General features: G+C 40.8%; 1 protein-coding gene and 2 pseudogenes across 2 annotated transcripts; 1 reads left to right on the forward strand and 2 right to left on the reverse strand.

Annotated features, from left to right (window-relative positions):
• Positions 1-6,066: 6,066 nt before the first annotated feature.
• Positions 6,067-167,766, forward strand: AUH (AU RNA binding methylglutaconyl-CoA hydratase). Of its 2 annotated transcripts, XM_068553314.1 has the most exons (10): positions 6,067-6,349; positions 25,324-25,391; positions 25,503-25,590; positions 62,183-62,269; positions 90,949-91,041; positions 92,718-92,774; positions 158,048-158,235; positions 161,585-161,635; positions 163,335-163,382; positions 167,159-167,766. In XM_068553314.1, the coding sequence occupies exons 1-10, from the start codon at positions 6,085-6,087 to the stop codon at positions 167,234-167,236; spliced, it is 1,023 nt and encodes a 340-aa protein (XP_068409415.1). In that variant the 5' UTR covers positions 6,067-6,084; the 3' UTR covers positions 167,237-167,766. The 2 variants fall into 2 exon arrangements, with proteins under 2 accessions (XP_068409415.1, XP_068409416.1); XM_068553315.1 differs by lacking the exons at positions 25,324-25,391; positions 25,503-25,590.
• LOC137771049 (small nucleolar RNA SNORA70) lies at positions 55,438-55,527 on the reverse strand (annotated as a pseudogene).
• LOC137771050 (small nucleolar RNA SNORA70) lies at positions 55,543-55,630 on the reverse strand (annotated as a pseudogene).
• Positions 167,767-288,358: the final 120,592 nt, after the last annotated feature.

Here is a 288,358-nt window from a genome sequence, read left to right on the forward strand (position 1 = left end):
TATTTATTTATTTATATCAGTGAGTATTCATGGATATTTATTTTATGCTTTGAGTTATAATCCTATACCCCTTTCTTCCTTCCTTCCTTCCTTCCTTCCTCTTCTTTCTTCCTCTTCCTCTCTCTCTCTTTCTTTCTTTCTATCCAGATTTGGCTATTGGCAACATCCTTCAGGCTTATCTTGTATATTTCCTATGCTATCCCAGTCCTAGAATCAGCCATTTCAACAGGGACCACTTTTGCTGAAGAATGGTATTAGAAACCAAGATCTGGGCACTAAGTGTGCTCATTGCTACTGGGATGTCATTGCTTCTAAGTCACTCAGCTGAGAGAGCAAGGAAATATATGTGTGTATACTAACCCATGTACATAAACTTTTCTAAATATTTCTATATGTAACCATCTGTATCTTTACTAAGCTAAATATGAGTTTATACTGATGTCTCCAACTCTATTCCCTTATCACATACATCTTTCTAGCACCTCCCCTGGCTTATCTGTATTCTCCCACTCCAAGAGTGAGAAACTGGCAGCCGCCATCTGCCATCCATTTACTTAGTTTTTCATTGGCTTAAAAAAAATTCGAAATGTAGTATCATTACTGGCATTATTCCTTTTGATGCTGCAGTTGTCCCAGATTTGGCTGGTGGGATTCCTTTCAAGCTGTGTCCTTTCACTGATGGAGATCCACCAATCTTTGAGCAACTCATCGTTTGCTGGCACAAGAAGATATTCTGGACTGTCCTTGTATTTTCTCTGTCTCAGATATAGAATCAGCCATGTCTTCAAGGAGTCCTAATCTACCCCGTCTTTTACTGAGATATAATTCACATACAATTCACCCATTCAAAATGTACAATTCAATGGTTTTTAGTATATTCTCAGAGTTGTGCTACCATCACCACTATTTTAGAACATATTCATCACCCCCAAAAGAAGCCACATATTCTTTAGTTATCACCCCCCCAATGTCCCCATCTCTCCCATCCCTAGACAATGATGGCATGTATCTTCAGAGTCTGGTGTGTATGTCTGTTTGTGTGTATGAGTGCATATGCCATTGACAATTATGGGGTTGGCAGGGGGAAGAGGCAATATCTGGGAAATCATGATCACACAGAATCTAATGCAGAGGGTGAAATTTCCAAATGAGAGGATAAGAAGGGATTGGCCAAATTCCCCACAGATGGGAATGCGGGTAGGGATGGGTAGGGTAAAGCCCTGGTGATTATTTGGGAAAAGTAGATAATACAAGGTAATAATTAAGAACTCAGTTTCTGGAGTCAAGTGTTTGAGTCTCAGCTGTGTAACATATAGCTATGTAACTCTCAGTAATTTAAACCCTCAGTTTCCATGTCTATGCAATACCTACTCTCTGCCTCATAGGTCTCAGGAACTCACAGGCACACATGGTTGTAGTTGGCACCTATAAATGTGACCTACATAATCTTGGTGGGGGATAGAGTGTGGTGTCTGGTCAAGGAGACCTCTTCAGGGCAGAATGAAAGAGGGTGTCCTCTGCCATACTTTTTCTCTGGGGACAATGTCCTTGGGAGAGTTTCACTAAAAACCTCCAAGAGTCTGGGGATTAAAAAGAGACCCAAAGAAATTCAGGGGGCTGTTGTTTTAATTTTTATTTTGGGACTAAGCATGAGTAAAACTTTGCATCCTTCTTGAAATGTACTCTGTCCATTCTTTGTACCGTAAATTAAAGTTACAAGTATTTAAAATGCCTATTTAATACTTAAAAAGCTTTATAGAAAATTACACAGACAACTATCTTACCATGAACACAATTATATGTATATATTTCTATCATTTTCTGATCATTGTCAATGTGCACAGTTTCTCATAGTTTTATATCATAGAACACGTGGATTACAATTGTTCCCATGTGTCACTGTATATGTAGATCCTCATAGATTTAACATGACTGTAATTGTATACACAATTTCATACACTTGTCTTTTATATTATCGTTCAATTCTGAACATATAATTAGCAATTGCTCCTAGATAGCTTATGTGGAAAGACAGTCTTCAGTTTGTAGTTCCAGCTCTTTCTTGTGAAACCTATCATACTTTAGGGCTGTGAATCTTTACCTTAGGATTCATGAAAGTTTTGGTTTAAAAGTGAAAAATGAAAAGACTCTGTAGCAGGGACTTCCCTGGTGGCGCAGGGTTTGATCCCCGCCTGCCAGGGTTCGATCCCTGGTGCTGGAAGATCCCACATGCCGCGGAGCAACTAAGCCTGTGTGCCACAACTATTGAGCCTGCGCTCTAGAGCCTGCAAGCCACAATTGCTGAGCCTATGCACCACAACTACTGAAGCCCGCATGCCTAGAGCCCGTGCTCCGCAACAAGAGAAGCCACCGCAATGAGAAGCCCGCGCACCACAACGAAGAGTAGCCCTCGCTTGCCACAACTAGAGAAAGTCCACACACAGCAATGATGACCCAATGTAGCCAAAAAAAAAGGAAAAGAAAAAAGACTCTGTAGCAGATTGTGCTCCTGAATATCTGTAATCCCCCTTTTATATAGTAATAGAATTGTAGTTGGGTCTATGGCTGCCTAGCACAAGGTTATGTTTTTGGGCCCCCTTTGCTGTGGAGACTGTGTGGTTGCAGGAGGTGAGTAGAAGGAACAGGTGCCTTGATAGAACTGGGTGCTCCCTTCATCTTTTCTGTCTTGCTGGTGGCAGGGAGCAGCCACTCTAGACCCAGAGCCAGAAGTGAAGCCCCATGTCGAAGATGGCAGAGCCATCTTACCATGTCTGGATGGTTAACATTCTCTCTTATTTAAGCCGTCATATTCACGGGTGGTCCAGCCTTTACTCTGATATACCACTTTCTCATTGATTGTTTCAGGTAAGACAGTTTAAAAATATACCCTCGTTTTGAAAAAGCCCAGAAGTTTTGCTTTGTTCCTCACCTAGTGTTTGCTAAGCTATTTTTGTCTCTCCACTTGTGGTTGGTCACATGTTGGTAAGTGTTTCATTTTACTGGTGACACCTATGCCCTCCTATGTGTTCTGTGCACAGAGCTGTGTTCTAGGAGGAATGGCTCCTGCCACTGGGGGTTGGCTGTATTCCAGGAGCTCAGTGTTGGTCATCCTGTATTGCACACGTTTAATATTACATAGAAGTAAGCATTAGAAAAATGTCAGGATGTGGTAGAATAAAAAGACTGTTAGCTGAGAGCTAGCTGGAGGAAAGATCCCAAATCCTGTAAACCAATGGTAATAATTGTAGTAGTAATAGAATTCCGCAAACACAAGCCCTACCTTCCTCTCCCAACTGATACTCATTGTTCCCAGATCACATCTTTTACTGAAAAGTAGAAGGAACCAAAGGAAATTAAATTTTATTGGACACCTTAAGATTTATTGAGAGGTTGTGCAAAACAGTGATTAAGAACATGGGGACTGAGGTCAGATATATCAGGGTTCAAATTCCAGCTTCATGACTTATTAGCTGTAGGGTTTGGTAAGTAACTTAATCTCAGTGTCCTCATCTGCAAAACTGAGATAATAATACCAACTTTGAAGTTTTCTGGACATTAAATAACATATCTAAAGCCTGGAATGGATTAAAAAGGAAGTTGATAAATGGTCATTAACATTATCTATTCTGTTCCCATTTCTTGATGTCAAGTGCTTTACATACTTATGCCATCAACCCTATAAAATGGGCATAACGTATTAAAAAACAAAATTTAACTGAGTAAATTTGAAGATCTAATTGGCTTTATGAAATCTAGCAAACCAAGAGCTACTTGGAGAGGTTACACAACAAAGAAGGCTTTTATAGTAAGGAGGGTGGGACAAGGAAAAGAAGTTATCAGCAAAGAAAAAATAAAATTTCATTGCAGTAAAGTAAAAGTTCAGGTGACACTGGCTCCTCATTGGCTGAACTATGGTGTTTTCTATTGGTTGGGCTTGTTGCTGGGCAAGAAGGAAGTTTTCCTTCCTCCCCTGTGGTAGTAAAGTAGTTGTACTTCCTGTTTGGGAGTGCAGGTTACTTCCTGGGGTAAGTAACTGACCAGCTTCCTGTTGGGGTAATTGTCCTCTTCCTGCTTGGGGTAATTGACAATGAATGGTAGGATGTGAGGGTTCCCTCCATAGGCCTTCCAGACTCCTATTTTACTTGTGGTTTCCTTTTATTAATTTTCACACATACTTATGTTGTCAACCCTATAAAATGGGCATAATCCTTCCCATTCTATAGATGAAGAAATTGAAGTTAAAGAACTTGTGAGGTGACATAGATATCATACTAGCTATTTTGCAGATGAAGAAATGGAAGCATGGAGTATTTAAATAACTCATGGATGTCTCAAAGCAAAGCAATTGTGGAGAGACGATCCAAAGCCATGTCCGACCTGATATTTGGCAATTCTGTATTAGTTGTCACCCCTGACAAGTTGTCACAGTTATGGTGATATTTGTTACTTGCACTAACTTTCAAGAATCAATTTTCTTCACAGATGGTCATATCCGCATGACTCCTTTCAATAAAGACCAGAGTCACAACTCTTAGGGAAGAAGCAAGTGTCCCTAAGTGGTGTTTTCTCAACTGGCTCTGGGCTCATCAAAACCATAGGCCATCCTTCTTACTCCGGTTTCTAATATAACATAAACAATCTATGATTAGCCTTCTGCAGTTGTCCTAATCAATCACAAGTATTTTCTGAGGTTATATTATTTCAAATAGTACTGTGTCAAGTGTTCCGTAACTCCTTTATTTGAATTTACAATCTATTGATGAGCCAACATAAAGATATCAAAACAATTAGCAACTAATACACGGGAACAGTAATTAAATAGATATTTAATTAAATAGCTATTGATTAAATAATAAAATATTAAATTAATATTTAATAATTAAATATTTAAACAGTAAATAAATATTGCAATTATTGCAGTAGTTGGACTGTAAATAGAATTCTGAGTTTCTTAGCAGAAAAAGTGAACATGATTATAAGAAAAGGGGAAAGAGACAAGAGGAAGCAAAGTTTTTCCTTGTCTTCAACTTCAAGAGATTTCACAAGTGGCACTTTACAGAAGATAGAATAAAAGATGCCCTCAACAACGTTCTCACAGGAGACACAGAAATGGAACCCAACTGGCTTTTTCTTTTCATTTTGGATAAAGCTGAGTGTCTAACATTGGAGGATGTTTTCCTTAATACTCAAAAATGTAATCAGGGCACAACAGCAGAAATTTGTGTGGCAGTGGGAATATTCTCATAGCAGCATGTTTTTCAAACAATATTCCCAAGCATGCCTTTTCTCCGTTGAGATTTGATAAAAGCTAGGTAGGAGAAAATTGTATACAGTGTGCTTTGATGGCCACCTACACTCTAAGTTGATATTCTGCGTTTCTGGTTGAGGGAAGGGCCTCTGTGCTCTAAATCCCACCTCGGCACAAGGTTTGGCTGAGCCTCTTTGTTAAAATGGTGGTTCCTGATTAGGACTAGACTCCAGCACGGGCCGTGCCACCTGCTTGAGTTGGTGGGCTGAGGACCCTTGTTTTTATTGGCTGTTCTCACTCCCTTCCTGAAGTCTGTATGGTAAGCCTCATGTATGTTTATAGGCATGTTTAACCGATAACCCTTGGCCCTTATATATATGAGTAGACCGGAGCCCCACGCAGAGCTGCTACCCTGTCAGCCAAACCTGAGACCAAACATTTTAGTTCACCTTTGCAGCTAACTCATGACCCCAGGGCATGGCCCAGGGAGTGTAGGGAGGCGACTCTCTCCGGGGAGTTCTTATAGAATATGTTCCCCCTACAATATTCCACAGCCTTGGAGAATTACTTTCTCCCTGCCTTTGCTGTACAAGCCATTACACCTCCTGTCAGGCAAGGGAGGCCTGAGAAAGTGGAACCTGGAACGCTCAGTCATCGGTGTTGGGCGGGGCGGGGATTCGGGGGCGGAGCCTGGCGCAAGAGGGAGGCTCTGGGGGCGTGGCCGTGTGGGGCGTGCTGGCGGCGGGGCCTGGGCATGCCCTGCGGCGTGCGGGGGGCTGGCCTGCGCGCGGCGGGGGCGGGGCAGCAGCCGCAGGCCCATGCCGTAAACAGTCAACATGGCGGCGGCGGCGGCGGCAGCGGCGCCCGGGGCCTTGGGCACCTTGCAGGCCGGCCGTGCTCGCTTGGTGGCCGCTTGCTGTGCGCGGCTCGGCCCTGGGTGGAGGCTGTCTGGCTCCTGGACGGTCCCGCGGGTCGACCCGGCGATCTGGGCTCGGGGCTGGACACACGCGCCCGGGGGGGCGGCCTGGCGGAGGGGCTACAGCTCTGAGGTGAAGACGGAGGACGAGCTGCGGGTGCGGTATCTGGAGGAGGAGAACCGAGGTGAGGGGCGCGACGCGGGCGGCCGCCGGTCCTAGGAAGGGGTTGCAAGGTCGAGTGTCCGGGCTGACGTCAGTGTCCGCCGAGAGGCTTGGGGGCCCTTCCCCTCCCCCACCCAAGCATTGCAGCTATATAGTGCTCTCCATGCCTAAAGGTGCCCTACGGAGCAGCTTACCTGTAAAAGTGGCCCTACTCGGCGCCGAAGACGGAAATGCCGCTTACGTCCTCATCTCTAGACGAGCCAAGGTCAATAAACCGGGTGTGTGATATTTGCTTCCAGATTTTGTTCTTGCTCTGTGATTGCTTTCTGTCAACTCAGCTATCAGGCGGAGAGTTTTGGAAGCTGCCTTGAGAATGCACCTTATTATTCTGAGTCTTCTTCAGTTTAAAGCGGTGCATCTGGAACAATTATTCCCCTTGCCCATTTTATCTTAGAAAGTTAGTTTTGTGGACTATTTCAGTTCAGCTAGACAATTTTGAGCATTTTTTTGGTCTTCCAATTCCCTTGCTAAGCCCTGGGGGACACAATTGTGGATGATGTTGATCTTGCCCTTGAGCTACCTCCTTGGGAGGAGATAGATGCATTAGCAGTACAATACAGTGGGAGGAAGGGTTGTGTTAGAGGATGTGTGCCAGTCGGTGGGATTGCTGTTAAAGCTCAATTCCTTTCACTTGCCTTGTTGGGAGAAGTTAAATGGATCATGAAAGGTGGAAATAGCAGTTTGCCAGAAGAATAGTCATTGAATTTTGACATGCAGTTATTGAGCACCTATAATCGGTTAAGCAGAAGTGCAAAACGAGTTAAGTCATGATTGCTATCTTTAAGCAGCACCCAGTATAGCGAGGAAGATAGTGGTGATTAAAAGGTTATGCTAACTTTAAAGGCTTGGTGAGAGCAAAGGGCTGTAATACCCCCAAGGGGCATATGATCAGCTATATCTGGGGAGATTGGAAGACTGCAGAAGGGGATTCTGAGGGTTAAGTTAGGGTTTTGCCAGATGAAAAGGGGTCCAAGGCATTCTTTGCAATGGAATGTGACATTAGTGAGGGTTCCTAGGCAAACTTCTCTGTGCTTCAATTTTCTTCTGTGTAAAAATAGGAAAAATAATACCAACTTTGTATGGCTACTGTGGAGATTAGACGAGAGTGTCATATAAATTGCCCACTGAGTATGGATCTAGCTCATAGGGGGTCTTCTGGAGTATGATGAGTTATTTCTTTTATTTGTTTATTATTTCAGACAGACAAGAGCATCGTGAAAGGCATGGCATGGGAACATGTGTGATGTTTTGGGGAAATGGCATAAAGCAAGTGTGGTTGTAGTATGGCATGACAGGCAGAATATTGAGAAATTCAGCTGGAAAGTAGATTGGCACTGGAGTGATTAGACCCATGAATGCTACCATCTTTTGGGTAAGCTTAGTCTTGCCAGGATCTCAATTACATTAGGTGAACCAGCAGTACATTAGATACAAATGCATTGCAGGTACAGCTAGTAATATGCACCATATTCTGTATTTTTTTGACCTAAATGAATGCACATTGAAAGTAAATTTTTACAAAATGTCTGGAAAGTCCTTCAGTTAGGTTTCAAATGGGTCAAGGAAAAGAAATCAGAATATAAGTCAATTTGATAAATTAAGAATGTTTTCAGTCACTTGAAATGTAAAAATCAGCTATTAGGGAATATGGGTTCTTAAGAAAATTGATCCACTCCCTTTCAGGATTGGCAAGGTGACAACTCAGTTTTGTCTAACATTATATGTGCTTTGCTTTGCTTTGCTTTACTGTCAAACCAGCAATAAGCAGTGCAAAGAAAAACATGAGTTCAAGGCTGGTGCAGGTGAAGGAATCTCCCTGGTGCCTTTGCTTATTAGAGGCGAGTCCAAAATTTGGTGCTCTTAGCAGCCTGCAGGGAATATGACAACTCCACTGGGTCAGAGGAGCCCCAGACTGCTCTCTGCCCTGTAGGCCTCTTTAGGCTGGTGGAGGTGGGTAAATGCAGAATACATCGGTACTCACTGGTTGCCTGGGTTCCATATTTGTAATTTGTTGTGGAAGCACAGTTAGACAACCAGCTTTCTTTAGTCGTTATTTCTTGCATTGTTGTCCAGCCTACTCAGGGTTTTAGAGCAGCAGTCCCGGTCATGGTTTACAGAGGTCTCTCCTGGTTTCCTGCAGTGGCTGCCTTTATAGGTCAACTGGTCTCCAGTCATTCTCCTTCCCAGTTTGTTCTTTGCACTGGTGCTGGGGTTATTTTTTCAAGGCCAAGCAAGAATCACATCTCTGCTCAGTTAAAAACCTCTAGTGGTCTCTAATGCCTACAAGCCCTCACAGCTGCAGGCCTTTACAGACCATCCGTTTCCCTTCTGCTGCGCCTAAGCTTTACCTCTTCTTGCTCTTATGTGTCTGTGCTTTTGCACACACCTTCTGGAATGACCTCTCCCTTCTCCCTACCAACCTTCTCCCAGTCTTGCAGGCTTCTACTCATAATTGTGACCCATTTTAAAGATCATTTTTGTGAACCTTATACCAACTTCTGGTAGAAGTAGAGCAAACAAGCAAATGCATAATTCAAGTTATTCTTAATGCCTGCTCCTACCTCATCATTCACATCTGGCTTATTATCAGGTCTTCCCAAGTGCCTTTGTAGTCTTTCCATTTTTATCCATGTTCTTCTTTACCAACACTGCTCTTGTCCAAGCCTGTATCATGTCTCAGGTGGCCTGTTGCAGAGGTCAGCTAGCTCATCTTCCTACTACATGCTTTTTTTTTTTTTTTTTTAAAACAGGTTGATTCCTTTCACACTTTTCCTCATGTTTTATAGAATACATTCTTTAATTCCATATATTTTATGGCATGTGAATTCTGTCTCAATAAAGCTATACATTTAGATAGATGTATATATTTTAAAATTTTATTAATTCACATATAAAATTAAAAATGTACAGTTGTTTTTAGCATATTTACAGAGTTGTGCAACCATCACCACAATCCAATTTTAGAACATTTTTATCAATCTAGAAAGAAACCCTGTTCTCTTTGGCAGTGTCTCCCCGTTCTCAATACTCCCTCTCCCCCCAGACTAAGACCCATTTATCATCTACTTTCTGTCTCAGTAGATTTTTCTACTTTGGACATTTCACATAAAGAAATCATATGTGGTTATTTATGGCTTCTTTCACTTAGCATTTGGCTTTCAAGATTCTATTATGTTGTGGCATGTATCAGTACTTCATTTGTTTTTATGACTGAGTAGTATTCCATTGTTTGGATTTTTTTGTCTGTTCATTATTGATGTACATTTGGATCATTTCCACTTTCTGGATCTTGTGAACAATGCTGCTGAGAACATTCATGTATAAATTTTTATGGACATCCTTCTTTATTTCCACTTAGGAGTGCAATTGCTGGATCATATGGTAGTTGTACTTTTATGATTAACATTTTGAGGAACTGCCAAAGTTTTCCAAAGTGGCTGCAGCATTTTACATTCCCACCAGCAAAGTATAAGGGCTCTAATTTCTTCACATCATGAACAGTACTTGTTTGGTTTTTGATTATACCCATCGGGTGTGTTGGGAAGTGATATCTCATTGTGGCTTTGATTTGGACTTCCCTAATAGTTAAAGATGTTGAGTATCTTTTCATGTGCTTATTGGCCATGTGTATTTCTTCTTTAGAGAAATGTCTTCTCAAATCCTTTTTAATTGGGTTGTTTGTCTTTTTGTTGTTGAATTGTAAGAGTTCTTTATATATTCTGGATGCAAGTCTCTAATCAGATACATGACTTGAATATATTTTCTCCTGTGGATTCTTTTTATTCTTGTTAATTTTGAAGACCCTAGGTTTTTAATTGTGATGTAGTACAATTTATTTGTTTCTTTTGTTGCTGAGCTTTTGGATCATATCTAAGAAAACTGTTGCCTAACCCAGGATCACAAAGATTTATAACTGTTTCCTTCCAACAGTTTTATGGTTTTAGCTCTTCACGTTTGTGTCTGTGATCGATTGTGAGTTAGTTTTTGTGTATGGTGTGAGGTAAGAGGTCACCTTCATTCTTTTGCTTTGGATATCCAGTGTACCAGTGCTATTGATGAGACTTATTGTTCACCACAGAATTGTGTTGGCACCCTTGTTGAAAATTAATTGACTGTAAACATAGAGTTTGTTTCTGTACTTTCAGTTCTATTCCATTTATCTACATGTCTATCTTTATGTCAGTACCATTTCTGAAGAATTTATACCAGAATTTCTAAAGAATTCTCAGTTTTTTCAAGGAAGTCAGGTCAACTGGTATTTTGATAGGAATTGCATTGAATAGGTAGATCAATTTGGGGAATATTGCCTTTTTAACAACATAAAATTTAACATTCCATGAACATGGAATATCTTTTCATTCAGCAGTATTTTGTAGTTTTCATTGTATAAGTCTTACAATATTTTTGTTAAATTTATTTCTAGCTCTTTCATTCTTTTTGGATACTATTGTAAATGGAATTGTTTTCTTAGTTTTGTTTTCAGATTGTTCATTGCTAGCGTACAGTAATACAGTTGTTTTTGTATGTTGATCTTGTATCATGCAACTTTCCTGAACTTGATGATTTTTTTTCATAGTTTTTTAGTGGGTTTCTTAATATTTTCTATATACAGGATCCATGTCATTTGCACACAGAAGAAATTTTACTTATTCTTTTCCAATCTGGATGCCTTTTATTTCTTTCTCTTCTGTAATCTCCCCCGTTGGACCCTCTGTACAGTGTAGAATAAAAGTATCAAGAACAGACATCCTAGTCTTTTTCCTGATCTGAGGGGAAGGCATTCAGTCTTTCACCATTAAGTATGTTGTTAGCTATGGGGTTTTTGGTAGGTGTCCTTTATCAGGTTGAAGAAGCCTCTGTTTATTCATAGTTTAAGTGTTTTTAATCTGGTTGAATTTTGTCAAATTCTTTTTCTGCATCTATTGAGATGATTGTATGACTTTTCGTGTTGAGCCTATTGATGTGATGTATTACGTTAATTGATTTTCAAATATTGAACCAGTCTTTCACACCTGGAATAAATCCCACTTGATTTTGGGATGTAATTATTTTTATACATTGCTGGATTTAATTTGCTAACATTTTGTTGAGGATTTTTGCATTTATGTTTATGAAAAATAGTGGTCTTTAGTTTTCCGTTCCTGTGATGTCTTTGTCTGGTTTTGGTATACAGGTAATGCTGACTTCATAAAATGAGCTAGGACGTGCCCCTTCTGCTTCTATTTTCTGGAAGAGATTGTAGAGAAATTGCATAATTTTTTTCTTTGAATGTTTTGGTAGAATTCACTGGTGAAACCATCTGCATCTGATGCTTTCTGATTTAGAAGCTTATTAATTACTAATTCAGTTTCTTTAATATCAATAGATTTAGCCTATTCAGCTTATCTATTTCTTGTCCTGGTAGCTTGTGCCTTTCAAGGAATTGGTTTATTTCATGTCAGCAAATTTGTTGGCATATAGTTGTTCATAATATTTCTTTATTATGCTTTTGGTATCAGTGTGATTCAGTAGTGATGAATTTCTGATATTAGTAATTGATATTCTCTTTCATTTCTGATATTAGTAATTTGTTTTCTCTCTTTTTTTTCATGGCTAGCCTGGCTAGAGGCTTATCAATTTACTGATCTCTTTAATAAAGAACTAACTTTTGATTTGATTGATTTTTCTCTACTGATTTTTCTACTTTCAATTTCATTGATTTCTGCTGATTTTTACTTTTCTTCCCACTTATTTTAATTTAATTTGTTGTTTGTTTTCTAGTTTCTTAAGGTGGAAGCTTAGATCACCAATTGTAGACGTTTCTTAATATGTGCATTCAATGCTGTAAGTTTTCCCCAAGCACTGCTTTTGCTGCGGCACATGTATTTTGATAAGTTGTATTTTCAATTTCATATAGTTACAAGTATTTTAAATTTCTCTTGAGATTTCTTCATTTACTTATATTTTACTTAAATACCTTATTTAATCTCTATTTTGAGGTTTTTCAGCTGTCTTTCTGTTATTGATTTCTAGGTTTATTTCCATTGTCATCTAGGAGCATACTTCAGTATGATTTCTTTTTTTTTTTTTTAATTATTTATTTTATTTATTTTTGGCTGCGTTGGGTCTTCCTTGCTGTGTGCATGCTTTCTCTAGTTGCGGAGAGCGGAGGCTACTTTTCGTTGTGGTGCGTGGGCTTCTCTTGTTTGGGAACACGGGCTCTAGGCACGCGGGCGTCCGTACTTGTGGCTCGCGGGCTCTAGAGCACAGGCTCAGTAGTTGTGGCGCACGGGCTTCGTTGCTCCTCGGCATGTGGGATCTTCCCGGACCAGGGCTCGAACCCATGTCCCCTGCATTGGCAGGCGGATTCTTAACCACTGCACCACCAGGGAAGCCCTGATTTCTATTTTAAATTTGTTGAGGTGTGTTTTTGGCCCAGAATGTGGTCTGTCATGGTGAATATCAGTATGACCTTGGGAAGAATGAGTAGTCTGCTGTTGTTGGATGCAGTATTCCATATTCAAGTAGATCTAGTATTCAGTTAGATTTAGTTGATTTTCTGTTGGTGTTCAGTTAAGCTATACTCTTAATTGATTTTCTGCCTACTGGATCTATAAGTGATAGAGGTGAGTTGAAATTTGCAACTATGCTAGTGGATTTGTTTATTTCTCCTTGTAATTCTATCAGTTTTTAAATCATGCAATTTGATGCTCTATTGTTAGGTGGATACGCATGGGTTATTTTGTTGGAGAAATGACCCCTCCAGCATTATGTAATGCCCCTTTTTCTCCCTGAGACTATTCCTTGTTCTGAGATCTGCTGTCTCTGAAATTAATGTAGCTACTCCAGGTTTTATTAGTGTTAGCATGGTTTATCTTTCTTCATCCGTTCATTTTTAATCGGTCTGTGTCTTTATATTTAAAGTGGATTTTTTATACACAACTTATAGTTGGGTTTTGTTTTTAATCCACCCTGACAGTATCTGTCTTTTAATTAGTGTACTTTAGACCATTCATACTTAAAGTGATTATTTAAATAGTTGGATTATTATGTATTTGTAACTGTTGTCGGTTACCCTGTTGTTTGCAATATATATTTACAACTAATCCACGCCCGCTTTTTAATAACACTATACTGCTTCATGGTGGTAATGGTATAAATGCATATTCCTATTTCTTTCCTCTCATTCCTTATAACATTGCTGTCATTTATTACCCTTTTCTGTAAGCTACAGTCACCCCATACATGGTTGGCATTATTGTTTTGAATAAGTTGTTATCATTTAGATCAATTAGTTATGAGTCTAAAAGAATCTTGAAATTTACTTAGTAGTCTGTTGTTAGCAGTAGTTGGGCTTAATAATTCTGAATATGTTTTCTTTTTATTGTAGGATAGAGTAAATGAAAAAAATGTTGTTCTTGGGAAACAGACTTTTCATTATGGTAGGAGAGAGAAAGTACAAATATGGGATGGGGGAAGGTGAGGAAGAAACCTGTTACCTTGGATTTGAATTAGAGTTATCAGGACAAACTTACAAAAACCATAAGTATATTGTATGTGTACGTGTTTATATTTATTTCCTATTCTGACCATTGAAACAGTCTAAAAGGAATGATACCACAGTAGCAGTGAACATATCTAATGTCCAGATTTTGGTTTCTAAACACTGTTCCCCCACTGAAAGAAGCCAGAGCTCTTTGGAGAAATGTCTGATTTTAGGTCTGGAGCAGGGAAAGTGAAAGGTGAGCCTGGAATATCTTTGTGAGTCAAAAAACAAGGAAGTGTTCAAATACTAAAAGGAACATGTCAGAAGGACATAGAAACATGTTAAATACTAAAAGGAATATGTCAGGATATAACCTTACAAGGACTTTGAACATTAAAAAGTGCAGTGATAATGGATTATAGCACCTTGAATAAAGAATCCATGAAGCCATGGTGATTACTCAAGATGGTGGGGTAGGGAAGAAGATGTCTTTATAGAAAAATAGTAGGAATGATAGAAAATCACCATTTTTGAAACCACCAATGTAAAAATAAAGGAATTATCATGGCCGTGTGAGATACAGGCCCTTTATCTTTTTCCAAATGGGTATCCAGTTGTCCCAACACCACTTATTCATCTTTACCCCACTGATTTGAAGGGCCATTTTTATCATGAGCTAAATTTCCATCTGGTCTTTCTGTTCTGTTTTATGGTCTCTGTAGATGTTACACTTCTACATTATTTTATGATTAAAGCTGTGTTGTGTTTTAGTGTGTGGTGGGGCTAGGTATTCCCTCCTTCACCTTTGCTCTTTCTTTTTTTTTTTTTTTTCCTTGGTTCTTCCTGCATGGTTATTTTTCCACATGAGTTTTGGAATCTCCATATATAGTTTAAGAAAAAGGCTTGTTGGTATTTTTATTGACATTGTGTTGGATTTAAAATTAGGGAAATATTTATGATACTGCTTTTTTCCACCTAAAAACACGGTATGTGTTTCCATTTTTGCAATTCTATTTTGTTTTTTTTTTAAGGGGAGTTTTAGAAGTGCCCACCAGTAGGGTTTGCACATTTATGTTAAGTGTACCCCAGGTCATCCTGTCTCCTGTCTGGTTGTTCATAAAAATGAGATGATTTCTTTCAATATATCTTCTGTGTGTTTGCCTTTCTTCCTCCCTCCCCCCCCCCCCTTTTCTTCCTTGTATATGAAGGCTATTGTATCTGGATATTTAATTTCATGTCTTTTAAATAATGCTCTTTTGTTGCAGTAGTTTTTTATTTGATTGTTTTGGGTTTTCTAGGTTTACAATCATCATCTGTTAATGATTTTCCAAGTTGTTTCTAAAATTTGGGTATTATAAAAATTGCATATCTCTTTTTGTTCATGTGAAGGATTTCTGGGTTAGTTCATTATGTTTTTATTGTAGGTTCTTACTACTTTTGTAGTATTTTAAGGAACCTGAATTATATATGGTTTATCAAAAGTATTCTGTCAGTGGTTTTCAGTTCTTTGTGTATTACAAGTGATTTGTTAGTAAAAATAGTTAAATTATTGAGGTCTACAGAATTCTAAAGTAACAATATATGCTCATGGTAAAATAAAAAAACAAACAAACAAAAAACACTGTGGAAGGGTGTCATCTCTTCACTTTCAAACCGTTTCATCAAAAGTAAAGACTTTAAACTTATATTTTGAGTCTTTGCTGTGAATGATAATTTTATTCACTTTCTGGTTTGTGTTACCTTTATAATTATTTTTATAGACAGTATCTGGACTTTTTTGGTGTAAGGTCAGAAAATGTTTGCTGTTCTATATCTTTCATCTTCTAACTATACAATTTCTGTCATGTGTAACTTTATATCATCAAAGTTTATGATAGTTACATTTTGTTCTCTTACAGTTGTCCACTGCTGTATCTATAGATTGAGTATAAACAGGGTTTATAATATTATTGATAATAGTTATGTTGGTACTGCTTTCAGTATATCTCTAGAAGCAGTCTGCTTTCCATCTCCACTCCACAGCATGAAGCCTGTGTGCTGTCATCTCTCATCTGGATCTCTGCAGTAGCCTCTTGTTTGGTATCCCCCACTATACTTTTTTTTTTTTCTTTTTTGTAACTGTAGGTGAAATTCACATAATACAAAGTTTACCGTTTTAATTTTTCAAAGTGTACATTCAGTAGTTTTTAGGTTATTCACCATGTTGTACAGCCATCATCAGTGTCTTAATTCCAGAACACTTTTATTACTTTCAGAACAAGCCCATACTCTTTAGTCAGTTCCTCCACATTCCCCCTCCCCCCAGTTTCCAGAAACTACTAATTTCCTTTCTGTCTTTACAGGTTTGCCTATACTAGGTATTTCACAGAAGTAGAAACATACAATATGTGGCTTTTTGTGTCTGGGTTCTTTCAGCCTAATGTTTTCAGAGTTCGTCTGTGTTATAGCATGCATCAGCACTTCATTCCTTTTTATGGCTGAATAATATTCCATTGACTGGATATAGCACATTTTGTATTTTTACTTTTTAGATATTATGAGTAATGCTGCTAAATACTTGTGTACGATTATTTGTTTGAGCATAGGTTTTCATTCTTTTGGATAGGTATCTAGGAGTAGAATCATTGGGTCATATGGTAATTTTATGTTTAGTGTTTGGAGGAACCACCAAACTGTATGAGAATATGAGAGTATGTATGAGAGCTCCTGTGTCTCCACACCTTGTCAATGCTTGTTTGTTTCCTTTTTTAAATTACAGCCATCTTATTGGGTATGAAGTGATACCTCATTGTGGTTTTGATTTTCATTCCTCTAATAACAAATTATGTTGAGCCTCATTTCATTTATATATCTTCTTTGGAGAAATATCTATTCAACTCCTTTGCCTGTTTTTCAGTTGGGTTGTCTTTTTGTTGTGAATAGTAAGAATTCTGTATATAATCTGAATATAAACCCCATATCAGATGTATGATTTGCAGATATTTTCTGTGGCTTGTTTTTTCACTTCCTTGGTAATTTTGAGGAAGTCTGGTTTATCTGTTTTTTCTTTTGTTGCTTGTCCTTTTGTTGTCGTATTTAGGACACTGTTGCCTAATCCAGGATCATGAAGATTTATACCTTTGCTTCCTTCTAAGAGTGTTATAGTTTTAGCTCTTAGATCCATTTTGAGATAATTTTTGTATGTGGTGCGAGGAAAGGGTCCAACTCCATTCCTTTGTGGCTGAGTGTCTAGTTGTCCCACCACTATTTGTTGAAAAGTCTTGCACCATTGAATGGTCTTGGTATCCTTGTCAAAAACCAATTGATCATAAATTTTTATTTACTTAGGTCTTCCTTAATTTCTTTCAGTGGTGTTTTATAGTTTTCAGTGTACAGTCTTGAACTTTCTTGATTAAGTTTATTCCTAAGTATTGTCTTTTTTTGGTGTTATTACAAATTGAATTGTTTTCCTAATCTCATTTTTGAAATGTTTATTGATAGTTATAGAAATATAACTGATTTTTATATATTGATATTGTATCATGCAACTTTATTGAGTTCATTTATTAGCTCTAATAATTTTTGGTGGATTCATTGGGATATTCTGTGTATAAGATCATGTTATTTGTGAATGGAAATTGTTTTACTTCTTTTTTTTTTCCTATCTGGATGCCTTTTATTTCTTTTTCTTGCCTAATTACCCTGGCTAGAACTTCCAGTACAACATTGAATAGAAGTGGTGAAAACAGACATCCTTATCTAGTTATTTATCCTAAGGAGAAGACTTTCAGTCTTTTAACATTAAGTATGATGTTAGTTGTGGGTTTTCTATAAATGCCCATTATTAGGTTGAAGAAGTTTCCTTCTGTTACTAGTTTGTTGAGGTTTTTAAATTATTATTTTTTAAAAAAATCATTTAAAGCATGTTGGATTTTGTCCAGTGTTTCTTCTGCATCAGTTGAGATGATCATGTAGCTTTCAAATGTTTTCTTTTATTCCGTTCGTTTGATGTATTACTTTGATTGATTTTTGTGCTGAACCAGCCTTGCATTCCTGGGATAAGTCCCTCTTGGTCATGGCTGCTAGATTTGGCTTGCTAGTATTTTGTTGAGGATTTTTACATCTGTATGCATAAGGGAAATTGGTCTAGTATATTCTAGTATATTCTTGCTTGTTTCTAATCTGTTTTCTGCACTGTGGCCTGAGTGATCTTTTTAAAATGCAAGTTTGAACGTAGAAGTACATTTCCCCAACTTGAAAAAAAGCTATTAGAAATGCATAGCAAACATTATGCTAAATTGTGAAATACTTAGAAACATTTTCATTAAAGGCATTGATAAAATAAGGGAACTTATTATTTTTGCTAATATTATGTTGGACTTGAAGTCCTAGCTAAAGTAAAACAGCAAGAGAAGGAAATGAGAAATTAATATTGGAGCAGAAACTGTAACTGCCAATATTTCTAGATAATGATTGTTGTCTTAGAAAATTGAAGAGAACCACTTGTTAAGTCTATTAATATTTCATAAATTTGCCAGAAAAAGTTCATATAAAATAGCACGAAACTTTCCACGTACTCTCAATTTCTGATTAGAAAATATAACTGATATAGAAATAAAAGCATTCACAAGGGGCAACAGATAGCCTTTGAAGATGTGCAAGTTGAAAAAGTCTCAAGTCTTTATTGAGGAAAAAACCAAGACCTGAAAAATTGGAGCATTGCACCATGTTATAAAGGGAAAGAGTTAATACTTTAAATATGTCAGTTTCCTAAATATTAAACAACAAATATCCTAACAGTGTATTTTAAATTTCATTGAAAAGAGTTGTGTTTAAGAATATTTAAGACATTTTGAAAAATAATAGCTGGTAGATGTGGTGCTTACTGTACATTAGATAACAAAACATACAATATTGTTAGAATAATTAAAGTAGCAGAACATTAGAATAAGAGTGGACCAAGAAATTGACAGTAAAACAGAGTAGAGAGTCCAGAGAGTGATTTTTATAGTTATTTAGTATACAGTTGTTTGATTTTTGAAATCAGAAAGAAAATAGGGTACCATTTTATGAATGGTGCTAGCCAAAAATGTTTATGCATTTTGGAGAAAATAAGACACCTGCAGAGTTGAGAACAGCAGAAATGAAAGTAATCAATGTTAGGAGAAAGTATTAGAGAATTGTTTCAAAACATTAGGGTAGAGAGATCCTTGATTTTGTTTTAATTGGTTTAGTTTTCCTTTTTCTTAAGTACCTATACAGTTAGTATTGTGACCAATATTTAACATGGTTTGTTTTGAGAACTAGCAGTGCCTTCCTCCACCCCATTTCCCATACTCCAGAAGCAGTTATTTAAAACCCTTTGGTTGATTCTTTGGGGTATATGTTATTTCATTTGAAATAACATACATGTATTTCTACTTATGTAATTTTCAAATTTAGGTATTACCTATCTATTGACTTTTTGCAATGGAGGGTAAGGGTTTGGCCCCCTTTCACACTCCACCACAAATGTGTACCTTCTCTTTTGCCCTCATCCTCACTCCATGGTTCTCTGGTAATTTGGCTCTATTTCTAGGTCTAAGTGAATGTTGCCATGTTTTTTTTTTAAATTTTTTTGAAAAAATAGCTTTATTGAGATATAATTCATATACCTTAAAATTCTCCTATTGAAATGTAAAGTTTAATGGCTTTTAGTATATTTACAGAGTTGTGCATCTATCACCACAATCAATTATTGAACATTTTCATTGCTCCGAAAAGAAACTTAACACTTTTTAGCTGTCGCTGCTCAATCCCTCCATCTCTACCAGTCCTAGACAACCACTAATCGACCTTTTTTGTCCTGTCTGATTTGTCTCCTCTCAACATTTCATGTAAATGGAATTATAAGGTATGTGCTCCCTTGTGACTGGCTTCTTTCACTCAGCATGTTTTCAGGGTTCATCCATGTTGTACGTGTATTGATACTTCGTTGTTTTTTTTAGGCGGAATATTACACTGCGTGGATATACTACATTTTGTTTATCTATTCATCAGCTGATGGATATTTGGGTTCTATCCACCTTTTGAGTATTTTGGATAATGCTGCTCTGATCATTTTGGTGTATTTGTGTGGACGTGTGTTTTCATTGTAAACCCTTTTTAAGGAAGATACTAAGCCCGAAAGTTGCAAAGGCAATAATATACTATATAAAAAGTATAATATACTATACTTAATAAAGGCAATAATACTTAAAAGGCAATACTTAAAAGGCAATAATACTTAAAAGGCAATACTTAAAAGGCAATAATATACTATATAAAAAGTTAAAACTATGGTGCAAAAAAATACCATAAACAAGTTGAATTTTAAAAGTGAATGATAGGGAAAAGATCTGTTTTATAAATAATGAATTAATGTCTGTAATCTAAAAATTTATTAATTGAAATGCAAAAGACAAGTTTGATAAGATAGGCAAACAATAAGAACAGTTAATTCAGAAAACAAATGACAAATGATTATTAAACTTAGTTAACTCAACTTTGGTTCGTAAGATTAGGTGAAACTTGATACATAATGATGTTATTTTCCCATATATTGTCAGAGATTTATAATATTCAGTGTTGAGTGGTAGACCAGTGATTCTCAATAACATGTTTAATGAGGTCCCCTTACTGACCTGAGATGAAATGTATAGATAATGTAAGCAGCTCACACACATAATTTAAAAAATCTTTAATAAAACAAAAGGAAGATAATTTATGGCAAAATAACTTATTTAAATATATAATTTTCCTGCTGTGATCATTAAAATATAAATAAGTTAGGATTTAAGAGAAGTAAGAAGACTAGAAGCCATTTCACAAAGTAAGTAGCGGAAAATAAAAAACAGGTGGTATAAGGGGATATTAGAATAAAACCTAGTATTGGGTTAGTAATAACAGACCAAACTTATTTGTATATGATAAGAGACTGAGACAATAGCCTGAACTGAAGAAAGGATAATATGCCAAGGTAAATTTTCAACTGAGTGGAAGTGGTATTCTCACAAATGAGCCGTGCCTTATTTGTTTATTTATTTTGAGTCAAAATAATTCTCTGCTGGGATGTGGGAGAGGGTGGTGACAGAGTAAATTGTAAGATTCAGTTCTCATTGACACCAAGTCAAACGGAAGTTCTCTCTTACCAGTAATATACTTGAAAATGCAGTGAATGTAATTAGACTTAACATAATTTTTTTTTCTTTGTTTGATGGGTACCATGTAAAACAGAATTTATTATAATTCCTCTAATTTTAGGGCAAAAACCTTGTACTTGAAAAGAGCATATGTATCTGTGTGTAAAGTTATGAGTTTTGTGTGTTCCAGTGTAATAGATACTATGCTAGTGTATCTCATACATCTTGTCTAACAAAGTCTGGTGGTTCCATACCAAGTGGTACACAGAATTGCCACAGAAAGTTCTAAATGGCCTGAAGGAGCTGAGCTCCAGTGTCCTAACTTCTGTATTTCTTTATAGATAAGTTAATGTGTATAATGTAAGACTAATTTGTTGGTACAGTTGTGTCTTAGTACAATGTAGAGGTAGTTTAAAAATATATTAGAAGTGATCTTAATTTCAGATCGATTTTGTATATTTTTTGAGAATTAGTGATAATATAAATATTAAAATATGTGGGCAAGGAAGTGTCGTTTTGCAGGTAATACATGTAATTGGAGCTCTATTAAGATGTGCTACTGTGAATAAATAGGTACTGGTGGATTTGGCTGGACAGTATCTGTATTTTTGAGAGTTATCTGTTAAAATTTAAGAATACACATTCTGTTGGACCTAGAAATTCCACTTCTTGATAGCTGTCAGAGAAATATTTATTGTACAGAAAAGAAATCTTCAAGAATGTTGATTGCAGCATTGCAGTATTTTAGGAAAATGCTCATGAAAAGGAAATGAAATAATGGAAATTCATTTCACAGAATATTAGGAATTAAAAGGAATGTCTTGATGTAGAAAGATCTTTAAGGCCAAATTAAGTAAATAAAGGAAATATGTATGAAACTATTTACGTAGAACAGCGTCAACAGAAAATACTCTGTGGTCCCATTTATGTAAAATAGCAACAATAAGCAAAACTATAGTCCCAACTCTATTTCTGTATGTAAATATATTTTGTGGAAGGTTGCATATCAGCAGATTACTATGGCTACCTCTGGGGAGGAGAATGGAATGGGTCCAGGGAAGGAGGACTTTCACTTGGGGTGTATCACTTCAATTTTGTATGAGCAAAGTGTATTCATATATATATATATTTTTAAGTCCCAGCTGAGTCTCTTTGTTCATCTTTTAGTTTTGTGGGCTCTGTAGAGCAGGGTTGATGCTGTAATATGAACTTGTTGAAGATTCACCGAGAATTTTATGATATTTTGTCAAAAGACAGGAAAAGTCTGAAATAGGAATTTAATAACCTTAATAACCTAGCAAACTTGTTTTGGCTAGGCTATGTGATGAGGATGCATGATAATTGAGTTATTGAGAAGCTGTTAATTGTGAAATAAAGTGGGGCAGTTACAAAATGAAAACAATAGGCCCTGCAGAATAAAGTAAGGTTTTATTCCATTTTGGGGTATCAGTAACTTACTGATACATTTGGTGGGACAGTTGTTAGGCACAGGATGATTCGTTTTAAATTACAGAGCTGATTTCCAACTGTTTGAGGTAGAAGTGCTCAAAACATCAGGCCTCAAACATGGGACCAAAACCACTGGAATTAACTATGGTAGAAGCATTTTGATGGCACTTTACAATTTAGTAATAATGTCAACAGTATCCTATCTAGCATCTATTCATTATGGTAACACTTTAATTATTGCATCAAAGTGTTTGCAGAAGGGACAATAATAATTAAATGCTTATGTTGAAAGCTTTACATATGTCTTACCATATGACCCTCACAACCATCCCACAGAGTTTGGAACTATTAGTATCTTCACTTAACAGGGTAAGAAACTGAGGGTCAGAGAGGTTAAGTGACTGTCCAGTGTCACATAGCTAGTGGCAGACTGGGATTTCAGTCCCAGCAGTCCGACCTCAGAGCCTGCATTCTTAGCCTGTACCCTTAGAGTTGATAACCAGCTTGGGTGTCTCAAAGGCACTTCAGATTCACTTTAATTCAAAACTGAACTCATGAACCTTATCCCCCGGCACCCTCACCTTGGTGTTTTTTATGGTTCTCTGTCTCATTGAATGTCATCTTCTTTTCATCCAATTGCTGAAGCCAAAACTTTATTAGACACTCCTAATACCTCCTTTCAATGCATTCAGTCCTCAATCCAGTCAATCATTAACTCATTTTACATTTACCTCTTGAATCGCTCTTGAGTCCTTTCACTTCCTTCTACTTCTAACTCAGCTAACCTCAGCCAAACCTATTATCTGTTGACTGGACTGCAGCTTGTGCCTGGAAGTGTCTAGCCCTGTACACTTTGGCATGGTCTCCAAATATAGAAACGAATCCTCCCCACTGGTTGTATATGTGTGTTTATACAATACTTAAAACTCTCTCAGTGGTTACTCCTTATTTTTTAACAGGGCCTGTAATGACAATATCTGGCTGGTGCTGACCTCTCCTGTCATTGGGTACTCTTCTCCTCCTTCTGGCATGACTATTTTATGATTTCTCCTATGTTGTTCCTGCCTGTAATCCAGCACCCCCGTCTCCCCCAATACTCATCTTCCCAATCTCAACTCAGATAGCACTGTCTTGGATAAGCTTTCCCTGACTATCCCTGTTTGCCCCCAGACCATATCAATTCTGGTTACAAATTACTGTAGCACCGTTCAGAGCATGTAAAGCATTTTGAATTGTATATTTCTATGATTTTTTTTATTGATGTTTGTCTTTCCTTTTTAGACTATAGTTCCTTGAGGGCTGAGCACCATAATGTGTACTCAGTACATTTGAATGAATTAATATCTAGTCTTAACCACTTGGTTTTCTTCTGAGGAAACTAAAGCATGAACAGTGTAGCACAGTCTCATTTTTCCTTCAAGTGTGGAGTTAGATTGCTATTTACTAGCTGAAGGTAGTTACTTAACCTCCTCAAGTCCCAATTATTTTATCTGTTCCACAAGGATAAAAACAGTACCTACCTCTTAGGTTGCTTTGGGGATTACGTAAGTCAATAAATGTAAAGCGCTGGGAACAGTGTTCAGCACATAATAAAGGACTCAATTAGTGGTAGCTGTTGTCATTAGTATTGGGACCTACCCAAGGTCATTCAGCTGTTTAATGCAGAGCCTGCCCTAGAAACCAGTTCTCCTTCATGATTTTCTCCTTACTGAGATCATTGGGAATTCTTGTAAATTTATTCTGCTGTGAGCCTAAGTTCGTTGAAAAATGGGTTTGTGCAGTTTCTTGCATAGAGAAGGCATGAGCACATTTTGTTGTCTTTGGTTTAACCCAATTACAAATAAGGATTACCCCTTTCCCTCTCCCCCTCAACCCCCTCTCCCTCCCCACCTCAATCCGCCCCCCACCCCCCACCCCGCACAACCTTGCCCTTGCCCCATCTGGTGGAAGGCATTTTTGTTATACAAGGAAAATTTGAGCTTCCTTGGGGGACAAGAAGGTCGGGTACAAGTTTTAGAGGACTTTGAATATCAAATTAAGGTCTTTGAACTCGGGTATTTTGGAAATAAGAAATAATTAAAGGATTTTAAACAGGGGGTGAATTCTATGCGTGGAATTGGTTTTAGAAAATTGATCCGACTACAGCAATTGGAATGGGAGGCTGGATTTAGATGATGCTCTCTGATAAGATTAGGGAAGTTAGGAGGGAGAGCTGGGCTTTGTAGGAGAAAGAATGAACTTCCTGTAGATTCAGGTTGAATTGCTTGTTGGAATTCTAAGTGGAGGTGACTTCAGGTTAAGTACATGGGACAGAGCCAGGAGAGAAACCTAGGATGAAAATACTGAAAGCTATGTAGTAGGACAAAAAGAGTATTAACAGCTGGTGTACTAGCAAAAAAGCTGATCCCACAATGCTTGCCTGTGAGAAGGAATTGTTAGCTATTGTGTACTTCTGTATATATTGAAGATGAAAAACTATATTTTAAATAGTATTCTGTAATTTAGAATTTTCACCAGTAAGCGTGGCCTTCAACTAGTTAGTCTGATTTAATGATGTAAAATTTAGTAAAATGTGGCAGATTACCTTGGTGGTGTTTAAGGAGAGAGGAGTTGAAGGGAACATGCTGTTATAAAGTTCTTCTCTAAAAGGCTGTAGAAAAGTGAATATTAGGCATCAGATTGATTTTATAAATATATATACCACTTCTTCAAAATTATGCTTGAAAAGGAAGGTAAACATGAAAATTAGGATAAAGCTCTTGAAGTGAACCTCAAGGTGGTGTTAGATTCCTAAGTCCCAAGTCAACTAGCTGTGTATACGGGAGTCTGTACCCTGAATACGTCACTAACTCAAATGACTTTTTTTTTTTTCCCCTTAACTAGGAATTGTGGTGCTTGGAATAAACAGAGCTTATGCCAAAAATTCATTGAGTACAAATCTTATAAAAATGGTGAGTGTAAAGATTAAACTATTTGCTTCTAATATTAAGATACAGTGTTGATATCAATCTGAAAATGATTTTTTCCCCCTTTTCCTTCTTACCCTCCCTGTTTCTGTTTAGCTTTCAAAAGCTGTGGATGCTTTAAAATCTGATAAGAAAGTACGGACCATAATAGTCAGAAGTGAAGTCCCAGGCATATTCTGTGCTGGTATGTAAATAGATTAAAATTTTAAAACGAGTCTAATTTTTCCTTAGTAGTACCCTATTTTCCATTATAAAGTGTTCTGTGGTTTGAATTCCATTAGCAACAATTCCTTTTTGTTTTTTTTACTGTTTTACAAGAAAAAAAAATGCTTTGTCAGTATTAGAAAGAAACCTTTGCAGCGTGTGGAAAAGTTGTTTTGGAAGTTGAACAGTAATTTGAGCCATTAAAATATATGTTTGTAGTACATGAATAATATTTATGAAAGATGAGCTGTGCAGGAAGAATCACGTCTCCTGCTCCCAAGTGTGCTTTGTATGAAAAAAATGCTTTAATTGACTAGCAGTAGCTACCCCAGTATGGAATGTTACATATAGACACATGCTTTCTTGTTTGTAGTAGTGCCCACTCAAGTATGTGTCCACAAATTGTACTTTTAAATTGGTATCTACAGCAGCGAAATGTTTTTTCTGCTTGTACTGTGTTACCAAAAGCCAAAGATTAAGTTGTCTTGCATTTTCCATATTTGCAAATATTTCTAAGTCATGAGATTGAATGAATCTGTTTCAGTTAGTCAAAAATGTAGATGGTTAAATGATAAAAGATAAAAAATACTGACAACATACAGGATCATTATAATTTACTAATAAGTAAATGAAGGCAGACATTGAGGTGTAAAAAAGTTTTTTTTTCAGTAAAAATATAAATGGGATAATCCATTTGAGATAATCAGACATTTGAGGGAACAACATACGGTATTTTATTCATTCAACAAGTATTTTTTGAGCATTTAGAGTATACCCAGAGCAATGCTGGGACTGGAGGAGTATTTCTAGACAGAATGTTTTTAGTGTCTTCGTTGAGGCTGATGTTCTTCAGTTTCATTGTTAAAGGTCCTCAGGTTTTCCAAGCTTCCAACTCCATAGCTTCCCCCTTAAAATATTGCAAAGTTTTATGGTATTTAGGAACATTCAGTGTAAATGAGTTATATTTTAGCTTTTGATATAGTGTACCATACGTAAAAGGATTAGTTTTAACTTGTTTGGCAGTCAAAGAGAGTAGGATTATTATGCTCAACTGCCTGGGTGATGACAATTTGCAGTACAATCTTCTGCTTTTACATCTGTCCAACTCGAGTAACACTATCCTCCTGGTAGGATTGTTGGAGGCTTGATGTGACAATGTACATAAACACAGTGCAGTAGTCAATAAATTATAGCTGTTAATAGTTTTTATAAGGGCTTTACATATATTTAAACATTTTTTCTTAAACAATATGAAAAACTTACACTGAATTAGAATTCTTGTATCTGTGACCTTAGGATCTGGTGACTGAGTGACTGAGTCTAACTTCGTGACCGATGGCTCTGAGGTCACTGCACTCAGGTCCTCTGAGGGCTGCTGAGGGGCTTATTGGGAAGACGTTGAGTAGTTTGGGAGCTTTTAAGGAAGGCCCAATTATGTGAATGTTTGAGGAGTGATAGTGATAGTGGCAGAATGACGCTTCAGAAAGAAGAGTTGATTATAACTAGCATTACTGTCTTTTTGTTGGTAATGGGTTTTGTAATTATAACACTATAATGACTGGTAGAATTCTTTTTGTTTTACCTATTGCTTTGCTGCCCATTGGTTTTGTGTCTCCACATTACCGATGTTCTTTGGAAAAGGCTTTAATGCTTTAGCACAGTTTACAACTATCTTTTATAGGTTGCCTTTTTGGGGACATACTAGGTAATATACCAAATGCTTTATCAGATTAACAAGTTAGCCTTGAATAGTTTTTTCCAAGGGCTTATCAAATCTATTTTCTTTGTTCTGTGTGCTTTTGCATGATCAGGATAATTTTTTCCTATGTTTTAACATAAGATTTTTTACCGTATTTTGTCCAAAAATAAAAGTTTGAATTATAGAAAAATTGGAGCAAATCATTTTAGTAACTTAGAGTATATAAATAAAACCATTCTTTCAAATTTCTCTGAAAGGTTTTCTTACGTACATTTGAAACAGGCAGTGTAGTATGTCTGTCTTTATTAATATGTACACGTTAAGTGTATTGTATGTTTAGATACACAGAATCTCTTTACATACTTAAAACGAATATTTAAACTTATTATAGCCTATAAAAATAGTAGTATAAAAATTCTAATTTTTTTTCTTTTGACATTTGTTTTCTTTTATCAACATAGATGTCAGTTTCTTTTTTTTTTTTTTTTATGCAGCAGGTTCTTATTAGTCATCAATTTTATACACATCAGTGTATACATGTCAATCCCAATCATCCAATTCATCACACCGCCCCCCTCCCCACCCCCCAACCCCTGCCACTTTCCCCCCTTGGTGTCCATACGTTTGTTCTCTACATCTGTGTCTCAATTTCTGCCCTGCAAACTGGTTCATCTGTACCATTTTTCTAGGTTCCACATATATGCATTAATATACGATATTTGTCTCTCTCTTTCTGACTTACTTCACTCTGTATGAGAGTCTCTAGATCCATCCATGTCTCTACAAATGACCCAATTTCATTCCTTTTTATGGCTGAGTAATATTCCATTGTACATATGTACCACATCTTCTTTATCCATTCATCTGTCAGTGGGCATTTAGGTTGCTTCCATGATCTGGCTATTGTAAATAATGCTGCAATGAACATTGGGGTGCATGTGTCTTTTTGAATTATGGTTTTCTCTGGGTATATGCCCAATAGTGGGATTGCTGGGTCATGAATACCAGTGATTTTTAATCTTTTGGGGTATGAGGTCTCCTTTTTAAGTTCTTAAAATTTCATGCGCTTACACATTGTAGTGGTCCTATGTTGATTGAGAAGATGTGTAATGTCAAAATGCCACTCTGGTTACAGTAATGTATTTAAATGAATTTTCTTTTACTAACCACAATGATAATCTAGATACAGAAAAATTTGTATCATAGTTATCATGGCTGTAGATGAAGTTTTCTATACATATATGCTTTCAGATACCATGCCATACCCTAGGCATGACTCCAGGTTGGGAATCGATGTTACGTTTTCTTTCTTGTGGGTTCGAACATTGCTTCTGGGTTTTTGGCTTACCTATACTTCTCTTAGAATGCTGAGAAATATCATTTTGATAGTCAAAGCTCATTGTGAAGCACTGGCTACATAGATTATATTAGAGATTGGCCTGAATGTGTGCTGTCTCCCCTGAATACTCTAGAAATTATTTTTTTATTCATTTAAAAATTTTATCTTGTTTTTTACATACACACAAACACACACACAAAGAAAAACTGAAATAATTTTGCTATTTCAAAATATTTTGGAGTCAAAATTTTAATATATTACCTACAATGAAATTATGAAAAAGACCTTTTGACTAGGCTACTGCATTGTATGTAAACGTTTAATCCTAATCATCTGTTTATTTTTGTTCTTTCAGTGTTCTAACACTAAGTAGCAAAGTAGATATGTATTGTTTTTATCATGAAAATTTTATGAGAAATTACTGAGACGGAGGATTTTTTCTTTTGAAATTCCTGAAATAGAGTATAAACAATTCTTGGTAATTGATTCCTGTGTGTAGAACTCTAAATTGAATGTTTCACTGAATTATACTAGTGTGGGTTTTTTAAAAAGTAAAGGTACTTTTGCTTCTGCTTTTGAGTTCTAGTAAATTATGTTCTGACTAAAAACTTCTCACTAAAATTGTCAATGTGCTTTATTGAATGTTGTGTTGTTCACATGGATGTAGATGTCATGACATGGTTAGATATATGGAGGCCTCTGACAAAGTTATCTAGTCAGTATTGTTTCAGAATCTTAGGTTAAGTTACATTTGTGTATTTGAATGTTAGTCCCTTAGAGAGTTTGATAAGTAAACTGAAAGGATAGATAATCCACAAATTTGTATTAGTTTAGCATAGGGTTCTTTTCTTGGAAAAAAAAAAAAATCTGTGTTATAGAGGTATGAATTACTTGCAGTAAAATGTACCAGTTTTAGTACATATGTAATTGATTAGTTTTGACATGTTTAAACCATGATGACAGTTGTGATAGAGAACATGTTTATCCCTTAAAAAGCTTTCTTTTTTTGTTTTTAATTGAAGTATAATTGACCTATAATACTATGTTAGGTCCAGGTGCACAACATAGTGATTCATTCTATCTATTTACAAAATGATCACCATGATAAGTCTAGTTACCAGTTATTAAATATTATTGACTATATTCCCCATGGTGTACATTTCATCCCTGTGACTCATTCATTTTGTAACTGGAAGTTTATACCTCTTAATCTCCCTCACCTATTTCATTCATCTCCCTACCCTCGTCCCCTTTGGCAACCACTTGTTTGTTTTCTATCTATGACTCTGTTTTTGTTTGGTTATGTTTGTTTATTTGTTTTATAGATTCTACATATAAGTGAAATCATGCAGTATTTGTCTTTCTTTATCTAACTTATTTCACTTAGCATAATGCCCTCTAGGTCTATCCATGTTCTTGCAAATGGCAAGATTTCATTCTTTTTCATGGCTGAGTAATACTCTGCTGAACATATAGGTATATGTATCACATTTTCTTTATCCATTCATTTATCAGTGGACAGTTAGGTTGCTTCCATATCTTGGCTGTTGTAAATAATACTGCAATGAACATATGGGTGCATATATCTTTTTGAATTAGTGTTTTTGTTTTCTTTGGAAGGATACCAAGGAGTGAAATTGCTGGATGGTATGATAGTTCTGTTTTTAGTTTTTTGAGGAACGTCCATACTGTTTTTCATAGTGGTTGCATGAATTTATATTCTCACCAACAGTGCACAAGGGTTCCCTTTTCTCCACATTCTCACCAACATTTGTTATATGTTTTTTTGTTTTTTTAAAAATAATAGCCATTCTGACAGGTGTGAGGTAATATCTCACTGTGGTTTTGATTTATGTTTCCTTAATCATTAATGATTTCATGGATCTGTTGGCCATCTGTATATCTTTTTGGAAAAATGTCTATTCAGGTTCTCTGCCCATTTTTTAGTCAGGGTGTTTGTGTTTTTGATGCTGAGTTGTATGAGTTCTTTGTATATTTTGGATATTATCCCATTATCAGATATATCCTTTGCAAATATATTTTCCCATTCAGTAGTTGGTCTTTTCGTTTTGTTGATAGTTTCCTTCACTGTGCAAAAGCTTTTTAGTTTGATGTAGTATCATTTGTTTATATTTGCTTTTGTTTCCTTTACCTGAGGAGACATATCCAAAAAAATATTGCTAAGACCAATGTCAAAGAGCATACCACCTATGTTTTCTTCTAGTTTTATGGTTTCAGGTCTTATATTTAAGTCTTTAATTCATTTTGTCTTTATTTTTATATGTGGTGTGAGAATGTAGTCCAGTTTGATTCTTTTGCATTAGCTGTCCAGTTTTCCTAACACCATTTATTCCTACATCTTGTATTCTTTCCTCCTTTGTTGTCGATTAATTGCTAATAAAAGTGTGGGTTCATTTCTGTGCTCTCTGTTTTGTTCCATTAACCTGTGTATGTGTTTTTGTGCAGGTACCATATTGTTTTGATTACTGTAGCTTTGTAATATAGTTTGAAATCAGAGCCTGTGATACCTCTAGCTCTGTTCTTCTTTCTGAAGGTTCTTTTGGCTGTTTGGGGTCTTTTATGTTTCCATACAAATTTTAGAATTATTTGTTCTAGTTCAAATGCCATGGGGATTTTGATAGGGATTGCCCTGTATCTGTAGATTGCCTTCAGTAGTATGGTCATTGTAACAATATTCTTCAAATCCATTAGCACAGTATATCTTTCCATTTGTTGGTGTTGTCTTCAATTTCTTACAGTTTTCCGGGTATAGGTCTTTTACCTCCTTGTTTAGATTTATTCCTAGATATTTTTGATGCAGTTGTACATGGGATTGTTTTCTTAACTTCTCTTTCTGATAGTTTGTTGTTAGTTTATAGAAAGGTAACAGATTTCAGTATATTCATTTTGTACCCTGAAACTTTATTGAATTCACTGATGAGTTCTAATAGTTTTTTGGTGGTGTCTTTAGGACTTTCTATATATAGTATCATGCCATCTGCAAACAGTGACAGTAAATTTCTTTACATCTATTCTCCTCAGTTCACTGAACAGCTTTCTGATCTATCTTGAACTCTTTATCAGATAGTTTGCTTATCTCCACTTTTCTTAATTCTTCTGGCATTTTAATTTGTTTCTTTGAAACATATTCCTTTGTTGCCTCATTTTTCTCAGTTCTCTATTTTTATTTCTGTGTATTAGGTGGGTTGGTTACATTTCCTGATCTTGGATAAGTAGCTTTATGTAGGCAATGTCCTATGGGGTCCAGCAGCACACTCCCCTCTGGTCACCAGAGCTGTATGTTCTAGGGATGCTCCCTATGTGGCAGGGCTAACTACTGTGCTGGTAGGTGGTGCGGGCCTCTGGCCTGGTTGGCTGCCAGGCTCTGCCTCATGGGTGGGGTTGGGTTCTGGGGCACCTGGTTTCAGGGCCAGGTTGTCCTAGGGCTTGTACCAGCCTGCTGGTAGGTGGTGCTGTAAAAAATCTTTCTTATGCCCATTTGTAGTCAGTCTTTTCCCCTATTCTGACCCCCTTAAAACACTGATCTCGTTGCTCTTACCATAGTTTTTCCTCTTCTAGAATGTCCCACATATGGAATCATTCTATAGGTGGCCTTTTGTATCTGGCTTCCTTAGCATAATGCTTTGAGATTCACCCATGATATATGTTTCAGTAGTTTCACTTTATTGCTGAGTATGATTTTCATTATATTGCTCAGTATTCATTTTATATACTCATTTTATATGCTGAGTATGATTTTCATTATATTGCTCAGTATTCATTTTACATGCTGAGGAGTCCATTGCATAGATATACCACAATTTGTTTATCTGTTTAGCTGTTAATGGTCATCTGGGTTTTTCCAGTATTTGGCTTTTATAAATATTGCTTCCATGAACAGTCACATATAAGTCATTTTGTGAACATATTTTCATTTCTCTTGGATAAATACTTAAGAGTGGAATTATTGGGTTTTATAATAACTGTACATTTTGTTTTGTAAGAAACTCCTACTGTTTTCTAGCCGTTTTGCATTCCTGCCAGCAATGTATGAGCCTTCCAGGTGTTCCACATCCTTGTCAACACTTGATATTGTCAGTTTTTAATCTTCAACAACCTAGTGGGTATGTAGTTATATTCAGTATATCATTGTGGTTTTAGACATCATTTCTCTAATGAGTAATGATTTTGAGCATCTTTTCTGGTGCTTTTTTGTCACCTGTTTATCTTTTTTGGAGAGTGTTTATTCAGATCTTTTGCCCATGTTTTAATAGAAGTAAAAGTTTTATTAGTTATAGAGTTTCTAATATATTCTTAATACAAGACCTTTTGCTGATACATGTTTTTTAAGTATTTTTTTCTACTCTTTGGCTTGTCTTTTTTGTAACAGTTTGTTTTGAAGAACAAAAGTTTTTCAGTTGAAGTCCAATTTACTCAATTTGTTTTCTTTTATGGTTTGTTTCTGTTTTGTGACCTAAGAAATCTTGTCCTACTCCCAAGTCACAAAGACTTTCTCACACTATGTTTTCTTTCAGAATGTTTTTAGTTTTTACGTTTTATATTTAAACCTATGGTGCATTCTTAGTTAATTTTTGTTGCAAGGTGTGGATTTAGGTAATGTGGTATAATAAAATATGTATTTGATTTTTGCCTTGGGTGTCTGGCACAGAGCTCCTAAAATCCTGGGAATTTCTCTGGCATAATAGGAGTATCTTTTGCAAGTGAATGAGATGGTTCAAAGCAGGAGCCTTAGATAACCTTAAGATGGGGCTGGTTGACAGAAAAATCAATCATGGGATTAGAGGGTTAGAACTTTCAGCCCCAGTCCTCCAACTCGAGAAAGTAGAGGGGCCAAAGATGAGTTCAATCACCACTGGCCAATGATTTAATCAATTGTGCCTATAGAGTGAAAACTCCATAGAAACCTACAAACAATGGGGTTTGGGGGAATTACCAAGTTGGTGAATGCATGGAAGTGTTGGGAGGGTGAAACCTTTGTGTCCCTCCTCCCCCATACCTTGTGCCATGTATCTCTTCCATTTGGCTGTTCCTGAGTTGTATTTTAATAATAAACTGGTAAATGTAAGTAAAGTGATTTCTTAAGTTTTGTGAGTTATTCTAATGAATTATTGAATCTGATGAGGGGTTTGTGGGGAACTCTTGAATTTATAGCTGGTTGGTCAGAAGTATGGGTGATCTCTGGGACTTATTAACTGGCATCTAAAGTGAAAGAAGTCTCATGGGACTGAGCCTTTAACCTGTAGGGTCTATGCTAATTTAGGGCGTTAGCATCGGAATTGAAGTGAATTGTTGGACATCCAGTTGTTGTCAGAGAATTGGTGAATTGGCGTAGGGGACTCCCCCCCGCCCCCCGCATTTAGTGTCAGGAATAGGATTTGCTAGACTGACTCATAGACCTCAGGGAAGTGCTTTATTTACTATTACTGGTTTATTATAAAGGCTACAACTCAGGAACATCCAAAATGGTAGAATGCATAGGGCAAGATTGGGCTGGAGGGGGTTAAGGAGCGTCCATGCCCTCTTGGACATGACACCCTCCCAAACATGTGTTCAACAGTCTGGAAGCTTCTTGAACCCAGTTGTTAATGGGTTTTTAATGTAGGTTTCATTACATAGCCACAGTTGATTAAATCATTGGCCATTAGTGATTGAACTCAATCTCTGGTTCCTCTGTCCTCCCCAGAGACTGAGGGGTAGGGATAAAAGTTCCAACCTCTAATCATGGCTTGGTCCTTTTCGTGACCAGCCTCCATCCTAAAACTATTAAGGGGCCCTCTAGCAGTTATCTCATTAACATAAGCTCAGGTATGTTTGAGAGGGGCTCAGTATGAATAAAAATAAAAAATACTTCTATCACTCAGGAAATTCCAAGCGTTTTAAGAGCTCTGTGCCAGGATCTCATGACAAAGACCAAATATATTTTTATTATATATTATAAAGTATATCCAATTCTTTCAGCACCATTTATTGAAGACTAACTTTTCATCCATTGAATTATCTTAGGACCTTTCTAAAAAAATCATTTGACCATATATGTTTGAGTTATACCCAGGCTCTCTGTGCTCTTCACTGTCTCAATTACTGTGTACAGTCTTGAACATGCTTGGCTAAATTTATTCCTAAATATTGCATATTTTTGATGATACTGTAAAGTGACTTTCTTAATTTAGACTCCTGATTTTTATTGCCAGGCTATGGAAATACAATTGATTTTTATATGTTGACTGTATCCTGCAACCATATTAAACTCACTTTTTAGTTCTAGGAATTTTTTTGTAGATTCCTTGGGGTTTTCTATGTAGATATTCAAGTCATATGCAAATTAAAAGACAGTTTTACTTTTTCCTTTCCATTATGTTGGCCTTTTGTTTTATTCTTATCTTATTACATCAGTTAGAACCTTTATTACAGTGTTGAATAAAAGTGGTGAGAATGTTAGGGGGAAGGCATTTAGTCTTTCACCACTAAGTATAATTTAGCTGTAGTTTTTTCCACTTATGTACTTTACTAGGGTGAAAAAGTTTCTATTCCCAATTTTGTGAGGGTTTTTTTTTTGTTTGTTTTTTAAATCATGAATTGGTGTTGAATTTTATCAAATCTTTTTTTGTTTTTGCTTTTATTAAGATGATCATATCGTTTTTCAGTCTTTTAATATGGTGAATTGATTGATCTTCAAATATGAAACAACCTTGTATTCCTGGAATGCACCCTTCTTGATCATGATGTATTATTGTTTTTATATATTGCCAGAGTTGGTTTGCCAAAATTTTGTTGAGGAATTTTGCAACTTTGCTCATAAGGGAAATTTGTTTGTAGCTTTCTTTTCTTGCAATGTTTGTGTCTGTTTTTGGTGTCAAGGTATTGCTGGTCTCATAAAATGAATTGGAAAATGTTGCAATTTTGTTTCTTCTATTTTGCTGGAAGAACTTGTGTAGAATTGGTATTATTTCTTTGTTTGGTAAAAAGCACCAACAAAACCATCTGGTCTAGGAGTTTTCTTTGTGGGAAGATTTTTAACTATGAATTTAATTTCTTTAGTAAATATAGGACTATTCAAGTGATCCATTTGTTTTTAAGTTTTGATAAATTATGTCTTTTAAGGAAATCATCTGTTTTATCCAAGTTTCCAAATTTATTGGCATGAAGTTGTTCATAATATTCACTTATTATCCTTTTAATGTCTGTTGAATCTAAATATAGTGATGGTTCCTTTTTCTTTTTTTTAAAAATTTATTTATTTATTTTTGGCTGTGTTGGGTCTTCGTTTCTGTGCGAGGGCTTTCTCTAGTTGCAGCGAGCGGGGGCCACTCTTCATCGCGGTGCGCGGGCCTCTCACTATCACGGCCTCTCTTGTTGCGGAGCACAGGCTCCAGACGCGCAGGCTCAGTAGTTGTGGCTCAGGGGCCCAGTTGCTCCGCGGCATGTGGGGTCTTCCCAGACCAGGGCTCGAACCCGTGTCCCCTGCATTGGCAGGCAGATTCTCAACCACTGTGCCACCAGGGAAGCCCCCTTTTTCATTTTTGATATTGATAACTTGTGTCTTTTTTCTTAAAAGTTCTGTCAAAACATTTATTGTTTTTCTTGATCCTTTCAAAGAACTGGCTTTGGTTTCATTGATTTTTTTTTTTTTTCTTTTCTGTTTTCTATTTCATTAATTTCTTTATTATTTTCTTTCCTCTATTTTCTTTGGGTTAAATTTACTTCTCATTTTATAGCTTTGTAAGGTGGAAGCTTAGATCATTGATTTTAGTTCTTCTTTCCTAATACAAACTTTTAGTATTATAATTTTAATTTCTTCATTTCATCATGCCAGAGATGCCATTAAAAATGACTCAGAGTACTCATGGCCTTTTTGTGGAACTAATAATTATTGGTTGTTGCTAATTCATTTCTGACCTTATTTCCATTTTAAAAAATACTACTGAAATAATATTTTATGTTCTGTAGATATTATTTTCTTTTTAAGAAACAGGAAGTATATGTTAGTAATAACCTGCTGACTCATCTCTCTGCTTCCCTTCTTGCCCCACTGTATATAGTACATTCCCCACAGTGCAGCCCAAGTAATCTAAAAAATAATCACTTCATTCCCCTACTTCAAATAATTCTCAGAAATAAAGTGTGATGGGCTGAATAGTGACTCCCAAAGATGTCCATGTCCTAATCCCTGAAACCTGTGTATATGTGATCTTACAATGCAAAAGGGACATCACAGGTATGAATAAATAAAAGATCTTGAAGAGGTTATCCTGGATTATCTAGTGGGGCCAATATAAAGACAGGTTCTGAATAAGGGAGAGGCAGGAGGATTAGAATTTGAGAAGAGAAATGAGAATGGGAAGAAGTTTGCAGGGAAGAGGGCCTGAGCCAAGGAATGTGGACAGCTTCTGGAAGCAGGGAAAGGCAAGGAAACTCATTTTCTAGAGCCTCAGGAATTGATAACAGCCCTGCCAACCCATTTTAGACTTCTGACCTAGAACTGTAGGATAATTCCACTAAGTTTGTAGTTATTTGTAGGGAAACTGATACCAAATGTATAAGGTCTTGCTGCTCTGGCTGCCTCACCTTCTCCTGCTTCATCTCTCACCTTTCTTGCCCTTGTCCATCCCACTTGGTCCTGCAGCCCTTGTTCTCTGTTAGACAACGCTCATTCTCCTCGCAGACTACTCAGTGTTCCCTTTGCTTGGTCTCTGCTCAAATGTCATCTCCATAGACAGTTGTTACTTTGTCATTTTAACCAAAACAGCCCTCCTTACTTCTCACTCTCTGTTACATTTTCCTATTTTAGCCTCATCTTTGTACTTCTTAGTTCCTGAATTTATTTTTTACTTGTTTGTTATCAATCTGCTTCTTCTGCAGATAAGCTCATTCCCTGGAATTGGGGCAGGTGCCCATTATCAGAAGAGTGCCTAGTCCATTGACAAATAGTTCATGGGATGAAGAATTGAAAAATTTTGGTTGTTGAGAAAGTAACATTGGCAAAGATTAAATAAAACAAGCTTATTTTTGGATTCAGTACATATACAGGAGGCTTATAGGATAAAGAGGCAGCTGGCCTTGGCTGTTCTCCCTTTGTCCCCTCTCCAGGCCTGCCCAGTTAGGTCATGCAGCCTTTGGTGGGGAGGGGGCATTGGAAGGCACTGAAGGCCACAAGAGGTCCTCAGTGTAGAAGGCCCCTCTTCTACAGGGGAGGGGCCAGGGGAGTATAAAATTAGCCCATGACCCTGGGTCAGGTTCGGTAGAGCATCAGCAGCTAGAAAGGCAGAGCTGGAAATATTAGAAAGAAAACTGAATTTTTATCAGTCTGCTTCTGGCAATTGATATTTAGCAGCACAGTTTGCTTTCTGAGAGGGTCCCTTGGGAGCCAGAGTTAGCCTAGACTAGGGTTAGGGAAACTTTTTCAGTAAAGGGCCAGATATTTTAGGCTTTGTGGACCTCTTACAGTCTTTGCCATACTTTATTTAAAAAGATTAAAAAAATTTTTTTACAGTGCTTTAGAAAAAAGTAGACTGTTTTTAGCTTGAGAGCCAAGTAACAACTGGGTGAAGAGTGGTCTGCAGGCTGTACTATTCTTACCCCTGGTCCAGACTCGATTCCTTTTTCTTCTCTGCTTGGCTGAGTCCATTTCCTGAGACCTGGCCCCTCACCTGTAGCTGGAGAAGCCAGGCTGAGTTCTGTTGAGCTCCACAGGAAGATGTTAAGATGCCTGACCTGTGGAAGCTGTGTTGTGTCTCTTAACATACTTTAAAAGTGCCTTTTTCTCTTGTGCGATCGATGAATGATCCTGCAGACAACTCTGCAACTCACAGTTGTACAAATATTTTTTTCACTGATATCATCATTTGGATGAATGCTAGATTTGAAGGTTACGACCAGTTAGGATTATTTTGAGGTTTAGGGTTCCTGGAAACCTCCTGATTAGAATTTCCATTTGAATAACTTGGGACTTTTGGGGGCAAAATAAGATTTGAGAGATGGAGGTAGTCAGTATTTTCACATTCTCTAAAATAAAAATAAAGCCAACATGATTAACACATTAAGTAACAATATAATTTATTCATTTAAAATATCTGTAATACTATTATAGACTTGTTATCTCTTCCTAACTGTAAACCTCTGGTCATTCTCTTCTCTTGAATTCTATGAAATACCTCTGTAAATTGGTTTTGTTTTTCTACAGATAGGACAGCCCTTACTGGGTGTCTTTCTTAAAGTGTTGTTTTGTTCTAGCAGGCAGTTATTCTCCTGGAGGATCTGCTTGACCCTTTTAAGGCTTGTTTTTAAAGTTTCTGATGTCTTTACTAAATGCCTGGGGTGTTCTGTACATTTTCTTGCTTCTTGCTGGTCATACGTGAACATCAGGAGTTGCTCAGACCACAGCTCCCTGTTGATGTTCTTTCTTTGATAATTACCTATGAAATGATAATTGCCTCAGCTTAAAGCTTAAGGGAACCCCATACAGATTATCAGAGCTCTCTCTGTGAGAGGCTCTCTCCTCTCTGGTTCCCTGTCCTGCAAATTCCAGCCACCCAGCCTCCCCTGCCCTCTCATGTCCGTGTATCAGCAAGACCAGTGTTGTTCTGTTTAGATCTCCCTGCCTTGCACCCCAGCCTGTAAAGTGCCTTCAGAAAGAAAGCTGGAACAGTCAGTGGGCTCCCAGATCAGTCTGTCACTACCTGTTGATCAACATCTGAAAGATATTTCATATATATTGAACGAAGAAGGGCTAGTAGTCCAGTACCACTCACTCCACCATAGTCAGAAATGGAAGTCTCCAGTTCCTCTAATGGGGAATGCTATTTAAGAACCAACATCTGGGGCTAAACATGCTCATTGTTCCTTGGGTGTCTGCTTCTTGGCCCTTTTACTGGGCAGAGCTAAGAAATATGTAGATAAATAAATTAGATTATATATATATATACACACATACTTATGTCAAGATCTGTATTTATATATTGAAAGCCATGAGTTCATACTGATAACTCCATTTCCAGTTCACCACAGGATTCATTCTCATTCTCTCCCATTCTGTATATGTATTATATGCAGTATATTTACTCATTTGCTCAGTCCTCTTGTAATGCAGAAAATAATTTCAAAATTGCTGATCCATACCACTGTGATAAACACACTTTCTAACTAGAGTTTGATAGAGTATTTATGTCTTTAGACTGAGGGTATAGAGTAAAAATACTGTGTTGAAAAGTTATTTACGTTATTTCCCCTTCAGTTAATTATGTTTGATTCATATGAAGTAAAATTAGATTTCCTCACTCTTGTTTGAGTATGTGAAGTATCAAAACAATTTCAAAAGTCAAAACTATTCATGGAAGTGTCACTACTCACTTCCTCCCTCTAATCCCTTCCGATTCCCACCCTTGAGGGTGTTAATGAATCTCATCAGTTTCTAGTTTATCCATCATATGTTTCTTGTTGCAAAATTAAGGATGTAGTTGTTTACCTGTTTCCATTCTTGTACAAGTAGGATTCTATACGTACTCTTTTGCACTTTACTTTTTTTCAGTTAACAATATATCCTAGAAATCATTACATATTAGTTCGTAGAAGTGTCATGATAGCTAGAAGTGGGTTAATGAGACTTTCTCAAGATGGAGATACTCTCCCAGTTTGCTTGCTGATGAAACTGATCCTGATCCTGTTGAGAGGGAGAAGTGACATGACTTTAGAAGAGAAGCCTTCAAGGACTTCCCTGGTGGTCCAGTGGTTAAGACGCCGTGCTTCCACTGTAGGGGGCGTGGGTTCCATCCCTGGTGGGGGAGCTAAGATCCCACATGCCATGCAGCGCAGCTTAGGAAAAAAAAAAAAAAGAAGTCTTCAAGCAAGCCAGGGGTCCTGGGATGCTGGGCAGAATGGAGGTTTTGGATTTTGGTTGGTGAAAGGACACTTCGCTGTGAGGAAGAATGAAGCCCTGTTTATTAGAGCCTTGAATTCTGATAAAATCCTTTTCTTTAAATGGGGAGTTGCTATAAATGACTTTGAGGAAAATTTGCTATATAGATTTTAAAAAACTAAATATTTTTTTAGAGCAGTTTTGGGTTCACAGCAAAATTGAGGGGAAAGTACAGAGATTTCCAATATACCCCCTGCCTCCACTTATGAATAGCCTCTCTCATTAGCAACATCCTCCACCTGAGTGGTACATTTGTTATAACTGATTAACCTACATGGTTACAAGTGAGTAACTTTACACAAGGGTTCACTCTTGGTGTTGTGCATTCTATGGGCTTAGACAGATGTAAAATGAAATGTATCCACCATTATAGTATCATACATAGTATTTTCACTGCCCTAAAAGTCCTCTGTGCTCTGCCTATTCATCCCCTTCACCCTCACAACTGCTGATCTTTCTACTGTCTGCATGCTTTTACCTTTCCCAGAGTGTCCTATAGCTGTTATCATACAGTATGCAGCTTTTTCAGATTGTCTTCTTTCACTTAGTACTATTCATTGACATTTTCTTCATGTCGTTTCATGCCTTGATAGCTCATTTCTTTTTATTGCTGAATAATATTCCACTGTATAGACGTATCACAATTTGTTTATCCATTTACCTACTGAAGGACACCTGGGTTGCTTCCAAGTATTGGTGATTGTGAATAAAGCTACTGTACACAACTGTGTGCAGATTTTTAAGTGGACATAGTTTTCAACTCCTTTGGGTAACTGCCAAGGAGCACAATTGCTGGACCGTATGATGAGAGTCTGTTTAGTTTTATAAGAATTTGCCAAACTGTCTTCCAAAGTGGCTGTACCATTTTGCCTTCCTACTGGCAATGAAAGAATTTCTGTTGCTCTACGTCCTCGCCAGCATTTGGTGTTGTCAGTGTTCCAGATTTTGGCTATTCTAATGAGTGTGTAGTGGTATCTCTGTTGTTTTAATTTGCATTTCTATGATGACATATATGTGGAGCATCTTGTCATAGGCTTATTTACCATGTACATATCTTCTTTGGTGAGGTGTCAAGGTTTTTGGCTCAGTTTTTAAATGAATTGTTTTTTCTTATTGTTGAGTTTTAAGAGTTCTTTGTATATTTTAGATAATATTCCTTTATCAGATGTGTCTTTTGCAAATAGTTTGTCGCAGTCTGTTGCTTGTCTTCTCATTCTCTTGACTTTGTTTTTTGCATAGCATAAATTTTTCGTTTTGATGAAGTCCAGCTTATCCATTATTTCTTTCAAGGATTGTGCCTTTGATGTCATATCTGTACATTGAATTTATAGATCAAATTGGGGAGAACTGACATCTTAACCATACTGAGTCGTCCTATCCATGAACGTGGACTATCTCTCCGCTTATTTAGTTCTTCTTTGATTTTTTTTCATAAGTTTTGTAGTTTTCCTTGTGTGGATCTTGTACATATTTTGTTAGGTTTATATCTAAGTGTTTCATTTTTTGAGATGCTGATGTAAGCATTTTTAATTTCAAATTTCACCTGTTTATTGTTGATTATAGAAAAGCAGTTGATTTTTATATATTAACCCTGAATTCTGCAACCTTGGTATAATTGCTTATTAGTTCCAGGAATTTTTTTGTTGATTATTTTGGATTTTCTACGTAGTAGACAATCGTATCATCTGAACAATGACAGTTTTATGTCTTCCTTCCCAGTCTGTATTACCTTTTATTTCCTTTTCCTGTCTTATTGCATTAATAAGGACTTCCAGTGTGACATTGAAAAGGAGTGCCTTTTACCTGATCGTAGTGCAGAAGCTTCTAGTGTCTCATCTTTAATTATGATGTTAGCTGTAGGTGTTTAATAAATATTCTTTATCAAGTTGAGGAAGTTCCCTTGTATTCCTAGTTTATTGAGATTGGCTATCATGAATGGGTATTAAATTTTGTCAAATGCTTTTCTTGCATTTATTAATATGATCATGTAATTTTTTTTTTTAAGCCTGCTGATGTAATGGATTCTTTTAATTGATTTTTGAGTGCTGAGCAGCCTAGTATACCTGGGATAAATCCCACTTAGTTGTGTTGTTTAATTCTTTTTATACACTGTTGGTTTCAATTTGCTAATACTTTGTTGAGGATGTTTGCATCTGTGTTCATGAGAGATACGGGTTTGTAGTTTTCTTGTAATGTCCTTCTGGTTTTGGTATTAAGGTGTTGCTGGTCTCATAGAATGAGTTAGGAAGTATTCCTTATGCTTCTGTACTGTGAAAGAGATTGTAGAAAATTGGAATACAGTTAACCCTTGAACAACACGGGTTTGAACTGTACAGATCCACTTATGCACAGATATTTTTCAGTAGTAAATAGTAAAGCCCTATGTGGTCCGTGGTTGGTTGAATCCATGGATGCATAGGAACTGTGGGTCCAGAGGGCTGACTATAAATTATACACAGATTAATCTCTGTGTTGTTCAAGGGTCAACTGTAATTTCTTCCTAAAATTTTTGGTAGAAATTTACCACTGAACCCTTCTGGACCTGGTGCTTTCTGTTTTGGAAGGTTATTTATTGATTCAATTTTTTAAATAGACATAGTCACATTCAGATTATCTGTTTCTTCTTGTGTGAGTTTGGGCAGTTTGCATCTTTAAAGGAATTGGTTCATTTCATATAGCTTATCAAATGTGTGGGCATAGAATTGTTCATAGTATTCTTTTTTGTTATTCTTTTAACGTCTGTGGGATCTGTAGCAGTGTCACCTCTTTCATTTCTGATACTAAAAATCATTTGTGTCCTCTTTCCTTTTTCCTTCATAAGTATGGCTAGAAGCTTATTTATTATATTGACCTTAAGGAACCAGCTTTTTTTGTTGTTGTTGATTTTCTCTGTTGTTTTTTGTTTTCAATTTCATAATTTCTGTTTTATTATTATTTCTTTCTTCTGCTTACTTTGGATTTGATTTGCTCTTTTTCTAGTGTATTGATTTTAGATATTCTTTCATAACATATGCATTCAGTGGTGTATAAATTTTCCTCTAAGCACTGCTTTTTCTGTATACCACAGATTTCGATAAATTGTGTTTTCATTTTCATTTACTTCAAAATATTTTAAAATTTCTCTTGAGATTTCTTTTATTTATTTATTCATTTATTTTTATTGAATGAAATATTTTTTAAAATTGTATAGTGCTTGAGATTTCTTCTTTGACTCGTATTATTTAGAAGTGTGTTGTTTAATCTCTGAGTGTTTTGGGATTTTCCGGTTATTTTTCTGTTCTTGATTTCTTGTTGAATTCTCTTGTGGACTGAGAGTAGACATTGTATGATTTCTTTTCTTTAAAATTTGTTAAGGTGTGCTTTATGGCCCCAAATGGGGCCTATCTTGGTGAATGTTCCATGTGAGCTTCAGAAGAATGTGTATCCTGCTGTTGTTGGATGAAGTAGGCTATAAATGTCAGTTATATCCAGTTGATTGATGGTGTTGTTGAGTTCAGTTACGTCTGTACTGGTTCTCTGCTTACTGGATCTGTCCATTTCTGATAGAGATATATTGAAATTTTAATTATGATAATGGATTCTTCTGTTTTTCCTTGCAGTTCTATCAGTTTTTGCCTCACGTAGTTTGATGCTTGGTTGTTATATGTGTTAAGGATTGGGATGTGTTCTTGGAGATATGACCCCTTTATCATTATGTAATGTCCTTCTTTATTGCTGATAGCTTTCTTGGCTTTGAAGTATGTGTGTCTGAAATTAATATAGCTATTCTTGCTTTCGATTAGTGTTAGCATGGTATGTTTTTCTCTATCAATTTATATGTGTGTTTATATTTAAAGTGGATTTCTTGTAGTCATATGTAGTTCAGTGTTTTTTTTTTTATCAGCTCTGACAGTCTCTGTCTTTTTATTGCTGCATTTAGACATTGATATTCAGAGTGATCATTGATATAGTTGAATTAATATCTACCATATTAGTTACTGTTTTCTATTTGTTGCCCTTGTTCTTTGTTCCTTTTTATTTCTTCTTCCCTTTTTTGCCTTTTGTGGTTTTCAAAAGGCATTGAGCATTTTATGTAATTCCATTTTCTCTCATTTCTTAGCATGTCAGTTATATTTCCTTTTTTTACTTTTTTTTATTGTTGCTCTAGAGTTTGCAATATACATTTATGGTTAATCCAGTCCACTTTCAAATAATACTGCTTTATGGGTAGTGTGATACATTATAATAACAAAATAATCCTAATTCTTCCCTTCCATCCTGTGTAGTAGCTATTAATTGTTTCTCTTATATATGTTTATACATATATAGGCACACATACACATATATATGTAAGATATATCCATAGGTAAACATAATCAAATACTATTATTATTTTGAACACATTGTTCCCTGTTAGGTCAATTAAGAATAAGAAAAGTAAAAGTTTTTATTTTACCTTCACTTATTCTTCTTTGATGCACTTTCTTTATGTAGATACAAGTTTCTGACTATAATTTTCCTTCCCTCTAAAGAACTTTTTTTTTTTTTTTAATATTTCTTGCAAGGCAGGTCTGTTGGCAACATATTTCCTCAGTTTTTGTTTATCTGATAAAGTTTTTTTTTTATAAATTTATTTATTTAATTTTATTTTTGGCTGCATTGGGTCTTCGTTGCTGCATGTGGGCTTTCTCTAGTTGCAGCAAGTGGGGGCTACTCTTCGTTGTGGTGCGTGGGCTTCTCATTGCAGTGACTTCTTTTGTTGCACTGGCTCTAGGCGCGTGGGCTCAGTAGTTGCGGCTCACGGGCTCTAGAGAGGCGCAGGCTTAGTAGTTGTGGCGCACGGGCTTAGTTGCTCCGTGGCATGTGGGATCTTCCTGGACCAGGGCTCGAACCTGTGTCCCCTGCATTGGCAGGCAGATTCTTAACCACTGTGCCACCAGGGAAGCCCCTCTGATAAAGTTTTTATTTCTCCTTCGCTTTTGAAGGATAATTTCACAGGTACAGAATTCTAGGTTTGGTATTCTTTTTCTCTCAACACTTCAAATATTTCACTCCACTCCTTGCTTGCATGGTTTCTGAGGAGATGTCAGATGTAATTCTTATCTTTGTTCTTTTATAGGTAAGATGTATTTTTCCTCTGGCTTCTTTCAGAATTTATGTTTGACTTTTTGGTAGTTTGAAAATATGCCTAGGTGTTTTTTTTTTTTTAATTTGTTGGTTGCTTGGTTTTTGCATTGGTGTTCTTGGTGTTCTCTGCCTGGTTTTTGCTGAGCTTTCTGGATCTGTGGTTTGGTGTCTGACATAAATCTGGGGAAATTCTCAGTCATAATTGTTCCAGATTATACCTTTTGTAGTCGTCCCTCAGTGCTTTGATGTTGGTGTTTTTGTTTTTGTTTTTTGTTTTTCAGTCTTTGTTCCCTTTTTCAGCTTTGGAATCTATTGTGACATCCTCAAGCTCAGAGATTGCTTCCTCAGCTCTGTCCTGTCTACTGAGAAGATCATCAAAGCCAGTGTTCATTTCTTTTACAAAGTTTTTGATCTCTAGCATCTCTTTTTTGTTTCTTTCTTAGGGTTTCCATCTCTGCTTGCATTGCCCATCTGTTCTTGCATGCTGTCTGCTTTATTCATTGGAGCCCTTGCATGCTGTCTGCTTTATTCATTATAACCCTTAACAATTTGTTTCAAATTCCTGGTTTATAATTCCAACATGTCTGCTACGTATGGTTCTGGTGCTTGGTCTGTCTCTTTAAATCGTGTTTTTGTGATTTGGTATGCCTTTTAATATTTTCTTGATAGCCTGACATGATGTACTGGGTAAAGGCTGTGAATAGGCCTTTAGTAATGTGGTAAGGTGCTGCGGGGAGGGGAAGTGTTCTATTGTGCTATGATTAGTTCTCAGGCTTTTAGTGAGCCTATGCCTCTGAACTGTGAACTTCACAAGTGTTTCTCAGGGTTTTTTTGCCCCCTTAGGTGGAACTGGATGACTAGAGTGGGCTAGAGTTTGATATTTCCCTTCCTCCAGGTCAGTTAGGCTTTGGTTTATCAGTTTTCCCTGAAGGCAGGCCTTGTTAAGAATAGAGTGCTCTGGTATTTCAAAATGGTTCCTTTGCCCCTTCCTCTGTCAGAAGGAGGAGGGGATTTTTCACCAGTATTTATTTTGAGAAGCTGGTTAGGCTCTTGGAGGTAAATCTCAGAAAACTGTGGGGTACCCCTAGAGTTTTTAACCCTCAGAGTTGTTCCTACTGAGCCTCCAGCAGTTCATCAATTACAGTTCAGGTTTTCTGACCCTGGCACTGGTTTCCACTGCTCCTGAGTCTCTGCTCTGGTATGTTGTGATTCTCTGTATCTGCCTGTTTGTTTCTTCAGTCTTGGGAGCAGTGGTTTGCCCTGTGTCCTCCTCACCTCTCTTTCAGATCCTAGAAGAGTTGTTGATTCAGTCTATTCAGCTTTTTACTTGTTGTTAGGACAGAGTGACAACTTCCAAGCTCCTTGTATGTGGAACCAGAAACTGTAAGTCCCTGTAACTTTTTATAGATTGAAATTTTATGTTTAATTGGATAAAAGGTGGTTTCAGATCCAGGATGAAGAAATCTAAGCTCAAAGTACTTGAGAATTTAGTGTTGCTATTAAAGTTTTAGAAGCTATGAAGGTAGTCATAACAAGAAGATTATGTTCCTGAACCTTATTTGGTTCTCTCCCATGCTAAACCTTGGCTAGAAATTCCCTGTAATAATTAGGGCTAACCAATACCCTCACCAATCAAGATCCCATTCCTTGAGAACAGATGTAGAGTGAATCTGACCCATTTGTTATCATTTGTAATATATCATCTAGTAGATAATAAGCATCAGATGGGAATCTCTCAGCTTCAGGTTACAGAAAAATTGATTCAAGTTGACTTAAACTACAAGGTAGTTAGGATTGCTCTAATTCAGTGATTCTGGGCTGTTATGAAATTCCTTTGGCATCACTGTCTTCTATATGCCACCTTCATCCAGTTTGGTAGCCTGAAGCTTCAGTAGTTCAGGGCCTCCTATCCATGTATGACCATGTTGAAATGAAGAGAAGAGAACACTTTTGCCCAAATCCAAGCTGGAACCCTCAGATTGATCTTGATTTGACTTCTCAGGGGAAGAAACTGTGCTGATTTGCTATGGGAATGGATTTAACTTCTTTCAAAGTACATGCAATGTTGGGGGGGGGGTGGTAGAGGCAGACAGCAGAACAAAAATAAGGCCACCTTTAGGAAGTAGGAGGAGGGCGGTAGATGCTAAGTAAACAGCCAATATTCATGAGTTTTAAAATTCCTACTATAAACTGTCTTCATTAGGGTCCAGCTATAAAGAAAACACATGGATTTCTTTCATTTATTCATTTATTTATCAGATTTCTTGGAGGAGAGCCTGTCACGGGCTAGGTACTATTCTAGGATCTGGGAATACAGCAGTAAGTAAGACAGAAATCACCTGCTCTTGTGGAGCCTCCATAGGCATGGGGGTAAGGGAGGCAGTGAAAAAAAAATTAACGTAAATGTATACTGTGTCAGATGAATGCTCTGAATCCAGATAAAACTGGACAAGAAAAATGAGTTCTTGTGGCTGGCATGGAGGATTGCTGTTCCATATATGGTGAAGAGGGAAGACCTCTCTGAGAAGGAGATAAATAAGTAGAGTCCTGGAAGAAGTGAACTAGTCATGAAGAAGTTCACTGGAAGAAGTGAACTTCCCTTGTGGATACCTGGGGAAGAGTGTTTTAGGCAGAGAGGTAAGCAAGAACGGAGCCTGGAGGCAACATCATACGTTGCAAGATAATGGGAGAGCAAGAAGGTTAGTGTCTCTGTAGCCGAGTGGACAAGATGAGTTCTAGGAGGTGATGTCACAGAAGTAGTAGGAGTCCAAGTGACATAGAATTTTCACTTATACTTCGAGTGAAAAGAGAATCTGGGGTGTTTTAAGCTAAGCAGTGACCTGAAAAGACGAAGTTTTAAAAGGCTTGCTCTGGCTGTGTGTTGAGAATAGACTGTTCCAGAACTTCTGTCTTTGATCCCCTGCAGTTATGATCATACTTGGACCAGTGTAGTAGTGGAGGTGGTGAAAAATTGTTGGATTCTACATGTATTTTGAAGGTGGAGACATGGATTTACTGATGAAAAGGAAGGGGTATGAGGGAGAAGAATCAAGGTTGACTCTATTTTGATTGGAACATTGGAAGGATGGGGTTACCATTAACTGAGGAGTGGAAGAATGCAAGAGGAGCATATTCTGGGGAGGAAATTTAATAGTTGGGGGAGGGGAGCATTTATTGTGTTTATAAGATGCATACTAGACATTCAACTGGATGTGTCTAATAGGCAGCTGAATTTAGGAGTCTGTAGTTAGTTCAGGGTAGAGGTCTGGGCTTGAGGTAAAATTTTTGACATCATTGGTATACAGGTGGTATTTAAACTTCTGAATAAATGAAATAAGAACAAGTAAAACAGTCAATCCAGAAGCTGGTTAAAAAATAGGGAGGTAGATGGAGGGCGAAAAAAAAGAACTAATGGGCTAAATATCCTAAAATGCAATTGTAGAAATAAATTCAAATTTATTACTTATCATAGTGAATGTAAGTGTACTAAATTCTTGAATTAGAAGACAAGCAATGGCTGGCTTAAGAAAAGTTATCACTAAGCTGCTTATAAGAAACACCTAAAGCATAAGGACATTGAAAGTTGAAGAGTAGAAAAAGATATACCAGTCTAATGCTGACTAAAAAAAAGCTGGTATAACTATATTGATATCAAATGAAATAGACTTTAAAACAAATTTTTATTAGAGATAGTAATTATTAGAGATAAAGAAGGTCACTACATAATCATAAAAGATTCAATTTCCCTTGTAGATATGATGATTCCCAGCTTTTTTGCTGTTAGAAACAGCCTCAAAATATATAGTGCAAAAATTGATATCACCCTGAGGAAAAATGGACAAATCCACCACCATAATGGGAATTTTTAGCACTTTTCTTAGTTGATGATAGATTAAACAAGGAAAAAGTAAGTCTATAGGAGATTTGAATACGTCAGTTAGTAAACTTAACCCTTATATCGTCAGAGTCCCCTGGACCCAGATTTGACTAGTTTCTTTTTTGAACAATTTTGCTTGTATGGATTGATGTTTTATGACTTTGATTCTTTCTTAGAGGTCTTCTGAAGAACAGAAAATTTACTTTAAAAAAGAAAATTAAAACTCCTTTTCTCTTGCAGTTTCTGTATGGGTTCATTGGAACTTTTTATGAATCTAAGATGCTGTGGGTTCTTATCTCATATCACTGTATCTTTATATTGGTAATTTCATCATCCTAGGAATGATTTTTATCATTACTCTTTAATTATTCCCAATTATGCTAAGAAAAACTAAAATAAGAAAATGGAAGAAAGACGGAATTGTCTAGAAAGATGTTGTAGAGGTCAAATCATTGCTATTGCATTATCTTTTTTTTTTATTGCATTGCCTCAAGAGTTGCACATATTTTAAGAAAATATAACTGAAGTCTGGAGGTACCATCTTTGTAGCCATTCTTTTAGTTATCACTGAACACAGTTGAGAATTTAGAAATTTTCATTTTCTACACATAATGGTACAAGAGTAGAAAAGTTGACAGAGGAAGACGTTTCACAGTTATTAGATGGGTAAAATAATGGTCAAAAGAGACAGCAGACTGTAGGCCCTAATCATGATGGTGAACTTGATCGTATGAGTGAAATCTTAGACTGTGAGTCATCAGATGACAATATCCTAGATGAATTTTCTTGAACTCAAGAACTGATGAGTGAGCAGTATATTTCTGTGGTTTCTATAAAGGAAGTATGGAATTTGCATCCAATTAGTCATTAGGTAGGAAGGACTTCACCACGCAGTATTTTGTGTATTTTGTGACAAGAAGTTGGGCTATTCAGTTTTTCCAAAAGGATATGTGACATATTCTTGCATTTCATATGATGATGTACATGAGCATTTACTTGATACAGCTTGTAATTGAAGAGTGTTGAAGGCAGGTGTGTATACAGAGGTGACAGGAAGGGACTGTATGGTATAGAAAAGAAAACAAACCATTGATCATTCTGATGGATGTTTATAAATCTAAAAATGAATATTTACAATCAGGGAACAATGAATATGGCTGTCCTCAACAAGTTTATGAGCCATCCAAATTTTCAAAAGCACAGCATTTCTACAATGCAAGTTCAAGAAGAAGCAGAAGTAATGATCATTTAGTAGAGCTATCTTTGAAATCTGGAATCAGATTTTATAAAACTATATGTCCCAGGTTCATGTGTGTCAGTTGATGACCAGTTTCATTCAAATGATATAACCCTTTTCATAATGTGTTCATGTGTGTATGTGTGTGTGATATATGTAAGTATGTGAGTGTATATATGCATACACTATGCATTTGTAGGTATGTATATGTATAATACACATATGTGCACATACCAGGAAAATATAAAAATATATAGATTTTATGTATTTAAGTTTTGACTGAAATTTCCAACTAACTTGATTTTTTATCGTCCTTTTATTTTTCTGTAAATTATTTATAAAATGACCTAAATATTAAATAAAATATTAATACAAAGAGTCTATCAGCCCAGCTGATAAAGGGTGTTGATTATTTTTCCTGGCCTGCTGAGGGTTAAGGTAATGTACCTGTGTGAATCATTGCCCTCAGCCGTTGATGACTGTGCATCTCTTTTAAGCACACATGGAATATTCATGAAAATTAACCATCTGCTTGGCTGTAAAACCTGCACAGATTTCAAAGGCTGAATTCTGTGACTACAGGCGGTTAAGATACAAGTCATTTACAAAAGGTAATTAGAAAAAGTCCCCTACAGTGGGGAACTTAAAATAACTTCTAAATAACTTACAGCTCAACAAAGGAATCTTAATGGAAATTAGAACACATTCAGAATTAAATTCTAACAAAGTACTTTAAAACTGGTGTAATATAGTTTAGATTGTACTTTAAGAAAGAATAAATGCTCAAGATGAATAAACTAAGAATCCAATTTTTTACAATGACAAAAGTGACTACAGAATAAACCCAGATAGGGTAGAAGGAAAGAACTGAAGATGAACATAAACTTATGACTTGGAAAAATAAACAGTAAGTAATAGGATAATAAAGTCCAAAGTTGGTTCTTCAAAAGTCAAATAGTCAAATTTCTGACGAGATTTATCAAGGGTGAGGGAATAACTAAACAATATTCAGATCGAAAAAGGATCTCATAGGTATAAACTTCACAGAGATTAATCTGGTAAGATAATATTAAGAATAACTGTGGGCTTCCCTGGTGGCGCAGTGGTTGAGAATCCGCCTGCCAATACAGGGGACACGGGTTCGAGCCCTGGTCTGGGAGGATCCCACATGCTGCGGAGCGACTGAGCCCGTGAGCCACAGCTGCTGAGCCTCAGCGCCTGGAGCCTGTGCTCCACAACAGGAGAGGCCGCGATAGTGAGAGGCCCGCGCACCGCGATGAGGAGTGGCCCCCACTTGCCACAGCTAGAGAGGGCCCTCGCACAGAAACGAAGACCCAACACAGCCAGAAATAAATAAATAAATAAATAAATTAAAAAAAAAAAAAAAAGAATAACTGATGTCAGTGAATTTGAAATTTTAAGTGGAATAGGTAAATTATTAGAAAATAAAACTTAACCAAAACTGACTTAAGAAATCGAAAACCTGACTAGTCCCGCAACAATGAAAACACGTGGTCTCCATGACTGCAGAGGAACATTCTATCCAGGCATTTCATGGAACAGATAATTCCAGTCTCACATATATTCTTTGATAAGTTAAAAAAAGAAAGACCCTTTCTCAGCTGCTTTTCTGAGGCTAGAGTAACCCTGATACAACCACCATACAAGAGCAGTACAGGAGAGGAGAACAGACACATCTTCTGGTTTTAGATAGACACCTCCCCAGGACACAGGGAGCATCTGTTCCGTCTGGTGCTTTTTGGAGGTTAAGATGCAGATTGAGCCACCTGGAAATCCTGGCTTATCTTGACCTGATGTTTTGGTTGGATGGAGGAGATGAAAGCCTATGTGGAGCGGGAGCAAAAAAGACCAGGGTGCTTTGGATTGATAGTACATGTACATAAACTGGAACAATTCTGAAATGATGACTTTGTTCACTGCACAGTAATGTTCTACAAAACTGAGACATTTCATCTTTTACTACTAAGAAAAATGCAGCTTAAAGCTACCATTTCTCACCCGTTAGATGAGCAGAACTTACTAAGTGTGGCAATACCAGGCACTGGTAATGATGTGGAGCAATGCACTGCTGGTGATAACGTATGGAGGTGGAATTACTTTGGCAGAACAATTTGGTATTAACTTTTAAAGATCATTTTCACTTCACATGACCCAGCACCTGCACTCCGAGGGAAAAGACTTAAAGCAGTTATCCCCCAGACTGAGGTTGGGTTCTCCTCTAGGCATTCAGGAGATACAGATTATTTAAAAGGGACCTAGCTGATAACTTGTATGTACTTTTTTGTAGAACTTTTCAGGCTGATCTGCAAGTTAAGTTACTCTTTACCATCTTCTCTTTCATAGTTGCTCTTCTTGCACTTTACAGTAGTCAATCCTGATTTTGCCTTTTTTTGCTTCCTTGACCCAGGGAGGAAGAAAGCTCTGAATTGCTATAAAAGGGGTATTTTAAAATACTAATGTTGAGAATTTCAACTAGGATCCTATTCTTACTCTGGCAGTTTCCAATTCATTGCTTTCAGCATAATTTAAGGACAGTAAAGTTTTTATGGAATTGTTAAATGCTTCTTGATTACTATGTGATTTTTCAAGAGCTGGGTCTAAAGGAGTTGAAAGAATTGGGTGACATTGCTGAAGTATTCTAGCAATAAATGATTTTCATGCATAGATATATGAGATAATAGAAGGAGGGAAGGTAGTCTTATCTATCTCATTGAGATACATTTCCCAGAAAAGTTTACTTTTAATATCTAGTTGTTATCAGATTTGTAATATATTTATGCTTCAATCAATTTTATGCTAATAATACTTGTAATGAAAAGTCAGTCCAGAGGAAAACTTCTAAACTTAGTGCTTCATGGTTACAGGGAATTTAATAAAAATTAATTCAGTTTAAACAATATATATGTTTTGTTGCAAAGAAATATGACAGTGGCCAAAAGAAAAACTTTAAGCATAAAAGCTGATTGCATCAGAAAAAAATCGCAGCAAAGTGTTGTAGAAATACAACACTTCATAAAGTTGTTCATAAAGAAAATAAATGACGTAGTATTTCTTATCGTTAAGCAAGGATTTGTTTCTTGTTTCAGACATGAATGATGTTGAGAGTCAAGTCACTGTGGTATGTAGATTGCACTGGATGCATTGACAGTGGTATATATCAGTTGTATTTTAAGCTGCCAGTGTTTATAGTGTACTGCAATCCTTGCAACTATTTAAATTATGAAAAATTTTAGATGTCAATATAAAACTGTTCAAGGGAGTGCATCGTTTTTCAAAATTCTTTTCAGCTGTAATGGGAACAAAAAATGTTGAAGACCACTGACTTGGAGCATTAGCTCTTGAGCATTAGCTCAAGGGGGATGGTAACACTCATTGGGGAAGATATTAGAATTTAGGGGGACATTTTTGCTTGTCACAATGACTGAGGGGCTTTACTCTCATTTGGTTATTGGGGGCCAAGGAAGCTAGGTATCCTGCAATGTACAACAAAGAATATTATCATTGTTTTCCATAACTTTTCTACTCACTGGACTAGTCCGCGACAAAGATAAATAGGTAGAAATTTACTACATAGTAATCCTAAAGCATATTCAAAAGAAGGAATTTATTAAAAAAAGTCCAAGTATTTTAGGAGAGGACCATTTTAGTGGGCAATATTTAAATGAACTATATTCTCTCAGAATTGTTAAATAATATATTAACTCCATGCATTGTCTACTTGGGGTATTACGTTTCTGATCACTACATATTTAGTTGAAAAGAGTTTGCGGTAGATACTGCAAAAGCAATACAAATAATTAAAAATATGTAACTTAGACCCAAATATTAAATTATCAGGAATATATGGACTACAGAGATCTTACTGAATTTTATTATACTTTCTCAGTAAGACCAGTGTGATCATACTATTTAATGTTGTAATGTGGTTCACAACTTTACTTCCCTCTGCACTCTAGATTCACACTTTCCTGTTATTTTTACTCCCAAACATTTATCACTTTTTATCTTGGTTATTTATTATATTTATTTTTTAGTATCTTTTTGTCCCCCTTGTTTAGAGACATAGTGTAAGAGGAGAGGGTGGGAGACAGAAAGAGCAGCCCTTTTGAGGAGTTTGGCTTTAAAAAAAAAAAGAGGAGAGAAATTGGCGATAGCTGGAGCAGGTAATGTGTATGGAGTCAGGATTTTTTTTTGTCATTTTTTTTCATTTGTGTTTTGGGCAGGAAAGTTGGATTTATTGGTGGGCGTGAGTAAGGAAGGGAAAGCACCACGGCTTTCATGAGTGCAGGGTCTGCCATTTGTCCAGGGGGCCCACGATTAGGGATGTATTTGACCCATAGTCATCCAGGATGATCCACTTTTCTGCCACCATGTCTTCAGATTCATCTACTTCTTGGAGATGTGGATCTTCTGGGGCCCAGAAACTTGAACTTGGCCCTGTGTGGGGCCTTAATCACTTGCTCCTTGTTCTGCAGTTTGGTGCAGATGGATGTGATGACTTGGCCAGTGTGGACCCTGGCCACTGCGTGCTGGGGCTTTCCAAAGGCACCCTGCAAACCTGTCTGGAGCCTAGATTGGGGACAGCATGATGCCAGACATGAATGTCCACTGGTAAGGGCTGTCTCGAAGGTCCTTAAGGGCAACCCATACAAGCAACAGGCTGCATGCACTACCAGGGAAGCTGCTTTTTTTTTTTTTTTTTTTAGTGCCTTAGTTATCTTTTTTTTTTACAGTGGTGTGTGAGAGGCTGCTTTTTGCAGCCATTGCACACCAGGCCTCCACAGAGAAAAGAGGCCTGATTGGCTGCAGAAGGAATTTTTTTTTTAACGTAAATTTTTAAATTGAATTATAATGTACATAGGGAAAATTGCACAAACTGTAAGTAATAAATTTCTGCAAAATGAACTCACCTGTGCAGTCACCACCCAAATTAAGAAATGAACACTGCCATTACCAGCACACCATAATTCATCCCTTATGCTTCTTCCTATCGTTAACCATCTCTCACCCAAAAGGTAGTGGAGGTTTTTCTGATTTTTATTACCAAATACTAATTTTGCCTGTTTTCAAACTTTATGTAACTGGAATTATCCAGCATGTATCTTTTAAGGTTGACTTCTTCTCAACACGTTTGTGGGATTCAGTATGTACTGTTCATCTAGGAATAGTATATTCATATTTGTGGGAATGTTTCACAGTTTATTCATTTTGCTGTTGATGAATGTTTGGGTTATTGCTGGTTTCAGCTATTCTGAATAATGCTTCTGTGAATATGCTTATACGTGTCCTTTAGTGTACATATCATGTGTTGGGTGTGTATACTTGGGGTGGAATTGCTTTCCAAAGTGATTTTTTTTTTTACCAATTTTACTCCCAGCAGCATTAAATCAGAGTTCTCATTGCTCCATACCTTCACCAACACTTTAGCACTGTACTGCTTATAAAACTATCTGTGTTTGTAATCGGTGTTTCCTTGATGATTAGTCATGTTGTATTCCTTTTCATCTCTTTTTAGCCAATGTTATATTCTCTTCTGTGAATTATCTGTATGAATCTTTTGCCTATATTTTATATTTGGGTTATTTATATTTTTCTTCCTGATTTATAGTTCTTTACATGCACAGAACAGATGTATTTAAGATACCATTTCCCACCCTTTTACTTGTATATTCACTCGCTTAGTGATGTCCTTTAATGAACAGAAGTTTTTAATTTTAAAGAACTCTAGTGTTTTCCTTTTAAAAGTGTTGGAAAAACCTTTTAAAAATCTTTGTCTATACCAAAATCTTGAAGATATCTGGATATTTTCATTTAGAAGTTATTTGTTTTACCTTTCAAATTTAGGCTGTAATGCACCATTAACTGATTTGTTTGTGTATATGATACGAAGGGTCAAGAATTGTTTTTCCCCATATGAACCTTCAGTGGTCCCAGCCCCATTTATTGGAATGTTCCAGCAGTGCCATCTTTGTCATAAATCAAGCAGGTCTTTTCTGGACTTGCTATTCTGTTCCATTGCTCTGTTTCTCTATCTTTGAGCCAGTGTCACGTTTTCTTAATTACTGTAGTTTTATAATACATCTTATTTTAATATAAATTCTCCAGCTTTTTCTTCTTCAAGATTATCTTGACTATTATTGGGCCTTTGCATATCCACTTTGTCAATTTCTAAAAAAGCATTGGGATTTTGATTGGAACCACATCGAATCTATTAATTTGGAGGGAATTTACATCTTTTAGTATGGAATCTTCTAACATGAAATGATATATTCCTCCATTTATTTAGGACTTCTTTAATTTAGATTTTGTAGGTTTTTGTGTCAAGATTTTATACAACTTTTATTAGATTTATTCCTTGGCTCTTTGATTTTTGAACGTTAATATAAATGGTATCTTTTTAAAACTTCACAAATTTCTTTTGCTAGTACATAGAAAGTTGATTTTTTTATATTGAACCTATATCCAGCAACCTTACTAAATTCACTTATTTTTATGATTTGTAAATTCTTTTGGATATTCTTCATGTATAATTAAGTCATCTGCTAATGATGGAAGTTTTATTTTTTTCTTTCTGTTCCTTGTAATTAAAAAATTTTTCTTATTACACAAACTAGTACATCTGTTCCCATCTGTAGAAGTGATAAAGAATACTTGTCTCATTCTTGATCTCTGAGAGGAAGTAATTGACCATTAAAGGTGGTGTTAGCTATAGGTATTTTGTAATTACTCTTTATAAAATCAAAAAGATTCTTTTCTTTGCTATGAATTTTTAATTAATAATGAGTGTTAATTAGAGAGGACACCAAAAGTACAAGTAATAAAAGAGAAAAATTGATAAATTGGACTTCATTAAAATTAAACTTCAAAAAACCATCAAGAATCATCAAAAGATCAGCCACAGATAGGGAGAAAATATTGTGAATCGTATTTCTGAAAAAGGACTTGTATCCAAGATATAACTCTTACAACCCAGTAAGAATAAAATAAATTATCCATCAAAAAAATGAGCAAAAGATTTGAATAGACATTTCACTCAAGAAACTGTATGAATGGCTAATAAGCACCTTGAAAAGATGCTAACCTCATTAGTCATTAGGGAAATGCAAATTTAAAACCATAATAAATACCACTTCATGTCCACTAAAATGGCTATGATAAAAGGGCAGACTAGTGTTGGTGACCTTGGAGGACAACAGAGACCCTTAGGCATTGCTGATAGGAATGTAAAGTGGTGCAGCCACTATGGAAAACAGTGGCAGGTTTTTTTTCTTCTTTCCTTTTTTAAGTTAAATAGAAATTTACAATATAGCCCAGCAATTCCACTCTATCCAAGACAAGTGAAAAAATTTCTTTACACAAAGACTTGTATGCAGACGTTCATGGTAGTATTTTTCATAATAGCCAAAAAAGTAGAAACAACCCAAATGTCCATCAGCCAATGAATGGATAAACAAAATGTCTGTCCCTACAATGAAATACTATTTGGTAATAAAAAGATAAAAAGTACTGATGCATCTTTATATCATGGATGAACCTGAAAAACACTATGCTATGTGAAAGAAAGAAACAGAAGACCATATATTATATGAGTTTATTTATATGAAATGTTCAGAAAAGGCAAAATTATAGGAAAATATCAGTAGATTAGTTTGGGGCTGGAGGTGAGAACAGGGAGTGACTGCATATGGGTGTTAGGGATCCTTTTTGTGATAATGGAAATGTTCTAAAACTGGGTTGTGGTGATGGTTGTACAACTCTGTAAATTTACTTAAAAAATATTGAATTGTGTATTTTAAATGACTGAATTTTATTTTATGTAAATTATACCTCAGTGAAGATGTTAAAGAATGAGTGTTGAATTTTATCAACTACTTTTCTGCAACCTACTGAAAATTTATATGATTTTCACCTTTCTCAATTACGTAAATTAAAAATTTCATAAATTAAAAAATTTAATGTTAAAAATTTAAGTCCAGTCGTAAATCTTGGACTGAGTATAAATTGGTCTTGATGTATTTTATTTATGGTACTACTAAGTATGATACACTGATACTTTGTTTAGGATTTTTTGAGACTTTATTTATGAGAAAAATTGGCCTGTCATGTTTTTTTCTTACAATGTTCTTTTCAAGTTTTTGTTTTGCTGTTCTCCATGTAAGCATTTTTAAGACTGATGGTAAATGTTTTTCATTATATGTTTGGAAGAATTTACTATTGGAGCCATATGGGCATGCAGTTTTCTTTGTAGGAAAGTTTTTAATTACATATTCAATTTCTTTAATATGTATTTGTGTTTTCAGATTTTCTATTTCTTTGTCAGTTTTAATAAGTTGTGTTTTCCTAGGAATTTGTTCATTTCCTGTCGTTTTTCAAATCCATTGGGCCAAAATTTTTAATAATATTGTTTTATTGTCTGTAAAATCCTTAGTATTACCCTCCTTTTCATTCTCGATTGGGACTTGTGCCTTCTCTGATTATCTATGATGAGTCTTGCTAAAAGGTCTATCATTTATTTTAGTTTTTTTTCAAAGAACCAACTATTTTGATTTTTCTCTCGCACATTTGTTTTCTATTTAAAAGTTTTTTTTTGCTCCAGTTTCTACTTTGGGATTAATTTTTTCCTATTTTTTACTTCTTGATAGGAATGTTTGAAAGGATATTTGAGTGCTTGCTTTACCAGTTACTGTGAAAGGTCTGCTAAAATCCACTATGGTTGTAGACCTGGCAGTTTTTCATTTTAGTTCTGTTAGTTTTTGCTTTATGTATTTTGGGGCTGTCTTTTTTATGTTTGCCAATTTAGAATTCTTATGGCTTTTTTAATAGATCATCATATTTATTATTATAAAATAACCCTCTAGCTTGAGTGATGTTTCTTGTCTTACTTCTCTTTTGTCAGAGATGAAGATAACTTTACAAGTTTTCTTTTGCTTAGTGTTCGCAAGTTTTTTACCCTTTTACTTTAACCAGTCTGTGCCCTTGTATTTTAAGACATATCACTTGTAAGGAGTATAAAATAAGATTTAAAACTCTACTCTCATAACCTGCTTGAAGAATTCCCTGTAGTGTTTCTTTTCGCGTGGGTCTGCCGGGGACAAATTGTTGTTTGTGGATGTGTGTGTCTGTGAGTGGGTGTGTAAAATGTCTTTATTTCACCATCATTTTGAAGGATAGGTTTGATTTGTTTGGAATGCTAGATTGGCAGTTATTTTCTTTCTTCACTTTAAAGATACTCATTTTCTGTCTCATACCATTGTGTGGATAAAGCTGCATTCCATAACGAGACACATCTTCTACACTTCTCTGCTGGGACTAGTGTGCAGTTAATGGGCCACACGTGTTAAGAGCAAACCTTGATGCCCTTTAGGTCCTGGCATGGCTTCCAGCAGCCTAGTCTCTTTAACCTGAGTGTGGTTTTCAAAGCCTGCTGTGTGGTCACAGGGGCAGAATGTTGGTAAAGACCCCCCATCGGAGCTCTAGTTAGTGTGTTAGAGGGTACCCTCATGGTGCCCTGAGGCCGGAGAATGTGATGGATCCCATGATGCAGTTACAGGGGCTCCTTCAGGACCACCTCATCCAGCGTCCCTATCTGTCCCATCAGCTTTCACTTCTTCATTGCTTTGGCTCCTCTTTCGTCTATTCCCTTCCCCCATACCACACTACATTTAGCTACTTTTATTAACCAATATGTATTAGCTAACATGCACTAGGCAACATTTTATGTTCTCAATTTAGAATTATATTCTTAATGTTAAATGACAGTGAGTTGAACCATTATTTCTTTAACAAATACATCCTACTAGTTTAGAATTCTTTTGACACTACTAACATTTTTCTTCCATGCTAAATTTTAATTCTTCATGGAAAAAATTAATTATGAAGACATATATCAGACATCCAAAAATCATGACTACCTACCATATTGAGTACCCACCACTTAAGCAACACAGTATTACAAATAAGATTGAAGTTCTTTGTGTCTATTGCCAATCACATCTCTCTTCCTCCCCCACAGAGGTCACCACCAATTGAATTTGGAATTTATCATGTCCATGTATGTTTTATATCCCTACATAGCATTCTTCTTTTAAAAACTTATTTAAATGGTTATTATCCTGTGTATCTTTCAGTAATTATATATAATGATAAATATATATTGTATTCATTTATATAATTATAAATCCTTCAACATCATTAGATTTATCCATATTTATACTCTAATTCCTTCATTTTCATGCTGCGCATGTAACATTTTGTTGTATAAATATGTCCCAGTTTTATTATTAATCCTTTTGGTGGATTTAGGTTTTTTCCATTTTTTTTTGCTATTTTTATACATGTTGCATTGAATGTTGTATGTATTTTCCTTGGGCATATATTTGAGAGATTTTCTAGGGTATATATACCTAAGAACTGATGGGTTGTAGGATATGTGTTTTGTCAACTGCAGTTCTCACTTCCACAGGAAGTATATGGGCTCAGCATCAGCTGCTACTTGATGTTACGTCTAGTCATGATCAATTTATAATGGGCTAATAAGAGAATAAGTAGCTGAGTATATACCATCTATGCTGTAATTTTACTTTGTTTTTTATTTGTTTGTTTATTTTAATGGGGACCTACCTTTTCTCAGTGAGTTTAATTTTATTAAAAAGAATGTCTTTGTTGAGCCACAGAGTAAACAATCCCTTAAGGAATTCCTTATGTTTATTTTTATCTGTTCCAAAGTTATGATTCTGTGATAAACTCGTAATTATGAAATTGTCAGTTTGCATATACTTTCAAGCCAGTGATTCTCAAAGGTGATCTGCAGTCACCAAGGTGGGCATCCATGAAGTCACAATGATTTTCATAGCAGGAAGGTGTGATTTGCCCTTTTCACTGGGTTGGCATTTGCACTGATGGGACAGAAGCAGTGGTGGATAGAACTGCCAGCATCTTTTCAAGAACCAAGAAAGTGGCATCAGTCTGTAATCATTTATGTTAACAGGAATGGGTTTATTTGTATTATTCAATGAATAAATAAATATTTTAAAAATTTTGTTGTTTCATTTTCTAATAGAATAACTATTGGTAGATATATATAATCTTAACAATGCCTCCTTCTCTAAGAGTATAAAGGGGTTCTGAGACCATGAAGTTTGAGAAGCATTACTTTAAGCACGTGGTAGATACATGAACAAACAAATATTTTATTCAATCTGGTGCTGGTCTTTGGGTAGGAAAACTTAGGTACTGTAATTCCTTTGATAGATAAATCTAGTCTGTCTTCAAGTTATGTATGAATCTTAAGTAAATGTTCAGTTTGTTGCCTTAAAATTTTGTTTATAACTAGTTTATATTTGTAAATAAAATACTTTGCAGGTGCTGACCTTAAGGAAAGAGTCAAAATGAATTCCAGTGAAGTTGGTCCTTTTGTCTCCAAAATAAGAGCAGTGATTAATGAAATCGGTAAGCACAATTAAATTCTCCTTTTAGCATGCTGAAGGTGACCTTAAATGTCATATTTTAAAAGTTGCACACTGTCTTTATGTATAAGCTTTGGCTAAAATATTTATATAGTTAGATAATCATGACCTATAGCTGGTTGTAAAACAGCATGTAATATATTTAATTTGAAAAGTTGTGAAAAATTTTTTTATAATTAAAGATGCCTCCTATTTATGATGACATGGCATATAGAGTTAATTATTAGAAAACAAAGAATAATTTGGCATAAGCCTTTGACATAAGTATTTATATTTCTTAAATAATTGCATACACAGACATATTTATAGATAGGGAATTTTTTTGTTTTTTACATAAATGGGATACTATCTCCTTAGAATTATAAATTTCTGTGTAATGTTTATATTTCAGTCCATATCAATTTATTATTAATACTTTTTAATACATTACTACATAGTAATCCATAGCATAGCCTTTTCCAAAATTTTAAATTATTTCTTCATTAATGAACGCTTAGGATGTTTTTGTTGTTTTGGATTTTTGTTTTTGTGGTTTTTTTTGCTATTTTTGTTATTTATAATAAAGCAGTGATTATCTTTGTACAAAGTCTTTTAGAACATTAGTATGTATATTTATAAGATAGATTCCTAAACATGGTATTGCAGTTCTAAGTATCATGTGTTCATTTTACATTTTAATAAATCCTACCAGATTATGTTGCAAAAAGATGGTAATAATTTATATTCCTGTCAATCACATGACAGTACCTGTTTCCTTATAGTTTTATAGCATTTAATGTTGCTATTTTTTAAGTTTGCCAAAGTTAAGGAAAAAAATAATCTTAGCATTTTAATTTTCACTTTCTCAAATGCTAGTATATCTTTTCAGATTAGACTTGCCTTTCCCCTCCTGTAAATTGCCTTTTCACATTCTTTATCCTCTTTTCTATAGCATTATTTAATAACTATTTACCTAAAGCCAATTTTGTATTAATCTTTTGTTGTTAAATGTATTACAGGTATTGCCTCTTAATGTTCCACCCTAATTCAATTCTAGGAGCTTTAATATCTAGAGGGTACTAAGTTCCTGTCATTGTTATTTTTCTTTTTTCCTTGAAGATTTTCTTTGCTAATTCTCACACATCAATTCTTCCAAATGAATTTAGAATTATTAATTTTGAAGTGAAGAAGAAAAATACTCTCTTGAGACTGTGATTGGAATTTCTATAAATCTTGTTTATAAAGAATTGACATTTTTATGATACTAAATCTTTCCATCCATGATATGCATGGCTCTCATTTTGGGGGGGTGGTCATTCATGTTTTAATGTTCATCAAGAAAGTTTTCTTCACATTGGCTTTGTCTTGTATCTTTTTTCCCCCTCCGATTTATCCCTAGCTATTTTATAGCATTTATTCCTTTGAATGGGATCTTTTCCCCGTATTTCTGTTGAAGTCTGGTTATTGTTGTAGGTCTGTAGGAAATGTGGTAAATTTTATGTGCTTGTACTTGTATAAGTGATTGTTTTCTCTCGATTAATTTTCTTGTGTTTTCCAGAAAGCAAAAAAAGTTCATTACACATAAAAAATGCAATTTTTATCTCTTCTTTTTCCAACATTTTAATCTTAACATATTTTTCATATATTCTCACATTGGCTAAGGTTCTTGGTACAATATTCAGTTGTTGAAGAGATCATGTTCATCCTTTATTTGAGTTTAATGAATGCTTTTAATATTTTGCCAGTAAATATCAAGTTCAGGGAGTTTTCTTCTATTTCAACTTGTTTAGGAGTTTGTTATTCTTTTCTAATCGAGAATAAGGGTTAAAGTTTGTCAACTGCCTTTTTGTTATGTGTCAGGATGGTGTATATTAAAATTTGTCTCAGATTTTATTATACTGAATTGTATTAATAGACTTACTGATGCTGCACTGGCCTTGTATTACTAGAATAAACACTACCTGGTCATTGTGGTTCGTGGTTATGGTAGTTTTTAATGTATACTGCTGGATTTAATTTTATATATTTTGATATAAACATAAATGAGATGGGAATCTTCTAATTTTGTTTTTTGTGTTACCCTTTCTGGTTTGGTATCATGTTTATACAACCTTCATAGAATGAAGTTTTTCATCTTTTTCTGTACTATACAGGGAAATCATCTGTTATATGAAAGATTAGAATTTGACCATGTGACATCTTTTGGGGTCTTGTGTGGTTTTGTTATTGTTGTTTCCTTTTTTTTTTTAGAGCTAAGTTTTTAAAAAATATATGTGTTTTGATTTCTAGAATGTTTCTTGTCACCTTCATAACTTTTGTTTATCCTCTGCCAATGTTATTGAAGGCTCTCCTCTGCTTCTCTCTCCAGCTTCAACCACATGGTAAGATAGATGTCTTCTGAGGCTGAGCGTGGATTTGGTTTCCATGTTGGTCAGAGAACTTGATCTTGGAAGTAAAAGTTGATGCTGTCTGTAACTCTCTATATATGCTGGGATGAATGGCTAAGACTGGTTCAGTTAAACATTACGTTGATGTTTGTTCCCAGCCTCTTTCTATTTTATTGAATCTGAAATTGGAATTTTTCTGATGCTTTTTAAATGAAGAACTACTTTTTTTGTAGTGGATTTTTCTTTTCAGTGGTTGAAGCTGTACTATTTCTGTTCTGGATCCTGATCCAGTACTCTTTTTCCTCTTCCATGAGTTCTCCAATATTAGGTAATGATACTTTTCACTACAGCATTACAATGGACATAACATTTTTAAGATGTCTTTGGTGGTGACTTAGTGAGATTTTGAAGGGCAGGTAAAAACTGTCTTGATCAAATCTGTTTGTTTAGTACATTAAACCAGGGGCTAGGAAACTTTTTCTTAAAGGGACAGATAGCAGTTATTTTAGGCTTTGCAGGGCTATTATGGTCTCTGTTGCAGTAACTCAACTTTTCTTTTTTTTAAAGACTTTATTTTTCAGGAGCAGTTTTAGGTTCACATCAAAATTGAGGGGTGGGTAAAGAGATTTCTCATATATCCCCTGCCACCACAATATGCATAGTCTCCCCCCCCCCCATTATTAATATCTCATACCAGAGTGGCACATTGGTTACAATTGATGAACGTATGTTGACACATTATAATTACCCAAGTCCATAGTTTATGTTAGGGTTCACTCTTGGTGTTTTACATTCCATGGGTTTGAACAAATGTAAAATGACATGTACCCATCATTATAGTGTTTTGCAGAGTGTTTTCACTGCCCTAAAAATCCTCTGTGCTTGGCCTATCCATCCCTTCTGCCCTCTCTGGCAACCATGTTTTACTGTCTCCATATTTTTCCATCATATAGCTGGAATCATGTAATATGTAGCTTTTTCAGGTTGGCTTCTTTCACTTAGTAAGCTGCATTAAAGTTTTCTCTATGTCGTTTTATGCCTTGATAGCTCATTTCTTTTTATTGCTGAAAAATATTCCACTGTATAGATGTATCACAGTTTCTCCATATACCTACTGAAGGACACCTTGGTTACTTCCAGGTGTTGGCGACTATGAATAAAGCTGCTGTATACATCTGTGTGCAGATTTTTGAGTGGACGTGTTTTCAACTCCTTTGGGTAACTACCAAGGAGCATGATTGCTGGATCATGTGGTAAGAGTCTGTTTAGTTTTATAGGAATTTGCCAAACTGTCTTCCTAAGTGGCTGTACCATTTTGCCTTCCTACTGGCAGTAAATGAGTTTCTGTTGTTCTACATCCTTGCCAGCATTTGGTGCTGTCAGTGTTCCAGATTTTGGTTATTCTAATAGGTGTGTAGTGGTAGATCTTAGTTGATTTAATTTGCATTTCTGTGATGACATATGATGTGGAGTGTCTTTTCATAGGCTTATTTACCATCTGTATATATTCTTTGGTGAGGTGTTTATTAAGGTCTTTGGCTCAGTTTTTAATTGGATTGTTTTCTTATTGTTGAGTTTTAAGAGTTCTTTGTATATTTTAGATAATATTCCTTTATCAGATGTGTCTTTTGCAAATACTTTGTCCTAATCTGTTGCTTGTCTTCTCATTCTCTTGACATTATCTTTCGTAGTGCAGAAGTTTTTTATTTTAATAGGGTCATACATCCATTATTTCTTTCATAGATTGTGCCTTTGGTGCTGTATTTAAAGAGTCATTGTCATACCCAAGGTTTCTAAGTTTTCTCCTACGTTATCTTTAGGGGTTTGATGGTTTTGTGCTTTACAGTTAGATCTGTGATCCATTTTAAGTTAATTATTGTGGGGTGTAGGTCTGTGGCTAGATTCATGTTTTTGCCTCTGGATGTCCAGTTGTTTCAGCACTGTTTGTTGAAAAGACTGTCAGTGTTCCATTATATTACCTTTATTCCTTTGTCAAAGATCAGTTGACTGTATTTATGGGATCTGTTTCTGGGCTCTGTGTTCTGTTCCTTTATTTATCTGTCTATTCTTTTGCCAGTAACCGCACTGTCTTCAATTACTGTAACTTTATAGTGACTCTTGACATTGGTTGCTGTCAGTCCTCCAATTTTGTTCTTTTTCAATATTGTGTTGGTTATTCTGGCTCTTTTGCCTCTCCATATAAATTTTAGAATCAGTTTGTGAATATCCACAAAATAACTTGCTGTGCTTTTGATTGAGAATTGCATTGCATAGATTAAATTGGGAAGCATCTACATCTTGACAATATCAAGTTTTCCTATCCATGAACACAGAATATCTTCTCTCTATTTAGTTCTTCCTTGATTTCAAGCATTAGTTTAATTTCCTCATGTAGATCTTGTACATATTTTGTTAGATTTATATCTTAAGTATTTCATTATTTGGGGTCTTAGTGTAAGTGATATTGTGTCTTTAATTTCAAATTCCACTTGTTTGTTGTTGGTATATAAAAGAATGATTGACTTTTGTATATTTACCCTGTGTCCTGCAACCTTGGTATAATTGCTTATTTGTTCCAGGAATGTTTTTGTTAATTCTTTCAGGTTTCTGCACATCATGCATGAAAATATCTTTTGCAAACAAAGCCAGTTTAATGTCTTCCTTCCCAGTCTGTATTACCTTTTATTTCCTTTTCTTGTCTAATTGCATTAGTAAGGACCTCTAGTATGATGTTGAAAAGGACTAGTGACAGGAGACATCCTTGTCTTGTACCAGCTACTCAACTTTGACATACAGTGCTCAAGCAGCCACAATGTGTAAACAAATGTGTGTTTTTCTGTTACAATAAAATTTCATGCACAGTGAAATTTGAATTCCATATAATTTTTATAGTTTATGAAATAGTATTTTAAATAGATTTTTTTTCTACCTGTTTAAAGATAGAAAAACCATATTAGCTCACAGGTTGTACTGAAGCAGACACACGGCCTGATTTCTTTCCTTTCTCCCTCTCACCTGCCCTCTCTCTCTCTCTTCCTCCCTCCCTCACTGCCATCCATCTATCCATCCATCTCAGATGTCTTCTATCTTTTTTATTTTTTCTATTTTTTAGAATTAATTCTAGTCTTCCACTTTTTTTATTTATATATTTAAAAAAATCTACTGACTTTCAGTTCTAATTTGGATACATTGCTTCACGCTTGGCTCAGGGCTTTTCATTGGTTTTTGCTTTTCAGAGATTAAAGGTTTTAAGGCCTATGTATCCTTTGATAGGGGTCCTAAGCTATTCTTCATGGAAACGGAGCATAAAGCTTACAGATGAGTTGGAGGGTGAAGGGAGTAGTAAGAACAACAAAACAAAACAAAAACCAAAAGAAAGTTCATCAGATCCATAAAAAATATAAAAAGAAGCATAACCTTAGGACAAATTAAATAGTAAGATGTTGAAATAAGTAATTACCATTAATGTCAGTTGATTAAACTTGCTGTTGAAAGACATAGATGTTTAGATCTGATTAAAAAACATAAATAGGCTGTGTATTGTTAATAATAGCCACATCTGGTATAGTTCTTTTTATACCAGGAGATGACTAACCAAAGGAAAGAGATATGTAGATACATACTTTGCGACAAAAAGGATTATTAGTAATATAGTCACTGCATATGATAAAAGTTTAAATTTTTTAGGAGATGTCATACTGAACTTGTATGCACCTGAAAAACAAAGATCTCAAAATGTACAAATAAAGCTATACTGGATGTATATAGGAGAAATTGTCAAATCCTCCATCATTGTGGATAATTTCAACCCATCTCTCCCAACTTATCAATGAGGTCAAAAGACAAAGCTTAAAAATAAAGATTTGAACAACCTGAGTATCAAGTTTGGTTTAATATACTCTTAACCCCAAATTAGAGCGTATGTATGCTTCTCATGAACATGTGAAACGTTTATAAAAAGGTATCACGTGCTGGACCCTAAAATCTTCATTAAATTTCATAATGCAGTCTACAGCAACATGGATGGACCTGGGTATTATCAAACTAAGTGAAGTAAGTCAGAAAGAGAAAGACAAATATCATATGATATCACTTATATGTGGAATCTAAAATATGATACAAATGAACTTACTTACAAAACAGACTCACAGACATGCAAGAGAAACTTACGGTTACCAAAGGGGAAGGGAGTGGGAGGTATAAATTAGGAGGTTGGGATTAGCAGATACAAACTGTTGTTTGTAAAATAGATAAACAACAAGGCCCTACTGTAGAGCACAGGGAGCTTTATTCAATACCCTGTAATAAACCATAATGGATAAGAATATGAAAAAGAATATATATATATATATATTTACAATGTTGTGTTAGTTTCTGGTGTACAGCCATCCTACACTGGGAAGACAAGTCCCCAGAATGTTTGGCTTTGAAGGCCAGCAGTGCTTACTTTTGGGAGAGCCAGAGGGCTGTGGGAAATAGACTCCACTCTTAAAGGATACACACACAATCTTGCATCCTCCAGGACCTAAGGCAGAAGCAGTAGTTTGAGAAGAGTGTGATTCAGACACAACTGCTGATCTTGGAGAGCCTCCTGGAGAGGCAGGAGGCAACTGCAGCTCACTCTGGGGACATAGACGCTGGTGGTAGAGATTTCTGGGAACTCATTCTACCATTAGGACACTGATGGTGGCAAGCACCATTTTGGAATTCTCCCTTTAGCTTATTAGCTCCAGGACCTGGCCCCACCCACCAGCCTTTCACAGCCAGTACTGGGATGCCTCAGGCAAAGCAACTAGCTGGGCTGGACACAGCCACACCCACCAGCATGCCAGCTGCCTTAAGACTCCCTGAGACCACAGCCATCCTGGGAGCCGGCCCTGTCCACCAGAGGGCCCAGGACCAAGCCCTGCACAGTAGTAAGCCGGCACTAGTCCCCCCACCTGAGGGCCCTGCAGCTAGAGACCCTAGGACTTGGCTGTACACACCAGTTGGCCAGCACTAACCCTAGACCAACATCACCAGCCAGTGGGCAGGCACCAGCCCCAGGTCACCTTGGGCCCCAGCCCTGCCCACCAGCAGGTTGATACACCAACTCCAGGACCTCCAGGACCCTGCAGCCAGAGACTCTGGGACCTGGCTTTGCCCACCAGTGGGCTGGCACTAGCCCCAGACTGACTTCACCAACTCATTTGCAGGACCTGCCCTGGTGCACCTCACACCCCATCCCGCCCTAGGCCCTGGTACTGGTCCTGCCTACCAGCAAGCCAACACCAGCTCCAAGACACCTTGGACCCCTCAGGAGGCCTCCCTAGGATCCAGCCCCACTCACGAACAGGATGACATCATCTTTGGGACACCCTGGGCCCTGTAGCCAGGTGTGTCAAGAACTGGCGCCACCCACCAGCAGATCAACATTAGATCCAGGGACCCAGGCCCTGTAACCGCCCACACCGAAACCTGGCTCTGCCCACCAGTGAGCCAACACTAGCCTCGGGACCCCTTGGGGATCCACAGCCAGCTGCCTTGTGACCCAGCCCTACCCAGCAGCAGCCGACAGCCTCTACATAAGGCAGGACCTGGCAACCAACAGAACTGGGGGTCAGCCACGCCTGCCAGACCATTCATAGTGGTCAGCTTGCTATAACAGAAGGGCCCATGCAGTCTCCACAAGGGGCACCCCTAGAGCATACAGCTCTGGTGACCAGATAGGAGTGTGCTGCTGGAACAGATAGGCCATTTCCTACTAAAGGGCAGTTCTCCAAGGTCAGGAAATGTAACCAAACTACCAAATATTGATACATAGCAAAGAAATCAGGAGAACATTGGATGAACAGAGTGAAAAGGTAGAAGTTTTTAACAAAGAGTTATAAAATATAAAATGACTAAACAGAGGTTAAGAATGCAATAACTGAAAGAAGAAATACACTAGAAGGAATCAGCAGTAGATTAGATGATACAGAGGAACAAATTAGCTAGAAGATGGAGTAGTGGAAATCAGTGAAGCTGAAGAAAAAGAAAAAAAGAATAAAAAGAAATGAGGACAGTTTAAGAGACTTGTAGGACAGCATCAAGCATACTAACATTTGCATTATAGGGGTCCCAGAAGGAGAAGAGAGAAAGGGGAAGAGAACGTATTTGAAGACATAATAGCTGAAAACCTCCCTAACCTGGGAAAGGAAACAGACATCCCCAGGCCCAGGAAGCACAGAGAGCCCCAAACAGCATCAACCCAAAAAAGGACCACACCAAGATACAATTCATTGTATAATTAAAATAGCAAAAACTAAAGCTAAAGAGAGAATAGAGACTATTAAAAGCAGCAAGGAAGAGTAACAAGTTACCTAAAAGGGAACTTCCATAAGATTATCAGCTGACTTCAGCAGAAACCCTGCAGAGCAGAAAGTAGTGGCATGATATACTTAAAGTGATGCAAGGGAAAAACCTACAACCTAAAATACGCTACCCACAAGGCTTTCATTCAGATTTGATGTAGAGGTCAAAACTTTTACAGACAAGAAAAGCTTTTAGCACTACCAAACCAACTTCACAAGAAACGTTAAAGCGACTTCTCTAAGCGAAAAAGAAAAGGCCATTTTTTTTTAACATCTTTATTGGAGTATAATTGCTTACAAGGGTGTGTTAGTTTCTGCTGTATAACAAAGTGAATCAGCTATACATATACATATATCCCCATATCTCCTCCCTCTTGCGTCTCCCTCCTACCCTCCCTATCCCACCCCTCTAGGTGGACACAAAGCACCGAGCTGATCTCCCTGTGCTATGTGGCTGCTTCCCACTAGCTATCTAGTTTTTAGCATGATGGATGATGGAATGAAAACAACCATCTAGAGAAATAACAGTATATTTGAGAAGGGGAAAAATTGTAACCTGGAGTGATTTTCACTGCAAGAATAAACATTTCAGGCATGATAAAATTTTAATATGATAATGTCAACAGATAAAAGAATGTTAGAGAATTCAAGATAATTAAGTTATAAGAATGTCATCTGATCTGTATTTCAGAATTCCAAGACCCTTTGCTCAGCTCTCTGCAGCCACCGTCCAAAGGGCAGTTGTTCAACTATCTGTCAGGGTTCATCCTGAAAAGACACTGGGAAAAATGAAAACATGAGGAGAGGGTTTGGGGCAGTACTTTTTTTTTGTTTTTAGATAGATTAGTAAGGGAAAGGGGTTGCTGATTTAGCATTGTCTGGGATTCTAATAATATCCTCTCGATCCTGGAGACCACATTAGCTGGTTTTGGAATTTACCTACAAGAAAACAAATTTACTTTTCTAAAATAGACCCGACCAGCAGGCCTGTATATTCATTGATCCATGAACATTGACACTCCAGGGAACCTCCTTAGATCCTTGTTAAATTTCCATATATGACTCACTGTCTTCCTCTAAAGCCAGCTCTGACCATCCCTCCTTGAATCTTGGTCAGTTGGACGTTCTGCTTGTCCAAAGGATAATAAACACACCTCAAAATAAATTAAAAAAAAAAAAAAAAAAGGTCACAACTAGAAATATGAAAATTATGAAAGAAAAAAATATCATTGGTAAAGGCAACTATATAGTAAAGGTAGTAAATCAACCAAATAAAAAACTAGTAGGAAAGTTAACAGATGAAAGTAGTAAAATTACCTACATCCACAATAAGTAGTAAAGGGATACATAAAACAAAAAGATGTAAAATATGATGTCAAAACAGTAAATATTGGGGTGGATGGAAATGCAGGGTTGTTAAAATGCATTTGAACTTAAGAGGTGAGCAGCTTAAAATAAATTACTTAATACATATATAATGGTATACATAAACCTCATGGTAACCACAAACCAAAAATTTATAATAGATACACACACACAAAACAAGAAAGGAATCCAAGTATAACACTAAAGATAATCATCAAATCACAAGGGAAGAGAGTAAAAAAAGAACAAAAAACAACTACAAAAACAACCCAAGCACAATTTAAAAAATGGCAGCAATTACTTACCCATCAATAATTACTTTACATGTAAGTCAAAAGATATAGATAAACAAAATTGATAAACCTTTAGCCAGACTCATCAAGAAAAAAAAAGAGGGGCCAAATCAATAAAGTCAGAAATGAAAAAGGTGAATTTATAACTGACACCACAGAGATACAAAGGATCATAAGAGATTACTATGAACAGTTTTTCACCAATAAAATGGACAACCTAGAAGAAATGGAAAAATTCCTATAAATGTACAATCTCCCAACATTGAACCAGGAAGAAATAGGAAATATCAACAGACTAGTTACCAGTAATGATATTGAATCCATAATAAAAAAAACTCCCAACAAACTATAGTCCAGGACTAGACAACTTCACAGGTGAATTCTACCAAACATTTAGAAAAGCACTAGCACCTACTCTTTGTGAACAATTCCAAATTATTTGCAAAGGAAGGAATGCTTCTGAACTCATTCTACGAAGCCAGCATCACCTTGATACCAAAACCAGACAAAGATACCACATTAAAGTCATATGTTTTTCTCAATAGATTGATAAAAAGAATGAGAGATGTCAAATCTATCATAGATAAAGCTAAAGGTAAACTAGGAATAGAAGGGAGCTTTCTTAGCCTGGTATTTCTTAGTAAAATGTAAAAGTGGTCTCCTAAAATCAGGAAAAAGGCAGGAGGCCTGCAATCACCACCTCTGTTCAACATTGTCCTGAAAATCCTGGCATGTGTGGAAAGGCAGGAAATAGAAATAAAATAATGACTGAAAAAGAAGAAATATAACACTGTCTTTCTCAAGTGATTGTCTCTATTGAAAATCTAAAAGGATCCACAAATTATTAGAAATAACGAGTGTCACAAGATGGCTGAATCTAAGATCCATTTTAAAAAATAATTTAAAAAAATATTTAAAAATTAAATTAAAATTTAATTTAAATTTAAATTAAATTAATTAAAAATTATTAAAAAATAATCAGTTTTTTCCAACAGCAACAGACAAAAGATATCAGTCAGAAAAAGATACTATTGACAGTAGGAACAAAAATGAATCTAGAAACATATGCAGGTTGTATGGAAAGATTATGAAACATTATTGTAAGACATTTAAAAAATTAAATAGAGACATTATCTTCTTGAATAGGAAGATTCAGTATCTAAAAGATGATTCTCACAAATGATTCAATGTACAGATTTAACTTAAAAGTACATTAATTTTGTGAGGAACTTGATGAGCATAAAGAGGCCCCAAAATAGCCGAACATTTCTAAAGAAGAAGAAAATGAGGGTCCTTGCCTTATTAGTACTCAAGACTTTTTTTAAAGATATGGAAATTAAGATGGTATATTACTAGCTTTGGGATAGACAAATTGACCAATGGAGCGGAATATAGAACCCAAAACAGACCCATAGAAGTAGGGGAACTGATAAGGAGAGAGAAGGCATTGAGATCACTGGGGGACGGCAAAGATTTGACTACATTTATGAGGTAAAACAAACTTATATGATCTTGATGGAGTGAAAAATTTCTTAAACACAAAATACAAAAGGAAAGGTTGATAAGTTCTACGAAATTAAGAACATCCGTTCATTAAAAGACACTGTGAAGAAAGGAGAAAGAAAAGCCACAAACTGGGAGGAAAGACTTGAAACACATAGCTGCCAAAGGATTCGTGTATATATACACGCAGACATGGATCAACACATGCATACATACATGCAGCTGGGAAATCAATAAGACAGAAAAATGTTTCACACAAGAGGAAAGGGAAATGGGAAGTAGACATATGGAAGGATGATCAACCTCATATGCAATCATAGAAATGCAAATTAATACCACAGTGGGATGCTATTTTGTGTTTACCAGATTAGCCAAAAATTCTTATGTCTGACATTACCAAAGTTAGCGGGGAAGTGGATCAACAGGAAGTTTTATACACTTTCATTGGGAGTATAAATTGGTGTAACTGTTTAGGCAAAATTTGGAGTTATCTTACAAAGTTGAGCATCCACATCCCAAAAGGCTCAATAGTTCACATTTTTATGGGGCATTTACCTAGAAGGGTGACTTTAAGACTGTTTTTACTAGGCAGATAATAACAAATATACTTACAGTTTGGTCCAGTAAACACATAGGGGTGGGTGGGTATCAAAGATTCATGAAATAATTACCTTTCTTTGTGCATTGCATTTTGATACTATCCTATTTTATTTTTAAAACTTCCTGATTTTGGTCTTCTGTTGAGTGGTTTGCTACTTAGAGTTTGAAATAGCACTATTCTATAGGCATTTTGCACATGTGTCCAGGGAAACTACTTATACCAGGATATAAGAAAAATACTGTTTATAGTAGCAATATTGTTCATAGTAAAAAGCTAAAAACAAACAAATTTCAATGACAGGAGAATGGATAGATGTTTTGGTATATTTGTACAATTGGACATGGACAGCCTTGCAAATAAATAACTTACACATATAACAGCAAAGATAAATCTTTGAAAAATATTGAATTAAAACAACGTAATTTTTTGTAAAACTAAAAGCAATGCAAAACAGTGTATAGTTTAGAGATGTAAATGCAATGAAATCACATACATATGCATGCACACACAGAGGAAAAATATGAGAATGATAAACACAGACTTCGGTGATTACCTTTGGGTTTGAGAAGGCAGGTGGAAGAATAGGTGAAGAACACCTGGGCAGATAGGGTATTAGTTCTGACCTGTTTCTTACTTCGGTGATTTTAAGGGAGTTTGTTATAATTATGCTTCATTATATATACATGCTACATATATTCTTTATATTTGTCAAATTAGATCAATGTTTTTAGTAGCTTCATATATCTTGAGTTCTGCAAACCTTTCTTACGTTATTTCTTGAATAATTTTCTGCATTTTTTCTTATATTCTTTTTTCTTGTTTATTTTCAAGAGAAGCCAGAATTCTAGATTTTTAGAAAATATCTCCTAGTTTTAAGGTTTTTCTTGAGAAGAAACCCTTTGAATGTCAAACAAAATTGGTTTATGGACCAGATTTGCACATAGGCCTCCAGCTTTCTTCTTGGTCCTTATGCTATAGTTCTCCTAGAGGAGGGCTTCCTGGGGCTATTTTTTCCATGGGAGGAAATGGTTTGTCTGGTGGATGTTAATGGATGCTGGTGGAGGAGGATCCTGCATTGTACTCTTGGGGCTGTTTTATATGTACATGTACTGGCACCTGTTCTTATGGACTCGAGGATTGTTAAATTTTCAGGAATTTTGTGAGCTGGTTTTCAACAACCATACGTATCTTGAAATTGGTCATTGTAGCAGTATCAGTAATAGTACAAATCAGAATATATCCTACCTGTTTGATACCACTTTCCCCTTTTGTTTCATTTTATTGTCCTTTTCCACATTTAGAGTATCTTTCTCTGTGGCCTGAAGGGTGAATGGAGTTTATTCTTGGCCATAGTGACTATTATGCTGTGCTTGTTTTTAATAAAAGAGAGTCTATAAGGAACTTAGAGGTACTAGACTCATTTGAAAGCTATTTTATTAAAATAGAGGTCAGAAAGAAGTTCTGTATTTTGAGTCACTGAATTCCTTACTTTACTTTTCCTAGCTTCTTAGAAAGCGTCTTCTTAAAAAGTAACTCAAAAATCCTAGAACAAAGTTTAGGTCTTTTGCTCTTTTCAAAGGAAAAAAAAAAAAAAAAAAAACTCTTATGGCTGTTTTTGAGATGTTTTATTCTAAAGAAATTCTCACTGTTAGAAGTCCTCACTGCCCCCCTTCAGGTATGGGATGTGTAGGTTGAAAGCAGTTAACTGACTATTTTGAAATGTTAGGCATCAGCAAGTCAGCATGGATGCACAAACATGAGATGATCCCAGTCTAATAACGGCTGTTGTTCCTGAACTTACCATCCCTCCTCCAGGTGCATGATGTGGGTTCCTCACTACTGGGACCTCCATTGTGCAAATTAACAGTATAGAATATGCTGTTCTAGAGCAGAGGTGTTTATCTACTTATGACTAGTCTTTCTGTAATTAGATGGTATTTCATGAAGAGCTAGAAAACATTTTTAGAATTCTTTGTGAAGTAGAAACTCTGAGGGGGCAGGCCCAGTTCTCTCAAGTTGAGGCCTCAAGGAGTTGCTATCTAATAAAAAAGAAATATTTAAAATAGGTTTTCATCAGAATTTTAAATTGTGGAATCTAGTGTGGTGTGGATGATATTTTTGTAAATGATCTTCCACAGTAATTCTTTAAAATGCCAGGCATTTCTGGCTTCCTTTTCCTTTTTTTTTCTGATGAAATAAAATTGCAGAAGCTTTAATTTAGCTCTGTAAATGCAGAGCTGAATTTGCATTGAAGTACAGGTAATTATGTTAAAAGGCTGGATCACAAAATTCATCTGTCTAACAAACATCGTTTTTTCCTTAAGATTTTGTTATACTGTAAAGTTTTATAAAAGGAAATAATTTAATTTTGAAAGTTTTCAAATTCTCTGATTAGCCTTTCTTCATGTGATTGAAAAATCTCCTGTTCTTATGCATTTTTCTATTAGAAAAAACTGTCTCTCTGGGTCAAATACATAGAAAATATTTTTGTACAACAGAAGAGAAAAATTTTGTATGAAAAAATCTTATGTAAATTTTATGGGATAAACCTCATCTCAAGTAGTGCTTCTCATTTATTTTACTTTTGTTGGCATGATTTTGAATTTTAGAATTGAGACACACTTCACTTGAATTTTAGAATTGAAAGGCTCAAAGCAATACAAAACAAGTCACTCATAATTAAAAAATAAAGAAAAACCCACCACAATATAGTGGAAACACACTTCTGTCAGACTTTTATCTTTGCTGCCTTTCTGCAGGGGTTTGTTATTGGAATCAAACTCTTTGCCTGTCCCAGCCTAGCTAGCTTTGTACAAGAGAGTATTTAATGTTTTGGTAACTACATGATCTGTCTTTCTTTCTGTCATCTTTATCTTAAACTAGAAGTTACATTCTATTTCATAATATAAAGTTTTTCTTATGTAAGAATATCAGCTCAGCATAACATTTTCTCAGAGACATTGCCATAGATGTTTATTTTGTTGTAGGAAAGTTAAATTGTGTACATTCCCCAAATTCAGTGAGTTTGTATGAATTGTTTTGATGTATGTTTATTGAGGCATACCATGTGTAAATCTCAGAAGATGTGGATTCTAGTCCTCTCTCTACTGTATGGTACTTTTGCTATCTCCTCTCTGTTGTAAGAGCATAGTGGGTTTTTTCCTCCACCTGTACCTGGTATCTAGCATAGTAACTGGCACGGTAGATCCCCAGTTGAAAGAGTAAATTGACTGGGATTCCATTGGTGTAGACAGATGACCCAAGCTGTACTGCTCTCCTCTCATCTTCAGATTGGATTCTCTCCTGGAATACCTTTCTGTCTACCTGTACCTAAAATTCAAAGAATTATGCCTGTACTGGCCTGAGTTCGATTCTCTCTCTTCTATCCGAGTTCATGTTGCTTCCAGGATGTGACTGAGGATGATAGAAGGAACATGGATGGAGCAGTTTGATTAGTTATTGTGATTCGTAAATTAGGATAGCTGCCCCTTTGCTGGTTTAGAGTTGGCGGTGTAGCTTAGGAGTTCAAGTTTGGAATGTGAAGTTAGTTGATGCTTAGTAGACATCCAAGTGCAGATGTCAAGGAGGCAGCAAGATAGGAGCTTGGAGTTTAGGCAAGTAGTCCAGGCTTGAGATGTAAATTTTGGAGTCATCAGAATGTTGGTGCTATGTGAAGACTTGATAATGGATGAGGCACCTAGAAAGTTACTGTAGAGAGGAAAGAAGTCTGCCAAACCTGAGACATTATAATGTGTCAAGTCTGGGATGAAAAAGAAGAACAATAAAGGAGACTGAGAAGGATCAGCCAGGGTAGGGAGGTAGGAAGAAAACAGTATTCTGAAAACTCAACGGAAGAAAGTCTTTCATAAAGACTGATTGATCAAAAGATGCTGATAGGTCAGGTAAGGTGAATGCTAAAGAATTGACTTGGATTTTGCAACATGGTCGTTACTGGTGACTTTAACCATGTACCCTTTTGGAAACAAGTGTTGAGGCTACTATGGGCAGCTGCTTATTTGGCTGGCAAATGATGAAAAAGCTCCATCGCTTAGCAAAGCTCCCAAAGCAATTTTGGGAGGCACCCTAATTTGACTTGCTGGGCTTTTTGGTTATAAATCCATTTAGAAAAAACTAGTTATCTGAACTTATCCTGGTTATGGAAAATACTTCCCATAATTTGATTTCTTGTAAGTAAACTACAAATGAGAGTATTCGGAAAAGTTTTCCTCAAAAAAAAAAAAAAAAAAATATATATATATATACCTTTTTGTGAAGCATAATATCTGATTTATCGTGGCTTAATATTAGTCTCTGATGCTAATTTATCATGGTTTAATAATAATCTCTGGTGTAAATTCAGAGTTTTTGAATATGAATAAAGTATGAATAATTTTTTGCCAAAGTTTAAAGTGTTGTATTTGTCACTTCATGCATTTAGTCATTATAATAAAACGTTAAACTAAGAAATGTGCTTGTAAAGCTATAAATCCACCTAAAACTCTTTCTAGTATCCCATTTTAGGATTTAGAGATTCTTTTTTAAAGCAAATGGATCTTTTTAAAAATATATTTATTTATTTAGCTGTGTTAGGTCTTAGTTGCAGCAGGCGGGCTCCTCAGCTGTGGCATGTGAACTCTTAGTTGCGGCATGCATGTGGGATCCAGCTCCCTGGCCAGGAATCGAACCCCGGCCCCATGCATTGGGAGTGCGGAGTCTTAGCTACTGCACCACCAGGGAATTCCCAGGGTTTAGAGATTCTTGAGTAATGAATACAAAAGAGCTTTCATAAATTCTAGGTATATCCGTTTTAAGCTTTCCATTTGATTTAGAGGCATCTGATACTTATTCACGAAAAATCCAGAGGGTTTTTTTTTTTTTCCTGCAGTTTAAGTTTTCACCATTATAGAATGCAGAGCTTTTACAGATTTCTTTTTTGTTTTACTTTATCTGAAATAAAGCTGATTCTGAAAATACTTAATTGTTACCACAGTGACTGTTGTAATACAATTTGAGAGGTTACGCACTTGTTATATTTTCTTTGCTATTGCCTAAATGATTATTTGATTCTTATTTTAGACGTAGTGTGTTAAGAATTGATAAGTAAAGGACATTTTCAAAGTTTGCAGAATTGTTTGTTGGTCAGCGGGTTGAACTGTTTAAAAATCAGTAATTAATTTAAATTGGATGCAATCCAGTTTATATTTTACTCTCCCCCCCCATTTGATGTTATTATAAATTAGAAATTGGAAGTACTGAATTATGGTATGTGAAAGATTGATTAATGAAATACTCTAGTTAGCTACCTTTATTAGTTTTCCAAGTAGTAACTTATAGATCTCAATTTTAGTTTCCTTTATCCTCTTGCCAAGAATGATGGAAAACTGACACAGGTATCTAGGAATCAGTTGTTTTCCCTTATGAGTTGTTAACATCCCCTATTTATTGATTTGTAATCTAGAATAGAGTAGTTACACATCACCGTTTGCAACTGATGGTTTTTCTTCTCTTTTTGGAATTTTATTGCCTTTGCTGACTTTCATTGGGTGTTAATTACATTATGACTGGACAGTTTTGTGAAAATTACAGTGTTTTCCTAACTATAGCAGGAGTAATGGGCTTATCAACCAAGCTCTGTCACTTACTCTAAAATATTACCCTAGAATATTCTAGAATTTGACAAGCCCCCCAAAAAAAATCATTAAAATTTTTTTTTTGTCTTTTTCATGGTTGTTAGCTTTTAATTCCACAGGCAATATCTGAGTATGTATTTAATGTAAAAATTTAAAACTCTTTTCAGCAGCTTTCCCTCATTCCTTTTCTCTCCACATAAGTAATTACTGCTAATATGCTAATTTAATATGTATATTTTGGGGCCTTTTCCTGGCTTTTACTTGAATATATATTTGCATGCATACATTGATATATAGATTATGTACAAACATATATGTATATATGAAAAGAACCACATAAACAGGTTTTTAAATTTTATTTTTGGAAATTTATAGTTTTCTAGGAATTTATCAATTTCATTTAGATTTTCAAATGCATTGGTTTAAAGTCATCCATAATATTCTTTTATCTGTTAAATATCAGAAGAACCAACAATGATGTCCCCTTTTCATTCCTGATATTGGTAATTCATGTCTTCTCTTTTTTTTTTGATCAGTCTCTCCAGACGCTTTTCAGTTTCATTATACATTAAAAAAAATCTGTATTGGGCTTTGTTCTCTATTGTTTCTGTTTTATTAATCCCTATTCTGGTTTTTATTAATTCCTTTCTTTTTTATTCAGGTTTAATTTGCTGCTTTATTTGAGTTTATTTATTTTTTTTAATTGAAGTATAGTTGATTTACAATGTTGTGTTAGTTTTTGGTGTACAGCAAAGTGATTCAGTTATGTTAATATATACACGTGTGTGTGTGTGTGTGTGTATTCTTATTCTTACAGACATAGAAAACAAACTTATGGTTACCAAAGGGGAAAGGGGGTGGGGGAGGGATAAATTGGGAGTTTGGGATTAGTAGATATAAACCACTGCTTTATTTTAAACTCATTCAGATGGATGTTTATTTCATTTATCTTCTGCCAATTAGACATATATTAGACCTTCTTACTATATCCTTTATCTCTGTATTTTCCATCTGTTTGGTTTTCCTTATCTCTCTGAATAGTTTCTTGTCACCCATCTACCAGCTCACTAGTTTTCTTGTAAGCTGCACCTGATTTGTTATAAACATTGAGTTATTTTATTTCATTTTAAAATACTTTTTCATTCTTTAAGAAATCTGTTTTGTCACTTTTTATAGTTTACAGTTTCCTGCTTGGCTTTATGTCTTTGACAATCAGTGTTTGGTGATTTTGGATCTCAATTTTACATGGATCTTTTTCTTCTTAATTGTTTTTTTCTACTGGTTCTTACTGTATCTTGTTTCCTTGGTTATTCTTTGGCTGTGTGGTAGACACTGTATTTGAAAAATTATTTCTGGGAATAGTTTAGAATCTAGTTTTCTTCAATGTGGATTTTTATCACTGCAATTTAAAAAATAACTTCCTGGTATTGTTTGCTATGGATATACCATAATGTATATAATTATTCCTTTATTGATGGGTTTATATGTAGTTTTTAGTTTTTTACTATTATAAACAACAATGCAGAAAATATCATTATACATATTACTAGGGTATCTGAGGGAGACTTAATAAATAGAAATCATCCTTCTCTCTGAGGTTTGGAATAAATTGAAAAATAAAATAAAAAGTAGAAAAAAAGGCAAAATGTTGTCTTTATTACTGATATGATCTTTATTACTTCATTACTGTTCAGTTGAAGGTTGTGGCTTTAGATCTGTTGACGAGATTTGCTCATTTGGATCTCCAGCGTTAGACCAGCTTACCCCAGTCAGAGCTACACTGAAGCTCTGGCCACCTCCCACAGCAGCTGGCCCAGATGCAGCGTCGCATAACTCACAGGGCACTTTTCACGTAGGCATGGAGGAGAACCTGTGTTCTTGGAGGCCAGGTGCATTTCCAAAAGAAGGAAGAAGGAGGGAATAGTTGAGCCAAGAATATGCCCATTTATTCATTTTTGAATTAGCCATTTAGATAAAAAATAATTTGTTAGGGTAGAAGAAATTTGGGGGCAGAAGTTATAGGAGAGTAGAACCCACCTCTGTAATGCTGTATATATTTAGTATGTCAGGGAAGAAAAGAACATCTGTATGACCATGTACACGGACACTTTCCAGTTGGGAAGGTGAGTGGCTTTGTTAGAAAGTACCTCTGGAGGCAGGTGGCTGGAGCCTGCACTCCTGCCAAACTGATCCTCACACGTCGAGCGAGCTCTCTGCTAGGTTACTAAAATGGGGAAGAAAATGTGCCTCCAGGCCACCCGTCTGTGTTTGTCTATAATTAGCTAGCAGTTTTGTTGTTATTTTCTAGTTTACTTATTGCATATTGGTCAGAGAATGGCTGTGACATTTGTACTGTTTTGAATTTATTGTGTTTTTGCTTTGTGGATGCTGTGTTATTTGGTGTATAGGTATTTTATCACTGCAACATCCTTATTGTGGATTTTTGCTTTATTAAGCCTTAATAAGTACCTTTTTTTGTTTGTTTATTTAATGTTTACCCCAGTGTTGCCCTTAATTATTAAGGTTATGAGATGTTTTCTTTGTATTTGACTGTGTATTTGACATCTTTCATATTTTTAAAATATTATTTTCTGTTTTGTTTTAGATGTTTCTCTGTTCTGCTTGTTAGCTGGGTTTCGTTTTGTGATCCAGTTGGAGTCGTTTTCTTACTTGATGGTTATAGCTTCTTAACTGTATTGCTACGTTTGGTGTTAGGTCTGTCATTATGATTTCCTATGCCTTCCGATTTTGGTGATTTTACATTAAAAAAAAATCTTAAATATGCTGTGTGTTTTCATGGTTCTGTTTATAGGTTTATTCTAATAATGGGAAAGGGTTGTATTTTTGTGTCACCTGGTTATCTTTATTATTAGAACTTTATGTAGTGTACTTGGTCCTCTGTTCCTTTAGGAAGTTCTGTTGACTTCTTACTATGAGCAGTGATGGAATTGGCATATTTCCAGTTTTAAATTCTTTCCTCCCACCTTCCTCTTATCCCATCATATTTTCTTACTGTTTTCTTTATAGTTCTAAATTGAATCATATCTGTATTACTTGATTTATCAATTTTAAATTATATCTCTCGTTTATAAAAGATCAGGGAACTAGTGTACTTTCTTTTGCTTATCATTTTTGTATTAATCAAGTCATACACTTTTTAAAAACAGGTTTATTGAAGTATAATTGACATACAATAAATTGCAACTTTGAAGTGTACAGTGTGGTAACTGCGACCTGTGAAAACATAACCATAATCAAGATGGTAAACATATCCATCACCCCCAGAAGTTTCCTTATGGCCCTTGGTAATCCTTTTCTTCTTCTTCCCCTCCCTGCCCTGCACCTGTCCTCAGAAAACTGCTGAACTGCTTCGTAACACTAGAGACTAGTTTCCACTTTTGAGAATTTTTTATAAATGGAACACAGTATGCATTAATTTTGTATGTTGTCTTTTAGTCAGCATACTTTCTTTTTGAGATTCATCCATGTTTATCATGGATCAGTATTTGGTTCACTTTTATTGCTGAGTAGTGTTCCCTCGTATGGATGTACCACATGCTGACATTAGGGTTGTGTCCAGTTTGGGGCAGTTACACATAAAGCTGCTACAAATATTTGTATGTAAATCTTGACCATCTTTACCTTTACTACTCTTACGCAAAGAATTAAGGCCCTTACTGCTTCTTTCTGTCAGTTTTGTGGATTGATGAGATTGTCAGGTTCTCTGGGGATTAGGGGAGGTATCCAGAGCTTTGCCTGGGAATCTTCTTTTAAAATGCAAATCCTGGCTTTAGTAGGTCTAGGTGGGACCTGGCATTCTTCATTTTTAACAAGCTTCCATGCGATGCTAACGCTGCTGGTCCACAGCCCCACTCTGAAGAGCAAGGATATAGACCCTGAGAGGTAACGAAGCAAGGCAATAACGCTCTTTTTTTCCTACAGGTCAAAAAGTAAACTACTTCTAGTGTTATATTTTATTAGCAACAAAATAACTACATTTGCCCTGTCAAGCAGCATTTGAAGTGCCAGGAGCTCTATTCCATCTGAAGTAGTTGACAGTGGAAGTCATTACTCAGTTACACTTACTATAATCTCCCAGACAAGGCTGTTGAGTGGCAGCACGTGGGGATTTAACCTCAGCAGCATCCGCTCTCTGCATGTCCCCTAGGGAGGCTTTATTTGTTTTGGAATTTTGGTAGGAAGGGGCTGCTCAGGTGTTGGCTCTTTCTACTTTAATAACCTATATAGTCATGTACTGGGGACAGTCTGGGTTGGGGGTTCCCAGGGAAAACTCAAGTCAGAACTCTGTTATAGTCAACTGACTGGTGCCTTGCATCTGGTTCCTGAGGTTTCCCCAGTTGGATCCACTGAACTGTGGTGTTGCTCTAGGTTGCCAAGAGTTAGAAGAGCACAGAACCAGTGTGCTTGTCAGAGTTTCTTAGGAGTCTCAGCATTTCCCTTTCCTCAGGTACATGGTTGCACGTCCTTTGGAAAGGATGGCTAACAATGCTGGGTCCTTCCTCAGGGACTCTGGGTCTGGGCTCTAAGAACTGGTGATAGGCAATAATGGGTACAGGGGAGAGCCTGGAGCCAGACCAGCTGTGCTCCAGTTGTGGCTCTCCTGGGCAACTAACAGCAACTCCTCAACCCAGTAATAGTTCTGATGTCATAAGGCTGGTAGGACGTTTAAATAATACTTCTGAGGTGCTTAAGAGAGTGGCCAGACATAGTAAGCACTTTCTAGTATTTTGCTAGATCCATAGGTAGCTACGTAGAAAGATAGGTAGGCAGGCGCGTAAGTGGTAGGCTTAGAAAAATCAGGCAGCTTTTCTCAGATTGCACAGTGGTCACTTTTCTGAGTCCTGGGAAGGGTGGCTCCCATTTGTGGGCCTCCAGCCCCCGGTGTGATGAGGTGAGTGTGTTTGTTGGCGTCTCGTCAGGCCTGTTTCTTTCTCAGCGGCCCCGGCTGGACCTCCGGAGAGCCAGTGTGCAGCCAGCGTGCAGGCTTTGGGCAGGAGTGGTTTTGTTTTGTTTTTTTGTGGTTCCTTTGAAACTTGATGATGGCAACTTAACCTGAAGATAAAGTTTTAGCTGAAATTAAGGATAATTTGGAATTTATTATAACTTTCAGTTAACCTTGATTTTATTTCTATTCTCCTTGAATGATTTCAGTAAAGTCAGACTTCTGGTATTACTAGATGGGCATTTGTTTTGAAATATTTAATTCTGTGTTTTCTATAAGAACACTATTCTTCAAGCAAAACCAAATTTAAAACTCATGACTGACACTAGCAGTCCCTTAATAATCGCATTGTTTATGTTTTTCTAGAAACATCTGAAAACCTACATTATGTACTGTATTTATCTCAGAGCTGAAAGGAGCCCCTCACTTGCCTTTCCCCCACGTTTGTGGCCTCTGACTCCAGTTGTGCTCGCAGAGGGTGTCCTGCAGACTCTGGAGTAGACAGGGCCTGCCTTGTAGCTCATTTATTTTCTCTTAAAATAGCAAAACTTTAATTGCTTGCTTTAATTATATTTTTAGGAGAATTCAAAGGATTATTATCTTCTTTGTCATACCTGGCTCATTTCCTGGTGCTAAACTCAAAATAGTATCTAATCCTGTTGGTTACATAACACATTGAGTCATCATTTCTTCCTATTGCTGTTGGGAATAGCCACTGCTCATGGCGGTTCCCGTTTCATTCAGTCGCACTCTGATACAACTGCCAATTTGATTATTTCTCGGTTCTTTGAAACTGATAATCTGCCTTTCAGATGTTTGTTTTATTGAGTTTTCTCTAAGATTATTAAGTGCTCCCAAGTAGAAGAAATACTATGTATAAAAACAAGCATATTAGGTAACTATGAAACTAGCATGTACTTTGAGGTCACTTATATTTTCCTGAAAAAAGTTTACAAGAAAAACATCTTTCAGGGAAAAATTAGGTTTATATAGAACTTCAGGACTTATAATATTATAAAATGATTGAAATTTAATTACTCATTGAATGCTAATTCAGTTCTATTTAAATAATTATGTTAGTAGGAAAAATTTTATAGTCAGCTTTACAGAATGCTAATTTATGTTAATATTCAAAAGTACCAAGTAGTTTACCTATTTAATGATTTGAGAGTATTAATACCCTATTTTCCGTGTTCTTTGCAATATAAGGACCCCACATCTCTTGTCATTTTTATTATATATTTTTATATAAGTTGCAATGTTAAGAACTTTTATCTCCTTGAGAAAATATCTTAAGTTCTTAACTGTCACATTTAAAAATAATTTTCTTTACTTCCAGAAAGTAAAACATATAGCAGAAAAGTATTATATTCTCTAACTTCAGAATTAAGAAAAACTTTAGCATGAGATGATTCATTTTAGCCCTTTCCCACCAATGCCCCCATCTCCCAGGTCAGCATGTTTGTATTTGTTTATTTCTTCTCCTTTCCTACCACTGCATTATATAAACCCCATCCTCATACTTCAAGTCGTGTAGAACCTGAAACCTGTCTGTTGAACATGCCCCTTCCCCCATCATTTTATTTTATCAAAGTAATGTTTGTTATAGACTTCTCACAATGAAGGGAAAGGGTATATATTCATTAATCAACTTCATTTGTGTTTTTACTTTTTTTCTTTTAGTGACATTTTATACTTCTGAAAAAATGGTGCTTTTTAACTTTCTATTGGCTAAGTGTGATTTTTAAGTGTAATATTTATTTGAGAATATTAACTAATAAAAATGAAGAGCAAAGCCTTATGTCTTTTTGAGGCAATTGTTGCCTTTGTGTTGCAGTATTAAGAACATTACAGATGACCAGGAATTTTTCCTGTGTTCTTTCCATTATGCTTTAGAGATTATGAAGTGATAGAGTATTTCTTTTGTAATTTACAGTCATTTTATTCCTTTTACCCTTCTATTTAGTCTACATTTTCAATGCACAGTTTGATGTGAAGAAAAATTCCTTTCCATATATATCACATCAATTTGTTCCTATTTTTAGGGGGAAAAAAAATCTAAGGAATATGAAATAACTCCTATTTACCATGAGTTGAAATTTTCAGAAAGTGGAACTTGGTGGTACACATATTTCAGGCCTGGGTTTGATTTTGGAAGCCCTTTAAACTCATTTTTGTTATTTTGTTTTCTGACACGTCAGCTTCCAGCAGATATTTAGTGAGTTCTGAAGACACTCACTGTTGACCAGCATTTTCACACAGGAAGGAGAGAATGCCCCACTCTCTTCCTGTTGCTCTCTCCATCTTAGGAACTCTGCAGTTTTTCTTTTCTGTAGCTCCATAGGGCTGCATATATTCATGTTGTTCCATTAAAGTATTAAATGAAAGAAGTTAATAACAAGAAGAAAAGTAGAGAGAATACCGGAATTAATGGAGTTAGAAGAGGCAATGAAAAATCTTGCGGTTTGTTCCAGAGTGGTAAGAAGGATGTTACTGAGCAGCATTGATGTGATGTTAATCTTTACTCCTGAATGGACAGTAAGGTGGTGTGAATGCTCTTCTGGAAAAGTGTGTACAGAGTGCCATGGAAGCGTAAAACAAGGGGCTTTTGAGCATTGCCTTGAAAGATAATTAGGGACTAGCTAGGCTTTCCAGGCAGAGGTCAGCTTGTACACAGGTTTGGATGCGAATGACTTCTGAAGGTGCTTCAAGTAGTTTGGGGCTGGAACACAGAGTAGGTGTGCGAGGTTGGAGAAGGGGTTGGGCAGGTGGGCAGACTTAGTTCATCAGGTGCCTCCTGTGCCATGCTAAAATTTTCACAGTTTTTACCCTGAATGTGGAATAAATCGTTGTACTGTTTTAAGTAGGGGAAGAGCATGACCCTGTTTGCACTTTAGAAAGATTATCCTGCAAGAAATAGGGAAGATGCATTGGAAGGGGCACATTGCAGGTGAAGGAGGTCAATTAGAGATCTCCTGCTGGTGTGAAATGAGGGGGCCCAGAACTTTGGCTGTATAAAAGGGAGGGAGATTTGCCAAATTGTGACCTGTTAGACAGGACTTAGAAGACAATTAGATGTAAGATCATTGGAAAAGAGGACATCTGGGATGACTTCTGGTGTCTGTGTTGAGTAACTTGGTGAATGGAGATGCTTGGTGAATGTGAAATAGAATCTAGAAGAAGGATTGACAGGAAGTTGATTTGAACATGATAAAGTATTTAAGCAGAGATGTCCAACAGGCAGGTAGCTGTAGAGATACAGTTTAGAGAGAAGTTTGGGTTTGAAGTGGTGATTTGTATATCATTGGTGTTACAGATGGTAAAAGTTAAGGATAGGAAAGAGACTTACTGGGCAGAGCTTCTAGTGAGAGGGGAAGAAGGCTGAGATATAACCAGAGGCAGAAAGAAAGGCAGGAAAAATGAGGGGCAGGCACCCAGAAGGCAAATGAAGAGAGGAATTCAAGGAGGAGGAGTGTTCAGGATTTATGTCTCTGATCTTCAGAGGCAACGAGTTTAATAGGGACTGGTGCCCACTGGTTATGAGGCAGTATCACGGCGTCACTGGTAAGCGGAGCAAGAACGGTCTCGGTGAGATGAGTGGGACTAGAGCTGTGAGGTGGAGATGAGTGGGAGTGATGAAACGCGTTTACTCTGTTCCCTCTGGACGCTTATCTTAGATGGAGGTGAGCCAAGGCCGTAGTGAGGCCTAGGGAAAGATTTTGATGGGAGAGACTTGAGAATGGGGAGGTGGCAGATTGAAGGAGTGTAGAAATACGACAATTTCTGTAGCTAGCTTTGTAGAAAGGAAGGAGGATTGGGAGCTGCGGAACAGTAATTCCATTGTACCTGTAGTGGCTTGAGGCGACCTTGGGAGCCAGTCGGATTAATTTGCCATTATGTTACTTTATTAATTTTTCTTTTTTGTCAGATAAAATAACTAGATTTTATTTTTTCATTAAACTCATTTCCTGACTGTAAACACTGACATAGCTGTCTATTCATTTTTTTTTACCAGGTGTGCTGTAAAGCACATTGTGTGGAGCACCTTTGAATTTGTCCTGTCCTTTCAAGCTTCCACCTCCCCCCAAAATGCTCAGACAGGTACAAATAGTGAAACATGCCCTGTTCCAAAGCCCCGTTCATCCCTGCTCTGTCAGTAGTGCTTTTGCCTCAGGTGGCAGCATCTATATGTGCTCTATCCCAGCCATTTCAACTTTGCTCTTAGAATAAATTTGATAAATTTCTTCATGTATGAAGAAAACTCGGTGTACTTCAACAAATTTGAATAAAGCTCTCTATCTGAGGAATTTCACATATCAGAATACCTATGGAAGAGAGACTTCCAGGGATGGTATTTTTTAATTTTATTTTTATTTATTCATTTTTATTTTATATATTTCTTTATTTTAAATTGATATATAATTGGCATATAACTTGTGTAAGTTTAAGGTGAATGTGTTGATTTGATGTACTTATATATTGTAATATGATTACCACTGTAGCATTAGCTAACACCTCCATCAGGTCACACAATTATTGTTTCTTTTTTGTGGTGAGAACAAATTAGGAGATGGTACCTTTTTAATATCCACATTTTATTCATATGTTAAGGTTGTTCAGCCTAACTTCACATTCCCATAGTCAAAATAAAATTTACAGAAAGGATTCTGCTTCACAGAATAATTAACCAGTTAGTTTTTTTTTGTTTTTTTGGTTTTTTTTAAATATTCTTTTTTTTTTTTTTTTTTTTTTAACTTTTTGGCCACACCTTGCAGCACATGGGATCTTAGTTCCCGGACCAGGGACCAAACCTGTGCCCCCTGCAGTGGAAGCAGAGTCTTAACCACTGGACCGCCAGGGAAGTCCCAACCAGTTAGTTTTTGAACTACTTATAAAAAATGAAATCTGTACATTTACAAAAGTTTCATTAAAATAATAGTGTCTGTGGACTAAAGAAAATCTGGCTTTGAGTTTTGTGATTGGCTGACCCCTTCCCAGTCATGCTTTTGGGCAGGTTCTCAGTGTCTCTTCCATCTGAAGTGCGTGGTATTTGATAGAGCCAGATCACTTTCTAGCTACTGTTCATCATACCCATTGCCAAATGGTAGAACTAGCGGGTTGACGCCCAGCAACCACTTGGACTGCTTCTGTCTTGTTTGAGTAGATGTATGACTTCTTTGAATGAGGCTCTATCATTCTGAGCACCAAGGTAACCTATAAAGGGTCATGAATTTTGCATTATACCTAAGTCATTTGAACTTGAAATTTGTGTGAACCAGAACATCTCATAAAAGACTTCAGGCTTGAAGATTACAGAATCAGAACTGTGATTCTGTTAATTCAACAGAAAATATTTATGAATGTATTTCAATAATATGGTAAGATTTAAAGATATTACTGCATATTTATGTGATGAAACCCTGTACTATCATTACATTTTCTAGAATAACGAAGAATGAAATGCTTATTTAGTTAAAAGTAAAAGGGATACAAAAGTCTATAGACGATATTCCATTTAAAATTATATTCACAGAAAAAAATGTAAAATAAATTGCATAGTAAGGTAACACTCTTACTGAAGAAGCATAAAATCTTTCTTTCTATTTCAGCTAATCTTCCAGTGCCAACCATTGCAGCAATGGATGGACTCGCTTTAGGTGGTGGACTTGAACTGGCTTTAGCATGTGATATAAGAGTAGCAGGTGAGAATTAATCCTATATAAAAACATAACTTTTTAAAAATGAGGTTTGTGCTTACTCTTCAGATCGTTCCAAATATTTTATTTTTTTCCTGTTGTTGAATAGAACATGTAGAAGAAATCACCTGTTGGCTTAATGAAGTATTTAAAATTCCCAGTTATGAAAACAGTCTTTTACAGTATCTTGTTCAGTCTTAGCAGGAGGAAAGGAGAACAGGAATTGGGTCAGACAGAACTGCATTTGGATCTTAGGTCCTGCCCTTTTTAGATCAGTTTCCTCCTCTGAAATGGGGGAAATGACGGTTACTGTTGTGAAGATTAAATGAGTTCGTGTACAGCATATGACTAGTCCAAGCACATAATTATTGTTAGCTATAGTAGTAATAACTTAATCTCTTTGAGGCTCACTTTCTTCCTGCATGGTTTTCTGAAGACTGGATGAAGTGTTTATGAAAATAATGAAGGAAACAATTAGTGCTAACCACGTGCTGAGTATTGACTTGGTGTTCAGCTAATACTTGACACATATTAGCTCACTTAATCTGCCTAACAGCCCTGTGAGATAGGTACATATTGTGGTGCTTGAGGAAGCTAGTGCAGAGACAGGTGAAGAAAATAGACCCAGATCCATGATGAGCTGGGTTTGAACCCAGGCAGTCTGGCCTCACGGCTCTCACTTCTGTTATCCTGCCAGCGTACTGCATGCTGCCAGTGCTGTCCTCAACACTCTCTTCTGTATGGTCACAGTGCTGTCTGTATCCTTGTCCCTTACAGGGGTGACATACAGGGGCTCTGGGATCAAGGGCTGGGCGAAGTAGGCAGCAAATATTTGTCACGGTTCTTCCCCTGGTTCCCACTGTCTCTTCTGATGGAGCTGCCTGTTAAATGTAGAGTCAATATAATTATGTTTTTACTAATTTTATGGTAACTGGCTCTTGGAATTTACAGTTGCTAATCCATGTGTACTTTTCCCCCTTTTCACTTTATGTTAGATCTCTGTTTTCTTGACTGAGATTATTGGGTTTTAAACTGAAAAGCCAAGTTACACGTAATCCATTTCTGAAAGAATGCAAGTTCTGGGAATCAGGATATGGGAAGTAGTCCAAGTACATTTGGATATGCAAATAAAGAAATAATTAAGATGTTTTAAAGTAGCCGTGAAAACAAACATGGAAAGAGGAACCCTGTCCAGCTGTCAGAACAGCAAAGCCATTTGTCAGAAGTAACTAGAGATTTGGTCTTGAAAAGTTGCCATATCTGATATGATATATTAAGCTGTTTGATCTGGAGGACTGTTCAGGCAGCTAAAGAATTCATACTTGTCAGACACAGCCTCTCTCCTCATCCTGAAGAATTAATGAGATCTAAGCCTTCAAACATGACTTGGCAGTATCAGGTCAAATTATGTAGTCACAACCCTGGTCTTTCTGCATCAAAAATTAATTCTCTGCCAAGCAGTTTTTAACAGAAAATGTCGTGTGAATCTCTTAGTATATATCATTTAGAATGTTTACTTATTTCCATAACTGAATGCCTTCTGAAGTGATTTTTAAAAAGATTTGTGACACAAATTTAATTAGTAAACAGAATATTTGTAGCTTATTTTCCTAACTTTTTCAGGTCATCATATTTGAATTTGATGATGTGGATGTTACTTAATTTTCTTCTTTCCTTTTTAGCTTCTTCTGCAAAAATGGGCCTGGTTGAAACAAAGTTGGCAATTATTCCTGGTGGAGGTATGAATTGTTCATGCCCATCTTGATTTGTTCCTCAAAACAGAGCATAGGGCAAAAAGATGTTAGTTGAAAAGGCAACATTTTGGGTAAAGAGACTCATGCTGTGATGTTTGCTTCTGTAGCAGAGTCCTTATTCAAAATGCATTCTTCAGCTTCCGTAGGTGTGAAGATTGCAGACGTGTTGCCTGTTGCTCTCTTTTTGTGCTGTGTCCTGTGCTTTTCTGTTAGATTTCTGAACTTTGAAATTATTGCATCAGTCACATTATTCTTGAAGGATAGCACCGATATTTTGAAACTTTTATGTGAGTATGTAAATGTGTGCGCCCTCAGAGAGCTTTATACACACAGTCAGACCCCAGTGGAGGAGGGGGCAGGGCTTCCCAGGCTTCGTGCCAGCTTACTTGTGTTTCTCTGCAGCTGGACAAAGGTTAGGGTCGGTGGGTAGCCTGAATTTGGAGCTGAGGAGGTGTTGTTTCTTCTGTTACTACAAGAGAGGTGAGCAGCTTCTGTTGGAAGACTCATTTAAGAAAGTACTTTTCCACCATTGATAATGAAATCTGCATCACCAGATAAATGTGAAATTTTTGTTCTTTCGTCTGATGCAGAGAATTTGGAGACATTCGCATTCTGTGAAGTCGTTCTTTCAAAAAGTTGACTTCACCTGAGGATGTGCACATTGATAACTTATTAGTTTATGAATGAAATAACAGTAATAATGTAAAAATTAAAGGCAGTGTTCAAACACTTCCTTTGTACCTAAGTTAAAATTATATGTTTAACCTTATCATTATAAGAATATTTGTCCTGGTTAAGGTGTATAGGTAGAGATTAAAACATAATTCAGTGAAACTGAAGACTACCCAGATCAATATATAAGACTCACTGAGTTTTCTACTTTGGTAATCCGCAAAAATAATATTCTTGTAGGTAAAAGCATTTACTGTCTACCTGTTTTACCATGCCAGTCTCTTTTAACAGTGACTCATGAAAACGCTAAAAGGATTTATAAGAAAATAGACCCAATTGAAAAGAATTATCAGATAAAAATATGTGAAATAATACAAGGTTTAGAAAAAGGATGATATGACATGTTTCTGAAATTCTTTTAAAGAAGTAAGCATTTATTCAAAATTAGGATATGACTGAGCCCAGATAGATAGTGACTGTAATTGAATGGTGGGTCCCCTGAGAGATATGTCAATCTGGAACCTATGAATGTGACCTTATTTGGAAAAGGGGTCTTTGCAGATGTAATTAACTTAAGGATCTTGAGATGAGATCATCCTGGATTATCTGAATGAACCTCAGATTCAGTGAAAAGTATCTTTATAAGAAGAGGGGAAGATTCAAAAAAAAGAAAAAAACAAAGAGAAGAAGGTCTTGTGAAGACAAAGACAGCAGAGATTGGAGAGATGCATTTGCAAGTCAAGGAAGAAAAAGGATTGCTGGCAGCCATCAGAAGCTAGGGGATTCTTCCTCAGAGCCTCCAGGAGGAACCAACCCTGCCAACATCTTAATTTTGGACTTCTGGCCTCCAGAACTATGAGAGAATAAATTTCTGTTGTTGTAAGCCACCAAGTTTGGTAATTTTGTTACAGCAGCCATAGGAAACTAATACAGTGGTTTTTAATGTTTAAGTAATTTTTTTGGAAAGGGAATTAGTAGGTGGCAGAGATAGGGGATGGAAGGAAAATGAACTTGATAATTTGAATATTTACCAAGTCCCGGATATGAAATGTTTTGTATTAAAACCACCAGAAGATAATACTGTTGTGTGAGAGTATAGTTGGGTTTGATTAGATGCAAAAAGCGTAATTGATTATACTAAGAAATGAAGGTGGTAGCTTTAGCTCCTTCCGTCTTCCCTTGGGAGCTGCCTGTGTCATATTAGGTCTAGAAATTAGCATTTTCTTCCCAGTGTACTTAAGTTCTCTGGGGTCCTTAACAAATTTATTTGTTATAAAACTCAGAATGCTTTAACATTTTCCATTTGTTTATAAAGGATAGTTTTCTGTCTTTTTGTTTTCTTCCCTTTTTTTCTAAGTGAGTCTGAAGGAATATTAGTTGCTCCTTTAATATAATGAAGCTTTCAAGTTTATAGCTCATAGTGCATGTAATTATGTAGTACTGAATTTTTTATTGAAAATGAATCTAATTTTGTATAAGGCCACATACTCACATTTAGATAATAAGAGGTACATGCACAATTTTTGCTTCAGTCTTATATTAGCATTATGGCTATTAAAATACCCCAAGTAAAGCCTGTTTTTTTTTGTTGTTGTTGTTGTTTTTAATAATAGCAGAACAGTTTGTTTTAAGTAAGGATTTTTTTTTTTTAAGTATATCTAAAGGAGCTATTTCTGAAAATTTTATGGAGAAAATCCTCTTCTGTCCTATGCATAGAAGAAGTTTTTTAATCCGCAGATATTTTCTCCAATTTCATTTCTCTCCTCCCCTTTCTCTTAGATCAGGGGTCCTTAACCCCCGGGCCATGAACCGTCACTGGTCCATGGCCTGTTAGGAAGCAGGCCATACAGCAGGAGGTGAACAGCGGGGCAACCCAGCGAAGCTTCATCTGTATTTATTTACAGCCACTCCCCATTGCTCGCATACCGCCTCAGCGACGGCATTAGATTCTCATAGGAGTGCAGACCCTTCTATGAACTGCACATGTGAGGGATCTAGGTTGTACACTCCTTATGAGAATCTAATGCCTGATGATGTGAGGTGGAGCTGAGGTGGTGACGCTAGCGCTGGGGAGCGGCTGCAAATATAGATCATCATTAGCAGAGAGGTTTGCCTGCACAGAGACCATAATAAATCAGTTGCTTGCAGACTCATATCAAAACCCTATCAGTGAGTGGCAAGTGACAATTAAGCTGCATCTGGTAGCAGGCTTTATAGTGGCAAGTGAGTTGATGTACTTCAGCTGTATCTGGTGGCAGGCTTGAAGTCGAATCCGATACTTATTTTAGTCTGTGTGTGGCCCGCCCATTATTTTATTTACCACTTCCGTCTGCGCCTCTTTCCCACACTGCGCACTCGTCTCAGTCACACGTAAGCCCACAAGCTAACCCTAGCCAAAATGAGTAAAAAACAAACATCACTGGAGAGCTGCTTTGAAAAGGGGGAGAAACCTAATGAGGAGACAGCCGAAGACTCTAAGACTGCCAACAAAAAGAAAGCTGCATTTAAAAGAAAATACCAAGAGTCCTACTTAAATTATGGGTTCATTGCAACAGGTGATTCACATTCTCCAAGCCCGCTTTGTATAATATGTGGTGACTGGCTATCCAGCAAAGCCATGAAACCTTCAAAACTGCTTCGCCACATGGAGACCAAGCACCCTGCATCAAAAGACAAGTCTTTGGAATTTTTCAAAAGAAAAAAAAATGTGAACACGAAGGACAGAAGCAATTATTGAAGGCCGCAACTTCATCAAATGTGTCTGCTCTGAGAGCATCATTCTTAGTGGCTAACTGCATTGCTAAAGCTAAGAAGCCCTTTACTATTGGTGAAGAGTTGATCCTGCCTGCTGCTAAGGACATTTGTCGTGAACTTTTAGGAGAGGCTGCAGTTCAGAAGGTGGCACATGTTCCTCTTTCGGCTAGCACCATAACTAGATGAATTGATGAAATAGCAGAGGATACTGAGGCACAATAGTTAGAGAGGATTAATGAGTCACCGTGGTACACAATCCAGGTTGACGAGTCTACTGATGTTGACAACAAGGCAACGATGCTTGTTTTTATGCGATATATTTTTCAGGAGGATGTGCATGAGGATATGTTATGTGCACTTTTGTTGCCAACCAACACCGCAGCTGCAGAACTATGTCTCTGAATGATTACATATCAGGAAAACTGAATTGGTCATTTTGTGTTGGTATATGCACGGATGGAGTGGCTGCCATGACTGGACGGCTTTCTGGTTTCACTACTCTACTCGGGTCAAAGAGGTCACTTCTGAATGTGAGTCTACGCACTGTGTCATCCATAGAGAAATGCTGGCTAGCCAAAAAATGTCACCTGAAGTTAACAGTGTTTTGCAGGATGTGATTAAAATTATCAACCACATTAAAGTACGTGCCCTTAACTCACGTCTGTTCAAGCAGCTCTGTGAGGAGATGGGCGCAGAGCACACACGTCTTCTCTTGTACACAGAAGTGAGATGGCTTTCTGAAGGTAGATCACTGGCCAGAGTTTCTGAGTTACGAGAGCCGCTCCAGAGATTTCTTTTAGGAAAACAGTCACCACTGGCAGCGCATTTCAGTGACACAGAATGGGTCGCAAAACTTGCTTACTTGTGTGACATATTCAACCTGCTCAACGAACTCACTCTGTCACTTCAGGGGAGAACGACAACGGTGTTCAAGTCGGCAGATAAAGTGGCTGCATTCAAAGCCGAACTGGAATTATGGGGGCAACGAGTGCACATTGGAATTTTTGACGTGTTTCATACATTAGCAGAGATTTTGGAAGAGACTGAGCCAGGGCCTTCTTTCTCCCAGCTGGTGCGTGATCACCTATCTCACCTTTCGGAAGAGTTTGAGCATTACTTCCCAACCACAGAAGACCCCCGAACTGGGAAGGAATAGATCTGCAACCCATTTGTGAACAAGCCAGGTGAATCGACTTTGTGCGTGCTAGAAGAGGATCAACTGCTTGAGTTCACAAATGACAGTGGCCTCAAAAGTATGTTTGAGACAACTTCAAATCTCCATACATTCTGGATTAAAGTCAAGGCGGAATATCCTGAGATTGCCACAAAAACACGGAAAACCCTGCTTCCATTTCCAACAACCTATCTTTGTGAAGCAGGGTTTTCTGCGGTGACAGCAACCAAAAAGAGATTACGGAGTAGATTGGGCATAGGCAACACATTTTGGGTGTCCCTGTCTCCCATCACCCCCAGATGGGACCATCTAGTGGCAGGAAAACAGGCTCAGGGCTCCCACTGATTCTGCATTATGGTGAGTTGTATAATTATTTCATTATATATTACAATGTAATAATAATAGAAATAAAGTGCACAATAAATGTAATGTACTTGAATCATCCTGAAACCATCCCCCCACCTCACCCTGGTCCATGGAAAAATTGTCTTCCACGAAACCAGTCCCTGGTGCCAAAAAGGTTGGGGACTGCTGTCTTAGGTGATCCTCATATGAAAATACTGCTAATTTTTTTCTTAAAACTGTTTTTAAATTGGTGAATTTGCTATGTCTAAAATGATCTCTGAGATGTCCTTTTTTTTTTTTTTTTTGACTGTAAACATTGCGGTTAAGTGTTATAAAGAGCTTACTATAATAGACGCAGTAGACTACACTGAATTTTTTTCTCCCTTCCTGGTGGTGCCTAACTTGCTTCCTGTCGTAGATGCTCATTGAGCAGCCAGGTGCTCGTGACCCTCATCAGTGAGCCTTTCTTCACTGTCAGTGGTCCCAGCCTTTCATCTGTTTCAGACAAGGGTGGTTGCGAATAGAAGATGGGTAGAATGTAAGTGGGGAGAATTCAAATACAGGGAGAGTATTGTGGAAAGAAATAATGCTTTGCTTTCCTTTTTAATACTATGGATGAAATAAATATTTTGGGGGAAAATGTGTGAACTCCATCCAGTCTAGAAGACATATGAAAATAAGTCTAACAAAGAATGCTCTTCTAAGTTATTACAGGCTCATGGTTCCATATGTTAATCCAAGTGAAACTATCTCCCCACTTGGATTTACTGTATGTTTGATCAGCCACAAAAGAGTTAACCTGATGCTCTTAGTTGTCATATTATTATCACTTCTGCACTTTTGTGATAACAGTTTACTGGGAAACTGTAATCAAAACCTGGCATTTAGTTTTCTTTCTTTCTTTTTTTTTTTTTTTTTTTTTTTACTTGAACTTGAGTCTGAATAACAATGTGATTATTTTTAGGGTATATTTTGTAAATTTTCTTAAAATAAAACAAGTTAAATTATAAAGCGATTGTTTTGCAGATATAGTAATAGTCCTAATGAGCATATTAATGGACCATTACTATAATGCAAGTTTTAGATTAGTGTTCTAAATTTCAGTTTTTACTTGATCATTAAAATTACATAGTTAATGAAAAGTAAGATGTGAAGGAAGGTGGAAACATACTAAAGCCAAATTGAACTTCTTTAAATTGTATTATATCAGATATAATAAAAATGGAATGTAATTGACTGTCATATACTTAAACCAGTACTTTTATTTGTAATATATATATATATATTTAAGTATAGACAGATATTATAAAATACGATGTTAATGATTTAAAACCAGTTTAAAAATCCTTAATATTGTTACCCTAGGATCTTCCTGTAATATTCTTAAATTATATTAAGGATTTTTATACACTAAATAGCCCTACTCTGTTCTTTATTATTTTCACCTTTAAGAAAACAGCTAAACTTCCTATCTTCTTCCCAACTGAGAGAACGCTCCAGTACTAGAAAATAAACTTCTCTTTTGGAAATAGCTCCCCAAACAATACCACCCTTTAACACATTTATAAGAATGCAGTAAAACAAGTTCAGAGGATTAGAATTCTGTTATTTGACAGTTTAGGAAATTTCTGGAAGTTTGCACAGAAAATGGTGGCAGATTCTTTTATTCCTGGCCTCTGTTTCTTACATCTTCTACTAGAGGATTTGGGGTATATGTCAAGAAACCTTATTATATCTAAGAAAACTGTTAAGGCTTCTTGCTTGGGTATACATCACTGTGGACAAGATGTCCATTGCTCTGTGGTTCTCTTTCATTCTCTCTAGCTTTTTATTTCGGAAATATTCAAACTTTAGGAAATGTGAAAGGCAGTAAAAGGAAACTCTTTATACCCTTTGCCAAGATCTGTCCCCCCACCCCATGCCCCTCTCCTTCCACTCTCCACCTCCCTCTCTCATATGCACATCCATTGTGTTCTTGCCAAACCATTTCAAAATAACCAGGTGAACCTTTAAATATTTCAGTATGCTTTTCATAAGAATAAGAAAGGACTCATATAACCACAACACTGTTATAACACCTAACATACTAACATTATTATTAATATTCGGATTACCTCAGGTTCAGAATGTTGTTTGTAGTGGTCTTTTTGTTTTGCTTTTCCAATTCAGGATTCATTTAAATGCCACACATTGCAATTTTGTTTGTTTGTTGTTTTAATCTCAGTAAGTTTTCCATCTCTTTTTGTTGTTTTTTTTTTTAACACTAATCTTTTTTAAAAGAAGTCAAGCAAATTATTTAAGTTTGCTCATTCTGGATTTGACTGAGTTATTTCCTCACGTTTAGGTTTATGATAAAAAATTTTTGCCAAGAATGCTAAATGGGCCATGCTCTATATTTTCTTTTCTTTTCATTTGATGGCACTTAAAGTTAGGTTGTCCCATTTTGGGTGACAATAACTTTGATCACTTGGTTAAGGTGGTGACTAACTGTGGGTATACTTTTAGCATTCTCTTCTTGGAAAGTTTTCAGGAAAAGAATCTTTAATAATTATCATTGGTATTGACTATTTCCCAAATTAAAAAAGAAAGGAAGAAAGAAAAATGAGTTTTTTATGAAAAAAAAAAAAGGAAGGAAGGAAATGAGAGCACTCAGGTTTCACAGGACCAGAATGAGAGTCCCCAGTCTTGTCTTTTTCTCCTCCCCAGGGTGAGGGGTTTGGGGCATCACTGCATGTCTCACTGTAGGCTGTGTTTAGCAATAAGGCAGTCTCTTGGCATGGTGTCCAGGAACTCTATTTTAAGGTGCATCTATGAAGTAATGACAGATTTTTAAATCCAGTGTGTGTGTTGTCCTGAACACAGTTGTCATTGTGGAAAGTTTTGTTTATAACTTTTGTTGAAATCTTCCTAGAACATACATCAGAATCTGAGCTTATTCTTTTGAATATCTTCAGCAGTGACTCATCTTGATCCTGTGAGGGTGAATTTGATTTTCATAAATAGCAAGAGACCTTTCGGTGCCAAATCTGATTAATAAGGTCATACTATTTCAGGAAGAAGAAAAGTATAACAATAAAAATAAGACTGCTTTTCTTAAGAGGCTTATATAATGTCAAACATTTACCAGTGTTGTGAGCAATGGATAGCACTGCTGGATTTAATGGACTGATTCCTAAGTGACCTGTAAAGGCCAGCACTCGTTCTGCTCTCTGAAGTCTGGTACATTTACGAACACACCTCATACATTGTGCGGTCTCATTTCTTTGTACTTTTAAAATGTATTCAGTGACCACTTTACTTTTTTCTAATTAGGGGGTTTTGGAAGTTATTTGTCGACAGGACGTATTGTTAGTTGTTGTAGAGGAAACAGATAGATATATCAATAGATGTAGATACAGGTATAGATATAGATGACTCAGCAGTGTTCCTTTAAAATGCCCATCTAAAATCTGGTAGGAGAGATTAAACGTGTACAAGTATCATAACTGCTCTATTATAAAGTTGTTGGAATCAAACATGAATAAAGCAGTTGAAACTGGGAATTGTGAGTTTGAGAAAATAGTGTGGATTCTGTCAGCTATAAGCCTCAGTTTATAAGGCATGTAACGTGGGTCCCCAGCACTTCTCTAACCTTCTCTCCTATTGCTGCCCCCTTTGCTCGCACGCTGGGTTCCAGGTATATTTATTCACTTAATTTGCAAATACTTGTTGACCCATGCCCTGGTGTAGACACTGGGTATATAGTCGTAAACAAACATGGAAAGATCACTGGGGACTCTGGGGATGGCCAATCACATGACATGATGCCTGACACTAGACAGATGTGATTGATAGCAGTTTCTTAGTCACATGTACTCACAGCTCAGGGGAAGCCACCACATGGCACACAGGACCACATGGAGGTTGTGCTTGGGAACAGTGAAAAAACAAGAGTGTGGGAGGCAGGCTTTGTAGTGATGAGAGGGTGGTGTGCCCCCTGGTTCCTTAGGGAGGATGTGATTGGTTTTGTTTGAATAATTTCACAATCTGGCAGGAACCTGGAACCCTCTCCCCAGAAATAAGTAGGAACCATGCCTAGTCTTCCTGATGAGAGGAAGGTTGTTTGTCTAGGGGACTTAGTTCATTGGAGCAAAGTTGGGAGGAGAACTTGTAGTCAGGCCATTTGTGGTTCACCTGATATCCCTAGGTGTTAGCCAGCACATGATATTGGGACTTCAGAATTTTAGGCCTTACCCACATGAACAAATGGAAATATAGAAAGTTTCAGAATAGAGACAACAGAAGAAAGAGTGAGTGAGCTTTACGATTAATGAACAGGAGTTGCTCAATCTAAGTAACAGAGAAACAAACAAACAAAAAACCTGAATAAATGAACTGAACCTCAGGGACCTATAGGACAATACTGAAATGTTTAATATTTGTGTCACAAGAGTCTCAGAAGGAAAGGAGAAAGAGTGTGGTTCAGAAAAAAAATATTTGAAGAAATAGTGGCTGAAGATTTCACAAATTTGGTGAAAGACATAAACTAAGGGTTTAAGAAACTAGTGAACCCAAACAAGATAAATCCAGGACCAGACACGTCATAATCAAAATGCTTAAAACTAAAGACCAAATACTACTACTAATAATAATGATAATTAAAGCCAGAGGAAAATAACATTATTTATAGGAAAACAATGATTTGAGTGATTAGATTCCTTATCAGAAACACTGGATTCCAGAAATAAGTGGAATGGCATTTCTAAATTGCTAAAAGGAAAGAACTGTCAACCCAGAATTCTGTATCAAGATAAAGTGTCCTTTAGGAATGAAGGTGAAGTAAGGATATTCTCAGATTAAGGAAAACTAAGAGAATTTATGGCCTGCAGACCCAGTGTGGTATTGGGGAAAAGATAGACACTTTGATCTGTGGAACACAACAGAATCCAGAAATAGACCTGTGCAAGTATGGCTGGTTGATAATTGATAATTCACACAAGCAGTTCAGTGGAGAAAGTATGGTGGTGGAAAAGTTGGATATCCATATGCAAAAGAAAAGAGAAAAAAAAACCCACTTCAACCTAAATCTCACAGTTTGTACAAAATGAACTCAAAATCATAAATGTAAATGTAAATGTAAAATATAAAACGGTACAAATCTTTGAAGCTTCATGAAGCCAGAGACTGTCTCTCTCATTCCCACAGTTTGAGACCACAGGTCCGGTAGTCATCCATCGAGTATTACTAAATGTGTAAATTATAGTTGTCCCTTGGTATCAAGGGGGATTGGTTCCAGAACCCCCTGCGGATACCAAAATCCATGGATGCTCAAAATGGCATAGTACACCTTATAAAATGGTGTAGTATTTGCATATAACCTATGCACATCCTTCCATATATTTTAAATTGTCTCTAGATTACCTATAATACCTAATACAATGTAAATGCTAAGTAAATAGTTATAAATACAATGTAAGGGCTATGTAAAGACAGTTGGCCCTTGAATAACATGGATTTGAACTGCACGGGTCCACTTATATGCAGATATTTTTCAATAAATATACAGTTGGCCCTCTGTATTCGTGGGTTTTGCATCCATGGATTCAACAACTATGTATGGAAATTTCTGCCCGAAGTTGGTTGAATCCGAGGATGTGAAACCCACGGATACAGAGGGCCAACTGTATTCATTGTACTATGCCATTTTATATAAGGAACTTGAGCATCTGCAGATTTTGGTGTATGTGAGAGCTCCTGGAACCAATACATCCTGCATACCAAGGGATGACTATAGTTGGCAGCATGAGGCAAATTCAAGTCTTGCTCTTTGGAACTTTCTGGGATTTGTTTTTTCCGAATACTTTTGGTTGGAGAAGGTTGGATGAATCCGTGGATTTGGAGGGCCCGTTGTACTGCTCCTGGAGGAGATAGAATGAAATTAACTTCAAAGATGGGTTACACAAAGTAAATTAGAGATTAACTATTACAGGAGTATTTTGTTTACTTGTACTGCATGCTTTTCTTCATTAAAATTCACCTTATTGCTTTATATATCCAAATTGTATAAGTAATGGGATTGAATTAATCAGCGATTTTGACTGACCTCAGATTGATGTCTATCGTTCTCATTTTTGTTTTTTTTCTTTTTTTTTTTTTTTTAATAACTAGTAACTTGGTATTTTAAGAAACCAGATTATTCATTTTGTGAGCAGCATGTTACTTTCCTGTTGTCCAGCTGTACTCAAGATAGCCTTATTTGCATACTACAAAATCTGCTCAGGGTCTTAATGGGGGTTCCTTTGTATGTAGCAAGTTGTTTTTCTTTTGCTGCTTTTGAGATTCTCTAAAGAGACTCCTAAAAAGGTCTTTTTAACTTTTGCCACTTTAATTATAATGTGTCTTAGTGTGAGTCTTTCTTGGTCTATCTTTATGAGAATTCTCTGGGCTTCCTGGACCTTGATGTCTTTTTTATCCTCCAGGTTAGGGACGGTTTTAGCCATTATTTTTTAAAACAAGTTTTCTGCCCTTTTTTCATTCTCTTCTTCTTCTGGGACCCCTATAATGGGAATATCAGTACACTTAATGTTGTCCCATAAGTCTCTTAAGCTTCACTCTTTTTCATTCTTCTTTTTGTTGCTTTGATTGGATGAGTTCCACTGTCTTGTCTGTGAGTTCCCTGATTCTTTTTTCTACTTCATCTAGCCTGTTGTTGAACCCCTCTATTGTACTTTTCAGTCCAGTTATTGTATTCTTTAACTTTGTCACTTTTGTTTGCACTGTCTTACATTTTCTGTCTCTTTGTGGGGATCCCTTTTTGTTCATGCATTCTTTTCCTGTCCTCAGTGAGCATTTTTATGACTGTTATTTTGAACTCTTTTTCATATAAATCACTTGTCTTTGTTTTGTTAAGGTTTTTTTCTGAGGTTTTATCTTGGCCTTTTTTTGGGAATATATTCCTATGTTTCTTTATTTTCCTTGATTCTCTGTGTTAGTTTTTATGCATTAGATAAAACAGCTAACTCTCCCAGTCTTGGAGATGAACCTTATTGTTCAGCCCTGCCCTAGCTCTTTATTGTCTGTCAAACCTTTGGTTTTGTGCAAGCATGTGGCTGTCAGTAGTTGAGGGTGTGCCAGGACCTGTCTGTGCCTCAGAGGGGAGGACCTCAGCATCTGGATTCAGGCTGATTGGAAGCCAGACCCTTAGGCAGCAGCTTTTAAGGTATGCAAACATATTTCTTTCGGGGGAAGACTGGGAGATGGGCATTTCTGGTTGTTCCCTCTACACTGACCCTTTGATGATAGCCAGTTAAGAAATGTTTCTTTGTTTGCTGTTGTCCTTTTCAACTGTTAACACAAGACCAGCTGGTCAGCACATCCAGACTATCAAGGGATATGTCCTCTAGGCAGCAGCTACAAAAGCTGGGGTGACGGATGTGCGCACAAGGTTCTTTCTCAGAGACAACAGCTACCTGGGGCAGGGCAGATGGAGGGTGGGAAGGTATGCAGCTTCCTTGTCTCTAGAGAAGATTGTAGTAGGCCCTTTGATGTGTGTTTAATTAGAAGCTGGCCCTCAGGGCCCAGCTATGAAGGCAAGCTAATTGGCTTCTTTCACAGAAATACTAGGCCTTTTATTCAGCTACCTCTCCATTGTGCCGTGGGGTGTATAGCTGGTTAAAAACTCTTTCTCTATTTGTTATAGTCTCGTGGGACCCGTGAACATAAGCTCCATTGGCCTCCAGAGCCTAGTGATCAAGGGGTATCTCCTGAGCAGCAAAAGTCAGGGTGCCAGATTTGTGTATACAAACTCATTTTTAGGAGATTCTGGTGACTTGGAGTGAGGCAGAGGGAGAGTGCAAAGATGGTGCCCAGTGGTCTCAGCTGTCTTTAGATAGTATTTCAGTAGGCCTCTAGATGTGTATCGAATTAGATGCTTGTTCCTTAAATCGGCCTCCTTCACAGAAAGACTGGGCACTTTTCAGGCAGCTGCTTCTGTGCTGGCTTTGGTAGGGGGTAGCCGGGTGAGTCTGTGCGAGACCAGAACTGCTTCTCAGTTTGCTGTAGCTGTCACTCTCGTTGATATGAGCCTGTTGACTTTCAAAGCTAGATATTTTGGTGTTTGATTTCTCAGGTGCTGGGCTTAAAAGTTGGTGTGCCTGATGTGGGATTCTAACACTTTGCTCCTCAGGGAGAAGCTTGGATTTTTGAGTTCCCTCCGGATTGTGTGTCACCGCACTGGGGGTAGGATTAATGGTGAGATTGTGCCTCAGCCTCTTCTACCTGTTTCAATGTGGGTTGTTTCCTAATTTGCCCAATGTGGAGGAATTAATTGCTCGGGTAGTTTTGGGCTATCAGAGGACATTGTTTCTTATTTAGCTGTAGATTTGGTGTGTCTATGGGAAGGGGTGGTTTCAGGATCCTCCTGTGTTGTCATCTTGAACTAGAACTCATTTGCATTATTTTGGTCGAACGACTGAAAGCATAATCAGAAAAGTTCTATACACCCAGAATGATTGTTGTTATTTTTCCATTCACTGAAATCTCCCCAAACTACTTCCAGGATCTATTACCCACAAAGATGAAATCAAACTTAGGAGTACCAGTCCTAAAAGGCATTTTGGCATGGGTATTTGAAAGGACCACCTTTCCTTTGAAACAGATTCACCAATGTTTATAGTTATTTGTTACTCGGAGATGTGCATCATCTGTCATGATTGTGGTTGAACTGAAAAACATCCTGTTAACATTCAGATTTCTTATCTTTGTTTGTAAAATTGGCTGCTATTAAATAAGCTTTTTGCATGTAGGATTACACTGCTAAACTAGGATGTGTTTTTACAATCACATGTCTCACTTTGCGCTTTTTTTTTTTTTTTTTTTTCATTTTACCGTGGCACTTTGTGAATATACCCTTTTGACCCTTTTGATGACTATTTATGGCAACCTTTAGTGGCATCCCTTTTGTTGATCCTATTACGTGTAGCCAATTGCCAGCAGCCAGGTTTGTTCTTTTCCTACTCTTTCTTCCCCTTCTACCTTCTGCTGTCTCTTTCCTGATATCTCACCATTAGAAAATCACCTACTCCTTCCACCATGCCTCCTCCAGTGGAGAAATCTTGAACTACCCCATCCCCAGAGCCCATGTCCCTTTGGGGAAGTCTTCTGTGAGAGGTGGTATAACCTCAGTCAATAAGAAAGTAATGGTATTACTTTAAAATTTAACTCCTGGAACATTTGAACACAAAAGTAATATTTCTATTTTTTTAAAAGGAAAACATATAATCACTAATAATGTATGATTAGAGATAAAAATAATAATGGGAAGCAGTTTGGGGCAGTTTCAAAGTTGAGTTAATCTTTTAGCAGTTGACAGATTTCTTAAAAGCAATTGCTTATGTTGTCTCATGTCACATAATTTTGATGAAAACAATAGGGAACTATTAGTCCCAATAAGTAATTATTATTAATGGTTTGTCGCCTGTCATTTCAGACTTTTAAAAGTGCACCTACCAACGTATTAATACAGATCTACGTAGATTTTTTTCCCCTAAAAATATGATCATATTATACATTTTGTTCTGTGACTTGCTATTTTTGATTTAATGGTATATTTTAGATAATCGCTCCTTCCTGTCTTATTTATAACTAGTACAGAGAAACTTCTGGTGTTTCACTATAAAGCGTTCTCCTGGCTTTAACTGAGATATGTATCCATAATCCTATGAAGGAAAGAAATGTCTTGACATATTGATAGTGTTGAATTTTTTGATACTTGAATTATTTAGATAGATTTTTTATTATAGAGAGATTCTAGTTTTCTTAGAATGAACTACTCTGGTAATGGTATATTATTCTTTCATGCTTAATGATTCTTCTGGATTGTATATACCTATATTGAAATGGTACTTTTTGCATCCATTTTTATAGAAGAGATTAGTTTGAAGTTTTGTTTTATATGTTACCTTGTGAGATTTTGGTAGCAGTTAAATATTAGCATCTTAAAAATGATTTGGAAGCCTTATTAATTTTCTGCTTTCTGGTATACTTGAAATTATACTGGAATTAAATAATACCCTTGAAATTTTGTATTAATTTTACTTTTGTGTCCTGATATATTTTGAGATTTTAAAATTCCCTTTTAATAATTGACAATTCTTGGGAAATATAGTTACCCAGATTTTCAGATATACTGACATAGACTTGTATATCATGTGTTCTTATAATTCTTTTAACTTTCTTTCATATTTGGGTGTTAGCCCTTATTAATTCCTTAATTTGTATTTTTGTTCTCTTCTGTTTTTCATGATTTGTTTTTCCACAGAAAGAACCAGCTTTTAGGTTTATGGGTTTTTTTTCCCCCCTTTTACTGTTTTTTTCTTCTCTGATTTATGACTTCCTGCTTTTGTGATAATTCTACCTTTTCTTTGTCTCAGTGCTTTCATTGCTCTTTTTTAACTTAAAAATTTGGTTGGTTTATCTTCATTTTTAGCGATGAAAAAGTTTGTATTTTAAAGCTAATTTTAGCTGTTTAACATTCATTTTCATATAGCACTTATATTATTTTCTAGATTTGTATTTTATTCTTTAAGAGTAGGGTTTTTGTTTGCTTGTGTGTTTTTTTGTTTTTGTTTTAGTTTCCAAGTTATTTTTGGTGTTTTCTATTAACAATTTCTAGTTTCATTATAACATATTCAGATAATGTTTTCTGTAGTACTACTTTTAGGAAGTGATTACAGTTTCATTTTGCATATAACAATTGCATTGGCCAGTATTTGTAAATATATTCCATGGCCTTTGAAAAGAAAGTATCCTTTCTGATTGTAGGGTTTAGACATAGTTTTATGTAATATATTTATTAATTACATTCTTTTCTAGTTTTTCTGTATTTTGTCTGTCAGATTGGAGAGAGGTATGTTAATGTATCCACTGCTATTGTATTTCTGTCAGTTTCTTGTTTTTTTTCTCAGATTTTCTTGAACACTTGACCCTTGAACTGCTCAGGGGTTAGGGGTGCCAACCCCCCATGCAGTCAGAAATCTGTGTATAACTTTATAGTTGGCCCTCCATATCCACAGTTGCGTATCCAGAGATTCAACCAACCACGGATCGTGTAATACTGTATTACACGTTTATTGAAAAAAAATCTTCATGTAAGTGGACCCATACAATTCAAACCTGTGTTATTCAAGGGTCAGCTGTATTATATATGTTCCAGTTCCATGTTTTTTGGTGCCTAAAGAGGTCATATGTATCTTCATTATGGTTTATACCACTTCTTCAGTATGACATACCCCTATTTTCCCATTAAATGTTTTTACATTGAATTCTGTTTTACCTGGTTGTGATACTATGAACCCCTAACTCATTCTTTATTTCAGGAAGAAAATCCCATAGTAAATAGGTTTCATAGGCCGAGCGTCTTTCAGACTTGTTTCGTGCCCAGCTCTTCTTAAAGTAATTGTTCTTCATTTTTTCCAGTGTATATTGTGCCAGATTTTGTTTCTATGGTACTGTGCCTAAGTTCAGTATTTCTTTATATTTTTAAATACATATAATACAAAGATACTTCTTTTAAAAAAGTTCTGTGTTGTATTACTTGCATTTTTCTTTGGGTGTGGCATTGGCAAAGTCAGCCAATTATCTTTATGGAGTTTCTCAAAAATAATCTTAGTCTACTGGTGTGGTATGATTGCCTATATTAGGCAATTATTAGATGTTGAAACAATTTATTACTTAATTTTTCTGATCCTTAATTTTTTCCAAGCTTTGAAAATATTGATAACATTATGAGAGCTAGCATTAACTTATGGGGGTGCGTAAAGGAAATTCATATTTGATACTGGCTCTGGCTATTATTTTTGCCCTTGCATGAAAAGATTATTTAAAACTTTTAAAAAGCATGAAGCTGTGCTTTAAGGAAGCTATTTTGGTACTAGTCTCAAAGGACAGATTGCTATTCCTTTCCCACCCTAATGAAACTAGGTCACTGGCTTTTGGCACATCTCCATGATGTGATATTTATTTGATGTTGAAGTGCACTGTCTAGAAATAGTGATGCAATGTCAGCAAGGCCCCTTTTCATTTCATGAACATAATTTCCAGTGCCCTGGAATTAATTTATTTCTTGACCTGTTTATAGCTACACTTGGTCATGAGCATTTCAGAGGCAGAGGAAGTATCTGGAAATGGTCATAGTCACCCTGTTAGGTGATAAATTATGGGGTTTCTGTTCAGCTTGAAGGTTTGGCTTGTTGAAGTAGTTGATATCTTATGAAAAGCAAGGAGCTATTTATTAAACAAACTTTTCCCTGATGCCATGGTAGGATTTGCTGGCTCCAGGGGTTGAGAAAACTCATCTAATATATGTATTTTTGAATTCTGTTTTACTTTGACCAACTTTAAACACGATTCGGGAAGTTCCCTGTTCCATTCACTGGCCAGGAGCAAGTACTTGAAAAATAAGGGGTAACCATAGGACTCCTCTAAAATTAATTATCTGTAGGTTCTGAAATTTCAAATGAGCTACTTTGAAGTCAGTTATGTATCAGTTCAGTGTCTGAGAAAGAGATTGAGGAAAACCTCACTGAGTGTGGACTCTGGAGTAGGTTTATGGCTTGCCTCTCTGTGCTTTCATCTCCTAATCCATAAAGTGTGATAATAGTCATGAGTATTTTATAACAGCATTGTGGGGATGAAAGCAGTAAATGGACATGCATTAAAAGCGTTCTGGTAGATAATGAGCATGCAATACATTCATTATCATCAGTATCCTTTTAATGTGTTTGTGTTTATAAATGTCCTTTTTTCTCTTGCTACCCCTGCCCCTTCCTTGCCGGATATATTGTCACTCTCTTCCGTGTGGTTAGGGAGGGGTACCTGCTTCACTTTAATTCTGCCAAGAAGGCAAGTCTTGGGAATAGCATCATTTGACCTGCTCAGGAAATGTATTCCAGTAGGATTTTCTATATAGCCTAGCTTAATTGAGCAGGAGCTTTTCCAAACTGTAGAATTAAAGGGTAAAGCTTGGTAAGGAAGTTTGCAGATTTAGGGTATTTTCTGTGCTTCAGTTTCATTATTTGTTTAGTAGATGTTTTTCTTCTCTGCATTATTTAAAGTCCACTTTCATCTTATTGTTAATTTACATAGATTTATTTAATATGAGTTTTAAGTTCTTTATTTTTCAGAAACATAAAGAGTTGCGAATCTGATATTTACTTCATTCTCCCTTCGTTTTCATACACTTTGCAATTATAAAAGTTTTGTTAATTTTTTATTCATAAATTTCACAACTTTGAGAATTCAGTGAAAAATAAGTTATAAAATCTGAAAGGATTTGAATGTTTTTATATAACTTGTATACAATCACATCATTAGGTATTGAAATAAGAACTTTATCATATCCTGTCCTCTTCCAGTTTGTAATTTTTAAAAGATAAACTGAGGCATATTAAAATTTTAAGAGTCTATTTGAGCAGAAATCAATTTGAATTGGGCAGCACCAAACCAGAAGTGGTTAGGAGTGCTCCACCAACAGGAGGTTAGGGAGAGACTTTTATAGAGAAAGGGTGGAAGCAAAGGAAGGAAATTATTGATTGGCTATATAGCTGGAAGGCTAGTTGGCTTTTTGTGATTAGTTGTTCTTAGCGTTTTGATTTTGTAACTTTTGAGGCACTTACGGCTTAGATTTTGGTTTGCTTACATAGGCTACCAAGGCATTTACAGCCACCTAGTCTAATGGGCTCCTTGTTTACTTAATTTAACAAGTTATATCTCTTTGCTGGTTTGATTATGTACTCCATGCATCTTCAGCAGCGACTGCTACCAGGGAAGGAACTGGTCGATTTTGTTGACTTGTGTCAGCAACAGCTATCTAGCCCAGTGTTTGTGGAATGATAGGTGCTTAGTAAATATTCCTTGAATGAAGTAAATTGGTTTTCTTTGAATGTTTTATTTCTAGACAGTATACCCAGAAATTATGTTTATATGTCTTTTGGATGCGTTTCTGCTGGTTAACAGTGTGTTTAGTACATTTGTTTTTGGCTTCTGTTGCTTTCCTTATTGTAGTTTGTTTTTAACGAGGCATGTTTCAGTGCACTTTGGGGACAGATTCTTCAGATTCCAGGGAGCTTGTAAAAACTGTTTCCCTGCTCTGAATAGCAGACCGTGAGAGGGTCTTCAAATGCCTATCATTTGAGCCTAAGGAGGCTGAAGAAGAAAGGAACAGATTGTCTTTCTAAAACTCAAGCATACCTGGCCAGCCCTCTGACACCTCTGAGAAGAGAGAAAAGAAAGTAGATTAAGATTCAGGAGTTTTTAAAAATCTTGTGGCTGCACAAAATAAAGCTGCAGAAAAAAACCAGAGTGTTAGTCAAAGAGCTAAGACCCTTTTAAAATGCAAACAACTGAATTTTCATGAGTCAGTGGTTGCTCTGTAACTAGAGCAGTCAGCCCCTCCCAGTCCCTGTTATTTGGGTCACTGTGCAATTATTTTTTGCTGATTTGCCTCATGAACGTACACACATGCATGTTATTTTTGATGCCTTAAAAAAAACATTTCAGTTGAGTTATAGGGATGTAGAGGATTTAAAATACTTGAGTTTGGTGCCTTTATTTTGTGCACTTCTAAGTAAGTGTAACATTTCTAATGCCAGTTGATATTGCAGAAATCTAAATTGTTCGAATATGTGAAGTTTAGCATATTCGTTTTAAACTATTGTCACACACAGTGTTAATGAACAGCCACCTCACTAACATGTTCGTTCACACAAGTATAGTAGAGTCCTTTTTAACGCAGATATTAGGAGATACATGCGTTCCAGAGAACTTTCTCCTTTGGTATTTATACCAAGTGAAGTTTGTTTTACACCACTATTTTAATGTACCTTTTTGTCTGTTTTTTTTGGCCTTCCCAGCGTACGAACCCCTCTTTCGAAGTCTGTGGGTCCCTGCTAGCAGAGGTTTCTGCCGAGGAGTTTGAAGTTGAAACTTGACCTTCAGAGGTAGGGACAGTGAAGGTTTCCTTTCGGCAGTGGTGGGGGCTTTGTCCAAGTCCCGGGAGACAGTGTCCTTACTAGTTGCAAGCCTCTCTGGTGTGGGCTGGGGCTGCCATCCTGGCTCACGGTGACTCTGGGTTCTGTTTATTAAACATAGTTCTTTAGCATTCTTGGTAATTCTTGGAGTGGTCCAGAAAGCTTTCAGTAAATTTCTATTGTGTGCAAATCAGCCAAAGTTCATTTACGTTGCCAACAGCTAAGAAGTCTGACTGATACAGTTTACAGTTATTCTATCCATCTGCCTCCACGTCAGTGAGGTATAGTTGATGGTCAAGTGCAAGTGTTAATGTACTCAGAATTTTGTTCTCTTTTTTCTTCAGAATATATTCTATGCCTAGTACGTCTGACCTGATTTTTCCAGTAAGTATTCTTTTTGGTTTATAGGTCTGTGAGACGTATTCACTTATTTATCTTTTTGGTATTTTATTGAGTGCTTATTATGTCCCAGGTGTTTGTAGTGGCTGAAAAAATATAGCAGTAAGTAAAAGAGACCAAACCCCTGCCTTCATGGAGTTTACATTTGAGGAGACTGTTGAATAAATAAAATATGTAGTTACGTAGATGGTGATAAATGTGATGACAAAATTAAGCAAGAGAGGAGAGAAGGCGCTCTGAACCAAAAGGCCATTACAATGAGATGTCCTGATTGGTCTTACCAACAGAGGTAGGGAGAGTGCTGGCACCCCAGCTCCATTTCTGGTGGAACAATTTGGAGGCCCAGGAAAGAGCAAGACTCACTCAGAGCACTCATAGCTTCTGGACCACTTTGATTCTTGAGATGTGCTGGTTGGTCCAGGGCAGTTATGGCAGATGCACAGATAGCAGATAGGCAGAATTTTAAAAGAGCAGCCTAAATTCATTTCAGCAAGTATATGTGTAATGAGATTGAATATATATATGCAGTTTTTTGTAGAATATTGTTTTAAAAGTACATTCAGATGTGAGTTAGCATTTGAAATGCTTTACTATAAAAATTTAAGCACCTGTTCTATTAAATCTAGACCATATGCTCATCATCCTAGTGTCTTTTTAGCTGTCCTACCACACACAAAGAATGTGTAGGAGCACGGGGTTTTAGAATAGCATAACCTCCAGAGGAGCTGCTGTGGTTTTTTCTTAGTGAACATACAGAAGTATTTCACACTGATGCTTATATGCTAGTACAATATATGTTGAAAAGTCTGGGCATTGCAGAAAATGAGAAGCATAGTGAAGATGTATTTCATTATGGAAGGACTAATATATTTAATTATGCAGAAAAGCTATAATATATCATTTGTTGAAGTGATTGTCATAGGAAAAATTCTACTGAATGTCAGGTCTTTTTCCCCACCTATACTTTCACTAAATGCCTTACGATTGAATATTTATTTTTGTCAGTGTGAAGATTAAAGAAAAGCTAAGCAGAAGCAATCTTAATATCTTGTTGATTACATTCCGGAAAGAAGAAGAAATGGCAGAACATTAAGCCTAAATGCCATTTGCTATAATTACCCTGTGTGAAATATAACTGGTAGCTGTCAAGCTTTGATTGAAACTTACTGAAGGTTAGCACCAGCTGCATGCATTAATTGTCTCTGAGCAAATGCACATAACACAGCCACCATTTGGAAGCATCCTTTTTGGTATTTAATTTGTTGTAAAGTATTTCATGATTGAGTTTGGATGAATGCTGCTGTAACTTCCGATTTATTTTTTGCATCATTTCCAACAAACAAACAAACAGAAGTCCTTTCAGTTAAATTCTAAGTACTCTATGAAGTGGTATTTCCAAATTTCATAATACTGGGTATTTAGAGAAGGGGAACTTATAAATATTATTATTTTAAAGAAGTGTTTTGAAACATTTTTCTAATAAAGATTTATGTATCTACCCTTTTTGAACTATTAATATTTAACTTTTTCTAGATATATGAAATCCAATTCATACATTAATATTTTTTTTACTAAGGTAGTTTGATCATCATGTTCGAATGTTTACTTTTACTTTCTTTTTTATCCTTTTTAGTTGGAAGGTAGCAACCTTCAATTGAGTTTTCTATAAATACTAACATTTAAGCTTCATAAAGTTTAGGTCTTTTGAAAAGTGTTGAGGCACACCTATTTTCTATATCGAAGTGATGAATAGTTTGCGAATTGATTTGGAAATTACAAGTATATTTTCCTGGTGAATAGCTACAGTGTTTGATTTGACAGGTGCCATATATGGCAACAGATAGGCCTCACTAGGGTCTGTCACAGGTTGATTCTTTATTTACATTGATCATAATCTGAATTGAACAAAAATTCTATGTAGAGCCCAAACAGAAGGTGTTTATTCCTTTATTGCCCTATAGGGAACATTTAGCGTGAGTCCTCCGAGAGCCATAACCATGCGAATATGGCTTAAATTCATCCGATATCACTGAGAAATATTGCAGTATTGCTAGACTGTTGATGATCTGCGGTAGACTGTTGTTGCTTTTTGGCTGCCTAGCATCCATTCTCCTTTCTGAAAACACTCCAGTTTCCATGAAGAGATCACTGGGCCTGTTCCCACTAGGGAGGGAGCCAGAGTCCCCCCCTCCTCTCTCTTGGGCAGGGAACCTTGAGCTCCTGCAGCGTGGGTTCTCTCCCACGGGACCCTCCAGCGGGAGGTGGAGCTCCCGCAGCATGACCCTGACTGTGGCATTGCCAGTTGGTCTTGGCTGGTGTCTGCCTGTTATCTTTCAGAGCCTCCCTTGAGAGCCTTCCGGAAATCCCCTTTTCCTTATTGCTAATCAGAGTCAATTTTAGTTCCTTATCACCTTCACCAGAATTTTAATTGGCTAAAGAAGCATATCCTTTTCAAGTCTAAAGTGATACTTTAATTTTAGTAAATGTGTCCTGCTCTCTCATATTATACAGTTGGTGGCAGTTTCAGACTCCATTGCTCAGAGACAGTCCTAACACTTGCCCTGTAGACCCTGCCAGGTGATCACTTTTTGTCTCTTTTCAGTTAGTGTTTGAAGACATGGTTTGCACAGGTCTGGATAGCAGGCTATAAAGGTATTTGGCAGTATTTTTCTGTTTGCTGAATTGTATTTAAAATTGTAGGAATGTTACCCAGTGCCCTAGTGTTTAAAGCCAGTTAGTTACTGGATGGTGTATGTCGTAAAAGGGCAGCCGAAATAAAATGTTTCCTCAACTGATTTTTATATAATGTAGGTTTTTAAAAAAGATAAGCGAAATAAGTACTTCATTTTCTCTCTTGTAATTTTAAAGCGACAGTTTCAGGGTTAGAAGATGGCTAAACTTGAAGCATTACATTTTCAAATTCACTCATATAGAATAAAATATACTTTTATCATTGAAGACATTTGTTTTCTATAAAAATTAAAATATTGCTGGATGAATTATGTATTGAAAAGAAACTGAATTTTTTTCAGTCACTGTGAACTAGTGAAACGGAAGATTTGAGCGTTTATATTTAGATCTGTCACTACATGGTTTTTGTATTAGATCACTCTCTGACTCTGTCACATCCTTTTGCATTCGGTCTTCTGTACAGTTAAGCATTTCTGTAGCTAATCCATCTCTTAGGAGGGAAGTTTCTCAGCATTTGGAAAGGGTTAATTATCTGAATCATATCACCTTAATAGGATAAACCTGGTGAAAGGGTAGTCAGACCAGCATCTTGTTTTGTACTCTTGTTTATTAAATATATGCTTCTCTTCTCTTCTCTATGCTTAGATGTATTATGTACAATAGTTTTGAATATAGACTCATCACAACTGAGTATGTATGGATTTACCTCAAAAGACCTAGATTTAGCAATGCATATGCTAGAAAGGTATCCCAGCTTTCAAAAGAAAACCGAAATAGTTGCAACTGGTATATTAGCATAAAAATAGAAGCTTGGGGTTTTAAAAAATATGTATATGGAGTGTCATTTTTTTCTCAGTGTAAGTGTACTGTTCTTTGCATATTCATAGGTTTTGCACACACTTTACATTTTGTCCCCTTCCTGACACAAGAGTGAGTTATGTTGGAATGACTTTAACCCAGGGGATGTTCGTTTTGTAGAAATGTAACATGGGATGAGGAGGCCCATGGTATAGTGTTGAAGCCTAATTTAATCCAAAGTTTGGATGAAGTACTTTGTGCTTTCAAGTATAAAAGAAAACAGTGTTCTGTGAGTAAACTTTCAATGGTAATGTTGTCAAGAGGAGGTTGACTCCATGGACTTTTCGTCTTCATTTTACCTTCCTGGAGGGCATCTTCAGAGTCATCTGGAGTTGATGTTTGGTGACCAGAGCTTTCGTAGCTAAAGCTGGCAGTTAGTGGGACAGACTTGTGAGTCCAGGAATAGGGGTTCGGGCAGGAATGTGATATTTGTGGGTGGAGGGCCAGAACCAGCCAAACCACACTATTGTCTGTCTTCTGAGAACTAGTATGGAACAGGTGGTAGTAGCCTTAGGGGAGGAAAGCATTTATAGAGTAGGGAAAAGAGACTAGGAAGGGGGATGTGATTTCTTTTATCACTCCTCTATCTTGCCTGCCTGGAGTACCCACTGCACCAGAGAAGGGGTGACCAAATATCACCCATGTGAGACTCGGCCTCCCTTGAACCACTGAGAGCAGGAATGGGACATGGCAGTTGAAGGTGCTGGTCACTTCAGTTGAAGCCACAACCAAGGGAGGAGGGTGCGTGCTCCTAGCAGAAGCTTCACATCCGCTTTCCACTTGTGGAGGACTGTGTGGGGCAAGTAGATGAGGGCCAAAGGAATAAAAAATGCAGGCAACTGAAAATATACATCTGAAAACCTCGGATTATTCTACTTGGCTGTTACAGCCATTAAACAAGAACCAGACACCACGAAAAGGGAGCAGGTGAACAGTCAAGGGAAAGAGAGGCTATGTTCTACATTGTGAAGGTTTGGAGTTAAAGGAGACTGGGTTAAGCCATTTACTAATTGTGTGGCAGGTTATTAATTACGGCAGGTTACTTAAATCTCTGAGCTTTTCTTTCTTTGTGAATGAGAGTGATGATAAATCTCTATTACAAAGCTGCTGTATGGTTTATTATATTTGTTACCTTCTTAACCTTTGCTTTGTACACTGCGAAGTGCCATGCAAATGCTAGTTGTTCCATGGAGTTTTACATTTGGAAGCTGGGGTACCTTTCTAGCACATGCATTGCTAACTCTGGGTCTTAGTGATACAGCAGTGGGTTAGGGGGACACTTCCTTTTCTGCTATCTGGACTGATACTAAAGAGACCTGCGTCGTGATGCTGGAGAGCTGGTTTTACTCCTGACTAGCTTTGTGCTTCTAAAACTTCCCACCAAAGTGGACCTAAAAGGGAACACATGCGCTCAGGGCTCCCAAACAGTCTGTCACATGCTCATAGTTTCTCTAAAATCTCATTTTATTTTACAGTTTTATGTAAAGTTTGCAGTTTAGCCTATACAATATATGAAACTAGATATACCTTTTAAGTTACCTATGAATAAGATGTTAAAAAGAGGGAGGGGGTCCTTCCTGTTCTATTAATTGGTGGGCAAGATGGGGTTGCCCCAGCCTGTGACTTGCATGTCCCCAGACATAGCACACATACCCAACTCTTGGGCTCCTCTTACTTGTTAAAGAAGAGGATTGGGGCTTCCCTGGTGGCGCAATGGTTAAGAATACTCCTGCCAGTGCAGGGGACACGGGTTCAAGCCCTGGTCCGGGAAGATCCCACATGCCGCAGAGCAACTAAGCCCGTGCGCCACAACTACTGAGCCTGCACTCTAGAGCCCGCACGCCACAACTACTGAAGCCCTTGCTCCACAACAAGAGAAGCCACCGCAATGAGAAGCCCGTGCACCGCAACAAAGAGTAGCCCCCACTCGCCGCAACTAGAGAAGGCCCGCGTGCAGCAACGAAGACCCAACACAGCCAAAAATAAATAAGTAAATAAATTTATTAAAAAAAAGAGGAAAAAGAAGAGGATTGACTCTGTGGGGCCTATGTCCCCTTCTGGGCAATTATTCTGTGAAATCCCGTGTAGCAGATATTGTAAGGAACTCTTGCCCTGATTACAAGATCAAATTATATGACAAACTCATTCTTCAAAATGGTTTTTAGATATTGTGTAATTCTTATCCATATAGGCCAGTCACAGAGGACTTTGCTCAACAGAATTTATTATTATAGAAGCTGCAAATGATCAAATTTTGCTTGCTTAAAATATCTTTGAAAGTTAGTCATCAGTGCATGGCATTTCATTATGCTGGTCTCTCTACTTTTGTATGTGAGTATAACTTTCCACATAAGCTTAAAAATGTTTAAGCCTTCTGGTCAAGAAGGTAGACTAGGCACTGAGCACTATCATTTGCCATCTGCCCGTTTCAAGGCCTCATCAAAATGAAAGCACAGACTGTAAAAGAGAAAAAAAATGCTTAAACATTAACCAATAAATAGCAAAGCAAAGAGAGAGGGGTCATCAACAAACAAGAGATTTTAACAACTTTTTTGTAATGTAGGAGATGAGACAGATTGAAAAACTCTAACCTAGATGTACTACAGGGGTGCCTCCAAAGAAGTGGAAGGCAGTCTTTCTAAGGGAATCCCAGAGGGGCTGAGAGTCAGCAGCTGTTTCAGAGGTTGTAACTTAGATATGAGATTTCCAGAAACAGCATACAGTTGAAGGGCTGTTTGTTAAATTGTAGTACAGATTAGTCCCCTGCCCCACTCTCCCAATGCACAGTGCACACGCTCACGTGCACACGTTCACACGCGTGTGCACACACACAAACAGCTGGCATGTACTATTAGGCAAAACAGGCAAAAACTGATTCTGCTTCAGATATGAAACTAAATTCAGAAAACTAAGACTTCTGATAAGGATTTTACCACAGTAAAGCTCTACTTATTTTGGGGGGTTTTCTGCTCAGCAGTCAGGTTCTTTTCTGTTCACATCAAGTAAAGCCTGCCTATCCTGGTTAAGCATAGAGTTAGAATTTCCAATTAGTGAAGAAGCCTTTCTAAAAGAAAAAAATAGACCAACTGACAGAGAAGAGGAGAGCAGTTCCCATCTTCCTGTATTTCCATCTTAAGTGAACAGACAACCAAGGGGTCATTGGGTTTATGAGGAAAATTTGAAAGGAAAAAAAATGGAGCCTTAAGGAAGCGGCTAATACAGAAGCAGTGATATTACAAGAAAGGGCTATTAGATTTATGTATTTATTTCTAAAAAGGATTGCTGAAATGAAAATCTAAGAAAATAAAGTTGAAGTAATCTTCCAAAATGTAGAGCAAAGACCAAAAAAATGTAAGAAGAGATGCATGGGAAATTAATCTTTGAGGTTTGACATTTGGCTTAATAGAAGTAAGAAAAAAGGAAAAAGAGGGGAGGAAATTATCAAAAAAGGAAGGGAATATAATCCCAGAGGCAGAAAAGACACGTCTTTAAATTAAAAGGACCCACTGAGAGCCAGCACAATTAATGAAAACAAGTCACCCATGGGTATATATTTGTGAAGTTTCAGTGCTTCAAGGATTAAGAGAGGATTGTAAAAATTTTCAGAGAGGAAGGAAAACAGATTGTCCAAGTATGAAGAAGTGTCAAACTCACATCAACAATGTTTTATCAGTTTCAACACTGGATGCTGTAAGTATTGCCGACAAAATCCAAAGGCAAACTACACTTTTAACCCCAAATTCTGTACCTGACAAACTACCATTCAGTTGTAACAGCAGAATAAAGACATTTTCAGATGTACAAGGACTAGAAAAATTAGCTTCCCAAGTACCCTTATTAAGAAATAACTTGGCCTTCAGGAAATAGAGGAATTGGGCATCAAAGCAAATCCACAAATAATGGCAATAAAATAGGTCCAGACAACAACCATTCCAAATTAGAGGAGTATAAGACACATGAGGGAAAGCAAGGATTGATAGCTTGGGGATAACCTCTGTCACTGCCCCCCTCCTCCTGCCCCCACCAAATCAACCCTCCCAGAAAGAAAACAATTAGAAACCCCAGGGAAAACTCCTCTTGTGGCCTAAATATGGGAGGAAAGGCCATGCTTTTAAGCAATCAGTGAGAAAAATGGGTCTATTTAATTTTAAAACTAGAATTTTTTAAATTTCTTGGCGTGGTCAGGAGATCATGACATTGGATTTATAAAGAATGAAGTGTAATTTTAGCTGACCTCTTGGCCTGACATTAAATAATATTTATACATCACAATGTAGATGCTGGTTGTTGATTTTCAACTTTTAGAACCAATCTCTGGTAAAGAAGGTTTGGTTACTGTTTACTTCGAGATACGAATGATTACAGTCTTGATTTCGTTAAAGAAAAAGTATAGCTGACCCAAGCTGAGTTGTGGAAGGGCAGAGAAAAGTGTATTGTACATAATGAATTAACCTCTATCCTCTGCATCTAAGAGCAGTGTACTGTCATTGGGACATTTAAAAACACTCATTCATGTCACTTCCTGTTAGCTTTGTTCTCTCACAAAACCCTACTTGAGAAAGGCTACCACCCACTTAAAAAAAAAATTAAATGTTAATAAACTAGTACTGAAGATAGAATGGAATACTAAAATGCTCAATCTTGAAGATAAGAACAGGTAATAAAGGTCAGATGAGAAAAATAGAAAGCAAATATCGAGGTGGTAAATTTAAACCTAACCATATTGATACTTATATTAAATGTAAAATTTTCTTTATAATGTCATTAAAAGCAGATTGGTTAAAAAAGTAAGATTCAATTATATGCTGTTTATAAGAACCATGCTTTAACTATAAAGATACAGATAGGTTAAAACTAAAAGAATGGAAGAAGATATATGCTAGCAATAGATAAGAAAGCTGGAATAGCTATATTAATAGTTTGCAGATTAAAAAATCTTACTAGTGACAAAGAGGGACATTTTATAATAACAGAACTTCAAAATAATGGAAGCGGAAATCCTCAAAACAGAAAGGAGAGTAAAGAAACCCACTATTTTTTGCTGGAGATTCCATAATTAATGAAGCAAATGGAAAGAAAATCAGTGAGTATATAGAAAACTTGAACTATGCTATGAAACAGCTTGGTCTAATTGATCTTTTCAGAGTACTCCACCCAACAATTATAAAATTCACATCCTTTTTTAAAGTTGTACATGGAATATTCATCAAAATAGACAGAAAGGTGGACCATAAAATAAAAAGGATTGAAATAATGCAGGCTATATTTTCTGACCTCAACAGAGTTATATTAGAAATCAGTAACTGAAAAATATGAGAAAAGCCTCTACATACTTGGAAATTAAAAGAATACGAAGTAAATCCATGTGTCAAAGAAGAAATCACAAGAGAAAATCAGAAAATATTTTGAACTTAAAGAAAATGAAAACAACATTAAATTTTGTGAGATGTAGCTAAAGCAATGCTTGGAGAGAAAATACAGTTTTAAAAGCTTATATTAGAAAGCAAAAAGAAAGATCTAGAATCAGTGAACTGAACTTCTACTTCTAATAAAGAGAGGAAATTAGTGAAAAAGACTTTGTGCAAACAACAGGGAAAAATCAGTAAAACCAAAAGCCAGTAACACTGCTGGCTAATCTGATAATCAAGAAACAAAGAAACAAGAAAAGGAAGACACAAATTACCAATATCAGGATTAAAAGATAGGTCATCCCTACAAATCCTACAGATATTAAAGGATTATAAGAGAATATTATAAACAACTTTATACCAGGAAACACACCAAAACTAACACTAGAAGAAATAGAAAATCTGAATACCTCTACTTTTTTTTTTTTTTTTTTTTAAAGAAATTGAATTTGTAATGAAAATTTTTTTCCAGAAAGAAAACTCTGGGCATGATGGCTTCACTGGTGAAATCTATCGACCATTTGTGGAAGAATGATTACCAATCCTACCTAAGTTCTTTCAGAAAATAGAGAAGGAGAGAACAGGTCCCAAGTCATTTTATGAGGCCCTCATTACTTTTCTGCCAAACCAAACAAAGGTATTGAAAGGGATCTATAGACTACTACCCCTCATGAAAACAGACATAAAATTCTTTTTTTTTATTTAATTTTTATTGGAGTATAGTTGCTTTACAGTGTTGTGTTTCTTCTGTACGGCAAAATGAAACAGCTATACGTATATATATATATATCCCCTCTTTTTTAGATTTCCTTCCCATTTAGGTCACCACAGAGCACTGAGTAGAATTCCCTGTGCTATACAGTAGGTTCTCATTAGTTATCTGTTTTATACAGAGTAGTGTATATATGTCAATCCCAATCTCCCAATTCATTCTACCCCCCCTTCCCCTTGGTATCCCTACGTTTGTTCTCTATGTGTCTCTATTTCTGTTTTGCAAATACGTTCATCTGTATCATTTTTCTAGATTCCACATATAAGCGATATTATACGATACTTGTTTTTTTGACTTGTTTGTATGACAGTCTCTAGATCCATCCATGTCTCTACAAATGACCCAACTTCGTTCCTTTTTATGGCTGAGTAATATTCTACTGTATATATGTACCATATCTTCTTCATCCATTCCTCTGTTGATGGACATTTAGGTTGCTTCCATGTCCTGGCTATGAGAAGTAGTGCTGCAGTGAACATTGGGGTGCATGTATCTTTAGGAATTATGGTTTTCTCCAGGTATATGCCCAGGAGTGGGATTGCTGGGTCATATGGTAGTTCTATTTTTAGTTTTTTAAGGAACCTCCATACCATTCTCCATCGTGGCTGTATCAATTTACATTCCCACCAACAGTGTAGGAGGGTTCCCTTTTCTCCACACCCTATCCAGCATTTATTGTTTGTAGATTTTTTGATGATGCCCATTCTAACTGCTGTGAGGTGACACCTCTTTGTAGTTTTGATTTGCATTTCTCTAATAATTAGTGATATTGAGCAGCTTTTCATGTGTTTCTTGTCCATCTGTGTGTCTTCTTTGGAGAAATGTCTATTTAGGTCTTCTGCCCATTTTTTAATTGGGTTGTTTTTTTGATATTGAGCTGCATGAGCTGTTTGTATATTTTGGAGATTAATCCCTTGTCAGTTGCTTCATTTGCAAATATTTTCTCCCATTCTGAGGGTTGTCTTTTCGTTTTGTTTATGGTTTCCTTTGCGTGCAAAAGCTTTTAAGTTTCATTAGGTCCCATTTGTTTATTTTTGTTTTTATTTCCATTTCTCTAGGAGGTGGGTCAAAAAAGATCTTGCTGTGATTTCTGCCAAAGAATGTTCTGCCTATGTTTTCCTCTAAGAGTTTTATAGTGTCTGGCCTTACATTTAGGTCTTTAATCCATTTTGAGTTTATTTTTGTGTGTGGTGTTAGGGAGTGTTCTAATTTCATTCTTCTGCATGTAGCTGTCCAGTTTTCCCAGCACCACTTATTTAAGAGACTGTCGTTTCTCCATTGTATATTCATGCCTTCTTTGTCATAGATTAGCTGACCTTATGTGCATGGGTTTATCTCTGGGCTTTCTGTACTGTTCCATTGATCTATATTTCTGTTTTTGTTCCAGTACCATACTGTCTTGATTACTGTAGCTTTGTAGTATAGTCTGAAGTCAGGGAGCCTGATTCCTCCAGCTCCGTTTTTCTTTCTTAAGATTGCTTTGTTTATTCGGGGTCTTTTGTTTTTCCATACAAATAGTAAAATTTTTTGTTATAATTCTGTGAAAAATGCCATTGGTAATTTGATAGGGATTGTATTGAATCTGTAGATTGCTTTAGGTAGTATAGTCATTTTCACAATATTGATTCTTCCAGTCCAAGAACATGGTGTATCTCTCCATGTGTTTGTGTCATCTTTGATTTCTTTCATCAGTGTCTTATATTTTTCTGCATATGGGTCTTTTGCCTCCTTAGGTAGGTTTATTCTATTCTTTTTGTTGCAGTGGTGAATGGGATTGTTTCCTTAATTTCTCTTTCTGATCTTTCATTGTTAGTGTATAGGAATGCAAGAGATTTCTGTGTATTAATTTTGTATCCTGCAACTTTACCAGATTCATTGATTAGCTCTAGTAGTTTTCTGGTGGCGTCTTTTTCTATGTATAGTAACACAGACTTAAAAATTCTTAACAGAATTTTAGCACATTAAACCCAATAATAAATAAAAAGGTAAGTTGGGTATAGGAGGTAAACTGCCTGTTACAGAAGCCCCTGATGGATGTTCCATTCAGGAATGTTACTGCGAATGCTGGGAAGAAGGACTTCTGCTTCTCTGAGTCAGGAATCTATGGTTGTATTTGTTCTATCTTTTGCTTTCCTGTGTCTGAAATGCCAAGAGGCTGGGGGAAAGGTGCGGGAGTAGGGAGATATGACTCTGACTTGAGCAACTCTGATGTAATGCTACAGGAGCTTGAAGACCTCCTATCCACCCTGCTCTGCCACTTTTTTGTTGTATGAACTGTAGCTCCATCACTTACCCACCCTGATTAAATTGCATAACATTATATTGAACTAAGTGACATGGACTGTTCTACATGGATCCAGTCCTCAGTCAGTAGTCAATAAACATTAATTAAATTTTTTTTTAATTTAGAAAAGATAATGTAACTAAGTGGAATTTAATCCAATTTATAAAACAATACAATTCCTCGTATTAACAGAATAAAAGAAAAATTCTGTGATCATGTCAATATTTGCAGAAAAAGCATTTGATAGAATTCAATATTCATTCATTATTTTAAAAAAACTCTTTGTAAATTAGAATAGCAGGGTACTTCCTCATTCTGAAAAAAGGCCTTTGTAAAACACCTATAGCTAACATATTCAATGATGAGAAGCTGAACCCCTTCCCACAAATAATGAAAACAAGGCAAGAATGTCCAGTCTCATCACTTCTATTCAACATTGTACGTATAAGTTCTAGCCAGTACAGTAAGAAAAGAAGACGAAATAAAAGGCATACAGATTGGAAAGAAGAACTCTCTATTCAGAGGTGCCATATGATTGTGTTCAGAGAGAATCCTAAGAAGTTTACCAAAAACATTATTAGAACTAGTAATCGAATTGAGCAGAGTCACTGAATATAAGATCAACATATAAACATCAATTGTGCTGTATACTAGCAATGAACAATTGCGAAATGAAATTTAAAAATCACTCCCATTTATAGTAGCATCAAAAAACATGAAGTATTTAGGAATAAATTTAACAAAGTATATGTAAGATCTGTACACTCAAAACTATCAAACATGGTAGAGAGAAATGAAAGAAGACTGGAGTAAATGGAGAGACATAACATGTTCATGTATCGGAAGATGCAGTATTGTTATGATGTCGCTTCTCCCCAAATTGATCTATACACTTAGGTCAATCTTAGCTAAAATCCTGGCAGCTTTTTTTTTTTTTTTTTTTTTTTAAATAAAATGGCAAGGTGATTCTAAAATTTATATGGAAAGGCAAAGAACAAAGTTGGCTGAATTACACTGCCTGATTTCAAGACTTACTATAAAGAAATCAAGACAGCATGATACTGGTATGAGAACAGACATACAGAATAGAAATTCCAGAAATAGACTCACGCATACATGGTCAGGGAACAGAAGTGGGGAGGGGCAGCAATAGAAGTCCCACTTGTCATCTCATTATAAGAAGTGTAGAATTTCAGAATAATCTTGGTCATAGTTTTATTAGCAAATGTTATTTTAGGATGGATTTTATGAAGTGTTATTTTATGCCACTAAATAAATCATAAGCTTAATTGCTGCAATCTGGGTAGATGTATATTTGTTTTACAGTTTAAGCCTCACTAACTGATTTAATAGACTAGCCAAAAGCAATTTCAAATACTTCCATATATTACAAATGATCATTCCTTATTGTTCCTAAAATAAGATGAAAGTGAAATAAAATGTTTATATGACATTACTTAAATTGAATTATATTTAGTTTCTGTAAAACAGCAGATAAAATGCCAGATCTTAGAACTTGTCTTTCATTTATTTTTTAAATAGAGCTGCATAATTTATAGTGCTTTAATTCATGAGCAGTTAGCTTGTTTTTGGAAATTAAAAAAGGACATTTTCTAAGTTGTCACATTATACTTTTGATTTTAAATAATAAAGGTTATTTCTAAATGATAACTTCACCGTGTATCAAGTTAGCATTTGATAGTTTAAAATAAGAAATTCTACTTTATGATTCTGTAAGGGAGCATTATAAATGGCTTTTAGATACAAAACATGTACATATACATGCATAGGCATATTTAATCATTAAAAATTGCTTGTCAGGATAGTCATGGAAATGTCCTCTGTAACAATTTTTCTCAGATCTATTTCAGACTTATGCATGTGTTACTATATTTATCTTTATCTAATCAGCCCTTGCTGCGCGGTTTTGTTGTTTTATTACAAGCAGCTGTGTAAAGCTTTTTCTTTTAAAAACTACATTCTTTTGTAGTGCTGCCATCACTCATATTACACATTTGGGCAGCAAATTAAAGGCAAGTAAACTGTAGAACTAGATGAAATACATGATGTCAGTATAATTCATACCTTCTTGGAAAAACTACTCTTTCGGGCCAATTAAATTGAAGGTACTAATTTTTTTTTTAATCATAACAAAAGATATGCTCAGGATTTTGTATTATCACTCTTAGGTGTTTTCCACCATGAAACTTCTTATGCTGGGTTTAACTATGACTGTATTTACTATTCTGAGAGTTAATAGCATGCCAACATTTAATTAGTTTGCTCTGATACTGAGAAATGTATACCTATTAGTTTATACATTTAGTGAATTTATAAGACTGTCAGAAGTCTAAAATTCCAAACCTTTGGCCCAAATGGGAACTTTTGGAATATATAAACTCTTTATAAGCCTAAACTTAAAATCTCACTGCAAGTTTTGTGTGACAGTTTGAAACATTACGGTTTGCAGGCTATAAACATCAGATTTAGTTGACCTTTGAGTTTGTGCTAGATTCCAGGTCCATTTGTGGCATCTACAAATGGGATAGGCATTATCCCATTGTCTCGTATTTCTCCATCAAGCCTAAGAGGTAAATTACTCCTATATCATAGATGTGGAAACTGAATCTTAGAACCTTCTCCAGGGTCACATAGCTAATTAAGGATATTTGATCCTAGTAAATGTATTGATTACCTCACTCCAACATTTAGGATTGTTGTTAGTTAAGAGAAGTTCTCCGATATTCAGGAAACAATCTTCACAGTGGAAACATACTGCATTGACAGCACATAAATGGTCATCAGTATAGACAGGTCTTTACTTTTTGTACTAACTGAAGAGATACTTGAACAGTTTGCTATTTTAGATTAACCATCTTTTAATTCATTTTTGTTTCTGCTGTCACTCTGTTAATTCAGATTTCCATTACCTGCCGCCTGAGCTAATCCAGCATTTTGTAATTAGTCTCTGGGATTCTAGCCTCTCTTCGGTATGTTTATGTCCGTATGATGTTTGGCAGATTAATTTTACTCCAAAACCTTCAGTACCTCACATTGCTTAATCAAAGGAAGCAGAAACTCATCCTGGCACTGAAGACTTGAATTTTGCTTCTCAGTTTTGCCCTTCCCATCCCATATCTGTGCCCCATGTGAGACCTCACCTGTTGTTGGGAGGGCCTTGAGTTTGAGCTACAGGCGGATGACCTCCCTCCTTGCTCCCCATCTCAGCGCAGCCCCTTTGCCCCCTCCTCCCGGAAGATTTTCCCTGCTCCCTGATTAGAGTACCTAATAATTTTAGCTCCAAATCACAAAATCTAGGAAATTAAGGTAAACAGAATAAGTGTGTGCACACCATCCAGAGATTACCTTCTTCACACTTCTGCACTTTTTTCTTGTCTGGTTTCTACTATCGGCCTGTGCACTTAAGGCAAACCACATTTCTTTTGTTACCTCCTTCCCACTAATTTATTTGTATATGGATCTTTAAGAATACCAAAAAGGACATTAGTTTTATTTCCATTTTAATTAGTTTGAAATGTAATTCTTTTCACTCTTTAGCTTCTTGACTTTCTTACGCTAATTTTTTTACATATTTATAGTTTGTTTCTTTGAATTATGCTTTATTTAATACCATTAAAATGTGATTTATACGCAGGAGAATTACTTGTCTTACTTAACTTTAAGGAATACAAAGATTATCCAGTGTATAGTGATGTATTTAGATAACCTTGATGGGCTGGTCAGAAAAGAGGTTCTGAGTGTTCATTCACTCGCAGCCCGCATGGGGATAAGGAAGCTGCTTTAGTAAGCAGCTTGCAAAGCTACCTGCTGCCTGCAGTCCTCCTTGGCTCTCCAGTACCAAGATTTAGGATCACAGAAGAGCCACGAAGTCCCGAAAGCCAGCTCCTCACCATACTTGACAAGAATCTAGTTCAGCTGAAGCAGAGAGATGCCTGTTGTGGGTGAGGAGGCGCTGCGATAAGGCATACAGGGCCATCTCCATCCCGTTAATAACAATCTCACAGATTTCTTTCTTACTGCATCTTTGATCATACCCCATAATTTATTTCTGCTTTGACAGATGTTCTGTGAAATGTGTTTATAAACTTAACATAATACAGAGGAAGATATTATTTACAGACTTAGTTTTTAGGAGATATAAGTCATGATTTATTGATAAGTATGAATATCTGAAATCAGAATATCTGATAAATTCTGAGAGTTGTAGTTTGCTCATTTCACATTATACCATGTGGAGAGCCCTAACGTGTGCATTCTGTGGAACATGAGAATGGTGCCTGCCAAATTCATTTTTCCAAATTTCTCTTGGAGAAGAAATCACTTACATGTAATCTGAGGTTGAAATGTTCATTCAGTACAGGCTTGCTTTTCATTCTGTATTTCTGAAGGTCTGTTGTAGTCTTTGTAAACTTAATAATTTCAAGCAATGAAAAGGACCTTGTTTAAGGAATTGTATGATGAATTATTTTCTGAAGAGTAATAGACCCTGGTATACTTTTAAAAATTATAAATCGTACAGTGGATTTAAAGTAAAATAAATAAATAAATAACAAAAAACCACTAGTAATAAAAACTGGTATAGAAACAAAAAGTTTGACTGTTCTCATTAAATATTCATCTATACCATATGTGATTAAAGTATAGCCCTGTAGTAAAAATGTGAAAATTAAAAGATTGTTTTGCTACCTCCATATTAAAAGGTCAATATTAATGGCTTTATTTCTTTGCCTTTAGGGTTTTATACCTTTGTTCCAATTTAGTCAAAACATGTATTACATCCATATCCAGTGGTATCTTATTCCTAATAATGTTGACTTCAAGTATTCCTTTGCTTTTTATTTCCAGTATGTGACCTCCTTGGTAACCCAGGTGTCCTCTGTCCTTTGTGCTCCTGCAGCCCATCGGAGCTGGAATTCAGCGAGGACAGCTGCCCAGTCTTTGTGGCCATCAGAAACACAGAAGAGATAGGGAAATAGCCCCTAGCCATCAGAGAACCATTTAAGAGCACAGAGGACTTTGAAGGAACTGGAATAGTGACAATATTTATATAACCCCTTACCAGTTACAGTTGCATAATCATGGCACTTAGCGGGGCAGTGTGAAATATTCTTTGCTTGAGCAGTGTAAGAATTTATCAAAAGCTTTACTGAATGGAATGTATGCGGGGGCTGTGGATTATCAGGGAATGAGGTCGAACGTTGAGGAGGAGCAGAAACACAGGGAAGGTTGACTCGATCTTAGCCTGCAGTCGACATTTGGCTCCCTTTTCCTTTTTCTTTTACAGGCTCATTGGGAGCTTATATCAGTGGAAACCACAGCTTCTGGCTTTTATAGTGAATACACGATCAGCCAGTGACTGACTTGTATTTCCCATTCTCCAGTGACTCCTCTCAGAAACCCAGCTACTTTGTAAGTAGTAAAGATGTAACATGAGTAAATCTATGAGTATTCACACTCCAAAAAGCATGACACCTTGGCAGCCTCTGCATTATAGAAGGACCTATGAGAGGAGGAGAAAGTTCTGTACTGGAGATGGAATTAGAAGAGAAGAACTCATTTTCATGTTTTGGCTGAGAGCCCAGCACTTAGACGTGTGTTGGTGCACCCCAAACTTCGCGAGGCCCTTCCTGTTGCTGTGGGGCCTTGGAACACCACTGCTACACTTAGGGCGACTGGCCAGGAGCCGATGTGTTTGATCTTGAAAAATATTTACAGCAGCAGGGTCATCCATCTTCTTCCCCTAAAAGATGATGAAACTGAGATTCACTAAAGTAAAATGCCATCCCTTCAGGGACCCTGCAACCCCCTGTCCCCAGACCCCAGGACCGTGCCCTCTCACTTGGGTCATTGCAGACACGTTGATGGGCTCACAGCTTCTCCATATACTGAGGAAAATCATCACTTTGTTTACTAGTGTTTTCTTTTTATGAGACACAGCTTGGCCTTCATCCAGAGGAGCATGCCGATGTATCATACTAGGAGTCCTCTAGAACTGAAATCTGTATCCCTTTCTGAGTTGACGGAAACAAAGAGCTCTTGGGTGGCGTGTCAGCACATCTCAGTCCACAGTCAGTCCACAGTCTGTTAGGCTTGTCTTAGGGGGTGACTGTCAGTCTGCCATCGAGGAGAAAATCAGTGATTCATTAGATATTGGAAACTTGAAATCGTATCCTGTTTAATGAGATTAAAGTTACAGATACTGTTTTCCGGAGAGAAAAAAGCATGATGAATATGCTATCAACATTTTCTTTTAGATTTTTAGTGATTTAAAATCACATACCCTTTAAGCATGGGTCAGGCATCTGGCAGCTCGGGGGGAAGAGAGGGGAGTGGGGGAGAGCGGGGGGTGGTTGTCAGGAGATTCGACTGCATCTGTGTGTGGAAACAGTGAGGAGAAAGTTCTCCTGTTGTTTCTGACCCTTACACCAGACCTGGTAGAGAAAGAACTTTAAAAACTTAATAAATGTTCGCTAAGTGATACAGTAACCTTTATGTCCCTTTGTAGGATGCTTTGATATGATTGTGGTATTAAAACAATTTTGCAGAGGAGTGAGAAAACCTGTACACCATGACAGGCTGAGATAGGCCAGTCCTGAGGAGGGGGTGGGGCGCATTGGGGAGGTTGAATTTTGAAGGGTGGCCTGGGTCACCGCGTGGTGGGGTGGCCATGTATTGCCTACCTTCTCAGGGAGACAATATTTTTATTTCCCCACTTTTTGAGAGAAGAGGTGAGTGGGGACTGCAACTCCCAAGGAACCCCTGATTTTTTTTTTTTTAATTTAAATAACTTTCTTGTTTAAAATTAAGAAAAAGAGTGGTTGATAAACATATTTTGAACATGGTCATTAAGTATACTTTTATCTGTCACATTCATAATCATGAGCAAAGATATAAAAGATATTTGAGCCTTAAGTATATATTAATATATTTGTTACATTGCTGATTTTATGTTACTGCTAGGGAAAAAAAATCTACTGAACAAACAGCTTTTGTGTAATCAGCTGAAAGAATAGCCTCAGGGGTAAGGTAACAGGAAAAGGGGGATTGACATGATGGTTTATGAGATATTGTTTCCTTAGTTGTGTCTCAGAGCCACTGTGGCTTTAGTCTTCCCAGAGCCACCAGAGCTCTTACAGAACTCTAGGCCTGTGTTCAGAAGTATTGTGTTCTTTACTTATTTCCATTTTTCTCTCTTTCATCAGTTACACGGAGCTCTCCACTACAGACATAGAGCTTTGTTACACTATTGACCGTGAGCAAAAAAATGCCATTCTAGCCTGCTAATTATAACATGTGTGTACAAGTGTATAGCTACATTTTAATGTGAAGCAATGAAGACAATAACTAGTATTGTGTAAGTGAGAGGCGGTCAGAACGTAAGGCTTACCTGGCAGCTCTTGAAATTCCTGTGTCCTAACCCATAGTGCTGACGGTGTCCTAGGCTACATATCTCCTACCTCTGGAGCAGTTCCCAACTCTCACAGGTGTCCTTTGTATTATAGCTTTTAGGCTAGGGTGTCCTTTGTCAAAAATCCAACATTGTTAAGAATTTATGCTTTTAGTTTTTCTTTCTTTTTTTTTTTAATAAATTTATTTATTTATTTATTTATTTGTGGCTGTGTTGGGTCTTCGTTTCTGTGCGAGGGCTTTCTCCAGTTGTGGCAAGCGGGGGCCACTCTTCATCGCGGTGCACGGGCCTCTCACTGTCGCGGCCTCTCTTGTTGCGGAGCACAGGCTCCAGACGCGCAGGCTCAGTAGCTGTGGCTCACGGGCCCAGCTGCTCCGTGGCATGCGGGATCTTCCCAGACCAGGGCTCGAACCCGTGTGCCCTGCATTGGCAGGCGGATTCTCAACCACTGCGCCACCAGGGAAGCCCTAGTTTTTCTTTCTCATATTACTATATTTCTACACATTTTTAGGAAGGAGATATGTATTTGAGACATTCTCAGTAGGCCCCTTAAAGACAAAAATAATAAATAATACAAATTTAAATCTTTAAAAATAAGGCTTGGTATAAAGGCAGTTCATTGAGGGAAAGAATGGTTTTTCAACTATTGGTTGTCCATATGCAAAAAATTAACTCCAATCCATATCTCTTGCCATATATAAAAATGAACTCAAAATGGATCATAGACCAAAATATGAAAACTAAAAATATAAAACTTCAACAACAAATTTAGGAAAAGAAGGTTTATGCTCTTGGTTAGATATCTAAGATTTCTTAGGGAAGTTACCAAAAGCACAATCCATACGAGAAAAAAAAAGAAATATTAGACTTGATCAAAATGAAGAGTATCGGTTGTCAAAAGACACTGTTAATAGCATAGATAATCCAGTCCCAGACTGGGAGAAAATATGTGCAAATCATATATCTGATAAAGGACCTGTATCTAAAATATGTAAAAAACTCTCAGAACTCAATAGTGAGAAAACAAAACACCCTAATTTAAAAAAAGTTATTTGAGAAGGCTCTTCACCAAAGAAGATGTATGAATGGCAAATAAGCACATGAAGAGATGTTCAAAGTCATAAGGGAAATGCAAATTAAAACCATAATGGGACACCATTAAATACCTAGTAGGATGGCTAAAATTAAAATGACTAACTATACCAAGTGTTGACAAGGTTGAGGAGCATCTGGAACTCTCATACACCACACATAGGAATGTAAAAAACTGGTACAGTCAATTTAGAAAACAGTTTGGCATTTTCTTAAAAGGTTAAGTATACACCTACCATATGACCCATATGGTAAGACATGATAGCAGTTTATATATATATATATATATATATATTAATATATATATCTAACAGTTATTTTTACAGCTGCATTGATGTCTTCCTGTTTTCCCCTCCATTGTGTATGTGTACTGTAGTCCATTCAGCCTATGCCTTATTGATAAACATTTAGCTTGTTTTTGTTCTTTTGTAATTACAAATAATGTCACAATGAAAAACCTCATGCATATGTCATGCCATTTCACATTTTTATTAGACTGTCTTTGAGTAAAATCCTAGAAGTGAGATAGTAGCTGGGGCGAAGGGTAGCTACTCATAGATATTGCCAAACCTTCCTGTCATAGGGGTTGTAACAGTTTGCAGGATAGCAGCCCCCCTCACTAACGGAATTGTTGGTCTTTGGGATATTTGCCAGTCAGACAGGTGAGGTAGGGCATTTTGAGGTTGTGTAACTTGTATTTCTCTTTATAAGCAGGGTTGGTAGTTTTCACATATTTAAGGGCCTGTGGGGGAGGAGAAACACTTTTCCTCTACCCTCTAGGTTCTCTGGCTAGGGTCCTGGAAATTAACAAAAGACAGATTAATAATAATAAACAGTTCTAATAATTAATAATAAACAGTTTATTAACATGTGCAGCACGCATACATGTAGGAGAAACTCAGTGGTGAGTAACTCAGGGAGGCAGTTAGAATTTGGGGACATATGTACCATCGTAGCCTGAAGATGGTACTTTTTTTTTTTTTTGCCTCGTTGTTTTAACAATTTTTTTCTTCATGTCTGGCTTCCTGGAGTTCCATTTTATTTCTTAAGGTGTGGATTTTCATTTTATTTCCTAGAAAAAGGAAAAGGGGATTGGGGTTTCTGGTGGGGGGTGGGGGTAGGTTATGGAAAGTGACCAGGAAAGGCATGGTAAACTGGGGTGTTTGGTCAGGTTCATAATGCATATCTAAGTCTGTGCCTTCTCCACTGGTAAGCGTTGTTAAAGGTTGTCCTCCTTTTCCTGGTACTGGAGAGGGAGACATCTTTACAAATGGAAATTTCCTATATAAATGTACATTTCCTTTGCAAAAGAAAAACGTATGCTTTATTTTTAGATCTTTCTTATGTCTGCTGTTCCTCAGTTGCCTTCAGCTCAGAATAATCCTTATGTCAAAGAGACATATTTTGGAGCAGTATATTCTGGTTTCCTTCAGGCCATTTGAATTTTCAATTGTCTAACTTTTGCCTTTTTCCTTTATTAAATTATCAGTCTCGATTTTTATTAAGAATTATATATTAAGAATTAGCTCTTTAGCTGTGTTTTTTTTTCTAATTGCAAATATTATTTTTCCCTTTTTGCCATTTGTCTCTTAACTTTCCTTAGGATTTTTCTCTTCTCTTTTTTTCCTTATGAAGTTCTTTTTTTTTAACTCAGTAATGTTTTTATTACCTATAGATATTGAGATATAGCCTCAGGTTATTAATAATTCATCCTATTTTTTTAGCCCTTAGTTGGCTTCATTTTTTACTTCCAGATCTCAGTCTGTTTGGAATTTAACCTGATACGTGTTGAGAGAAATAAATGCAGTTTTATCTTTCTTCTCATGTTTTTGCCTTCATTCTTGAAGAATATGTTCATGGAGTATAGGCTTCTAGGTTGGCATTTATTTTCTTTCAGCACAGTGAAGATATCCCACTCTCTTTTTTTTTTTTTTTTAATAGATTTTTTTTTTAAAGGAATTCCTTTATTTTTATTATTTATTTTATTTTTAGCTGTGTTGGGTCTTCGTTTCTATGCAAGGGCTTTCTCTAGTTGCAGCAAGCGGGGGCCGCTCCTCATCGCGCTGCGCGGGCCTCTATCGCGGCCTCTGTTGTTGCGGAGCACAGGCTCCAGACGCGCAGAGCTCAGTAGTTGTGGCTCACGGATCTAGCTGCTTCGCGGCATGTGGGATCTTCCCAGAGCAGGGCTGGAACCCACGTGCCCTGCGTTGGCAAGCCGACGCTCAACCACTGCGCCACCAGGGAAGCCCTCCCACTCTCTTTTGACTCCTACCATACCAGAGAAGTTGGCTCTGGTCTAGCTTTTGTTCCTTTGAAGATAATCTACCTTTTTTTTTTTTTTTTTTGCCCAGCTGTTTTAACAATTTTTTTCTTCATGTCTGGCTTCCTGGAGTTCCATTTTATTTATTAAGGTGTGGCTTTTCATTTTATTTATCTTGCTTCTAATTCACTGGCACTCTTGCTGCGAATTGGTATCCTTCAGTGTTTTGGAAATACCCAGCCATTATCTCTTGAAATATCGTCTCTGCCTATTCCTTCTTTCCTTTCTTCTTATACTCTGATCAAATTTATGTTAGACCTAACCACTGTTTTTCTTTCTTCTCTTTATGCTGCATTTTGGATAATTCTTCAGATCCATTTTCCAGTTTATTTATGCTTTGTTTTGCTGCGTTCTGTCTGCTGCCAAATATATCTGTCAAGTTTTTCATTTTGGTTACTAAGTTTTCGCTTTCTAGAAATTCTGTTTGGTTCATTTTTAAATCTGCCATGTCACTTTTTCTAGTTTTCTGTTCCCTAAGAATATGTTCAAGTTTGTCATTTATTTACATATGATAAACGTAGTTGCTTTAAAGTGTGTATCTGATCATTCAGATTCTGAAGTGTGTGTGAGTCTTTTTACTCCGTTTATTGTTTCTATTGGTTCTTATTTGTATCTTTTTCTTTCTGTGTCTGAATATTTTAGACTGCTTGCTGACCATTCCCCTTGAAAAATTACTCACAGGCTCTCTGATGGAGAATGAATGTGTGTCTCCCTGTCCCCCCCTCCTCCCAGAGGTTTGCATCTGTTCTGCCATTTGCCCTAGGACAATGCCACTTAGATCCCTCAGATCACATTCAGTTCTTCAGGGTACACAAGTATCCAAGTTCTGTGGCACTGGTATACAGAACTACACAGTGGCAGGGAGTTTTTCTCTCTTTCTTTTTCCCCTCCCTCTCTTGCTCTGTTCAGCACCAAGGCAGCCTTTTATGCAGTCCTTGGTGGTTATAAGGATAGAGATCTGGTTTACCTTCCCCTTGGAACAGTGCCCTCTGAAGTCCCACCTCTGTAGTGAGTGGGTCTCCTCTAGCCTCCTTGTTCAGGCTCTGAGCCCTGACTTCTCTTCTTCTCCATCCCTGTGGCTCTGGAAGCTTGGAACCAGAGCCTGAATTGTAATAGCTGTAAGTTACCTGAGACATACATGACTTGGGGGCTCCTGTATTCTGCTCACTTCTGTGATTCCTGGTTTTCATCCCTAAAATGGCCTGAAAGTTCATTGCTGTTCTTTTGGCTCTCCACTGCTTTTAACTTGATAGTCTTTTTTTTTTTTTTTAAACCGGAAACCTAACATTTTTATGTGTTTGTTTTTGTTGGGAAAATTATCTGATCCAAATAACCTAGTTCCTATCTCACAGCTATAGTCAACCTGTTATACTTTTTGAATTTGTTTTTTATTAAATTTATAGATAAATTTTAGAAGGATTGAGATATCACCATGTTAGGTACTTTCTCATACATAAGTCAGTTGTTTAGAAGTTTTATATGGCTTTTAACTGTCTTATTTATTATACTTACCTGTCATTTAACGTATCTGTATGCTTTGTAGATGACTTTGGAGGCTATTTTTGTTTGCTATCTGATCTTTGAAAGAATACAGACTGTCTAGTATGAATTACTTTGTATTTTTTTAAGATTTTCTCTGTGACCTAGCATACAGTTAGTTTTCATACATATTGCCTATACATTGGAAAGTAATAAATGGGGTGCAGTGTTCTTTGGATCAAACTTGTTATTTGTATTTTTTCCAATAATGTATATCACGGGTGGAGAGAATTTTTCTGTGAAGGACCAGGTGGTAAATTCGTCAAGCCTTGCAGGCCATGCAGTCTCTGTCTCAGCTGCTAATGGTGACTGTGTCCCAGTAAGACTAAAGTGTTCAAAGCAAGTGGCAGTGAAGATCGGGACTCTGTCTATGTTCTTACCAGTGTTTTGTCTTCTTCATCTATTGGCTTCTGATAGGATGGATCAAAACTTCCCTTGCTTACTGTGGATTTACTCTCTATATTCTCAGTATGTTTCAGAAAAATTAAATACAGTTGTGCCTCTCTTTATATCTAGCGATTGTTCCTCCAAGAGATTTTGTCTGTGTTCCAGCTGTCTTTTGCCACAATAATGCTGTGTAACAATCCACTCGGAAAGTAAGTGGCTCAGAACAATAACCATTTATTTAGCTCATGTGCCCACGCGCGCGAGAGATTTAGGTTGGGAGACTTGGGCACGTCTGGTCCTGCAGGCCCTCCCACATGCCTGGTAGCTAGCCCACTTATTTGGTCCAGGATGGACCCCCTGGGATGACTAGGGTGACTCAGTCTTTCCCCTCCATCCTTCGTCTTCCATCCTCCGCAGGCTGGCTGGTTCCAGCATGTTCTGAGTGTAGGCGGAGACCTGCAGGTGCTCGTGAATCCCCTGCTTTCTGCACCACTGGCCAATGTAGGTCACAGGACTGGCCCTGCCTGGGGTGGAGGGCAGAGGGGGTAGGTGGGGAAGGTGTGGCGCTTGGACTCAGACCCTCAGGATAGCAGCCGAAGTTCCTTTACTTTACTTCTTTTACTTGGACACCCCTTATTAAACATTTCTTTTACACCATTCTTGCTTTTAATCCAGAGTTAATTGTTGGTATACTTCTTTGTTTTGAGGGAAAACTTTTCAGAATTATTTGAGAAATCTAATTTAAAAAAAAAAAAATTTTTTTTTTTTTTTAGCCAACATTTTCCTGTCCCTGAAACAGGTGCTTTTTTTTCAACCTGAGATATTTCATGTGTCTTGTTATCATGACAGATCATATATTAAAATCAACAGTTAAAACACATGAATTTAGTTTTTAGTAAATTAGCTTACTTAAAGGAAAACGTGTGATATTGCTGTCAGGTAGACAAGCAAAAATCATTCTTGAAATGTTGATTTGTGCCATTATGTTTTAAGTGTTTGCCAGGTTTCCTGTAACTGAAGGACAGTGTTTTAGCGAATCTTTTATCTGTGGAAATGAAGGGACCATGCTTACTGTCAGAGAAAGAAGACACAGTAAGCAGGAGGGGTCGATAATACAGAGAGAATAATTACAGTATGGTGACCCTAGGTCTCCGATCCTGGAGGAAATAGAGGGATTCCTTTTAGACTGGTGAAGGAGTACTTCCTTCTTCTGAGACCAGTGGTGTCGGTGGATGAGGAAAGGGGCAGGAGATGGAGAAGCCGGGAATTGAGGTATCGCCTGCATGTGTGTGTGTGTGTGACCAAGAGGGAGGGAGGAGATCCTGCGGGGGGTGTGTGTGACCAGAGAGAAGAGATGAGAGATGCTTGCCTGTGCTGAGGCGGGGTAAGGGAGCGGTGCCATGTGGGTCCATCTGTACAGGAACAAGAGAGTTAGCTGCCCACCAGGACTTCCCTGGACCAGGGTTGTTCCCTGGCACTGGGGACTGAACTCTGAGTACCATTCCGTAGATCTCATGATGCCATGCAGGGTGTGGTACTGTTCAGATGCAGAATCAGAGAAGGTAAAAGGGTGGCTTAGAGCACAGTTGAGAGTTGCCAGTTGGATACAGTGAAAGATTAAGGGAATGGCAAGATTAAGGAGAAGATTTACAATAAGATTAAGGATCCTGGCAAGAATGTGTCTGAAGGGTTCTGGCAATGGGAAGAGTAGCCGCATGGAAAGGAAGAACAGTGTGAGGAGGCTGAAGGAGTGGGGAGGGCTGAGAGGAGGAGTCAGGTGATAGAGAACCTGGTTTAAATGAGGGCTTAGGTGTTTTCATGTAAGAAGTTTGGGGGAGGCGGTTGGTGGCATTGTTCAGCTGTTTATGGATGACTTTGAGGTTCCCACACTTGTTCCAGCTTTCTGTTTTGCCATCATCATGTGGCTTTTCATCCATAGCCTCGTTGTCTTATGTTGTGTTAGGAACAGCATTTTTCTTTGTTATATAGTGTCTATTTGTTTAGACATTATTTTATTTGTCTATGTTTATTTGTTTAGCTTCTAACTTCTTCTTGTGCATATACTACCTTTTTTGCAAGTATTTTGCCTTTAGCTATATGTCTTTAGCCTTGATTCTTTTATGATGCTATTTCTAATGCATTTGTTAGTTCTGTAATAATGTTAATTTGTTCCTCAGTATTTTTCTTAGCTCTGCAATCTCACTTTTCATTTCCAGTCTCTTGATTTATCATCACTCTTTGAGTCTCGTCTGTTGATTTCATGTCTTCTCTAAATTATCTAAACTTTCCTTTAGTTCTTGCATCGGGCTTCCTTAAAGACTGTGTCTTTAAGCATGCTGTGCGCTTTTGCTGTCTTCCACAGGTGGCTTGTTTGGTTTCCTTTGGGCAGTGAGGATGCTGGTATATTTTTGTATTGTTAGAATGCCATGTCTTTTTCATCTCCACATGTTTTTTTTATCATGAGTCTCTATCAGGATTGTTGTTCTGTTACACAGTGAGTGAACTGCGGGTTGAGGGCTGAGTATTGCTTGTTTTTTCCTTTCATCTCAGAGAATGAAAGGAGAAGATGAGGGGAGGGGAATCACCCACCAGGGCCTGGAGGCAGTCCATTATGCAGCTTTATAAGAGTCCTTTCCCAGGGCTCCCTCCACCTACTCAGGGCCATACTGTTTCCCATGAGATACACCCTTTGTTCCCCAGCTAGAGACAGGGGCCTTGGAATCTTAGGACAGCAGGTCCCCGGTGTACACGAGCTCTGCTCCTGTCCCCATTCTCCACCCCTAGACCCTGTGTGTACTCTCTTTCCAGCCTGAGATAGGATGGGTAAAAACCACACATGTGCACATGTGTGTGTTTGGCGGACAGGGCTGGAGATCCAGGGTGACTCCTGAGATAACATGGAGTGAGAGGGTTGTAGGTGGAACAGCTGCCCAGGCTTACTTTCTGACTCCTGCATTACTAGCCCTGACTTGGGGCCTCTGTTATCCTGCCTACATGGAGGATAATGATAGTCCGACTTCATAAGGAGGTTGGAAGGATTAAATGAGGTGATACCTGTAAGTCACTTAACACCAGAGTTTGCTGCTCTGAGCAGGTGTCAACTCCAAGTACAGGTATACCCCACTTTTTGAAAGTTCCATTTATGCCACTTCACTTTTATGAAAGACCTACATTAGTACCTGTTTTTGCTCACCAAAAGAAATCTGAAGAGGGTTTTCACTTTTATGAAAAAAGGTGAAAAATGAAAATAGCGCTCAGGGTTTGTTTTGCAGCAGCCGTGACCGAGGTGGCGCGTACCCCGAGCAGCGAGAGCGGCCCCGCCAAGCTCCTTCCTCAGGAACCTCCCTCCGCATCGCAGCATCAAGCTGCCATGGCTGTCAGCTGTGTCTGTGGGCATCTGTGCTTTATCTCGATTGATTTTGTGCATCGGTTAGCATAATGCGTCCTAAGGTAACTGCTTCTTTGCTTTATGAAGCCATTTTGGTTTATGAGAGGTCTCATGGGAACACTCTACTTCTGGATAGCCGGTAAACCTGAAATTGATATCTCATAGATTTCTCACTTCGGCACTTTCCCTACTCAGTTATCCTGATCTCTGTGATCTTATTTTCACTTTTGCCTTCGTTTTTACTAAATCCTTGCTAATTGTTGAAGGTGATTAATGGTTAGATGAGCATGATAACTTCTGCCTTCTTTCTCCAGCTTTCCTCTTATCAGATAAAAACCAAAATGGCTCTCTCCCTATTCTGTAGGACAGCCTGATGAGAAGAGGGACCCTGTCCCTCAAAAAGTGCTGATTAGATTTTTAAAATTTTCTTGGGGTGCTTTTTCTTCAAATGGAAAGGGGTTTGTGGTAGTATTGACACAAGGTTTTGTCCATTCGCCGTCATTGCCCACATGGCTTCTATGTTGAGATTTGTTCAGAGTCCCACCATGCTGCGGCCATACTTGAAATCTATAGTGTGCATTGCCTGGCCTCTGCTTTTCGGTGACTGTGCCACTTCCTCTCTCTCATTGGTCTTTCCGTCCCCACTTCTCATTCCCTCCCTCACTGGTTTTCAGCTATTTTTGTTGCTTTTTAAAGAGAGTTGAGGAATTAGCTCTGAGCTAGCCAAATATGTACCCTAGAAAAATCTGCAATGTATATCAATTTGTAATCAATGCATGTTATGTCTCCAGTGTATATAGAGTTTTTCATTTAAAATACTGACAGTATGGCTTAATTTTAATATTTGTATCTCAAACTTAGTTTTTCAGAACAACACCTTTGTCAATCCATTGTTGACATAAGCCACGTACTGTAGAGTGGTTGTGATAGAACTTTTATTGTTCTTGCTGGGATGGCAACAGTTAACACCTGTTTTGTCTGAAAGTTCCCTTCAAATGTTCTCCTGGAACAGGGAGAGGACAGAGGTTGCCTCTGGAGCCTCCCATGTGTGGGCGTGTAATCAGGACATGCCAGAAAGAGTAAAGGGCAGTGGCCAACCTGTCTCATCCTGGTCATTTGCCCACATACTCAACAGTGCACATAAGAAGTTCGTTGTGAGATGCAGGTAAGAAGGAAAGGAGTGTCAGCCTTTAGACAAGTTAATTTCACATATATTTTACACCCAGTGGTGCCTTAGTGTAGTTTGAAATATGAAACTCTTAATATGTAAAAAACATGTTTATTAAAACTGCAGCTGAGGTTTTTGTTCATTTATGAAAAAGCTGAGTAACTACGAGCAAGATGGGTAACCAAGAAGTCTACAGGTGGCCAATGTTTGGGGGGGTTCCCCAGTATTTTATTATGACAGATTTGTTATTTTAATTGATGTTCTATTGATCCTATATAGTGACCATTTAAAAAGTACGTATCAGATAATTGTAAATTAGCCTACTGGACATGAAAAAGCAATAGACGTGAGTGAATACATATCTGTTATTATAATATGTTGTGGGTGGTTTCTGTCCCTCATTTAGGGAGGGATTTTCGTTGTTTTGTAGCATATGTTTGTTTTATTTTGTTTCGGGTGTGGGGAGAAGGTTATTTATTTTTTTACAGGTTTTCTGTTTTTCTTGCGACATGACTTAGAATTATGAAAAACTGACTAGATGTTGGATATATTTTGTAAAAGTAATTTGTTTCCAGTAAGTTAGAGTTGCTTCATCTTGCTTGGATATGCTCTGAAGAATGGTTCATCCCACTTTCTTAATATGAAACAGTTGTTGACTAGTTCTCTAAATAATAAAATCTTACACTGTCATTTCACAAAATGTTTCATGGTTCTCCCAGTGAGGAATAATGCTAGTTAGTTCGTCATTATAGTTTTAGCCACTGTGAAATATCTTTTTTTTTTTTTAATTTATTTTGCTCATTATGCTGTTTTTCTGTTCAGTTTAAAAAAAAAAAAAAAAAGTGGGCTGTTCCCTACAGGAGACCTCAGAAAGGGCCAGGGTGGAGGCATGGCCACACTGGCCGAGGCACCTTCATCTCAGGGTTTGTGCCTTGTGGTCAGTTCCACATCTTTTATGCCTCTGGCCTTTTCCTATATAACAGTAGCCCTAAAAAACATAGGATAAAGTAGAGACAGGCCAGTATCAGAGAGCAGAGAGTGAGGGGGAGGAAGGTCTGCCACCAAAATGGAAGGATGGCAGAAGTGTGTGTGCCTTCCATCCTGTGGGCCTTGTGTTGTAATTGGTTTCTCTTCAGCAGCATTTTCCCACTGGGAATTGACCACTGTGTGGTGCTTTTGATTTGAAGCTTTCTGCCATTGTTCATTGCCTCTGATACCAGACCCAGTGGGTTCATTTTTCCTTTTGTTCCAGTTATCCAGTTATCTTGTTATGCTAACTAACTCCCACCAAGGCCTTGCATTACCAGAGGATAACTATTTGAGGAGCTGTGCATCTGGCCTCTTCTAGGGGGAGGTAGCTTGCCATTAGGAAAAGCAGGTGGGCTGCAGAATCAGACATACCGAATTCACTCACACCCGCTGGTTACTTTACCTCTCTGATCCTCTGATTTCCTGATTTATCAAATAAGAATAGTAATAGTAGTGGCCTCATAGGATTCTTGCAAAAATTATAAGAAATAATTTGTCAAATTACATAGTACATAGTAAATTCTCAGTAAATAATGGTGCTGCTGTGCCAGAATCTTCAAATGTTTATCATGTGACCTGCTTTTGATAAGAAAAATCAAAAGTATTCAGATCTTCATGTTCACTCCATTGTTTAGTCATTTAGTCAAATATTTATACATATTGTTTCTTTTATCAATAAGTTTCTACTTTACTTGTCCAGAAGTTTCCTGTTATCCAGAGAGAAAACATCTGGATATTGAAGATCTTAAGCCATTTATTAGATTCCCCCCCCCCCATTTAATGAAAATGTCAGGGTCCAATTTTTATGAAGTACAGAGTGTCCACTCTTTTTGCTGATCAGTTAAATCAGTGCATTTTAGAAAGTCTAGAAATACCTTTGATATGTGGGTGTCACTTTCTTTGCTGATCGTAGTTGGCAGAGACGGTGTTTTTAATGGAGTGAGGTTTACAGAAGGAACATCTTCCATTTTATACTCTCCTTACTCCTCCCCCACCCCCCATTATTTTTTCAAGATAATGGTTAACATGTTCTGTTCATCTCCTTGATTTTGAAATAATGAAAGATGACTTTAAAGTTTTGGGAAATAGTCTGAATGTGCTCTGGGAAAAAACCTGCTTTTTGGTAAAGGAAAGATGGGCAGAAGAAAAGATGACCTTTCTACAGTGTGTGTTGCTTAATCGATCTTAGACCTTGTGGTAGGCAGCCTCTAAATGTTCATGCTGTGTGCGATTCCTCTCCTCGTGAAGGCTGGGCATTTCGACTCCCTTCTGTCTAATAGAATATGGCAAAAGAGGTGGGAAATCACCTCTCAGGTAGGTTATTAGAAGTCTGTGGCTTCTATCTTGTGCATTCTCTCTCTTGAAGTACTCACTTTGGGCGGAGCCACCTGCCTTGTCAAAAGGTAGCCCTGTGGAGCGGCTCATGTAGAGGGAACCAAGGGAATCTGCCAACAGTCACGTGAATGAGCCTGGAAACAGAGGACTGCGGCCTCACGAGGAACCCAGAGCCAGTCCTGGCCCACAGAAAGAGTAAATGTTTGTAGTTTTAAGCCAGTGAGTTTTGAGGTGACTTGCAATGCACATGAAATAACTAATACAGTCCGTATTTAATCGTTAGAGATGATGAAACTGTTTCTTCTTAAACGCAGACTACCTGGTTTATGCTTTACCATAGTCACCGTCCATTTGGGTCAGGGAACGTTACTGCGTAATTGGTTTGTTTTGTGTTTGAGAGATATCAAGCTGTTAAATTTGATTTCATTTATACTTGATTTAATTTATATTACATGATTCATCCACTGAGGTAAACGTGAAACATTGTATTTTTAGTAAATATCACTGTATTAAAGAAAGTTAATCAAGAATTTTCTTTAAGGCTGTCACATATATACATATACATATATGTATATGTATTTATATTCATTTGACACCACGATTATATACATATATTTATAAGTAATCTCAAGAGGGAGGAGATAACCAGCCTAGTCATAATCCTTGTGATATACTTGTAAATAACTATTATGGCTAAACCAAATATGATATATTTATCATATATAATATGTAAAGCATACTTATATAAATAACTAGGGATAAAATGGAAAATATGTTACATATAGAACAGTCATGCATAAGTGGCATATTATGGCACAAAATTTTTACTATAGGTAGGAAATTTCTGTTACTGTGGCAATAGTAAATTGTCTAATAAATGTATGCCACGAGATGGAAATCAAAATACGGAAGAGTTCATTGGATCACTTCTTTCTTTTAGTTTTATTTTCTCTGAGCAATTACTATATTTAACTTTAATCAAGCCTAGGATAGGTTTATGTTGAAGGCTGTTAGCAATATCTCTGTTACAATCTCATTTGTGATACCCACTTTTCTTGCATACGGCTCAGCAGTATTGTAAGAACAGATGAATCATTTGGTTTCTGGCTCTTTTTGGCATGACAGGTTACCTAGACTCTAGAACACACGTCTTTCACTAGCCATGTGCTGCCTCTTCCCTTCCTGCGGGAAAGGTGAGCTGTGGGGAAGTCTGCAGACCTTGCACCTCAGCTGCTTCACTAAGACTCTGTACATGTTGCAATGAACCGTAGATTGTATCAAAGTTTCTTTGGTTTTGCAACAGAAACAAATATTGCAACCAAAAATGAGCTCAGGAGAAGCTGAAGGGCAGGAAACTCTATACTTGGGGCTATCCAGTACTGTGGCTGCTGACCACACGTGCTATTTAAATTTTAATTGATTAAAATGAACTAAAATTAAAACTTAAAATTGAAACTAGTCACGTTTCAGGTGCTCAGTAGCCACGTGTGGCTAGTGACTCCCATGTTGGACAGCCCAGAATCATCACAGAAAGTTATATCTGGCAGCACAACTTTAGGTAAGCTTGCCTGGAAGCCTTTGCTTGAGTTGATGAACCCAACCATTTCCTCCATTCTTCCATTGCTCCATTCGTGATCCAAGTTGCAAGAGATAGTTTGATTGGCCTGACTTAAGTCATTTGCCTACCCCTTGTCTATGCCGGGGTGGGAGAGAGGTTCCTGTAAAGGAAGCCTCCAGCAACCCCCTTGGAGCCACCAGGGGACCTGAGTTCAGAACCCCCGCAGCTGCAGAGAGCGGCAGAGGAGCATGCAGCGCTGTTGGTGGACATTGGGTGGCCCAAAATGGACAAGTCATTTTAAAAAGTAAGGTACTTTGTTTCATGCAGTATATAACAATATATTCTTTGGAAGTTAAAAAATATATAATAATGCTTCAGATACTTGATGTAAAAAGTATATGTAAACATTTAAAAATAAAGTTTTGTTCTTAATCTGTTTCTCTAACAGTAAATGGGATAATAGTCAAGAAAACTTTCTAGAATAAATAGTAATGAAAGCTATATCGCAAAGGCTTTAATTTGTTGCTAGTTAGCTTAATTTGCTCTGGAAAAAAAAAATGTTTGATGTACAATTTTTCTTTCTGTGCCCCAGTTCTTAAGAAGTTTTTAAGATTTTGCTAAGTGCTCCTTTAGCATAAGCCAAGCAGAGCTCAAACCGATGTATTTTAGGTAGGTTCTGCTGGGGTTTAGCCAGTCAGGTTTTCCTTCTCATTTATTCCTGTCTTGTTCGTTTTCTGTGTGTGTGTGTGTGTGTGTGTGTGTGTGTGTGTGTGTGTGTTCTCTCATTGTTTTGCAACATGGTAAAAAGTAAAAAGCCTCAGGAAACAAAGTATTACAACACTTTAAACATTGGTCACAAATTGAAGAATAGATATTTTTATGCTGTTTTATGATTGTGACATGATCTATTATGAGACCAGTAATCATGCCATGTTTGTTCACATAGCACACTTCTCTTTCTTAGTAAAAGTGAGAGGAAGTCAGTTTTGTAAGCATCCTGCCCAGATCTGTCAAGAAAGCTCTTGCCTAAAGCCCTCTGACAGAGTTCCACAGTAATCAGTTGAAACAGGCATTTTAATCCAAAGTTAACATTTTACTGTAATGTTTCCTCCACAGTTCAAGGAAAATATAACCTTAAGTGGAACTTCCTATTTATGAGAGGGGATTTAGAAATAATCAAAAGCGATATTTAAGTAAGAAGTAAGAGTCAGAGATCACTGCTGATTGTATCAACAAAATGCCCTGAATGCAGTATCTATATAACTTTCCAACTTAAAGTATTTGTTGTAAGCATCCCCCTTTATTAGCATGGCTTCTTTCTCCATGAATTCATAAGAGGAGGGAAATACAAAGGCTAAAAGGAAACCCAGAGACAAAAATAAAAAAAACTTGGAATTTTCTACCTTGTACATATTACTAAAACATAATTTATAATCCAAAACTATAAATTATGTTCAGTTATTTACATATTACATTATAATTGATTGTGAAATGTCAAAGCTTGCTTTAAATTATTTAAATACATGTAAATATACAAAAGGAAAGTAGCATCTGTACTTGGCTTAATCAGTTTAGGACTTTGGTCTGGGAGGAGAAGGGTGGCAGTCCCAGATTGTTGCCAGCAGGGAATACAGAGGAGTGGGAGGAGACCAGATAGTTTTCCTTTCTTGTCTTCTCTGGCAAAAACAGGCTTTCTGTGTTTAAGCCACTGCTGATATAGAGGTTGCTACTTTAAGCTTATTTTAATAAAAGTGCTATAATCCCAGGAGAGGATTACCTTGCCTGGGGGGGGTGGGGGGAGCGATGGTTCTTGATGCCTTCTCAAAATGATAGATTAAAATGATGGAAGTTTTTTTAAAAGGAATATGATATTTCAAATATATTTTCATTCTGTCTAAATAATACATAGAGATGAAAACATTTTGTTACATGATTAAAACAGTTTTACCACTTGAGGTAGCACCCACTTTCGTTTTTCCATTATAATAGAGCCCCAGTTTTATTCCCTATGCGATGGCAAACACTCCGCAAGAAGTGCAGCCTTGAGAAAACTGGCCCCCAGGTTTTGTGGTTGACTTCTAATGGTATCAAGGAAGTGGTTAAATCAAAGTAATAAAATTAAAGCTCTTTTTAAAGAGGCTGGCTTTAATAAAGTGGACAGTGAAAAGTTTAAAGATCTGTTAGCATTACATAGCGAATTCCTGACTACCAGGGAACTCACTCCCGTGTTCATTTGTTAATGCTCTTCCTTGATGCTCATTTGTTTGAAGAAGCAGAATCTTGAAACTCAATGCAAAATCATTAAAAGAATATACAGAACATGCATATGAAATCATGGCTATTTTAGGTAAGCTTGGTCACGATATGAGTAGAAGTGTTAAATTTTTAAATGCAGCTCCACTGGAAGGAATCAGGGCTCTGGGAAAGTGACTGATTCAAGGTCTGGGGAGGAGATGCTCAAGTTGAGCTTAGAACATTCTTGTGATACCAGGTAACGAGTTATCAAAGACTATTAAGGTCATGTCAGTAGGACCCTAGAGCCAATCTAAGCAAGTTCCCACTGACCAAAGATGGGGTAGTTTGAGCATCAATAAAGATAAAAACTGCAGTGGAGTCTAATACTTCAACTATGTTAAAAGTTGTCAGTTTTGTGGTAGTTTCAAAGATTAAAAATTTCTTGGTCACCTTTGGAGGATGCTAGGGAACCGCCTTTTGATTTTGAAAATTAATAAATAAAGGGAAAGAATCAACTACTTAAAGACTGTAGTTACAAACTCATTTTTGTATTATCGATAGATCACATGCAAAAGATATGACAGACACCATTTTGAGTGTTTTCATCCCCTGTTAGTCTGTCTGTGGCTTCAGACAGTGGTTCAGAGCTACCTGCTTCCCAAATTTGAGTGCCAAAAAGAGAATTAGATTTGTACGTGAACAAACCCCAGGCATTTGAAGGTCTGCTTGCTCCGTCATCAGCACGCTGTTGTTGACTTCCATGCTCATCAGGTGGCAGCAGTGACTCTCACTATTCCTCCTGTCACGACCCAACGTATCTCTTAACTCACCTCCTACCATCTATCTTAGCCCAGTACTCTCATGGTTGTACCCTAGATTTCAGCGTCATCAGTAATGGCTCCATTCTGAATCTAGATTCCTGCATGTCACTCTGCAACATCCTAACTTTCCAGTTCTTTTTGGACCTCATCGAATCATCACGTCCATGGACATTTTCACTCTCAGCCAAGTCCTTCCTCTCCTCATCGAATTTAGATTTCATGGTCTTTTGTGGCATGACTTACTTACAAATGACCTTAACTACCTTTGCACCCACCTCATAGGGGAATTATAAGGATTAAATGAGCTAATTAAATACCTATGAAGTGCTTAAGACAGTTGACCAGGTGTTATTACATAGTGTCTGCACAATACATGTCAGCTATTGCTATTGCCCAGCTCCTCGTCTTTTCTTGTACTTGTCTCGTGAAGCTCCAGCTTACATGCCTGCTCTGTGCCTACCCCCAAATGGCTAGGAGTTTCTAGAAAAAACCATGCTAATCATCTCATGGCCACAAATCTCCAGTGTGTAATTAGTTTTGCCCAGCAGTCTTGCCATTACTTCCCTAGTGTGTTTGCTTTCTACTCTCCAAAATGTGTGTTCAGATCTCTTTCCTTAATCCATCTACACTTGCAGACATTTTTGGTACAGATAACAGCAAACTGTATTTCAGGAGGCCTAAACAATAAGAAAATACAGTGTAATAATCACAAGAAGTCACAGCATAGGGCAGTCTCAGGATTGGTAAGTTCAGCAGCTTAGTGACGTCTTTCTGCTGTGCCATCTTTAGTTTGACGATTCTGCCCTTGCTGGCTTCCATTATGGTCACAAGGTGGCTGTCATTGCTCCAACTGTCACATGTAGACATGGAAGCCTCCTGGGAGAAGGCCTGTTTATTCCTGGGAGTCTTTATTTCAGTGAGGAAAGTCTTTCCTAGAAGACACCTACAGACTTGACTTCACTGGAAGAAGGCTGGGGGAGTAGTGGAGGCGTAGGTGTCCAGCTGAGCAGCACCTTCCTCCTGCGTTTCTGCTGCCTCACTCACTTCAGTGGGCACTTCTCAGCGTCTTGCTGACTCCTCCTCTGCGCCATTCTATCTAAATAGTCTCCCTAGGTGATCACATCCAGGCCCCTGGCTTTGAACGCCATCTGTATGATAGTGATTATTGATGAACATTAGACTGCATGTCCAGTCACATGCTCGACTGCTCCATTTATGTATCTAAAAGACACCCCACCCTTAACATGGCCAGAGTGCACCCCTGCTGCCTCCTTTTTCCAGTGTCAGTAAACAGCACTGCTTACTAATTACACTCTAACCAGAAATGTAGGCATTAGATTGATTTCCTTTTCTCCCTACATCCATTTTACTGGCAGTTTTGGACACTCACCCCAAATCCCTCCCCCTCTCCCTGCCTATGCTGCCCTAGTTCAGTCCAAGCTGCTATCATACCTCACTCGGAGGACAGCAGTAGTCTCCAACTGGGCACCCCACTTTGATCTTGCCCCTACAGTCTGTTCTCTGCCAGCCTTACAAAGGATCTTTTAAAACACAAATTGAATTATGTCACTTTCCACTCAAAACCCTCCAGTGTCTTTACATAACACATAGAGTAAGATGTAAAACTACACTGTGTCTGTGTGATCTGAACCCTGCTTGTCCAACTTCACTTCTGCCACTTCCCTCACAGCCTTCTCCCCATAGCTACAGTGGCCTCCTTCTCTTCCTCAGTGCTAAGCTTGGCTTCCCCTTAGGGCCCTTGCATGGCTGATCTCATCACTGGGCATTCTGTCTGATCTTCATGTCTCTGGCCTGTTAGCATTTAGACGTGGGCCTCCCCAACCACCCAATCTAAATGAGTTGTCTTATGATTATCTCAGAACCTTTTTCCCTGCCTTAAATTCTCTTCGTAACACTCACCACAACCTCAGTTCTCTCTTGTCCATGTGCTTGTTTATTGCTCTTGTTCTTCCCTTTCTTTATCTGAGATGTACGCTTTGTAAGGTCTAGGACGGCCTATCTGGTTCACTACTGTTTGTTCAGCACCTGAGACAGCGTCTGGCACATACTAGGTCACTTGACCAATAAATTAAGAGGTTGAAAGAATGGATTTTATCTGGGAAAAGTAGAACAAATAAACTCCCATCCAGCTTCATCTAACTATTTTTGAAAGAGAGAGAAAAACAAAACTCCTAGTATGTCACCGTATCATTCATGATATTGGAAAGCACACAGTAGAAATTGACTTTGGCTACCCTACATGAAGAGGAAATTTATTGCAAGGTTCCCAGAATCAATAGCTGGCTAGAGAATAAGGCTTAGAGCCCAAACTAGACCTTAGGAGCCCTGGAAACACACAGTCTGCACCATTGCAAGAACACAATACAAGAATCATCAGGTTGGCACATCACTGCCCCTGCATTGCCTGTAAGCTTGGAAAGTCTGCATGTTACAAGATCACCCATTCAGGACTCCTAGTCCTGAGAAGTAACATCCAGTGGGTCAGATGTGACTCGGATGCCTGCCCTGCTGTTCCAGGGCAGAGAGAAGGAGGATCTTGGTCTCCACTGGAGGGATTCTTTACTGTCCCAGGCTGAATACAGCGGGGTGTATGTGGGGGAGTGTTCTCCAAAAGCAAGACCAGGATTTTAATGGGGTCAGTGGGTGTTGGGCAGCTGAAACATGACAGACTTCGAAAGCATGTGAGTAGTTGTTCTGAAATTTCTCTTTGAGCCTGTTGGAGCCCTGCCACAAGTAGTAGAACATCTACCTACCTCCTCCATCTTCTTGGCTCATAATGACCATAGCTTGTCCTCAAACCCAACTCTTTGCTAGTGATTGATGTTCCTACACCACTGTTTTCAGAAGATGCTCTCAGATGCCCCATGGCTTTCTGTCGTCCTCACAGTAGTCCATAGGTCCTTCCAGGCCCAGGGGACCTATGGGATCTGGACCTGCTCCAGCCATTCTGGTCTCCCTGTGCTGCTCTGTGAGTCAGACACAGTCCCCACAAGACCTGTGCAGTATCCACTCCTTGGTTCCTTTTGTTCTTGGCTCTAGTGTCACCTCCTCCGAGCCCCTCCTTGGCCATCCCGTCTAAACTGTGTACACCCCACACCCTGATACACTCTACTCTCCAACTAACAGTATGTATTTATTTGCTTATTGTGGGCTTCCCCACAGGAATGTCAGCTCCTGGGAGCAGGGGTTTGTTTAGTTCACAGCTGTATCCGTCTGCCCAGAACACGAAGCTGCAGTAACTACTTGAATGAGTGAATAAATGTGTCATTTTGGAAATGAGTTCCAAAAGAGGAATTCCAAAATGGTCCTGAATAACAAGTATACAGCATTTGGGGTGACTGTTCTGAAATGGCGCATATTCACTTGGTTATGTAAATTCTGTTGCCTCATTAAAAATGAATCATCTCCTACCTCATGTTTTATAGCAATGGGTCAGCAGAGCCCACCGAATCAGAATCTCCTTGATGACAGAGCCAAAGCAAAAGGCCTTAGAAAACAACTGGCATTTTCTGAGCATTCCCACATTAGAAAGGGCAGGGTCAGTGTCCAAGATGCTTCCTCTTCATAACATAGTAACGTGGCTTTGGCACGCTGTTTCTGCTTATTACTCTGATGGATCTTCATGGGGATTCATGGGACACCACAGGATGCCTTTTTCTGGTAGATGATGAAGTGACTCAACAGTAGTTGTTTTTTTGTGGAAGCAAAACATGCTCTGAATTTACTGCCCCTGGAAAGGGTTAAATTACTTGTATTTTAGCAGGAGCCCTGTGAGTTATTGTGGAAACTGACAGAAATACAGCTGATTCAGCTTCCGTTCATACTTCTCCTCGTATTTGGTAGTACCGTGGGGTACCTGCAGGAGTGTCACGGGAGTGTATGACCTCCAGATACCGTGGTCCCTTAGTGTTAACGTTGCAACCCAGGAGAGCTGAGGCTTCCCAGGTCCTGGAGAACTTCCTGAGAACACAGGCAGGAAGTGGCCTGGGAGGCTTTTACCCAGTGGTTGGCTCTTTGTCTCCTTGTACTGTGCTCTTCAAAAATAGTGTAGCACTTTTATTCCTATTACAGTGTCATATTACTGTTGCAGAACATTTTTGAAATACAACCAGGCAAAATGAATAAAAGCTGATCATTATCTATCAGCTGATCCCACAGAGACAACTTTCTGGATACATTTGATGTATGTATATGCCTACTTATATTATGTACCTACTTACATGTACCTTACCTTTTATCAAGCAGCTTACAAGCTTATTTCATAAGTTGCTCTTTACTGTCTTACCACGTAGTAGATAAGAATCAGGCAGAGGTAGGTTTGGATCCTATTTCTACAACCTAACTTTGTGACTTTGGGCAAGTTACCAAAACTCTGTGAGTCTCAGAGCAGGGCCCAACTAGGAGTCAGGGCTCCGTGCTGGAAGCTCTTGGGATGGACAGTAGTGTAAGTTTGAATAGAGTCTCAGACCTGTGTGATTTTGAATACATTAGGGCGGCTGTCAGAGTGGAATGATTTTAATTCCACTGGGGACAACCCTATTTTTAGTTCTACTGTTTAATTTCTCCAGCCATCAAGACTGTATCTAGAGATGGCACTTTAGTGATCCTGAACTCAAATCCCTATTGGAACTAAGCAGGTTGTGTGATCTACAGAGGCAAGCCTGGTGTAAGAAAATCAACCGACAGAAATACAACACACTGTCTTCACTTGTACCTAACTCTAAGCTAATATTGGAATTTAGTATTCAGAATTAATAAAAGAAGAATTGAAATAAATTCTCTCTAGTACTTCTTTTTGTGTTTGGAACTTAAAATATCTGATGCCTTTTCTTCCACACCAGGTCTCAGTGGCACATCTTGTCTCTCGGGTTGCAGGATGCAATGCTATAGTGAACCTTGCTTCCCTAATGAGCTAATTGCTTTATTTCATAATAGAAAATAGCTGTTCATAAACAGAAGTACTTCCAAACTGGACTAGAATGTTGGCATGAAAGTATTTTCTGTTTGGAGTAACTATCCCTGAGACGGTTGTAGAAGTCTGCGATTCCACATCAATCATATTTAGTTTTTTGTGTCGTATTGCACTGCAGTTCAGTAACTTCCATTTGTACGGCTCGTTGCTCACACTATCAGTATTAATTGACAAAGGCAAACTGAACAGGTCATATCATTTTTATAAAGGTTGAAATTATATACCTGGAGCTATTGAAGGGTCAGTTACCTTTAATTCCATAAAGTAAAAATATAGTTCAAACTATCAGTCTTTGATTTCTGCAAACTGAATGCAGCATATGAAAGTGAGCCAGATAATTTCTTACCAAACAGGTTTCCTAAAAATGAAGTTTTGGTAAGAATGAGCAAATTAAGTCACATATTTGTGTAACTATTTAAGAATGCCCCTTTTGACAAGTAGTGTTAGGGAAACTGGATTTCTGCCCGCAAGAGAGTGAAGTTGGACCCTTACCTTATACTATATACAAAAATTACCTCGAAATGGATCAGATACCTTAATGTAAGAGTTGAAAGTACAAAACTTAGAAGAAAACAGTGGAAAAACTTATATGACGTTAGATTTGGCAATTATTTCTTGGCCATGACACCAAAAGCAAAGGCAGCAAAAGAAAAAATAGATAAACTGGATTTCATCAAAATTAAGAACTTGCATGCCTCAAAGGATACCGTCAACAGTGAAAAAGTAACCCATGAGTTGGGAGAAAGTATTTGCAAGTCATGTATCTGATAAGGAATTGATATCCAGAATATATAAAGAACTCCTTCAACTCAACCACAGCAGAACCCAATTAAAAAGAAGATATACAAATGGCCAATAAGCACATGAAAAGATGCTCAGCATCACTAGTTGTTAGGGAAATGCAAATCAGAAACCACAATGAGATTCCACTTCACACCCTTTAGGGTGGCTACCATCAAAAAACAAAAAGTAACAAGTGTTGGTAAGAATGTGGAGAAGTTAGAACACTTGTGCCCTATTGGTGGGAGTATAAAATGGTGAAACTGCTATGGAAAACAGTGTGGCTCTTTCTCAAAAAAATTAAACGTGCTTTTACTGTATGTTCCAGCAATTCCACTTCTGGGTTTCTACTCAAAAGAATTGAAAGCAGGGTCTTGAAGAGATATTTGTGTACACGTATTCATAGCAGTATCATTCCTCATAGCCAAAGATGGAAGCAGCCCAAGTGTTCCTCAATAGATTAATGAATAAACAAAACATATTCATATAACGGAGTATTATTCAGCCTTACAAAGGAAAGAAGTTCTGACACATACCTTCTGTCCATCATACAGAAGGACAAATACTATATGATTGCACTTACATGAGGTTCCTAGAGTAGATAGCTTGTGATGTCAACCAAAAAAGCCAAATCTTGGATGCAGTGTTACTTGATGCGCCAAGCTGAGGATTTTTTCCTTGGATCCTATGATGCAGTGTTTTCAGCAGAACAGAAAGGTCTCTTCAGCACCAGGCCTCTCACACTCACATCGTGCCCTGCAGCAGACAGTTAGGTTTGCATCCGTTTCATCCATCAAAGCTTAGAGTTCAGTGCCATTCAGCTCTGTTTCATGGTGTTAGTTTCATGACTGTTCCTTTGTTAAATATTTATAAAATCTTTATTCCTGGAGAGAATCATGCCATAAACAAAATAATATGATGAATGGGCTTAAGTGGACTTGCAAAATATTGAGTTTCCCTTGAATAAAAAGTCCAGCACTAACAATGACTGTTGAGGGTCACATTTGTTAATTTTGACCAATCTACATTAAACTGTTCACAGAACACAACAGAGAATCATTTCCTAACGTGTGCTTATCATGAATACTATATCCGTAAGTACTTTAGTCTCATGAAAATCCTCATCAGCTCCATGAGTAAATATAGCTATCTGGGTTGTATTATTTATATCTCTGTTCTAATCAGCCGCCACTGGAAACACTGTAAATAACTTTTCTTTTCCATATAGCTTGTTCCGTAAGTTTTCAGACCTATCTTTACTACACTGAGCAGTATCATCGTTTACAGTTAGATTTAAATTTGTCGGTGCTTCATTTTTTCACACGCGTTTGTTGCCACGTTGTCTAAAATACCTTTAAACTTACCATCTATAACTGCTTGGGCTGTGTGAGCAATAAGTAACTGCAATTTACAGAAGCAGTACTCATTTAATGTTCAAAAACAATCCCTACTGAAAATGTCAATCCTTTTGAGGTTTCTTTTTGTTTCTTTTTTTTTTTAATCACCTATGTTTTCAAAACATGGTCATCATTCTCAACATGGTTGCTTAATAATAGCATCCTAAGCTATGTTCTTCCAATGCTGGCGTGCTTTGTTTGTTGAACATGTAGGAATATACTTAATTATTGAAGGGAAATATGCTTTCCTGAAACTTGTCTCCCCACCACTTTTGGTTGAGATGTGAATAAGAGTATATTTTGCCTGCCTTTGTTGCTTAAAGAAATGTTGCTTAAAGAAAATCAAAACTTCTCAGTCTGTAGTACTGGAGTAGCAGGAAGTGGTGGAGGCTGTGGCAGACTCGAGTGCATTGCATCTAAAAGGTGCAGCTACAGTTAACTTCCAGGTACAAGTCAGCTTTTCTATGAAATCACCCACCCAGTTTATAAATGTTGGTAACTAGTGCAGAAAAAAAAGTTTAAACTTTATGGGCCAGAGAAACACAGTGGGCTTGTTCAGATGTTTGGCCATCAGTTTGCTTTTTGTCCTCTGAACCTTCGCAGTCAGCCTTTCCTTGGCCTCCTGGGCAGTCCAGCCGCCACTTTAAGGATAAGACTTACAAGATGAGATTTAGGATTTGCAGCTGTTTTCGTATTCTTATTGGTAGAAATTGAAGTTCCCAGTCAGAATATTACCTGCTTTTGTCCAGCTTTCTGTTTATTGAGATCCCAGCCTCTTCTCTCAAAGATATTGGGGTGAGCAGATAGATGGATCTAATGGATTAATGCATCAGGGGATGATTAGTACTTGCACTGAAAAATAAAACCCCGGGACGAAGCCTATTTTCATGAGTAATTATCTGTTTTTATTTTCGTTAAATTAAAATTAGTTTACGGTTCATTTACTGTAAATGAGTCTTCAAAAAAGCACATGAGTTGAATTGCTCAGAATTTGATGTTTTATCTAAACTGAAAGGGAAATGCCAAGCTTGATGGACCTGTCGTTCCTCTGGTGAACCGGCTGAGGGAGAGAAAACTCCTTCCCCAACCAGCCCCTGACCCCCGCAACTGCGGTGCACCCTGTGGTTCCTGACGTGGTTATGATTGTGGACTGGATTCAGGAACACACCAGCCATGGTGCAAGTAATGGTCAGTGTCAGGATCACTTAATGATATAAGGTTCTTAAGTGCTTTTGGGGCATTAATAATTTTATAAACTAATTAAGAAATTAGATTCTGTCTTGAAGTAGTTTTCCAGTTACTCATTTTGACATATAAACTTCTGGCCCTGGTTTGTTTTTATAAAAGAAGAAATGAAACATTGAAATGTTAAAAGGAAAGGGTGTCAAATCACTGCCTGCATCTTCTGTCTCATCCCCTCTGCAGGGGGCACGCAGCGACTGCCGCGTGCCATTGGGATGTCCCTGGCCAAAGAGCTCATCTTCTCTGCACGTGTGCTCGATGGCCAAGCAGCCAAAGCAGTGGGCTTGATCAGCCATGTTCTGGAACAGAACCAGGAGGGGGACGCTGCCTATAGAAAGGCCTTGGACCTAGCAAGAGAGTTTTTACCTCAGGTATTTTAATTGCATTTCCTTTTTTTACTCTTTTTAGATAACTTTATAACAAATTGACTAGATTAATATTAAGAGCCTTCAGAATTAAAATTAAGATTTGAAGATAATCTGAGGCCCCTACTGTAGCCATACGTTGATAATATATCACATACATGTTTATCACGTGGGACAGAACTTCCCAGCAACTTAAGTTGTTCGCCAGCTAGCCCTTCTGACCTGAACTGTACACATGAAGAGAAACAGTGACGGATGGGCTGTCACACTGGATTGCCCCCAAACTGAAACACAAGTAAGGAGCCCAGAGTCAATTATGCCAAGTGAGCTTTCATTGAGATCCCATAACCTGAGATAACCTGCTTGAACAGCACCAGTTGTGTGTCTTATTGTGTTTGTTTTTATGGTGATGTAGGCATGGTTTTAACTCCTTTGTGCACAGTATGCTTCCTCACAATTACACTTCAAACCTGGGACTCACTGCACATTTACTCACAGATCATAATCCTCATGAGTAATATTAATAACAGCGCATCGAGGGACCTGTATTAAGGGTTTCTTGGTTCTCTCACTCTTTTAGGAGTATTTTTCAAATATTCCTTTCTTCTGAAATCATGGATTAAAGGATTTTTGCTATGTAAACAGTTAGTGACTTGTCTTTATTCCTAATGGCGTGTAAAGTTTTATAACTTCTGGAGTCAAAATTACTTCCTCTCTAACTCAAACAGAATTTGTAACCAACGGCCATGGGTCCTTTTGGGAAATCTCTCTCTAGAAAAATGCATGCACCCTCCACATTTGTCTGGAGTTTCGCATCCAGTTTCAGGAGGCATCCTTGGAGTTCTTTGTTGTAAGACAAAGCCCAGGTCTGCTGTGATGTACCTGTCCCCTGAGAGCTGTCAGACGGGTCCTCTCATTTGAGTTGGTTTCTAAAAGCACACTGCCTGCTGTTGATGCTACTTCAGTCCTTCTCAGTTAAGTTATGAGCTATAAGCTCTTCCAGGGCAGGGACCTTATATAGTTTATTCCCCATATGAGGTAACACAGAGTCTTATACTCTGAATTGATGGAGAGAGAGCAAGTAGAAAAGACTTTTACTAGTTTAAGAAAAAAAAAACAGCTCCCGAGTTCTGAGATTCACAGCCTCTCCTGATCCTTGGATGGGAGGATTCAGCTCCCTGTTCCAGAGCTCTGCCCAGGTGGCTCATTAGCCCCCTGGCACCTCTGTGGTTCAGGTTCCTTATCTCACTCCTGGCAACTGGCTTTTTCTCCTGTGACTGCAGTGCTGTTAATGCCATCACTGCCCACAGCTCACCCCGCCCGAGAGCCCCCTTCTCCCCACCTCCAACCTGACATCTGGCTGCACCCTACCACGTGGTAAACCAGGCTGAACTCATCGTCTCTTTCATCTGAAGGACACGCCTCTGAGAACATTAATTGCTGAAATTAATTTTTCCCCAGGTGAAGGGAGATGTCAAATGACTTTGGAAAATGTGTAACTGTGAAACTGTATACAAAAGTTACAAAACAGAATTTGAGGTGGAATAATCTTCATTTTTACAGACCTTGTTACAAAATGATTAGTCTTCTTAATAATTAGAAAGCTTCTATAAAATTAGTATTTCTAGGTGATTTCTGTATTATATGTTACTTCCATTTTTCTATCTTAGGAAAAAAGTTTGTATATAAAGAAGAGGCACTGGTTTTATATTTCAAAAGAGAAACTAATTAAGCGTTACATCTAATAGCATTTTCACTTTCCTGTTTCTCCAGTTTTATAAACCTTGCTGCCCAAAGTGTGGTCTGTGGCCTAGCAGTTCCAGGCGTCCGCGGGGAACATGTTAGACGTGCAGAATCCCCGGCGCATGCCAGACCCCTGAATCTGCATCTCCATTTCAACCAGGGGCTTGGGGAGTTGTGTGCATATGCAAGTTTGACTAGCACTTGTCTGGGTCAACTGGTAATAAAAGTGAATGGAGGGGCTTCCCTGGTGGCGCAGTGGTTGAGAATCTTCCTGCCAATGCAGGGGACACGGGTTCGAGCCCTGGTCTGGGAAGATCCCACATGCCGCGGAGCAGCTGGGCCTGTGAGCCGCACTTACTGAGCCTGCGCGTCTGGAGCCTGTGCTCCGCAACAAGAGAGGCCGCGATAGTGAGAGGCCCGCGCACCGCGATGAAGAGTGGCCCCCGCTTGCCACAACTAGAGAAAGCCCTCGCACAGAAACGAAGACCCAACACAGCCATAAATAAATAAATAAATAAAATTTTAAAAAGTGAATGGATAAGTTTCCTGTGGAGAGGAGCACTCTGTTAAAAAAAAAAAAAAATGAATTGATGATCTTGAAAGAAAAAAAAAAAACTAGTATGTGTAACATACATACAAATCACATCTGGAAGGATTCTAACTGAGATACTTGCCTAAGCCTCGGAAAATTGCAGTCTCTGAAAAAGATTTTTCAGCATGTGATTTAGGAAGAGAATTTAGATAGGTTAAAGTAGATAACCGAAAAATGGCATTTTTCATGCCATCCTACATTTATCCACTCACTTATTGGAGTCCTTTGTTGTGCCTGTTATTTAGAGCCTCTTGCATTTTAATTCAAAAGATGCTTTAAAACACGCCATTGAATTCTAATTCATCACCCAATAAACAATTTTCAGGAATTTAAAATGTGATCAAATAATTAAATTCCATCTGGAGGATTATGGTTTCTAAGACAAAGTTATGTGTCCCTTCTCGCAGAGGACTCCTAATTCTTTCCTCTATGACCCTCACACATCCTGAAGGACTTGTTTGGACTTGAAGCTTTTGTGTGATGTGGGAGCACTGCCTGGAGGACGCGTCTTTACTAATACATCATCATCGTGGTTAGTTATTGATGCCCAGGGAAGAAAGATACAGCTCCACTGCCTGAAACAGATGATATCTGAATCCCATGTTAATCAGTAGTGTCAGCCTCATCTCCAGCCCAGGGTTCTGTCAAACCACTAATGGGTGTGTTATTGTGCCAAACACTTTATCTCCTTTTCTTTTTCCTACTTAACTTGTAGGGAAATTTGCTGAACAATGAAAAGCCCTCTACTGGACACATACCACCTGCTGACCTCCAAGCATATAGTTTGCTGTGCCACAGCATGCTGTGAAATCTGCATAACATGCTGGTGCAATAGATTGTTACAATTGCTGTTTAATTAGGGCCTTGCAAGGCTCCTAAAATACATTTTCCATCAACTGTCTTACAGCCATTGTTGCCTCTATGCCATGGATCCAGCAAAGGGAATTTCTGAATTTGACTGAGATGTACAACATGATTTGCATAAATAATTAAAATATGTTTCTTTAATTTGAATTTTAGGGACCTGTTGCAATGAGAGTGGCAAAATTAGCAATTAATCAAGGGATGGAGGTAAGTGCCTTAAGTTTGAGTTTCTTGTTGGAGTAGGTAGTGGAGATTTAACTTAAATGAACCATTATTTTTTAATATTCTAAAATATAGCTGTTTCACTGCTATGATTACTGAAAGCTACTGAGGTTCTTTTTAGCTACCTCAGTGATTGCACTCTGCTTGTATCTGTTGTTGCTTCAGTATCATAATCACAGAATTCAGTAATTTCACTGATGCCCTGCAGCATATGACATGCTTATTATTTATGCCATTGAGTTAATAGATTTATTGGCTAGTAGTTCATAGAAAACCAAAAGAAAAGGGCATTCTGTGTATTCTCAGCACCAGTATCATATTATAAAAAAATGTTCTAAGGAGAACTTCCTGGCTCAGAGCTCCTCCTAAAGATGGAGACCCTCTTTAACTTCTTGATGTGCTTTCTGCAGTGAGACACACATAAACCCTGCAGGGGGCCCTGGGGTTACTCTGGAGAGAGAGCTCCAAAGGAGTGGAGGCCCCAGGACAGGGGAGAAGTAAGCAGGGCAAGGGAGCAATGCAGGTACCCATTTACATTGGGCTTTTCATTACAGCAGTTGTATTTTGGATAATTAATTACAGGAATTTTGAAGAAAGATATTTCTTCCTTGCAGACCCAGAGGCCACTATATTTTCCTGGCCTTCACAGCAGTAAAAAGAGGTTAAATATGTTAGTAATAAATACATTTTTAAAAATTTACAAAGTATTTGGTTTTTAAAAATTCTTACATAACAGTAACAATGCTGGAACTTCCCTGGTGGTGCAGAGGTTAAGAATCCGCCTGCCAATGCAGGGAACATGGGTTCGAGCCCTGGTCCAGGAAGATCCCACATGCCGTGGAGCAACTAAGCCCGTGCGCCACAACTACTGAGCCTGCGCTCTAGAGCCCGCGAGCCACAACTACTAAGCCTACGTGCCACAACTACTGAAGCCCACGCGCCTAGAGCCCGTGCTCCGCAACAAGAGAAGCCATCGCAATGAGAAGCGCGCGCACCACAACGAAGAGTAGCCCCCGCTCACCACAGCTAGAGAAAACCCATGCGCAGCAACGAAGGCTCAACACAGCCAAAAATAAAATAAATAAAATGAATTAATTAGAAAAAAATTCTCTAAAAAAAAAAATAGTAACAATGCTAATAGCAAAAACCTTATATGACCCTAAACAGCTAGAGAAAGCCCATGCGCAGCAACGAAGATTCAACACAGCCAAAAATAAAATAAATAAAATGAATTAATTAAAAAAAAAAATTCTCTAAAACAAGAAATAGTAACAATGCTAATAGCAAAAACCTTATATGACCCTAACTATGTGCCAACCCAATGTATAGCTTATGTAGTTTATAAAGACTTCACCTAGATTAACTCATTTGATCCTCACAATAACCCCATTTGGTAGATAAATGTAATTAGCTCCTTGTTCAGATACACCTCTCTGAGACAAGAGAGGTTAAATAACCTGGGTAACTAAAGTTACACAGCTCCCATATGATAGAGTCAGAATTTGAACCCAGGCCACCTGGTTCCAGAGTTTCTCGTGCTGGTCATACTTCTGATTTGCTGTATTACATCAAAGAATTCTGTTCTTTTGGAATAAGGTTATTAAATTTGAATTTATATTTATATTGAGTATACCATATTTTAAAAAGTAATTCTTGCTGAAATGAATTATATTTTTATCCTCAGGTCGATTTAGTAACAGGATTAGCCATAGAAGAAGCTTGTTATGCTCAGGTATGTAATACAACCACGAATTCAATGCAGATACCCCTTACCTTCTGTGTAAGTCAACTAAATTATATATCACTGAACCATGATATATACACACTATTACAAAATCATACAGATGGGTTGAAATTATTTGTTTCTGCTGTTTGACTGTTACCAGCTCTTACGACTGATTCTGTTCCACATACTAATGACTCCTGTCTATGTAATTTAGAAAATGCTTAGAATAGTTAAGTTAGTACCATTTGTGCTGTAGCTGTCTCTCTGGCTCATGTTGTGTTTTCTGGGTGTGGTCTTGAACCCTCACTCCAGGGTAGAGAGGTGTGAGGAAGGCAGCTGTGAGCACGTGCCTCCAGGAAACATCAGTATTTGAGACTCATTGGCTTTTCCTGATGTTCTGAGCCTTTCCTCCTACCCACTGAAAGTTCACTAGTTGAATTACATATACAGTTTTCCTTTTTGTACACAAATTAATAGGGCTTTTTATAGAGGAACAAATCTTCCTTCCTCCCTTCCTTTCTTCCATCCTTTTTTAAATGAAAGATACTTTAAATGCTTGTTCTAAGGCATCTAAAGTAGCACAAGAGTTTTGTTCTACCTTTTGTGAGAATTGGAAACTGTGTCAGCTCCCATTTAAGCATGGCAGTATCATGAATTAGGAGCAATAGCTAGAGTGTTACTCTGCGCCTGGTCTGTATATATAAATTACCACCTGTCATTGATGAGCACATACCATGAATGAACTAAATTACAAACCTCTTACAAATGGACAACCTCAGAGTCTGAAGAAAAATTTTAAAAGCATATTTGGCCACACCTTATCAAATGTAACAGGAATCATACAAAGTATTCCATCAGACCACAATGGAATTAAACTAGAATAGAAGTCAATAGAAGTCAGTAACAGAAAGATAGATGGAACCCCACCTATTAATGGTGAGATGTAATCTTTTTAATAAGGTTAAGCAGTGTACTTCTAAATAACATGTCAAAGAGAGAGTCTCAAGAAGAATTAAAATATATTTTGAACTAAATCAAAACGAAAATACAACTTATCAAAATTTGTGGGAATATATGAAAAACAATGTTTAGAGAGAAATTTATAGCATTAAATATGTATATTAGAAAAGAAGAAAGATCTAAAATCAATAATAACTTTCCACCTTTCAAAAGTGGAAAAAGAAGATCAAATTAAATCCCAAATCAGAAGAATACAAATAATACTTTAGAGCAGAAATCAGTGAAATTGAAAAAGGGGAAACAATAGATAGAAAACAAAATCAAAAGTTGGTTCTTTGTAAAGATCTATAAAATTGACAGACTTCTAGTCAGGATAATCAATGAAAAAGGAAGACAAAAATTATATCAGAAATGCAAGAAAGGTTATTACTACTGATCTTATGGACATTGAAAGGATAAAGGAATACTGTGAACTATATATGCCCACAAATCTGATAACCTAGATGAAATGGACCAATTCCTTGAAAGACAAAATATACCAAAATTCATCCAAGGATAAAAAGATAATATGAATAGTCCTATGTTTGTTATAGAGATTAAATCAATAATTAACAAACTTCCGAAATAGGAAGCACCAGGCGCAGATGGTTTCACTGGTGAATTCTACCAAACATTTAAGGAAGAAATTACACCAATTATCTACAATCTTTTCCAGAAAATAGAAGCAGAAGGAATACTTCCTAACTCATTCCATGAGGACGGTATTAGACTGATAACAAAACTAAAGACATTACAAGAAAGGAAAACTATAAACCATTATCTCTCATCAACATAGATATAGAAATCCTCAATGAAATATTAGCAAGCTACATCCAACAATATATAAAAGGAATTACATGCCACAACCAAGTGAGATTTTTTCCCAGATATGCAAGGCTTGTTCAACACTCAAAAATCAGTTAATATAATGCATCACATCAACAGGCTAAAGAGGGAACTCTGGTGAAAGAAATCACAATTTAAACAAATAGCTATCCCATATTCATGGATAGTAAGACTCAGTATTATTAAGATGTCACTTCTTCCCAACTTGATCATAGATTCAATGCAATCCCAATAAAAATTCCAGAAAGTTATTATCTTAATATTGGCAAACCAGTTCTAAAGTTTATATGGAAAGTCCAAAGACCCAGATTAGCCAACACACTATTAAAGAACAAGGTTGGAGGAATGACACTACTTGACTTGAAGACTTACAATTAAGCTACAATGATCAAAATAGTGTGGTACTAGCAAAAGAAAAGACACATAGATCAATGGAACAGAATAGGGAGCCCAGAAGTAGATTCATACAAATATAGTCAACCGATCTTTGACAAAAGAGGAAAGGCAATTCAATGAAGAAAAAATAGTCTTAAAAAGGAATAGTACTGAAGCATCTGGACATTGAACTAAAAAAAAAAAAAAAAAAAAATCTAGACACTGACCTTACACCCTTCGCAAAAATTAACTCAAAATGTGCCATAGACCTACATGTAAAATGAAAAACTATAAAACTTCTTGAAGATAATATAGTAGAAATTCTAGGTGACCTTGAGTTTGGCAATGGCTTTTTAGATACAACACCAAAAGTGTAATTCATGAAAGAAAAAAATTGATGTTTGACTTTATTAAGATTAACTTCTACTCTGCAAAAGACACTGTGAAGAGAATGAAGACAGGCCACAGACTGGGAAAAATATCTTTGCAAAACATATATCTGATAAAGGACATGTATCCAAGACATACAAAGAGTTTTTAAAACTCAACAGTAAGAAAATAACCCATTAAAAACTGGGTATAAGGTCTGAAGAGATACCTCACCAAAGTAGATGTACAGATGGCAAATAATCATAGGTAAATATGCTCCACATCATATGTCATTAAGAAATGCAAATAAAAACAAGATACCGCAGTTTGGCCATTTCTTACATAGTCTTACCACATGATCTAGCAATCATGTTGTTACATATTTACCCAAATGAGTTGAAAACTTATGTCCACGCAAAAGCCTACACACCGGTGTTTACAGCAGCTTTATTCCTAATTGCAAAACTTGCAAACAACCAAGATGTCCTTCAGTAGGTGAATGGATAAACTGTAGTACATGTATAAGTGGGGTGTTATTCAGCTATGAAAGGAAATGAGTTATCCTACCGGGAAGAGACAGGAAGGAACCTTAAATACATATTGCTAAGTGAAGGATTTCAGTCTTAAAAGCCTGCATACTATATGATTCCAACTATATGACATTCTGGAAAAGGCACGGGGGTGGGGGATAAGGGATGACTAGGCGGCACATTAGGGATGTTGAGGGCAGTGAAACTATCCTCTGTGATACTGTAATGGTGGATACGTGACATTATGCATTTGTCAAAACCCATGGAACATCCCTAATATAAACTATGGGCTAGTTAATAATATTGTGTTAATATTGGCTCATTAGCTGTAACAAATGTATCACATTAATGCAGGATGTTAATAATAGGGGAAACAGTGGGGGGGCTTGAGGGAGTATATGGGAACTCTGAACTTTCTGCTCAGTTTTTTGGTAGACCTAAAATTGTCTAAAAAAAATAAAGTCAATTTTATTGAAGTATATTTGAAATGGGAAAAAAAGCATCTTAGAGTTAGAATGATAAATTTGGTCACATAATTTAAATTGTTCAAATGATTTCAAAATTTTAGATTGTCTTCTAATTAGTTTCCTTAGTTAAAGCTCATTAAACTTTCACAGTTGTCTTTATTTTTTGGCATAGATAACAATGTTTTGCTTCTCTTAGACCATTCCAACGAAAGACAGACTTGAAGGTCTTCTTGCTTTTAAAGAGAAAAGGACCCCTCGTTATAAAGGAGAGTAGAAGAAAGAGAAATCTTTAAAATGCCAGTGTAATAAATATACTTCTGGAAGTATCTTTCAGATTCACGTATGCCTCAGCATCTGGAATCCCAGAGACCAAAGTGAAGAGCGAGTTATCCACATACTGAATTAAGTATCTGGAGTGGACCCCTATGTGTACTTGTTCAAATGTGTATCATCATTTTCATTCAGATTTATAAAGCTAATAGTGTATACTGTCAAAAACGCCAGTTCAAAATTAGGTATACATTTTTAAATACCTCCTGCATATGAGGCTTTCTGTTCTTAATTTTTTTAATGTGAATAATTTATATATTGCACACGCTAGGAAAAAATATTGATTGTATGTCTCCTGTGCTACAGTATGAAAATAAAATTATTTCTATGTACCAAAAATGTGAAGTTATACCAAATAAAGTTTCCAAGGGATTGTACACATGCACCCGCACACATACATCTCATACTGAAAAAGGAGCTGATAGAATTCTGAGTGAAAATTATCAAATATAAGTAAAATTCGTGAAAAGAAAACGTGGAAATTTTTCTCTTACCCCATTCTTTTTGTATTGAATAAATCATTGCATGTTGGATTTTAGAAGAAACCACCTTTCCATTGCTGATTCTGTCAGGTGACCTCTTTACGTAGTCAGTCTTAGAATACAGTATGGATGGTGGAGAATTAATCCAGTCAGAGACTGGGACCAAAGGCCTTGTGGAGGCCAACTGGAGGCCTGGAACTGTTGTACCTCTAAGCCCTCCTAGCAAGTGGCCTGGCCCCCTGGCCTAACCCAGAAATAAAATGGTGCAGCCAAGGTTGGCCCTTAGAAGTGGCTTGGTCCTGGATTAAGGGTGAAGTAAAGCCTGCTTTCTGCTTCCTTCTCCCCAGCTATTTGCAGCTGATTTCAGTAAGGAAAGGAGGTGAACACAGCACCCCTCTCTCCCCGTTCTAACAAACATCATGCCCTTCTACCCCTGGCCAGATAAGCAACTAGAAATGGAGGAGCTGCAGGGGTGTGTGAGTTTATATAGCCTTGCCTGGGGGACAGATAGGAAGTGTGTGGGAAATAGTCAGCTGTAGAATTCAGTGTGCAAAAGGGAGCGGAACAGTACAGCTCCCTGAACGAATTTGGGCTAGCTTTATTTTGTGTTCATTTGATCAAACCACACTGCCTTTTGAGACTGCATCCAGGGCTGAGTCCAGCAGTGCTGGAGAAACCCCCCTTTTCCAGGACCCACGCCTGTTACTTGCCAGCTCCAGGGGTCCCCCACTGTCCCCGAACACTGCAGCTGTGCTTCATTGCAGTGAAGTCAAGTTCGACACGTGGGTGACTGCCTGTTTCATGCATTCCCATGCTCCGCACCACAGCTTCCTTGCTCTTTTAAAGCATATAGACTTGGAATTTTTTAAATCACCGAAACTTTTGTTTTTTAATTTGAGAAATTGAACTCTCAATCTCAATTCTAAAATCCTTGAAAGAGATAAGCGTGGACTTAACCTCAGCTGATGGGCACCCTGCCAGGGGGCAGGCCTGCTTACTGTGCGCGTCCTTGTACTACAGCAAGCGCTGTGCTCTTTGTCACCTTTGATGCTGACTCTGTGCAGACTATGATGTTTGCTCAGCTGATCGCCATCATATGAAGGGCGCTTGTTAAAATTTACATTCGGCTCTGTGGTGATTGTATCTGGTGGTGTGTACACTTTGCTGATAAACTTGTACCATTCATTTCCTGCAGGATAATTTGCAAATAAAGTGCTGGTCCTAGTTTTCATGATCCTTCAGACGTTTCAGGACCCCTTGGCTCTGTCCGTGACATGTGCAAATGCCACTTCCATTCTAACTGAGTAGGAAATAACTATGTTCATGGGGAAAAATATTGAGTGTGTTGAGTGACTTGTCTCTCCTAACTTGGATTCGCAGTCTGCTGCTGATTGAACGCCATTTAATTTCCTAACAAGTTCTGATTAAGTCCCTGGAGTGATTAAGTCAATGGAGTGTATCTGAAAGCAAAGACATCATCCTGTAGTCACTTCAACGTGTCTGCCCAGCTGTCTGTATAGATGTTTGCCTTTCCCTTGGTTTTCTCTTCAGCAGGGCAGTCTTGCTGGAGGGTGGTCCTAACACTCCCCATGGGTTGAAGCCCAGTGGCTGGGTGCTGGGGGGGCGTGCTCGTCCCTGAGGAAGTGCCTGCATTAGCACGTGGGCCAGAAGCTCCTTTTGTTTTCCTCCAGGGCTTGGAGTGTTTTCAAGTCCTTACACTGAAACCACATGATGCAAGCTGGTAACACAGTGGATGTATCCATATGTTCAGATGAATTAAAGGCGACCAAGAGGGAGGATGATTAACCGGGCACACTTACAGTTCAGGGGAAAAACATTTCACATTATCTCAGAGCAGGAAACCTACTAGTCTTGGGGTAATGTAGTGCTGGTTAATTTATAACTTATCTCTGAAAGAAAAAGAGGTCTCCAAGTGACAGAGATTCTGAGTCAAGAGAGGACTTGTAGTCACGGCCAAAAGAAGACTCAGATTTCCTGTGATTCATTTTCTGTGATTTAAAGGGTCATTTCAACTTTGTGTTGTTTTCAATAAAAAATAGACATGGTTTTCCTGTCTTTTTTTCCCCCCTCTGGCTGTCAAGAAATTTGGCGTGTCACACAGTGTTACTTTTCTGACGATACTTACAATAGCACTCTGGACATGGACTGGAGAGGTGGGGTGTCATTTCGTGTAAACCACACTTACAGAAAATGCTTAATTTTCATGTGGACTCATAGCTGGCTACCCACTGACCCTTTTCCTCACTTAACCCTAACTCCCTCTTCTGGTTAAGTGAGGCCCTACATTTGCTCTGATTTGGGGTCCAAAAATCCTGGCAGGCAGGCAGACTTCTTAAATGGTTAATCCTGCCGTTATTATTTGTCTACTTACCTAGTTAAATAGTGTATGTCAGCATTTATTGGGCTTTATCAAAAGACAGTCAAAATTTTCTTATATTTAAAAAGAATGTGTACGTGTGTCACAAAAGAAAAAACAGAGCATTTTAAAGTTACTTGGTAGTATGTTGGTAAAATGAGAGCCACTCTTCTGCAGAGATGAGACGCTACAGATTGTGGTTGGGGGTATTTTGGCAGATAGGGGGATCAAACACCCTGCTCAAAATACTTGTGGGTCTCAAGCCCTAAAAACTCACTGTTTCAAATGCCTTTTCTTTGGGAACCTCCCAAAATTCAGTTACCCCTCAGAGGGATAGGCACAATTTGGTGTGCCATAGTTCTCAAACCAATCCTCAGGGCAGTGTGAGCCAGCTGGGCACCTGCCAGAATAAAGGACAGACCCCAAGGACAGACCAAGACATGCACCTCTCGAGTGGTCAGGGCCAGCCCTCATGACAGTCGTCCGCACACCAGCTTAAAGGAGGCGAGGTAGGAATATAGCCCTTCCTCAGTGAGCTGACAATTCCCTGGGACCAGCAAAGTGAGCTCATAGCCACCAGCATGTCAGTCCCATCTTAAAAGTATAGAAAACACAGTATTATGTGTTTTGATCAAGGGGACATTTTGACAATATCATTGAAGATACTAATGTGAATACGATGAGAGAATTGGGGCCGGGTATTGTTATGATAATAATGACTACCATTTATGAAGCCCTAAATACTTCCAGGTGTTTCCATGCGCTATTGTATTTACTCTTCGTAGCATCCAGGAAAGAAGAGGCACTGGTTATTCCTGGGACCTAGAGCAGGAGGCTGGAGCACAGCCTGATTACAGGTGGGTGGTGGAGTCAGGAATTGAACCTGGAGCTGTTGACCTGTCATTACTCTTAAGCCTGAAAACAGCTGAACAACACAGCCAAAGGCTACCAATACATGTGTATGTCAACCTTTGCCCAGATTGGTTCTAGTTTTCTCATGACTTGGCAAGAGATAGTGTGTGTATCGAATGATCTGACGGTGGGCAGGCAGTGTGACACAGCGATGCCTGCTCAGTGTCTCCTTTAAACCGAGCCCTTTGCCTGCATGTTCACATCCAATACTCAAAAACCTTAGGAAATGGGTTTGTCATTTTCTAGCTTAAGAAGCTGAGGCCAGAGTTGGATTTGTGTCAGGCATTCTGAATTCAGAGCCCTGACGTTCATCACGACACCCGGAGAATACAGAGCCCATCTTGGCAGCTGTGAGCAGTGAGTCTGAGGACTCGTGTTTGATAGGGATACCCATCAGTAAAGAAGCATGTGTGGGTGAAGAGCACCCCATGCTTCTTTTGGGGAAGCATAATGTGCATCTTGCTCTATTCTGCACTGGTCAAGCTCACCTAGAGTCTTGTATTCACTTCTCAGTGTCACAGTTTCAGGTGGCTGTAGATTCCCTCTGTGCTTTTCTGGAAAGCACACAGGAGTTCTTTTTTTTTTTTTTTCGTTATATTTTTTGGCTGCATTGGGTCTTCATCGCGGCACACGGGATCTTTGTTGAAGCACGCGGGATCCTTTTTCGTTACAATGCGAGGTCAGCTGGGGGTCTGTTTGGGTTTCTCTCTAGTTGCAGCGCTCGGACTTCTCTCTAGTCACACAGGCATTCTTTGCCCAAGTTTCAACTCTTCTGAAACCAGTGATGAGACCAGGTAAAGCATCTCCTCCCTCTGAACCTGTTTCTTCATCTGTGAAGGAATCGTAGTCATTTGTGATAACTGCAAAGACAGACTGGATGTGTCCAGGCAAAAGGGCTTTGGAATCAGTAAGGTTGCCTTCTACAGAAGTGGTGGTGATATTTTACTTGTTTCATGTTTCAGAAGAGAACTGTTGGGACAGGGAGGTGGGTCTCACAACCACGTCCAGTTCGGGGCCGTGTTCAGGAACCTGGGCGTTCACTCAGGAGACAAGAGGTCAGGGGAAACCTGGTGGCTGGCTTTTTTAGAACCACAGTGTGAAACTGGAAACTTCGAGGCTGCCAGGGGCCAGAGGAAGGCACACAGGCCCCCCACTCCCAAAACCCCTCTTCCGCTCTGCTCTGCGTCTGTCCACAAACAGAGATGAGGGCTCTGGTCAGTAGGGGAAGCTGCTTCCACTCTCCCAGGCCCAGGAGCAGCTCCCTGACACTGAGGTTGAAGCAGAAAGTGGGCAAGGGGGTGGGACAGAGGACAGTTCCTCTAACTCATCTCTGTCCCTGAAGTGATCCAGATGGCACCCCTTCAGCTCCCACACGGGCTGAATAGGTGGGAAATACATGGCTGCAGAGGCAGCTCACTTGTTGGGCTGGGTCATAAAGAAGCACAGAAAGCAGTAATCTGCCTAAGTGGGGCTGTGGTTAATAACAACTCTGGTCCTTGGGATAATCCATAGTTTAAGCAGTAGTTCTTTTAATATTTTAAGAAAAATTACCCTTAGGCCTGAATGCCATGTTTATAGTACCAATTTTGAGGGCTGGGAAGGAAGGATTGCCCATTTTCTCATCACCCTGTTGGCTTTCACATGGCTGCCTGGTGGCCTCCCTGTCACAGAGGAGATGCTGGAGGATGCAGTCCCTGCGGCGGGTGAGCCGTGACCAGGCCAGGAACAAGGTGGACTGCCTGCACCATCCGCCCACCACATTCTCACTGCCAAGTTTCAGTCCTAATACATTTCCAAAGACTGCCTGTCAGATGTTCTCCAAACAGTCTCTCGTGAACCCATTTCACAGAGTGGGGCCTGAACTCTTCTGAGAGAAAGAGTAAAATCACCGCGGCGCTGAGTGACAGCTCAGGAGGGAACTGTGTTCTTTTAGTTGTGATGTTCACAGGCCAAGGTTTCAGAGGAATTGGAAGATGGGCAAATGTGCTTCTTGACCTTTCTGAAAATAGTCTGAGTCACTTTCACTTTCAGCCTCCGAAGCGTGTTAAATGAATCCTTTGTGCAGTTTACAGAAAGTGAAGAGCGGTTTGGCAACCGAGAAAAGTTCCAACTCCTCACAGCCTCTCCTACATTGAGTAACATTTCTTTTGAGTCGTCTATTAACACTGTTCTGAAACAGAATTTTTACGAAGCCTAGAACTTGCTCAAGAGTGGCCCTAATTTGAGTGCTTTAAAAATACAAGAAATGTGTGATGTGCCACAAAACACAGGAAATGACAGGCCACATCTGACTTGGTGGAAAGAAATTGTAATTATTGGAAAGGTGTGATTGGTATATTTATTCGTATTACCTGTCAGTGACTCTATGAGATGCTTGCAGAACACAAACAGAGGTTTGCACATAACATGAAAGGTACTTTCTTTTGCTCTGGTCTTTGTGGGAATGTGTATGTGGCTTGTGATTGTCCAACCACTCTTCTAAAAAGACTGACCATCCGCAGGCCTGGTACTCCTGAGTTCAGGTAGAGTGCGTGAGCTCTCATTCGCTATGTGCGTATTAAAAAAAAAAAAAGTTCACCTGTGTAGATCTGAAAATGTATGTTGAATTTCCTGAAAAACTCGACAGACCTGACATTTTTAATCTACCCCAGGATAAGCTAGTCTTAGAAAGTGAATGTGAGGAGGAGTGTGGTGGTTAAGAGAACCAGGGAAAGGAGTCAGCCAAGTCCTGGCCTGGACCAGTCCTACCTGGCCGTGACCGTCAGCGGATGCAGAATGGAGGGAGGCCACATCTATCAGAAAAAAGACCTCATCTTGTCTATTCATTAACCTGAGGGCAGGGATTCTCAAAGCTGCTGGCACCTGGAAAAAGTACCCTCAAGATATATTTTGGGACTCCATTCCATAACTTCTGAATTGATTCTGTGTTTGGAGCCCTAAAATTGCTATTGAGATAAAAGCCACCTTGGTAAATTTTTTTTTTTTTTGAGATATAATTCACATACAATAAAAGTCACCCTTTCTAGTGTACAAGTCAGTGGTTTTAGCATATTCACAGGGTTGTACAACCATGACCACTATCTAATTGTAGATATTTTCATCACGCCAAAAAGAAGCCCTGTACCCATTACCAGTCAACCCTGATTGCCCCTCCCCCCAGCCCCTAGCAATCGCTAATCTACTTTCTATCTCTGGATTTGCCTACTTTAAATATTTCATATAAATAGAATTATACAATATATAGCCTTTTTTGTCTTGCTTTTTTCACTCAGCATAATATTTTCAAAGCAGATCCATGGTGTGACATGTATCAGTACTTCATTTCTCCTTATGGTTGAAAATATTCCACTCTATGTATATACCACATTTTTTTTATCCATTCATCAATTGATGAACATTTGGGTTGCTTCCACTTTTGGGCTATTATAAATAATGCTGTTGTGAACCTATCTGTACAACTATTTGTAGGGATATATGTTATCATTTCTCTTGGGTATATACCTAGAAGTGGAATTACTAGGGCATAAAACAACGTTATGTTTAACTTTTTTTTTTTTTTTTTTTATGTTTAACTTTTTGAGGAACTACAAAACTGGTTTCCAGAGTGGCTGCACGATTTTACAATCCTACCAGCATATACGAGGGTTTTAATTTCTCTACATTCCACCAACACTTGTTATCGGCCTTCTTTTTGTTTATAGCCATCCTAGTGGGTGTGAAGTAGTATCTCATTGTGCTTTTGATTTGCATTTCCCTAGGGACTAATGATATTGAGCATCTTTTCATGTGTTTGTTAGCCATTTATATATCTTCTTTGGAGAAATGTCCATTCAAACCCTTTGCCCATATTTAATTGGGTTATGTGTCATTTTATTATTGAGTTGTAAGTGTTCTTTATATATTCTGGATATAAGTCCCTTATTGGATATGTGATTTGTAAGTAAGTCTTTCTTCTGTGGGTTGCCTTTTCACTTTCTTGATGGTGTCCTTTGACCATTTCAAAGTTTTAAATTTTGATGAAGTTTGGTTTATCAATTTTTCCTTTTGTCTGTGCTTGTGGTATCATATCTAAGAAACCATTGCCAATACAAGGTGGTGAAGATCTAAGTTTTTGTCTAAGAGTTTTATAGTTCTAGCTTTTACATTTAGATTTTTGATCCACGTTGGTTAATTTTTGTATACCATGTAAGACCCAACTTCCTTTTTTGTATATTGATATCCAGTTGTCCCAACACTCTTGTTGAAAAGACTCTTCTTTCCTCCATTGTATTATCTTGGTAATCTTGCCAAAAATAAGTTAACCGTAATGTAAGGGTTTATTTCTAAACTCTTAATTCTATTTCATTGTCTCTCCTTATGCCATCATCTATTCATTTGATCATGTGGTTGCTGTTTTTTATTCTATTGATATGGTTATTACATTGACTTATTTTCAGATGTTAAACCAACCTTGCATTCCTGGGATAAATTGCTTGGTCATGGTGTATACTCCTTTTTTTTTTTTTTTTTTTTTCTTTTTTTATGTTGCTGGATGTGGCTTGCTAGTATTTTGTTCAGGATTTTGGGGTCTATGTTAATAAGGAATATTATTGTGTAGTTTTCTTTTCTTGTGATGTCTTTGACTTTGACTGATTTGGATGTCAGCATAATACTGGCTTCATAGAATGATTTAGAAAGTGTGAAAGTGTTCCCTTCTTCCTCCTCTCTTCCTCCCCCTCCTGTCAGATGTCAATACCTCCCTTGAGGTATTCACATCTGCAACTATTATTGTTGAATTGTGTATTTCTCCCTTCAATTCTGTTAGTTTTTCTTCATTTATTTTGGACTCTGCTGTTATGCGTATATATTTATAATTATTATGTCTTCTTGATGGATTAACACATTTATCATAATAAGATGTGCTTTTTTATCTATAGTAACTGTTTTTATCTTAAAATCTGGTTTGTCTGATATTAGCGTAGACACTCCAACTTTCTTTTGGTGGTTCTTTGCATGGCATATTTTTCCTATCATTTTGCTTTCAACCTACTTACATCTTTGAATCTAAAGCATGTCTCTTGTAGACAGCACAAAGTTAGATTATGTTATTTTAATTCATTCTGCTCCTTCTGCCTTTTGATGGAGTTTAACCATTTACATTTAATATAATTATTGATAAGGTAGTATTTACATCTGCCATTTTGCTATTTGTTTTCTACATGTCATGTCTCTTTTTTCTCTCTTACTTCTTTGTGTTTAACAGATATTTTCTAGTGTATCATTTTAATTCCCTGGTCATTTCATTTGCTGTATATATCTTTGGACTTGTTTTCTTAATGGTTTTTTGGGGAAGTACAATTACCATCTTAACTTATAAATCTATTTTGGATTGATACCAACTTAATTCCAATAGTACATAAAAACTTTGCTGTAATGTAGCTTTGTACCCTTCCCTCCCTCTGTGCTATTATTATCACATAAATTAAATCTTTATGCATTATAAATCTGTGAGAATAGCTTTATAATGATTAATTTATGCAGTTGTCTTTGAATTCCAATTGGAGGGAAAAAGTTGCAGATGAAAAATACATTTCTACTGTCCTTTATGTATGTAATTAACTTTATCAGTACACCTCATTTTTTTCATGTGGATTTGAATTACTCTCTAGTGTCCTTTCATTTCAACCAGAAGGCCTCCCTTTGTAATATTTATTTTAAGAAAGTTCTGCTAGTGACAAATTCTTTATGTTTTTGTTTGTCTTGGAATATCTTAATTTTTCCTTCATTTTTGAAGTGTAATTTTGTTAGACATAGGGTTATTGGTTGACAGTCTCTTTTTTTCCAGCACTTTGAATATGTCATGCCACTGCCTTTTGGCCTTTATGGTTTCTGATGAGAAATTAGCTGTTAATCTTATTGAGAACCCCTTGTAAATGACAAGTTCCTTCTCTCCTGCTACTTTCAGGATTCTCTGGCTTTGGCACACATTATAATGTGTTTCGGTGTGGATCTCTTTGAGTTGATCCTGACTAGATTTCGTTGAGCTTTTTGGATGTGTGGTTCATGTCTTTTGTCAAATTTGAGAAGTTTTTGGTCATTATCTCTTTAAATATTCTTTCTACTCCTTTCTGTCCTCTCCTTCTGGAACTCCCATTATACATATATTAGTACATTTGATGATATCCCACAGGTCTTTGAGGGTCTGTTCATTTTTCTTTGATCTTTTTCTCTCTACTTTTCAAATTTGATGATTTCTATTGATATGTTTTCAAGCTTACTGATTCCTCTGCTGTGTCAAAACTGCTCTTGAGACTGTGTAGGGAATTTTTTGTTTCAGTTTATATTTTTGGCTTTAGAATGGTTCTTTAGTTCCCTTTTTACAATATCTCTTTATTTAGTGTCCTTGTCTGGTGAGACATTGTTCTCATACTTTCGTTCTTTGAACATATTTAAAAGAGCTGATTTAAAATCTTTTCTAGTAAGCTCAGAGTCTTGGCTTTTTCAGGGACAGTTCCTATTTATTGCTTCTTTTCCTTGTATTGGTCACACTTTCTTATTTCTTTGCATGTCATAATATCTTGTTGAATTATGGACATTTAAAATAATATAATGTCCAACTCTGAAAATCAGATCCTTGCATCCCCTTCCCGCATTTATAGTTGCTGTCCATTATTGTTGTTATTTGTTTATTTATAGATTTGCCTGAAATAATAATGTATTCTTTGTTATGTGTGGTCACTGAAATCTCTGCTTGGTTAGTTCAGTGGTCAGCTATTAGCTGGACTGATATTCCTTTAAATTCCTTGAACCGATAAGTCTCCAGCTCTTGCAGAAGGGCTCTGTGTGCATGTTGGGGCATGTCATCAATGCTTTGTCAGGGAATTGGCAACCCTGGTTTAGTCTTCACTTCCTATTTGTTCAGAGCCTCAAGGTCAACCAGAGGTAAGAGTTAGGGCCTTCTCAGGTCTCTCCTGAGTGTACATACAGCCCTGCACATGCATATTGCCTTCTAGATTCCTAGGAATATGTTAGAGCTTTTCATAGCCCCTGTGGACATCTCATTCCCCATTTTCTCCTTTTCAGTGTTTTGGTCAGCTTCTTATTTATGCCAATTGTAATCACTGCCTCAGACAATTTGGATGCTAAACAATTGTCAATGGTTGTTTTCCACAAATACTCTACAGACAAATCTGTTCACAGTGAGGGAGCTCTGAGTCAGGTCAGATAAAGGCAAGACCTTTGATTTGAATGGGGTTTTCCCACTAGTTGATTCTCCAAGGAGCTGCCAGACAGGTCGGATAATGACAAATTCCTAGGAATAGAGCTGTGGGGAGCTCTGTCATGGTGGTAGTTTGGTCATGGCTACACTGACTTTGAGGCTGTTGGATTTCAAGCTGTACAAGGAGTTTGGAAAGGAGGCTGGATATACAGCAATTTAAAAACCACAGAGCTTGATGTTCTTATTGAGATTCAGTCATTTTTCTTGAATAAATGCTCCTTAGATTGTTGCAAGCTTTTGGTTGAATTCCAGGGTTCTGTAAAAGTTGATTTTGATAATTATTGCTTACATAGAGGAGCAGATTTTTGGAGATTCTCCTTGCACCATTCCCACTGATGACACTTGCCCAGCTGATTCTAATGCAACCATGTGTACCATGGGATGTTATTGATAAATAAGGTATTCAGAGTAGCTTTCTGACTTCTGGTACATCAGAACTGATGTCTATTGAATAAACTGATGTTTGTTGAATAACAGTAATAATAGAACAATGATAATATATTGATCATTAATTATTAATATTAATAATATATTAATATAATATTTATTATTATTATTCCACCAGGGAGTTCCCTGGTGGCCTAGTGGGTAGGATTCTGAGCTTTCACTGCTGTAGCCTGGGTTCAATCCCTGGTTGGGGAACTGAGATCCCACAAGCTGCACAGTGTAGCCAAAAATATATATATATAGATCATTAATTGTTAATATAAATAATATATTAATAATTATTATTAATATAAAATTTATTATTATTACAGCCCCAAATATTTTCAGTCAAAATGTGAAGTTTATTTTTAGTCAAAAAAGAGTAGGCTTTACTGCTGTGTTGTCTTTTAAATGTGTTCTCTGAGGATGGACCCAGGAAACAGAAATTTGCTGCTCCAGCTGAGGCTGCCCCTGCCTAGTCATAAGGTTGGCTTGGTCTGTGGAGGATTTGTGTTCATTCAACCACCAGTGGCTAAACTGAAAGCCATAGATCAAAGCAAATCAATACATAAATGCAGAATTGAAGGAGTAAAAATCAGAAGTTAATTACTGAGTCCTAGCATTTATAAGTGTTTTATGTTTTAGGAGAAGTATAAACCTTTCTTCCATGCTGTTCAATGCATGTTCCATTGTTGGACCTGAAGACCATGATGACAAAACAGTTTATTAATTTGAACTTGTCAGAGATCTTGGGCAGGATTTCAAATACAGTAAGAGTTTGCTAGTGATGGAATCCAAGAGTTCTTTTCTTGAAAAGAAAAAAGTAAAATGAAAATAATCAAGATTAAATTTGATGATTGACTATTTCTAATATAGGCTAGGGAGCCAGATATATTCTAGTTGGTTCCTAGAATGCATAATTGGCCCTCGGTTAAGTTTCAGAAGAATTTTTCAGTTACGGTGTTGTTGAGAACAACAGGTCGTTTCGCAGAGTCCTCACACCACCACTGGCACTGTTAACTCTCAGAGCTCCTCAAATACATTGGCTAATGTTGTTAACATGGCTAATTACTGGTGTGCTCCACTAGAGTCTGCGTTGATGTTACAAAAACTGTTTAGGCTACACAGACTCTTTATTCATGTAGTAATTACAGCTTATTTGTCTTGAGTGTTTCGCAAGTGTTCTCTTTGGATAATACTGGCAAGATTAAGTAATAGTTTCTCGCTAACAGTATTTCTCAAGAACATCAGACATGATGGATTGAGATTTGATGTATTACGGGTATGTCTTTGGCTCCTGGCATCTTCGACCTTTTACTTTTCTCACGTATAAAATAATTTTATGGTGGGGCTATGTCTATTGTTTCTAACACAAATGCCAGGAACTATTTGAGCAAAATATTTGATTTTCATTTTATTGGGTAGTTTTTACAATGATCAAGTGTAACACATCCCAGCCAGCCACAACACTGTGCTAGAAACCAGGGACTTCAAAGAGTCTTCTTTTTAGAACTCTGAAGGAACTGAAGCGCTATTTCTCCATATCATCCGACTTAATTATTGGCAATAAGTGACGGTTGGCAGGAAGCCTGCATCACGTGGTTCCAGTTCTGCTTCAGAAAATGTCAATAAGAGGCACAAACCCTGGCCTGCGTTGTGCAGCCGTGGGCTCGGATCCCCTGACACATGATTCAGAGCCCATTATGCAATGTGATGCTCACTGATTCATGGCCGCTTGCACAAGAAGTTTTTCATTACCCCGAATGCAAGCATCCTGGGAATGATTAACTTTGTGACATAACTCTCATCATACAACTATGGAAGATTCTAACAGAGCTTCAAGATCATGTGCTTCAGAAATAACCAAATGTGTTTTGGCTCCTTAATGGGTCCATGATTAACAACTGCTTTAAAGCCACTGAGTAAAACAGAAACCTATTAGGGATTTTTGTTTGGATTGGGGGTTTCGTGAGACTGGTTCATGTGTGAATGCTCTTCTACCATATTTTAATTTTAACTTTATGTATTCTAGTTTGCTGTGGAAAAAGTCAGATCTATTTTATAGTGCTGCATCTTGTGAGCTCAATATTGAACATAAGGTCACTTTTATTTTTCTTTATTTTTTATATTGGAGTGTATTTGATTTACAATGGTGTGTTAGTTTCAGGTGTACAGCAAAGTGATTCAGTTATACATATACACGTATTTATTCTTTTTCAGATTATTTTCCCATATAGGTTATTACAGAGTACTGAGTAGAGTTCCCTGTGCTATACAGTAGGTCCTTGTTGATTATCTATTTTACATATAGTAGTATGACTATACAGTTGCTTTTATTCAACATTTTTGGGCCACGAAGCTATGCCTCTTATATCCCCATGCATGATGGAGAGTTACTGTGATGGTTGTTATTGATTTCATATGACTAAAATGGTAAATTAAGATTTTGCATTTTGTTAAAGATTTTCGAATCTTGGTTGAGTACAGTATGACATGCTTGGTGTATTAGGACTCTTTGATGTGAGTGGCAGAAAAATCAACCTAAGTTGCTTAGGCACAAGGGAGCTTCGTGGCTCTCAGCGTGGACAGGACGGGGAGCCAGGGTCTTAGAGCTGCAGGGACACTCTCCGTTTCTCATCAAGTGTCCTCTGGCATGTGGCTTCATCCTCTGGGCCTGACTTCAGCTCCAGGCTGCCAACCTTACCACCAGGGAGGAAGGGGAACCCTCCTTGCTCAGTTCCAACTCAAAATCTCCCAGGAGTGGCCTCTGCTGGGCCTCACAGATCACATGTCCTCTCTATGGCCACAGAAGTGGGCATTATGAGTGGGGGAGGGGGACCTCTCCAACAGAAGGGAGGGCTGCTGTCTGGCCCGAAAAGTCACAGCAGCCACCGAGGGCCAACCTTGACCCAACTGGTCATCCATTCACCATGATGCCCCCAAATCACCTTAAAGCATTTCCTCCTTGTCAATCCACAACTTGCCTTAAAGCATTTTCTCCTTTACGTCTACAACTTATGTTAAACATTCCTACTTGTATGTCCACAAACGCAGGTGTCTTGCTAAGAGCAACCCCAGGTTCTGCCCAGCAGCTGCGCCCAGCTCTAACCCCATACCTCTAGGTCACATCCATTGCTCTCGAGGTCAGGTTTGGCTGCACAGAACCAGGTAGCCTGTGGCCTCCATACTGTTCAGCCCCCTCAGCACACTGTATCCAGTGAGGGAGGGAACCCATTTACAAATGGGGACAAAGCACACTGAGCTCTCTATCCCCACAATATCTATGTCACAGGGGGGACATAACAGGGCTGGCAGGTCTCAGACATCCATTTTCTGACCCCCTTCCCTGACAGTAGATTAAGCCCCTTAGGCAATCTTCCCACCAGGTTCCTGCTGATAGGCTTTTCTCCTGAAGGATGATTGGAGAGAACTTCGTGGGCGTCTTTATCCCTCACTGATTCACTTTTGTCAGTGCTGTTGCAGAGCGTCCTGGAGGTTGTCACGGGCTGGGGATAGACCCCTGGAAATTGCATCTGGCTTTTCATAGATTGAATGCAGGGGAGGCAGTCCATTATCCAATAACTGATAACATGACTACTTTGGGACTTGAACTGGGTGGAATCTAAGGACTTTGCCTCCTAAGCTGTGTGCTTGGGGATTCTGCTCTCTCTAGACCTCAGCCTAACGACATCTGCTTTAGACCAATAGCATATCAAACGCTTGGGAGAGGGTGATGGTTACTAACGACCTCCAGCGTGTGGCCCTGTCAGCAAGGACCTAAATTAGCCAGGTAGCTAAAGAACACAATCCACTGGCAGGGAAGGGGGTCAGGTGACAAAGGGGGCTCAGTCGGGATAAGACACCCAGGCCTGTGTCAGAACTCTTTTGGTGTCAAGAAAAACAAACCCAACTTGAACTAAACTAGATAGGAAAAGAGAATCTGCTGACCAGACAGCTTCTGCGACAACTAGACCAGTAGTCTCAGTCTTTTCTGGTCTCTCCCTCTCCCCTACCAACTGGTTCTCCATGCAGGAGAGGACGTGCCCCTGGTGGTCCCCAGCTTGCATCTTTCCAGCCTTTCTACAAAAGTGGAGGGTGATCTTACCTCCATATTTTGGGAAGATATTTTGGGAAGGACTTGGGCCCTGGGGCAGGGGTGAGGTCCTGTAATTGACAGCCCTCATTAGGACTCCATGCTTGGAGTTGGGGAGACAATGCAGGAGACCCCCACCACACTTGGTTTTAATGACAGCAGACGGCCGTTTGGTGTATCATTGGGCAGGTCCCTGTGACTATGTCTACAATTATTAATGCATTTTTTTCTTCACCTCTGCACTTGCACTGTGGTCAAACACCCAGGAAGCCACTTGGTTATTACGAGGGTCTACAAATCCATGTTGCCACCAACTGGGTAAATATGCTTGGCACAGATATGCCAATGCTTCCCCAGTGTTTTAAGAGTTGTTGTGTTTAACAAAGTGCTGGTTCATCTTAAGTTGGTTCATCTTAAGTCACCACTTAATCCACATTTGTTATTCGTCATTTTATTTGTTTTCTAAGAGGATGATAAATGTCCAGTTACTTTCATGTAGGGCTCCTCAAAATATGATGATGTCCACACTCAGAAACACAGGAGCCCTGTTTTTTTTTATTGCACTTGGAGCAGTTCTACAATTTTCTGCTGCAAGATGACTAGGCAACACCAGTGGACTTTTTCTAAATAACACGTCCTAACATACACATACTACTATATATAAAATAGATAACCAACAAGGACCTATTGTATAGCACAGGGAATTATACTCAATATTTTGTAATACTCTATAAGGGAAAAGAATCTGAAAAAGAACAGATATATATAAATGTATAACTGAATCACTTTGCTGTTCACCTGAAACTAACACAACATTGTGAGTCAACTATACTTCAATTTAAAAAAGAGAGAGAGAGAGAGACAGAGAGAGATAAATAAATCACACGTCCTGTTCTGTAAATAAAACTTCTAAAGAAGAGAATGCTTGGTTTTCTTTCTCGTGAACAATGTACACAGTGCCTGCATGTTTGATGAGACATTTAGAAGGGATGTAAGATTAGCTAGCTTGCAGTGCAGCCACATGTTCTCATGAGAAAAATGAGAAAAGGGAGAAGGAGGTGAAGCAGGAATCCAGCAGCCTCCCCACTGCCCATACACTCTCCTCCAAAGCCCTGATTCCCTTCTCTGCGAAGAGCAGGTGGTACAATAACCTTGTTCTCTTGGCTTCACGGGACGGCAGTGACAGGCCGGTGTCTTAATGCAGACGGGACCCGAGCTGTGTGAAATTCAGGCTACAGCCCTACTCTCATGGCCCTTTCTTTCCACTTCAGCTGAGGAGCCTGGCCTGTTCTAGTTTTAGCTTCATTGCTAAGGGGACGCATTTGTCCACCAGTCGAGCTTCGGAGAGGCTCCAGTCCACGCGACCTCCCACACTCTGGCTTCATTGAAAGCCAAGAGGGTGGGTAAACACTGACTTAGGAGTCATCCCGGAGCCAGTGCAAAGGTGCAAGAAGCAGGTCCCCGGGCTGCCTGATGCTGCCTACGTGCCCGGCGGCTCTGGAGAGGGCGGTAACAAGGACAGAGCTGCTTCCTGGAACAAGGTGCTGATAAGAGGCAACTTGTTGTGCTTAAGTTTCAGTTGAACTCCACTGCGGGTTAGGAAATCCTATGTCATAACTACTGCACTTAGGATTTTGAGTCCTGGTTTCCCCAAGAAGGACTCTGTATTTGGAGAGAGAGAGAGAGAGAGAGAGAGAGAGAGAGAAAGGGAGTGCATGTGAGCAAGCATGACTTCCTTTCAGTATTTATTTTGGAAAACGTTCAGAGAGGCCAAAAATAATGACCAACAAGGGGGCTTCCTTGCTGTGCTCTGTGCGCGTCTCGGGGTCTCTGTGCAGACAGACAGCACCCCCAGTGCTGGGCACATGGGCAGTCCTGCTGAGAAACCGCAGGAGCCACTGCATGATGACCACGGGGTCCCCGAACCCATGGGGTGGGCTCGCTGGGATGGGTTTATCATCTTTGTTGTCACGCCTTCCACGCCTGTACTGACCACCTGAATCTACAGCCTTCCTTGCAGATGTCTTCTGGCTTGTAGGAGAAAAATGGCATTTAGATCTAGGTTATTCCAGAGGGTGGAGTGAGCTAAGTCCAGTGGAGGCTAAAAATAGCCAGAGCCCAGCCGGCGTGGTCAAGCCTGTGGGCCTGGGGACTGCCTGCTGTCACCCTGGCCCTCCCTGGACGCGCCACATGCCAGTACTGTTTCCAGAGCCCATTACTCATATGTCAGATTCCCACTGTCGTGATGTTATTGCATGCACCAACTGCATTTCCACAGAAAAGCGTGAGTCACTCCCAAGTGGGGCTTCGAGAAAGAACTCGGCTAGAGAGGCAGGGAACGGCTCTCATAAACCGGAAAATTAGGCGGGGAAGGGGCCTTTTATAGCATCGAGCGTTGGCTCTTTTTCCATAGGTTAATTTTTATCTTAACAACCAAGATAAGGTTGGATGGTCTTTTCATAAGAAATCTATTTAAATACAAAGGATTATTTGAACTTCTTTTTAAAAGCTGAGGGCATTTTTTTGTGGAGCTCAATTTATAAATAAAATAGATTGGGGTTGTTTGATGGACATTTACGATGCCGACTGCCAGTGACTCTTGCCAGGGCGCTCTCTCCGCACCACTCTGGGGACAAAAAATACCCTTTGTTCTTGTCCGCAGGGACGGCCCTGATCAGCCAGGCATGCCCACCCCAGACCCCATGAGACGGGGCTTACTGCTCGGAACAGATGGTGATTTTTCAAACTGAATGCTATTCTGGTGCACTTACTTAGGAAAAAGATCTAAAAATAGACTTAAATGAGTATAACCTGCAAAAATAAGTTGTCAGCTTCTTTTTACTCCTGCTGGGTTGAAAACAAAGCTGTCAGCAATTTCTGTGCATTGAGGAATCTGTGTGCTTTCTTATTTTAGAGAAAGCTTTTTCAGTAGGACTGCGATTGAGTCCCCTTAAATCTCTCAGTGTCAACAAATTACCATCTGTTGTTCTGGAGACTCTCAAGCTGATGACTGCTGCTCCTTGCTTGAAGCTGGGGGCAGGCGTCTGCCCCTCTGAGAAATGCGGCCTGAGGATGGGGACCAGCGCTGCGCCCCTGGAGGGGCTGGTTGCAGGATCTCGAGGTCAGCCAGAACCCTTGAAGCCTGATGCAGGGAGCAGTCGCCCCCTCAGTGAAGACACTGGGCTTGGAGATGAGGTGGAGATGAGGTCCCGGCCGGGGAGGCCTGATGCCTGTCGTGACTTAGGGAGAAACGGCCGGAGCACTGGACTTTGAGGGGATAGGCCAAGAGCTCAGCCTCCCTCACAAAGTACCCGGTGCTGTCTTGCCTGGCGGGCGATGTGCGCCAGGCTTGTAGAGGCTCTCCACGCCCCTGTGTAGCATTGTTGTCTGTGAAATGACTCCCATGCTAACAGGGTGATGTAAAGCCTAGAGAAGTCAGGGGGTGGATGGAGCCCTTGCTCATCCTGGGAGAGACTGGCTTGAGTCTGAGAAATAAAATGAAGCTGGAAACGGCACCTCTCCTGGAGGAGAATTGTGCTGGTGGCCCCCAGACTCGGTCTAGGCCCGAGCAAGCGCAGGCTCTTGGGGCTGTGCCTCCCCGCTGAGCGCTCGCCGTGGTCCCCAGGGAGTGGTACCCAGCCGGGGAACAGGCTCTGCCAGCGCAGGAAGGGAATGGACACCCCCAGGAAGCCCTCTCGGCCTCTGCTCACTGAGCACGCCCTTCCCAATGCCAAGCAGTTTTTTAAACGGTTTCCCCCCAAATCCAGACTACTCACCAATAGGATTTGGGGTTCTGCTGCTTAGAAACTTTCTCCGCTCAGTCTTCACTGTATTTTAACCTGCACGTGCTTTCTCGAAATAAGGGAAACAGCTCGCAGTTCTCACCTCACACGTGCCCGACACACAGGTACACACATGGGTACACAATCCCCCCTGCACACACCACAAACACACACATACCCCCTCATACACAAACACCACACATACACACACCAAACACACACACACCACAAACACACACTCTACATATACACACACACACACACACACGCACGCACACACACACCGTGCTGAGGAAAAGAGTGCTTTCTCTTGGGATGGGCATGGTGACGTATCAGAGGAGAAAAAGGAAGATGAGCGTGATTCTCCAGGGGCGGGAGGGCATGGGGAGAGCGAGGCTGGGCAGGCCAGTGTCAGAGGACTGCCGGGGCTCGAAGAACCTCCAGCCTGGCTCCATCAGGCTGTCAGAGAGGGTGCAGGGGACGGTCAGGCCAGGACAGTGTTGGAGGCTCTGGGAAACTGCCCAGCCGGTTTCTGTTTGATGAAATGATCTCAATAGCTCATGAATTAATGTAGCCTGTGTGTGCTAAGGGAGGAGGCCAGATTCCCACTAGCACTTTCCCCAAAGGCTGAGCTGGGACGGAAGTCCTCGCGCCTGCCCCACCTCTCCACTGTGCGCACACTTTTTCAAAGGGGGCATCAGTCCATTTGCCAACCAGAGGCTCCAGGTTCCCGAGGGCCCTAAAGGGTGCACTCCGCGGCTTTTAGCAGGGGACTCTAAGAAAGACCATGGTGAACTTGCGTGTGTGTTTCTGACCCTGCATGACAATTCTTACAGCACTTTCTTCTGGCCAAAAGCACATTGGAGAATCAAAAGTTTTGAGTATTTCAAAATAATTTGAAAGGGTGCTAGTGACAAGTCTAGGGCCCAAATGCATTGTCTGGAAAGGGAATGAAGTCTTAAATGGAACAGAAAGGATGAAGTACTTCAAAAATTAAGTGGAACAGATGAATGAAACTTAATGGCCTTTAAATCTTGGAAGAATGACTGTCTTACCCTTGGGCTGCTTCCTAGGGTCCAGAGAGCTCTGCACCCCAGCTCACCCAGCTGTGCCCCCAGCAGTGGGATCCCCAAGAGAAAGTATCTGGCAATGAAGCGAGGAGGCATGGGAGGAGGACCTCTCAGAAGAAACCATCTCGCTGAGCCCCCTAAAAAGTCATGTAAGTCTATGGTCACCACCCTGTGTCAGCGAGGATCCAGGGCTGAAGGAGTGGCTGCATAGCAATGATGTTAGATATCGAAAGCCACACATTTAGAAAAGAAGTTCCTGTTCTTTGGCAAAGCAGCTGAAGTCCTGGGGATTCGTCCTGAGAAACTAATCAAGGATGTGCGCACAGAATGTTAACCTCTGAAACAACCCTCAGCAATAGGAAGATGGGACAAATACATTCTAGCACTTGCACTCCCTGTACTGAAGATCGTGTTGTAGAAGTACGTATATGATAGTCAGAGAAAAATGTTTACTGTGTGCTGTTACGTTGAAAAAGCCAGTTACAATTCAGTTGGCACAATATAATCCAGTTTTCACGTAACGATACATATACCTTTTCCAATTTTTTTGCAGTTGTATTAGTTTTCTATTGCTGCTGTAACAAATCATCACAAACTTGGTGGCTTCAGACAACACACATTTGTTATGTTACAGTTTGGTGGTTCCAAAGGCTGACATGGGTCTCCCGGAGCTGAGATCATAGTGTCAGTATGGCTGTTCTGCCTGGAGGCTCCAGGGGAGGATGGCTTCATTGCCTTTTGAGCTGCTGGCGGCCGCCTGCACTCCTGGGCTCAGATCCTCACCCACCTCTGCAGAGTAGCAACAGCAGGTCAAGTTCTTTTCCTGCACCTGTGGTCTCTCCTGTCCTCCTCACCCACAGCTGGGACCTGTGACCAAGTTGGACACACCCAGGCTGTCCAGGAAAATCTCCCTATTTTAAGGTCAGCTGATTAGCATCCTTCATCTTAATTTCCTTCATTTCATCTGCTATCCTACCCCCTTTACCACGTAACCTAATGTATTTACAGGTTCCGTAGATTAGGGCACAGACATCTTCCCGAGATTAGAGCAGGTACCGGGTGAGCCGCTATTCTGCTCACCACAACACGTGTACTTTACTGTAATTAGCCAAGAAGAGCCCAGAAAAGCAGGAGGCTCGGGGCACTTTGTATTAGTTTTCCTCCCAGTTTTAAAGATTCACTTTCATTTCTGTAACCATAAATCCTATGGTTCTCAGCTCTAGTTCTAAATGGACATTAATTCGATGTCATCATCATTCATTTCATATCATGGCTTTTCCATTTCTATGTTCTTGATTGGTCAGGCAGTTTTATTTTATTTTTGTTTTCCTAAAAGGTTCTGTATTTCCTGAAACCTGGCGAGGTTGAAATGTGTGTCTATTGGGTTTGACTAGAGTGATGACTTAACTGGGTCCACCATTCCTGGGCGCACCCACTTCCCTCTCGTATCCTCCGGGAGAGTTTCTTCTGCTAGTGGCCGTAAACGCTGCTGGTAAGGTGCTGTTAAGAACCCCCCAACAAGCCTTCCGCAGAGGTGTCGTCATAAGCCCCTCAGAGCATTGCACTGGAAAACCAGCACATTGTTAGAGATGCCCCTCTGTCTCCGCCCAGTCAATCCCAAGCTGGGTTGAGGAATTCAAAGTGTGCACCATTTCAGGGTGAGATGAGATCTCCCCTCCTGGGAGCTTCCTGGCCCCCGGTGGGTTTCTGGGGGGCCCACAACTACTCCCACTCCCTTCCTAGCCCGAGGAGGAAAGGGCAGAGGACGCTGAGGGTTTAGCACAGCTGTGACTCTTCCGTGGTCAAAGGGCCCCTTAGAATGCCGTGTTTGGCCCTCCAATCTCCTGCTCATGCCACTTACTGACACACCCTGCCGGGGGCCACAAAGGCACAAGACTCCCATGGGACAGCCTCTGGGGACACAAAGCAGGACAGAAAATGGGTCTGGGGTCCAGGTAATCAGAGAACAGGTGCACGTCCAGACCAGGGCATACCTGCCTGGTCCCTCATGGCGCTTCACCTTGGTGGGGTGAGGACACATCACCTCAGGCTGCTGGAGATCATTCCGTGAATAAAGTCCCAGCATCTGGCTCGACCTAGCACTTCCGAGATGGGACACTGACCATGACCCCGGGTCATCTTCTCGACCAGAGAAGCTGTGTTTTCTCATTTCTCACTTCATCGATGGAACTCTAGTCCTTAAAGTATGATTTCTCTGTTGGAGGGGGGACAAGGCTGCTCCTAAATTCATTTCAAACTCTTACTCACAGAAAGCCCTGCCTCTGAACGGAAGAAATGGCTTTTCTTTGGAGACACCCAGGTTTGCGGACGTTAAGTACATGTATATAAATTTGCTGGGCCAGACAGAGGCTTGAGGCAAAGGGGCAGGGAACCCCTCCACCTGGCTTGCTGAGCGCAAGGCCACTTCCTTCTGTCAGTGGAGAAGCCCACCTGTGATGTGGCCCAAGGTAGCCTCCTGCCCGAAAGCCATTGACGGCCTCGGTGCCTAAACCTTCAGCCCTTCCAGGTGACTGTGCTGAGACAGCGGCTTCGAGAATGTCCAGGATGCCTGGGAGACAGAAAAGTGAGCTCTGTGCCCTGGCAAGTGGTGAACAACCCCGAGGTCACAGGATGAGACCCTTTGCTGTGGCCCAGGCTGGCTTCATAGAAACCAGGCTGCTGTGTACATTTAGGAGAGCAGCTAATTCCATATTTTAAATGGTTTTATGAATCCCTTTTGGGGGCTTGCTTTTTGTTGTGGGATTTTAAAAATAGTATATCTAAAATAAAGCGCTTGGGATTTTTCTCTTTCCACCCCAGAGTTTAAGGAGTTTAGCAGTATTTTTCTTTTTTTCAAGCTTCAACCAGTCCTATTAAGAGTCAAAATCAGTTTTCTGTCATTTAATCTTGAAGGTGAGATAGCCATTGCCCCTGAAGGTCACCCCTGCGCTGCCATCTCGCTCACCTGCAGGGCTCTCGAGAATGTCACCCAGGACACCTTCACATTGCAAGCCTCCTCAAGGGACATGCGTGTCTGTGTTCTGGGCACTCTGGGTCAGCAGAGCCCCTGTAGTACAGAGGTGCCTGAGTGTGGTTCAGTTATTGCCAGGAAACAAGCCATCCCCAAATCTGGTGCTCAGCACAACACAACTTTTATTTCTTGCAATTCTGTGGGTCAGGGTTTGGACAGGGCTCAGCGGGGCGGCTCTTCTCTGGTGGCATCGGCTGGGGTGGCACCTGGGGCTATGTTCCGCTGGGAATTCCACCGGCTGGAATGTCCTGGAGGGTGTCCCGTCTCCAGAGCCTCTCCTAGGGGCCTCTGGTCAATCGTGTGTCCAGCCTGGACCTCCTGGTAACACAGTGCTCCGTCTCTACTTGGGAGAAAGTAGATGCTCAAACCGTCTCAAGGACTGGATGCAAAATCTCAGAAGGTCACTTCTACTGTAGCCTGTGGTCAAAGCAATAGCCAGGCTGGTCCAGTTTCAAGGGGAGAGGAAGTGGCTCTAAGCCTGTGGGCTAGAGCAGGGATGCAATGAGGTCACGTTTGGACAAAGAGCGGCATGTGCCAGTATTGGTCAGTATTCCCTGCACAGCAGCCATTTTCATTGCCGTGACCCCCTTTGGTCCTCAGCTGGTATTCATGGTGGTCCCCTGTGTCCACCCTGTCCTAGGGAGCTTGCGTGTGGGGTGCGTGCAGTGTGTGCTTGGTGGGCATGGCCACACATCCGTGGTGCCTCTCGTTCCCTTGAAATCTAGAAACAATGCAGCCCACACCCCGCACTGTGAAGAAAGCCAGATCCTGCCCCCCAGGTTATGCAAATCCCTGAAATCGTTCTGGACCCCTATTCCCCTGAAATGTTTCAGTCTGTACGGACACACAACCTAGCAGGACACCTGCCCACCCCCAGCCCCACAGGTGTGCACAGTGACCTTGCTCAGGTGTGTGCCTTGAGGCTGTAGCAGGGCTGCCTCTCTGCACAGCTGCAGGGGGGCACCACCCACGCTGTATCCCTCATCCTCCTGGACTCGAGGGTGCCACCCAGAGAGCAGAACAGCCCCAGAGCATCTGGAGTGGCAGTTGATGTCATAGAACCAGGGACACCTGTGGACATCCTGGTCCCTAAAGGTTGTGAGACCACACAGCCACCAGGGCTCTCGGTCTCTGTGGGACTGAGTCTTTGTCCTTTTTACTCCCCCCTCCCACAGGCCCCTCATTTTCTGGGCAGGGTAGTTTGGCCTGTTTATTGCCTAAAGGTGCATTACCCATCACCCCTTCCCCAGCAGTGCCCTCTTTTTCTCTGGGTGCATCTAGGGGCTTCCCTGAATAGAGGCAGGTCCTCCCCAAGAGTCTCGGGTGGCTGCTGGTAACACGAGAAGCTGTTCCCCTGGACCAAACGTTATGGGAGGGCATCCCAGGGCTCCCACCCAGTCCAGAGAGGCCGCTGGCTGCCTGGAGGAAGGGCCAGAGCTCAGGGCAGAGGAAACAGCCTTGCAGAGGCCAGGTTCTGCGGACAGGGTTTGTTCACAGAGCCCTTTGTGTGGAAGCTCCCAACCCCGACTGCATACAGCAGTCTCCTGGGAGGTTTTTAAAATCCACATGCCTGAGCCCACCCAAGCTGCTTAGACAAGGGTCTCTGGTGGTAGGATGCAAGTTATTTTGCTGGTCCAGCCACAAATAGCAGTCATTGATTTAGTGAATGAACATGTGCTAGGATTTCAATCAATGAGTATTTTTTAAAAACCTAACTGCAGACAAAAAGGTACTGGTACTGGGAATGGGAAGGGGTACAGGATACGGAGTACCAGCGTAGTGGGAGAATTCCTGTGTTTTCCACCAGCAAAGGAGCCAGGCTCCCTAGAAAAGTGCTTCATAATTTTTCAGCACATGAGATGAACAGCTTAGCCTTCTCTAGTTAATTAAGTAAACGTTGAATTTGAGACCAGAATTGCGGACAAACGTTCTGGGTTTAACTCCAGGCACCATTGGCTGGCTCGGGAGCGAGAGACAGAGCAGCTGTCTGCACGCACTTGTGCTTACGTTTGTGGCTGTGACACAAGTAGTAGCACTTGAACATTCATAGTATAGCTTATGAATTATGCAGAATATATTTGCATTCTCATTTTGGTAGCAGCACTGAAAATAGAAATCAAAAAGTTAGAGAGAGTGAGAAGAAAAGGCAGCGAGGAGCAAAGTCAAATGATATTCTTAGAACTTTATATTTGAGGTGGAAAGTTGAAGTCACGAAACCAGACAGATCTGTCTTTCTTTCCCTAATTAATTATAGGTTGTGAAGTCAGGGTGTGGGCTGGTGTATTCCTTTTTTAAAAAAACCGCATTTGACAGCTCTAGGCATCCTGGATTTCATCAGTGTCTCCAGGTGCATTGTAATTCATGTGAAATGTACACCTGATTGCATAACTGCATGATATTACCTGTGTTTCTCCATCAAGCTCACTTACATCATCTCAGGCGGAGGAGGAGAAATCCCACAGCACTGTTTTACCCTGAAGGAAAATTTGTCACTCCTTTCCTTTTTTAAAGGAATAGCTTTAAATCTAAAATACTTTAAAAATACAAAAAAGAAAAGTGAAAAACATCCCACTACTTAAAATGTTCCGTAATCTGCCCTGCCTTTCAGATTTTGGGCTTGGAAGCAGAACAAAGGGATTCTGGTCTGGGTTTTGGAACCGGGTCACCTGGGTTCAGATTTGCCACCTTCGGGCCGTGGGACCTTAGGTAGGTCACGTGGCTATCCCCTGCCTCAGTTTCCTGATCTGTAAAGTGGAGGTAACCATTGTAACCCCCTTGTAGGATTGTTAGGAGGATTAAATGCATGAATATGTGTAAAGTGTTCAGAACAGTGCTCGGCACAGGGTGGAATTCAGTTAACTATGATCAAGATCATGATTATTCCTGACTGCACCCTATGCTTAAAAAAGCAGACACATGCACACACGTGTGACAAACACACGTGCACAATTACACACACATGCACACTCAGGCACACCTACATGGACACTCACATACATACCTTGGACACACACACACACACACACACACTTTTTCCCACAAATAATAGCATCATAATCTCCGTGCAGGCCTGCAGCTTGCTCTGTTTTTCGCCTCACAATAATCATGAACATTTTTCCCAGTCGGCAACGTCCGCCTTCCTCTGGGGCTGCCGCTCTTCTCCTGGTGGACATGCGGTTGTTCGGAGGTTTCGTTGCCACACACGTACTGCTGCAAGGCTTGGCCTGGGTTGGGGATATACAATTTTAACTGCTGCTCACCAAGATTTGCGTCAGTCTGCATTCCCACTGACAGCGGGGGCCTCTCTCTCCACCTCCCGATGGGAGTGGACACGGCCCTGCACTCTGCCAGCCCAGTCATTGAGAAATGCACTGTCCTTGTTTTAATTTGCATTTCTGTGATTATTATTTGTGTGATGGCCTCTCATTTGTCTTGTGCAACGTGCAAACACCATTCTGAACAATGTCAATATATTCTTTGGCCTTCACAGTTTGTTTTATAGCTCGCTGATCCCTTTTTCTACAAAGAAACAGAAAGAAACATGTACAGACAATCAACGAACGACTTGCCAAATTAGCACATTTTGGTAAAGAAGAGTTCTAAATTTGGAACCTTAACGTTGTTTCCAATTGTAATATTTTTGAAGTGCTCATCCTACAAAGCAAATCATTATGCATTAAGTCATTCATTCAAAAACTGGTTACTGAGCCCCTATCTGTGTGAAGGTCATGATGTATTTGGGCTTTTACATTACATCAGTAAACAAATTTTTTAAAAACCCTGCTGTGTGGAATTTATGGTCGATCCTAGATCAAGTGGGAACTGAGATCAGGGCCCCAAGGCAGGAGGTGGCTGGTCTAGGCTGGAGCCCATGATGCCTTGGGTTGGGGTCCCCAACTTGCTTCATGCCCCCCACCTCCACCCCTGGGCTCTGAGGGAGGACAGGTGGGCTGGTGGGCAGATGGGCCTCCCCTCCGGATGCCCTGGAGGCCATAAGGCATGATGGACCAATGGCTCCTCAGTGCACCGGAGCTCTTTTCTAGCCGGGTGAGAGAACGAAGCCCAGCCCCTGGGTGCAGGCCCGCCTCTCCTGCCTTTCTCTGAGAGAAGCTCCAAGGAGGAAGTGTGTGATCGTGCACCTACTCATCAGGCGTGCTGCTTTGAATCTGTACACACAAAGCCAGCATCTTGGGACTTGCTGAGTCTGGCGAGGGCAAGCCAGGCTGCAGGGGCACCTGGAGGCCTGCAGGGACCAGCCCTGGGTCTGGGCCGGGCCCCTGGCCTGTCTCCTACACGAGTCTGTGAGGGCTGGCTCTGCGCCCTCAGCTCCCAGTTGAAATACCCCAGGAAGGGACTTCAGTGGCTTGTCCTTGGCCGAGGACTTTCCCTCTGACCAGAGCAACCATGGCCAAACAGGTGGCAGTTGTCACCAGGCCAGCCGGTCGGTCACTGGTGGGTCCATGCCTCCAGGTGGCAGCTGTTGCTGAACCGTGTGGTTGAGGTTCAGTCCCCCACATCTTCAGGGCCTCGCCCTGAACAGGGAACCAGGTCACAGGGGTCTGCAAAGCCCAGTACTGCAGCGGTCACTGTGGCCTGTGGGGAGCCATGGGGCCACCGACATGTGGGTGGCAGAAGGCCTCACCCTCCTCTCACGGCGCCTGTGCTGGAAGGGGGGTCCACACACGTGCTCCGCACAGGTGCCAGGAGGTCCTGGGGGAAATGCCCAGCTTGTAGGAGCCGGCAGGCCTTCTGAGGATGGGGATGGGCAGTGTGTTAGTTTCCGGGGCCACTGTTACTGATAGTTACAAATTTGGTGCTTAAAACACCACAGTTTTATCATCTTACTGCTCTAGACGCCGGAAGTCTGAAATCAGTTTCACTGGGCTGAAGCCAAGGTGTCTGCAAGGCTGGTTCCTTCTGGAGGCTCTGGGGAAGAATGCATTTCCTTGTTTTTTTCAGCTTCTAGAAGCTGCCTGTGTTCCTTGGCTCTTGGCTCCTTCCTCCATTTTCAAAACACATCACTCCGGTCTCTGGTCCCATCACCACACCATCTTCTTTTTTGCCATCAGTATCCCCCCGGTAAGAACTCCTGTGATTACATTGGGCCCACCCCATAATCCCTAATCACATCAGCAAAGTCCCTTTTGCCATATAAGGTGACATTCACAGGTCCCAGGCTTACGACGTGGATATCTTTGGGGGCTATTCAGCTGACCATAGGTGGGAACCCCTTGGATGGACATGTGCTGATTCTCTGGGCAGGGACGGTGGGAGGGGGCTTCCAGGCAAAGAGGGCAGCACACACCACCCATGGCCCACTCCTTGCTGAGAGTCAAGCTGACCCACTGCTGACCTGGCCAGATCTGCACCGGTTAGTTCTGCAGTGTCGGCCGCTCTGCAGAGGGTGTGGGTCCTTGTGGGGAACTATATACCAGCCAGGGTGGCCGGAGTGAGGGATGCAGGGCTGGCTGCAGCGCAGAGTGGTGGGACGTGTAGACCTTGACTGTTCCCAGCTGATCGTGCAGAGTGGGCAAGCATGGCCGGGGGCCGTGGGGAGTCCAGAGCCAGAGAGACTGGAGGAGGAACGCCTGACAGGTGACAGTGAACTTGGGGGCGGCGGTATGACTGGAAAGAGGGACCAAATGGGACAGACGTTGGGAGGATAAAACTCACCAGCCTGACCCTGGATCCTTGGGAATCTGGCCACGTGGATCCTCAGCAAGCCGTTGGGGCACAGCCCATGACGCCCACCCGCTAGTTTGAGGCTTCTTACTCCACCCCCCATGCTGTGACCACCTGTAGTGATGGATTTCCCCTTCTAAGCTCTTTGAGGACCACGTCTAAACAAACCCATGTCTCTGTCACCCCCGCAGTGCCCCCTCCTACCCTGCACCCGCACTGCTGAAGTCTTACCAGGTGTGTGGTGAGCGGGCCAGCTGCCAGGGGTCAGGGCGAGGGACAGAGTCACCCCTGTGCAGGGGAATGCACAGCTGTTCTCAGATGGCACAGTGGTGAGGGGGTCCAAGACCCCCCAGAGACTGCAAGTGATAGCCCATCTTCCACTTGGCAGCTCACTTTGTCTGCAGAACTTTACACAAATAATGTTGATTTTGAGCAGCTCTGGTCCAATCCCTGATTGCTCTTAGACAACGGTAAGCCTTGGGCCACGCCCAGCAACTCCCAGTTTATCACAAACAAGGTCGCCTGTGGACTGACCTGACCTCTGGCCCTCTGCCATGGGGAGCAGGAGGAACTTGCCTGCCTCTCCCGAAACGGCCCCACAGTGTGGCTGTGCACCACCCTGAGAACCCTGGCAGGTCCGAGATGCCCAGTGGGGTGAGGGAGGGGTAACAGGCAAATCCCAAGTGTCAGGTGGGGCATGAGGCAGGTGTGGGTCCCCAGGGACACAGGCCAACGTTAGCTGGCCGCCTCCACTCCTCTGCCCACTTCACACCCTGAATGGCTCAGCTTTCCCTTCCTCTGGGGGTGTTTAGCCCAGGGCTGATGGGAATGGGGGCCAGAGCCATGCAACCAGGGCCTTCCCGAGGAGCACGTGTGTAGTGTCCAGAGTCTCTGGCCAGGCCCCAGCAGCTACCCACACCTCTGCTGCCTGCTGCATTGCCTCTCCGAGCCCCAGACCTCTCCTCAGCACCCTTTCTTATGCAGCTGGACCCACTCATGGCCTGAACTCTGTTCCCCCGTTTCCCAAATTCACCCAGCTCAGAAATTCCCCCTACCAAACCACAGAAACAATACTTGGCTTGTTTCCTGGCAAACACACCTTCTGCAGGCAAACTTGATGAGCCCAAAGATGGGTTTATCATGAAATCAAGTATTACACTGAAGTTCACTGGGTTTTTTCATTGTCCTTGAAAATGTGAAGGAAAGTGGGGTCGGCCTGTTTCAGAGCAGCGTAAGCAGGTTGCAGACTGTTAACTTTGTAAAATAAAACCTCTGGGACATGGAAAATTAAACGGATCACCAGTGGGGATAGGATTCTAGGACACGGGGCTCGTACACATTCACCGTGGAGGTTGCAAAAGAAGAAAGTGCCACGTTATTTCCAGTTTGCTTCTGGAAGTAACCACATTGAAGTGAAGCTTGGGGCTGACTCAGAAAAACAAAGGAGTTTCAAGCACTCTTGTAAGATTTGAGGCCAGCCAAGCCTCTGTGCTCTCAGCATCGCACGGAGGACACTCCTGCCAGCCCAGCAAACGCTCAGGAACGGTTAGCGGGGCTTCTGCTCGGAAACAAACAACTCCCCAGCCCTGGAATTGCGGGAATGCCCTTGTTCCGCATCTTGGGCCAGAATCCTTCTCCCACTTTGTCATCACTCCAGGAATGATCTCACACACAGGTCAAGCTGCCAGGCACGTCGCGGACCTGGCATTTCTGGGCACAGAGACTGAGATGCCAGCCCCACTTTTGTCTCAGGAAACACAGGGGAGGGTGAAGGGTGTGAACAGATCAGCAGAGAGACACTCTTGCATTCATTCGTGTCTAGTTTATTTTTAAATTTATTTATTTATTTTGGTTGCACTCTGTGGCCCGCTGGATCTTAGCTCCCTGAACAGGGATTGAACCCATGCCCTCGGCAGTGAATGCACGGCAGTCCTAACCACTGGACCACCAGGGAATTCCCCATTCATGTCTATTTTAAACATCAACTGGGAAGTATGACACTTTGAGTGTCAGCAGAACTACCTTCATCAGTAGCTAATTACCTGCAACTCCCTCCAGAACTGACGGCGGTAAAATCTCACTTCCTGGCTGCTCTTCTAGGGCAGTGCATCACACGCAATCTTTGGTGAAGGACCGGATCTTTTTGGTTGTTCCCCAATCTCTCTTGGACTAGTACTTTTGTAAGAGGCAATAAGCATGAATTACTAAAAAATGGGCACACATTGGATGATGCCGCAGCGTCAAATTGCTGTAAAAGTTCTAAACCCTCACTCGCTGCTTTCAGTGATCTAGTCCTGGAGCAGGATGAGCAGTTTGCGAGTGGGCCTCGGGCCACAGACCACACTGGGATGGCGCTGGCAGCCCCACACTCCAGATTCTCCGTGCGTGTTCGTGAACAAGCTTTTTATTGTTCTTATAAACCACCGGTGCTGTGAAGCTGTCAGCCACAAAGTCTTCTGTCAGACCATAGACCCTGAATTTTCAATCGGGAAATGTGGTTACCATTGATTTCCTACAGCTGTTGTGTGTCTCCCTCTCTGGGGACTCCTAATGAAATTATTCTGTGAGAGGAAACGCTTGGCCGTGTTGACTCCTGGGTATCTTGTGGTCCCTGAGGATATTCACTTGGTCAGTCACTTGTTGAACTGAGTTTTATCCTCTAGGTAGCACGCTGGCCTTTAATAACTAGTTAAAGAAGTTCTCATTTCTCATTATCACAGATCTTCTGAGCAGGAAGGTCACTTAGCTACATAGGGGAAACCACAAGAACATCTGTCAAAATAGAAACTACAATGCTTTCTTCAAAGAATTCACACTTACACATTTATAAAGTTCTCCAGCACATGCCAGTTACAAGGAGCATAAGCCCATTTTCCTCCTGGATTTTTCTATATCATTCTTTTACAAATCCCTTCCCAACATACATAGCTTTTCCAGGGTTCTAGTTACTATATTGGGGTTTCTGCTAAACCAGTAATTTGCTTGTCTGTGTTTCTTTGACCAGAGTTCATTTTTCTTTCCTTTTAAAACAATGTTTTATTACCAAATATGGCAAGCTCTTGAAAGACAGCATGGAATGTAGTTTAATATTATGATGGGAGTTGAAGTTGGTTCTCATTGGCTTGAATTAGTCATTTCTATTGCAATGGAGCTGACTTCGACTTTGAGATCTCATGAGAGTGTTAGCTTGTTAACTTTAGTGCTTTAAAAAGTGGTCCTTTTTGGGGGGGTAATATTTTGTTATGTTTTGGTGCTGATGTCATGCTTGTCTCAGAAAACATGTCAGGGTGTGTTCCCTCCCCCTCTATTTCCTGAAAGAGTTTGTGCACAATTGATGTTGTTACTTCTTTGAATATTTGACAGGCTTCACTTATGAAACTGTGTGGGTCTGGAGTTTCCTTGGTGGGAAGGTTTATGATGAAACTCAATTTCATGAGTAAATATAGGGCTATTCCCATTTTCTCCTTTATCTTGTGTAAATTTTGGTAAGTTGTATTTTTCAAGGAATTTGCCCATTTCATTCAGTTGCCAAAGTGATTAGCACAGAGTTGTTCACAAAATTGACTTATTATCTTTCGAATATCTATTGTAATATCTAAAGTGATAACCAGTCTTTCATTCTTGATATTAATGATTCGTGTCCTGTTATGATTTTTTAATTGGTCTAGTTAAGGGTTTATCTATTTTGTTGTTTTTAAAATACCAGGATTTAGCTTTACAATTTCTTGGCATTGTTTTCTATTTTATTGATTTCTGCTCTTTATTACTTCTTTCCTTCCACTTACTTTGGGTTTACTTTGCTCTTCTTTTTTTAGCCTCTTGAGGTGGACATTTCCTCTTCTCTAACATAAGTATTTAAAGCTGTAAATTTACCTCTAACCACTGCTTGAACTGTATGCCATACATTTTGATACGTTGTATTTTCACTATATCACTCAGTTTGAAATATTTTCTAAATTATTTCTGATTTCTTTTTTTGAAACATGCGTGATTGAGAAGTGGGTAGTTTAATTTCTAAATATTGGAGTTTTCCTTGTTTATCTTATTGTTATTGATTTCTAATTTAATTTCTTTGCAGTCAGAGAAACTGCTTCATAAATTTTCAGGTCTTTTAAATTTTTTGAGATTTGCATTATGTGTAATTTTCTATGTCACTCGAAAAGACTATCTAATGATATATAAATAGAAATTAGGTTAAGGCAAATGATGATGTTCAGCTCCTCTCAGTATCTACTGATGTTTTTTCTAATTGATTAATAAATTGCTGAGAAAGGAATGGTAATATCTCTTACTATGATTGTTTCTTTCTCCAGCAAACTAAGCAGAGAAAGGGACTTCTTTCATCTGATAAGGGGCATCTCTGAAAAAACCTAGAGTTAACCTAGAGTTAATACTGTCTATACTGTCGAAATACTGAATACTTTCTAAGATCAGGAACAAGATAAGGAAGTACGTTCTCTCTCATCACTTGTGGTCAATGTTGCACCGAGAACCTAGCTATGGCAGTAAAACAAGAAGATGTGAAAGACAAATTGGTGGGGAAGAAATAAAGCTCTCTATCTGAACATGGCATGATTGTTTACATAGAAAGTCTCAAGGAATCTACAAAACCGCTCATATTAGTTGCAGGATACAGGTTAATATAAAAAATTAATTGCCTATGTATATATTAGCAGCAAGCAACTGGAAATTATATTTATTTAAAAATTCCATTTATAATACCAAATAGAATACTTAAAATGCATTTAAAAAAAGATGCACAGGTCCTGTTCACAGAAAGCTACAGAACATTGCTGAGAGGGACCTTTAAAAAGACCTGAATTCATGGAGAGATGTACCATGTTCATGGATTGGAAGACTCAGCAGTGCCAAGACATCAGTTCTTCTCAAGTTGATCTATAGCTTCAATGTGATTCCAATCAAAATTGCAGAAGGGTTTTGTGTAGAAATTGAGAAGTTAATTCTAAAATTTGCTTGAAAATACAGGGGACCTAGAATGGTGAAAGCAATTTTTTTTAAAGTTGGAAGATAGGTATACCTGAGTTTCAACTCCCTACAAAGCTGCTGTAAGCAAGTGGTGCGGTGTTGCAGCCAGGATGGACCGGTCCATAAACTGGACATAACAGGGACCCACACACAGAGCGTCAGTTGATTTTTAACAAAGATGCCCACTCAATTAAATAGGGAAAAGACAGTTTTTTTAACAATTGGATATCTTTGGGGGAAAACCCCCTCATCTACCCTTGTTCCATACATGAAATGAACTTGAAATGATCATAGACATAAAACTCCTGGGAGAAAATCTTTGAGACCTTGAGTAAGCAAATACTTTTACATAGAACATAAAAAAATCATAAACCATTAAAAAAATCATAAACAGGATTTATCAAAATTTAAAACTTTTGGTCTTTGAAAGACACCAGTAAGAAAATGAAGATGCTAGTCCCAGAATAGGAGAAAATATTAGCAAGGCCTATATCTGATACATGACTTGTAAACATATTTTACAAATAGAATATAAACCTCAATACTAAAAGGGAAAACAATACAATTATAAATGGGAAAAAGATTTGAACAGACACTTCTTCAAAGATGACATATAAAAGGCTGATAAATGCACAAAAAGATGTTCAACATCAAGTGTCTGGGAAATGCAAACAAAACTACAGTGAGATACCACTACACTCCCACTAAGACGGCTAAAATTAAGACAGTCGTAGTAGGAATGTAAAGTGGTGCCAACATTGCTAACAATTTCTTAATACACCTGTCAGTCAGATGACCCAGTTTTTCCACTTCTAGATATTTGCCCAATGTAAATGAAAACATATGTCCTCACAAAGACCTGTATGTGAATGTTCCTAGCAGCTTCATTCACAGTAGCCTATCCACAGCTGAACAGATCATCACTCTGTATTACAGACCCACCTCGGAGATACTGTGGGTTTGATGCCAGATTGATAAAGCAATTATCACCATAAAGGGAGTCATGTGAATTTTTTGGTTTCCCAGTGCATATAAAATTTATGTTTATTCTATACTGAAGTCTATTAAGCATGCAATAGAATTACGTCTCAAAAAACAATGTGCATACCTTAATTTAAAAATACAAAACAAAAAAGTTATAATAGTAACATCAAAGGTCACTGATCACAGTTACCATAACAAATACAGTAATAATGAAAAAGTTTGAACTATTACAAGAATTATCAAAGTGTGATGCAGAGACACACGAAGAGAGCAAGTACTTTTGGAAAAATGGTGCAGATCGACTTGCTGGATGCAAGGTTGCCACAAATCTTCAATTTGTAAGAAACATGTCTGAGAAGTGCAATCAAGTGAAGAGTAGTAAAACAAGTATGCGTGTATATGCATCTAATGGGAAACTACTCAGCAATAGAAAGGAAGAGTCATGTACCAAAATGTTCATCGCAGCTCTATTTACAATAGCCAGGACATGGAAGCAACCTAAGTGTCCATCAACAGATGAATGGATAAAGAAGATGTGGCACATATATACAATGGAATATTACTCAGCCATAAAAAGAAACAAAATTGAGTTATTTGTAGTGAGGTGGATGGACCTAGAGACTGTCATACAGAGTGAAGTAAGTCAGAAAGAGAAAAACAAATACCAAATGCTAGCACATATATACGGAATCTAAAAAAAAAAAAAAAAATGGTCAGAAGAACCTAAGGGCAAGATGGGAATAAACATGCAGACCTACCAGAGAATGGACTTGAGGATACGGGGAGGGGGAAGGGTAAGCTGGGAAAAAGTGAGAGAGTGACATGGACATATATACACTACCAAACGTAAAATAGCTAGTGGGAAGCAGCCGCATAGCACAGGGAGATCAGCTCAGTGCTTTGTGACCACCTAGAGGGGTGGGATAGGGAGGGTGGGAGGGAGGGAGATGCAAGAGGGAAGAGATATGGGAACATATGTATATGTATAACTGATTCACTTTGTTATAAAGCAGAAACTGACACACCATTGTAAAGCAATTATACTCTAATAAAGATGTTAAAAAAACAAAAAAAGAAAGGAATGAACTATTGATACAACATGAGTGAATCTCAAACTCATTATTGCTGAGTGGGAAAAGCCAGATCGTACATACTTTATGATTCCTTTGATATACAGATTTTAATTTGCAAATTAATCTGTAGTGACACAACTCAGATCAGTGGTGGCCTGAAGCCAAGGGTGAAGGGAGGGGCTTCAGAGAAGCCTGAGGACTCTTCTGGGGATGCTGAGAATGTCCTGTATCAGACTGCAGCTATGGTTCTGAGACGGTATGTGTCAAAATTCCTCAGATTGTAAGCTTGAAATGGGTGCAGTTTATTGGCTATAAATCATACCCTCAATCAAGTTTTGAAAAAGCAGCTCCGCCTCAGGTGGGGGGTGACCGAGTACTGGAACGGAGAACAAGAACCCTGGAAAAGCTGGGTGGTGGCGGCATGGTTATGTACACACAGATCCACAGGGGTGGAACCTGAGACCAGTGTATTTCACTCACTTTAATATGTAAATTTCATACCTTGATTAAAAAAAGAAAAAGTCCTTGTTAACTGTCAGAAATGAACTACGCTGAGTAGTGTTTTAGATCAAGGATAATTCCTACAAGTTTTCAACAGATTTATTTTTTTTTCTGTGAAGAAAACTTATTTTCTTTTGAATTAGGTTTCCTCCATTGGATTTGCTCAGATTGGTACAAACCAATTAAGCAGGAAAGGATATGAAAGCTACATCTCTTTAAGTGTTCAGTTGGCATCTCAGGGAAAGTTGCCAGTACACTCGAAGGATCATGCAAATTGACCTTGGGCTTTTGGTTTGCATTGCTAAAGTAAGAGGACCTACCTTTTGTTGGCTTCTCTTTGTTGAGTGGGAAATTGGTCTCTGGGTCTTTTCTGATCAGGTGATGAAACATTGCCCACTTTCCTTTGTTTTTGCATTACTGTTGGGCAGTTTTTGCTGGAGGCACCATTTCCAGTTTGTGCTGCAGAATTCTAGGATGGTTCCAGGACTTGAGCCTCCTGATGTCATTCCTGGGGTTATGGTCCTTTACGTAGAAAAAGGGAATTTGCAGGTAAAGTTACTCATCAATTTACCTGAAAATAGAGAGATTATCTGGGTGGGACTCAACTAATCGGAGAGCCTTTAAGAGCAGAGAGTTTTCTCTGGCTGGTCACTGGGGAGGGGGTGCAGTTGAAGACTTTTGATGCGACGGAGGTTCCCTGTTGGGGGCTTTGAGATGACACAACAGGGGACAAGGACCTGGGCATGGGTTCTAGCTGCTGAGAGCAGTTCTGCTGACACCCGGCAAGAAAGCAGAGTGTTCAGTCCTGCAGCTGCAAGGAATGGATGACCCTGGCAATGACTCCTCCCAGGGCCCCCAGGTAAGAGCCTTGACTGCGCCCTTGCCCTCAAGAGGCAATAAGCAGAGAAGCTCACCAGCCCGTCTGGACTTCTGACCCACAGAGCTGAGAGATAATAAATGGGTGCGGTCTGAAGCTGCTAAGTTCATGGTTAGTTGTTATGCAGTAATAGAACCCCAATACACAGCAATGATAACCCAATCACAGTAATAAACCATTTGATAAATAAATTTGTTCCCAGTTTTATTGCTGTTTCATGGAATAATGAAAGTGATTCTATTTTTTTTTTTTTTTTTTTTTTTGGTTGTGGACAAGGTCCATTTTCTAAGCTGTTGCTAGCGTGCTGGTAAATTATGGTCTATCTTCTTGGGAGAGTGCCTCTAAATCCTTGCTGCTCAAAGTGTGGCTCCTGGACCAGCAGCAGGACAGACATCACCTGAGAACTTGTTAGGAACTCAGAATCCAGGGCTGCACCTCAGGCCTCCGGATGCAGGATCTACACTTCAGTTGGATCCCTTGGTGAGGTGGTACTTATTAAAATTTGAGAAGCAGTTGCCCCGAAGTTGCAGAGTATGGCTCTTATGGATTCTAAACCCCCAATTATCACCTTTGTTGGCCAAGTCTGGAACCTAGACCCACCCCCCCCACCCCCCCACCCAATGGTGGTGCTACTCTGGCAGCTGGGTCTGAATCCCTGGGCTCTTATACAAGAGACTTTTCATTCTAGTTATTTTTCCTCTTGGCTTCTGAACCTTCTTTAGGATCTAAGTCTCAGTCATGACACCTGAGCAGCACCTGTACCTTGTGTGCTGCGTCCTGTGCAATGGAGTGGGACCTGTGTGTTCCAGCTCCTGTGAGAATTCCTTCTCAGGGGAATTCAATGTCCCCCAGCCCCAGTTGTGTGTATCTGAGGAGCACCTCAGAAAAGCATGTGGGACATGTCACCAGCTGCTGCTGCTGATAGCTGTGGTCTCTGCTAGCCAGAGACAAGCAGTCCCACAGCTCCCAGGCCTTCACATATTTTCTTCAGTGGTCCTCATAGAGGGCACGGGGATGGCACGGGTGGCTCTTTCACATGTGTGCTGTGGTCAGCCCAGTGGGGAATTCCAACGGCTGTGAGTCAGAGCATCTCTGGTATAAGCTCATCTCTGCTAATATCTTCAACGTCTCTCCTCTCTCCTCCTGTAGACTACACATCCCTAGGGAAATGGAACCCCCTCTCACCTCTGACCCTTCAATGGCACTGTTTGCTCTTCCTGAGAAACTGAGAAACCACTCCCATCTCACCACCTGAGATACTACTTCCTCCAGGAAGCCCTCCTGGAATTTCCTCTCCCAGCCTCCCAGTGAGGTGCCCCTGATATTTGCTTCCATGATACTTCGGTCATCTGTTGCAGCACAAAAGCACTCCTGATTGGGTGGCTTAAAACAACCATTTTATTTTGCTCCCAATTCCTTGGGTCAGGACTTTGGGAAGGGCTGGGCTGGGTGCTTTCACTTGGCTTCTCCCATGGAGATGTAGCAGATGTCATCTGGGGCTACAGCCACCTGAAGAATCAACTGAGCCAGCCACCCATGAGGGTACCCTCACATTGCTGGCTGGCGGCTGGAAATTCAGGCCAGGCTTTGACTGGAGAACCCACAGCTGGCCTCTCTCCATGGCTGCAGCTTCCTCACACATGGTGCTTGGATTCTAGGAGGGGGTGTCTTGAGACAAGTGTTCTGAGAGACACAGGCAGAAGCCTCAAAGCTTTTTCTCGCCTAGTCTAGAATGTCCATAGGCTACATATATCTCATTTCTATTAGTCAAACGAGTCATACAAGCCAGTCCAGATTCAAGGGGAGGGTACTTGGACCCCACCTCTCAGTGGTGAGAGCAGCAAAGAACGTGCGGCCACGTTTCCTCTCGCACATGGGACCATATGCCCTGGTCATCAAAATCGTCTCTCCACTGAGGATCCCCTCCAGCTTGTGGGCCATCTCCCTCAGGGCTGTATCCAAACACAGTGCCCGGCACCTGCTCACACATGTTTGTTGGCTGATGGAATGAGTCAGAATACAGTTTAGCAAAATCGGGGGAAAGGCACAGTGGGAGACACACAGAAGCACCTTACATGTGATGTGTATTTATTGTGTATGTAACAAGGCTTGAAGTAAATGCAGAGTCATTCACTGGTCAGCCCCAAAGCATGGGGTCAGCCATCTATAGAAGCTCTTGATTCCAAGGACTTGTGAACCCCATTAATGGACGTCCTGGAGTGGCAGCCTGTCACAAAACGACTTCAGCCAGGACGCTGGAGTCCAGGTGGGCCAGTGGGGGCACCCCACACGGACGCGAGGAGGAACAGCGTTGGCCTGCTGGTCTACCCAGGGAGAAGCTTCTCCAAGGTCTCCAAGCTCTGGTTCAAGCCCCTGACAGTACCCAAAATTCACCCAAGCCCTCAGCGTGAAAGGCATCTCTGAAACAAGGGTCACATTGAGCTTGTTTTAGGAGAATGTGGTAAAATAAGTCTCTGCCATCCTCAGCTTAAACTCCCTAGTTTGCAGAATTTTATTTACAGCAAAATGTTGATTTACCCACAAACATCCTGCTTTGCTAAATATACCGCTCGGCTCCTAGAACAGGGCTGTGGTTTGAGAGCGGGGGTTCTGCCCTCCCTTCCGAATGCTGACAGGCTGTGTCCTGTTCTCTCTTCTGTGGTGCCCACACATGATGGGAGGTGAGTGGGAACTCAGCCTGGACTGTCCTCCAGCACAGGCCTCTCACAACACGAGTGCTGCTGGAGACTGGCCTTTGTGTGACGGACCTCTCTCGGGGGACCTGGTTGCAGGTAGGAGGACTTGCGGGAAGTCTGGTGCCCACTGCCAGGCATGGCCCGTTTGCTGAGTCTTTTCCCCTTTTTATAGGCTGAGATGGTTTTTGGGGTCACCCAAGATACCTGCACTGCCAGATGTCTGCGACGGAAGGAAGGACTTGGAGGTGATTCAGTCAGAAGGGGAAATCCCACCCTGGAAACACCACAGCTTCCAGAAACAGAGGTCCGAGGCGACAGGCTGCTCTGGGCGGCAAGCCTGAGCTACAGGAAGTGGCCGGGGAGGCCCCTGTCGTCACTGTTGGAGAGAGAGACACAGGGCCGGGCAGAAGAGTAAGAGGTGCAAGACAGAAAGGGAAGCAGATCGCACATTTATTTCTCCTTAAGCAGTAGGAAGGCGGGAGGGGAGGAAGGGCTGAAGAAACAAGAGTCAGCTCCCGGTCGATGAGCACTTAGGTCCAACGACAGATGAATGGATAAAGAGGATGTGGCACACATATACAATGGAATATTACTCAGCCATAAAAAGAAACAAAACTGAGTTATTTGTAGTGAGGTGGATGGACCTAGAGACTGTCATACAGAGTGAAGTGAGTCAGAAAGAGAAAAACAAATACCGTATGCTAACATATACATATGGAATCTAAAAAAAAAAAAAAAGGTCATGAAGAACCTAGGGGCGAGACGGGAATAAAGACACAGACTTACTAGAGAATGGACTTGAGGATACGGGGAGGGGGAAGGGTAAGCTGGGACAAAGTGAGAGAGTTGCATGTGCATATATACACTACCAAATGTAAAACAGATAGCTAGTGGGAAGCAGCCGCATAGCACAGGGAGATCAGCTCGGTGCTTTGTGACCACCTAGAGGGGTGGGATAGGGAGGGTGGGAGGGAGGGAGACGCAAGAGGGAGAGATATGGGGACATATGTATATGTATAGCTGATTCACTTTGTTATAAAGCAGAAACTAACACACCATTGTAAAGCAATTATATTCTAATAAAGATGTTAAAAAAAAAAAAAAAGAGTCAGCTCCCGGGTCTGCTGGTGAGCTGGGGCAGCCCCAGGGATAACCTCCAGGAATCCCGAAGGAAAGGGGATTTGGAGTGAGGGAGGGGAGAAGGTGGGATAGACACTAGAGCTGACGGAATACTGGAGTCAAATGAGAAGAACGCTCTCCTGGCCCCTCTGCTCTGTCAGCGAGGGCTGTGGGGCCTCACAGGCAAAAGCCAAGCTAGGGGCTACAGGCGGCTCTGTTCTGAGCCACCTCGGCCCATACACGTCACCTCACAGAGCCTCTGTGGTCACGTCTGTAAATGGGGGTCTGCAGGGGTTTATGCAGGTTAAAAGTGTAATGTTATATATAAAGCCCATAGCATGGTGCCCGACATAGGGCAACTACTCAATTAATAGCAGTTCGTATTTTTTATTCTTTGATTTTGTCACCAACAGCATCAACAAATAGTTCTGAATTTCCCTCTATTTCCACCTGACAGTAGAAAATCATTAGGTACGAGGTGTAGAGCCTCGTGGCTAACACGTGAACTTTCTCTCAGGTTAGGCTGTTTAAAATCTCACAGGGACTCTAGCAGGTAGAGGTGGCACATGTGCTGTCCTTCTGATGGGACAAAGAGACAAGAAACCCAGGGCAACCTCTGTTCTCAGCCGAGAGTCAGTAAGCACTACGCCAGTGTCCTTCCCAGAACCGTACTGTTTTGAAGACACGGAGTTGTCTTTGATCTGAATCCTCCACAGCTTGGATGCCAAATGAACGTTTATGGAGGATTAGTAACTGGGAGAGAGAGTAAAGGAAACCTTCTTTTTGCCTGAGTAGAGAATAAGCCGCCGGCTGTGCAGAGTGATGGGTGACATTAAGTTCTCATTTGCCAAGATGATTTCCCTGGGCAGGTTGGTAAGTGAAGTTCACTGCTGAGAAAAGTCAGCTTCCTGTATTTGAGGAAATCAACCACAAAGAATTCTTTAACATCCAGTAAATGTTTGTGAAACTCGAGTTGTCCTGAGTGAGGTGAGGATGAATCAGTAACGCCCACGACAGAGATCTTTCCTAATGCACAGAGCCATCGTGCTCCGGAGACGGGGGAGCTCCAGATGAGCCAAGGTGTCAACATTTACCCCCAAGGAAATCTGCAAACGCCGGGAATCAAATCGTTTCTTCCCCCTTCCTTTCTCAGAGAGCCGTTTACCAGCACAATTAAGGATGGCAAGAAACCCAATTTTTAAACAAGGGTTTTTGGCGGGGTGTGTCTTCTAATTCCTGCTGACAGAGGAGGTGTGTGGTGTAGGCCTTGCTCTCAGGCAGTCACCCGAGCTTGAGAAGTCTGTCCAGGCAAGACGTTGCAGCCCCCGATGACCAGCCCAGTGCCTGGTGACATTCTCCATGGGTCCCACGAATCCTGGGTCGGTGGGGGACAGACAAAGGCTTCCAGATCTTTGAGTCACATTCAGAGGGAGCCACCCATTTGTCCCCTTTCCTCCACTTTTCTCACTTAGAAACATGTTCATTCCTTCAGTCAACCCTCAAGGGTTACGGTGCTCCCAGCACGCACCCCTCGTCAGGCTCCTTAGGCTGCAGGGAGCCCACTGGGTGCCTCTGCAGGGTGGGAACCTGGCCCCATATGCCCGCCATCACCTCCTCCCCTGAAACCACAGTGTGACATCCATCCCAGGGTTTGCAGCGTCTCTTTTGTTTTTTTTTAATACCGAATAATTGCAGGCCCCTGAGAATCGGGGCCCCCAGATGCCTGGGCCCAAAACTCTGGGGTTCACAGATTGCAGAGTTGTTGGTGTGCTGGTGTTGGGAGGCGGGTGGGAGGCCCATGCCTGTCCCCCTGCCGGCTACGCCTGCTGTCCTCTTGCCCTGGGCTCCCCTTGGCAACCTGAGACCCATAGTCCAGCTGCAGATAGGGAAGGAAGGGACCCCAAGGGCAGAGAAGTAAATGAACAACGTTAAACAGTGACGGGAGGGACAGAGAGGCTGCCTGGCAGAGCGGAGGGCGTGGGGAGGTTCAGCCCAGCGCAGCACCCTCTGGTTTTGGGGGGCGTCTGGGTCCCCCAAACCCTGGGAGAGGGCGGCTTTCTGTTCCGCCCCTGTCCAGAAGGACAGCAGGCAGGGGCAGCCCAGCCACGAGCACCGACCACATCTCACGTGGTCATCTCCCTGGGTGACATCAATGCAAGACTGATATTTTCTATGGAGCATTTTGCCAGGAGGAGAGGTTTTGATTCCTCTGCTGAGATAAAGATATTTGATGATGAGAAACTGAGTTCTCTGGAGCGTGACATCGACATCAGAGGGGTGATGGAGTGAGGGGCAGGGCGCAGGCTTAGATGTTGGTCCTCACAGAGACATATTCATGGAGGTGGATGAGCCGCCAGCTCCTGGGATGTGAGTGTGGGTCAGAGTGCAGAGGCCGTAACCAGACTCCTCTGGTCCCCGAATGATGGAGTTACTGCTGTGCTGAGGGTCCTGGGAAATTCTTGACCGTGGTTGCTCCAGTCAGGGTCCCTTGGGTTGCATTACTGTTTCTGCTCCTCGCTCTGGGCTTCTGTGTGCTTTTGCTTTCCTGGCTAGCACTTCCTGGGGGAGGTTGTCCTTGAGCTGTTCTTGAATTGCCCTTGGGCTGCTGGAGATGTTTTGTTGGAAGGGACCAGGAGTTGCGGTCTCCATTTCTACCCCTCCCTGGCCCATGCCCTTGGCTTGTGGGGTGCCACTTCTACTCTGGGTCTCCAAGGGTCAGGCTGAAAACTCCCCCATTCCCTGGGGACTGGCCCAATTTCCCCCAGCTTGGTTCTTTGTCTATGCTATGCTCTGTCTTCCTGTCATAGTCTCTCCTGGGAGCCCTGCCTCATCAATCTCTTACATGGGCCCACATCTCAGGACCTGCTGAGGAACCTGGGGAACCTCGGGCAGCCCTGCTCCTGACCTTGTAGGGAGACCTTGCAGAGCCCTGAACAGTGGCTTTGAGCGGGCAGAGAGGGCATGTCCAGGGAGGGCAGGATGCAAAAGGCTCACGTGTGAGGATGTGCCCTGGGCTCCTGCAGACACAGTGTAGTGCAAGGCCTGGGCTGAGTTTGGGAGGAATCCGGTGAGAGGAGAATGGGCCGAGCATGGCCAGGCGCTGGGGGACAGGCCTCCTCAGGAAGGTGTGTGCTGGGGACAGGGGTATTCTAGATCCGAGGCACAGGGAACCTGGGATGTCACAGGTTATTCACTGGGTGGGCAGTATAGAAATACTCACTATTTCTCAGGCCTCTTGCCTCGAGCAGAACTCTGGCTACTGCCAGAGACTGTCAGATATTTTTCTTTGTGTCCAAATCCCTATGGATAAAACCTTGCCAAATGGTTTTCTAGCTTTTCAAAGCAGGATCACTGCCTTTATGAGTTGGTTGGGATGGGATGGATCCACCCTTCACTGTTGCTTCAGGCTTTGGGTCTCTGTTTGTTCACTCCTACTCTGGACACCTGAATTTGTCCCCAGATATTCGTTGAGCACTCGCCCCTCTCCAGGCTGGGCTGGGCGGAGCCTGAGATGCAGCGTGGTCTGCACCCCTGACACTAACATTCTGGTGGGAGACACAAAGGGAGGACATACATTAATAATTAAGTCTGTAATTAAGGTGATTACGGACTCTGAGAGGGGTTAAAGGGCAGCAGCAAAACAGTGATGGGGGGAAGGGGTGGTGCAGAGCTCAGCTGGGGGCGGGGGAGCCTCCCTGAGGGAGGCAAGACAGCACATTAATTGGGGTTCGCTGGCGAACACACAGGTGACAAATGTGCAAGGGCGATGCCAGGGAGTGACCTGGAAGTCAGGTGACCCCAGTGGGGGTGGGGCTAGATGCCATCAGGGAGGGAGGCGGGGCGCAGGACACACCCTTACCCTGGGTGTGATGGGCAGGAAGTATATGACTTAGCTCCTCCCATAAGGAATTCTCTGAGAACCTGGATGAGGACAGGAGTGGCGGGGTGGCTGGGGTGAGGAGGGCCCACGGAGGGGGCTTCCTGTCGGAGGCAGCAGGAAGAGACTTGGAGGCGGGGGTGCAGGGAGGAAGGTGAGGTCCAGGAAGGCCACTGGCTTCTGGTTTGAGAAACCGGGTTAGGGTTAGGGTGTGGGCGGATTGTTCCTCGAGACGGGAGAACAGAGGCTTCTAGAATTTCCTCTGGGATGGGCAAATTTGAAATGCCAGAGTGAAAATCAGGGAGGGCTCTCGGCAGACAGTAGCATGTGAATCTGGGGGGACTGACTATGGTCTTTAGAGCAAGGCTCTAAAAGGCTGAAATCACCAAGGAACATTCACTGGTTGTTTGGGGACACCAGCCTCTATTGGCTCTTTCTGTCTTTTTTCTGAGTGTCATTTTTACACATTTTGCCACAGGGTTACATCAGTTAACATATTTTTGAAAAATAACTTTTAAACAAACTCTTGAAATAAACCTCAGCTTTTCCTATGCTATCTGTGAGATATCTTAAGTTTGATACGATGGAGATAGCCAAGCTGGAGATATATTATTAAAATTGTTGAAATAACAACCTCTGTGTGTTCACACCTAAAAATTGCGCATGAACACCACCCCTTGGGTATGACCCCGGAATGGAAACAGATCCCAGGCATAGCTTTGCCTGTTGTCAGCTGCAGCTTCTTAAACTTGAAATCAGTTTTCTCCTCCATGATATTCATAGCGCTCCCTCACAGAGCTGTGAACCTCATTGAGATAACCATGAGTGGTGGCTAATTTTATGTGTCTACTTCACTGGGTCACCAGGTGCCCAGATATTTGGTAAATATGATTCTGGGTGTGTCTGTGGGGTGGTTTCCAGATGAGATTAGCATTTGAATTAGTAGACGGAGTAAAGCAGATTGCCTTCCCCAGTGTGGTGGGCCTCATCTAATCAGTTGAAGGGCTGGCTAGAACAAAAAGTGGAGGAAGGGAGAATTTGTCCCTCTCTCTGCCTGCCTGCTTGAGCTGTGACATCAATCTCCTGCCTTCACCCTGGAGCTTACACCACTGGCCCTTGGGTTCTCAGAAGAACACCACCGGCTTTCCTGGGTCTCCAGCATGCAGACAGCAGAATGGGGGACTTCTCAGCCTTCATAATCACGTGAGCCAATCCCTCATAATAAATCATACCTCCCTATCTATCTATCTATCTATCTATCTATCTATCTATCTATCTATCATCTATCTATCATCTATCTACCTGTCTCCTGTGGGTTCTGTTTCTCTGGAGAATCCTGGCAAATACATGATGTAAAGAGCCTGGTATAGGGTCTGCCACACAGATGATCATAATCTTTGTCTTCTGCATTCTCTATCAATGCACAGCTTCTCCTCTGTAGGATGCAGCGAAGCCAGGGCCTCTGTTTAACTGGCCTTTATCTAAAACCAACAGGTGAGAGCATCTGAGAAACACTACTTGATAATAACATACAATGATAGTATCAATAAACTTGGAGCTGGATATTCCTTAAGATATGACTTCAAGCATTTTAGAATAGGTACACAGTTTGCCAAATCTTCTGCAGAAAATTGTGTCAAGGCTGCCCAGGTAGAAGATGGTGCTCTTAGGAACCAACAAAAACATTACCTGGGAGCTTGTCATAAATGCAGATTCTCAGGCCTTGCACTGAACTCTGCCATCCGTGACCCCAGCCTCCGGTCACACTTGGCTAGTGGGCACTTGAAATGTGGCTCATGCCACACAAGGGAAAAATAATACATGGGGCATGTTAGGGTAAATAAAATATCCTGTTAATATGAATTTCACCTTTTTCTTTTAACTTAAAAAAATATTGTCACCAGGAAAATTTAAATTACACATGTGACTCACATGGTATTTCTACTGGACAGCACTGCACGTGTACCTGCTGGCTCAGAATCTTCATTTTAGCAAGATCCCTGGGTGATCTGCAGCCATGAAAGTTTGAGAAGCACTGCTCTGGGCCAGGGGTTGGCAAACTACAGCTTGTGGGACAAATCTGCCCACTGCTGGTTGTTTGAATAAAGTTTTATTAGGACATGACCAGACCCATCTGTTACACATTGTCTATGGCTCTTCCTGTGCCTCTTTCTTTTTTTTTTTTTTAATAAATTTATTTATTTATTTTTGGCTGCATTGGGTCTTCGTTTCTGCGTGAGGGCTTTTCTCTAGTTGCGGCGAGCCTGGGCTACTCTTCATTGCAGTGGCTTCTCTTGTTGCAGAGCACGGGCTCTAGGCTCACGGGCTTCAGTAGTTGTGGCACGTGGGCTCAGTAGCTGTGGCTCTTGGGCTCTAGAGCACAGGCTCAGTAGTTGTGGCCCACGGGCTTAGTTGCTCCGCAGCATGTAGGATCTTCCCGGACCAGGGCTCGAACCCGTGTCTCTTGCATTGGCAGGAGGATTCTTCACCACTGTGCCACCAGGGAAGTCCCCTTTGCCTCTTTCACGAAAAGCTTAAGGCTGGCAAAGCCTGAAATATTTACCATCTGGCTCTTAACAGTAGAGTTTCCGACCGTGGTCTGGGCCGTTGATACTTCTGGTCTCTATGGCATGGTCTCCGACCCGGCTGTACCTGATCCTGTTCTTGTCAGGAAAGTCTCCTGGCATGGTGTCCCCTGTACAAAGTACCCCTGGAGGCCTACCTCTTTCCTGGAAGTCACAGAGGAGGCCAAAGATCCTTTGGCCATGTGATGGAAAATATTAAAAGATGATTTAAGATCAAAAGTCCCAGTCACGTTGGAAAGGCCCTTCAAGGTCACCTGGCTGCTCTCTTGTTTGGTGAGGGGGGAGCAAGGCCCCACAAGGGTACGTGGGCTTTGGGCCACCCAGCTGCTGGAGCCTCCGTGTTGTTTTCGCACCAGGCTGTTTCCCCAGATCCTGGGTGTGGGGGGACCTCCCCTGGCGGGCCACAGAGGTGTGATGTGCAAACATAGCAGGGCTTTATCCTCACGTACTGAGACTTGGTTTGGGTGTAACACTTATTTCCTGTGCCAGTTTTAAATCTCATTAAAGGAAGACATGAGATTTTTATGTTAATCCGTGGGAGGCATGGAGTGAAAAAAAAAAAAAAAAAGACAAGACGAGACTGAGAATTATGGTTCTGTTTTCCTGCTACTTAAAGTGTGGTCCACAGACCAGCAGCAGCAGCTATGCCTGGGGAGCTGGTTAGAAATGCAGAAGCTCAGGGGTTTCCCTGGTGGCGCAGTGGTTGAGAATCTGCCTGCCAATGCAGGGGACACGGGTTCGAGCCCTGGTCTGGGAAGATCCCACATGCCGCGGAGCACCTGGGCCCGTGAGCCACAACTACTGAGCCTGCGCGTCTGGAGCCTGTGCTCTGCAACAAGAGAGGCTGTGATAGTGAGAGGCCCGCACATCGCGATGAAGAGTGGCCCCTGCTTGCCACAACTAGAGAAAGCCCTCGCACAGAAATGAAGACCCAACACAGCCAAAAAAAATAAATAATAAATAAATTTAGAAATGCAGAAGCTCAGTAGCCCCTAGGCCCTGGGTTCAGAATCTGCACTTAACAAGATCCCGAGGGAGGCGTAGGCATGTAACATTTGAAACTCATCACTCTTAAGTTGTTCTTCAGCTTCAGTGCATCTTAAAATCGCCAGGGGACGTTTTAAAATTATGAAACCGGTCCCTGCTGCAGAGCTTCTGACTTCATGGTCTGGGACCAGGACTGGGCATAGAGAATTTTAGGGTCCCCGTGTGGGGTGAATGTGCACTGGAGGGTGAAGACGTCAGCCTGCACTGACCCTTTTCGCTCTGAATTTCACAGCTAAGAACTCCTGCTATATGGCCTAGGTGGAGTCATCAAGCAATTTGCTCTTGACTCAAGACTCACGCTGCTTGAAGCCCACTGTTGGTTTCCTCACCCAACCAACGAGGTTCCCCTCCCACCAGAGGTATGAGATCCACTCCTCTCTGGGTTCTCCACACTTTTGGTGAAACTTCTGGAAGGTGCAATGTGGAATGTGGCTGACCTGCCCGACGTGGGGAGGGGGAGGCCCCGGCTCCAGCTGTCAGGGCCGGTCACGACACCTCTCCTCTCTTCCCTCTGCTTCAGACTGTGGGCCTGGTGCCAGGAGGACCCCTCTGTCCCCTTTAGTCTGTGGGTAACCGTGACGGGCAAGTCCCGGTGCTGGGGCCACTTGTGCCCTTGCAGACTTGATGACCGCAGCCTGAAGACGGGCCTTGCTGGGCATGCAGCGATGGTGCAGCAGGGCATGGGCGCCTCCACATGACTGGTGTCTTTCAAGGCTTGTCTGGCTGAGACCCCCAAGACAGGGCAGACCCCAGGCTCTGTTCTCTCCCAGCTCTCATACAGACAACACTTTGTCACCCAGGGAGGTTGGAGGCCCTTCTGATGTCCAGGCTTCCCTCCTCCCCTGGTTCCTACTGGACGCCCCTCCCTGCCGGGCCCCTGGGCTGCTGCATCATCAGGTGGTCTTTTCCCGGCTCTCCTGTGGTGGGAAGAGCGGGGCAGCCGGGAGGACCAGAGCCGGGTCTGCCAGGTGCCCTGGCGTCGAGGGTGGTACAGAGCCAAGGTTCGCTGGCTGGCACACAGCCCTGCAGGCATCTGCCCAACAGACCTTCTTGGACTGGATGCATTTTGAGGTACTACAATTTTAGGTGGTTAATTGTTCTTTCTCATGACTACTTTATTACAGGAATTAACTTTTTTTTTAATGAGCACATACTTTTAAGTAACATAATAGCATGTTTTACCACGGTAAAACCCAGTGTTAACTGCATCCATCAGCTGTGTGGCTCCAGCAAATAACGAACTCTGTTTCCTCCATCCCCCTCGTCCCCTCCTGCCTCAGTTTCCTACTAGGGGACTCAGGAACCCCTTACTTGGCCACTGTAAGGATTAGAAGTAATGCACCTACAAGTTGGAGCTCAGGGCAGGACTGGGCGAGGCCTGGGTAAATGTTTGCAGACACAAGACTGGGGAACTGTGACAAAGTGAGAGAGTGGCATGCACATATATACACTACCAAACGTAAAACAGATAGCTAGTGGGAAGCAGCCGCATAGCACAGGGAGATCAGCTCGGGGCTTTGTGACCACCTAGAGGGGTGGGATAGGGAGGGTGGGAGGGAGGGAGATGCAAGAGGGAAGAGATACGGGGACATATGTATATGTATAGCTGATTCACTTTGTTATAAAGCAGAAACTAGCACACCATTGTAAAGCAATTATACTCCAATAAAGATAAAAAAAAATGGGGAACAGCTGTTAGGGAAGCTTCGTGCCTGCTGGTTAGGGGGTCAGAGCACTCAGCATCGGGAGAAGAGATTCCCCTGTGATAGATGAGATACCGAGCCGGCCTCCCTGGACCACTTGCTGCCTTCACTCCATCTCCTGTCTGCTCTGCCTGGTTCCTGGGGCTACGGTGGGGAGGAGGGAGGGATGGAGAAGCATCGTAAGGATAGAGGCCCTGGCGCAGGGCTGGAAGGGGCCGGTAGGGGCAGCTGGGTGTGCGGGCAGCCAGGGAGTGGAAGAGGAAAAAGGCAACAGGTTGAGAAGTGTAGAGGGATCTGGATGCCCTCGGTGGGGTTGGAGAAGCACAGGTGGGACCTGAGTCATTCTGGAGTCCTTCTTGGTTGTCCCGGCAACGGCACCCCTGGGCCACAGAAAAGGGCTGATTCCCTCAAGTGATGGCATGGCCACCGCCTGCTGACTGAAAGCTGAGACATTTATACACAATGTAGGATGGAAACTTCTAGAAGAGGGAACACCTTGGTGAGCAGGTGAACGTGGGCAGCAAAGGCTTCAGTGGGTGGGTGTGCAGCAGCAAGAGGGAAGTTTGGCACTCTTTTTTTTTTCTTAAAAGAACTAACTCATTCCTTCGAGGCCGGTTCATGAGAGCCAGAAGCAATGGTGCTTGCAGTCACAGGGATAGGTTGGATTTCCTTGGAAGGAGAGGAGAATGTTCCAACAGTGAAGGTTTTCTTCAGTCTGATGAAGGGGTACTGAGACTTCACTTCCCCAAAGTAAAGCTGACTGAGCCTTGCTTGGGGGAAAGTACTCCTGGGAGCCCCCAGCCCAGCCCCGGTCTTCCTTGTCCACTGCAGGCTGGAACCTATCTCAGTGCCTGAAGGCCTGTCGCCTGCTTCTTCATGTTGTCACCTGCATCTCCAAACCAAGTCCTTCCATGCTTCCCATCTCTCCGAAGCCACCTTCAGCCACATCTCTTCTTGCCTCCAGCCAGAGCGGATTCTCTGCTTTTAAGGGTGCATGTGATTAGACTGGGCCTGCTTGGATAACCCAGGACAATCTCTTATCTGATCTAATCCCTCTTAAAGTCTATAACCATACTCACCTCTACAGGTTCCTTTTCACTATGCAGTGCAACTAATTTGCAGACATCTTTGGGGGCCTTCTGCCTCTCCCTCCTCCATCTGCTTGTCTGGGAGGCAGCTGCACTGACTACGGCCTCTACAGGGGAGTTTCCAGCACCATCCACCACGACCCTGCCGTTAATCCCGTAGAAGGGAAAAGAGGGCACTGAGCCTTCTCTCAAGATGCAGTTGAGGAAATGTGACAAACAGAATGAGTTCTGATGTTCACTTTCCCTGAAAAACAAATATAACGGATGGATTTTCGATGAGCAAATCATGAAAATCATGGCTGGATTCACAGCGTGCCTCATCTCTTTAAAGCTCGAGCTATTTTGAAATGACAGACTTGCCTCTTTAAAAAGACACTAGAATTCAGCACAAGGAGCCTCTGTGTCTAAAAGAACACATGTGTGGACAGTGCGCATTAGACGGGTGAGACCATCCTTTCCTGGGGGACCATTCCAGTGCTCGTTGCCTTCGTAAGGGTAAGATTCATTTAAAAGGCAAAAACCCACAAACTCAAATGTGGTCAAACTGTTGCCGAAAGTAGAGGTGACGTCCGAGGTGAAGGAAGCAGAAGTCTGTGGTTTGGTAGCTGGTTTCATGATGAGTGATGTTATTTCTCCAGAAAAGCTCTGCAGTCAGTTACATTTTGCTATTGGGCAGCTTCAGGAACTAATTCAGCCGTGGTTTCATGTCTGATCTTGGTGGTACTCTGTCTTTTTGTACCATCCTCATGGTCACAGCCCAACAATTTTTGGAGAAAGTGGGGAGCAGATCTCAGTCATCTATTTCTGTATAACAAATCACCCCAAACTCGATGTCTTAAATCCACCATTCTATTAAACTAGCCCCGAGAGTTGGCCGGGGCCAGCTGCAAGGTCCTCCTGCCACCTCCCTTGGGACCTCTGTGCTGGCAGCTCATGGCCAAACCACCTGGCAAATCACATGACAGGGACATGTGACAGCTGGGCCTCTCTTTCTCCTTGTGGCCTCAGGGCCCCTCCGTGGGGTCTCTCCAGTGGGTAAGTGGACTTTTTTATAAAATTTATTTTTGGCTGCATTGGGCCTTCATTGCTGCGCATGGGCTTTCTCTAGTTGCAGCGAGCGGGGGCTACTCTTCGTTGCGGTGCGCGGGCTTCTTATTGCGGTGGTTTCTCTTGTTGTGGAACATGGGCTCTAGGCGCGTGGACTTCAGTAGTTGTGGTGCACAGGCTTAGTTGCTCCGTGGCATGTGGGATCTTCCTGGACCAGGGATTGAACCTGTGTCCTCTGCATTGGCAGGTAAATTCTTAACCACTGTGCCACCAGCGAAGTCCCAGGTGGACTTCTTAAATCAAGGTTTGGCAAATTTTCTGTAGAGGGCCAGATAGTAAATATTTTAGGTCTTGTGGACACATGGCCTCTGTCATCAGTACTCTGTAGCAGAAGCAGCTACAGACAATGCATAAATGCATGGGCATGGCTTTGTTACAATAAAACCTTATTTACAAAAACAGGTTGGGGGGCAGTTTTAGCGGGGGCCGTAGTTTGCTGCCTCCTCTCTTACACGGTCACCCAGGACTCCTGAGAACACGAAAGAAGACACCGATGAAACTTCTTTGGCCTGGGCCGGGCTCTGGCACAGCCCGCCTTCATGGGGGGGTTACTGCAGGGGGCAGGGTCCCTGGGCATCCCTGGGGGCACACTTCCCCAGGGGCAGGGAGATGCAAGGGTCCCCCTTGGTGACTGATTGTAAAGAAACATTGGTATGTGCAAGCCTCACACTTAAACCAAGGAACAGAAGTCACCTGTTGAATGACCATTCTCTAAGCCTGTGGTGTGTGTTGCTTACTGTGAGTTACTAGAATGAAAACTCCAGGGCTTGATGACTGTTAAGCGCTACACTACCAAGTGGAAGAACCTTAGATCACCCAGTTTCATGGTGAGAATGCTGTCATCTCTGCCCCTTCCTCTAGCTGATTACTTTTGTACTTGGATACGGGAAATAGAAACCCTAGGTGACAGTTAACGCTCAGAGATTGCAGCCATCTGGGCCGCCCTGACAATCGCATTTTGTTGGGGGTCCAGATGGACCTCGCTTGTGTTCTGCCTCCTCCTGGTTCACCTCTGTTACTCAGTGCCCCGGGCTGGCATGTGGATAATAAGGTGTCCAAGGAGCAGCTGTTAGAGGGCTAAGTGTCTCTAGGCTCGTGGGGAAGGCCCCTGACTCTTGCCTGCACTGTTTCCCAAGCCTCACGTGACTAGCCTCCAGCTGTCCCCCCACCCCCACTGCAGTGCCATCTATGTGCTTGGTTTTATAACATACTGGATCATGCCGCTCCCTTTTGGATAAATCCCTAACTGCTCCTCACCACCTGAACATAAGCTCCGTCTGAGGTTGGTGCTCCAGGCCCTCTGTATCCCCACTTTAATTGCCTTCCCACCCTTCCAGTGTGCGCTGCTGCTGCCCTGGACTCTTCAGCATTCCCCAAGGAGCCTGGACCCTTCTGCTTTCCCAAGTTTAGTCCAAGCCTCCAGTCACTTCCCACATTTGCAGATGATTCTCCAAATCCCAACCTAAATGCCCCTTCCTCCAGGAAGTCCTCCCTAGTTCTCCTAGTTGGATCAAATGCTCCTTCCTGAAAGAACACTAGCACAAAGGAGAAAGAGAGAGAGAGAGAGAAAGAGAAGGAAAAAAAGGAAAAGCAGATCCTAGGTATTTTACTGAAACATCCTGGATGCCCCATGAGTACATTCACACATGAACTTATTAAAACACATTTACCTTCATGGAACGCAAGAAAGTATAACTGAAAATCCTAAGTGATCATTTCTGATGCTTAATGATTCATCTCTTGCCTGGTGAGCACTTTGTGCCTCACAGAAGAGTTTCTGAAGTGGTTCCCAAGTTGCTGGCTGTCATTTCCATGTAGTGTGTGTGTGTGTGGTGTGTGTGTGTGTGTGTGTGTGTGTGTGATGCATTAAAGATCAGGCCAGCATCTAAATTCCATGCTGCTCTTAATTTCCCAAAGCTTTCTTATAGATCAACAGCAAGCCTTTTTAAAAACCAACCAACCAACCAACCAGAAAGGCAGAAGGATCACCTTTGTCTTGCAAAGGAGCCATTATACCTTCCTTGTAGCTAAAAAATATGGTAAGAAGGCCCATTTGCCCGGGGTTAGGGAGTACATGAACTCCTGTTTTGCTTTTTATATAAGGAGGTTTGGGCAGATGGCTGAGCCAGGTGGAGGTAGAGAAGGGAGTCGAGCTCTAGTGGACGGGAGGGTCCCTGCTGTCCAACTCCAGGACTTGGAGCGAGGACAGGCTCTCAGGGTGACTGGGAGAAGGGGCTTGCCATACTTGGGGAACACTGGTGAACGTGATAATAGGATGACTGGTGATCTCAGGTGAAACAACAGCACGAAAGGGTCCCGAGACCTAGGGGGTCAGCCTGGACACGCCCCCTTTCCTGGATCGCCCTCCCACCCCTGTGGGCACACCCTCTTATGGTCTCTCATTTTCTGCATCTTTCCTCCCTGTGCCCACCTGACCCAGCCAGAGGACTCACCTGTTTCTTCAGATTTACCCAAGTGGGAGGGTGGTGTTCATGGGAGAGCTTCAGGAGGGAAACAGACTTTACTGATGGTCTGGGGACTTATCACAGTGGTGTTTTTCAAAATGTGGATTTGGATCCACTAATGGGCCATGAAATTAATTTGTGGGCTGTGATTGACTTTAAAAAAAATGGGCAAATGAACTGAACAGACATTTTCACTAGTCATTACGGAAATGCAAATCAAAACCACAATGAGATAACACCTCTTGTTTGTTAGAATGGCCATGATTAGAAAGACAAGAGATAACAAATGCTGGTGAGGATGTGGAGAAAAGGGAACCCTTGTGCACTGTTGGTGGGATTGTAAATCGGTGCAGCCACTGTGGAAAAGAGTATGGAGGGACCTCAGAAAATTAAAAATAGAACTACTATATGATCCAGCAATTCCACTTCTGGGAATATATCCAAAGGAAACAAAACCAGTAACTTAAGATATCTGCACCCCCATGTTCACAGCAGCATTATTTACAATAGCCAAGACGTGGAAACAACCTAAATGTCCATCAGTGGATGAATGGATAGAGAAGTTGTGGTATATATATATATATACAATGGAATATTAATCAGTCATAAAAAAAGAAATCTTGCCATATGCAACAACATGGATGGACCTTGAAGGCATTATGCTAAGTGAAATAAGTCAGACAGAGAAAGACAAATACTGTATGATTTCACTTATATGTGAAATCTAAAAGAAAAAAAGCCCCAAAACCCCAAACTCAGAAAAAGAAATCAGATCTGTGGTTACCAGAAGCAGAGGGTAGGGGGAGAGAGAACTGAAGAAAGATGGTGGAAAGGTACAAACTTCTAGTTATAAGATAAGCACTAGGGATGTAATGCACAACATAATGAATATAGCTAACACTGCTTTGTGATATGTAGGAAAGTAGTTAAAAGAGTAGATTCTGGGCTCCCCTGGTGGCGCAGTGGTTGAGAGTCTACCTGCAAATGCAGGGGACACGGGTTCGAGCCCTGGTCTGGGAGGATCCCACATGCCGCGGAGCAACTGGGCCCGTGAGCCACGACTACTGAGCCTGCGCGTCTGGAGCCTGTGCTCCGCAACAAGAGAGGCCGCGGTAGTGAGAGGCCCGCGCACCGCGATGAGGAGTGGCCCCCGCTTGCCACAACTGGAGAAAGCCCTCACACAGAAACGAAGACCCAACACAGCCAAAAATAAATAAATTAAAAAAAAAAAAGAAAAAGAGTAGATCCTGAGTGTTCTTATCACAAGGACAAAACATTTTTTTCCTTTTTTTTCTTTTTCTTGTACCTTTATGAGGTGATGGATACTAAATAAACTTATTATAGTAATCATTTCACAATATATGTAAGCCAAAACATTATGTTGTACATCTTAAACTTCTACAGTGATGTATGTCAGTTATATCTCAATAAAACTGGGGACAAATGAAGTAAATGAAAAACAATAGACTGCCTAATGGTAAGTTTTTTGTCTTAACATTTTCTGCTTTCTCCATCATCATCTCTATCATATTGTATCAAAATATCTGTTTCTAAAGGAGATAGTGTTACAGCTTTGTGTACCTTGAGATGCTCTCTTCTCTCATTTTCTCTGATATCTTCTCTCTCCCGGGTGCTCTCCCCCTAGTTCCTAGAATGGGCGAGCTTGGACTTCTGACCCTCTCCTTCCATGTTGTGCTCAGGGCTTCCTCCTGGGCTGTCTTCCCCTTCCCAGCTCCGCTTTTGGCCCTGCTGATCCTGGCCAGTGAGCTGAGTCCCCGGAGTCCCCCAGTCCCGCCTTTCTCGGGAGGCCAGCCCCATGCGTCCAGCAGCCTCACGCATGTCCCTTGGATGCCCCACAGGGGTCTGCATCTGAGCGCCACCTCTTTCTGGCCATCCTGTTTCCCCTCCTGCCTTCTCCCACTTGGCAAGAAGTCCACAATATCCATCAAGTTGCTCACACCCAAACCTAGATCTCTCCATCTCCACTGAACCCTCACCAGATCTCATTCTTTCACCTCTTTGGTGTCCCTCATGGAATGCATCCTCTTCTCTCTGCCCAGCCCCACCCCAGCCTGGACCAGCATCATATCTCTGGGGGAGGATGCCGGGCTGCCACACTGGCTTCCTTGCCTCCCATCTCATCCTCCAGCCACACTGCAGAATTCTCGTCCTCAAGGCAAGTCTGGGTTGTCAGTGGGTGCTTGTACCATTTGTGAAAGTGACGCCGTGGATCAGATGGTCACTCAGTGCCAAAGAATCACAACCGTGACTGCTGTAACTTACAAGGGCACGCTCCTCTACTGCACTGGGGTCTTGGGGCCTCTCTTTGCCCATCTGATCAAGTTAACATCACTGAGGGGCACCAGCATTGTGTGCCTCTGGAATGAAGTGACACAAAGGCTCCGGTGTCGTCTATGAAGTGGTCTGGACAAAAATGTTTAACTTGAATCTCATGAAGGCTCCAGATTAACTTTCAGTTTATAAGAAATACAAGGAATAAAGAAACAAACCGAATGGCACAACGGGAAAATGGTGAGAAATATCCAGAATGTGGGACAGAATGTGGTGCATCCTTCAATGTTCCAGTGACCTGGACTCTTCAGGAAGTCAATGTATTAGGACAAGAGTGTGGTTCTAGATTGCGAGGGAGTCCCGACCTCCAAAGGCAGCGGGTGAACTTAGATGGCATCCTGGAAACACATCTCCTTAACTCTAAAGCCCGTTCTGAGGACAGCTGGGGAAGTTTGAACATGGACTGGGCAGCATGATGTTAGCGGGGAGTGCTAAGGTGGGAGAAGGTCCTTATTCTTCTGTGACACGTGTTAGGTGTTTAAAGTAAATGGTCATGAATAAAGAACAGACTTATGGCTGCCAAGGTTGGGGGGTGGGGGTGAGGAAGTGATGGCCTGGGAGTTTGGGATTAGCAGATGCAAACTATTACATATAGAATGGATAGACAACAAGGTCCTATTGTATAGCACAGGAAACTATATTCAACATCTTGTGATAAACCATAATGGAAAAGAATATGAAAAAGAATGCATATATATGTATAACTGAATCACTTTGCTGTACAGCAGAAATTAACACAGCATTGTAAATCAACTGTACTTTAATAAAATAGATTTAAAAAAAGAGGTAAATGGCCACGATGTCTGCTGCTTCCTTGCAAATGACTCAGTAAACAAACAAACAAACAGATACCACCCCCCCCACCCCCAATGCCCACAAAAATAGATGCAGCAAAATGTAAGCAGTTATTGAATCTACGCTCACATAGTCTTTGGGTACTATTTTTCAACTTTTCTGTATATTTGAAATTATATAACAATAAAATGTTGGGGGAAAAATAAAATGCAAAAGAAGGCCTGCTGCTCCTAGGACTGGAAACCTTCAGAGGCCTCAGGGTCCAAATGTGTTAGGCTGGCCTGGCCTGGCCTGGCCTGCTGACAGCCTCTCCTTTCTGTCCCTCACGCCAGGCCTGCCATGCTTGGCCTCTCCCACCGGCCTGAAATCATGCTGCTGCTATTTCTGCCAGGTCTTTGCCTGCACTGTTCTCTCTGCCGGGAGTGCCCGTCTTCAGTCACACTCCTAACTGCGCGCTGTCACGTTGACCCCCAAAGCGTTTACTTCTCAGAACATAATAGACATTTCGTTCCATACACTGGAAACTGTCGGGGGGCCTATACTGTGTGTCCAGTACCCAGCACATGCGTGATCTACAGCAGCAGAACTTGCAGCAGAAGTGAAACACTACTTTGCACTTGGCTGTGGTCTGCGGAGATACGTGACTCAAGAACCTGCCTTTCTGTGTATTTTGAAAAGCAGGGTTGGCTCTGCGACAGCAGCAAGGTGCTGCCAAAGCCTCTGGAGTGGGGAGAGATGAGCAGCTGGTGTCTTCTGGAGGTGATTTAGGGCCCCAGTCTTCCTCTGAGTTGGGCCAAACAAGTCTGGACTGGGAAGAGTGACAGAAAGGCTTTCAGATACCTCTAACAATTCTGAGTTTGAGGGGTGGGGACTGCCTCAAGGCTTGGGGCAAGTGTGGGGTTTTATTTGTATTGCTGAGTAGAAGATAATTTTTATGTGGTGTGTCAACAAGGTAAAATATAAAGACCTTATTTTTATTGGCAAGCAAGTAAGACAGCACTGGAGCCAGAGGACATGTTTGTGCATAGATGGATGGATGGATGGAAGATGGGTGGATGGATGACTGGATATAAGTAGATCTAGATCCAGCTGTATACAGCTGTGTATATTAATGCTGGATATTTTGGCTCCTATAAAACGAGAGAATAACTTACCTACTGACTTGTGTCCCAGTCCTCCAAATGTGCAAGGGCCTGAAAATCAACTCTAAATTTTTTGCCAAAAATATTCATCCTGTGGTGGATTCAGGGTTTAGCCTGGTGAGTCTCACCCCAGAGGCAAATACCCAAACTAAGTTCTCCAAAGATAAGTATTTTGTTAGGTTTCCATTTCATAATAGTATAAGCTCAGGCATATCCCAAGAGTTCCCCTTTTGGGGTTTAGGAGGTTCAGGAGTGTAGTCATTGTACTGGGACCATGTTTATTGTTGGTTTGGCTTCTGAAGTGTGAGTGGTTAGGCTTTGGAGGCTGATCAAGTTAGAGATCCTAGGATATCTTAGCTCACCGCCTGTGGCTTGTATATGTGCACTGATAAATAGCTGATGGGAAGCGTCCAGGAACAAAAAGTTTAGTCTGATTCCATGGTCTCCTCTGTGGTGGGGGAAGGAGCCTGGAAACAGGTGACTGTGGACTGGACAGCTGACTCAACTGGCACCTGGGTGACTCAACCAGCACCACTGTGGCCCATCTGAGGATAATGGCGAGAGCAGGCATGGAGAGGAGGGTAGTAAACCAGGAGCAGAAGTCTTGCTATGAACGGCCGAGGAGGCATTAGTCACGTGTGGGCAGCAAGGGAAGGGGTGGCGTGGTTGTCCAAGGAGCCGGGGTTTTAGGGAGGAAGCAGGAGAAATGGTCTGGAGAGTGTGTGGGTAGTTTCCTGTGTCAACTTGGCTAAAGTACCATCTGTTCAATCAAATACCAATCTAGGTTCTGCTGTGGAGGTAGTGCGTAGATGCAGTTGGCATCAACCGTCAGTTGACTTTAAGGAGATTGCCCTTGATATGTGGGTGTGCCTCATCCAATCCAGTGAAGGCCGTAAAAACTGAGGTTTCCCAAAGAAGAAGAAATTCTGTTTCAAGACTGCAGTGTCAGCTCCTGCCTGAGTTCCCAGCCTCTGGCCTGCCCTACAGAATGAAGAGTTGCCAGCCATCAGGAGCCTGTGAACTCATTCCTTGAAATAAATCTCTTTACATACATATACATACATATATATATATATGTATGTATATGTATGTCTCTATATGGCTCTCTATATCTATATATAGATATAGATGATATAGAAATAGATGCCGATATAGACGCAGATATAGATCTCCTATTAGCTCTGCTTCTCTGGAGTGCCCACACTGATCAGAGGGAGGGTGAGGGTCAAGGAGGAAATAACCTCACCTCCTGACTCCTGGGTGGTGCCCAGAACACACTAAAGAATGGTCTGAGTTTGAGAGGTCTGTAGATGAAGCTCGCTCTTTCCCTGAACAGCCACACGCATTCTTGGCCCCAACTCTTCACACACGTCTCTCTTCTCTCTGAAATTTGCCTACTCTCCATCCATGTGTTCAGCCAGCAAAACTTTAGTGAGCACTTTCTACGTTATGGGCGCCATGCTAGACAGTGGAGAGATTTCAGTTAAAAGGCGCAGCACAGTGTCCTTTCCCCTTTGCCTCAACTTCATGGCTTGCTTGTTGAGACCCAGTTCCAATGCTGGTCCCCAGGAGACTTTTCCTTGCCCCTCGGACAGCGTCATGCTCCATCTGTGGCAGTACAGCCCTCTGCCTGTCCTTCTGTTCTGGCACCCATCACCTTGTATTGCAGTTGGTGGTTCATGTGTCTGCCTCTTCCTCAGCTCCACTGAGTGGGACCTTCCTCTAGAAGTTTCCTGACTGATCCTGCAATGCTATCCCATTCTCTCCAGCAGACTTCTATGCCAGTGACTGCAATGTCTACTGACTCCCGTTGAATAAAGGAGTACATTTTCCTTCACAGGCCGTAAGCCTCTAAAAAGCAGATACTGATCTCACTTGTTGGGCCAGTCAAATACTCTGGTTATGCTACGGTGACAAGTAGCCCCAAAGTCTTAGCCACTTCAGATGGCTCATGCTGCATGTCTACCATAGGTTAATGGGGAACTTTGTTCATTGTGACCAGCCACTTGGTCACCTAGGCTGATGGGACAGCTACTGTTTCAATGCTGCCATCGCCAAGGAGTGGTCAGGAGGGATCAAGAAGTGCCATCCTAGCATGTGCTCCAGGGTAAGAGCTGGGGATATACTTGATGACCAGCATTGATCCCTACCTGCTTGGTTTGATCCTAGGGGCTAGCATAGTACCTGCAATTACTAACTAAATTCACCCATGAGCCTCTCAAAAGCAGAAACTGAAATGATTCATCTTTATGGCCCAAGCATCTAGCAAAATGTCTGTCACTTCATAAATGCTCCATCAATTGTTGACTGACTAAATGGTAACAGGCATGTACTAACCTTTTAGCTACACCAAGGGTTTCTGAGATGTGAGTGACTGTTGGAGGTCTATACTGTGGGTGAGACTACATTTGCATCCGGTGTTTTTAGAGGCAGCGTGGCAAGGTGGTGAGAGTGTGGACTTTACATCACACTTCTGCTCTACCTACCTGGAGGCTCTTGCTGACTTGCTTAGCTGTTTGAACTTCAGTTATCACCTGTAAGGAAGGGTACCCCCAAGACCCCCCTGCTGGGCTGGTCGCTGATGGGCTACAGGCTGTCCTGAACCTCTACCGCTATTGCTCAGGCGCCCAAGGGCCTACAGTCCATCAGCTGCTGTTGAAACCTTCCCAGCGCTGTTGAGTGCAGCCACCCGTAGTTACGGCTGGAGTCCTGCTTTGAGCCACGCTGCTGTGAGAGGCTGAGTTTCCCGAGGCTGCCAGAACAAAGTACCACAAACAGGGTGACTTAAAACTTCAGACATTTCTTCTCCCACAGTTCTGGAGGCCAGAAGTCAGAAATCAAGCTGTCGGCAAGGCCATGCACCCTCTGAAGGCTCTAGGGAAGGATCCTTCCTTGCCTCTTCCAGCCTGTGGTTGTTGCCGGCAATCCTTGGCATCACTCCAATCTGTGTCTCCATAGTCACGTGGTGTCTCTCTGTGGTTCTATGTCCAAATTTCCCTCTTCATATAAGGACACCAGTCATAGTGGATTTACGACCCACCCTAGTTGAGCATGACCTCATCTTAACTTGATTACATCTGAAGACCCTATTTCCAAATAAGGTCATAGTCACAGGTTCTGGGTGGACATGAATTTTGAGGGGGACACTATTCAACCCATATAAAGGTTTTGCCAGGAGCAGAACAAAAGGGCCTTTTGTTTCCCCTTTCCTTTTGATCTCCCACCAACGGTTCATCAGGAGGCCAGCTGGCAGGTGTCCAGGGCAGGTGGTCTGCAGACTTCCATCCCTTTAGCTACAGAGGCGAGCACAGAGGATGGAAAGGATTGAGAGTCAACAGGTAAATAATTGGCCCGTGTAATGCCAGGAATGGAGACCATGATCATTAGCTCAGCTCCAGACCCAGGGTATCAGAAGAAAGCCCATTTCCAGTGTGAGAGCATTTTCTCAGCATCTTTTAAGACAGCTTCCAGGTGTACCTGATCAGAGGCTCAGTGTGTTACCTTAATAAGGGCACTGAATTTCTCCATAAGCACGTTTCATGTATCTTCTCCTTTGCCCTTCACACATGTCAGCATGTACATATCTTCTCAAAACTGTTGGTCCACAGTTTCTGTCTGTGTTTCAGCGGACACAGAGCAGAGTGGGACTCAATTCAGTACTTGCTTGCTTCCTGCTCTGAGTGGCAAACCTGCTGCGTAACTTGTCCTACTGTCAACTAAGCTCTGCTCCATTTCTCAAAGCTCCCTAGAGTCTGGAATAAACGAAGATCTGAACACTTTAGAGGAGTGATATATGAGCAAACGCCAAATATTTACACTATACAGGAATCAAAATTAAAGCTGACCCTGGGAGCCATGACCAGAGCATTATTTCTATTACTTTTTTATCATATAAACAATCAATGCTCATTAAAAAAATTAAAATTGAGAAAAATTCAGAAAAGAAAATTGAAAATCGTGGTTAACATAATGATGCTTCCTTCCTACCCCCACGTGATTTTCCAGCGCTTGGTAATTTTTGAATAAAAAAATAAGTAGACGTACAGAAAAAAAAACCTAGCCCTTGAAAAAAATAGCTGGGATCTGCTGACAATTAATGGAGGGCCAGAAAGAGATGCATCTGGAAAAGTGTTAGAGGGGTCCAGGAAAAGGTCTTCTGAAAAAAGGAATAAATATAAACTTTACAAGTAATTTTAGAACTTCAAAGATATGGCAATGAACCAGTACTCTTTAAGCAAAGAGTAAATGATTTACTCACCCAGGATTCACTTAGGAATAAAATTAATTATCCAAAAGCAAGTAGGAGTCCAAAAAGGTCGTCTGAGCCACCAAATCAATGTCACTAAAATCCATGTTCTGAAGTCTATGCATTTTGTTTTTCTTTCTTTTTTATTTGCTTTTTGTCTTCATATCAATAGTTTAAAATTGAAGTGTAGTTAATTTACAAAGTTTTGTTAGTTTCAAGTGTACAGCAAAGTGATTCAGATATATATATGTGTGTGTGTATATATATATATATATATTATTTATATATTCTTTTTCAGATTCTTTTCCATTATAGGTTATTACAAGATATTGAGTATAGTTCTCTGTGCTGTACAGTAGATCCTTGTTATTTACCCATTTTATATATAGTAGTGTGTATATGTTAATCCCAAATTCCTAAGCTATCTCTCCTCCCCAACCACCCCGCCATCTCCTTTGGTAACCATAAGTTTGTTTTCTATGTCTGTGAGTCTATTTCTGTTTTGTAAATACGTTCATTTGTATTTATTTTAGATTCCACTTATAAGTGATATCATATGGTATTTGTCTTTCTGTGTCTGACTTTACTTAGTATGATCATCTCTAGGTCCATCCATGTTGCTGCAAACAGCATTATTTCATTCTTTTTTTAATGGCGGAGTAATAGTCCACTATATATATATATATATATATATATATATATATGTACCACATCTTTTTTATCCATTCTTTGTGCATTTTGTTTTTCAATCAGAGGAGATACCTTTCTGATACTCATTCTCGGGGTTGGTTTTAGTTCATTTTCTGTGCATTTCTAACAAGGTTTCTGTTAGAATCCTATAGTCACAAACTGGTGCATAAACACCACTCTTAACTCCAGACTCCTTGGCCGTACTCAGAACAAGGCAGTGAGAGAAACCAGATAAAGATGAGATACAATCCCTATCAAAATGTCAAAGACATTTTTCAGAAAAATAGAACAAAAAATTCTAAAATGTATACAGAATCACAGAAGGCCCAGAATAGTCAAAGCAATCTTGAGAAAAAAAACAACAAACCTGGAGGTATCACACTCCTTGATCTCAAACTATATTACAAAGCCATAGTGCTCAAAACAACATGGTATTGGCAGAAAAACAGATACATAGATCAACAGAACAGAATTGAGAACCCAGAAATAAACCCATGCATATATGGACAAAGAAGCAAAGAATATACAATGGTGAAAGGGTAGTCTCAATAAATGTTGGGAAAACTAGACAGCAACATGTAAAAAAGTAGACCACTATCTCACACTGTACACAAAAATCAACTCAAAGTTTACATTAAGGGCTTGAATGTAAGGCCTGAAATCATAAAGCTTCTAGAAGAAAACATAGGCAGTATGTTCTTTGACATCGATCTTAGCAATATCTTTTAGAATATGTGTCCTCAGGCAAGGGAAAAAAAAGCAAAAATAAACAAATGGGACTACATCAAATTAAAAAGATTCTTCACAGCAAAGGAAACCATCAACAGAACAAAAAGTCAACTTACCAAATGGGAGAGTATATTTGCAAATGATATTTCCAATAAGGGGTTAATATCTAAAATATATAAAAACTCATACAACTCTACAATAAATAAACAAACAAGCAGATTAAAAAGTAGGTAGAAGGGCTGAATAGACATTTTCCCAAAGAAGATGTACAGATGAACAACAAGCCCATGAAAAAGATGTTCAACATCACTAATTATTAGGAAAATGAAAATGAAAACCACACTGAGATATCACCTCACACCTGTTAGAATGGCTATTATCAAAAAGGCAAGAAATAACAAGTGTTGGTGAGGATGGAGAGAAAAGGGAACCCTCATACACTGTTGGTGGGAATGTAAATTGGTGCAATGACTGTGGAAAAGAGTATGAAGTTTCCTCAAAAAATTAAGAATAGAACTACCTATGATGCCACCATCCCACTTTTGGGTGTTTATCCAAAAAATATGAAAACACTAATCTGAAAAGGTATATGCACTCCATGTTCATCATGGCATTATTTACAACACCCAAGATGTGAAAACATCCTAAGTGCTCACTGATGAATGATTGGATAAAAAAGGTGTGAGAAAAATAGACAGATATTGATAGATACTATATATATATATATATATATATATATATATATAAAAAGATGAAATCTTGGCATTTGTAACAACTTGGATTGACCTTGAGGGTATTATGCTAAGTGAAATAAGTCAGACAGAGAAAGACATACACTGTATGATTTCACTCATTTGTAGAATATAGAAAACAAACAAACCGACAAACAAAATAGATGACAAGCATGTAGATAGGAGAACAGAGAAGTGGTTACCAGAGGGGAAGGGGTGGGGTGGTAGGTGAAATGGGTAAAGGGGATCAACTGTGTGGTGATAGATGGAAAATAAATTTTTCGTGGTGTGTACGGTGTAGAGTTTACAGAAGTAGAAATATAATGTGGTACACATGAAACTTATATAATGTTATAAACCAATGTTACCTCAGTAAAAGATAAATTTTAAAGAAAAAATGTTTATGTCTTTTGTCTTAGCCAGCCCTTTCTTTCAGAGCCTGTTCTTCGAAAAGAAGAGTACCAATAGATAAGGCTATAGTTACTGTTTACGCGGCAAAAAATTGGAAATGATATGAATCCATCAATAGGAAAATGGCTGACGAAACTATAGTACAATCATAATATAGAATGTTGGAATATTATGTAGCTCTTTAAATATTAGGTCCAATTATATATCTCTAAGAAATACCTGTGATGAACTGTTAAGTAAAAAAAGCAAGTTTCAGAGTAACACTTATGAGATGATCTTATCCCTTTGTAAAGGTAGGAAAGAAAACCACAGAAATGTGTGTACCCCTGTTTGATGAGCATGGAGACAGGCAGACATGCTGCCAGCCAGTTGCTACCTGGTTGCCTCTGGGGTGGGAATGAAGTGTTGGGGGAAATGAATTATTTGTTGCCATTTCCCTTATTCATGCTCTTACTTTGACTTGTTACAATAAACACATACTACTTTTATCATTGAACATAATCCAGTAACAACCTCTCTACGCACCCCTCAAACAAAGAAAAAGTCTCAGTTCAGTGCTTTGGGCTGGAGCCCCCAGGAAGCCTGGGGTGTGAGGAGGGGATGGAGAGAATGAAGATTCAGGCTTTGTGCAGGTAAAGAGAGAGCTTACCTGAGTGCATCTGACATGGGTGACTTTATTTGTATTAACTTTTAAAATTTGATATAATTTCAGACTTACAGAAATGTGGCAAAAATAGTTCAGGGTAACCGTATATTCTTTACCCAGTTTCTTCTAATGTTAACATCTTACATAACCATGATGAAGATTAAGAAAGAACATGGCACAGTGCTGTGAACTAAACTACAGACTATTCAGACCTTCTCATTCCCCACATTGCATTTAGCTCTTTCTCCTTTATTCCCTCCTATCTGCGACGGTTCCTCACTGTTTCCTTGTCTTTCATGCCCTGACACTTTTGAAGAGCGCTGGCCAGTTATTTTGTAGGATGTCCTTCAGTTTCGATTTGTGTGATGTTTCCTTATGATTCGTTAGAAAGGTGATATCTTGTCCTCTGGGCAGCGTGTCAGGGGTACATGATGTCACCATGTGTTATTATTGGTGATGTTAACCTTGGTCATTTGGTTAAGGAAACGTGTGCTGGATGTCTTAGCCTGGATGGCCCAGGCTGTCCAGTGGAAATAAGCAAGCTACATAGATAATTTTAAATGTTCTAGTAGAATATTTATAAAACCTTAATATATATGTAAATAATATATAAAATTTAATTTAAATATATAAATATGCTAGTAAAAAATATACAAGTAAAAAAAGAAACAGCTGAAATTGATCATTTTTGTTGTGGTTAAAAAAAATAACACAAAATTTACCATTTAGTCATTTTTTTTTTTTTTTTAAATTTATTTATTTATGGCTGTGTTGGGTCTTTGTTTCTGTGCGAGGGCTTTCTCTAGTTGTGGCAAGCGGGGGCCACTCTTCATCGCGGTGCGCGGGCCTCTCACTATCGCGGCCTCTCTTGTTGCGGAGCACAGGCTCCAGATGCGCAGGCTCAGTAATTGTGGCTCACAGGCCCAGCTGCTCTGCGGCATGTGGGATCTTCCCAGACCAGGGCTCGAACCCATGTCCCCTGCATTAGCAGGCAGATTCTCAACCACTGCGCCACCGGGGAAGCCCCATTTAGTCATTTTTAAGTGTATAACTCTGTGCTGTTAAATATTCACACTGTTGTGCAACCAACACCACCATCCGTCTGAAGAACTTTTCTTCATCTTTCCCAACTGAAACTCTGTACCTCATTCATCTTCCCCTCTTTAACTATTAACCTCTATTCTACTTTCTGTCTCTATGAATTTGACTACTCCAGGTGCCTCATCTAAGTGGAATCATACAGTGTTTGTCCTTTTGTTTCTGGCTTCTTTCGTTAGCATATTGTCCTCAAGGTACATCCAAGTGGGAACATGTGCCAGAACTCCCATCCTTTTAAAAGGAATGGGATATTCCCTTTAATTCTCTTTAATATTCCATTGTCTAGATATACTATATTTTCTTCATCCACTCATCCACAGATGTAAAATTGATTTTAAGAATATATTTTATTTAACCCCAATTACCATGTAAATATGATCATTTCAACACGTAATCAATGTAAATGTTATTAACTAGATGTTTTACATTCTTTGTTTTGTACCAAGTCTTTGGGGTCCAGCGTGTATTGTAACACCTGGAACACATCCCCATTTAGGTGCACATGGTCACATGTGGCCAGCAGCTAGTGCATGGGCACCGTGATTCTAGATTCTCTCGACTGAGCACTCCCTCCTGGAAGTTACAGTGGCATCCACGTAGGAGTGGGTGGTCTCCTGGAGGGCAGCACTTCTGTGTGGCTTCCAGAATTCAGCAAAGGTGAGTAGGATGGATCCACATTGACCCCCACTCCATCCTCCCATGGAGGACAGAGGCTGGGAGGCTAACACCTGCATTCCCTAGGTGCCCATGCACCTGGGGGTCCAGAGGCTCTCTCACAGCATTGGAAGCAGAAGTGAAGTGGGCTGCCATTTTTGCTGGCCAGCAGGGAAGAGTTTGGTTTTCTGTGGCAATCTTGGTGAAGGTCACCTTATCTGGCACTGGCTCCCTGGGGTCATGGGCAGGGTGCTGTCTGTCTTGTAGCTGAAGACAATGGCAAGTGCAGCATGTCCGGGAGCTGGCAACCTTAGTCGGGGCTTCCAGATGGGGCAGTGTGCGCTGGCTGTTACTGTAGAGGGGTCAGCAGCTCCCTTGCAGGGCTAGGTTAGGCAGCTTGCTTCTGGAAGCTATCCCACTAACGCTGTCATACATCCAAACCTACTTGAGGTGGCTTGAGTGAACTCTGCTCTTTGCACCTAGAACCTGTTGTGGGCTGAATGGTTGTGTCCCCCAAATTCACATATTGAAACTGTACCCCCCCAATGTAAAGATGATTGGGAGGTGGGGCCTTTGGGAGAAAATTAGGATTAGCCGAGGTCATTCGGGAGGGTGGGACTCCCCCCACCCCATGGGATTACTGCCCTTATAAGAGTCATGAGAGAGCTTGCTTCTCTCTGCCTGATCTCAGACTTCCAGCCTCCAGAACTGTGAGAAATAAATTTCTGTTGTCGATAAACACCCAGTCTTCGGGGCTTTGTTACAGCAGCCCAAACAGAGTAAGACAATACCTTCTACTGGCATTGAGTTATATATATGCACAGGAGGTGGACAGCTTCATTAAAATAGTGACAAGACTATGACATCTCACATACACCTGCCTGCTTTGTATGATGATCTGGGTTGCACTTACAATTAAAATATGCCTGCTTTGCTGAGAAAGCTTGTGTCACTATATAGATGATAAAGCTAATACTCAAATTTCTGTCTGACTTTCTATGTTCAGCTTCTTCAATTACACAGAGCACTGAATATTAGATCATAATTGTAATAATTTGGGGAGAGAGAAGAGCTTAGGGGAGAGTATCTAACTCATGCCAACTTGGAAAATTGATGAAATAGATGGAAAGAAAGTTGATTATGGCTTTAGGAGGACATTACTGTTATGGAAGACGTTTAAAGGACAACGTCCTCTATAAATTATAAAGCAATTTAGGAAACTGATCCACAAATATTTTAGGAATAAATGTTTTTCTTTTAGAAGAAATGATCATCTGTGCCTCCCATTCCCCTGCTGTCATTCACATAATGGAGTTGTCTCTGTATTTTATTTAAATATGATACACATATGTCAGACTTAAGTGTTTCAAGATCGTGTTGCAGGGTCTCTTGAGAGATAAGCACATTCTAAACAGTCCCACAAATGTAATATTTATTCTAATGCAAACCCGGTAAAGACAGCGGGAGCATCCCTTTGGACACTGCGAGTGAGCATCAACATAGCTACACTTGACAAAGAGTTATAGTGATTATTGTAAAGCAAGAAACTTCATGAGACATAGATTGGGCTGTAGGAAGGAGACACTCCCCCCAAATGTACATAAACACGCACAGACATATATGCCCTTATACACGTTTACATACATATGCATACGTGTACACACATCTATGCACACATACAAACACATATATGAGCACATATACATGTATGACATGAGCATACACATGTACAAGCACAAATGCCTGTATATAAGCATAGGTACACCTAAGACATGGACACACACATACCGTTATGTAGTTTTAGGAGTGTGTACGTGTGTTTTGTGTACCTGTAAACAGCTGCATTTTAAGACTTAAATTGACATAAGGGCTCCTGTTGATCCTGGCACATGCTGAAGGTAGAAGCTTCTAGGCTTTAGCTTGAAATTTGAGGCTGGTCACAAGGACAGGCAGTGATTGCAGTCACAGCTCTGAGTGCTGTGTGTGCAATTTAGTCATCACAGTGGCTCCATGAAGTAGACTACTACTTCATCGTCTCACTGTTATGGCCACGAGGTCTGGAGAGGCTCCACGGTGTGCTCTGAGTCACACAGGGAGGGGGGACATGGGCTCCGAGCCACTAGCCTGCTTAGTGAGGCTGCTTCTAAGCCCTGACCTTAGAGTCTGGGGCTTTCTGCTTAGAGCCAGGAAACAGGTCTCACTCCCCTGAGTTACATGGTAGCTCTATCATTTACTTTCAAAATAGTCTCTTCTTTGAACAAGAGCTGCCTGGAATGTACCTGTGAGATCAAATTTTTCCTTGAAGATAATATTGCCTGGGAATTGGGACAGGTTGTCCAGTGGACTGCCGTGCAAATCTGTATTGAAGAGCTTCTGGGCACCAAGCCTGGCCCATTCTCAGGTGTGATGTGTGTTTGTGTTTTTCTCCTTTGTTTAGGCTGAGGATCTGCTTAGCAGAAAGCATACATTTTCGATGTTACCAGAAGAGAGTCCACAGAACAAGGCATGTAAAACATAGCTGAGGGGGAGAAAAAAAACCCAAAACAACACAGAACTGCCATCAGTATATCCCTGAGCCCAAATGGTGGTATCATTTGGAGACCATTATTTCCCTACAAATTTCTAAAAAATGAATTATTGATTTTTCTGTGACAAAACTTTGATACTGAATTATGATGACTGACTGAGTTCACACATCTACCCTCATTTCAGCCTCAATTCCCACAAAATGATAAAAAAGAAATTTTTAAAAGAACAGATTCTTAATAATACAGGAAAACAAAAGAGTGCCATGAGTGCAGGAGAGCTTTGGAATAATTCTGAAAGACATATATGGGCAGACAGTAACACATCCTAGGGAAAAACAAAATTGAAGCAAAACAAATACAGAAGATTCTGTGAGGGCAGGAGGGTTTAGGGAGCTCATGCCCAAGGTCAATATAATGTGAAGCAGAAGGCAAACAATAGACATTGTTAGGCACCAAGGACTCAGGAAATAGACCACCCATAAACCATCTATGAGGGATTCTTTAAAAAAGAAACATACACCAGAACAAATAAAAATAAACACAAGAGAAACATGAACACTATACAAGGAGTGGTGAGCAAAGGAACTTGTATAATGTGTAAAGTTGCCTGATGGCCACAAAATGTCTGCCACTGCTCTAGATCTTATGTTCTTACACTAGCATCCAAAGCAGGAGCAAAGATGTCAGCAAAGCCTCTGTTGAGAAATGCTAGCTTAGACTTAGTCATGACTCATCTCCTAGCCTGGGCATATTATTATCCCCACCCCCCCAAAAAAAAAATCAGGGCGTGTGGGCAAATAGAGTTGGAGTGTAATGGCTGGGTGAGCAGTTAACTGTGTTTGCTCTGGTAGAGAAAAATAGAAGATTGGAACAGCCTTATTAACAAGCTTGATTAGCTCTGTATATAAATCTACGCACTCAGACACATTGCTTTTATGCCAATAGAGATCATACCTTCTTTTCAAACACAAATGGAACATTCACAAAAATTGTTGTTAAAGTAGAACACAAAGAACATCTCAATAAATTCCAGAATACAAAAGTTACATAGGCCACATTATCTGAACAAGCTGCTAAAGATAAAAAGAAAAAATAAAAAAAAAATTAGGCATTGAAATCAAAAGACTGGCAAAATGGTTCTCTTTTTAGATTTAAAAATACCCTTTAAATAAAGAGAAAATAAAAACTAAATCTATAAGCTATGGATTTAGAAGTGAATGTCCATGAAAATACCACATCTTGAAGAATATGGACAAAGCAATTGTCAGAGGAAAATTTCCAGGTTTCAATCCTGGCATTAGAAAATAGGAGAGACAGAAAAAGAATTATAAAGTCAAACAAAAAACAATGAAAGATAGTGCTTTGAAAATAAAAGATAATTTAAATAGATCTCTGGCCACTCTGAACAAGTAAAGACAAAAACAAAACAAACAACTAAAAAACCCCAAAACAGCAAAAACAAGATACATATAAATAGAAGTGGAAAAGTATCCATAAGAAAAAGATTATAATTGAATAAAACTCTATGCCAACATTTTTGAGACTCTAGATGAAAGTCATGATAATCTAAGAAGACATAAATTATAGTAGAAACCCTTTTATCCATCACAGTCCAGACCTGCAGTCAGTTGGCTAAGTGAAAAAAATGTGCTAATGGGAGGAATCATTAAACATTGTCAAACCACAAATATTTTATTTTAATTGAAAACATAAGAACATATATTCACTTACCAATCTTTTAATGTAGGGTCACAGCCTTTTCTTTGAAAATGGGTCTGCTGAGTGGAAATAGACATCATCTTTCTTACATAAACCACACCTATAATTCACTGTCAACAATTTCCAGTTTCAATTTTTAAAATACAGAGGAAGAATGTTAAGACAGTGAATGTAATCTGATTGTGGAATCCTTTGCCATTAGAGTTTCTTTACTGTATCTGTGCATCTCTTCAGGATCTTGTTCAAATGCCAAGCATGACAGTATGTCTGGAATGGGCCTGAGAGTCAGCATTTTTAATGGGATTCCAGGTGACGCTGCTGCTACTGGTCCATGGACCACGCTTTGAGTAGCAAGGATATGATGCTTGGTATTTCGGCCTCCACCCATCACTTCTAGTTGTATTAGCACATTTAAATCTGAACCATTTATCTTAGTGGTTCATCTCTATCTAGTCCTCCTAAAGCTTTAATTTATTCTTCATAAAAATGAAAACTTTTTTTTGCACTTTTTCCATTGGTTTATATAATACCAAATTAAATAAGATTATTGCAACAGGTACACTTGTCATAAGCAAATTTGGGAAAAAAACACTACTGAACATGTAGTAAGTATTCACTTTAAATCATGGAAGCAGGAGAACGTATAAAAGAAAGTAGCCTACTAGACTACTTGGATTATTATGAGAACCTCCTTTCAAAAGCACCACATGCTAAGGTCTGAATGTTTGTGCCCTCCCAAGATTCGTGTTGGAATCCTAATGCTCAATATGATGGTATTAGTAGGCAGGCCTTTGGGAGGTGATTAGGTCATTAGGTGGAGCCCCATAAATGGGGTCAGTGCCTTTATAAAAGAGATCCTCAGAGCTCTTTCACCCCTTTTGCCATGTGAGGATACACTGAGAAGACTGTGACCTGGAAGAGAGCCCTCACCTCACCACGCTGGCACCCTGATCTCAGACTTTCAGCCTCTAGAGCTGTGAGAAATAAATTTCTGTTGTTTTTAAGCCACCCAGTCTGTGGCATTTTGTTACAGCAGTCTGAATGGACTAAGACACCCTCTTGCCAAAAAAAAAAAAGCCCCCGACTCAGATGGTACATGTGGGTTTTACCAAACTTGCAAGGAATAATCTCCATCTTATGTATATTTTTCCAGTAAATGGAGAATGAGACATGCATCCCAACTCATTGTAGGAAGCTAGTATAATCTTTATCTAAAACTGTAGAGACAATACAAAAAAAACCTCACAGATACACTCCACTTATGAATCTATATGTGAAAATCCTAAATAAAATACTTGTTCACATGTTCTAATTGAGTATTACAGAAGTTAAGTATCATGAAAAATTAGGGTGTATACCTGGAATGTAAGGATGGTTCAAGATCAGAAAATCTATTGATATAACTTATTCCCTTAGTGGACATGGAGAAAACCATATATTCTCTCAATGGATGTAAAAAATATTTTAAAATGTTTAACACTCTTTCTTAATTAAGTAAACAGTCCTCATTAACTTGATAGAAAATATTTGCTTAACCCTTAGAGGCCATCTATCAGAAATCTACAGTTGAACCTTAAAGAAGAACATAAAAAATTTTGAATACCTGGTGAGGCATACCATTCTTCTGAAAAGACATATTAATATTATAAAGATTTTAGTTCTTCCCATCCCAGTAAGTTTCTTTTTTTTTTGGTTGAAATTGACAAGCTGAATCTCAACTTTATGTTTAAAAGGAAGTGCAGAAGAACTGTTCTGAAACATTTGGAGAAGACAAGTGACAGATAGGAAGAAAATATTTAGTAAACAAAGAATTAGTATCCAGAATATATAAAGAGTGCCTATGAAACCATAATATAATAATGCAAACAATGAAATAGAAACACACGCAGGATAAATAGGTGATTCACAGACGGTGAAATACAGGTGGCTAATAAACATATATAAAAATACCTAGTCTCAGAGAATTGCAAATTCAAATGAGAATTTGTTTGGGTTTTTTTTTTTTTTTGGCCATTGGATTGAAAACAGTCTAAATGTTCATCAACGGGAGAAATGTTAAGTAAATTGTATTCCACACACTTAAGGAAAAAGATACGTACATACGTGTAGTGAACACCAAGACATATGGCAAAGTGAAGAAAGCATGAAGAGGAACATTACGTTTAAAGCCAATGCATCTATATGTGCCAATGCCCAGCCCAACACCATCAGCAGAGGGATGGGCCAGGCACAGTGCCTTTTAAATTTGTTCAGGACACTAGTATGTTTTTAAATCTTGGGCGTGAGAATCTATTAATAGTTGTTTTTAAAAAGTCCCTTAGCCAAAATTCTATGCCTTCTAGAAAATGAAAAATATCCTACTTTTGTTGTTCCTTTAGAGAGCTGCTGGGCATCGAATACGGATGCTTCTTTCTGGAACATATCCAAGAACTATTCAGCGATCAAATTTAGCATTCTGGCTCCATAGAAAAATAACAATGCTCTATTAAGTTCCTAGTGCCAAGTAGGTGGCCAAACCCTATATGTGACATTCTTAGTTTTTCAACAAACTAAATAGGCCTGAGGCACATTTCCTGAATGCTTCTTCCACAAGCAAAAGAATGAAATTATCAGCCACGCAATTAACATTCCCAGAATGGCAGTTTGCATTCCAATCCGGAAGAGGCCTAGAGGACCAGACCCTTCCTCACCATCCCTTGTGGTGAGAGGAATTCTGAGAAAGTCATCCCACCTCCAGGATGACTTTATCACCTAAGCTCTGGTGGGGGGAAAAATATGAGTCACCTCCACTTAGGGCATATCAAGAATCAATAAAATAAATTTGAAACAAACAAACAAAGACTTGATCCAACCTGAATACTCATTTTAACAACTTGTGTTGATTCTCTTGATTTTCTCCGCTTCTAATTTTGGAATGGAATGAAATTATTTTTGATCGAGCATTTATGAACTTCCTGGTCACTTTAGCCTTTAAATATTTAGCACTTTCTCTCTAAAGAAAAAAGAGTAGCGACATGGAAATTCATTAGCTCTGAACAGACACAAATCAGTAACTTTTAATATGTAGAGGGTGCCAGACTACAATTTGAAACTCTTCAGGAACTTTATCTTTAAGCAAGTTAAATCCAATCACGTTGCCCTGAGTCATTGTCTCATCAACATGCAAAGCTTTTGAAGAGAAACCGGCTTTCTACTAGCCCGAGGGAGTTCTGGCGGGCCTCGTGGATGTGAAAGTTTTCCCATCATCTCCATCCTGTCAAGAGTTGTGGAGCAAACAGCGAGATGAGATAGACGCAGACGCGGGAGACCAGGCTGATAACGCGGGTCACCTCACAGCAGCGGGAGAGCGGATGTGACTTCAGTTCACGCCTCTCTTTGGTTTGGTTTTTGACCAAGTAAACCTGGAACCTTGTCAACATATCAAACCAGCCTTTATTGCTTGTTTTTAAACCAAGAAAACACAAGATGGTATTTTCTTTGTTTCTCCATCCAGTTTTCATTTGATGATTCTTGCCCCCCCACTTCCCCACCGCCCCCCACCCCCAAAAATCAAACTAAGGAACGCCTGTCAGGGTCCCTAGAGTTTGAAATGCTCTTTGCACAAGCTAAGAGGTTACAAACAATGCAGAAACATACTACAGAGCCTGGGGGGCGAGGGGGGGGGCGGTTAGAAAAAAATATGCAAAACATCTTTAAATGTGTGAAAAATCCTTAGTAGTAAGTTCAGAGTGTTTTCCTTTGGACGTCTGCAGCGCTGAGCTGCAAGAGGTTGTGCTGGGGGCAGACGTTGAATGCTGTAAAATCTCAGGGTGACATTTTGCTCCCGCGGCTCAGCCGTACTCCATCACTCCGTCTCCCCACCGCCCTCTCTCCTTCTCCTTTCCTCTCCTGCTTCCCTTCTTTCCTGGTTAAAGGAGCCCTCTTAAGCTGCCCTTGAGCCCGCAGACAAATTTGCTCTTTCCCGAACGGAATCTACTTCTCCGAGCTAAGCTTCATTTTGTAGGTTTGTGGCAACACCCAGACCGCTTTATTTCCACTTAAGGGGCTGCCCGTTCTGTTTACCATCACTCCCCAGGAACTTAACCTCATGTAAAGGCTGACTTTCCTCCGCATTATAGAGTTACAAGGGAGCCTCAAAGCCTCTTTCTCTCCACAGCCTGCATCCAGGCCATCTCTTCGACCAGCGGGTCCCTCCCAGACCCGCTGAGCCTGAAGGCTGCTCCTGACAAGTGATTTGTTTCCATTTGTGAGCGCCTGCCCCCAGCCAGCGTGACCGTTCTGTACTCAGAGCTTTACAACTGGCACGTCTCAACATTCCTAAAATCCCAGAGAGGATCTCAAAATAGAATAAGAAATGAGAATTTAAATTAGAAGCAACAGCCCTTGCAGGGCTGCCAGCTTCGGGTAGAGAGGGTTTTGCACTCCCCTCCCCGACCAGGGTCCTGGTTTCCCCACAGGGTTTTGCAGTTTGGGAGGCACCCTCCCTCACGTGTAACTTGGACTAGCCAATTTAAAAGGAAGCTGAGGCTGGCGTGGGCATCCCCATGCCTCCTGAGGCGCGAGAAGGACACTTGGGTCCTTCGGAGATCTTCAGTGCAGTGGCTAAACTACCCTCATTCCAACCACGGAATAGGAGGAAGGTGGATTCAGGAACAGGAAAGTGAGATTGGTCGAAGACTTGTCTTCTTGCCTTGGGTCTGGGGTGTTTTGATGTGAACTGAGCCCTTTAGATGGATTTCAGATAGGCAGCACCACAGTCACATTTCCTCCTGGGAGGGGAACATAAACCTCTGTGTCCATGTGCGGCCAGTGTCACAGAATGGCAAGTCGCAAAGCAGGACCCCAACAAGGGCTGTCTTTGGGAAGGTGGAGTGCCCTCCATCCTCTGGAAGGTGACACCTCCCCATCCCTGCCCTTCTCACACATGCCAGGAGCAAGGCCCTTCTCTGGACCCATGAATCCCAGGAGAGGCCATTTGCGGCCTGGAATGGGCTTCAAGTGGACCCGTGTCCTGGCCTCAGCCCTCAGGGAGCCGGAAACCACCTCTCGCCGTGGGTTTCTGCGTGCTGCACCAGGCTCGACGCTCCATCGCGCTCTTGGTAAAAGTCTCCTCAGTACTTCACACGTTCCTCCCTTCCTCTCGAATTCTCACAGCAAACCACACTCTCACTTCTTTACACCCTTTGGAAGGGACTGGCCAACTCACAGTAAAGATGACTGGGCCCATTGGGTGTTACCCCCTTTCCTCACCTCCTGTTTTCTGAGAAGAAATCCCTGACTGGTGTGAAGTACAGAATGAAAAGTCGGGTTGCACGGAACAGACTTACTAGAAAACTCAGACTTCAGTTCTCTCCTGTGGTTTCAGTTGTAGTCCTGAATCTCCTGCAGGTGAAGAAAGCTGTCCTTCTACCCCTTGGTTCCCCCGAGGATGTCTTCCAAAGGTGTCCTAAAGGACCCCCAAAGGCACAAGAGGTTCAGTGCTGGGCAGCCCCCGGGACTGGGCAGAGATGCCTGGGTCCATTCTATGCTAAGGGTGAATCCATGCCCCACGGTGAATCCTTGAGCAAAGTTCCCAGTGGAACAGGATCTCCAGGAAGTGGTGTGCACCCGGCAGGTCCCCCAAGCCCCTCTGGACCTGAGTCCCAGGGCCTGGTCCACTGGGCAAGTCAGTACATGCTCACTTCCTGCCCAGATGAGGGATTGAAGGATGCTGTAATAGCCACAGCTAACGTCCGCTGCGCATTTCCTTCTTGCCTGTCTCTGTCCTCGAAGCTTTGTAGACAGTCTTATCACATGGGCAGAAGTTCCTCTTGATTCATACATGTAGATACTGCCCAAGTGGTAAGATGTCCCATCCCCATTAGGGACATCGCCTGCAGATGATGTTTAGAAATGGTCTCTCTTGGTACCACTTTAGGACTTAACCCCTCCCCATCCTCTTCTTTCAAAATCGGGACCAGGGAGAAGTGACCCCTCAGTTTCCTGGAAGGGGGCAGGTACTGAGGTGTCAATACTCCCGCTCTCTCCAGGCAAAGCCCTGTGCTAGGACTTCTGGGAAGGCAGTGGCTGCAGGCAGGAGAAAACACATAATACCCACATGCAAACAACATAAATGAGTTTTGATTGTTGTGTTCTAGGATTCCCGTTGTTAAGATTAATCTTAATAGACTGATGATTTTGCCCTTCTTTTTGATTGTGAAATTTCAGGCATTGAACATGCATTGAAATAAGTGGGTCATTGCCTGTGGGAGAAGTAATGGGGCCGTTCCAAGATTCAGGTTGTACGCGGGCATCAGCATCCTTTGACCTCTTCCCTGAGGCACCTGGACCAGCTGCCTGGTACAGAATCGTATACAGCGCTGATGCTGCGTGTGGACCCCGATCTGAAAGACCTTGTGTGTTAACTCTCAAAGCCCTAATTTCCTCAGCATAACACAGGGAAAAGATGATAGTCCCTATGATGTAAAGTTCAGAAAATGAACCGTGCTCAGCCCGGAGCTTGACAAAGTGAATCTTCAGCCAATGTCATTTCTTCTTCTTCTTGTTTTTACTGCTGGTACTTAACTTTCCTGCTCAATGATTTGGCACTTTGGTGTTATTCTCTGCAGGAAAACTTGGCGTTGTGCTTTGTGGAAACCTGTCTTGGTGACCTCAGTGCCCTGCTGCTGTTCATACAGTGAATAATCTTTCCCTGGACCAGGTAGCTCCTCAATTCTAGAGAGAGGGAAAGGAGGTGGGAGGGCTCTCAGTGTCTGCAGGGAAGTGGGGTGTTGACTACATGTCAGGAACCTTCCTCTACACACTTTGTCTTCCAAGGAAGCCACAAATTGGGTCCACAGTTGCTAATTTTTTAAAATCCGGGACCAATAAGGAATTTTTCCAGCATGTGGTCAGTGAATATTTGCAAAGAAAACAAATGAATAAATGAATGAATGAATGATTTCCTTTGTTTTTCTTTGAGAGGAGGTCTGTTCAATGGTGAGAGCACGTGCTCAGAGCTGGATGACACAGGTCTAGATCCCAGCCCTGCCACTGCTGCTAATCTAGCTGTCATAACTCTCACCTCCCAGAAATGGCAGGGACTGAATGAGGTAATGCGAGTCCCTTAGCACCGGCCCGGGGGATTCTTTGTCAGCAACACCAGCAGCTCCTGAGTCACAGCCAGCCGTCTTCCCTGGCTCCCGTACCTCCACCTGAACTGCTTGTTAGATGCAGGCCCATTATGAGTTTCAAAATAGTGGTGGCTGTGATCCCACAAATATTTATTGGCTAGCTGTATTTGGACAGAGTATCTATTTTTGCTGAAGTCTATGTTTGAGTGTCTGTATGTGTATGTCATACAGCCCCCTCGGGCCCTCTGTGGACATGTTTTGTGTATTTAGATCTTTTCTTGCTTATCACGCTCCTCATCAACGAGCACTTTCCATGCCTGGTGGAGATGGTTTAAATTCTTAAAGTTTTTGAGTGAGCCAAGGGCATCCAATTGTCTTTCTCCTCTATTGCATTCCTTACTAGGGGGGAGAAAAAGTCTGAATGAATATATTTTTGAGCTTTCCAAAAATACGTCATTTCTAGGTTGAGAGCTAGCAGGAGAAATGTCTACGTAAATGTTAATTAGGGGGAAAATAACACTGTGGGCCACGAAAGGATCAGAAGACTAACCCTTTCTACCAGTGCTAGAAACGTACATTCCCCCGTTGAAAACCAATCCAGGAAAAGAAATATGGTTCCAGATGATGGATGTATTTTGAAAAGCAATCATGGGGCAAGTCCTTACACATTTGATGTTGGAATTGTAGGTTGCAGGCATGAGAGACAACAATTTGTATTCATTCTGGTAATCGGGCAAGTTGTGGTCTCTCTGCTGAGAGGTTGATGGTACTCTCTCTCTGAACTGTTTTCCTCTTATTTTCCAAGGCTTTGGAATAAGAAATGTACTGCGTGCAGCTGCTTTACCACTGCCCAGGGCCTGAATTACCAGTGTTTATGAGTGCAGGAGGCTCTGCTGAAGCCCTGTATTTAATCTGTTGAAGTGTTGATCGTTGCCACAGAATTTGAGTTCTCCTGAGAAAGAGGCCAGTGGAAACCAGAGTTCTTGTTAACTTCATTTTAGCCCGTTAAACAATGTTCTTATTGTATATAAACCTGAGGCAGGGATCAATTTAAGGAGATCCATCAGGCCCCAAACAGGAGTAAGGTGGTCTGAAGACAAAGCTTGGCAAGGCTCAGCTTTGGCACTGGGGAGAAGCCTGGCAGGACTTCTGGAAGGCAGCATGGAAGGAAGCAGGATTTGCAGTGACTGGGAGTGCGGAGGGGGATGCCTGGGCAGGGGAACCACCATGAGCAAATGCACAGGGAGGTGACAGCTTGGTGTTCTGATGACTGAGCAGCTCTGCCCAACAGAAATGAGCCATTTTTTTAGTAGCCATGCTAAAAAAAGAAACAAATGAAATTAATTTTAATAAATATTATTTTTAAGCCGATATATATAAACTATTATCATTTTATCATGTCATCGATATAAAAGATCATTCATGAAATATTTTACATGCCTTTTTGTACTAAGTGTTCCAAATCCGGGATGCATATTACCCTCAGAGCACATCTCAGGTCCGAGTGACCACTTCTCAACACTCAAAGCCCCGTGTGGCAGGTGGCTGCATATGGACTGGGCTGGAGTGTTGGGGTCCTGTCCCAGCGATGTCCCCAGGGAGATGGACATGCAGACATGACATGTGCTCCAGTGCAGCGAGCCTTGACTGCCTACATTTGCAAAGTGTCCATGGCCACATGTGTCTCCTCTCCTCCCCTCCCAGCCCTTTGGGCTCTGTCAGCTTCCTCAACACACCTGCTCTTCAGCTGCCCTGACCGGGCTGGTGTGGCTCCTTCTCCATGGAGACACCTACTCATCCTTCCAATGCTGACCAGGGTCATCTTCAGGGGACACCTGCCCTGCCACCCTCCCTGGGGGAGGTTGTGTTTTCCAAGAATGGCTGTCACACACCCCCCATCCCAGTGCTCTTTTTGTTATATGGTGTGGACACTCCTTCTCTGGAGTGGTGGGCTCTGTCTGTGCCCTTGAATCTGGGCTGGTCTTAATGACTGGCCAAAAAGTAGAGACACTGGAAATGACCTACGTTGCTGCCGAGGTGAGGGCATGAAACGTTACGTAACATCTCCTTCTTGTCTCTTGGGATGCTTGCTCTTGGAATCCAGCCACCATGCTCTGAGGGAGCCCAGGGCACACGGTGAGGCCAGGTGCAGTGCTCCAGGCAATCGCCCCAGAGGAAGACCGGCTGACAGCCCACATTCACCACAGATGGGTGCCTGAGGGATCCTTGGGTGAGCCCAGACTCAGCCACCAAGTGGTTGCATCTGCCCAAGAACGGCCGCGCTGACTGCAATCAAACTCCAGGACAGTGAGAGAGAATAAGAAAACAATCATTGGTATCACAAATAAATAACCCATAGGTTAAACCACTAAGTGTTGGGGTGCTTTGTTGTAGATATAGATAACCGAAAGAATCCCTTTCCTAACGCCCCCGTCTTCAGGCGGGTCATTTGGTTCCTTCTGATCTTGGGACCACCCTGGGTGGCCCTTGGCCACTGGCCCTCATTGGACCACAGGTTGTGAGTGCATGTCTTTCCCCCTCTAAGCCACACTCTTCATGGCAGGGACCAGGCTGTCTAGGTTTGTGGGATAGGTGGCTCCATGCCAGACACTCGGCACAGCCCTCGAGGCCCTCAGTTCTTATTTGTTGAAGTGAAATGGATGAATCAATATTCGTTGAAGTGAAAGCACACAGGCTTGTGTCCTCTGGTTGGTTCTTCCTGTTAACCCTATCAGGGGAGGAAACTGAGGCCCAGAGAAGTTGAGGTGACCGACCCAAAGTCACACAGCTGCCACATGGCAAGATTGCATGTCAAGTCCAATGGTCCATCTATGAGTCCCACAGACGTGCCTTTGGGGCTGGCAGGGTCAGACCCGGGCTGCCCCTGGTCAGTGCTGCATGATTGTGCCCAAATCCTTAACCCCCTCAGCCCCCTAGTCTTCCAAACATGGGGCTGAATCCCGCCTTCCTCACAACATCTGTAGAATCATGAGGCCAGAACCTGTGTCCCATGGGATCTGAGCAGACAGACCATGAATGTAGGGCTACGTTCACGTACGGGGGAAACTCCTCGTGTCAACTTCCCAGACCTGCGGTCTGCACCATGGTCCCCACGTTGCCTAATCTCTGGACCCCACATCTCCCACCTTCTCCACTGCTGATGATTGTCTTTCTTGGGGATTCACCCAACCCCACCCCAGCTGCCATTCCACTTGTGTCTTTGCAACTTGAACTTGAAGTGTCCTCCCTTGACCCCGCACATCCCTGCAGCTGCCGCCTCTCCCTCCCTTGGTCATCGGTTGGACGTCTCTCAAGGGCTGCCTGTGTTTCCGTGGGCCTTCTCCACCAGGACCACTGTCCCGTCATTGATGAGGCCTGCAAGGACTCCATGTCCTCCTCTGCTAGCCTCACTGCAGGCCCCCCATGGCCTGCCACCCCGTCCTTCTGTGGCTTGCGGGCACCACCCCCTTCATTTTCCCTCTGGTGTTCTTGGCTCCCCCCTCAGCCTCCTTCCCATTTCCTTTCCGAGGAATGCTGTTGGAACCGCGTCTGATTCCGGCTTTCCTGATTCCTGAGATGAAGGTGTGAAAGCAAGTCATTTATGTGAGAAGTGACTCCAGAAATACAACCAGGAGTTAAGACAGTATGACAGCGGTTCTACTGCTCTGGAGCCTGGTGATCTGGATTCCAGCCCTGAGGTCAGAGTGTCAGACCTGCAGCCACTGTTCGATGCAGTTGCCGTAGGCTCATGTGGCGAGAAGTAGAGCTGTGCCTGGTTACGTTGTGATGAACTTTCCCCGAGGTGACTTCTCTATGGTGTTTTTAAAACCCCAGGTTGACAAGAACCCCCCAGGAGAGCTTTGGAAATACAGTCTCCTAGGCCTCATTCCCAGAAACTCAGATGTGGGCCTGGTGAGGTTCAGGAGTTTTACTTTTTCACGAGCTCCTTGGGTCTGTCAAGAAACGAACCCATGAGGGACACTCAGCCACAGGTTTTCTCTCTGACATTTTATTATAAAAATTTTCAAACATATAGAAAAGTTAAAAGAATTGTATAGGGACCACCAATATTCTTACAACTCAGATTGTGCAGTTAACATTTTGCTATATCTGTTTTAACACAAAACAATCCTTCCATCCATCTACCCATCTGTCTCCCCATCCATCCATCCACTCATCCTGTCTATCAGTCCATCCATCTGTCCATATCCATCCATCCTGGTGTAGATTTCAGTATACTCCATCCCCTAAATAGTTGCCTGCTCAGATCTCTGATTTTCTATGAACAGGCAAAATGTGTCCAGGCAGCAAATTTTTGTGAAATCACAAGAAGATTTCACAGGCTAACCCTGTTCTTTCTCTACCTCTTTGCATCCTAATGGGGAGTGACTTGTCTATTTGCCTCTCTGAGCTGTTCCCTTCAATCTCTGATATAGGTTTCTCTTTATATTCATTCACCACAAATATTTTACTGTAAAATATCTCATTGTTTTTGAGAGTGCTTTACCTCATTCTCTGTATTGTTCTTACTCCTGTGTTTCTAAGTGGAGCTTTTCTGAGGTGCGGATGTCTTTGGCTTAGTCTGTGCTTGGGTAAAGTGGGCAGACCCCTTGACCAGCTCTTGATGTAATTTTAGAGCTGTCACATTTGCAAAGGCTTGTACCTGGTGACAAATGGAGCTCTGAGTTCTTTGCCCAATAATGTTTCAGAAATGCAGGAAGAATGTAGGTTACCTGAGAATTTGAGGGTGACTTGAGGCTTGACAATCTGATGCTCAGAGCCAATCCATCTGTACTCAGAAAGCTCTTTTGGGAATGTGGCATAATGTAACTGAGCTAGCAAACCTCATCACCAGAATGGTTGGTGGAAGGACTGCCCAAGGGCAGGTAAGATGCAGTGTCACCAGGAAAGAGAAGCAGGGAAATCTTAACAAAACAAAACAAGACAAAACACTAAATACAAGAGGAGCATTAGTTCTTGCATTTTCTATGTGATCTCGTAGTCCTAGCAGCAGAGGCAGGGAACTGCTTGCTCCTGCCCTGAGCCCTAGTCTGTGCTCACCCAGTGTTAGTCTATGACTTAGGACCAAGTGTGTGATGCCTCTCGTTCAAACACAAACACCCCTTTACAAACATGGGGTGTGATCTGCCTGCTAGCACGGTCAAAGGAAGAAAGAACTCGTGACAGAACTTCATATTTGATAAATAACAGCCTTAAAACTCAACCCTCAAACCCTGAATTTGAGCTACAGACACATACATACATTTATTCAGGTCATTGGAGACCGAATAGCTGCATATAGATTAAAGTTCTAGGTAGCATTAAATTGCATTCAAAAATTGAGCATTTTAGGAACATAAGCCATATTATACTTTCCTTCTCGTCTTAAAACAGTTTTCTGAAAACAACTTGACCTTTTCGTAATGACTTAAATCATTTCCCAGGAGAGGCGCCAGGTGAAATCCAAACCCCTGTGGCTCAGGGGTGGTAGGAAACTCAGAGAGGTGATTCATCAAACAATTCTTAGAGGCTGGCTCTGCTCTCTTCAGGACTCTTCTCCAGCCCCCACCAACACACACTCAAAAGAGAACAACCAGATAGCAAACCCCAAATTCCATGGACAACATGGGCAACAAAACCAGCTGACAAGGTGTCCTCACGAGTCCCCCAAACAAGTGGGCAGTGGTAAACCACCAACAACCAGAGACCACGGCATTGGCATTTGTGTGGGTGGAATAAGGAGTAAAGAGAGGGGAAGGATCTAAGGATCCAAAATAGGGGAATCCAAATAGTCTAGAAAGTGGTGCCTGGAGAACATGGTCAGGCACTGAGAACAGCAGATACTATCATATGAGTGAGTGCATGGGCCTACCTGAGATCACCCCAGGTGAGTGCTGTGTATAAGCTCTACCAGCAGGGCCAAAGAGGCTGCTTGCTGGGTAGAGGGTTTCCTTTTGGGGTGATGAAAAAATTCTGAAATTAGATAGTGGTAATTGTTGCCCGACATTGTAAATAGACTAAAACCCACTGAATTGTACACTTTAAAATGGTTAAAATGGTGAATTTTATGTTGTGCATATTTAATCTCAATGGAAAAAAAAGGAAGATCCAAAGGGCTTGGGCAGCCTAGCTCCTCTGAGCTCTCAAACTGACCTTGCAGGACAGGCCCCTACTGAAGAGAGGTGCTGGCACAGGTGTCCAAGTGGATCAAACCCAAATGGGAGGAGACAGGGCCAGGTTACCCCAGAAAGTGAGCCCAGCACAGTGGGTCACTACACCAGAGGATGCTGGAGATAGCTCTGTGAAGTAAGGGGAGCTGTCCTGGAGGAATTGCAACTACAAGGCAAGAAAGCCTCTCGGGGGGTGTTGGATGGGATTCGGAGATGTTGGCACTAACTCTTGGCTTTTAAGATGTATACAGATAGATAAATAAAAATAGGTATTTATGTGAGTGTATGTATATTTATCTTCTAGCTCTGACTATTGAGAGGGCTTAGAAGCTGTGACACCCCAGTAGCAATGAGCATGCCCAACACTCTGCTTCACTCATAACTTGTCTTATCATTTTCAATTATTTTGTTTATAGGAATACAGGGAGCACTATAATATAGTCATATAGAAGAGAAGAGAAGAGAAGAGAATAAGGACTGGGGGGCAGGGAACTTGTCTTTGTTGCCCACAGCTCTGCCCCAACTAGCTTACGGTACAGGGCATGTAGTAAGACCTCAGTGACTATTTGAATGAATGGATACATTTGAATTTTGAACAGTCCTTGTGTGCACTTGGTTCTGACCATCCTAAATAGCCCAAGGAACCATGGGGCTATTAGAACCAGCTTGGAACCTGGAGGCGCCCCTGCACACTGGGGTCAAGAGGAAGTTGGAGGATGGGGAGTAGGAGTCCCTGGGGAAGGTCCAGACCACATCTAAACCTCTTAAATCGGGACCTCTGGGGGAAGGTCCTGGGCATGCATATTTCTTAATGCCCTGAGAGTAAGTCCAGAAGACGCTGAGGTTGAGGACCACTTAGGCTGCAGAGAAAAAGGAAGCTTTTAAGGACTCTTCCCAAATAAGATTCTTTTCTCCTCTGATTTGTTACTATTTATTAACACCTGTGATTGGAAGGGGACAAGTGTGTTTGACTCTAACTGAATTTGCTTCTAAATTCACTTCAGGAAAAAGTACAAACAAAGGCTACATACTCTGGTCCAATTCAGGGGTTCTCAGCTTCATTCACTCGCTGGAATCCCCCTGGGGAGCTGTTGAAAGTTCCAGCAGTGGCCCCACCCCTGAGGTCTTGCTGTGATCCATTTGGGGTTCCAGATGCCCCAGGGGGTGGTCACATGAAATCAGAGCCAGAACACTGCCCTGGACCTGGACATTAGCTAGCGTTGGTCCCAGTAGAATAGCTCTGGAGGTTGCTTTCAAGAGCTGTCAGCCTTCCACAGACCAGAAGTCCCTTAGGCTCTCCTTTATCCCTCCATGCAAGTCACTGTTTCATATAATTTGCATACATTCAGGCTATATTTCCACCCAAGGTTAATCTTTTTAATTAGTTAAGCTGCTATATCATAGGAAGCAAACAGTGACCCTTAAGTAGATAATTGGCAAAATTGAAACAATTAAGTGATTTTCCCCAGGAGAGCATTCAGCAAAGCCATTCTAGCAACAGGTGAAGGAATGACACAAAATCATGGAAAGCATTTGTGGCACGTATGAAAGAAAATATAGTGCGTGTTTGTAGTCTACTCAGATCGCCCCACTGGAAGAAGGATTTCCACCTGCTTCCTGGTCAACTCTTTGAGTCAGTTGGTCAACTCCAGGCTTCCTTTGTTATCAGACTCTAGAATGACTGACAGAAAGAGAGGCGAATGTTGTCTGCACGGTAGGTTGCTCAGCCAGAGGCAGGGACAGAACCTGCCATGGGCAGGCCAAGGGTGAAGGGCTTTGCATCTTTAGAATTGGCAACCCCAGCTCTTCCTGAGTAAAGACAGCCCCCAGGGTGTGGTGTTTGGCACAAAGACCCAAATCCAAGCTTCACTCCACTGGTCCCTTCCCCAACACCATTCCTCAGCTTCAACTGATGCAATGGTCTACCATGAATGACACCACAAATGAGGACTGTTAATGATCAAAAAAGAACCAGCAAAGAACCTGAGCAAGAGTGGAAAAGGGAAGGAGATGATAAAGACGTGTGAGGAACACACACAAAATTGTGCTAAAAGCCAAAGAACATAGCCAACCCATGTTTCTCCATGAAATTCAAAGACTAGAAAATATATGGCCACTGTGAAACAAGCTCTCAAAGAAAAAAAAAACCTGAAGGGAAGAGGTGATGATATGAAGAGTGTCAACTAGATAGAAGTAAGAAAAGAGCAAGAAAACAAGGAATCAGGAAATGTCTCACCAGGAGCCCTGCTGACAAGGAGCTTGAGGTGGACCCCAAGCAAGCCACCAAATTCAGAAGCTGGCAGCAAAGAAGTGGTCATGAGCATGGAATTCAGGCAAGCTGGACGTGTGTGGGAGCAGAATGCAAATGCTCTAGCATGACCATTTAGAGATAATTATATAATTAGCAAGAATTTGGAGATGATGAGAGAGAGAGAGAAAGAAAAGGAATCTGGTATAATTATGCTGCTTTCCTTGCCTTTCACAACGTGAGGACAAATGATAAGGCTTCAAAGTTATAATTCAACCCATACTCATTTAAGTATATTATATAATGTTTTAAAGGTAATTATAACAGGACTAAAACCTTCTCCAATTATCAGAAACCCAATAATGTTGCCAAGATGAACTGGCATAGGAGTCAGACACTGTTAGTGGTATGTTGATTCTTGCCATCTCTTTGCAGGGAGATGTGGCATGATCTAACAGTTTTAAATAAATATGCCACTTTAGGAATTTATGCAACAGATTTACTTACAAAGCCTTTGGGGGAAAATGCTCATGGCAGGTGGACATCCTAGGGGCACATGCAGGGAGGGGTGTCCTCAAGGCCATCTCTGTGCCCCAATGGCTTAGCATGTTTCCTTCCCTGAAATGCACACTTGATGACTCTACATTTACAGCAAAATTACTCACCCAAGTTGCTTTGCCATTTTCTAGCTATGTGAATCTGAGTTTCTCTTCATCTCATTTTTCTCTTTGGTAAAATGAAAATTGCAGTATCTCCTGTTTTTGCCAGCTTCAGTTACCTTGAGTATGTAACAAGTGAGCCCATAATATAGTGGTGTGAAACAACTTTTACTATGCTCATGGATTGGGTGGGGTGGGAATTCAGACAAGGCACAGAAAGTGTGGCTTGTGTCTGTTCCACTCTGTCTGGGACCTCAACTGAATGACTCTGAGCTTGGGGTCTGGGATCACCTGAAGCCTCATTCATACGTGTCTGATGGTTGGTGCCAGCTGCCATCTGGGGCCTCAGTTCTTTCCCATGTGGTCTCCTCATGTAGGCTAGCTGGGGCCCCTCACTGCATGGTGGCTGAGTTCTGAGAGCAAGCATCCAGGAGAGACAGAAAGCCCGATGGAAGCCCTACTGCTTTTTTCTGATCTAGTTTCGGAAGTCACACAGTGTCACTTCCACTGCATTCTCTTGGTCAGGCAGTTACAAAGTCTGCCCAGGCTCAAGGGGACACGTAGTAATTGGCTCAGGCTACCATAACAAATACCACAGACTGGGTGGCTTAACCAACAGACATTAATTGTCTCACAGTTCTGAAGCCTGGAAGTCTAAGATCAAGATGTGAGCAGGGTTGGTTTCTCCTGAGACCTCTTTTCTTGGCTTGAAGATGGCTGTCTTCTCCCTGTGTCCTTACATGGTCTTCCTTCTTTGTATGTCTGTGTCCTAATCTCCTCTTCTTATAAGGACACCAGTGACCACATTGGATTAGAACCCAACCGAATGGCCTCATTTTACCTTACTCACCTCTTTAAAGGCCCTACCTCCAAAAAAGTTTACATTCTGAGGTTCTGGGGGTTAGGACCTCAACATATGAATTTTGGAGGAACACAATTCAACCCATAATAGGAGGGAATATAGACCACACCACTTGAGAGGAGGCTATTGTCACACTGTAAGAAGAGCTGGTGGGATGGTTGTGCCTACAGGTGTGGCCTTCTTCGGAAAATACAGTCGGCTAATAGTCTAAATTACATAGATAAAGGTGATTAATAATGACACCTGGTATAATTGATAGGGTGTAATTTACTGGCCTCAGGAAATAAGCCCTCTGGTTGAAGAGCCTGCACCCACCCAGGGCACATCATCACCCACAGGGTGATCTTAGCACCTACCGTGTGTAAAGGTACATATGGTTGGGATTGTGACCACGAATAGAAGTGTCCCTTTGAATTAACCCCTGAAAACAGCTCCTGACTCTAATCAGGTTTTTGGCTCCCATCTCTTTTGACACAGGGTTCAAATCTAAGCCTTAAAAATAGCACTCCTGGGGGACATCTCTGGTGGTCCAGTGGTTAAGACTATGTGCTTCCAACGCAGGGGGCCCGGGTTTGATCCCTTGTCAGGGAACTAAGATCCCACATGCTACATGGCATGGCCAAAAAAAAAAAAAAAAAAAAAAAATAGCATTCCTGAAAATGAAGTCTTGGATGTTGTAGCCAGTGCTGCCAGCATGACCCTCTCATATCCCCACTCCCACCAGGATGTGCACGCCCCTTAACTCCCATCCTCCATCCCTGCATCTCCCAGCTGGGCTGTTTCTGGCCTTTGGGCCGCTTTGCCTGACTGTTCAGCAGGGCAGGACGCCTGCAGGTTAATGGTCCTCCTGCACCCAGCAGCCTGTACCAGTGGTCCAGGGGAGCAGCTTTCACACACTCCAGGAACCTCACCTCGAGTTCCACACTGGCATCCCAGGGTCCTGAGTGGACCTGGGCTCACTTATCACGGTGACGACAACATTCTTGCTGCCTTCTCTGTCCCATCTCACTTCCTGTCCCCCTCACACCCCACAGTGCTCTGGGAATAACCCCCACCCCCAAATACACTGCCTGCCCTGGAATGTTACCTGGAAGAACCCAAACTAAGACAGACACACTGGGTGGCTCTGTAAGGAGAGTGCGGAAACAGACAAGAACAACCACTTTGAGGTTGAAATCAAGTCTTTTGTGTCGCTTCTCTCATTTGACCTTGAGGAAGCCATCCCCACTCCAACCCCATGACCTCCCCACCCCTACCCCGTGTCAGCCCGGCCTCCCAAGAGTGCTCCCCCACACTGTCTGGGCCCTACAGCTCCACCCCATCCCCGCCACATCACAAGAAACCGCAAACTGGGGGTGATGGCACACCCCGCTCCTGCCACCTCCAGTGGGCTCTCTGATGAATGCCTGTAGGATTACAGAAGCCACTCCATTTAGAGCACCCCGTTAATACAATGGGAACAGCCTTGCAGTGATTGAGTTTATCTTCCCAACAAAGCCAGCACAACAGTTTGGCTAGAATGGGAAGCACAAGGTGTAGAATTAGCCTATGAAAAGTCATTGCCAGGCATCGTGACATTTCTGTGATGACAAGATAATCACTGCCTTGGTGACTGGTCATCAGACAGGAGGGGCAGGCTTGAGAATCCTGGGTGTCCCTCTTGGGAGGAACTGCGGAAGCGATGACTGGGGTGGGTCCAGGAGGGCCCCTACTTGACCACTGCTTTCTGATGGCTCCCAGCTCTGTCCTCCAGCCCAGGGATCCCAGGGGCAGCCCCTCCCTGGGTGTGCCAAGGAATTCTGGCTGTATGGGCCACTGCAGGGCCATCACAGATGTGTGCTCCCTTCCCAAACCTTCCCCATACCCTGCCTCTCCTGGGGCCTGGGCAGCCGCCAGAGCCCTGCCAAGCCTGGCTGGAGCCTGTCTCCTATGGCAAGGGTGGCCTGTCCTCCAGGCCTTTCCAAAGGGGCCCAGTCTGCCCCCCTGCACTTGCCTTTGTCCACAGAAGCCTCTCTCCTTTCTCAGATGTGTTTGTGACTGCTGCCCTTCTCTTTGAGTCCAGTACCTGGGGAGGCTCAACAATCCCTTGGTGCCATTGGTGGTATTGGGTGTGCCTGGCTCTGTCACAGCCCCCTTAGACCTGGGGGACGGTAGGGGCTAGATGGGCAGTCAGCCCCCTGACCCAGTGCTGCCTGGAGAGGACACACTGACCCGAGGCCCTTCTGGCTGCAGGTGTGGCCTTGGGGTTGCAGAACTAAAACCAGTGACTGCCATACAGGCTGGGGCCTCAGCCACAGCTAACTGAGATCTGACTAAACAGGATCCCCAATCCTATGCATCCAGAAATAGAAACAAACCAAAGACGAGAGGGAAATGAGCCATTTTGGAAGGGTTTATGTTTCTAAAATGGAAGGAAAAAGAAAAACAAAGAAATGAGGAAACTGGGACAAGTTGAAAAATACATTTGGCAATCAAGAGTTGTGTTTGTTTTAAGTAGATGAAGAATTTTGAAACACTGAGCTGGGTCAGGTTTTGGAGTGTTGAATGGAATGCTTTTAAAAATGATGTTAAAGAAAAATTCAACTGAGGAAATTTAAAGATCTTAGTGACTTTATTCAATGATTCATGAATCAGGCAGCATCCCATCCAGTGAACAGAAAGGAGCTCTCAGGACCTGAACAAAATGAGGTTTTTATAGGTAGAAGGGGGCAGGAAGAGGAAATTTCTAGCAAAGAGTAGATTGTTTCAGGCAAAGTCACCTTTCTATGGGGGACAGAAGGGGTCTGTTGGGCAGGTCACCTCACTAGTGCTGACCAGGTAATCCCAGATTGACTGGTTAAAGGTTACATTCCTGGGAGAAGCTGAAAACTGCATTTAGTCATAAGTATTAAATCTCAGTTTGCTGACATGGGTCTTAGCACAAGTGACTCCATTTTGGACCTGTTGGTTCTTCCTTCTTTTTTTTTTTTTTTTAAACAGTAATTAAAATAACTTTACAGAATTTACTCCGAGAAGGAAGAAATAGCCTCTGTTAAGCTCTGGATGTGGGAATTAAAATGCATTCATTTATGCGGCCCAGGCTGAGAGCTGACTATGCTCTTAAGGAACGTGTAAATCTCTGCCACAGACAGTGGAGCGAACAGTGATGATTAAATGTTTCATCAGAGGCCTGATACTTTGCTGTATGTTCATTGTGGCTGCAGGAAAGGATGCTGTAACAGATTTTTAAATAGCAAACCTGCGGCTAAATTTCACTTCATCCATCAAAAGCCGCTGCTATGCAATGACCTAATTTTAGCTGCTTATCAATTCCCCAGTGCTTGTTAGTTGATGTAACTTTGATCCTCTGATGTTAGATGACTTTTGTGCTGAATATAGCTAGAATTTAATATGAATCATTTGGATGGCTGCCCAGCTGAGCTCAAGTGTGTGTGTGTGTGTGTGTGTGTGTGTGTGTGTGTGTGTGAGAGAGAGAGAGAGAGAGAGAGAGACAGAGAGAGAGAGGTGATGCGGGCTGGGAGGTGGATGACAACACAGATACCAGCTTCCTTAATCCTGGGACGGTCAACTTCCCATCACCAGCATTTCAAGCATCGTGCCCTTGGACTTTCATTTTATTTTCCCTCCGAACCAATGAGATTCTTCTCGTGGCAGGCACACATGGGACACAATGATATTGTGCTCCTGCCAAGATCTAATGAGAGTGTCAATAATTGCAAGACATTTTAAATGAATGTTTTCTAAGCAAATCATTGCCTTTTCAAAGAGCTTTTCTTTCTGCTTATGGAAAGAGCAGCTGAGATGATCCAAGGGAGCAGAGAGCATTTTAATGGCCCTCCTTCTCTCCCATATTCTGGATTATTAGAGAATGCCTTTTAAACTTGTCTACTGTCAGGTTTTTCATCTGAATTGTGAGGTTTCTTTCTGTCATCCTAGCTCTTTAAGGGTGTCTGGGTCACACATGTCATTCCTGGGGATGTGTGGGTGCCTCGGCTCTTCTATTTACTTGGCCTAGTTGGTGTAATTTCTTGCCACAAAACAGAGTCACGTGGTTCGATCTCCATTTTTCTGAATGTTGCAGGTGAAGTTGAAAGCCAGTGGGACTGGGGAGATTTTCTGGGATGTACCAGCCTCCCTGGATGGACCTGGCCTGAGGCTGCCAGCCTGGGTCTGCCCTCTCACTCCGGCTGGGGTCGGAGTGGGGGCTGTCTAATTTCTCTAATTTGCTTATAGAAATGGGGGGATGTAATGAAACTGACTTAAATCTGACTTGGCTGCCAGATAACAGTTTGGTGGAGGAAGAAATCAAGACTCCCCATCCCAGGGATGTATGTGCATTTTAATCTTCCCTGCTATTTCTGCCTGCCATCATCAAGGGTGCACACGAAAACAGGCACGTGCAAATACCATACTGGGGTGTAGTGCAGGAGGAGTTTTTAATGGATATAAGGTGTCTTAAAAATCCTCAGAGGAAAGCTTCCTTTAAAAAGAGATTATCAGCTGCCGTAATGAAGTGTCTAGAATGAAATCAACTTAAATACACACACTGACTGTTCAAACCAGTTTCCAGGTAGCTTGACAAATGTTAGAGATGTACTTCCAGACCAGTCTACGGGACACCCTCAGCTAGGTAAGATCAGAACATTCTGTTTCATACCCTAGCCTCTCAGTGACACTTCAAATACTATTCTCGCAATTTGTTTGAGTACCGTGCCCCCTTCCCTGGGAAAGTGGGGAGACCTGGGCTGGTCGGCATGTCTGTGAGTGTCTGCAGAGGTCCAGCTGTGTGTGTGAGACTTCATCCTGAGCAAAGCACGCAGTGGGGAGAGTTGGTGGGATGGGGGTCACGTCAGAGTTAGAGAAGAGAATCACTGGATGTCAGGGCATCCACCAGGAGTGGTTCAGCTAAAACAGCAGCAGTGGCAGCGTGCATTGGCCACAGTGCAACGTAAGACTGGGCATAGTTTAGAGGCAAGTGACCAACTCCACAAGGTATGTATTAAATGGTGGTAAAAGCACCATAATAATAATTTCAGGAAACACTTGTAGAACACTTACTACATACTAGACACTCTTTAAATGCTTTCTAAAGATAGCTACATTTAATCCTCCCAATTACCTTAGAGGGTAAGTTTTATTATTGTTCCTACTTCACAAAAGAGTAAACTGAGGCCCAGAGAGGTCAAGTACCCAAGGTCACACAGCCAGTACCCGGGAGAGTCAGCATTCAAAGCTAGGCAAAGTCCAGATTCTGTGTTTTCGATACTAGCCTATACTGCCTCTAAAGAACTAGATAGCTCTAGCAAGTGCTCTCTGGATCCTCCAGAAACGGTCTGCCAACCTCAGTGAAAGTGGCCAGCAGTTCTGGCTGGGGATGGAGGCCCTGGTCTATAGTTACTCTTGTTGGTCATGAAGGCATCTTTGCAATGGGTGTCTGATGAAGTCGCCCCAGCTGCAGTAACATCCATGCTGAATCCCGGTGCTGATCCAAAGCTGGAGTTTTCAGCCTGAAAGTGGTTTAGTCCATGGGTCTGCCTGAGAGTCTCTTGTCTGAATGCAGCCAGCACGAATATTGATAATACTGCAGCTCATATCTGGCTTGAGTTGGGGATTTCCTTGTGATGTTCCCCGTGGTCAGCGTAGATTTGTGGGGGAAACAGGCACTCACGGGGGGTGGTCTGCCCTGAGGTTCCTGAGTGTCAGAGGGTCCACAGCCTGGAATCACATGGGAAGCACAAGATTAATCAGTCTCTGAAACAGTGGAGACAGATACCAGCCCCAGATGGTCCTTCAATCACAGAGTGACCCAAGGTCGGGGAAGGCTCTCCAGGCTACAGGTGTGACTGTTTGGTGGTAGCAAAGGATATAGGACGGTAGAACATCCTGAAACATAGACCAGAGAGGTTGGGTCCATGAATGGAAAACAATAAAGTGCCTGGAGTGAGACATAAAGGAAGGAGGATTTTAGAAGGTCTTTCCAGAACCCAAGGGAGTGGAGAGCAGAGGGAGGCAACCACCTGTTATGGGCTGAGTTGTATCCTCCAAAATTCATATTCCTAACCCTCAATATCTCAGAATATTGACTATATTTGAGATAAAGCTTTCAAAGTGTGAATTAAGTTAAAATGAGGTCATTCGGGTGGGCCCCAATCCAAGCTACCTGGTGTCCTTATAAAAAGAGGTTATTAGGACCCAGACACACACAGAGCAAAGACCATGTGAAGACACAGGGAGAAGATAGCTGTCTACAAGCCAAGGAGAGAGACCTCAGAGGGAACCAGCCCTGCTGACACTGGGATCTCAGATTTCGGCCTCCAGAACTATGAGAAATAAATGTCTGTTGTCTTTGTCACAGCAGCCCGCGCTGACCAATACACTGCCCTTCTCAACTCTCCGAAGCCAGTTGGGATCTCTGGAGTTGCTTCTGAGATGGCCCTGACTCAGGTGTAAGCTGCACCTTCTGTCCCATGCACGCTCCTGGTAAATGCACCAGCACCTTATAAAAAGAGAGATAGTGGTCCATTTCCTCTCAAATAAATAAATACTGTGATCCCAAAGTGCTTGTTCATTGGTTCACTCCTTCACCAAGTTCCTACAGCTGCAACCCCCATCCATACAGTAAACTCACCCCTCACTGCTACAGCTCTGAACTGTGATCCAAAGATGTGCTAGCAGGTGTGTTGGAACAGGAGCAGAGGTGGCCTGCCGGACAGTCTGGGCCAGGAGGACAGAGGTGTCAGCAGGAACTGTGTCCCACTTCCTATGCAGTCCGAGGAGCCAGGGAGAGCCAGGGGGCCCTCTGAGAGGAAGGTTGTATGCGTGAGGTCCTTCAAGGGGATACCAGAATAGGTTGGCCCTGAATTTGGCAAAGGGTCTTAATTGTGAGCTGAAATGTGCTGCTGGGAGAGGGGTCTCCCTGCACTTGAAAAGCCCTCTCTCCAATCCCAGTTTGGAGCATAACCCCTTCTGGCCGTTAAAACAGCAAGGCCACCTCTGATCGGGGGCTCCCTACCACCTAACCTGAAGGCATGTGACAACTTTGAGTGGGCAAAGGGAATTACAATTCACTTGGGGGGGTTCAGCACTTCAGAAGGAAGTCAGGGAAGTCAATCAAGATGAATGGTTTATCTTGAGGCAGAACTGATGGAATAACTTGAGAACTTTAGTGAGAATAGGAGGAGACCTTTCAAAGAGATGAGGTCACATCATCTCTTTGAAAAGAGGACTTTATGAAAATAAAATGCATGAATTCTGATTTAAGACTTCAGTAGATGAATCAAAAAAGGATCACCTTTACTGAGTCCTGAATGTACCTCTGGTTTGAAAGATAGAGTGAAATGAACCTCTCAGAAAACAGAGCCAGACAGAGAGCCAGTGAGAAATTATGAGTGAGGAGATAAGAGGCACCAGAACCAGGATGACTAACATAAATAGTAGGAATCCGGAATGAAGAAAGGGGACAGATGGACAAGTAGTAACTAAGGAGCTAGAGCAAGAAGACCACCCATTGCTGAAGAAACATGTGACTTTGCATAGTCAATGGTCTCTCTGAGTCTCAAGCACAATGAACAAAACAAGACAAGTCTTTGAACATATTCCAGAGAATTTCCTGATAAAGTGAAGAAAACCTATAAGCATTCAGAAAAAAATTAAAAAGCATGTTATATATAAGAAAAAAATAATGAATTTAGCATTAGATGTTTCATCAAAAACATTGGAAGATAAAAGGTAATAATTAAGGAAAAAGCCTCTATTATCCAAGTAAATTATATTGAGAAAAATGGAATTCATATTCCATAACAAAGTATTGTCATTTTGGCTATATAGGGCCTTGGAAATATAACCATGTACATTATCTGAGGATAATATAAAGAAAACTCTTGAATCAAGCTAGAGAAGATGAAGAGTTCTGGGCCCTTGTGAACAATGTCTTGCGCTAGCGGTATGACATCAAAGTGAAAACCATGAATCACTGGAAAATGAGCATGTGAATGTTAACTAAGGATTCTTGAGACAGAACATTCATTCCAGAAGAGAAAGCATAATGATAATCTGCTATTTAAAATATTTACAATATTAAATATTTCACCAAAACCAAGGAGTTAGGGCTGGATGTTTGGGTGTGTGGTGGTGGGAAGGAAACTTGAGGTGTGGAGACAGGGGAAGGAAAAGCATCGGAGGTGATCACGAGCAGGGTGGTGATACCTTTGAGAACTCATACATTACCATGGATGGGTGGGCGGGGGGTGGGCAAGTAAGATACTTAGGAGGGGATAGTATTGTCATAATTAATGTCAACATATTAATAGAGAAACAGTGGTGAGATGGTTAATTTTATTCGTTAACTTAACTGTGCCATAGGGTGTCCAGATACTTGGTCAAACATGATTCTGGATGTTTTCTGTGAGGGTGTTTTTGGACAAGATTTACATTTGAATCCATAGACTGGGTAAAGCAGATTGTCCTCCCTAATGTGGGTGAGCCTCATCCAATCAGTTGAAGGCCTGAGTATCACAAAAAATCACTGAGCTCCCCTAGTAAGAGGGAATTCCTCCTGCCTGACTGCCTTTGCGCATTGGCTTTGGTCCACATCAAGGACCCTGAAAGAGTACCTCCTAGGTAAGACATTCCTGAATTCCTGATCCACAAAAACTGTGAGGTAATACATGTTTATTGTTGCTTTCAGTCGCTAAGTTGTGGGGTAATCTGTGAGATAGTAACTAATATATATGGATATATGAATATTACTAGGGACCTAAGTCCCTCTGATGCTCAATGTGTCATCAAACCCAACTACAAAAGTGCAAAATTTGTTTAATTGTCCACTATTAAAACTTCTGGACATGAGAAATTATATCTTACAGTTGTATTAGCATGCTTTGTTAATGGCATGCAATTTGCCACTTCTTCTAATTTTTTAAAGAACACTATATCTAGATCAGAAGAAAAGATCCCTGGTTCATCCCAGGTTGGATGAACAAGGAAGAGTTTAAGTTGTAGACTGCCGACATGTGGTCTAGTGTGTCCTAGAGGGTTATTAAAGTAACTGGCCATGTTAGTCTGGGATGAGCTTCGATTGATTACATTGGCCAGCTGTGACTTAACCAGGAGACTTATCCAGCCAGTCACAACCTTGAGATACAGTATGGAAAATCCACTTAATGGACTCACAAGGAAACAGGGGACAAGCAGATACAGACTTTGAAGTGATATCAAAAGGAGGATGGAAGAGGCTCGCAAACTCTCAAGTGTGTGAATGGGTCAAAACTTTATGGGATGCTATAAAACAAGGGCTATTGGTGAAATGGTTTAAATAGTGTGAATTAGTAATGGTCTTGGCAACCAGAGCACCGTTTATTGCTTGAGATGGTTTTGGCTCAGTTCCTCATGTAGTGGTGAATGAAGAGATCCATGCAGAACTCAATAGTAGAAACAGTTCCAGGCTTTGAAAATGTTTCTTTACGTTTTGCGGATGAATATTAAAACCTTTCTAATACTTAAAAATGATGTTTGTGACTATTAAGTAGCCATTATTCACTGAATCCCTGGCTTCTAAAATCATTAAAATTTTGTTTTCTCCTGTTACTTAATGTGTATTAACATTCAGTAAAATTTTGCCTTTATGTTTGAACATGATGATGGAATTCTTTCAATTCATGACACTTTCTTTGTGTTTTGTTCTGCTCTTTGAAGTTGTTTTCACTTTGTAAATTCACATGCAGCTGTAAGAAATAATACAGAGAGATCCCATATACCTTTCACCCCGTTTCCCCAATGGTAACATCTTGCAAACCTATAGTACAATATCACAGCCGGGATGTTGATGTTGATGCAGTAAAGATACAGGACACTTCCATCACCACCTGGATCCCTCATGTTGCCCTTTTATAGCCACACCCACTTCCCTTCCTCCCCACCCCACCCCTTTAACTCCTGGCATTCACTAGTCTGTTCTCTACCTCTATGATTTTGTCATTTCAATAATATTATGTAAATGGAATCATACAGTATGTAACCTTTTGGGATTGGCTTTTTTCATTCAACATAATTTCCTGGAGATTCATCCAAGTTCTTGCATGGATCAATAGTTCCTTCCTGTTTATTGCTGAGTGGTAAACTGTATGGATGGACCACAGTTCAACTATTCACCCTTGATGGACGTTTGGGTCATTTCCAGTTTTTGATTATTACAAATAAATCTGCTGTGAATATTTGTGTACAGGTGTTTTTGTGGACCTGTTTCCGTTTCTCTGGGATAAATGCCCATGTATACAATTGCTGGATTGTATGCTAATTTCATGTTTAGTTTTGTATGTAACTGCCAAACTGTTTTCCAGGGCAGCTGTGCCATTTTCCATTCATTCTCACCAACAATGTATGAGGGATACAGTTTCTCTGAGCCTATCGAACATTTGGTGTCATCACTATTTTCTATTTTAGCCATTCTGATAGGTATGAAGCAATCATGATTCAATTTGCACTTCCGTAATGGCTAATAATGTTGAACATCTTTTTTTGTGTTTATTTGTCATCAGCATATTCTCTGGTGAAATGTCTCATATTTTTTACCCATTTTCTAACTGGATTGTTTTTCTTTATCGTGGAGTTTTGAGAGCTCTTCATATATTCTAGATACAAGTCCTTAGTTGGATAGATGGATGGATGGATGGTTTGCAACTATTTTTTCTCAAATCTCTAGCTTGTCTTTTCATCCTCTCTGCAAGATATTTTGTAGAGTAAAAGTTTTTAATTTTGATGAAGCCCAGCTCACCAACTTTTTCCTCTCACAGATGATACTTTTGGTGTCATAGCTAAGACCTATTTGCTTAGTCCAAGACCCTGAAGATTTTCTCCTACCTTTTTTTCTAAGTTTCATAGTTTTAAGTTTTGCATTTGAGTTTGTGATCCATCTTGAGCTAATATCTGTAGGAAGTGTAAAGTTTAAGTAATGTGTGATTTTCAGTGTGTAACTATGACTGTCTCAATCACATTTTTATACCTAGAATATAATTCCTAATAACCAAAATTATGTTTCACTCCTATGGCCATGAGCACATCATTGATTACCCCATATTATCTGCACTGGCATCAAGTGTATTTCTTTTTGCTTCTTTGATTTCAGACATCATCTCTTTGTTCTGAATTGTGCTGGGTCTGTCACTTTTGCAGACTAAAAATTGGAATTTTAGCTTCACAGTCAATAGGATCAGAACCAGTTGCCACCCCTCTGAATCTGCTTTCCTATTATTGGTATGTTTTTCTGCTAGTCTATATTTGGAATACTTTAAAATTTATCTGTTCACATGGATTTAGCCCATTCTCATGTGATAACTTTTATTTGCTTGTCTCTCCTTAATTCTTAAAAACAAAACACAACCAAGCAATTCATAGGAAGCAGAGGATGAAGAATCTTCCTTAACTAGAAGCTTAAATTTGGCTTTCTGCACAAGCTGAATCTGAGATAAGAACTTGGGTACAAGATTGAACCCAACTTGGTTGTGCTTGCCGCACCCAGTAAAGCCAATCGGGTTGTGGTGGAGGAAAGCTCAGTGTTTATTGCAGGGCACCAAGCAAGGAGTACAGGACAGCTAGCGCTCAAAACACCTGAACACCCTAATGGGTTTCAGCAAAGTCTTTTTCAAGGCCAGCTGAGGGAGGGGCGTCCCAGGGTATGTAGTCAGCTCCTGCACAATTCTCTGATTGGTTGATGGTGAGGTGTCACAGGGGTTAACATTATCAATCCTTAGGCGCCAGTAGGTCTGGGGGCTATGTGCTCATGATCATCAAGTAGTTGTTTTTTTCTATTTGGTGGTAAAACAACTCAGGAAATATGCATCACATACTGTTATCTAGGTACTTCAGAGAGGAGCTAAAGCAGACGATATGGAGGAGGGGTCTGTCCCAGGAAGGCCCCATAGGGTCCTGCTCAGTTACAAGTTCTTTGGGTGGTGACCCCCTGGAAGCACAAGTGAAGGAAAGGGAAAAGGGAGAAGGAAAAGCCTTTCTTAATGGGATTAATGATTAGGTGACTGCTGCAGTGATGGGGACCCTCTGATGAGCCCTGATGAAGGTGCCTCATGATGGCCCCAGCGAGGGACAGGAACGCTGGGGCACTCGTCTACCAGTCCCATCCTTCTTTGGCTGAGGATTGGCCCTGGACCATTCCCGGCATGCGGACTGAGCAGCTTCCATGTGTGGTAGGCAGCTGTGCAGGGAGCCAGAGAGACGTGGTGACTGGAGGTGGCTGCAGAAGTGACCCTGCTGGTACTGTCACAACTGGGAAGTTCCAGTGTGTGATGTCCACATGTTAACTCATCAGGGAGGATGAAGGACATCCTGTCTCTCAAGATCCTTTCCCATTTCTAGTCTAAGTAGTTATTGTGAATGCAACAAATTCCGTATGGCCCTATATTCTGACTTTTTTGATATTTTCCTTGTCAGACTGCCATAGATGGCCATATAGATTCCAGAACCTTTGGTGGAACAGAAATGCAGAAGCCCTTGATTTCCAGCTCTCATCCCAGGTGACCCACCACTCCTTTGATACAGGCTGCAGGGTGGAATAATTCCAGTTCTCTGCTGGGCTTGTGTTTCTCTAACTGTAGTTGGTGGCTGACCTGCCTGGAATCATGGCATATTCCTGGTTCCCACACCCAGATCATCTGATGCCACAGATCTAGGAGGGCACCTTCCATGTAATAAACAGCCCAGGTGATTCTCATGGACACCAGGGCTTTAAGGCTGTCATGCGAGGCGTGTACACCTCACTGGGTCTGTCTTCTTTCCCCAAACCCCAACGCCAGTGGGACCATAGAAGCATCCCACTGAACATTGTGACTAACTTTAGCATCTCTGGCTCAGGCTGCAGTAAATTCAGTTCCACTAGTAAAATTGGAAGCTAAATGAATATACTCCTTGTACTAAATGGAGAGAAACAGAGAGGCACCCTAAGAAAGAGATACTCAGTGACACTCAGAAAGAACTCTAGACAGAGCTGGAAGCACGACAAGGTGAAAGAGCATTTGCCTGGCTGCATCCCTCACTTGGGAGTGAAATAAGTCCTCAAAGCTTGAAACGTCACTTTTGTGCCACTTCCATAAAGTCACAAGAGCACTTGACATTTCAAGGAGGCTTTGAGAAGAGGACATTTAGCTGTTCCTGATGGACCTGAGGCTCTTTGCCAGGAATTTAGAATATTATTAGAGTCTTTGCTATATTTCAATCTGATGAGGAAAAGAAACAGCTAATGAATCCACAAGGTGACATGTTTTATAACATTTAAAGGAACTGCTAAAGAGCAAAACTGGTAGCTTTGGCCCCTTGTTGCCATAAAATAAAATGCTCCATGCATGGATATATAGGATATTTTTCCTTGTAAAAACAAAATGATAGCAACAACAACAACACAATAATCAGTCCTTGACTCTCCTGGCTTCCACCCCAAACCCTGGGCTGTTAACCTGCATTCTTTGTTAATAGTTTTCTTTCGTCTTTTATCTTTTAGGTGTGTTTAGAAATCCCTGGGTTGGGTTAAGCCTTGGGAGCAGCACAGGGGCTTTACCTCTGTTGGTATCACTCCTGTTGGGTCACCACCCAGCATGGCGGGAGGTCTTCCCTAACCAGAATGGGCAGGTTCCATGACAAGGGAAGAGCTGGTTGACCAACAGAACCAGCCGCTTCCAGGGGCTGGACATGTGCATGCTTACAGAGGCCCAAAAGTTTCTGTAGGTGAGAGAAGAGACTCAGTATAAGACAATGGGGAGACGGGTGGCAAACTGGACTCCATTGCTACATCTAAATGGGTAGCCACTCTGTGGCTCCAGCCACTGGTCCTGTATGACCCAGTTGTTACAATATGACCACTGTATTGTTGCTCAGAGGTTGGATATCTGCACTTTCATCTGGAATCTACCAAAATTTGGGCAAAAATAAAAACAGAAACCAACCAGACACCTCTAAAGTTTGGGTCCATGGCTTACCTGTTTCTTCAGTTAGTTTCATCTGCTTCTGCTTCTCTGTCTTCCCAGCACTTTTCCTCTACTTAAGTAATAGGACAGTTTTATTTTAGCTCCTTTATTTCTTTAAAAAAATTTTTAAAATCATATTTCTTACTGAAGAGGTAATGCATGCACTTGGTAACACTATTCAAAAAGAATGAAAAGATAGATAATTAAGTCTCTTTTCCAGCTCTGCTCCCAGCCACGCAGAAACTTTCTGGAAATATTCTGTTTACACATGGGCTCTGTGTATACATATGTATTCTTCCTCCCTCTTTTTTTTTTGTAATCAGCAGATTCTTTAATTAATTAATTCTTTTAAGCAGAATTTTAGATTTACAGAATAATTGCTCAGATAGCATATAGGATTCCACATACCCAGTTTCCCCTGTTATTAATATCTTGCATTAGTGTGGTCCATTTGTTATCATCAATAAGCCAATGTTGATACCTTACTATTAACTCAAGTCCATAGTCTACATTAGGACTCACTCCTTCTGTTGATCTGATCTGCACATAATGTCAGGTACCCTCCATCACGATATCATAGGGTTTCATTTGTAGGGCAGCTACCTTGTTTCAGAGCACTGCCATCCAACACAGTGCATCTCTATGGGGGGCATTTAATGAGTGGCTACTGAAATAACCTCAAAATGATCAGGCTGTGACAGTAATGTCAGTCCTCGGTGGAGCTGGGTCTTCCCAGACATCACCTGTGGTCAGTGATGAGTGGTGGTCTGCAAGGCCACCAACCTTGATCTCTCTCCAACCCATTGGATCCTCCTGAAAGTCATGTATAACCTCAAAGCCTCTGCAGCATGTTTGCAATAGACCTGAACATCTGCATCTGCCCAATTCAAAGGGCATTTCTACCAGGGGCGGGGGCAGAGGTTAAATCTTCCTTAGGAGCAGTCCCCTTATACAAAAGTGCTGCAGAGAGCTGGCTCTACCCGTTTTCTTTTTTTTACCTGCTCTGCAAATTCCTGCTTATACTCCTCCTAAATGTTTCAAAATCCAAAGGGTATCTACTCTCTGGCTTTAGGATTAAACTTACTGGAAATAAGAGGGAATTTTAAGAACTATGTCAGGAATCTCAGTGTAGATTTTCGGTCCAGAAATCAAGTTCCAGGACACTATGGGTAACCGCGTGGATCATGGTTGCCTGAATCGACGTTGCGATGCTCTGTTGCTCACCTGTGCTTCTGTTCCATTGCCCTCATCAGTTTGGAGGTTTACCTCTGTGCAGAAATCATGTTAGGTTCATTCTTCTTCTTGAGCGTACAACTCGCTTCCCTCCTGCACTTGCCCCCTGCTTTGGCAGGTGGCAGGTGATGTGGCCTCGGAGGGTCTCCTCCAGCGGTACCTCTGCACTGTTTGACCGTCACGGGCAGGCTGCACTTGTGTTTCTTTCCCATTAACAGGATCACTGGGATCTGTGATGACTGAGTGTCTAATTTTCTGTTCACTGTTCTTTCCTTTGGAAAGCTATCCTGGAAATGGACTAGCTTTTCCAAAAAAGCCTGTCCTGTATGTTTATAGACTTTTAATTTTGTTCAATTTCCTGCCACCAGTGATAGATCTGGGATTGTCAAAGCAGGCTGCTGGGAATTCCCCAGGGTCAGAGCCAGAGCCACTTCTTAAATCTCTTTCTAGAAGAACACACAACAGAACCCTATTTTTATTCCGCATGTTCTTATATCCCCAGAACTTCTTGCTCAAAACAAATAGCAAGATGCTCTATTTACATGCATATGGACTCTCCCATGTAGAGTGAAAACCAGTGCATTTTCACCAGGCAATTCTTGCAGGCCAGTGTTAAACTTACTCCCACTTTTCCAGAATCTTTTGTGGGACACCACAGGGGAAAAAGAGGGAAAGGGGTTATGATGGTTAATTTTACATGCTAATTTGGTCAATGTGCTCATATATTCTGGATGTTCTATGAAGGTGTTTTTTGGATGAGATTAACACTTAAGTTGGTGGACTGCCGGTAAAGCAGATTGTCCTCCATAATGTGGGTGGGCCTCATCTAATCAGCTGAAGGACTGACTAGAACAAAAGACTGAACTCCCCAAAGGAAGAAGGGAGTCTGCCAGCAGATGGCCTTTGGACTTGAACTGCAGCATTGGTTCTTCCTTGGGTCTCCTGTCTGCTGACCACCATGCAGATTTTGGACTCTCTAGTCTCCATAATTGCATGAGCCAATTACTTATCATAAATCTCTCTCTTTCTATGTACACACATCCGGGTGGCTCTGTTTCTCTGGAGAATCCTGACTAGTGCAGGGGTAGATGAGGGACAAGTGATAGATGTGTTGCTTACCCTTCTGCAGCAGAGGGGTAAGCAACACACCATTTCTCCCAACTCCTTCAGGGTCTGGGGAAGGAATGTGTAGGTAGAACTCCATAAATAATATTTGTTTTCAGATATTTAAAGCATTCCTATTTTACTTCCCTGTCTTGTTTTTACTGCATGACAGGTTTACCAGATCCTTGCTAAAATTAAAGATAGAGCCAGTCATTTGATGCTTTGTAACTAAAAATTTAAAAATTAGGAAGAGATGATTGCAAATGCAAAGTGGTATCCTTGCCTGCATCCTGGAACAGAGAAAGAACATTAGTGGAAATAACTAATGAACTCAGAATGAAGTTTGGAGTTTAGTTAATAGTTATTTCTCTCTTAGTTTTGACAAGTGCATTATGGTTATGTGAGATTTTCCCAATAGGGGAAGCTGGGTGAAGGGTGCACGGGAACTCTCTGTACCATCTTTGCAACTCTTCTGCAAACATAAAACCACTCCAGAACAAACAGGGGTCTGTAAAAGATGATGGTCAAAGTTTTTCAGGAGTGACGTTATTGCAGGTCATACTGTTGTCTTTCAGTTTATGAGAAGTATTAGTATTAGATTGCTAAATTACATAGTTCATGCATCTTGGCCAGTTAATAGAAATGAAATGTGATTGTATATTATAATGATATGGAATCATCATGTTTTAGAAATTAACCATGAAGAGCTAACTAACCGGATGTAAATGATTAGGTCCAGTGTTAATGAGCAGAGATGTGAGTGAGGCGGGTACCAGGATTCTTGGCAGCTCTTAGGGACTGGGTGGGCATTTGGAAATGGTTGGCATGACCACTTTGGGTAAATATAGCCCATCGTTTTCTACTGTGACCCCTAGAACTGCTCAGAGCCCCACAGGCTGGCCTGGCTTCTCAGATTCCATAGGAGAGCCCTGGAGCCCTGGAGTGTCACCACTCTCTGAGAACTATGTTTCTGAACTGACGAGATGAAATGCTTTTGGAAGATAACAAATATATAACAAATACATATGGTCCACATGCAATTTCCCTATGCCCTACCATCTACCAATTCATTTTGCTTGTCTCCTTCCTTCAAAACTCCATGCAGGGGCTTCCCTGCTATAATGCCCTGACTCATTTTTCAATTGTTAATTTAATTGTGTTTAAAAATTTCCCCAGTTTCAAAAGCAGTTTCCTGTCCACATCTCCATCCCTGAGCCTCACTCCCCGGAGTTAACCTTTTTCTTTTTACTGCTTCAGTTGGTATTTGCCCTTATATTTCTCCATATTTCTGATACTACTATTTCTTGACTTTTGGGTTTCAGATATTATCTATGGGTCGACTACTTTGAAAAGTGATGATTAAGCTCCTAACAGATTGACAAAATAATTCTGACAGCATCAATCATGTATTTTGACATGACTGTAATTATGTAAATTATTGTTCACAGGTGGCATGCGATGACTACATTCCCTTCCTTGTATAACTTTTGAATTGCCCAGGAATAAATAATTGCCTCATTCTATTTTAAAAATTGTTTAATTTCTATGTGCTTATTGTTCATTCATTTTTGAATTTTCCACTAGGCTAGTAATTTTTTTCGCTATGTTCAAACCCTCCCATCTGTTTCTCGAAAACCCTCTTCTTCCTGTGGCTCCATCTGGCCTGGTTAGCGTCCAGACCTGCTGCCCCGTGTCGTCCTATGGCCTTGTTTTGTTATCAGTTTAGGGGTTGTGTTTGCATCTCTCCTGTGGTAAATCCCCACTTTCCTAGATGTCATGTTCTCCTCTTTTGTTGGTTTCCTCTCATTTTTGTGGTGTTCCTGCTCCAATAGGCTCTTGAGAAAAGTCCCTTTGAAGTAAAACACTGCATCTGTATATATATTCTTTATCAGATTCTTTTCCCACATAGGTTATTACAAAATATTGAGTATAGTTCCCTGTACTACACAGTAGGTTCTTGTTGTTTATCTATTTTATATATAGTAGTATGTATATGTTACTCTCAAAATCCTATTTTATCCCTCCCCCCACCTCACCTTTCCCCTTTGGTAACCATATATTTGGCAAATCACTGTATCTGAAAATGTCTTCATTCAAAACGGTAGTTTGGCTACATGTAATATTCTGGGTTGAAAATAATTTCCCCCTAGAGCCTCAAAAGCATTGCTCCTTTGTCACCAAGCTTCCACTGTGGTATCAAGAAGCCCCTGGTAGCATTTAGGATCTTCCCCTGTGCTGTAATCTCCCCATGACCTGCTCCAGTTATGAGTGTCTTCTATCTCATGTGCTGGGATTTCAGTGGACGCTGCCTGCCTGGGAACTCATTTTCTTGAATCGGTTCATTGACAATTTCTTCCCCTGGGTTTTCTCTGTTTTCTTTCTGGACTACCTGTCATTTGGATGTTGGGTCTGACCTGCTCACTGTCTCAGCTGTTCTCTGTTGTTTCCCACATCTGCTCTTCTGGTCTGCTTTCCGGGAGGGTTGCTCCACATATTCTTTCAATCCTCTATTGACTTTTTCATTTCTGTATATATTTTTAATTTCCCTGTTTTATTACCTGAATATCCCCTTTTGATCACCTCCTGTTTCTATGGGTGTGATGCAGTGTTCCAATTTTTAATGCTGCCTAAGGAACCACCTCAAAATGAGTGGTGCCAATGACTTGCAGGCAGGGATGCCTCAAAGGCTGGCTGAGTGGGACGGTGGACCAGAACTTCATCATGAGGACCCCCATGTGGCTCGGGCTTCTCACAGTGTGGCGGCTGGGTTTTGAGAGGCAGCGTCCTGACTGAGTGAGGGAGCATCCAGGAGAGCCAGATGGAAGCTGCAGAGACCTCAGCAGCCCAGGAAGACCCGCGGGACCACCTTGGCAACATGTGCTGCAGGGAGATGGGACTGGAGATGGAAAAGCAGTAGATACTGGGAAGGCTGCCACAGGCCTGGCTGGAGATGATGGAGGCCTGGGCAGGGTGGAGGGTGGATATGAGGTGCATTTTGAAATAAAAATGTAGAACCAACAGAACAATGTGAGATTTGAGTCTATGTGGAGGGAGAGGGAAGGAGCTGGGTTGAGGATGAGTGCTTGAGCCACTGACCAAGATGGAACAATTAGGAGGGAGCATTTGGAAGCTTGGGGAGAGTTAAGACTCCTTTTGGCCACACAGAGTATGGGACTCTGGTTGGATCTTCAAGGAAATCAAGAAGGCAGTTAAGTCTGTGTGTGGTGTTCAGTGGAGAGGCTGGAGTCTGGAGTTGTTGAGCCTTAGATGACGTTTAGGACAAGGACCTGGATGGCACCCACGGGGAGCCACACAAAGCCTGGAAAGATGGGCAGCGAGGAGGAGGAGGGCACAAGACTGATGCAGGAGGACAGGAGAGCATGTTATCCTGGGGTCAAGACAGGCTCTAATGCTCCTGAGAGATGGGGCAACTCAGAGAGCAGCCTCCATCTTTGCCTAACTGAAAGTCACGGGAGGTTCTCAGTGAACTTGACCAGCAATTCCAGGGGGTGGAGGGGGATGCATAAGGTGGGAGGGGGCCCCGCAGAAACTAGAAGGCAGAGAAAGTGCAGATGGCATCTATAGACAGCATTCTGCGATTTGTGATGGGAAACAGGGAAATGAGACTATTGATGGAGGAGGATGTGTAGTCAAGAAAAACATTTAAGACTGATGTATTAGAACATGTTTTCTTGCTGTTGGAAGTATCTGGTAGAGAGGGAAAAATAATGTTTCTGGGAAAAAAGCGAAGTTCCTGAGAAGGTGGAGGGGTGCGTCCAGCACCTGCGGAGGTGTGCTCTGGGCAAGGAGCAGGGCTTTAATCCACAGATCCAAAAACAAGCAGGTCAGAGACTGGAGAGGTGGCAAGGGAGTCACTGCCTGCTTGCTTTTTTTTCTCCCCGAAGAAGTTATGGGGGAGGGTGTGTGTGTGTGTGTGTGTGTGTGTCAAAGGAAAGGTCAGCTTTGGCGAGTGGAAGAGCTAACTCTGCAGGAAAGGGGAGTAAGTGTGCTGGGCTGGTTGAATGTCCTTGTTGGATCTTGTGGTCTCATGTGAGGCCCTCACCACAGTGTAATGGTCACCTCCAAAGCTCACCCATCATCCTACAGCTGCCCTGTGGTCTCAGCAGGGGATTGGAGGGCACAGAGGGCAGGTAGCACCAGGCTGGGCTGGAACAGGCCCTGGGCAGCAAAGTGCAGGCAGAAGGCGGAGAGGGGCCTGGGCAGAGAGGCAGCACCCAGAGGAGAGAGGAGGGGAGGGGACACTGAGATTGAGGGGGAAAAGGAGTGGATGTTCCAGGGGAAGAGAATGTACCTCGGCTTCAATTTATTTTTATTTTGGACACGGCTCCATGGTGAGAACCACTAAAGAACTCTGTGTTCTGGTTCTAGCTGTGCTGCCTTTCTTTTCTCCTTTTGATGCATTTTCTCATGAGTCGAGGGAGCCGGATGAACTGTGGTGCTTCGCAGATGGAGACGCGGACACACAAAGTAGACGGTGTGCATCCTGCTGAGAGCCGGACATCAGGATCTCCAATCCCCGAGGGCTGGACGTGAGGACACATGCTTTATTTGTTTACTATGATTTTCCACTTGAAACTTCCCTGCCTTATCCTAGGGAGAGATCTGGGGCTTGTCTTGGAGGATGGATCTTGCCCTTGCTCTGGAGAGTTGAGGAAATGACCCAAACACACATTTTCCACTGGACCTGAAAGATGCTACTTCCCTGTGCACACTGGTTTTGTGTGTTCAGGGTGAGAAGCATGTTTCTGTCCTTTGGGAGAAGTGTTTTGTCTTTCTGGTCCAAGAATTCAAGGGCTTTGCTAGAGGAGAGTTCTGCCCTGTTTCTCTTTTCTCCTTCTCCTCGAGGTTTGGGGCCGAGGGCCCTGGTGGGCATGGAACCCTGAAATCTCAAGCTCCAGGTCCTCAGACAGGATCATCTGGACCTGCAGAGTGGTGCTGGGAATCCCACAGTGCCTCGGCCCCGCTCCCGGAGGAGTTGCCCTGACTGTGTTGTCACCAGAAATGAGGCCCCAGGAGGGAAGGGAGGCCTGGACATTGGATAGTGGACCAGTAAAAAGTGAGTTCTATGGGAGATGGCTGGACTGGGACACTGCTGGGTGGTGGCCCGAAGCACAGCCTCCGGACTAGAGGAGAAGGGGGTCTGCAGAGCAGCTGCAGCTTCCCTCCTGGGGTCGGGATTCCGTCTGCCACCTAGGCACCCTGACTGAGGTTGCACAGAACCCTGCAGCCCCGTATTCACTGTGCTTTGGGGAATTAAGTGGGGGCTTCATCCATGCCTTGGGCGATCCTGGGAGGAGCTCAGAGAGTTCTGTGACACTGAGTGATGGATGGAGAAGCCCAGGGCAAGAGGTGACAGGTGGTAGCCGGGACAGATGTGGCCTGACAGCTCTCTGTGGACAGGCTCAGGAATCAAGGGTGGCCCCTGGACACAGCTCCAAACTTCCTGCAAGGACTTAGGTGTGCCTGGGAGACTGAACCCTTGGGGGTCAGGTTGCATACGTGTGGGGCGCGCTTGGACCCATCTGTGAAGACCTTCCGTGGCGGGGGGTGCACTCTACCCACCGCTGCCCCAGAGAAGGCACTGTACATTTCCTGAGTGGCCACCATGTTTTGTGGTTCCAGGGGTCAAGACTGGAGCCAGATTAAGAAAAAAAATCAAAACCCCAAACGCTGCTAATTTCAAGCTTTGTTGGCAATTCAGGTAAAAAGTAAGCTGCGGGGAGTAGAGCGAGTTTGGTGTGAGGGTTAGGAGGTAACACAAGGCTGGCACTTCAATCAGGGCACAAACACCGGAGAGAAAAATAAACACTTTAGAAAGCACTTGACCTTTTAAATGCTGAGCTCTAAAAATAGAGATGGAGCGCAGTGATGCTTTTACAGAGGCAAAGACGAAGCCGCACCGCTGTGAGTCTTTCTACCTTGGGAGCCGGGCTCCCCTCCCCGACATCAGCCCTCTCACCTGTACCTGGTGCACAGCCCGGTTACCTGGCTGGGGGGTGCACTCTCCTCTTGCCCAGAGGAGCTGAGGCAGGGGAACTCCGATGAGATCAACGCATATTTGGTTTCACTTCATCGCTTTGCTTCATCACTATGTTAATCTCCTTCCCTCTGTACCTTTTAGCAGGAAGCTTGTTCTCCAGGTTAGGAAACAAGAGTTGCTTGCCCAGTTGGGCCTCATCCAAACACCAACATTTTCTTTAAACCTCTTTCAAGTATGTGGTCAGAGCCTCGAGTTTTGGGGGCCGTGTCCGAGGTCCCAAATCGATAGCGCTTGCCTGGCCCGGGGAAAAAAAGGCAGGGCAGGGATGGTGTCTTTCTGTCGCCATCCTTCCTCTGCAGTAATTTCTCATCTCTTGTAAAGCACTGGCCACATGTATCCAGTCAGGCTGGATATTAGTGAAAAAATCGATCCGCAAAAGCGCAGTCAGGACACAGTCACGCGGGCATCGTGGTAAGAGAGCCTTTTGTAAAGAGTTTTCTGAGCACAACAAGCTTTCCTTTCAGTCACAGTTGTGGCATATTTTAATAGGAAAGTTCTGTCTGAAAACATGCCAACTGGAAATCAGATTATGTGGAGGGGATAAAAATAGCCCTGCCCTGCTACTCAGCACAATGCAGCCCGTCTTTGTCCTCGTGTCTTGGGGGGAATCAACTTTGCAGGGACTTTGCCACCCTCCTGGCTTCTCCCGGGAGCAGTGGGTCAAAGGCCGTTTGTCTTTCCTCCCTTTTTCTCCAGGTAATTTAAAAGTGAATTGGACTCAGCTTATTTTTATTCCCTGAGAGCTCTGGTTGGGCGCGAGGAAGGGGGACCCAGTTGGCTTTTGGTCACTAAGGCTCTCCAGGGAAGGGAAGAGACTGGATACATGCCTGTCAAGGGGACAGTTTTAATCCATCCTCACCCCTCCCCTCTCCTCCCCTGACCACGCTGGGATTTTGAACACGGGACAGAGAAGCGGGTCAGTCTAGAGGTTCTTGGGGATCATGTAAAGAACCCAGGGGGTCAAAGTCTGCATTTGCTTGTAGCTGTTTTCGCTGACTTTGTTTGAGGCACTATCCGTCACAGGCTGGAAACAACCGTCTTTGTCCTCATGACCGGTTTCTGCACTGCGGACGGGCCTCACCAGCTGCTGACCCACTGTCCTCATCCAGGAGGCCCTGACCCAAACACCACTTAGCCGGCCCCCTCTGTTCACAGGACCAACATAGGAGGCAAGAAATCCAACAAGTCCTTTCCTTTCTGAGTCAATCCTCTAATGCCAGAAACCTTTCTCAAAGTCTGGGAATCCTTTCTCAAAGTCTGGGAATGAATGGAACCCTTCTGTTCCATGAGCTGAGCCAGGCCTTCTTCTTCCGCTGGCATCCTCGGGTTGGCTCCTGTTTGTGGAGGTCTGGGGGACTGGAAGGGGGTCTGTCATGTGGAGGGGGAACTTCTGACCCTAGGTGCATCTGCATCTGCCAACAGCGCCCTCAGGGCGGAACTGCTCAGCCGCCTGCAGCCCCAGGTCCCTCGGGTGCTGGCTCCCCGGTGTTGGCAGTTACTTACAACTTAGAACTTTCTCCAAGCAGACCTGGGTGGTGCTCTCCCAGGGAAGGCCTCAGGCCTGGCCACAAAACCAGGCTGCAGCCCAGAAGGCAACCTGGCAGCTCTGAAATAGGGGTTGGGATAAGATGTGATCCCAGAGTTAACAGACCACCCCTATTTGCGTCTCACCCTTGACTGAGAGATTTTAAGCCTTGTGATGAATTTAGGAAAGCAAGCATATTTGTAGATCTCTGGGCTGCCTGTTCGAATGGTGTTTAATTCGGCCAATACACAGTTGAAATGATTCCCTTTCTCTTTCTTCCTCTGACAGAATAAGCCAGTGTCTTGGTGCATCAGTCTTAGCTGGTGCCATGTGCCCCTTTGGTAGCTTAGTGCAGCCCCCAGATGCCTGGTCAGAGTGATGCCCTTAATACGTGAAGTCCATCCGATGGGCAGACCGGACTTTCCAAAGGGGGCTGGACAATGTCCCCCAGGCCGCATGCTCTTCTTCAGTCACCTTATCACTCCCTCTCAAGCTGAAGGGTCTGTTTCTTCACCCCCCCAAATCTGGGCGGCGCTGACAATACTTGGTCCAATAGAATATGGTGGAAGTGACGCCATCCTGAACCTTCATCTTCTTCTGCTTGGAAGACAGCTTGTGCAGGAAGTTCGACGGCCCAGAGACCATGGTGCTGTGAAAGGCCAAGGAGCACCGAGGAGGCAGAGGCTGAGCGGAGAAGCATCTGTGAGGGGACCCGGAAGTCCCCCCGCCCTGCCCACACCATGTGGGTCAGACCCGACGGCCCAGCTGAGCCTCCCTCAATCTCCCGACCCACAGAACTGTCAGCAAAAGAAAAGGGTTGTTTTAGGCCTCAAAGGTCGTTTAGTTTTTATTTATTCTGGGGAGAGGGGTGTTGTTACCCAGCAGTAGAAAACCAGATCATGAGATTACCAAGGAAATTAATTATATTGAAATACAGGTTATGATGGTTAGTTTTATGTGTCAACCTGACAGGGCTCTGGGTGTCCAGATATTTGGTCAATCATAAGTCTGGCTGTGTCTGTCGGGGTGTTTTTGAATGAGATTAGCATTTAGATTTCTGGAATGAGTAAAGCACATTGCCCTCCCCAACGTGGGTGCCCTCCTCTAATCAGCTGAAGGCGTGAATGGAATGAAAAGGCAGACCCGGGCTTCCCTGGTGGCGCAGTGGTTGAGAATCTGCCTGCCAATGCAGGGGACACGGGTTCGGGCCCTGGTCTGGGAAGATCCCACATGCCGCAGAGCAGCTGGGCCCGTGAGCCACAACTACTGAGCCTGCGCGTCTGGAGCCTGTGCTCCGCAACAAGAGAGGCCGCGATAATGAGAGGCCCGTGCACCGCGATGAAGAGTGGCCCCCACTTGCCGTAACTAGAGAGGGCCCTTGCACAGAAACGAAGACACAGCACAGCCAAAAGTGAATGAATAAATAAATGGATAAAAAAAAAAAAAGGCAGACCCTCCTAAGAATAAGAAAACATTCTTGGGTATTCCCTGGTGGTCCAGTGGTTAGGACTCAAGGCTTCCACTGTCTTGGCCCCAGGTTTGATCCCTGGTTGGGGAACTAAGACCCTAAAAGCCGTGTGGCATGGCCAAAAAAAAAAAAAAAAAGAGAGAGAAAGAGAATTCTTCCTGACAGTCTTTGAACTGGGACATCAGCTTTTTTCTGCCTTCAGACTGGAACTACACCATTGGCTCTCCTGGGTCTCCAGCTTGATGGCTTACGCACAGACCTTGGGACGTGCCAGCCTCCATAACCTTGTGAGCCAATTCCTTATAATGAATCTCTTCCTCTCTCTTTCTATACACATCCTATTGGTTCTGTTTCCTGGGAGGACCCTGACTAATACACAAGTCAAACTGACAGAAGAACTCGGAGTTTAAGTGATCATTATGTTAAAATGACAATGCCCTGGATTCTCACTTATTGGCAGGCAAGAACAGAAAATACTTAGCCAGCACCCAGGATGGGTGGAGACTACGAGTCCTGGGGAAATAAAAGGAAGTCTAAGACGCAGGACTCCTGGGAGCTTCCACTCTGCTTGGAGAAGCCACAGAGCACAAGCTGAGGATGTGGACAGACGCACTGGGGTGGTAGAACAGTGTGATAGAGAGAGGGGTGACAGGCAAGTCCCCAGGAGGAGCTCCAGGAGGGCCCAGAGTTTTGGGGCAGCTGGAGTGGGCAGTGGTCTGGAGGTGGCTTGTCCACAAGCACAGCTGAAAGAGCCCTGGGGACTGTAAAGCAGAGTGACAGGAGCCAGTGGAAATAGGCCACCTCCTTTAGACAATTTTGGGAGACCTTCTGAGGGCTTCTCAGGAGGTCTGCAGAGCCAGCCTGTCTGTCCACAATAGGACCTGACGATACACTTTGCTGACCAATACGCCATGCCAAGAAAACCCCCGCCCCAAGGCTCAAGATGCCTGGGTCCCTTCCTCCACCAGGACTGCTTGGTCTCTCCGTGTCCCCAGGGCATCCTGGAAGGGGCAGCTATTTCCACATTGAACCTTGTTTCTTCAGCCAGCAGGACGCTCCGATTAGCGGACTCCGCCATCCAGCACTGGCCCTGCTGAGACTCCTCATGGCAATTGTTCACCTTGTCAGCCTACTGTGTGCAGGTGCTTCACTTGCACGGTTGCCAATCCTTGGCGCTGCTCAGCCGGGCGGGCACCAGAGGTTCCACGTGACAGGCAACCAGTTACCAGAGGTACCACCGCCCAGCTCAAGCCCATCAGCCCCTCCTACGCCAGGTCCCGCCGCAGGTTCCTGCTGTGGCTTCGGCCCCACCACGGCCTCCTGGTGTTAGAACAGCTGGCTCCACACCTGGGCTGACCACTCGCTGTGCCAGGGGTGGCTTTTGTCATGGCCAGGACACGGCAAGCAAAATGCCCTCCCGTGGTTCCAGTGTCATTCAAAACAGCAGCAAGGGCCTGTCTTGACTGGCAATGCTGGTGCTGTCTTTTCTCTCGAAGCCTCCAGCCCCTGGATACGAACGAGCAGAGGAGGCCCACGTGGGAGCTGATGGCACAGGCTTCCTGAGTCTCCTGCCCCACGTGGAGTGAGCACACAGCCCTGTGACCAAGGCGTGCGTGGGCTTTTCACGTAATCTCTTTAACCGTTCTATTGACTGTCCCATCAACTGGATTTTTAATTGCACAAAAGGCACTTGCTCTGTTCCTAGGTCTGTCTTTCTCCGGGCCGGGGCCACTTTGATCCTTCTAGTATTTCTCTAGGGGGCAGGTGGTTAGCCCAGAAGCAAAGGGCCAAACCTGGAAAACCAGGAGTCATGTTAGCTGTAGCACATGGGCAGCAGAGCTGCAGCAAGAGGCACCACTTTGTCAGCACATCTTGGTTCCTAAACTGGCTGCCTTCTGTCCTCCAAAAAGACCCCCTTTACATAGTTCCTGTGAGGTGCGGCTCCCTGGTCCAGCTCTGGCCAGAGTTCACAGGTTCACAATTACAGCACATGTGGGGCCTCTTCTGAAACATACAATCACTCAGCCATCTATTGGAACCTATGGATATGGAAGGCCAACTCCGGGACTTGAATATCCCAGATTTTGGTATCTGTGGGGGTCCTAGAACCAATCCCCCATGCATACCAAGGCATGACTATCCTTCCGTAACTCCTGTTGTGTATTTTGCCTCTTAGTGGTTACTGACATCACAGCATGCTAACGAGATGGTTTGTATTACATGCTGGCTGGCCTTAGAGCCCCATTTTCAGTTTCCTCAAAAAATTCTACCTGGGGGCTTCCCTGGTGGCGCAGTGGTTGAGAATGTGCCTGCCAATGCAGGGGACACGGGTTCGAGCCCTGGTCTGGGAAGATCCCACATGCCGCGGAGCGGCTGGGCCCGTGAGCCACAACTACTGAGCCTGCGCGTCTGGAGCCTGTGCTCCGCAACAAGAGAGGCCGTGATAGTGAGAGGCCCGCGCACCGCGATGAAGAGTGGTCCCCGCTCGCCGCGCCTAGAGAAAGCCCTCGCACAGAAACGAAGACCCAACACAGCCAAAAATAAATAAATAAATAAAATTTAAAAAAAATATATTCTACCTGGCAAGGGGCCCAAGTTCATGGGCAAATTATGCAGTGTGCATCTTGGTGGGGGGTCTGAGTGCAGTGGACTCCCTTCTCATATCTAATCTGAGCACATCCTCCCTCCTGTGGAATGCCTATCTCGATGATTCCTGGAATTCCTGTCCCCACTCCTCAGAAGTACCCCTGTCCTGGGCTCTGTCGTGGCCATAGCCTGTCCTGAGTGGTCTGCTGACTGTCAGGGTTGGGTTCCCTAGGGAGAGCAGTGCCAAGATGAGTGACATGGAGAGGAGGAGTTCTTTTAGGGGTAGGAAGGGTAGAAGGTGTATTGGGGGATCTGAGAAAAATCTCTGTCCAGGCTCCTGAGGCTGTGCACGAGCAGAGGTGTCAGGAGGGCAGGGCATCTGCACAGCTGGTGAGGAAGTCTACCATATGCCACCACGTCAAGTGTACTGTGCAGGCTGGGGGGTCAGGAAGGGACCTGGATGCGGAGTTGGGGGAGCATGCCTGACACCCTGGAAAGCCACCACAACCTTCAGGAAGCAATAGCTGCTTCTGCTTCTGCCTTGCAAAATTCCTCTTTTGGCCGACTCTGTGACATGGAAGGGGGTTCTGGGAAATAATTCAGGTGTGATCATGTTTAATCCAGGCGAGTCACATCATACAAAGTGCCACAGTTGGATCTTATTTTTCTTTTACGCCTTTTCATGTCTTACCCAGACTAGATAGATATTAACTAAATATTTTTTGAGTGTTAGGAAGGAAACAGGCTAAGGAGGCAAATCAGATGCCATTGTGGACCCCAACCTTCATTTTGGGACCACCTATCCATTAATGTAATGGCAACGCATAACACTTCTCCCAAGGCTGTGATGAGGAGCAGGTCAAAGCAATCTGTGTCTATTTCTAAAATTATCATTTCAAGAGTGTTATAAAAGTGGAATCATAAAGTATATACCCTTTTGGGATGGGCTTTTTTCACTCAGAATAATTCCCTGGACATTCATCCAAGTTGTTTTATGTACCAGTAAATCATTCTTTTTGATGGCTGCATAGTATTCCATGGTGTGGATGGACCATGGTTTGTTGAACCTTTCACCCATTGAAGGTTATCTGGGTTGCTTCCAGATTTTGACAGTTACAAATAAAGCTTCTGTGAACATTCATAGTACAAGTTTTTGTGTGAACATAAGTTTTCATAGCTCTGGGATAAATGCTCATGTACACAATTTCTGGGTTGTATGGGAGTTGCCTATTTAGTTTTACAAGAAATGGCCTATTTTTCAGAGTGGCTGTACCATTTTACATTCCTACCAATGTATTTTGTTTTAAAAATGAATTGTTATTAAATTAGTTGTTAGGAGGGGAGTGGTGGATGTGGTTATCAAAGGGCAACAGGAGGGACTCCTTGGGGAAATGGAAATGATTTAGTATCTTGACTATGGTGGTGGATATGCCAAAGTGCGCATGTGATAAAACTGTATAGAACTAAATATACACACACGAATCAGTACATGTAAAACTGGGGGAATCTGAATATGATTGGTGGACTGTGATATATTATAGTTTTGCAAGATGACACCATTGGAGAAACTGGGTAAGAGTAACTGCATGTGAATCCACAATTACCTAAAAATAATTAATTAAAATAAATTAAGTAAAATATATGGTTTTAATTTAAAATGTCTATGGGAAAACATTATAAACTATTAAATTTTAGGCAAATACTGCTGTTACTTGCTTTTCTGATTTTTGTGGCCCAGTGTACATTACTAAGATTCCCATCCATTGGTAATTTAGTCCTCCTTTGAGGTCATCCTTTCCTCCACACACCTAGGAGAAGACACCCTTTAAACCCGACTTCACCCCCTCTCCAGCCTCATTTTAGGGAACAAAAACATGAGTTGGGTAGAATTGAGGGAAATGCAGTTTGGGCAGCTGGGCACTCACTCAGAAGAGCTGTCCACTGCAGAGCGGGGAGGAAATGCAAGAATTGACACGTGTCTGAGAAAAGGAGACCCGAATTGGCATCTCCCAAGTTGGAGCTCCATGATGGAATGCTTGGCACACCAGTGCTTAAAAGCCAAGTGTGAAAATTCACTTCACAGCCAAGCAGAAGTGGTACAGGAGCGACCATGGGGCTGAAGCGTCAGCCCATCCCTGCTCTGTGTCAGCAGAGGTCATTGAGAGCTAATGACGCTGAAGCTTAAGAGGTGAAAATGAACTTTTCTGGAGTGCTTGGGGCCAGGCCAGGAGTTCAGGGCTGACGAGGTTTAGGGTTGGCGGGAAGCTGCCTTCTCTGGTTCACTCCCCTCTGACGTTTGGGAAATGGACTCTGTGTTAAAGTACCAGGAGGCCGTATTAAGTACCACCTGTACTCCCTGCATGGTTCCTGAGGTGGCAGATTTCCTCCAGGGAAATGTTGACCTTTACAATAGACTATCTTATGACTCAAAGCTTTGCAGCATTAAAATGTGATCTGTCTCATTAGGTTGCCTTATGAAGCCTATAAATAACTCCAGAGATGAGATCTTGTGACAGCCTTTCACTGTTATTATTTAAAACAAATATTGGTTATTTATAGCTAGGTCACCAAGGTAGCCATTACTTTCCAAAGCCTCTTATTTCCCTCAGTCTAACCTCGGAAACGGGGCCCATAAAACAGCCCAGGCGGTGGAGGAAGATACTGCAGGCCGCTTCCCCTTTTTGGCCTCCTAGGGACAGAAGTTCTCCTCACACCGTTTATCCCCCTGGTTATCTTTCTGAAAAGCCAATTGAGCCGACTCTGTCTTGGATGTTCTTATCTATACATGATGTTTTCTCTTCCAGTAAGTCTGCCCTTCCAAGAACTGTGAAGGGTCTGAGCTTTCCCCTTCTTACAAGCTAACAAGTTAGCCCGCAACAGTTTCCTGTATTCTTGGCAGAAGACAAGAGACTCCTGAGTTAGAGACAAAGAACAGTTTGTTACTTAGAGCAATCACGGCAGCCAGAAGATCAACATTTTTGTGCTGGTTCCCTGAGCCCTGAGTCCTACAGGAATTCCCATTTCCCCTGATTCCGAGACTCTGGTGACCTCTTCACACGCAGTGGGTTGCGTTACAGAAGAGGCAGCCCAAACTTAGGGAACCTGAATT

This window comes from Eschrichtius robustus, chromosome 10, assembly GCF_028021215.1.
Source record: "Eschrichtius robustus isolate mEscRob2 chromosome 10, mEscRob2.pri, whole genome shotgun sequence".
Lineage (NCBI taxonomy): Eukaryota > Metazoa > Chordata > Mammalia > Artiodactyla > Eschrichtiidae > Eschrichtius > Eschrichtius robustus.

Excerpts from the sequence above, each read along its gene's own strand:
- AUH (XM_068553314.1), top strand. The coding sequence starts at position 6,085 with ATGGCGGCGGCGGCGGCGGCAGCGGCGCCCGGGGCCTTGGGCACCTTG. Across the intron at positions 6,350-25,323 it reads TCTGGAGGAGGAGAACCGAG|GAATTGTGGTGCTTGGAATA; the intron begins GTGAGGGGCGCG and ends CCCCTTAACTAG. Across the intron at positions 25,392-25,502 it reads GTACAAATCTTATAAAAATG|CTTTCAAAAGCTGTGGATGC; the intron begins GTGAGTGTAAAG and ends GTTTCTGTTTAG.